The 205,315-nt window shown below is 44.0% G+C and overlaps 9 protein-coding genes across 17 annotated transcripts; 3 read left to right on the forward strand and 6 right to left on the reverse strand.

Annotated features, from left to right (window-relative positions):
- Positions 1-4,543: 4,543 nt before the first annotated feature.
- Positions 4,544-23,135, reverse strand: LOC116492543 (cytochrome P450 2J6-like). Its single transcript, XM_032193314.1, has 11 exons — positions 23,079-23,135; positions 22,323-22,497; positions 17,024-17,137; positions 15,667-15,829; positions 15,031-15,180; positions 13,031-13,191; positions 11,339-11,515; positions 8,743-8,884; positions 6,252-6,439; positions 5,403-5,544; positions 4,544-4,722 (listed from the first exon to the last, which is right to left on the reverse strand). The coding sequence occupies exons 2-11, from the start codon at positions 22,485-22,487 to the stop codon at positions 4,544-4,546; spliced, it is 1,581 nt and encodes a 526-aa protein (XP_032049205.1). The 5' UTR covers positions 22,488-22,497; positions 23,079-23,135.
- Positions 23,041-32,582, reverse strand: LOC116492513 (cytochrome P450 2J6-like). Its single transcript, XM_032193283.1, has 9 exons — positions 32,528-32,582; positions 31,562-31,695; positions 29,813-29,975; positions 29,305-29,454; positions 28,230-28,390; positions 26,017-26,193; positions 25,297-25,438; positions 24,065-24,252; positions 23,041-23,220 (listed from the first exon to the last, which is right to left on the reverse strand). Exons 1-9 carry the CDS (start codon positions 32,580-32,582, stop codon positions 23,041-23,043), a joined length of 1,350 nt encoding a protein of 449 aa, XP_032049174.1.
- Positions 32,583-35,621: 3,039 nt separating this feature from the next.
- On the reverse strand, positions 35,622-44,744 carry LOC116492755 (cytochrome P450 2J2-like). Its single transcript, XM_032193717.1, has 9 exons — positions 44,580-44,744; positions 43,352-43,514; positions 42,203-42,352; positions 41,589-41,749; positions 40,696-40,872; positions 39,751-39,892; positions 38,396-38,583; positions 37,070-37,211; positions 35,622-36,028 (listed from the first exon to the last, which is right to left on the reverse strand). The coding sequence occupies exons 1-9, from the start codon at positions 44,742-44,744 to the stop codon at positions 35,850-35,852; spliced, it is 1,467 nt and encodes a 488-aa protein (XP_032049608.1). The 3' UTR covers positions 35,622-35,849.
- An 11,207-nt stretch (positions 44,745-55,951) lies between these two features.
- On the forward strand, positions 55,952-63,755 carry LOC116492657 (cytochrome P450 2J2-like). The gene is made up of 9 exons (XM_032193515.1): positions 55,952-56,122; positions 57,162-57,324; positions 57,835-57,984; positions 59,478-59,638; positions 59,893-60,066; positions 60,296-60,437; positions 61,074-61,261; positions 62,112-62,253; positions 63,577-63,755. The coding sequence occupies exons 1-9, from the start codon at positions 55,952-55,954 to the stop codon at positions 63,753-63,755; spliced, it is 1,470 nt and encodes a 489-aa protein (XP_032049406.1).
- A 320-nt stretch (positions 63,756-64,075) lies between these two features.
- CAPN10 (calpain 10) lies at positions 64,076-77,544 on the reverse strand. Of its 2 annotated transcripts, XM_032193518.1 has the most exons (14): positions 77,444-77,544; positions 77,161-77,365; positions 75,696-75,827; positions 75,267-75,463; positions 73,859-74,076; positions 73,173-73,314; positions 71,284-71,450; positions 70,429-70,712; positions 69,741-69,943; positions 67,648-67,703; positions 67,445-67,530; positions 66,900-67,099; positions 66,557-66,602; positions 64,076-65,736 (listed from the first exon to the last, which is right to left on the reverse strand). In XM_032193518.1, the coding sequence occupies exons 2-14, from the start codon at positions 77,302-77,304 to the stop codon at positions 65,707-65,709; spliced, it is 1,905 nt and encodes a 634-aa protein (XP_032049409.1). In that variant the 5' UTR covers positions 77,305-77,365; positions 77,444-77,544; the 3' UTR covers positions 64,076-65,706. The 2 variants fall into 2 exon arrangements, with proteins under 2 accessions (XP_032049409.1, XP_032049408.1); XM_032193517.1 differs by having other exon boundaries at positions 67,445-67,703.
- Positions 77,545-80,976: 3,432 nt separating this feature from the next.
- On the reverse strand, positions 80,977-99,767 carry RNPEPL1 (arginyl aminopeptidase like 1). The gene is made up of 11 exons (XM_032193534.1): positions 98,913-99,767; positions 93,459-93,599; positions 92,628-92,779; positions 92,069-92,185; positions 90,993-91,228; positions 88,752-88,865; positions 87,558-87,670; positions 86,449-86,557; positions 84,785-85,012; positions 84,480-84,622; positions 80,977-83,801 (listed from the first exon to the last, which is right to left on the reverse strand). The coding sequence occupies exons 1-11, from the start codon at positions 99,630-99,632 to the stop codon at positions 83,529-83,531; spliced, it is 2,346 nt and encodes a 781-aa protein (XP_032049425.1). The 5' UTR covers positions 99,633-99,767; the 3' UTR covers positions 80,977-83,528.
- A 3,661-nt stretch (positions 99,768-103,428) lies between these two features.
- Positions 103,429-144,066, reverse strand: ABCC5 (ATP binding cassette subfamily C member 5). 4 transcript variants are annotated; one of them, XM_032193210.1, is made up of 30 exons: positions 144,008-144,066; positions 143,175-143,349; positions 132,101-132,258; positions 131,706-131,861; positions 130,844-130,991; positions 125,958-126,191; positions 125,672-125,845; positions 124,381-124,528; positions 123,744-123,892; positions 122,997-123,104; positions 120,880-121,230; positions 119,182-119,253; positions 118,960-119,084; positions 118,310-118,382; positions 117,604-117,807; positions 116,785-116,928; positions 115,101-115,203; positions 114,221-114,405; positions 113,009-113,155; positions 112,521-112,650; positions 111,809-111,962; positions 111,535-111,663; positions 110,192-110,378; positions 109,500-109,589; positions 109,073-109,262; positions 108,270-108,429; positions 107,766-107,844; positions 106,750-106,863; positions 105,718-105,882; positions 103,429-104,996 (listed from the first exon to the last, which is right to left on the reverse strand). In XM_032193210.1, exons 2-30 carry the CDS (start codon positions 143,301-143,303, stop codon positions 104,895-104,897), a joined length of 4,308 nt encoding a protein of 1,435 aa, XP_032049101.1. In that variant the 5' UTR covers positions 143,304-143,349; positions 144,008-144,066; the 3' UTR covers positions 103,429-104,894. The 4 variants fall into 4 exon arrangements, with proteins under 4 accessions (XP_032049101.1, XP_032049100.1, XP_032049103.1 ...); XM_032193209.1 differs by having other exon boundaries at positions 132,101-132,261; XM_032193212.1 differs by lacking the exons at positions 103,429-104,996; positions 105,718-105,882; positions 106,750-106,863; ... (20 more) ...; positions 125,672-125,845; positions 125,958-126,191 and adding an exon at positions 127,004-128,589 and having other exon boundaries at positions 144,008-144,065.
- A 9,413-nt stretch (positions 144,067-153,479) lies between these two features.
- On the forward strand, positions 153,480-172,120 carry EIF2B5 (eukaryotic translation initiation factor 2B subunit epsilon). The gene is made up of 16 exons (XM_032193246.1): positions 153,480-153,667; positions 155,290-155,414; positions 155,511-155,696; positions 155,790-155,967; positions 157,021-157,101; positions 157,826-157,903; positions 157,992-158,304; positions 158,978-159,123; positions 159,433-159,571; positions 160,226-160,327; positions 160,993-161,100; positions 161,954-162,044; positions 162,799-162,922; positions 167,701-167,826; positions 169,353-169,463; positions 170,345-172,120. Exons 1-16 carry the CDS (start codon positions 153,515-153,517, stop codon positions 170,408-170,410), a joined length of 2,127 nt encoding a protein of 708 aa, XP_032049137.1. The 5' UTR covers positions 153,480-153,514; the 3' UTR covers positions 170,411-172,120.
- A 3,015-nt stretch (positions 172,121-175,135) lies between these two features.
- DVL3 (dishevelled segment polarity protein 3) lies at positions 175,136-204,523 on the forward strand. 5 transcript variants are annotated; one of them, XM_032193722.1, is made up of 17 exons: positions 175,136-175,308; positions 193,073-193,142; positions 196,396-196,517; positions 196,918-197,024; positions 197,582-197,717; positions 197,992-198,085; positions 198,459-198,528; positions 198,844-198,983; positions 199,182-199,258; positions 199,689-199,756; positions 200,119-200,169; positions 200,292-200,441; positions 201,270-201,401; positions 201,625-201,792; positions 202,417-202,629; positions 202,906-203,304; positions 203,773-204,523. In XM_032193722.1, exons 1-17 carry the CDS (start codon positions 175,142-175,144, stop codon positions 203,802-203,804), a joined length of 2,196 nt encoding a protein of 731 aa, XP_032049613.1. In that variant the 5' UTR covers positions 175,136-175,141; the 3' UTR covers positions 203,805-204,523. The 5 variants fall into 5 exon arrangements, with proteins under 5 accessions (XP_032049613.1, XP_032049615.1, XP_032049614.1 ...); XM_032193724.1 differs by lacking the exon at positions 200,119-200,169; XM_032193723.1 differs by lacking the exon at positions 203,773-204,523 and having other exon boundaries at positions 202,906-203,424.
- Positions 204,524-205,315: the final 792 nt, after the last annotated feature.

Consider the following 205,315-nt stretch of genomic DNA (forward strand, 5'->3'; position numbering starts at 1 on the left):
GGAACAGGGTCATCTCACCTTTCCAAATATCTGACATTAGAACCAATAAGGAGAAATATCAGTGTTATCACAGCCTTCATACATTCATAATCATAAAAATAAAAGGCCAAATAAAATGGTGTTTTAAAGTTAAGGCCTTAAAATTTCTGTGAGCCATGACAAGTTTGGGAAAACATTTCTCACTGTGCTCCAGCCAGCAGTTTGGGATCCGATAACTTCAAGAAATTAGGCCTAACCAGGCTCGGTGTTTAGGCTGACTAGCAAGGTCCTTGATTAAACACTGAATAGAGCTAAATGTAGAACAGAATCCCTTTCAGTGCCTCTTTCCAGTTTGACAGGGTACCATCCATAAACATTCCCATAGTTTTCCACTAAGTTCTGCAAAGCTTCCCATACCCCATGTTTTCCTAGTTTCTTTCTGAGATTGTGCCAAAGCCACAATGAAGAGCAGTAAATTACATGAATGGCATCTCTCCTAAAAAGAAAACTAAGTTTGACATTATTTGGTGACTACAGACTATTTCTGTTTGCCTCCCAGTGCCTACAACTCGATTATTTTTGCCAGGATGTTCTCAGAAGTGCAATCAGGCTGACTGATTTATAACTCGGCAACTTCTCCTACCTCTTGAAGATAAATAAACATTTGACCTTTTCCTATCCTCCACAGGTTCTCATAGATAATTGCTAATTGCTCTGAGGTTAATACTGGTCCCGAAGTGCCCTGGGACGAATCAGCCTAGCCAATTTGAAAACATCCCATTTATCCAGTTATTTTCTAACCTCTTCTACCTAATCTAGACACAAATCTCCCATGAATGTCATGGGTGTTAAATGTATTTTCCTCTGGATCACCATTACCATTTTCACCAAAGCCAAGAAGGGCATTAAATTGTCCATCTGCCAGAGAGCCTTCTTGATGTACCGCAGTTTTAAGAAACCAGCACTTTCCGTGGTCCTCATTTTACTACTGAAATACAGAATTATTATTCTTTATAACTTGTATTTACTTTGCATGCAAACTTTAAAGAGGCATGGAGCAAATCTACCAGGGGACACACCCAGAAGTTGAAATTTTCATTTTATTTTGATATTGACTGGTGAACTCTTAAAGAAATGAGAGAGTGCAGAAGCATTCACTTCAGTCCGTGCTTCTGACACCCTGTAGATGCTGGAATATGCTTGTTAAGGCTCAGGAAAACAAGGGCAAGAATTGTGCCCTTACTAACGTGGCAGTCTGTGGTAAATAACTCCACCCCACTTTACCTTTTGCTCTTGCCCTACTCATTCTTTCACAGGAGCCATGTTCTTCACATTGATGAAGGGGAATACTTCAAAAAGGTGTAAAAGGCACGTTTTTTTCCTGCAGATACGTCACAGCACAGAGTGGAAACATCAAGCTGGCTTTGCAAGAGTTAGCTTCAATGTCAGGAAGCAGCTCACTGCAGAAAGGAAAATTCCTGCCTGGACTAATTGCTCCACTGCAAACCAGGGCAGGCAGTGGGCGAGCTCTGCAGGGCTGAGCTGGCTTCTGCTCCCCAAGCAAGGTCATTCACAGCCAGCTCAAGCGCCTTGGCACTGAATGTATATCCTCGTTTTCTAACACAGCTACACAGCCAGCCGCTCTGCTTTCTCCCCAGAAGGATATATGATATAAGTGTTTGAATATTTGTTTTGCAGCGACTCGTCTCCTCCCAAAGCATTTTACATGCTCCTGTTCTGTGATCTTTTCCCAGAGTTCATGGTGTTTGTTGTCACGTTTTGTAGTTGATATAGAAGAAAGCAAACACTGATCTGTTTTCAGTTTGGAAAGCAGACAACTAGAAGATAAATAATTGGAGCTACTAAAGATTTAGCCAGTCCTCTCAACTCCTTGTTACTTAATGTCTTCCAGCTGATACGGGAAAAACAATAACTTGCTAACTCTAAGGCTCTCTTCCTAGACAGGCTTTGTTTTTCTTACTTTCTCCTTTCCTTAGGATTCTTGGTTTTTATTCTTACCAGGTAAAAAAAGAAAAGACTGATAAACAGGGTGTGTTTAAAAAAGGTCTCTGTACTGTGATCCACTTTTCCTAACCTCTTACCTCTAAGAAAATGTTTTCTCCTCTATTGAATACAGATCTGTGAATGTGAAAACGTTTTACATGTTAATTTTGAGATAATTATATTTTAACAAAGTTAAAACTCTCACAGAAACCTTTCATTTCCACCTGATTTCGGGGGGGAAAAAAAAAAAAAGTTGACCTAGATGCAGTGAGGCCACCCCCACCAAATGACTTCTCTGGCTTTGCAGAATTCAGTGCAGAGAGAGAAGCACTGCAGTACTGTAAGGCTCTGAGCCTCTCCAAGAGCAAGCTGAATCCAGCAGCTTCAGCTTTGCCTCTCTGCATTTTCTACATTTTCCTCTATGCACATCTTCTGTGTCTGGACTCACTTTGCTCTCAGCTTTGTTGGCCTTCTGTGACAACACCAGCCGGGCTTTCAATGTCCTTTGTGCTCAGAAAGAGGTATTTCAGGGTATTTCAGAACATGAGTTTCAGTGAATCCCTTCTTAAATAGGTCAGGCAAGAACAGAGGAGACAAGGCTCCGAAAAGCATCCCTCCTCTTCCCCACCTGCTGTGCCCTGGCAGATCCCAGCTTAGACCCCCATGTACCCTCTGTGAGCCTCCTGCTGGTCCTGCTGCCACATCTCGTGGGCTGGGGTCTCCTCTCCAGGCAGCTGTGCACAAAGGAATTAAAAATCTGCAGTGAGCGCAGCCTGTCTCAGATAAATATGTGTAAATAACCTACCCGTGTATGATCTATAATTTTCATATAAAGTGCCCTGAGCATCTCCTCTTGAGCATGCAGACAAGTAGGAGTTACATCCATTGTTTTGGGCTGTGTCATTCCCAGGGGCGCAGGCAGCTCGACTTGCTTTGGCTTCATGCATGCTTTCCCAGACAACTTTCCACCTCAGGCCTATTTATGAGCTTCCCTTTTGAAAGTGTATCTGGAGAAGCATCTGGCCTTCAACAGTGACAGCATCACATAGCAATGGTGTTAATGCTTGTAATGCTACCACTGTTTCCTGCTTCATTTTTAAGAAGCAATTACAGCCCCAACACCCCCAAATCACAGCGTTTTCTGCTTTGCCTTATCTATCCACGTACACGCAGATCCACGGAGACTTTGACATCAGTTTTTAACAGAGCGCTCAGTTTTCAGTCAAATAAAATGTCAGAATGTGATCTTCCATATTTTACTAATGCTATTCTGCCATTTAATTTAATAACAGCTAAATATCAAGTGCCTTACTATTTTGATGCCATGTTCCATCAGCTATTGAATTAGAAATAATGAGACAGATCTTAATTTGTAATGCATTGTAGACTGCCTAAACTCATCTCAATGACACAGTGGCTGACATCTAGTGATGACTGATTTAACAGATCATCATCTGTATAGCTGTCCTATCCTCTCACAATGAAATAGGGATATTAATGAAGGACAAGTTCACTTACATTTTACAAGTCTGTTTCAGACAACATAAATAAATTTATATTCACCACAGGAACCTTTTTTTCCCCTCCTTTTCTACTATTATAGGCTCTTTAATTGGATTTGACTAGTATTTTGTGTATGCAGGAAGCCTTTGTAGCTTCAGGCATATCACTGAACTTCTGAGGCGATTACAAAGCATCTCTGGTGTCTTCCATGTATATTTTTCAATTTACCATCAGCTCTAATTCCAGCAGGCTCTGTAATTCAAGTAGGTCCTTAGAGGAGCTCCCTGCACTTGCTCTAGCAACTACCCAGTGCTGATCCTGACAGGAATCAACCACAGAACAGGAGTAAATAATTGCTCTACTACAAAGGACTTTCCAAAAATTAACATGGCAGCATTTAAAAACATTAAAACTATCTGCCTCTGTGACAGAGTTCAGCCTGTACCTCTTCTCTGCTGTACTCCCACCAAATAATCTCTGGCAGATTTAAAGACACAATTTATATATATATATATATATATAATATATATATATATGTTGGCTCAAATCTCAAAATTCACAGTGAACTGTAAATAATTCATAAATAAAAATGGCTGCTAATTTTTTCCTTCTTATATTTTATTAGCGACCATCAACAAAAAGTTGACCAACATGTTATGAGTGATGACAGTAATGTAAAGAGGCAGCATTTTCCAGATATGGTTTTCCAAACTACATAGGTTTTGACAACAGGATAACTCAGTGTTAACATTTTAATTTTTGAAGTCTACAATCAGTTTTATCATTTGCTCAGCAGTGCACAGTCTCTAAATCTGCCCATATGGACAGCAACTTCATGATGTCTTCAAGGCTGAGAACAATGGTGTGCTCCAGAGCAAAAGAATAATTTCAATTAAAAAAGAGATCATCTTCAAGAGCACGTAACAGGTCTGAAAAAAAATCATCTGATGTAGACAAAGGGAGCACTTCTGGAGCCAAAAAAAGTTACATGTTCATCCACATGAACATATTCACAAAAGTAGGATTGCTTAGCAGGTTGTCTGCGATATGCTGCATCCTAGCGTGGAATGGCACAAACCTTGTATGGGTGGGGCTGCAGCGTGCCCCCCAAAATAGGCTCTGTGTTGATCTTTGTCACTCCCTCGGGAAGTCGGAAGGTGAATGCCCGGAGCAGGTTGGCAAAGAAAATGAAGAGCTCAGTCCTTGCTAGGTGCTCCCCCAAACACACTCGGTGCCCTGCAGAAGGAAGAGGGAAAGGACAGTGAGTAAATCACCCTGAACTCAAAAACAATCAAATTCATTCTCACACAAAGCAAACGTATTTTTGCTGAGTCTGGAATTTCTTTAGAACTTAATGCAATCAATGACACAAAATTTCCTTTTAAAGAATCCTATCTACAGCTGTAGATATCTGAGCACCCCTTCTGCTATGAGTTTTGCTTCAATTACCTCAAAAACCTTACCTTTACCTGACTGACAACTGAAAAGAAATTCATTCAGTCATGTAAATGAAGTATAAAGAAATGTTCTTCCTGGGAGATATGCTCCAGTTTTTTATGCATAAAGCAGCAGCACAGCTGCTTACAAGTGCTTTTCAAATATATGCCTGGAGTTGAAATGTATGCCCCAGATGAATAACCATAATTACTAGCAGAGAGTTTCCCTCCAAAAATAGGACAGGTTAGATGTATGCATTTCTCAGCATGTCTCTGATTTTCCATATAATTATTTGCTCAGTAGAATTTTTAGTAGATGTCTACAGGTGGATTGGGAAATGTTACTGAAAATAATCATTTTGATTTTATCACAGTTTTCACAAAGATGCTTATAAGAGATGACCGAAAGGTTTTCAATTGACATCTTAATTATACAGTCTCAACTCAAACTATTCAAATTTGTGCTGTTGGTAAATTTACCTATTGAGAATGGCAAAAAGGCTTCTTGGCTCACAAAGTTTCCATCCTTATCCAAGAAATGGCCAGGGTTGAACTGTCGAGGTGTTTCCCAGTGCTCGGGGTCGTACAAAGAAGAAGCAATATTTGGAAGAACTATGCTGCCCTGAAAGTGGAAAAACACTAATTCATTTCTGGCTGTCAATCTTCCTCCAGCAGCCAGAAACTGATAGGTGAGACGAGCATTAGTCATTGTTTATTTTCAGTGTTCAGTGTTGTAGGCTGGTAAGTTCATTTCCCCAGCAGGAAGCGAAGAACTGTGAGGAATGGAAAGTAGTTTTGATTCAAAATGTCAGTCCAAACCTAAGAGTGGAAGTGGCCATGTCAATAGAATAATTTTTTTACCATTTTCACTTCTAATATTTCTAATATTTCTGTGATTCAGTCTCTTTGATGAAAGCTAGTTGCAAACCATAATGCTTTTTCCTTGATATTTTATGGGCTTCCTGGGAGAAAAATTCAGTCAAATCTTTCAAATCAGTGTAAGTCAAATGCCTTATCAGCAAAAAATCAATCACAGTATCCTTCAGGATAAACCTCTATGGTTTTGTCTGTCACCCGTTTGTAGAAACATTTGCTAAAGACCCCTCTTTCACCCATTGGCATCTTTCACACAGATAACCTTCCCTCAAGAGCAGCATCACTCATCACAGCCTGGTAAATGGCTTCTTGTCCTCCTTCCCATTCAGATTCTCACCCAGAGGAATGTAACCCCATTCCTGTTGAGGGAAAAGCCTTGGTACAAATAGATGTGAATCTGTACCTCGCTCTACTTACACAGGAAAGGTCTGTAGCAACTGTGAGAAACTGTACCTTTTTGAGGGGAAAACCCAGCAATGTTGTGTTCCTCACACAGACTCTGGGCATGCCAACTGAAATGATGTTGCTGAAGCGCTGGATCTCATGAACCACAGCATTCGTGTAGGGCAGCTTTCTCCGATCCTCATAGCAGATTAACTGGGAAGGACCCAGAACCGCATCCAGCTCCTTCTGCACTTTCTCTGTGGAGAAATAGTCGCCATTTCAGGTGGAAAAATGTAAGAAGCATTTTCACTAATACCATTTTCAAATACATTTTCTATTTGGAACTACTGAGAGAGCAGCGAAATTAATGCAAAAATATAAATAAAGAAAATAAGGTTAGTGAGGTGCTCCAACAGCTGAAACATGAGAAGCTCTGCTTCTGTGTCTGATGCTATTTGATGGTATATTAAGGAAAGACATTTGTTGCTCAGAATTTTAAAACTAAGCATTGCCTCACTAATGCTTAAATGCAGTAGATAACTGATTTATCTTTGTGTTTTCCTTTGGCTAGGTGCCTCAGGCACTTACAGCCAGTAAGATCAGAGCTGTCTGGAATTCAAGTGAGGTGAATCTGGGCCTTAAGAAACTAATTCCTGTTAAAACAAAATGGGTCTTATGCAGGACGTGTTAAGTGAAGCAATGCCAACTAGAACGATGTCCAAATCCCTTTAAAAAAAATGAGATCTGCTTCTTGGCACATGTCAGTTTGTCAAGAATAATACAATTTAAATTACTTCTGGCACAGAAGCGTTGGGAGAATTAACAGAAGTATAAATTTTGTTCTGTAAACTTCAAGAGAAGCAGCACACACATAATAAAAAAATGCCTTAGATTTATAAATCATCTAGTCTTTTTCCAGGGCCTTTAAAGCAGCACTAAAATGCACAGTAGACCATTCTGCATTGCTCCTTTTGTGCTCATTCACATGAAGCCTGCTCAGTAACTGCCAGCAGCCTGTCACAAAACTAGGTTAGGCAGACCCTGACAACAGATAGGCACCTTGTGGAATTTAAAATACATAACCAGAAAGATTTTTAAAGTAAAGTTAATTTTTTTTCTACAAACAGCTATCTTACAAAACCAAGCACATGGCTACTTCAGGATTCAGAACACTTTGAAGAGATCAGTAACTGCAAAACTATAAGCATGCACCTCTGTTCTGGTAGTTCAGAGAACACTTCAATAATTAGGCAAAAGGACAAACTTTTCTGTATGGTACATCATGGAACTGTATAACATTGTCACCGGGTGTCAATGCAGGCAAAAGTATGAAGGGCTTCAAAGCAAAGACAGCAATTAATGGAAGACAGATGTACTGGTGTCTGCTCATTACGAGAGTCTAGATGACATGTATGACTCAAGAAACCAGGGATGGATCATTCTGCACACACCCTGCTTTCCCAAGGATGTGCAGGGTATTATATTTAGATAAGTGAAATTATTTAGGTGAGTCAGCACTTTCATAACCTTAATTACAGCAGGTGATAATAAACATGCAATAACATGAGATTAAGTAAACCTTCTTGTCTGACAGCTAGATGTTAAGCAATTTTTCTTATCTTCATCTCTTTTCTCCATTTAAAATCCTATTCTTTTCTGGGCATTTGTACATATTCTGCTATCTAACAATGGGTTTTCTGTTATCCAGCATAAGAAATGATTCTCTCTTTGGTTTTCATTTAGTGCTCTATGAAAGTGAGTGGTACTTAAAAGACAAGCTTAAAAATGAACTAAAATGTACATAGACGTAACAGATAACCATCAAATTCTCCGCCCACCTGGAATCATTTCTGTTGCAAGAAACTCAAATACATTACAGAGTTAATTTAATCACTGATTAAATTGACACCCTGATATCTTGGGCTCAGAAATTGACTGATAAACAAAAGTAAAAAGCTGCCAGTTTAGCTTTAGCTAATTATCTTTACCCAGTTTTTAGCCCCCAGTTTTGCTACTTGGCCAACACAAAGCAGAACCGAAGTTCCCCAAGACACATCAGTTTCTGGTTTGCTGTTTTCAGCCATCAGTCATGTTTACTGCTGTATGAGTACATTCAGCTTCCTGAAATACCATCAGCAGCTCACCAGTGGCTGCAGCAGAGGCCACCGTTCCATCCAGCAATGTGTGCAAGCACTTTGGCTTCCCAAAGAGCAACTCCAGCCCTCCTACTGCATGGACAATCATACCACAATCTTCATTCCTCCAAAGACCTCAACCCCTACATCTCAATTAGCCACAACCTCCTATACATATCTCTACTTCCCAACATGCTAACTCTTTCAGGGAACTGCCTTATGGCTGCAGCTGCTGTAAGAGTTTACATACAGAAACTCTGGATCTACCAATGCTGCCCAGCACAGATCTACGAGCATAAAAAGGTCTGTGTTCCACTAACCATATATCAGTGCCTAGGAATAATCTCTGATCCATTAAAACATTATAAATGTGCTGTTCTATTGCATCAAAAGCATCTGTGTTATGCTTATCCACTTCCTCTTACCTTGGATGTCTGGATTTGCCACCATATAGATCAGACCCCAGTTCAAAGTAGTGCTTGTTGTCTCCGATCCACCCAAGAAAAGGTCATTTATAGAATAAACCATGTTTTCTTCATTGTAGGTAGACCTGGGTTCATCTTTGGACTGCAAACAATAAGAAAAAGTAGAGGTTTATTCATAAAAGTTAGGAAAATCTGAATAGGATTCAATGTGATGTTATCATTGGTTCCAAGCCGCACTAGTACAAACCAGAGAGACAGATAAAGAACATGAGACACCAAAGATGATTGTTAATACAAAAAGCTAACATTTCACAACTGGACTAGGTATGTTTACTCCGTCCATGATCATGAAGCTAAATTATGTTTATCTACAGAAAAAAAAAAATATTGTTGGATTACTTGTGCAAACAGTAGTGCATTTGGAATGTTTCATAAATGGCTGTTGCTCTGAAGATGTGTACCAGGATGTCATCAGGCCTCCAGTCATATTCCATCCCTTAGCTTTTTTTTTTTTTTTTTTTTTTTTTACAGTGACCAGATAAAGAACTCCAGGCTGACAAAAGTAATGGTTCTTAACCTGTGGTCTTCAGGCTTCTGCCCCACTGGAGGGCCGCAATGACTCGTGTACAGCTGCTCTGGGGTTTTACAGTTTGCAGTTAGAAGTGCAAGGACATGCATGTGTATGATGAAATCAGGAAAGAACGTTGTTATATTTTTTAAGAATTCATTGTCTACATTTAGAGAGGTTATGCTCAGGGATCTTGAACCTTTCTTTTGCCAATGGAGCAAAATAGAAAGTGGGAAGGACATTTTTTTCTGTTTTACTATCATCTAGTCTTTTTGTATTGCTCCTACATATCTACTACAGACAGCTCTTTATTTTTTATTTTTTGTAAATAAATAAACCTGGATGATTTTCACCCAGCAGAGTCCCAAAAGAGCTCACTAAAACAATTTCTGGTCCACTGAGGTTCAGGTTTCATAAATCTTGCAACAGCATTGAAAGACTTTAGAAGCAGTTAAACGCTTCAGAAGACCAGATGTGTTAAAATTGTGCCAGTATCGAAAAAAATGAAAGCAAGAGGATCCAAGGAACTAAAAGCCAGTTAGGCTGACATCCACCCTAGACAAATATATATATATATATATACCAGCTGATGTAGGAATCAATTAATAAAGAAATACCAGACAGAAATACAAATTAATACTATTTATCACTGTACAGAAAACCAATCTTGGCAAGGGGGTCTGATTTGTTTCTTTGATGGAATTACCAGCCTGGACAACAGTGACAATTTCACAGTTGCAATATACTTGGAGTTCCACACAATAGCTGCTTTTGTTCCCTACAATACAAAATCAAGCACCATGAAGTATTCATAAGACACATGCTAGAAGACCAAAGAGCTGGCCAACAGAACTGGCTAACAGAGATTCTTCCCTGGGTGCACTTCTCTGCAGTGTGATGAGCACAGCAGCAGAGCCATCTAAAGGGACTACACGAGGCAGGCAACAGCCCAGGGCAGCAGACCAGTTTTTGGTGTGCCAGGAGGAGGTAATGGATGGGTGGGTGTTTACAGCCTGATATGGCTGCATCGCTTTTATTGCTGCAACCAGCACACGATCATGGTGCAAGGGGCACCAGCCATCCCTGCGGGGAAGCACTGCCACCCAGGAGCAGCAGCCACTACTCCCATGTGCAGGGGCTGCAAGAATAGATACCCTCACCCTGGATATCTCATTTGGATCTCTGAGCCACGCTTGCCTTGTCAGCTCCACAGTCACACCTATCTCATCTTGCCAACTCCTCTTTCTCCTTTTTCTTCCTATCGCCAAGCAGAACAGGAGAAGGAATATGGCCTGCTATAGGGAACAAAAGGAAAAAGAAAAAGTGAAGGCAAGAAGGAGTTGCAGATGGGAAGGGTAGCTGCTAGTCCAGGGATTAGGAAGGGGATCTGGTTCCCAAGAGAATCAAAGAAAAGTCATCATGGGAAAGTCAATAAAGAGAGATATCACTCAGCTTATACAAGCCTTCTACAGCCTTTCAAAACCCTACTGATGCCCACATCCCTCCACTACACCTACATACCCAAAATGCAATAAGTTATCCCGGTTCCCTTTGTATGCTTCAAATTTCACCGATCGCTGGCACTCTCCCCTTCTCCAGGCTGATCTGAAACACTGCTGACCCCTAGAATCCCTACACAATGATCTCGAAATCCAATTGAACTCTTGCAGCAACCTGTCTTGTCAATCTCTTACCAGCCAAATATCCTACCCAGAACATCCCAACTCTTCCCAGCTCTCTTGTGGTCTGCTTCCAAATTCAGCATTCTTTCATGTAGGCCACAAATAATTTTGTAACTTGTGCTACTGAGGAAAAATATGGTATGTTAAACCACCCTTTAGTGAAAGAATTGTAAGATGATGCAGTTTATCAATAATCAGAAAGGATTTAGCAAATGTCAGGTTACTGGATTCACAATAGGATGTCTATGACAGGTAATAGTGAGAAAAGGGCTCAGATGGGATGATTTAATGATCTACCTCAATTTATACCCTATGAATTGTACAATGAAGCAGAACAAACACTTACTTTTTCAATGTGAGCTAGGTAAAAATCAATGAAATCCTGCGGCTCATCTGGTATCTCACTCTCCTTGTGGTTTCTGATCTCTCTCCTTGTAAAAGAGCTCAGGACATCATAGCAAGACAATGCCTTCTTATGAGGGCCAGGGAGACGGCACATCAGCCAGGGGAAGATTTCATACAGCTGCAGGAGTGATATACAAGAGGTACCACAAAGACTCTGTCACTAGAAAATGCATTTTAGACCTACTAAAAAGAGAAGTTAATATTCATGTTAGCATGTGTTTTTGGCATCGTTAGTAAAATATTCTGAGAAAGAGTATACTTATGTTTTCAAGTTATGAAACGGCATACCATATAATTTCTGGCTGTGTTAATAGTAAGATTCAGAGTTACAAAGGCTTTCAAGCTCAGCCAACAGCCAAATTAGAATGATTATAATTAGAACGAACTGTATTCATTTATTCAATTATTCAACTCATGTATTAAATTGGAATAAACTACATTCAGGCATTTTAAAAGTGAGGTCCTGCCCTCCAGTGGAGAATACCAGGAAATGAAGAAGCAAAGCCATTGCAAACTGCCCTCTCATCTCACCAGGACATGCAAAGGTATCCCCAAAAGGGTTGGCTATACAAATTCAGTATTTCCCCAAAGCAGTCTCTACCAAAAGAGATCTCAAAGAGTCCTCAATAAAACTTGAAACATCTACTACCCATCTGAAACCCAGAAAAGCTGAGAAACAGCTACATGACATTTTGAGTGCTCTCCTCTAGAAAAGAAGGGGTTAGATGACACAACCAGATGAATTTTATCCTTCTCTTACTGTTTGGGAAAATCTGGCCTAACAATAGCTGTTTTCCAGCTACTCTTAAAGCTAGAAAGATCATTCTGAATTTCAGCATATATTTATGCCTGGGTAATTTGTATACATAGTTCTTGCATCTTCAGTGTATTTTCTCTTAGTAATTATTTTCCTGCTCAAAATATCATCCCTTAATTTGTTTACCAGCAGAAGTTTTTTCTCTGTCTTCATTTTGCTGAGCTTATCTTGTTTGTACTCTCCTAGTTAGCACTTTTCACCCAGAAAGCACTTTATTAGGTATTCACTGGAGGCTACACTGGAGAATGCAGTTAAGAAGCTGGAACATGGACACAGCAATGTCCACTTTTTGCCTAATGCTGAGTACCCTTTGCATTCAGAGAGTGGGTCCCCCTCTGTCTGGAATGATTTAAACCACGCTAGAAGTCACAGGCAAAACATATATTTGAATCAGCCTTCTCTCTCTTGACTGTATATAAAACAATGTCTAAATTTGGTACTGTGAATCACACTTTCAGACCTGACATTCAGTATTTAAGAATCATGATGCCCAAGGCAGGCCTCTGTTTTGCATGAGGGTTGAGCAACTGAGTAACAAATATTACCCAGGAGCAGTCCATCAGCTTCAGCCTTGCTGCAAAGATGTAGGAGTAAACTACCTTTACCACAGTACTCAGACATAGGACAATGAACACAAATGACCAAGGCTGGTCTGTAGTGCATTACCATCACACCTGGGGACAGTGCAGTGCCCAGTAAAGCTGCATGGGACATCACTCACCCATTCTAAAACTGTTATGTCTAACAGCCACCTCTTGAATCTGCATTTCTTGCTTTCTACCATGTTCAGACAAAGACAACAGGTTATTTGCTTACATGATGAATAAAGCTGCCTCCAAATTTGAATAGACGCTCTGTGGCTCTAATCAGCTCTCGGAAGGTTTCATCCTCTCTTGAGAAGCGATGTCCAAAAACAACAGCACAAATCACATTTGAGACGGAATGAACGAGAGGGAAAGAAGGATCCAGGGGATTTTCTGCAACCATAACAATAAATGTCACTTGAATGTCTTATTTTCTGCTTTAGTGAAATGAGAGAACATTAGAGGTTACCGAAAGAACTTTCAAGCAAGCATTGCATTTCACAGAGAAACAGCAACCTTCTTACAAAACTGCAGTATCCTACTGATTTTTCACAGCTATGGTGCAATCCCATAATCCCAGGAATGTGTTTTGCACCCTAAAGAAATGCCAGACTGCTAAAATATTTTGCAATACAACTGAGCAAAATTAGAGGTGGGAAAAATGATCTATGCAGATTTGCTCTCTGCAAATTCAAGCATGTGAGTGACTGAAAACACCTTGAGATCAAAGGGAATCTGAGAAGAGAACTGTGAGAAAACAGGAAAACTTAGTCAGCAAAAACACAAATACATGCAAGGCTACTATATTTTGTCTGACCTTGCTAGAGATGCACAATCTCCAGTAAGATAAAATGATGGAAATTCTTTTCAACCGTGTCAATAATATAGTAGCTAATTTTAAAGAAATTACTTGAAAAACTAATCCTAAGAAAATTTTGTGACTTGAGAATAAATGACTATAAACAACTGTAGCTATATCTGTACTGATGCAACTGTCCAACACCTAAGGCACAATTCTGATCAGCAATTTATTGTTCTGTACTTCAGAAGATTATTTTTTTCCTGCACATGTGGTCACATCTCCATCTCTCCTAGTTCTTAAGCTGAGGGATTTGATTGGATTTAATTTCTTTTAATTGACGCAATGCTAGCTACAGCATGTCCTGATTTACTTTGCATTTTGCATAATGACCAGCATTGGGAAATCTTACTCAAATACTCCTAACTGGGTTGATCGGGATAAAATGTAATGAAGACAAGATTGTACTCACCACTTTACAGAATGTATGCAAATGGTGTTACAAGACTTAACTCATCATCATTGATAATATTTCCATATCTTTATGAACCAGCACCATATTAGAGCCAGCAGCATGCCCTTGAGGCAAAGAAGGCCAACGTCAAATCGGGCTGCATTAGGAAAGGCCTTGCCAGCAGGCCCAGGGAGGTGAGCCATCCCCTCTGATCAGCACTGGTGAGACCCATCTGGATGCTGGGTCCAGTTTTCAGCTCCCCAGTACAAGACATCAACATAGAGAAACAAGCCTAGTGAAGGGCCACAACACTGGAGCTTCTGATGGAAGAGAGACTGAGAGAGATGGGTCTATTTAGAATGCTCAGGGAAGTATCTTAAATGTGTATAAATACCTGATGGATGGACATCAAGAACATAGATCCAAACTTCTCTTGGTGGTATAAGGTAAAGGACAAGAGGCAACGAGCAGAAATTGAAATACATGAAATTCTGCTTAAACATAAGATTTTTTTTTTTTTACTGTAAGGCTGATTGATCACTGAAACCATTGCCCAGAGAGGTTGTGAAGTCTCCATCCTTGAAGATTTTTAATACCCAACTGGACTTGGCCCTCCACAACCTGTTGTGATTGACTCCTCTTTGAGAAGCGGTTGTACTAAACAGTCTTCAGGAATACCTTTCCATCTTAACCATTCTATGATTCTATTAAATAAATAATAAATAAGATCTAGTTTTGCTTCCCTATTTCTGTAGTTTTATAAATAAGTTTGAGCAACAATAGCCTCCCACTGAGTTTGAAAAAACCACAGGCCTAGGCTTTTTGCATTTTTAGTTCATTCCCCATAGACACTCTAAGAGCTGACACACACTCTTATGGAAAAGAAACTGCCCTTGATTTCAGAGCAGGACAGAGTAGTTCATACACTAAAGACATCAGACAAATGACAGGAAAGAATCAGTATTTGTCACAGTGATACCTTTCATACTTGCAAAGAATTCTACCAGGTAGCGGGCCTCTTCTTGAACTCGATGTTCCAGACCTCTTTTCCCCAGACCCAGGTTGCGTAGAGTCTTCAGTGCAAACCTCCTCTGCTGCTTCCAGGTGTGACCAGTTGCCAACATAATCCCTAAATCCATTCAAGGAAGAGCTCTTTATCATGCTAATATTTATTACAGACAAATACTACTTTAAAAGATTCACTACACAACAGAATATAATGAAACTATTGTATTGCCTATGAACACAAAGGAACAGCTGTGGCAAATGCTGAAAGCATATGGGCAGGGCCAAAATGGACAAACTCAACTGGATAGTAAGAAGAAGATTAAGCTTGATTGCAAGATTAAGCTTGATCTAAAACAAACACATTTCAAAGTTCAAGAGCTGCTTCTCTAGATGCTCTCTGAAGGTACTAAAAGTGAAGCTATGGAGTGACTGTAAGGGACCAAGGGCAGTTCTGAATGATGAGGATCAAATAGACACAGACAAACCCTGCCACTATGGTACTGTTGGAAAGGGTTACAAGCTACAGAAGAGCTGCTATTTGTCATGACAATGCTTCTGTACAATATTTATGGTGGGGGAAAGAAAAAAAAAAAAAAAAAAGTCACACCTTTTCCTTTGGCCATTGCTCTGAAGAAAGGAGATACGAGCCTCCCAGAAACGTCTTCAGGGTGGGTGGTCATACCATCCTTAACTGCTTGATATCCATTCAGTACGATCACTGGAGCCCATCCAAACCATAAGGTGAATACATTGCCATGAATTTTTGCCATCTGTAGATGGGAGAGAAGCCAGCAAAGCACCAGTGAAATCCCACACACTACAAATAAACAGAGGATGAACCTGTTTTTATGTTAATTACAGGACCAGCCCTAGCCTGGAATTATGTTCTCCATCTTTCCCATAAGACTACAACTGTCTATGAGAAAGTATGAATGTCTTTTCCAGCATTCATTTTTGGAAACAGACAAATATGCCAGCTTTTCAGAGCCACAAATGTATGCTGACAAACCTCAGGTAGCTTTCATTACCACTCACAAGCCAAGGCTCAGTCACAACAGTCATCATTTTCTGCTTCCAGCACCCTGTCCAAGAGGATATTTTCTATGCATAACTTCTGTTCCAGAATTTATTTCAAGAATGTTTCTATCATTTGTACCAGTAAAGTAACAAAAAGGGAAGACAGAATCAGAGGAGTAACTAGCTTGTAAAGACTACCAGCCCTCACTTTGCATATCTAGGTCCTGGAACTTGATTAAGATCATTCTGTCTCACAATGTTCTTACTTTCTGTCTGAACCTGCAGCTTGGTCACAACAACTGGCAGGCTTCATCCAAATGGCAGTGACAGAAGCAAATGAAGTCGTCTATTGAGAATTATGAAAGCACTGAGAGAGCCAACAATGAAATAGAGATGAGGAGTACTCCTTAAAAAACAATTAATGGAAGGTTTGTTTGTTTGTTTTTTAGATCCATCAGTACAACAAGCATATACACACACAGCATATCTTAGTATCTATTTCCTGATTAAGCTAGAGACTGCCAATGCACAAAAAGCTAAAAATCTATGCTGTGAAAGTCATTCCTTAAATCTGTATTTTCTTCCCTACCTTAATTTCTGATATACCTAAAGATATTAAACCCTAAAGGGTATTAAGTTTCACATGAATTTGTCAAACTCAGGGTTAAAAGGCATCATAATGATTTTCACCTATTCAGTACCTCCAATACCAGTGCTGGTATACTCTTAGCCTGGCAAACTACTTTATGCTGCAATAACTTTTTCTTATTTTGTCAACCAAGTCAGTAGTTGCCAAACAAACCAAGCACAGTATCACAGTGACCAGTAAACAATTAAAGTATGTTAACAGTGCTGTTTTGAAAGAGGATGTTTTCACATAGCAAACAACTTAAGAAATTAAAAATTACAAAAATTTTTAAACAATTAGAGTATCCAAAAATAAATACCTTCATGAGGAGATCACAATTAAACTGAAAGTTCAGCTGTATCAAGGTCCCAAGAATTGGGAGAGGGATTGGTCCAGGAGGAAGTTGTCTCCGTACTCGTTGCAACTTAACAAACTGCATAATTAGAAGAAATAGAACAAAGGCTATAAGAATTTGACTTATTGTCAACATTTTAACTGCTGCTTTTACCAGCTTGTCTTTATTGAAAATAGTCTATTGAAGCTATTAAGGCTGGTTGCTCAACCAGTTTTTTTCGTAAGAGTCTAAATTTCATATAACTATTTATTCCACGCCCTCTAACCCTCCCTCTTTATTATCAACCACTCTTTTTCTGTCCCACCCATTACATTTTGAAGCTGAAGCACACTTAGTAGGTGTATATCCCTCTCCTTCTTATTATTCAGATTACAATTATCAAATATGTATCACAGGATTTGTAGGAATGGTATCTTAAACTATGGCCGAGATTTCCCATGCAATGTAGATACACATCTCCACATGCAAATTCTCCATCTAATTTTCTGAAACAATTGTGGATGTGTGTGCTCCTACGAATTCTTCATGAATGCTTTTAGAAAAGCAATAACCATACATACAAATAGAGCATGCAAATGTAAGTGGATATTAAATCTTGGACTTTTTGAAATGTTTTGTATCTGTTCTATTTATACCTATATCCAGGAGAGCCACTGATAAAGGGTAATGGTAAGGCTGATAAAAGTTTAAAGCCCAAATTTATTGTAAAATAGATATACTAGTATCTAATGGTCAATACGCAAAGCAAGGTTTGTTAGGCTTTCAAATTTAGTTTAAAACCTAACTATTTTAATGTATAACCTCACATTTTTTCTAACCTATTTGCAATAGGTAACATCATTAAGGATTTTGCTTGCCTCTGAATTTCCTTTTTCAATCTTGAAATAAGGGTGGATACTTCTACAGAATATTTTGAGCAATTGTCAGAAAGCTTGCTCGAGAAATAAAGCATATACATATAGACAGTACCTCTACTGTGAAACAAAAAGAAAAAAAAAATGGGGGTAAAATCTATTAGGAATCTGGAGCTACAACCAGAACTGAAGATCTCTCTTTAAGAGTGAGAACCAGTCAGAACATGCATGTGCCACACTTGGCAAGTTGAGAATAAATGCTGAATGAAGCAAAGCTCTTTGCCAGGTTTCAGCACACGCAGGAAGTATAAATCTGTTATCAGGGGAGTTTTACATGCCTACAATCAGACCATGAAAAACCACATGAGAGGGGCTGTGGACACCACAGCAGTGATGGTTAGAGTCCTGTCTTACAGATCTTGATTGAAATGCTGTGGGTAAATGCTTCTCTGTGAAAAATGCACATTCCCTGAAAGCAAAACATTAATAAAAGAAATACATTTTCACTAATCTTCTGAAAACCTGCCAAGAAGGCTTGTGCTTCATCTTGTTTCTTTCAGCTGCTCTTTCTTTGGGGCAAAAATTGCTTCACAGGATTTGTGGCTCTGGGACACACAACGCACTTATCCAGAAAGAATAGCCTGGAGTCTGCCAGCCCACAATTTCCAGACCTCCAAGTCAATTAGCTTCCAACCACCACACTTCATTACCATTAAAGCATAATTGAGGAATGTGTATTAACCAAGAAACGGCTGTTTCTATGCTTCTACAAAAGCTTTATTTGTTTACAATAAGAAGCTTATTCTTCAAAGCACTTGTTTCTAATTTAAATCTCTCTTTCAACAGCAGGGTTTTTTTCCACTTTAAAAATTAATTCTGATGGGTTCATTTACCTGCTCCTTACCCAGTGTGCTTTTGCAAAATCTACTTAAAATTCACTACTTCTTCAATTTTTTTTCAAGTTGATACCAATGTAGATCCCTAGATTTTTAGATAGTCAAAGATTTTGCATCTAGATGTTTGTTTTGTTTGTTTTTTTTTACATTCTCAAGCCTGGGGTCCTGCTCTCAATCAAGTCTTTAGAGATCAAGTGTCTCCATCTCCCAACACAGCCGAGGTAACAGGAGGACAGACCAATGGCCAGGACACTGCCCAAGTCAGGCGGCCGTAGCTCTGCACAGGACCTCTACAACGTCCAGGGCAGCAGCCTCACAGTAAAAACCTCTTCATTTCTTTCTGTAGCCTCGTGGCTTGGAGTTTTCACATTACCACTAATCCAGGTATCCAGCAAATACCACTGCTCCCTTCAACACCTTGACAGATTTACTAAGGCCCTGCCAGTGATCAGTCACATCCTTCATCCACATCTAACATCAGGGCATGATGCAGGAGCAGCCAGGAGAAATAAAAGGGCAGGAAGCGGAGCTGAACAAAACCATGGATCAGCACTTGCAGTTACGGCCATGCTGGAGAAGAGAGGGTGTAACAGGGCACCCCAGACCCCAGCCCTTCTCCACCTCACACAGGGTGGCCATTGTGGGTGAGCAGTCCCACCGATGAGTGACTCTCCCCTGTCAAGCCAGCAGCCCACCTTCTCCCATGTTGTCACACAGGCACCAAATTCAGGTGATTTTTCCCCAGATCTTTCTGCCACATTTGCCCATGACAGCTCAGCCACGCTCCGCAGAGCTCACTCAAGACGATGGCCAGATCCTTGCCTCAGGACCAGCTCCTAAAATGGCTTCCCCCTGTCCCTCCAGCCTCCACCATGCCGGTCCCAGCCAGGCCCTGAGGATTTCTCTCTGGACTCATCTGGACAGGATCCTCACTGTCTTATCTTCTGTTTAAATTCCAATATCCATCTCCAGTTTCTCCAGGGCTACCTTTGTTTCCACATTTTCAGATTTTCTATAATGGAACTCTGAAACTTTAGAAAACATTTGTCTCTAGGATGATCCAACTCCTTAAACCACACATACCAAACACAATAAAAAATATCAGCGGGCATGAGTAAAGTAGTGCCCAATCAAACTTTTCCAAGCCTTTCACAGGAATCCAGACATTGCAGCCAAAACCCTCCCAAACTAACTGATCTCCTAAATCATGAAGCAATGGCTGTACAAATTCATCCTAACACAATGGACAGGGAAGATCCTGAGAGTATGAATTCAGATTCAGAAAACAAGAAACAAGGGTTGAGTAATTTGTGCTTTATGTGTAGGAACGGTGATACTCTGGTGCTGATTACATTCCCAAAACTAAATGTATTTTCACAATAAAGAATATAGCTATGTTTGAAAGTAAACCATATGGATCTCAACAGGAGCCCTGCAGCTATTGCCTCTTTCCTGCCGGGCTTCTAGGAGGGGAGAACAAGCATAGGGAGAGAAGGCATAGAGAGAAAGGAAAAGCTGGCATTTACTCATGCTGATATCTGTATTATCAATCCATTATTTGTTTGTTTTCCTTAGGCTTTCTGACAACCACTCCTTTTTCAAAATTATATCTTTTTGCTGCTCTAAGTGACAATAAAGCCTCAAGTTGCTTTCTCTGATGATGAAGTGAAGAGGCTGCAATCCGTACTGTCATCTGCTTTTTATTTTAATGCATGCAAAGCAACGCTGTTAGGGAAAGTAACTACAGCTACTCTGCAATTTAAGAAACAGTAAAGGATAAGGTAAGACAAACAACTGCATAACATAAGAAGGGCAGTAAAAACAGAAAGCCAAATGAGGCCAAACAGGGAGCAAAAATTGGAAGCAGGAAGGCAGACCAAGCAAGAGAACACCTGAAGTGGATTTTGAAGATGAGATAGAGGCAGGAAAATGAGAGTAGAGTGATCTGTGGGAAATAGGATGGTCAGTACATTCTTATTATGTCTGCTCCACAACCGTCATGCACCATTCAAATTTTGCTTGGTAGAGACCCCAGACCTTCCCAGTCCAGGTAAAACAGGGGAGCAGAAAACCTTTCACAGGACTCACTGGCAAGCTGAGTGTGTGGAGTAACCTTGAGATGTTAACCATAATTTATTCTGGCACATACAGTTTTCCCTACAGAGTATGAGTAGGTACTTAGCATGGATTACTACAGCATAAGAGTATCCAGATGTGTTTTTATGTCCAATTAGATGGCACTGGCATCACCGGTTACTGATTTCATAGATCTCTGCCTGTTAAACTGTGGTGCTTTAAACTACAAGATAGGCTGAGGTAACTAAAACAAACACAGCTGACAATGACTTTAGTCCTACAGAAGTTACTACCAGCTAATTGGTGTATAAAAATAACCCCTCATATGCTAGCATACAGTATTCATTTCGTACGTCACAGGAAAAAAACACACTCTCAATCTTGTCAGAAAAACCCTTTGTTAAATGTCAGTAACTGAGCTAGCAAAATGTTCAATGTCCATATTTGCTAAGTACTTAAGCACAATGCTCATAAAGGGCTTCAAGAAGTCATCAGTAGTGCCAAATACTCTGTTGGTGGTGATATGCTAATTTATGCTGATGGATGTCATCAGATATCTCTAATAAAGAATCCATTAAAGAACTGAAAAGAACAAATGAAGCTGAATAAATTATTGAAGGATCTGCAGTAAACAATGCCAGATGACTACCTATCATGAAAAATATGTGTTCTTATGTTGCTGTCAACCACTGGGTTCATAAAAGGAAGAAGGAACTATTTATCAACACTTTGTGTTAGCTTGCTGTTGTCATTTGTCTTCCAGTCCTTGCTCCTTGCCTGGATTATGAAAAGCTCTCCACACCCGCTTAATGAAGCCATTCCTCTACTTTCATCTCAAGGGCAGAAATACTACTTGTTTTAGTGGGTGAAAACCTCAACTTCTTGCCACATGTCAATGACAGAGTTGCACAACAACAAACCTGTTCAGTCTCAGGAAATGTAATTATCCCAGATTGTATTAGCTGACTCTTTAGAAGGTTTTTCCCAAGAACTTAACTCCTCCATCCACTAATATCCAGGGACAGACCAAATGACCTCTCCACCTATCTCCACAAATTGCAGTTTATGAGAAAGAATGTACAGATATTTTATCATGACACTTTTAATTTATAGACCTTTCTTCAAGTTCTTTCTCTCTTGATGCTGGTTCCTGTTACCAATAAATAAGACCCAGTTCTAATTCTTCCCATTTTATCTTTATTTAATAATATGCACCAGGACAAATATACCAAGTGTTTGCAAACTGAAAACAAGAACAAAAGATTAACTCTTTGAAGGTAAAATCCTCAGGATGCAACTGTCTGAAAAGCACCTTCCAGTATAGTGATTGACCAAATCAAGAGGAAAGCAAAAAACCTTAAGAAATGATGAGATGCATTCATTTTCAGAAACAATCATGCAAAGTCTTCCCTGAATCCATACAGCAACATTTCCTACCGAGGAATAGCACAGAGCTGGAATGGAGGTGGCTTCATTATACTCCCAAAAACAAACTTTGTGTTGACTTCTTTCACTCCATCGGGCAGAGTGAACTTGAATGCCCGCAATAGGGTGGAAAAGACAATAAAGAGTTCCAGCCTTGCCAAAAGCTCCCCCATGCATACACGGCTCCCTGTGAAAAGACAGAAAAGGCAATCAGCCAAAGGATTTCTATCAAAACTACCTTTCTAATTTGCTTGCAGTTTTCAGGAAAACAAACAAACAAACAAACAACAACAACACAGCATCTATTATCAAATAGGTAAGGGTTTTTCGTTTGCTTGCTTGTTTTCTGCAGATAGTCCTTTTCTTCTACAGTTAACTGACTCTGTCATGTAATGATTCAAATCTGAAAGGCTGCTTTGTATTTTCACTCTGAAAGTTTCCATCTGTATTCACAGCAGGCAGACAGAGCATTATAGAAATGATCACCAGGGCTGCGTAGTTTATAGTTACAGTCTTAATAGCATTATGAATTTTGCTGCTACTACTTTGATAGCTGGATCTCTCATCCAAGAGAAAATGGATCTCTTCCAATAAAAAGGTTTCTGTTTTTCATTCCTTCTCTTCCAATCTTTTCCACATACAATTGGACTTTTCTTTTTCTGGAGATATTTACAACAGTAGAATTGCCTTCCCAATTTATGTAGAGGAATGAATGGATCTTAAGTTGTTATCACATGGAATAAATAAATTGCTGTTCAGTGTAAATACCTATTGAGAATGGTAAGAATGCTTCTCTGTGTACAAAGTTTCCATCTTTATCCAGAAAGTGGCCTGGGTTGAACTGATCAGGTGTTTCCCATTTTTCAGGGTCAGATAGAACAGAATCAATATTTACTAGAACTATGGTGTTCTGAAAAAAAGGAGCACATTTGTTAAAATGTGTTGGTTTTCTTTTTCCTATTGCCATTGCATTTTTAATACTTAGCTTCTCAGTAACAGTATGAGTACCAATTTAATTTTTACCTTTGATACTCTATGATTTCTGCTATGCTAGAGTTGCTTTAAGCAGATCCATAAAAAAAATAAATAAATAAATAAAATAAGGAAAAGCAGTGATAGAAGAATATATAGAAACAACCCTAACGTACCTTTCAGTTATAAAACTTTAAAATATTTTAATTATAACATTTGCAAGATACTTAATTTAAAAGTTTGTGACACAAAAATAATTTCAAATTTCCAAGGTTTTCAGTAGAACTATTTTTTCTGGTTTTGGATGGCCTTTTTTCATCAGCTGATAGGACTGACTTGAGACTGCTGGAAATTAATAAGCTTATTTCCAGTCTCCATTCACAAGTTTTCTATCATCAGAAGTCATGTTCTGGAAAGCTACTAGTAGGACAAAGTAGTTAGGACAATACACACAACTCCTTGCAAAAGGCTTGCTTAAATACAGTCATATCCAAGGGACAGCGCCAGAACTGGCAAGACCCAAGCATGTATTTCCCCAATCAGGAAAACCCTCAAAAGCATTTCTAAATTAAACTCATGTACCCCATGCTGCTGATAGTGGCCGTTCTCAATCACAGACGCTTTTCAACTAAATGAGCAATTAAAACAGAAGGACCTAAAACAGGACAGTGTTTTGTACAGCTGAAGTGGATGCAGTAACTTAAAAATTACACTAAAACAGTTTTAAGAACAACTACAATTGCACTGGACCTCAAACATTAAAACATGCAGCATGCTTGTACCTTTGGAATAGGATATCCCAGCAGTTCTGTGTCCTTCACGGTCTTTCTGGGAAGTGCAATTAAGATGATATTACTGAATCGCTGGATCTCATGAATTACAGCATTTGTATAAGGCAACCGTTTCCTGTCCATGTAGCAAACTACATTGGAACTACCCAGAACAGCATCCAGCTCCTTCTGGACTTTCTCTGTAGAGGAATATTCAGCTTTAAATATACAACAATCTATAAGCTCTATCATCATCTTTTTCCTATTGCTTTTTACAGTTATAATACTACCCAGCAAGATGAAAAAGATATTTTAAAAAATACCTTTAAATTACCATTTGGGTGACCTAAATTAAATATTAATCATGTATTAAGAGATTGGTTTAGTAATTGAACAAGGACAGGTCTTCACTCAGGACTGCATGGATTTTGATTACCATCTGTAAATGGCATAATTACTATTCTGTAATTACCTGCCTTGGGAAGCACTTACACAAAAGAGGGCTTTTTCCCCCTCAAGGACACTTCTTTATTATTATTATTATTTACAACCCAAATTGAAATTGTCATTTTTTATTAATTTCTGGGCTGAAATGGCAAGTAGATTGATCCTATGCATCAGGAAACTTAAGATAACTTTAATATATCCTGAGAGGTTGAAAGATCATGTTGTGAAAATTCAGTATATGCAGTACAGTCTCAAATTTTAGGTCTTTTGAAGAGCCATTAGGTAAGAACAATGGGAAATCCCTTCTCCTTACCACTTCAGCCGTTCTCCTCTTGCCAGTCTCCTTCTGCACCTGATACCCAGCTTAGACTGTCAAATATGAAGCTTTCAGAGTGATTACTAATACATTTTAATCCTTATTATTCTGTGCACTCTGATTATTTCTTTCCATTGACAACTTGCATCTTTCTTCTGTGAACATCATTATTAAGAGCATACAATTTAAAGCTATTCAGCCCAACCTTTATTTAATATCTGTTTATATGCAGATATCTATGTTCAAAATTCTAAATTCCATGTAATAACCACACATTAACAACCTCCCACTGCACTGAGTTGATTTCTGCTGCAAAGTACTTGGGAGCACATCAAGGAGAAGTCACAGGTCAAAGAGGGTGATCCAAAGACTCTATCTTGGACACAGGACAAAACAGACACATGCAGTCACCTGATTCATATGCTACTATTTGAACTCCTATAATTCCTAAAAAGTTGCAGAACTGTTTGTGTGTGCTTACCTTGAACATCAGGATAAACCACCATATAGAGCAATGCCCAACATAAAGTGGTAGCTGTAGTTTCTGTACCAGCCAGAAAGAGGTCAAAAACAGACTGGATCAAGTTTTCCTTGTTGTATGTAGCATCAGCATCTCCTTCAGTCTGCAAATATGAATTGCAAAGATCAAGTTAAGGCACACAAAAGAGAAGCAAAGCACTCTGCATCACAGGAATATTTATTGATACTATTAAAAATGAGAAATAAATAAATAAATAAATAAATAAATAAGGGGCTAGAAAAGAAAACTTCTTCAATAATACAAATACATTTTCTAATATTCTCCAGTTCATTTGTAAATTTATTCTATCCACATGCACATTTGGTTCTTCAGCCATGACAAATTTATGTAATTACATATGCTTTCTAATCTTGATACAAATCCTATCATGATTGTTATTCCTAGTTGTATCTTAATCATACGATGATCTGCTATTATTGTGGCTATAGATAATCTACCCACAAAACTACTCACGTTATTACTTCATCCTCCTCCTGCCATCTCACAGTTTCAGTTGTTGGTTGTTTTTATGTTTGTTTGTTTTTTAATTCATCCACCTATAAGCTTTTCTAGAGGGAAATTGTATATTTCCCTAATTGATACTAGACACCATTATAATCAAAGGAGCGCTTAAAATCACTAGTTGTTAGTGGAGCCTAAAAGGAGAACAGAGATACTCACTTTAGCTATCTGATCCAAATAATAACCAATAAAATTTTGACTTTCATCTGCTTTTCCTTTTTCTTTGTAGCTTTCAATTTCCTCTCTGAAAACAGTTCTTATAAAATTTATACCAGAAAAAGTCTTCTTACATGATGTTAGAAAACGGTCTGCAAACCAGGGAATCCGATCATGTACCTGTGAAAGAGAGATTTTAGATATGTGGTATTCAGCAAACGAAATTTGAATACTAATGTAGACTTGTGAGTAGTGGAAGAAGTGGATGAAAGACTAATGACTGTGTCTTCACCATTACACTGAAAAGCTAATTCCTGTCCAGTGATCCATTAAAGACTTTCTTATTTTTCCCTGGAGCAGAATTTCCCTTAGTTTTATGCTATAGATTTTCCATTGTGGTATACAAAGAATAGATGAGGTTCCTCTGAACTACAACAGCAAAAAACTCTTTAAAAATATCCTTGTTCTCAGCCTAACATACGTATCATTTCTCTCTGATTAAAAAAATAAGTAAATAAAAATCTAATTTCCTTGACACATCTGCTAAACTGAAAACAGAAATATTCAAACCCAGTTGTTTAGTGGTTTTAATATCTTACTGTAGGATACTGAATGCGTGGGGATTTTACTCAGACACATTTTTTCCCAGAAAAAAAGTGCGGTTAGTCAAACACATCACATATGTGATATGCAAAACAACTTTACAGAGCAAAACATACAGAGCCACATGGATTCCCTGCTGTTTATTCACTTCTTTCACTTAAACCATTATAAAACAACATATCAGCAGAAGAGAGGAAAATGACTTTTGTATTAATTTCACTCCTCTACTTTATTTCCCTTTCTTTTTTTTTTCTCCTTTTACAGATTGCATCATGCCATTCCGGTTTACATGGCAGAATTACCCTGCTTAAGCTACATGTTAGGTCATAAATCGGGCTCACCTTTTTAAATGGCAGCTGTATTACAAACCTATGCCTTCCCACAAGCCTGCTCATATTCCTGGCTTTCATTTCTTCCTCATCCTACTGCACAATTTTGCTTAAAAAAAAAACCTCTCTGCTTACTAGGAAAATAGATTAGTACAGGTGATTATTAAAGGATTGTACAACACTATGAAAGCACTGTGGAGGGCAGGACAGAATGCAATACTGGGCTAGAATGTTTTGGTTAGCTGTGGACACTATTAACAGCTTTAAGAACAGCTTATACAAATATCTCCTGAAAGCAGTTTGGAAGTAGCTGATCCTGTGTTTACCCTTCTTAGAAGATATCTTAGGAATCATTACACCCACATCTTCTGGGAGAAAAAGTATTTTGATTATTTTTTTTAACCTAAAGTATCAAATTAATCCTCAAGTTCTCTTAGACCTCAGTTACAGCAATTTTCAGTTAGCAAGAGATGGTGAAAAATCATGTAAGATGTAAAGCCTGTTGAGTTCCAGCAAGTTCTGCAGGAGTAGGTGCCTTGCACATTGGTAACATGACTACTTAACTATATACAGCGCCATGGGTCCCGTTTGTTAATGGTTAATGATAAAACTGCCCTGGTTTGAAACAATCTGTTCCACTGTTTTTGCAGCTGCAGTCACAACTTCACACAGAAGCATGATCGCAAATTTTCTCTCCAAAGAATCAGATGTTAGGTTAGGAGCTGCTGTCTTGCCAAAAGTTATAGAAGAAGCTACCATTAAGCAATTACATGGTACCTTTGCTACCCTTGTGCAAAACAGTTGCTTTGCTTAAGCTTCTACATGGTTAGCTTGGAGCAAAGGAAGTAGCCAAGACCTATGTTACTCTTGATATTAGTTGACAGTCATGTGATTTCAGATGATGAAGAAAGCCACTTTGTCAGAATTTAAGATAAGCTTATTTCAGAGCTTTTCAGGTATTTTTGCTTATATTTTGCTGCTGTGTTTCAAACACTAGAGCTGTACAGGTAGTGCTTTTACAAGAAAGACCTTCGCACTTCTCTCAGTCATGTAATGAGCCTATGAATTTCCATCCCAGTCCACCAGAACTGAGAAATTTTGATGCTATGATAAGGTATAAGAAACTGAAATCAGTTTTAAACTAGTCATCTAGAAGCACTGTTCTGATGCATACTCCAGTGACTCCAGGTGCATCAGTATTCATTTTTGTTATAAAAGTAACCAGCAAGTTGCCTTTCATTGTCTAGCTGTATAAAATTACCAAAGAAAAAAAAAATTCCTCACATAAAACCAGATGCTGTTCATAAATGCTGATATATCATCAATAATTTCAATCATGCGGCGAAAGTTTTCATCTTCTAGAGAGAAGCGATGTCCCAAAATCAGAGAACAAATCACATTTGAGACAGCATTAATAATGGGCATACTGGGGTCCAGAGGTTTTCCTGTCAACACAGTGAAAAGTATTCACCTATAACACTTATTGTTCCAGCTTTTTGCACTGAATAGAGAGATGATGAAATAACATTTTATCAAACTCTTCTGATGTTAGTTAGATTAGTGGATGGAAAATTGCAATTTATCAGCAAAAGATGTGAGTAAAAAGTAACTTCAGACACCCAAAGTTTTTTGTTGATTACCAAAAAAAGGCAAGACTGCTGGTGAGAATGGGATTTGTAGTGGTAATAATAAAAACACCCAGGTTGCAGAGAACCGTGGCATCAGCAGATCTCACATTTGGCAATAATTGGTACAAAAAAGGTCAGCCAAGACAGCATATGAATAAGCAACTGAATCAAAAGGAGAAACATCCTTTATTCTCTGCTCACAACCTTTGTACGTGAATAATGGAATACTTGAGCAAACCTACAGATGCTCCCTGTTTTTCAGCAGCACAATTTAAACAAACTTCCTCTCTTACTGAGGAAGTTACCCCAAGCCATGTGAGGTGAGCGTGCTTGTTCCACTGCAGTTGCCAGAGCAGAGCCATGGGATTCTGCAGCCTTGGCCAAAGCTTTGAATACTTCATGCCTTGTTTTCTTTTCTGTAGAGGGATATAGGGTGCTGTGAGATCTGTTTTGTTACTGTTTGCTGTTACCCTGAGAAATACCAACACTTACAGACAGGAACCATGGAGTCTCAGTTCTAAATTCATCCTGTGGAGTGGTTTCACAGGTAACACTTCAAGGAAATGCTTCCCACAGATCATAAGATTCAGAACTTTGAGACACAGCTCTGCATGTACAAATCTAATACACTTTTGTAACCAAATAAATAATTTCAAAAGCTACCAATTATCCATTCTTCAGCAAAATCACTACCGCCCATACTGACCCAAATGCTGAGCACAGGCACATACCATTTGTTCCCCGCAAATATTCCACCAGGTGACAGGCTTCCTCTTGTATTTGACACTCCTGGTCTTTTTTCCCTACTCCCATTTTCCTCATTGTTACAAGTCCAAAACGCCTCTGTTGCTTCCAAAGATGACCGTTAGAGAACATAACACCTGGAATCATAATGAATTAATGTTGCTAATGCTGTATGATTTAATACATACATACAGTTAATGTTTCAAAGAAGCTTCTCTGTCAAGTTAATTTTTATCAGCAGTCCTGAAGCATGCCTCTTTCTTTTCTCTTTTCCTCTTTTCTTCTAGTCTACAATCTACTACCTATATAGAAAATATTACTATAGCTGTATTCTGCCACTGTTGTTCCAACAGAACCCAAAAAACAATGTTTCATAAAACTTTGAGAAAATATTGACCTTTTTTCCACCATAAATTAAGCACTCTGAGACTCTAAATCAGTTTCCAAAACCAGGGTTAGAATACCTTAGAAGAAGCTGTGAAAATAATAGTTTACCCCTTCCATGAGTCATTATTTCAAAGGCTAAGTTTTGTGGCCTTCCAGCAACCTCTTCAGCATGGGCAGTCATACCCTCCTTCACTGCCTGGTACCCTTGCAGGACAATCACAGGTACATTTGCAAGCCATAAAGTGAAGATATTACCATGAAGTTTGCTCATCTGTAGAACAAAGCAGTATCAGAACAACATGGATAAGAACCATCACATTTAAATCAAAGAAGGTGAAACAGTTCTTCACCCTTGACAGATTCCCCAAGGGCACTGGACCTTGAGAAGACAACATCAAATTAATTCTTACATCTAATACAGCTTGCAGCCAGGTTTCTGTGTAAACTTTCATTTACTAAAGATCAGAATGTTCCTAAAATGTCAAACAGACAATATTGCAATAAATAACATCAAACACTGGCATGTCTTACAACTCAAACTCATTGCAGATGAATTCCTTCATGATTGTAAGATGACAACAGTAGATAATGAGTTTTAGGAGAACCATCTACTGTTCCCCCTTGTGTATTAAGTGCAGCAAGAGCAGCTGAGGAGGTAGGGAAAGCAGGAATCACCTTCTCCTTTCTAGCTCAGATGGGACAGCCCTGTGTCTCCAGCACAGTGCACACAGCCATCACTATCAGAGGTAGGCAGGAGAGCCCTTTCCCTGGCTGAAGAACTGGGAGCTGGAATAGTAAGAGAATACAAGGCTGAGGGAAAGGCAACAGTGTTTAGGTCAAAGTAGGATGTCTGGGAGGTGGAATAGGCTGGAAGGAGTGAGGAGCTGTCAAAATATTCCAAGAAGTCTACTGCAGGACTAGAGGAGGGCAACATTTTGCTGCCTGTGTGCAAACAAGAGGGAACAGTTATGCATGTTGTGCAAGGATTTATATGCATGTGCTTGCAGATTTGGTATTTATCTAAGGTTGAATTTTTCTAAGGTCTATAATTTTCTATTATATTTATCTAAGGACTATAATTTTACATTGAGGAGTCACACTACTTTGCCTTGAAATATGCAACTTAGGAGAACTAGCAGGATGGAGAAGAAACAGAGAAAAGGAAGCTTAAAAACAAACAATGAAATTGAGGTGCTATTACTCATACATAAGTGTTAAATATAAGCATTAAATATTTAATATATATACTAGGAATATAAAACAGTAGGATAAAAATTCTCGAAGTGCTCTGCATTACAACTAGACTTAGAAAAGAGCTCATTTTGAGTGTAGGCACATAATGAATTAGTTCAGCTATTTAAAAGCTCAATCAGGTTCAGCAGACTGAAGTTTCTTCGGAAAATCTAAATTGTATATAAGCAAAAATTTTAATCTCAGATCTTATGAAAAAAAATGTTGAATAAGCGTTTAAAAAATCCTTTCTACACTGAAAACACATAAGCACTCAATAGCTATTTCATGGAGTATTTAGAAATTGTCAGTGCAACAAGAGCCAAAACAGACATATGAAAACCTCCCGAAAATGCAAGTCTGTTCCTTACAATGCTTTTCCAGTTTGTAAGGCAGGAATATTAGTATTGTTTCACTCACGTACACTTAAGGTTTTAATGACATGGTTCATAGTAAGCCAAAAATTTCCGAACAACCATATTTAACTCATCTCCGTAGATTTTCATGTCTACACAATACAGAATAAATCCCTCCCTAAAACTCAAAAGACAACTACGTTAACAAAGACATGCATTCATTCTTCAGTCAGCCTATGAGTCTATTACTTAATTGCCCCAAAATACGTACTTTTTTAAGGATGTCATGATGAATTCGGAACTTCATTTGCAGCAGATTTCCAAAGAGAGGGTATGGAGTTGGTCCAGGAGGAAGTTGTCTTCGCTTCCATTGCAGTCTCAGAAACTCTACAAACAGCAGAGATGCTGCAAAAAATACAAGCCCCACACTTACTGTTAACATTTCACTTCCGATTTCCAAGGCTACCTTGTCTCTGGAAACCTGCTATATAGCGAGAGATCCATTTTTATCTTGTTTTGCTGGTACCTCCCTATGAAGAAAAAGATGTTTAGGCTTATGTCTCTCCTAGTCCTTCCCTCTTTATCACTTTACTTTCTGATCCCAGAGAATGAAGTGTTCTTATTTTTAAGTATATAAGACATTGCTCCATTACATTACAGCTACAAATCTGGCAAGTGTTAGTCCTTCAAGGAAAACCAAATGCAGTTTAATTATATGCTTCCTTATGCCAAGACAGTTGCTGTGACAAAAATCCCTCCCCACAGTACTGGTTTCATAAGGGGATTCTTGCAAAAAGAGTTTGGAAAGCCAACAGAATTTTCTAAGGACTAGCTACACACCCAGGGAGAGGTTGATGAGATGCCTCTAAGCCTTCTCTTCTCTAGGCTATAGAGTCCCAGCTTCTAGTCTTCCAGAGAGGTGAAATTCTCCAGCCTGTCAAGGTCCCTCTAGACAGCAGTGCAACTCTCTTATGTACCCACCACTCCCCTCAATTTTGTGTGGTTGGCAAGCTTGCTGAGGGTACACTGGCCTATCATCCAGATCATCAATGAAGACATCAAACAGGCCCAGAACCAGTGCTGACCCCCAGGGCACTCTGCTAGTTACGACCTCTAACTAGACATTGCACCACTGACCGCTACCCTCTTTCAATCCACCCCACTGCCTGCCCACCCAACCCATATTTCAACAGCTTGTCTATGAAAACCTTATGTGGGACAGTGTCAAAGGCCTTACTGAGGTCCACGAAGATGATATCCACTGCTCTCTCCTCATCCGTCAGGCTGATCATTTTGCTGCAGAGGTTCCTCACATTAGTCAAACGTGACTTCCCCTTGGAAGAATTTGGCTTCATAAACAAACAAGATCAAGACATTCAAAATGGTAAATTAATATCATAGTAATATAGTAAAAATATAAGCAAAGTTTAAATCCCAAGCTAATCTTTATTAAAGATCATGGTATTATTGAAAATACAAGGGTGGGTCAGTAGACTGTACATGAAAAATTAAATCCCTTTGTTGACCAGCTTAAAGGTAACTATAAGCCTTTTTGAAATACTCAGATTAGATGTTTATGAAAGCTATTCACTACTTATCACATTGCACTTTAATAAAGATAAGATTGCTTATATGTAGCAACTCCTAGCACAATGAAGTGTTTGGCCACTGATTTGCACAGGTCAAACACATGCTTAAATTTTGCTGACTTAGCTCTATTGTCTTGAAGTGTGAAAAATATTTGTCTCCATGCTGATATTTCTGCACTGCTGAAATCCCTTCTGTGGACAGGATCACGCTGACAGAAATTTGCTAGTTTATGCTTTTTGGAGATGCAGTACCATCATGCTGGCAGAAAGACTCTAACAGAACAGGTAAAGGAGTTCCTCAGGCTGGACAGGACAGAAGTAGCAGAGGTTTGACTGCAGCATTGATCTGCTTCTGAAATAAGAACAGATGTTATAGTCATGGGTGTGTATGCACACATACACTAAGACTTCTCAATCCCATAATTAATAAGGAATTTTAAACCTTACCAGACAGAGCCAGACTGGGCTTGGAAAAAAACTCATGTGATGTCCACTGCATTGCTAACTCTTGGGACATGAAAGGCAGAACCAGGACCCTTGCAACATCCTTCATTGCCAGGTGACTCCAATTAAACATTATCCTCTCCCCTTTCTACTGATTTATTATTTTTCTTGCATTGATTTCTTTTCACATTCTTGCATGTTGTTAAATTTCAGATGTATTTTCTCTTCTTCTTAACCATTTTTTTCAGCATTACAATCAGTTGAAAGACCAGGCTGCTTTGCAATTAGGAGTAGTATTAACTACACGGACACCAGTATGCAAATCACAAGTCTGAATATTTATGTAGAAAAATACTGGGTATGGTAACGATGAACAATGAGGGCCAGTAGCACTTGGGATAGAAATTAGGAACGAAATTGCCTGATACAATATGCTGTGGCTGTCAAAGACACAAGCACAACGTATTTCTTACTGAATTTTGTCCCACTACAACTATGGAGCAGAAGTTTCCAATAGTTCAAGATTTGTAGGTCTATTTAAAACAACAAAGTCAAATGGACCATATTACTTTTGAGTGAAAACTGCTCCAGTGCTAGCTAGTTTCTTCCTTTATTTAGCACATTCCCTTTTGCCTACCTCTTACTTTCTCATTTTGGAAATTAAATTCCAATATCTAGCTACCAGCAGCAGGAAGAACATGATCCAGACCAGCAGCTGTGTTCTCCTGACCCCACTAGGTCCACGACAACTTCTAAGGTGTGGTGAAAGATGACTAAGAAATGCAGATTCATAAACACTATTCAAAAACATATATAGAGATATACTTGATATAGATATAACCTTTGTAAAAAGGACTTCTATCTCCACGTTTGGAATGTTTGTAGGTTCTTTTAAGAATCTGCAAGTGAAAATGTTTAAAGCAATATGGATCCTGTGTGCCTGTTCCTGAACTTCACCTCTTATTCAGTCTCCAGTACGTGCACATGCTGTATTCACAGATACATTCACAGAGATGACTGAGACTCTGGTAGCAACCAGATGCCTCGTTATACCCACTACTGCAACACCATCTTTATATGGTAGGAAAACTGAATCTGAGCTCCACGTTAGTGCACAACCCACCCTCCACACCCCCAAAAATCTATGCCCACACAGCACATGCAGCATCACACAGATGTATCAGAGCTAGAGATGAATTAGAGAGCAGAAGAACCACATGAGCTCACGCATCTCTTCTCCCAAGTCCTGACTAGTGGCAGCAAGAGCAAACTTCAGATCCACAGCAGTCCCAAGAGCCCCTAGCCAGAAGCCTGAGAAAAGAGCAGTAAGCCTCCTGATACTGAGCTCCTTCACAGATGTGAATAGAACTGTTTAACCAACATTACATTAAAGAAAGAAAATTGTCATGCTGGATAAATGAAGCATCCATGGAGTATAATTGCAATAATAATTCTAAAACCTCCTCAGGGAAGGAAACTGGTAAGAGCTTTGCCCAGCAGCTCTGCTAACAGTCTCCGTTAGCTCAGCTGCTGAAGTCTGTGTGCCACGAGGCACACTACACAAAGCCTCCATACCCACAGAAAGCCCTCACACAGCTCTCAAGAAAATCAATGTAATTTTTGCCCTGCCCCTCCCTTTGTAGGTGCCAAGCTTTGCTTCTCAGGACTCCAGGCATTCCCTGTAACTGTCTTTTCAGGCATCAATAAAGAGATGTGGCCAACCTAGACTTCTTTTCACCATCACCACTACAAGCTGCCTCCACTGGGTGAGAGGACTCCCTCTTTAAGACTGCCTCTCAAATGCACCACAATAATAAATGCAAAACAAGCATCTTCAGGCCAGCCCACTTGTCATTTACCATTTTTGCCACCTTTGTTTCACCAGGATTGGGGCTCCCCTCTGCAATTCTTCAGGAGGGAATATGAGGGGGGTGCCTTCACTGGCAGCTTATGTCCCAAGCCTCACAGTGAAATGAAGGGTTGCACTGATGTAGCTCTACTACTTTGCAAGCTATCACCTCCATGCAGCTGTGCTAAATAGACAAACCAGCTGGCGCACGGGTAGTTCAGAGGTCCCAGCACAACAATTCTTTCCCCCATGCACCCACCATAGGGGTTCATTCAATGCCCAGAGCCACCACCTCTGGGAAGTGCATCTCCATACCCCACTCTAGAATTGAGAATATATGGGGTCAATGGGAAGCACCCCTAAATCCTGGCTTTAATGTTCCTTCTCCCTCTAGTAGGATTCCAACTGAGCCCCTAAAGTAGACTCTAAAGTAAGATCAGACACTGTAATCATTTTCTGTGTGTTTATTTAATTTCTAATACACAAGAAAAGCATACAAAGGTTTTCCAGACACAGAGAAAAAAGAAAAACATAATATGTTTCACAACCAGCTTCTTAGACATGTGACACAACAGGAGCAGACTGACAATGAATCTGGGCTAGAAATGAAGAACATAAAAGGTGAACTAGCAAGCCTGTGTCAGTGCCTCTTCCTCAAACCTGTCATACTCTGCAACCTAGCGAAGATTGGCACAGAGCTTATATGGATGGGGTTTCATTGTGCTCCCGAAGATAATGTCCATGTTGACTTCCTTAACTCCTTCTGGTAGAGTGAACTTGAATATCTGCAGCAAGCTGCAGAAGATGATGAAGAGCTCCATCTTCGCCAGCACCTCTCCCAGGCATACACGGTGTCCTGCAGAGGGAGAAGGGAAAGAGCAGTCAAGTACCTAGACAAATCTGTAGCTTGCATTTGCTTCCCAGCTTTTCAAAAAAGCATCACTCATTCTCATCAGGAAACAAGGATTTGCTGAATTTGACATTTTTCTCTCAAACTGACTGAACAATTGAGGTGTCTGCAGTTGACCATAAGCAGGATCTACCCAGACTACAGAAAAAGGTACCAGAGATGCTTCTCCCTAGTTTCACACTTCACTAAATAATCACTAACTCCCTGCTGCTACAAACTCTGTTTCAGTCTCTTGATTCCAAATTAATCATATGAATCAAAAGCTTTTCCCTATTTATCAATTAACTTTGTGTTAAGTTTGAGTAAGAGAGGTGGTGACAGGATCTAAGGTGCAGCGGTTAGGCCTGGGATGTTCAAATTCCTCTTCCGCCCAGTGTAGGCCAGGAACCATGAGGCTGACACTTTCACATCCCAGGTGAGAGCTCTGACAACCAGATTATTCATAATCCTGGCATAATCCTTAATAGCTTTTGTTTTATTTGTTGTTTAATCAACTGATTGTTTACTCTTCTATAAACACACACGCTTAGTAAAAGAGCATCTCCAGAAGCTCTCTGGGAAAGGCATACCCATCTGGGATGCATTTGATACAGGTTCAAATTCCTGTATCAACAAATACTGAATTATTTATACACAGTAAATCAACTCCAGCAGAGCATGCTGCCATGGAACCACCACTATAATAGCATAATCTGGCAGATGCAGAGGGTGGCAAAGAACAGTGTAAGGACTTTAATCCCAAAATTATTGGCAATTCTAGGTCTTTACTCCTTTTACTTTCTCTGCAATTTCACAAAAATCCAAGGTCAAGAGTTTATAAAATTACCAAATGAGTTATTTTCCAATCAAACAATTTTTGGGCCTGAGAAAACCATGTACTCCTATTATGGGATTCCACTCCCTTTAGTCTTTGCCACAAGAAAAATAATACAGCTTCATGTTCACAGTCTAACCCACACAAACAGGTTCAGTTATCAGCACACCTACCTGCTGAGAAGGCTAAGAAGGCCTCTCGGGTCACAAAATTTCCATCCTTGTCCAAGAAATGACCAGGGTTGAACTGGTGAGGGGTCTCCCAGTATTCAGGGTCAAAAAGAGTTGAATCTATATTTGCCATAACCACAGTACCCTGCAAAGAAGATGCTGTTGGCTCAGTTCTGCCACTCAATTGCTCAAACATCATGAAGAAAAGGACACAAACCAATTCCAGCTATAACTCAGGGCACTGCTCTGCTAGTCACATGAAGAGGTAGAAGAATTGAAAGATTATTTTATTGGAAACAAAAATGTTTAATCTCAAACTGATTTCATTGTCTGTGTTTGTGTGAGTGGTTTTGTTGTTTTGTTTTGTTTTTTTTCTGGTTTGTTTATTCATTTTTCTCTTCAAAAAATAGATAATAAACCTCAGTAGCTCAGTTTTAGGTATTTCTCTACTTTACTCCCTTCATGTCCTTTTTTCCATTCTGTTAGCAACTGCAACACAACGAGGGGTGTAAAGTTCTTTAGCTTATCCTAAATTTAGTAAAATGATTTTCCCACTTTTGACAAGCTTTAGCAGGTTTACAAATGGAAAACTAAGCACCCTGCAAATGAAACAGTATATTTCAAATTATCTTTCTCAAGGTGGCGGGAAGGAAGGTGTGCATGGCAAACACCATGGAGCAGTGCTGTGCAGGAAGGTGTCTCCATGTGTGGCTTTGGGGAGGTTTGGCATTGAGATTAAGTTTGGAAAAGCTGCATAAATCAAGGAAACTACCAGTGGATTTTTGTTTGATGTCAGACGGCAGTTCAGGAGCTGCAGGGAAACATCTTCATTATATTTTAAATATGATGCCAGAGATGTAATAATATGGAAGAGAAGTCCTAAGTGAATTAAATTGAGTTCATGCTTGGTATTGTCTCAGGCATCACAAGTGGAAAAAAAAATTCAACCTCCCATCTGTCCACATCGCAGACAATAACCTGTCATTATCAATATGCTGACAACACTGTGCATTTCTGATAAGTCCTCTCTAAGATCTTCTGAGAGTATAAGAACTCAAATGCTTATAAAGTACTTTAAAAGCACAAACTCTTGGAAAGTAAGACTGCAGCACCCTCACAGGTTTAATTGCTGTGAAATTATGCTTTTGGTAAGGGTTTTCACTCACTGTTCATGAGAAAAAGGCACAGGTCAGAGGGCACGGGAGGGGAAAAGCACTGTCAGTACTGTCACCAACAACCACTAAACCATAAGGAAAAGTGGATGAGGGAAAACACAACTATGAGGAATTCAACTTATGGACAAAGGTCATATTGGAATAGATAGGGTACCTTTGGAAGGTGATACCCCAACACAGTTGTATCTTTCACTACTTCTCTAGGAATTGTGATTAAAATAATGCTACTAAAGCGAATGATCTCATGAACCACAGCATTTGTATAAGGCAGTTTCTTCCGATCCTCATAGCAGATTTGATGAGAAGAACCGAAAACGACATCCAGCTCTTTCTGGACTTTTTCTACAGAGAAAAAGAAAAAGTCCTTTTTACATAGAACACCACGATGAGCAGTGATAGAAAAAAATAATATGTAAATAAATTATACTCACCATATCCTAAAATGTAAATACATTTATACAACTGTACATACATTCATACAATTTTACTGTTTGATTAAAATTTGGTATTTCTTAGTTTATAGGCTCTGTGTTCAGATCATCTTTCCACAAGCCCAAAAGATTTATTGAGCTTCATAATTAAAAGAAAGAGAGCAAAGTGTAAATAAAACAAAAGTTTCTTACTAATAGATTAATACAATTAATCAAGCTACTGTTTTTACTCTAGCTGAATACAGACTCACAGCACACTTAGCAACACGTTGTAAGGAAGCCATTGTATCAAACTGATACACAGAAGTAATGCTGAGAATTGGGACAGGGTAATATTACCTAACCATGACCAATAGTTAATCCTTTTCGGCTCTTACCTATGCTTCAGTAAGTACCATATCTTACACAGTCTGAGAAAGTTCAGGATCAAATTTCAAGCTTAAAAACAAGGCTAGTAATCCAAGAGGGATTTTTTCTTTTTTTTCTTTTTTTTTTTTCTTTTTTTTTTTTATAGAATTTGAAAGCTACATGTGTGTACAAATCATTTAAACATTTTTGAAACTAATGAGCAACTTTGCCCTTGTGTAGAATTTGTCAGGCATCTTTCTGTCTTCTCTGTTCTTCTCTATTTAACGTTCCATAAGTTATGATGAATATACTTATGCAGAAATCAACTGATGTCTCAGTTAATAACACAAACAATGTATGTTTGACATTTCATATACAAGGAAAGAATCACTTTTTTCCTAACTCACTTTGAGTCTTCTCAATCAGACTATTTCCTATTACATTCTTACAGTACTAAAACAGTCTGTCAAAAATCATGACAAAATACACAGAAGACAAAATACATCAGAAGCTGAACAACCCTGAAATTACTTTAAATTTTAATTAATTTTAAATTTAAATTTAATTAATAAATTTTACATTATTTCTCTGTCTGGAAATGTTCTACTTTATTGGCTTCTTAAAAACAGAGCTGGAAATATGATATCAAAAAATAAAAAGAAAAAAGAAAAGGGATGTGGAACAGAATTGTTCTACTTGAAATATCTCCGTGTTTATGTCTATAACTCACCTTGGATGTCAGGATAAGCCACCATATAGAGCAGAGCCCAGCGCAGAGTGGTAGCAGTGGTCTCAGAGCCGCCCAGGAAGAGGTCAAAAACAGACTGCACCATGTTTTCTTCATTGTAAGTAGAATCTGGGACATTTTTAGCCTACAGGTGTCAATGAGAAATTAAGTAAGAGTGCAGAAGGTACATCTGTCTAACAATGTATCTGCCCACTGTGACATGCAGTGATCAGTGTAAGTAAATAGAGTATTTCCAGAAGATGGAGAAAATACAGGTACCCAAATAATAAAAAGATTTACGCAGATATTTTCTCAAGTAAATTCATACATACTTTTCATTGCAGGTGCTATAGAAAGTGTCAGGATTCCAAGGCCCTATTACATTTAGAGCTCCTTGTTGCCTTACTGCTAACATCCACATCAGAAAAACAACATTTCAGAAGTAGTTTTATCCCACCCTTGCCACTCCCTGCACATTTGCTGATTTCAGTTATCTCTCATGTGTTATGATTTAATGATTTACGCTATTTTTCAAGGCAGAGACTGCCATCATTTTTCTTTTAGATTGTTTCAATAATCATACAGTCCTACTAAGCACACAAAAGTTTAGTACAAGGCATAAAGAGAATAAAGCTAAACACTGAAAAGACACAAAGAATCAGAATTAAAGAGCCATCTAAATATTTACATCTTTAAAATCAACCATTGTCTACTCTTGTCTAAGGACTCCAGAGTATAATAATAATTTAAAAAAAAGTAATTATTTTATCCTTCTAAAACAAGCAATTAAACTGACTATTTAAAAATCATATTTGAATTTGACAGCATGTTTTTTAAACTGAATTTGTAGTGCTCTGTAACAATGTTGCTATGTATAGACAGCTATGTGAAATGTGCATGAAATCTGCTATGATATCATTTTTGTCAATTACAGCACAAATTACTCACTTTCTCTATCTGATCCAGATAAAAGTCAATGAAATCTTCTGGTTCATCTATGGTGCCTTTTTCCCTGTGTTTTTTGATTTCCTGCCTTACGAAAGAACGAACAAAATTACAGCGAGATTCTACTTTTTGTAGAGGTCCCGGAAGGCACGCTAAAGACCACTGGAAAATTTCATATATCTGTGGAGCAAGCATTCAACACAAATACTGTAAGTCACATGGCATGACTAAAGCCATTATAGAGATACAATGCAGACATTGTAAATACTGAATTACTGAATTAGTTTTTCTAGGAAAAGTACTGCAGCAAAGAGAAATGTCATGATGAGAACACAAACAGGCATTAAAAACACAAATTAAAGATGATGCAATTTCTACTCTGTGTTCTTTCTTATCCTTACTGCATAACCTCACTAGTATTTGCCCTGTTAATTCACCAACAGAGGAATCCAGTTTCACAGGTAAGTCTATTCTGTATGTGTTAACAGTAAAAAATTTAATGCTAATTAATATTATATATAATTACATAAACTGACACATGGGGATACAGACAATGCAAAACCATAATCTTTTACTCCAGTAAAAAAGTATCACTTTTCACCTCAATAATACTGGTCTTTCCATTGCAAAAGAGTTTAGCATCCCAAGCACACCGCCTCTCCTGGGAAATTCTAACAGTAATTATTTGTACTAGTTTAGTAATGTCAAACCCAAAGAACTCCAGGCCCAGTTCACATTCATGATCAGTATTTTTAAATCAGCATTTTTTGTGATTAAATAGTATACTATGATAATATATAATACTATAATTAACGTTGCATGGTAATGCAATAAATATAATGTTCAATAATTGAATAATTTGAATAATTTGCTTATTAAATGTGTCATTTTCTCACATAGTAAGTGTAGCTGTTCCCAAAAGCCACTACACAATTGTATGCTTCAATCAGCTGGCGGAAAGTTTCATCCTGCATGGAGAAACGATGTCCAAAGACCACAGCACAGATCACATTAGAGACAGCATGAACAATGGGGAATGAAGGGTCAACAGCTTCTCCTGCAAACAGAGATAAACATTTGTCACCAAAACACTCTCCTTTGCTACTTCAAAAGCAAGATTTTATAATAAATAGCACTTATGCTATTTAGACTGTTATACTGAAAGCCTCAAAATTCACTGGCAAATTTAACAACAGATAAACCTCATTCAAAAATGAGGACAGGAAGGCATCAAGTCTTTAACTACCACCCTTATCTGTTTTGTTTGTTTTGCTTTTTCTTTTTTTTTTAAATCGTGGTGCTAATACCAAAATACACACCGCTGAGCTCTGATGGTACAAAAAGTTTTGATTGCACTTAAATTATATTACGCTCTAAATAGTCTTGGCTGTACTCTAACCCCAGTCTTTTCTGAAACAAAAATAGTTTGTCTTTAACCTCAGTAGGTAGCCTGCATGACTCTACATCAAAATCAGGAAGCAGTTCCCAGGGCACCTTGTCAGTGGCATACCATTTTTGTCCTTGAAGAACTTGACCAAGTGATAGGCCTCGGTTTGTATCCCACGTTCCATTCCTTTATTCCCCATTCCAAGTTTCCGGAGCGTTGCAATTCCAAAACGTCTCTGATGTTTCCAGATGAGACCATTTGAGACCAGGATACCTTCAGTCATTAAGAATTAATTTTATGTTAATAGTCATATAACAGTAAATAACATACATGCTAAGAATTGTTCACTGTGTTCAGGTTTCTACCACCTGAAAATACGATAGGGTCTCTCACCAAGCTACTCAGAGCCAACAGACCTTTCTAAGGAGCTCATTGGAGAGGTCCAGGGGGTTCCTATGCTTGTGCTTCTTAATCTTATGCAAACCCTCTTGAGACCATCAAATCTCCTTACTATATTTAAAAAACACCACACTTCCTTAATGTCTAGAGTTGGTAACTGGTTTTGAGCACGTTGTCTGTGCTTCACTTAGTCTCTGGCTTTTGGGGGATGGATCCTGATTTTACCAGGCTGCTTGAGCACACATTCAGCTCTCATCATGACCCATGTCCTTCCTGGGAAATGAAGCCAGGGCAAGAACCATTGAGCATTTCTGTTTCGAATGCAGAACTCTATATATTCTCCATCCACCAAAATTCAGCAGTGGCTGGTGTAAATGATAGCACAGTAAGAAGCTTTGAACAAGGATTGTTGCACCTACAGTCTCGCTAATATGTTTAAAGCTCCAGTGTCCTTCCTGTACTTTGGGACATCCCAAAAGGTTACACATTGTTCAACAGCTCTGTACGTGTTTTCCCTACAGTGGCCTTTGCCATAAACAAACAACCAGGAGCATAAAGGATTACTTCAGCCTCAGCTTACAGAGGAGGCTTCAAGCTCCAAGTGAGCCTCACATGGACTATTTCAAATCAGGGCACAAGCTTGGACAACACTACTAATGGATAAATAAAAGACCTAGCTATTACAAATGCTGCTGCTCTGGTGAGATTCTCGAATATGTGTGACAGCAGCACTTTGCAGACTATTTTGGAGACCATTTTGAGGGATACCACAGGCTTGCTTTATATCAACCACCTGGAGCAGACCAAATGGGTGAACTGGGAACTAAGGACTTGTCAGTAGACAAAGTTCTTTCACAGACACAAACATCTTACCTCTTCCACGTGAAAATTTGTTGAACATATAGGTCTGTAGTCGCCCAGAAACATCCTCTGAGTTGACGGTGAGACCATCCTTCACAGCTTTGAATCCATAAAGCACCACCATAGGTTTGTGACCCAGCCACAGGGTGCAGATGTTGCCATACATTTTTGCTAGCTGTAGGTTTGACCAATGACAAAAAATACTCATTGGAGAAACATCAACCAAAGGACACACATGATGGGCTCCTCTCTTCCAACATGACATTACTGTGATAAACACTCCCATTGCAAAACAAAACTATTTTGCCTTTTTATTTTCTGAACTTGGGAGTAAAGTTCTGTGCACTCTCTGTGACCCCACTATTCATAGTAATGTGAATGATAAAAAGAACAGATGCTCTATGCCCTTTTTAAAGCTTAACTTGGGTTGTCTTTGCAAATAATAACATTTAGGAAAATGCCACAACTGAGTGCTTACAGATCATATTCAGTTTCACAAGAGAAGTTCACCTGCCCATTCACAGTTACATTTTTCAACTCCACGTTTCATTTCCTCAACCAAAAACTACAACCTGTTAAAATTACACATTCCCGTTGTCACTTCTCCTAGTACTACAAATTTCAAGATTCAATAGACCATCTCCCATCTCATATAAAAGTACAGTGAAGCTGAGGAGCATGAACAGGGATCCCACCTCTGCTTGGCCAGCAATAGGGACTGGTCTCAGGCAACCCTGTGGATATTCAGTGAGGACAAAGTCCCCACCTCCACACAAAGAAACAGTATAGCTCTGTCCTCCCATTAGAAATGTTTGGCATCAATGTCTTTTAAGTTCCTTTTCCCTAAAGCCTATATTCTCCCCTTGCAGCCAAATACCCCCTCATGTGCCAGTCTCATTTAGCAAGGTTGGGTCTTGAAAAAAAATTTATCAGCACATTGGATTATTTTGTAAAGTTTTGTCTCAGTGGAGGAGGCTGAACACTGAAAGACCCTCAATTAATATGCTCAGCATGGACCTAATTCTTTCCATGATTTCATTCGTTTCACCATCATTTACACCATCAGTTTATTTGCAAGGAATCTGCAGATTTTACTTAACTTATTTAGGCATTTAATTTAACTTCCATGACCCACCTTCCCTCACAATGAAGTTTTCTCTAGTACCATATTAGCCTACCAACAACCATCCCTATTTTTTACACTTTTTGCTCCTTTGTTCACATCCTCAAAAATACATACCTTTTTCAGGCTCCTATGATCAGCTCTAAAATTTATCCGCCAGACACCTCCAACAATGGGAAGTGGGATTGGTCCAGGAGGAAATCCACGACTTTTCCATTGCAATTTCAGGAACTGCACACCCAAAAGAAACAAAATCAGGGATAGTAGTATTACACTTATCATTTCACACTTTAAATGAGACTATCACTGAGAAAGCTGTTACGAATCTGTTGAACTGATTCTATATTGTTCTACTTAACTCTTCCCAAAGACAACCTCCTCGCTTTTAAGCTTTCTGAATTTTTCTCCTCCCTTCTTCCCTACCACACTTCCCTATTCTAGAAAATGAGGACTGTTCCCATCCTTGCATGTATTTAATACATCACTATGCTGCAATATGTTAATACCTGTCATCACTTCAAGATCCAATAAAAGCTAGAAGGCAGACGCTTAATTTAGACTTGCATCTTACATTCAGAAACATCCCTTTGAGCAATCAGTTTGATGGAATATGTCACCTGAAGGTCAGCTATGTCCTGCCAAAGACAGGAGAACTGACCAGGTAGCATTCTCCAGGGCATTTACCCAAAGTCTAGGCACACACATCTCTTCAACACCAACAAAAGCAGCAAAATGTGGATGGAGGCAGGAGAGAGGGACAATCCATTGCTCAAAAGGACATTATACTCATGCATACAGAATGACAGTGGATGATAAAGGAGTTATCAAGATTAGTGGACCAAGCTTTAGGAAAAATGGGGTGAAATAGTCCAGAGTACCTAAGTGGAATGCTTGTTTTCAGCTGTTTCCACAACTGCTCAACTCCGTCCCACTCCTGCTGTTATATAAAAGGTGCTTCTCCAACAGATCCCTAACAGGTCATCCCAGCTGTGGCACTCAGGTGCCAGCAGCTTATTCCCACATCCAAGGAGGCTTTCCTGTTAGGAAAAAAAAATATTTGTAGGCAAAACACAAACCACACATGTACTAAGTCTACAAGAACTCCAAAACTATGCAAAGCCACAGTCATCAGGTTTGGCATTCTGAAATGATGATAATAATACTGGCTATCTCCATAACAGCAACTGTAGGCAAAGTACGTTTTTCTCTGTAACAGCCTCCGTAAAATAAACTGAAATGCATCAGCAGCATTCTGTAACATTGCCAGTGCACACACGATTAACTTACAAGAAGCATGTTATCTCTAACTTCATTACATCTCCCTCAAGCTATAAGAGAAAGAAAAACAGAAAATATCTCAGTAAATAGTGCAATTCGTACAAGTGTTTTAAAGCTAATCCAAACAGGACAAAGTACTCTCACAGGCTTTCCACAGTTTCCACACTCTCCAGGATCTTATCTTGCTGTTTTCATCTACAGTTCACTTTCTCCATTAGTTTTGTAGTGACAATCATTGGATTGTAAGTGTTGCATTCTTGACCAAAAACATCACTACAAGTAGACTTGACCTTGGATAAGTTTTATACCTATTTGCAACTAAAGAATGGAATTCAGAAAATTAACAGGAAATCTTAACACAAGAATGCACAATACAAGATGTAAAAAAAAACGGAACTAACGAGATAAAGATCAGAAAATACATCTTCAACACCAGTTCATTTTAACAAAAGCATGCTGTAGCCAACACACATTTCTGAAATGTGTAACTTATGAAATTGCTACTTTTATAAATTAAGTCCTCTGTTCTTCCCCAGACAAGTCTAGAGGAGAATTTCCAGCATGCTTGCTGGTTGAGGACCTTGCTTAGGTCCTTCTACACACAGCAAGCTCTGTCATAGTCTTCAAACTATTCTCCGAATAGTCTTCAAACAAATCTCACCAATTGGAGCTTCCTACCTCTTCACAGGCATTGTACATCTGCTCCATTCAAATGATGGAGCAAAGGAAATTGGCAGGCATCTCACTTCTTTAGATTTACAAACACACACACCAAGAAGGATGAACCCTACGCTTGTATAGTAGGGCATCTTGAAACGTCTTGCTTCTTGGAATAATTCATATCATGATAAAGTACATTTTTAAAAAGAATTACCATCATCTGTGTCATTTCATCCTGATCCACACCAGATTTCTCATACATCCTAAAATCCTAATGTTTACACTGGTGTTACTCATTCACAAATGAATTGTCTGGGAACATGAACACATACCTTGTTCAGACTGTCTTGATCAGCTCTGAAGTTTATATGCCAGATGCTTCTGATTATGCAAGATGGGTCTGGTCCCAGATGCAGAATTAGAAAAGAAACATGAACAGAGCCCCACTTGTCATCAGAATTCCACTAGTACTTTACAAGGCCACTCTGAAAAAAAATGAGGAACTCGATTTCCATTGATTTATTACATCTGTCTTAAACATTTTTGTGATATATTTCTGTCTCACTCCCTTTCTGAGTGAATGCATGGTTGAGGGCATGTAGTATATCACTAACTTGCAAGTACAAATCACTATTGCCTGACACAAACCTTATTTAAATAAGGGCGTTCACATTTCATTATGATGGACTGAAAGGCCATAAAACCATTTTACTTACAGGACGAAGGCTATATTCTGGTATACCATCTCCTCTTTGATTACTAAATAAGGCTGATAATCCCTTCCTGGTTTGCAAGCAGCACTGCAACTAAGACACACGCTGCCTTTTTGCTTTCATCTTGAACTGCTGCTCATCAGGCATCACAGGCAACCTTAATACAAGATTTACAATGCAAAGGGGTATACAATCAACAGCTTTGTTAAAAATATTCAGATGTGTATTACATACAGTCATCATGCATGTCTGGTGGGTATTTGACAATGGCTCATCGCTACATCTGGAAGAATTTTAAAATACACATCTTGTCTGAAATCACTCACAGCTTCTTATCTAATAACTTCTCAGTTCTGATCAGGTTTCCATTTCTGTAAACACAGCTATGACTTTGCATACTTTGGCCCTGTAGTTCAGTCCATGATAGTTTTATTGAATAACAGCTGGGCATTTCATACATCCACACTTGCAGATGGAGGGTATTATTTTCCTCTTCCTGTGTTTCTGTCTAGGTGTGACAGCTGATTATTTATTTATTTTTTGTTTTTAAACTGAAGGATTCATGGACAAATTCAGCACTGCCAGCTTCTTCCTAAAATCCCAAACAGAGAGAAACTGGAAAACTGAATTACTTCTTCATGATACATTTCCATTGTCAGTCTTCAGTTCAATCAAGAACTGAGACAAGCAACCAGTATCATGACAGTTCTTCTTCTCAGGTTTTCCAAAAACATTTTAAAAGTACAACATCATTCTTTAAAAAAAATTGTGACAATACTGATCTCCGTATTAAGGATATTACTAACCTCAGATGTTACTTAAATTCCAGTAAACTGCCCTCATCCAGAGTATGGGAAAGAATACTCCTTTTGCATTTGCCACTTGCCACATTTTGTTATTGTAGATTCAGCAACTATACATTAAGTATTATCTTTTTGCTGAGTAATTAGGTAAACTAAATTAAAATGTTTGACAGCTGTGCATGTTTTCCTGCTTCAGTCTCCCAAAGCAAGAAGGTGACCAATACACTTGAAGTACTACTACTTGCAGTAGCAAGTTAAGAGTAGATTCAGATGAAACATCACACAGGAAAATTGATTCTCAGGTCTACAGTACTCAGCATAAAGCTTCTCTTAGCCAGTTATGACAGTTTATCATAAAGGTAATAATTTCACAAAAACTTCATTATGTGGGTAATGTCATGAGCTGCAGTAACCCTCACCTTCTTGAGTTTTTCAAGGATAGGACTTAAAGTCAGCTCCAGGAGAAAGCATCTATGTACCCACAGCAGTTTCATGAGAAACACGACCAAGAACATGACAGCCTGACTGACTGACAGTATTTCCTGTCTATTTTACAAGAGAGGTCTGTCTAAGAAATTAACAGCTTTGAGTGTACCATCTAAAGCTACCCTATACTGCTCCAGAGTTCTTCCAAAACTTCTGAAAAAGTTCTTGTGACATCCAAAAATCAATAGATAACTCATCACCTTCTCTTTCAATTTTTATCCCTTCCAGATCACTAGGAATTTGCTCTCTGCGTATTCAAGTAGTTTTTGCCTTCCAACATGCTATGAAAATAAGAATCATAGCTTCAATTAAAGAACAACTATTTTTCCTTCAGATAATTCAAGAGAGAAATTTGTTTTTTAAGTGTCGTGTTTTCCTTTACCCCCAGAGCTCTTTTCACTACATGTTCTCTGCATTTTTTATTTTTTTTTTTAAGTTATAATGTCTGTAGTAAAACCTGGTTTTATCAAATGCCCAGAGTCCTAAACCTGCAGATGCCTGACCCATATGAGAAGCCAGAAGATACTCTTGTTAAAGGAACAGCTGAAGGTGGCTGTTTACACACAAAGCTGAGCTGGTCAATTGTCCCCACAAACACCAAATTTACATATGTAAAACAGTAGTTCCCTCAGCAGCCAAGTACACAGCTCAGATTCTCTGAGCTTGAACACTGCAAATTTCCTCATGCTCTCTATATCCCTGCTACTCAAGCCTGTGGTAATAAATTCTATCCCCTATGAAAGATAGGGGATGAATCTCCGACTAACTGAAGTGAGGAACAAAAGCAGCTACTTTGAATGGCAAACATGTTACTCATACAAGGTAAATAAATAAATAAATAAAAACCCACAAGGCACTTTTATCAGCACACTTTCTCCCAGTTCAACTTGGAAATACTTTAGTTTGTTATAACAGAAATTTCATCATCCCTTTATTAATTTTACATTCAGAGAAACCAAGGAGAAATACCATTTCTGTTTTTTAAATTTCTACTTTTTCTAGCTGGGCTTGAATTAGTCACTAAATGAAAGCATTGCACCTGTAAGAAAAACAAAGAATCTAAAATAACTTAGCATTCCAGGAAACATTAACCCTACCTGCATAGCCAGATACTCCTACTTGGTCACCATACTTACTGTCTTTAAAACTTTGAACCATGGTCTTCTAGAAGTCCAACTGCAAGGCTGTTACCAAGACAGCAGACATGATCACCATAGCAGTCTGCAATGATAGATGGATATACTACCTAGACGACCTACCAGTGATTGGTCTGCATTAGTTGTGCTAAAGGAACGAGGCGCAGCTTTGTCCTGCCTGAGGTCTGTATCTGCAAGGAAGCCACAGATTCATACTGCAGTGCAGCATCTCTGATGAAGTTCTTACCAGTATAGGAACTACTGGCACAACCAAGCTGCCATCCTGTAAACTTCATCAGTAAATACCATCACCCACCTGATCGAGGTTTGTCAAATTGCAATAGCAAAACACTGGTGGGTCACAAACACTTCTCAACTTGGCATGGAACACTGTAAGGTCTCAGCTGCACGCATACACAGTCCAGTGACCAAAAGCTGGAAAACTGCAGAAAATAGGCTGGATGCTGCCACCACTGTCTCACAGAGTCATGACCAGTAGCTCAGGAAGTCCCTGAAGGGTAGGAAATTATCAGAGAAATAATTAAAGGCACATGCCTGCCATGTTTTCTTCTTACTTCAGGCCTCAGTGATTGACTATGATTACAGCCAAGATAGTGGGCTGGATGGACCTTCAGGCTCACCTTTTATGATTGCTTCTGCTTTTCTTTATTAGTTTTTATTAACAGTAAAATGATGGCCAGAACTTTAATGAATTCCAACAAATACATTGAGACAATTAATTTTGATCTTTCACGCTGGGCACAGATTTTCTCCTGAGACCTTATTGATAGCAACTGGACTAGAGAACATAGCAATTCTTAACCCATCCAGGAACATCTGCTTGCATTTTTCAACGAGTTTGACATATTCACTCATGTTTAAGTTTGTGATCTGCTATAAAACCTAGATCCTTATGTGTACTTTTGCTTACTCCCTCTACCATATCTAATGAGAAATAATCCACAGCGTACAGTTACGTTATCTCGAACCTTAAGGTGAATTTTTTTACGTTATCTGTCCAGTTCACAGTGCTTGTTTTTGTGTCATATAAGCACACACTTCCATCTATCAAAAAGTTATTTATGAAAGTATTCAGTATTACAAGATCCTTGATTGGAAAACCTAACCTGATAGCCACATTACCAGGGGGTTTTAAGCTTCAATTTTGCTGAGAAAATTAGGTCCAAGAAAGTACATAAACTAAAGCTCTGCAAAGTAAATAACAACAGATATAGATTGTAATTGTTGAGACTGTAATAGCTAGTAGCTGGAGGGTTGATGAGAAAAAGAGTAAAACCTAAAAAACAGAGAATTGGAAGATAGCAAATAAGCAACACTGAAAATCAGCTAGATCCAAGGAGCGTCAGGGGCTGACATTTCCCCATCTGGTGGCTGACTGGTGAGCAGAGGCTCATGCAGTGTCTCAAGAGCAGCAGTAAGCATTAGTGCTTAGCCAAGTAGCATGGTAACCAAAGCTAGCTACTATATTGGGCAATAGATAATTGCTTTATACTTTCTAAACTGTGTATATTCTTCTGGCAGCCTCTGTGTATGGTAAAAGATATCTGCACAAAGGTTATCCAGTAAGAACAGGCTGCAACACGAGTGGTCATAAAAGGAAAAAATGATCACTAAGATTTTGAATTTGCTTGATTTTCATGATGTTTGAAATAGGATATTTGCAAGATAGTTGTTCCAAACAATTGCAAATTTTCATTATTTTTTGTCCCACATTGGGGCTTTTCATTTAGTAGGTTTCTACTCTCCAGCTTTTTCAGAACTTCTGCAGCTTACCATATATTACGCCCAGTAACAGACAAGAGAAAGGTGGCAGAAAAACCACATGAAACACAAAGTAAACAAAAACAAAAACCACAGCATTCATCTTTTCCTTTCAGTCGCTCCTTGATGAGCTCCCCTATATCAAAAAGAATCCATACAATTAATAGCTTCTCTGAATTTTGTCCTGCCACGATAGACCTGTGTCAGCTGCTGTTCAGCTATGGGGCACTGCCATGCTGTTAAAAATGGATTATACCTTTCTCAATCCTGAGCAATCAGAAACTTCAATATTTCAGCCTGCATTACTTCCTGCATGAGAATGGCATAAGCATTATTACTTTCTATTCTCAGAAGTTAAACAGCTGAACATTTCTAAGCTATCATTGTAGAACTCAAAGTTACTATTTCCTTTTCAGGAAGAAACAGAATTTTAATACCCATTTCAGCTTGTCTTATCTGAAATTTTCTGTTCTGTCCATGACTTTTGGCATTCCAAGTGCAACATTAGGGTACTAGATACTGCTCTGAAAAACTGTCAAACAATGTTGAGGCTACAAATATTCAAACATTAGGAAATTCCAAAAATAAGACTATCTGCAGAACAGTAATTACCCTGTTCTCACTAAAGCATCAGGAAGAAGTAACTGACCTGATGCACACTCAGTTTTCCTTATTCCAGTATCTCTATTATACGCGAGCAGCACCTCTCCATGCAAGAAGCCATGCTCATGCTTATCTGGCAAATACTATTGCAAAGCTCAACATCTCTGTCATCTTTACAGGTAAGTCTGATCAAAAATTTTCCTTTGCAATGAAGGTTTCAGGCCACAGGAGCATGCAGCAATTGCAACAACTGCATGGGGCAGGGAAGGCATAGTAACAAGAGAAACAGCCGTAACTCCCAACTGCATCTTACCTTTCATTAGTTTAATCTTAAAGCTCTTTTAAAAAAGGAGCAAGTCTGACTAGGCCTAGAGAGATTAAGCAAGTTCCTCAGTCATAGACAAGCTACGAACAGATCTAGGAGCAGCATTTGAATCTCCCAAGTCCCATTCCAGTATGTTGCCTACACAACCTTAAAGCTCATTGGTTTTCAGGCCCCACTAAGACAGAATTTTGCCTCCTGCTGTAGACTGTTTAGGATGTTGTAAGCAAAGTTCTCTCTTCCTGAGTAGAACAGAAAAACAGAACAGCAATTTTCTTGGCTTGCTTTTTCCAGTCCTATTTTCACACTAGGTCTGTGCTCTAAACAACTCTCCATTGGTGCTTGCTTGAACATACCATGTCTGTAATTCTTTTCCCACAGAGAAATTCTGAATCCACCAACCAATTAACAGCTCTTGTTATGAAGCTCTTGAAAGACAGAGCTGCAGGAGAGAAGGAACAGCTGAGTTGAGAAATCCAAATTATTTCCACTGAAAAAAAAAAACCTGCAAGGGAGCTTAGCGATTGTCTGTTCTGTTTAGCTTGACACCAAGCCAGGCAGCAAGTATATGCTACCATGCTAAGCAACACATGCACAGCATAGAACGACTCAGTGTTTTCTAATACACGTACTGAATCTGTCTTTGCAACCTGCAATGAAAAAACCCAAACCCTGGTATTTACAGCACAGCAGGCAACAAACACCCTGGGCACAGCCCTTTCCACCTCCAGCACACCACACTCAACGTTTATTCAGCTCTCACCTTTCTGATGATTATGCTGTTTCTTTCCCTGTCCCCTGCAGGCATTGCATTTGCTTCCCACTCCTATGGTTTGAAGCCTTCATTACAAAAGCAGATTTCCTCACCTATTCAAAATAAACAGACTGAACATCTGTCATCTTTACTGGTGAGCTCTTGCAATAGTACTTGTCAGACAAGAGGGAGTAAGATTTATGTGAAGAGGAGCTGGTCACAAATACTGAAAAAAAATATTAAAATAAGGAACATTGAATCCCTCTAAAACAGTTTGATTTTTTTCCTTCCTTGTGAAGTGTTGCCTAAGCTTTTCTGGAAAAACTTCGCCTCACCACGCTTCATTTGACACCCACCGCTCTCACCGAGCACTAGGAAAACACACTGCCCACATTGTCCAAATTGCCAGACCCAGCCTAAGTCTCTTGTTAGGCCCAGCCTTACTCAGGGGAACCCAGATTTACCCTGCAGAAAGGTCTCAGGGAGAAAACAGACAGAAGGATGGGGTCACAGCAAAAGTAGCAAGACTGCTCACATGGGATACACCACAACACTGCAATGCAATGTACGCAAAGAGACTGGACCATAAAATCATGGTGTCATCTATGTTGGAAAATCCCTCTAAGGTCATCAAGTTGAGCATGCTGGTAATGGAGGAGCCCTGTACATCAGAGAAGGCTTTATGTCAAGTTAACTCATCATGGTAATGAGAGCACGGGTTTACAAGTCAATAACTTAATCCAAACAGGGTACAATGCCAGAGCTACAGAGGAAAGGTCTACTATCAGAGCCAGCACTGACCTCCCACAGGCCTGAAGCAAGCTGGCAACACGTACTACAACCCTGATCAGAAGGGCTGCAAGGGCAAAAAAAACATCATAGTAAGTGGAGGCTTCAACATCATGACAGACACCACACCATGATACAACATGGAGATTCAGCCTTTAGAAATTGTCGGTGACTGCTTCAAAAGGCGAACAGATGGGGGCTTCCAAGCCACACTCATTCAACATGGTGGGTGTCAAGCAGTTGCAATATAGACGTATCTTAAAGCATTTTTGTAACCACACATTATGTTTCCGATTGCTCTACAGTACTGCCACCTATGGGTTCCACAAAACATGAAGCTAGAAAGCAACAGGGTTACTGAGCATAAATTGGTAATAAATGACGTGCTGACCAAACCCGACCATTCAACAGATTTAAAAGAAAGAAGAAAAAAGAAAAAGGAGAAAAGCATGGACTGGAGGGACAAGTAGAATATTTTGTGTTTTTAAATCTATCAATGTAGAAGCACACTGGCATTTAATTGCCATTATTAATAGGTAATTTTAAGGCTCAACTTGGCTTAGTTCTGGTAATTTTGATGTGAGTTAAGTCATACCTTTGTTGATGGCATGCATCCGTCAACAGCTCTCAGTGGCCTTTCACTGTCACAGATTTTGCAAATGGTAAGTGCACAAACAATGAGAAATAAAATAGTACTTCTTTCCTTTTAACTATACAGGTCCAGCTGGATGAAAATGGGATAAAAGCATACAATGAAGTAAAGTTTTGACACACACAAACAGTAAGTCATTTAGCCAATTTTATCATGTTTACGTTATACTTCATGTCTAATTTGTAACTTGGATTTTGATGGAAAGTTTTGGGCTGGAAACTGTAGATAACAAAATTTATCAAGACATAGAAATACAGTAAATTTTTAAAGCAAGCAATTCGTATGGATTAATTTAATCTCCTATACTTACTTGAAGGTATATAATAATACTAGTTGTGTTCTTATTCAAGTCTTGAACAATCCAATGTAGTGTATCAGCTAATTAAAATAATAATAATAAAAAAAAAGAACTATATGAAGTAAAATTTCATACATAGGCCCATGAGACAAGATGGGGGATGAGGTCTGAAATACTGTTCTAAATGAGTCAAAGAAAAAAATCACCAGAAAGGAGACCTCACTCCACCATCTTGTCCAAAAATACCAAAATTAGGCCATTTGTTAACTTTGCAGTCGTGGAGATTCCAAAAACTCTCAAAGCAACCTTCTGTCCATGGATTACATCAAAGAAAGTCAGTGTATAACAAATATAAGACTCTTTTCAAGTTAAAATTTGCTACACACAAACCCCTCCTGGAAAGCTTACTGGATCAACAAATTAATAACAGTTAAGCCTCTTTCTTCAGTTTATTTTTATTTTTCACAAATATAGCAGGACCTCTGCATTTTTCCCATCCAAAATTTCCATCAGGAAATTTGCATCCTTGGCGTAAAAAAACTGTTCAGAAAGCACCATAATATCCACTTGACAGCACAATATTGTCTCCATTATGTTCAGCATAATGTCATAACTTAATCTTGAATATGATAAAAGGGGAAAGTAGATGTCTGAAGTGTAATATGTGTATTAGGACACTTTGTTTAGGCTTATGCTGCCTGAATTCAATTCTTGTTCTCCTCAGAGACTGTATCCTAACAGACAAGTATTAAGTACACATTTCTGCTTCTGTAAAAGAAAACACATAGTTGCAGTGTTTCAGAAAGGTAAGAAGTAATGCATCCCTGTTATTTCAGCGTTTAGCTACAGGAGGTGTTACCATGATGCAAGACACCTGATATCCTTGAATAACTGACAATTACCATTTAGAACCAATATCAACAATAGGAAGGAAACAAAATGCTAAGAAAGAGACAGATCACAACTACAGATCATAAAACAGAGTAGGTGTGGCTTGGCTAACTGCAAGGGATCACATATTTCAAAGTTTTCTAAGGACTTCAGCTTGGGAAAACCGCAGGTCGAGAGAGAAGGAGGGAGAATAAGAGAGAGAGAGATGGTGTATTTTCTCTAGAAAGAGGCAGACTTCAGTAGAGGCAAACTCATTCATCTCCACAATTTCATATTTTCAAAGTCATACACAAAAACAGCAAGAAGCAAAAATTTTCGTAAGATGTTGGGAATTGTTGAGATTTTTATAGCTCTGGTAGCATCTCTCCTGATTTTGCAGTTCCTAAAGCTGCAATGGATGCGTAGCCAGCTTCCTCCAGGACCAGTTCCTCTCCCTGTCATTGGAAACTTGTGGCTGCTGGACTTCAAACTTCGCAGAGAAACTCTCACCAAGGTATTTATTTGTATCTGTGGTTGAAAATCCATCTGAGTCTATTCTAACTTAGATCGTACATTGCATAGGAAGAGTCTAAACTTCAGGCTTTTTTTTTTTAATCTTCAATCTAAAGTATCAACTAATATCAAAGAATCAAAAAAACCTGCATTAATAAAAAATGTTCCTTAGTAAAATATATCACAATGCTTTATCACTTATTTTCTCTCTCTCTTTTGGATACAGTAAAAAACACGTATAACATTATCACAAAGACTAAATGCAATACCATGATATTCCATTGTCAGTTTTGTTTTCTATTTTCATATTGATATCCCTCATCTTGTAAACCATCTCGAGTAGAATTTCCTTTGCCTGACACCAATATCACTGGAACACATCCAGGCCGTGAGTGGCCATTAGAAGACCAAACATATACTGTGAATTGACCCCTTGTTTGTCCACCAAAAGTCAGCAATGCACAGATTATTACTAAAATGGAACAGGAAAAAAATGATTGCTGTTCTGCTTGTGACATGAGTCTTTTATAAGCCAAATAAAACTACTACTAAGGAATTTGTTTCAAACTGTTTTAAGGAAAAATATGAGTATAATCTGAGGAGGGACAATAGAGGCGAATATGAATAATCATGGGAAAGCTACAGGAAAGAATACAAAAATATTGCCTTGCTTTCTCCAGAAGCTAGAAGCAAAAAAAAAATCTGACAATTTAGGTCATTAAAGAAAATTAACAGAAAATTTGGGTGATTTTTCAGGTATTCCCTTGTTCTTTTGATTCTGAGCTGACAGAGACCTGTTTTCTTTGTGACATTTTCAGAGGTGCTCTTTTGAGAGATGCCCTTAGTGTCTATTCTGTAAAGTCTGATTATTGTCTGTTCCCAAAGCACATTACAACAGAAGGCTAAATTTTTCTGATACCCTTGACCTAATTTGATGGCAAATGAGTTTAGCTATGGCAACAGGAAACTCTTAAAATGAATAATTAAGTGTATGTATTCCCTATTTCACGTGTACTAATGTACTGTTATTAACTCTTCAGTTAACCAGCATCTATGGGAATATCTACACAGTGTGGATGGGACAGACACCTGTTGTTATCCTGAATGGGTACAAAGCAGTGAAAGAGGGCATAATCACCCATTCAGAGGAGACTTCTGGAAGACCTCTCACCCCATTCTACAGGGACATGATGGGCGAGAAAGGTAGGAGATGTTACCGTGCTGAAATATGAACAAGACAAAGAAGAAAGATGCTTTCCTATGAAACACAACCTACTGTTATACAAACACATAACTGGGCTTATGTAGCATAAAGGCTCCACACAGAGCTAGTATATTAAGGAGAAAAAAATATATCCTCTTATAGACCATGCTACTGGCTTTTTCCAGTACATTAAAAGAAATACTTCCTGAGAGGAGTTGCCCTTCAATTGTATCAGTTCTAAAACAGAACAATGTTCACAGAGAAGACACTGGTAGAGGAAGCTGTTCTGCCTTTACCAAAACCCATTACCACTCAGTTTCCAGGACCACAGTTACAAGCAGCTATATAGCTGGGGGTCATAAGCACCTAAGGAAGAAAACAAGTCAGAATCTGAAATCATGATATCTTTTTTGTTAGTGAAATATAACCTAATCTAAATCCAATTTTGCCTCCTGCAGTGAAAGGATTTCCCTCCCCAACAATGAAATAAAGATTTCTGTGTTCTTCAGGTATTTTTCTGACAAGTGGGCACACCTGGAAGCAACAGAGACGCTTTGGCATGACAGTTATAAGAAGCCTTGGACTTGGTAAGAACAATTTGGAGCGTCAAATTCAAACAGAGGCCCATCACCTTCTGGACATCTTTGCAAACACAAAAGGTAAATTCACTAGAAAAAATAAGACCTAGAGCATTTTCTGAAATATATTAAGATAGGGGAATAAAAGTTTCACACTTTTTTTTTTTTTTTTAAAGTAACATAAGTATTATTTTTCCTATTAGTGGGACTTTACCAGCTTCTTAATTGCATTCTTAGCAAAAAAAAAAAAAAAAATGTTTTGTCTGCACAGCTGGCAATATGAAATTGTTTTTTAAAGTAGGGCTAGTAAAATGTTTATTATCAACACAGTCTCAAGGACAGCTGGTAACAATTTTTACATTCAAAAAAACCCTATCAAAACCCCATAGAAAAACCCTGTTTTCTTCCATAAAGAACACAAATTGTGACCTGCTACAAGTCATTCTAGGGCAGCAAGCCTTCAGGATTTGGCAAAGAAAGAAGCCCAACACAAGGAATGTATCGTTCAGTTGTCCAACAAAACTCCTTTTTAGGGTTTGGATGAAATAGAAACCAGTAGAATTTTAGCAAGATGCCAAAATAAAGCAACTAAATATAAATATCTTGATAAGCCAAATCCTTCACCCACACCATATTCTATACTGATATGAAACCAGAGAAGTTTCCTAAGGTCCCTTACCAGCTCACTTTGCCCTAGATATAGCAAAATGGCCCATCCATCTTCTGAGAGCAACATTTTAAAGATCCTTGGATATGTAAGAAACGAGTAAACCATCTAGTCTGAGTCCCCGGTACAGCCCAAATCTTTACCTTCCATGCAATTCTTCCCCATACCAAACCCAATAATTGCATTTACTTTTTCCAAGTACTACAAATGTTGGACTGAAGTTAGAAATGCATAATCCACCGTTTTCCTTAGTATAATTCAAAGGTTGTCCTCACCATTTAAATGTGTATTTCATTTGATTTTTTTTCCAGGTTTAGCCTCTTTTTCTTTTGCCTCTGTTTACTTTAACCCTTTTTAATGGGGGCTGTGTTCCATCCTGTAAAGTAAGCATTATGCAACTTTTGCCTTTCCAATCTGTGGGAATAAAAAAATAATAGTCATATATATATATATATATAGCTGAGTGTTATGATGCACTTGAACACAAAACACACAAGTCATTTTAACATGACTACGAAATTCAGACTTTACCTTTTTTTTCCTGTTTTTTGTTGCTTTCTTTTTTTCCAGACTTACTTATCTGTCTCCAGATTTGCTCATGCTTTCAGGCAACCTGGATCACAAGTCAGAGGCAGGAGAAAGGAAACCTAATGTTTGCCTTCTCAAAGCCAATAATTAGTGTTTTTATAAAAATTAAAAGCAGATTGAAAATTAAGACTCCCTGCAAATACAATCCATCCAGTTAATTTGTATTAGAGTTCAATTGTATGAAATTTGTCGATCTTATGATCTACAACTTGAACTGTTATTACCTTTACTATTAAAAAAAAAAAAGCTGCCTTCTTCCTGTATTATTTCTCACTACAGTCTGTTCAGAAATATTCAGAAGTACCTCCTATATTCACAGGCAAGCCTTTTGACCCCCGCACTTTCATTGTCCATGCTATTGCAAATATAATCTGTGCTGTTGTTTTCGGACATCGTTTCTCCAGTGAGGATGAATCTTTCAGCAAGCTTATCAAAGCTATTTATTTTGTGATCTACTTTCAAGCTACTATCTGGGGCAGGGTAAGAATCTAATTTTCTTGCTCTTGTGCCTTAAAGTGCATTTGTACTTCACTATTAAAAGAAAAAAAGGAAGTCAAGTCAGTGATTATTACTTTCAAACATTTCCATTCCATTATTTCCCACTTTCCGACTTGTGTATTGCCTCCCCTAACTGAAATGAGTGTTGCAGTGACTTTGCACAGTAATCAGTAAATTGGAATTGGGTTCTCAGTTTAAAAGAGCTCACATTTCTTCCTTTTGCTTTAAATTCACAGATGTACGATGCTTTTCCATGGCTTATGCACCATTTCCCAGGACCGCATCAGGAAGTGTTTGCATTCAATGACTTCATGCACAATTTAGTTATGAATGAGGTCCATGCTCACGAGAGGGAGAAAGCAGGCGATCCACAGGATCTCATTGACTTCTACCTAGCTCAAATAGAAAAAGTAAGTATCTGTTTACCACACAAGCCTTTACTTGGCCTTGGTGCCTACTGCAAATACTGGCTCTTAAGTAATTACTATAGAATTCTTACATGCACACTCCGTTTGGCACGGAATTTTTTTGCTTTGATGGGCTGCTCAACATTTTCATCCATTAAAACCAATTGCTACATGACCAGAGGTAAGTCTGAAAATCTCCACTTCACAGTCTTCTTGTGAATATATTCTACAGACCAAAGATGACCCCACCTCTACGTTTAATAAAGACAACATGGTTCAGACCGTGGTTGATCTTTTGCTGGGAGGGACAGAAACAACAAGTACCACTCTTCTCTGGGCACTGCTCTATATGGTGAAATACCCAGAAATACAAGGTGAGTAAAAGCCTTATCAGAGAACTGCACTCAACATTACATCATAGTGAACGTCATTGCAATCTAAGTATGAGCTCAATCCCTTGCAACACAGCAAATAAATGTTACCAATGAATTCAAATGGTAATATGTCAACAATTGAGGTCTAGAAAGTTTAACAAATGAAACAGAAGTGTGTTCTCCTCACCAGCTCACTAAGCAAGACTAGAATAAATTAATAGAAACCCCTCCCAACCTCTTCTAATGAGATAAATACAGAATAGCTAGCTAATGACATGATTTTGTATGCAATCAAGATTTTTCCTAACCTTCAATGAGGTTAAAACTTTTCAAAGCTACCTGGTAAGTATTCATAAGCATTATAGAAATAAAACCCATCACTTCATTTTTTTTTTCTTTTTTAAATACAGAATGATATTACCCTCATAAGCAAGTGGGGTGTGTCTTAAATCTGAGACCATCCTGCATTTTGGGAACATGCATTTCTTTGATCAACTGAAACCAACAAAGCAGTTGAGCTATGTGCCAAGGCATTTCAGAACAACACAATTTCTTTTTCCCCAGTCCTAGACCACACTTATACAAAACTGAAAACAAAGGGGAAAAATAAATTTAAATATTTCCATTTCTTTGCAGAAAGGGTTCATAGAGAGATAGAGGCTGCTCTGGATCCCTCCCATCTCATCAGTTATGAAGACCGTAAAAAATTGCCCTATACAAATGCTGTGATTCATGAGACTTTGCGGTACAGCAACATTACCTCTGTTGGGGTCCCTCGACAATGCATGAGGAATACAACTTTGATGGGTTTTCACATTAAAAAGGTATAGAATACTTTTTTTTTTAAAAGCTTTGGATTATGCATGTTTAGTACTTCTATCACCTTAGCTCCAACAATTCCTGATTTGCCATAGAGAGCATATTGTAGCACGTCACAGGTATGAAACAAAGCTAAGTGCTCAGGGCTAAGTTTTCATTAGCAGTTACAAAAGAAACAGCTTGGGAAAAAAGCTAACAGGACAGGTAGTAAACATACATCAGGAAAATTCAAATCCTTCTTCCTGATAGCCAAATACAGATGATGTCTGGGCCTCAAAGCAGAGCAAGTGTTTTAAGGAATGATTTTTAAATGGTGTTTAATGAATCACATGCCAGCTAACTTTCACAATTATGGGGCAGCTTGGAGCCATAATTATCCCTGCCAATAAAAAAACAAATAAACAACACATCCCAAAAACCACACACTTAAGATGATGATGGCTCATTATAGTGACAGATCTAACAGTCACACTGACATGTTAGGAATGTCCCAAACACATTCAGCATGAATTTGATGTGATGGAATTGAAAGATAAGTAGAGTACAAAAGCGGAAAGCTACTATGATTACTCTGGCAGACATTTAAAAAGATTCAAGCTGCAATCTAGCTCAGACAGGAAGACACTTCAGTAGCCCTAGGATGAGATAACATGTAGACAGAGCCAGACACGTAATACTTCACAACAAAGAGAAGATACAAGGGTTTTTTATGCCTGGATGTACACAGGAGAAGACCAAGCTGAATCCAGACACGGTGCCGCAGACACAGGATGGCGCTATTATCTACTAGACAAAAGGAAAGAGACATAAAAGAGTCAGTCACATAGAAAACATAATCTCTGCTTCTTCTTGCAGGGCACACTTTTGTTGCCAAATCTGCACTCTGTTGTGTATGACGCTGAGCACTGGGAAACCCCTTGGAAGTTCAACCCAAATCATTTCCTTGACTTGGATGGCAACTTTGTGAACAAAGAGGCATTCTTACCTTTCTCAGCAGGTAATGCCCTGACATTTCAGCATTCCTGTTCATCATCTTGCAGCACAACTAAAAAAACACTGTTTCTAAATTCTAACATTTTAAAAGCATTTTGATAAAAACATATTTGGTATGAATATTTGAAGTCAGGTGTTTTACTGTAAAAGCCAGAAATACTGTATTGAATTGTATTGTATTGATTTTTGTATGCATTAAAACAGAGGATAAGTATGGCTAGGAGTAATAACGCTATCTTCTTGGTATATGTATGGTCCCTACTATCAGGTTATCTCAGTTTCTTAGCCCCTAACATATTTTATCTTCTTAACATCCTCAAGGCTGTTATAAAACCTCATTCTGAGGTTTTATTCTCACCTTACAAATGGGAACTCAAAGACAAAAGTAATATGATTTCACAAAGCACACAGAGAAAAATCTGTGATAAATCAGGAAATCAAATCTCAGTCTCCCAAATCCTGCAGTAATAATCTAGTTACAGGTTCTCTTGTACCTCCAGAAAATCAGCAAAACCAAGCATCTAACAGAACATTATATAGTCAATCAAAAAACTTGCCACCAGTTTACATGAATGAAGATAACTAGTTTATGTTACCATTTCAACCTAGGCATAGGAAATTCTTTAACTTGCTTTGGTGGTTATCGATTTATATAATCTGAGTATTTAAATATAACATATTCTAAAAAGTGTGAATATATAGATATTACATATATGAAATGTACTTTGGATAAAATTCTGAAATATACTATAAAAACAGTACGTCAAAATGAATCACTGATCCTATACATCATTCTGCATATGCCTATATTTCACTCCCATCCCTTTAATATCTGCTCCTGGACAAGATTAGAAAAAAGGTACTAGGCTCTAAGGACCCAATATAGCCTTTTTAATTTATTTTGGAGAAAGACCATTTACATCCTTCTTATCTCCAGAATTGCATGCTACAATGTTCCAGTGCTCCCTACTTAACATCTAAAGACTCTGAAGTAATGAAGCTTTACAAAACCTGGCTCCTTAGCCAAGTTCTTTGTGGTTGTCACAGAACACAACACACAGAACATGAAGCAAATGTAAAAAGGCAGAATCTCATTCATGTTCCAGGAAAAAAGATACTTTACATAATTAGAAAAACAGTTTCTCAGGTAAATAAATGTCCCGACACCTTAAAAGCATGTTCTGTCCTTACAGGACAAAAGGAAACAGGAAATGTCTTCAGAAAATAATTAGCTTACATGATTTATGGAACTCAGTTGAATACTGTTTTAAGTTCTTTTTCACAACTTAGCTTTACACAGCTAACTTCTTTTCCCCTTTTCCTGCAGGACACCGTGTATGTTTGGGGGAACAGATGGCACGAGTTGAACTGTTCATCTTCTTTACCAACCTGCTTCGGGCATTCACATTCCAGCTCCCTGAGGGAGTAAAGGAAATCAACATGGAGTATATTTTGGGTGCAATACTGCAGCCACATCCATATAAACTGCGGGCTATTCCACGTTAGTCTGCAACATCTTACAAAGCTGAGGGACTTTGACCAGTCAGTAACTGCAGTTATTAAAGAACAAGTATCTCATTTGTATTCAAATTTAGGTAATGCAGTATAGCAAGTTAACATAGAAGTATTTTTATTTAGGGGGTCTGATTTCATACAGTTGAGCTTTTTGAAATTAAAATAAGTTTACCTAACAAAGCTCATATAATGAAGTCTTAGGTATATATAAATACTCAAAAACATTACCAAAAAGATATTTACACACTCACTTTAGCAGTGGAATCAGATGTAGCATTTTAGAGAAGCAACCTGTACCAAGCTTTCCCTGCACGTGCACTCAGTCACTAATCACACTTAAAATGGCACACCTCTTCTGATGCAGCAAGGATGCCTGAAAATACAGTTTTGCTTCAGTATGCTGTTACTCCTCTGCATTCACAGAAGGCCTTCTCTTACATCCTTCTGCAGAAGATACCAGGTTATACAAACTAAGTTTTGGCTCTTTTCCTTTCACACTCCCTGGAAGCACTGTATGTTATAGTATATAAGCTTCACAAATGCATAAATTTATGCAGAATAGGATCTGTTATAATCATATTCAATTTAGAAATACTTACACTTTTTTTTACATTACTACTTCAGCACCTGTTCACTATTTCATCACGTCACAGATCTAGGTGTCCTCATGAATTTCCCTTCTTCTACTTAGAAACACCATTATGTCATACAATATTTTGCTATTTGAAGGGAAAGTAACAGTCTTTCAAGAAATGAAGAAAATAATGAAGATGGCAATATTTGTTAAAGCAAGCACAGTAGATATCCATTATCCACAGGGGCTTTTCTTTCATTGTCCCATACTTTCACAACAGGCGTGGAAAAGTTTTGACGACTTAAAATGCAGCCTCAAGCATCCTAGATACTATCAGTTTTCAAGGTTCAGTAGGGATGAGTATAAATTATTCTAGAACGTAGTTAAAAGCACAAGCAGAAAGTTACTTATTTCTCAGCCATAAAACTAAAGGAAAGCCTTATTCTCCTAGTATTTCCAATTATCACCTTCCATTTAGTGAAAATTGTAGAACAAAAAGACATGACATCGACAGTTTTCACCTTTTTAATAAAAGACATTTTAAAACTTTTTAACATTACTCCATTTTTATTGAGGAAAATATAACATCTAAAAAATCTTTCTTGAATAAGAAATACTTTCTAACAGAAATTAAGAAAAGTCTCTTAAACTTCATATTTCTTACAGTGAGGGCAGATCTTGCGTAAAATACATTCTGACAGATTTACAAAAACAGTCTGACACGGTAGTCCATAAACAAAAGTTTTCAAGTCTTATCTCTTTTGTTCGTGGTGTTCATTAAAGAAAAACTCACCCAAAAAATTCTTTTCACCCTATGATTTGCACGGTGCAGCAAAGGGCCCGCAATAAAGTGCTCGGCAGCATGACTGGCAGTGTAGGAACTTTCTCTACTCCAGTGTATTCTGATGGTTCTTGAGGTATGTCCTACCTGAATAAAGACTCCAGTTTCTTTCCTTCATGTTTACCCTTTGGTCTCCTTAAGTTTGGTCTCCTTCTGTAAGCTTGATTTTTTTTCCCACCAAATATTATTCCATTATGCACCTACAATTCCTGGTTTTCTTCTAAAACTGCAGCTTGGATTAAAACATGCACATATTCTCCACCTGTATCTGTGAAGAACTGAGGTACATTATGAAGATTCACTGTACAATGCTGGTTCTAAAACACATGGGAAGAACATGTTTAGAGTGTACATGATTAAGGAGGTATTTTTACAAGGACATCGTTGTTGGCCTGACGGTACCATTGGAAAAAACAGTGGGGCAACGAGTATCTTCTTTTTATCCCATTCAAATCCAAAACCAGCAATAAGTGAAGCATTCCTCAGCTTTTCAAGGTTTCTCAAAACGACAGCATGAGAATTCCAGATTACTTTTTCATCACAGTTGTAAATGAAACCTGTAAGAAAGTGAACAAGGCAAAAAATAGCTACTTTATCAGTTAATTTTGTCAAGAAAAAGAAGAAATTTGTAAGGAATTTAAGTAAAATAGATAAAAGAAAGATTTAGAAACCAAGAGTAAAAGCTAGTTTAGCCTGTGAAATGTCTTAAAGAAACTAAAAAGCTTGTTAATTCCATAACTTCAGTAATCACAAATTGCAAACTTCTAGACAAATACACTGACACCCAGCTCTACTCTGATGCACCTTAGAAATCGACAGCCCAACTTCTTGGTAAGGCAGACTGCCTAGATCCTTCAGAGGTTAAAACTCTGAAAGCACTGAGCACTATGCCCTTGAACATTAGATTCAGACGTTAATCTCTGTCACTGATATGCAAACTACAACTACCATTTCCAAATTCACCAAATTTTGAAGTCCTGAAGAATCTGACCTGTTTGTTCCCTTGATGTCACACAGTACCCTTTGCTCAAGTCCAAACAGTTTCACAGAATATATAAGAAATGCATTTTTAAATATATCCCTTCAGTCTTACAACGTTGTTTTTCCAAAAAAACAGTAATAAAGAGCTTCACTACATACTTCATTTCCTAGATATTAAAATAACAAGCACCATGAGGAAAGTACATACAGCGCTTCGGCAGATGAACAAGAAAAAGATTAACTGCTTCACTGATCATCAATTTGCATTGAGTAAATAAGAGCATTCAAAGTCCAGTCCACTAATGCATAACTCTCAAATATTAGCTAATACATAAGCATTGATGATGCCTCTGTGTCATCTTTAGGACAACTGAAATTAAGAAGTGTATCACTTACCTCTTGTAATACTTGTCCAAGTGTCTCTCGGCTGTGAATGCGTTTCCTGTTGAAAATGAAAACCACACTTACTTCTGTGCAAAGCGCTGGGGGATCTTGTAAATCACTTTATCACACTTTGAAAAGAGAAGATTGTTATGCTAGGTGTTGTTCCACATTCTCACCCGTATGGAATATGAACACAATCTTACAGAATTTATAGACTCTGATTCAGATCTGCTATTACTCACATCAGGAGCAACTACATGGAATAAGGCTTCCAACTCAATGCAGCTTGTCAAAAAACATCCCCGTTTCTTAAAAAGCTTTAAAAATTAAAATACACAAAGCAACATATTTTTACCTGTCTATTTTGGTTGCTATGACCACTGTAAAATTGCCTTCTGTATTGGGCAAGTATGTGGATGGTATAATTACATAATTTCCTGCAGGAAGCCTGCAAAGCTGGCTTACTTCCTGTGAATAGCAATGAGGTACACAGCTAACCAGTGGCTCCAAGTGTAGAAAAGAGGAAGTATTTGGTTTCCAACTGCTGTTAGGCACCTGCAAAAAGAAAGAAAACATTCTTATCTTCTCAAACATTTCAGTCTTTACAGTTGTAAATGCCACATACAGCATAGTAAGGCATATTCTATGTATCTACTACACTTCAGATGCTCATTCTTATGTACAGAGCTGTAGAAGAGAAGGATGGGAAGGCCTTCAGAAAATCCAGATGGCAGTATTAAGTACAGATAAATCAATCCCAGGAAATTTGATCCTTTACACAGGATCAGCTTGAACTTCTCCTAAAAGTAACGTCCCTTGCCAAGGCAAGGAGCACTGAAATAACTGACAGGCTTACCTTCACACCTGGCAAATGAGCAAGCTGATCAAAAGAAGTCTTACCTGGAATATATGGAAACCTATTGGACGACACTTGCTATCTTGGCAGTGCTGACGGAGAGTAACTTTCACACTGCTTTTTCCTGGTCCTGCAGGAATGGAGAGGGGAAAGCAGGGATTGATATGGAAGGAGGGGAAGTTCCTGCTACCTCCAGCACTTTGCCCATTTTTCCAGCATCCCTGCAGCTGCACTGTTTCCCATTCACCTGCTGGGAGTTCTTCAGAGAGGGCAGCATCTGGTGGTGGTGGTGGTTTTACCTCACTATCAAACATAAGAGAGAACAAAACTAAATGCACAAAGATCTGTATGATTTCACAGATTTAGAAAACCATCTCACAAAAACAGACTAGCGTTATATAAACTTACATGAACACAGTGACATCCAGAAGAATATAGCATATACAAACTATGCATCAAAACCAGATAGATTTTTATACATTTGTGATGTATCACAGTTTACCCACTTTTATCAATGCTGTTTTGTAAGGTATAATTGAAAGCAATACAGCTGATAGTGTTGCCTTGAATACACACAAGCACCTCTCAGTACGTTCAAAACATACACTGTGGGTTGCTTTTTTCCTAGATCCACCGTGCCTTTATTCAGAGAATTCCATTCTACCTGCTGACTTTATCGCTGTAACATTAACACATTTCAATCATAGCTCAGCACCACTTCTCACAGCCATATGAACAAACTAGTATCAACATCAGTTCCACAGCATTTGAAATCATATCACAATCTAACTTCAAACATACCATCTGTCCTCACTTCCACTTTTCCATCCACTTAATGTAACAGCTGTTCTGATATTCTGTGACTGTCCATTCTAGACACGTATCCAGGATGACACCTCTGTTTCAGAGGCAGAAGTGTTATACTTAACAGCAACAGATGATGGGATAAAATATCCAGTCAAGTGTTCCACAGATGCTATGTCCAGAAACCAAATATACTTCCAATAAACATCCACATCTTGCACCCATACAGCAAAATTAGCCTCATCATTTTGCAGACCTTTATTCAGTCTAAAACTCGATGCCACCTTGCCTACAAATCCTGCAGAGTAAATGATTAATCCATGTTCTGACTTTATACTGCAATTTGCCAGCTTCTGTCCAAGGACATATGAGCTGTTAGCGTACTATCAGAATACCAAAAAATCTGAACAGCTTTTAAACACATTGCCAACAGTATAATTTGCCTCCATATACACCAGGCACAAGCTGTTAGGCAATCCCTTTTTTTTTTTCAGGTTTATTGGAAGAAGGTACAACTTTGTTGACTCCACACAACTACTCATCATCATATCTTCTTCAGCATATATTTCAGCCGTATGGTCACTAACCCAGAATTGCTCATAAATAACTGACTTAAAAGTGTTGAGATATCTCTGTAGTCTGCTATAGTTAAAATACTAAAAGTGATCAGAAGCTATTGGACTGATACTGCTGATATCCTGTGTGTGATCAGCAAGCATTGTTGTATTGGGGGAAAAAGACTGCTTCAAGTACATTATAAAAGTCTATTTTTCCATCACAAGTTATGAAGATCAAATATGACACGATACACGGTGATCCTTCGAAGCACTTGATCAAAACGTTGGTAATGTTTTAAGGCATTCACCATTAAAATACTCTGCCATATTGTCAGCATTGAATGCTTTAATTCAAAATCCAATCCTTCATTCAACGAAAGAAGACAGCGTTTATGTCAGTGCTGTTTTTCACACCTGTTCTGCAAAGATGAGCTACAGGTACTATGTCATCTGAGTCTACTGCTGACACTCTGTTTGCATTTGAAACTGTACTGCTCACAACACTGCATGTCAGGCAATCTGTTAGAACATGTGCCAACACTTTCTTCAGTATATGATAATATACGGCTCTTCCTTCCCATCACTGACTATAGTAACAGCTGCTTTTAACTTCTCTGGTACACCTTCATTTTTCCCAATGCTAAGAAATAATTTCCACATAGGAGAGATCTGTTCTGCAGAAACCTGCTCAGCTCTTTTATGAAATATGCACTCTCTCAGAACACTGGGATACAATTTAGAGTCAGGATGCTACTCAGCTGACTCTGTGATATTTTAAAGAAGAGGTAACAGCTGCTTCATCCAAAAAAACAAGGAGACAGGATACTACTTACATAAATTCAAAGAGAAAACAACACTATTATTTGATGCTCTGCAAAGCTCTTCAGAAACATTTTGAACACTGGCACATAACCCTATACTTCGTGTGTTTGTGCATGCCCACAACTTTAAGAACGTTTCTGTTTCCTTTTAAACCTACCTGAGAGAGATTCGTCCTGTTGAAAATACACGAAGCAAGAAATGCCCTACTGCATCTTTTAGAAAAGTACTGGGAACCACAAGATAATACCCAGGTGAAAGGTCACAGCATACATGCACTTCTCTATCATACGAATGGCAGATGGTACCTACAACTGGAGGAGCAGAGAGGGTCTTTGGAAGGTTAAATCGTTTCTTCTCCACCTAGAACAGATGCATAATAATGCATGGCATTTTAGGAAAATGAACAGTTTTTAATAGAAGTGATCAAATATTCTTTAAACCATTTTTAAACATGCATACGTTTACAAAATTAAACAAGGAAGAGAATATCAGCAGACAAGCTGAACATCAAAGAGGAACAGAAAGTGTTAATATTTAGGAGGAATACATTTAGGTATTGTCATCAAATAATCAGCTTGAAATATCATGCACTAGTTTGGAATAGGCTCAAAAGTTCTGGATCTTGGCACTCAAAGATGAGAACCAAGTACTAGTCCACTCCTAGGCTGTACACAGAGCATCTGCTTTGTGACATAAATTGGGATCATTCTAACATAAATACGAGGTGTAAAATATGTGAACTGTCAAATCCTATCACTGCTGCAAAAAATGAATGGTTTTAGTCAGATGTTTCAATAATGTTTTGAAACTTTTTTGCAAAAAGAAAAACATCACTTCCAAATTACCTTCCAGACATGCAATCCCACAGCCTGGTAATTCTTCACCTGCATGCCTTCAGTCAAAGACAGATTTTTCTCTACTAAGTGAGTTAGATTTTGAATTCTTCCAGCCCAGTCAGCACTGTATTTCCTGTGTTTCTGCAGCAGAGCAATGCACACCTCACTCTTCTCACAGACTCTCAGCCAGAACTTAGGGTTGGTAGGGAAGCTGCTGTTGTTACGGCAGCCACCTGCAGACTGGCCTCTCACCCAGGATCCAAAAAGATTCTGAGAGTGATACAGCACTTTCTCTAACAAAATAAGAAAAACATGGTGCAGACACCAGAGGTTATTTAATTTTATACAACAAACACATGGCAAAGCAGAGATTCCCTAGCCCAAGAGAACATGCTGTGGTAGCCCTGATACTTCTTCCCAGGAGACATGTATGAACAAGATTTTGAGAGGCACATGTATGACATAAAAAATGTATGTCATGTCTGGTAACAGCAGACTGAGATGACATGAGCTTTAAAAGTAACAAGGAATTGGTTTTAGAAATCTGAAGTTTCTATCTCACTAAAAAATCTAAAGACTCTCCAGAATAGGAGCTGTCTAAACTTCAAACAAGAACGCTAATCTCTGAACAGGCCAGCAAGTAACTAAATTTCTGAGGAATATCAAAGACCCTTCTAAGGATCTTCAGTTTCCTTTTATCCCTCTATTTTTCCCAGCAGTAGAGACAGAAAAGGTCTACAGGTGTAGAAGTAGGAAAGACTGAGAAAAAGAAATGACGGTCTAGTTGCAGCCACTTGCAGTTCAAATGACTTTCCCATTGACGTAACATTATTTGTACAAGAAAGTTGTTTTTTCATATCACACCTGTATAAAGGCTCTGAAGTTGTCCTTCCTCGTTGATTGGAAAGCCCATGGTAATCTCATCAAATTCTCTGAAAAATTCCTCTTCATCTACCCAGAATTCTCCCTCTTGGATCTGTGAGAGCAGTTCTGAGGCAACTACCGGATCTAGTTGGCTCCATCCTTGACCACTGTAAGACAAAAGCAAAGATTCAGTTCTTCACCCAACTGAGTTCCGTAACAATCTTTTGCCCCATGCAGCAAACTTGAGTAGGACAAAAAAGGTTTCATTTTGTTTTCATATTCCTGCATAGAATGTTTCCTGTGGTACACTTTGCTAGGCAGTGAGATGGATAGTATGAATCAAAACATTCAGAGAAAACTTAGAAACAAACTAACACCAGATAAGGTACAGTAGAATACTTACAGCTGAAATAACTACTTTGCTTTCAATAGCCACAGCACAGTGTCCAAACTGCGAGAGCCAAAATAATGATTTTAATGGTTGTTAAAACAGTGAGGAAAGTAAGCCAAACTGCACAGTGATGGCTCCAAGAGAACTTCAGTGCTGCACAGCAAATATCAAAAACCACTGTTTGTATAAAGCACCAAGTTGTCCCTATGAGAATCTGCTGGCTAAGCCCTAAACTTTATTTAGGGCCCATTAAAAGCCAATATTTGCAACATTTCTGTTCTGTTAGAATCCATATGGATTCAGCACGTAGGAAAAAAAAAAAAAAAAAAAAAATAGGGCTCTAAGGCCATTCAAAGAAATGCTATCTTCCCAGCCATATGGCAAGTCACTGTTTGACAAAGAAACTACCACAAGAGACTAAGAATATATCCAAAACTCTACCCAAAGTAAAAACCATTAAAGGATAATCACCTTAGAATCACAGAATGGTTTGTGTTGGAAGGAACCTTAAATATCACCCAGTTCCAGCCCCCTGCCATGGGCAGGGACACCTCCCACCAGCCCAGTTGCCCAAAGCCCCTTCCAGCCTGGCCTTGAGTACTTCCAGGGATGGGGCAATAAAAACTTTTCTGAGCAGCCTGTGCCAGGACCTCACCACGCTCTGAGTAAAGAATTTTGGCCTTATAAGAGTGGCAGCAGGGATGGAGGCATCACTGAGATATCTTTTTAACTCGGGACACACACACAAACAACCTCCACTCTCTTTCTGAACTGCTTATTAGCACAATCATATTTTACTATAATTTATTGCTGAAAGCTCCTTGGGTCCAGAATTGTGTGTTCTTTTTTACAGTCTAAATATCCTAACACTTTTCAAAATAAGCTAAGAGGGTCTCTGCCCTTTCATTCTTGTTATGTGCAGGCTATCTATTTGAACTGCTAAACAAAATTCTGTATCTCCTTTAAAAATAGATCTTTTCTTTATATATAAACTCTGCATCAATTCCAGTTTCTTCTCCTCATATTAACCTGCAGAAACAGAAAGAGAGCACACAAGCAAAAAGCATACACATCCTTCTGCTGTATTGTGTTTTAAACAAAAGTTTTTTGTTTCCTGCAGCTGAGACAATACAAACAAGAACAGCTGAGTAAAGCTGAGTGACAACTTACAAAAAGCCACAAACCTCTTTTAAGCAAAGGTCCTTTGACCAACTGCCCAGAAAACAAAGGCACCACAAAAATTGGAGACAGAAGACAAACAGCTTAAGCGTATTTGTACGTAAAGATACAATGCTTTGTTAAACAAAAAAAATGACATTAAAACTTTAGATTACCAGAATTATTAGATCAATGTGAATAGCCTTAGAACCAGTGAACTCTCAAAACAATCGCATACCAAATAAAGCCCTTCTCCTTCACTTTAATCTATTAGCAACAGTCAGCCTTGAGCTTCAGAACTTTCACAAATCATTTTCCAAATGAAAATAAACCTACTTACCCCTCACACCAGGGACCTTTCCAGCACCGCCTCCCCCAAGGATTTCGTATTCGTAGCAGGACAATTTCCTTGCCTGACACTTCAGAAAGATTCAACATGTCTATCACAATAAAGGCATGAAATTCTCCTAGTTCACTTGCACCTGAAGAGAAAAAAATATAATAATGTAGGATTAGAAAATATACAAAAGAACTCACTCCATATTTTACAAAGACAGACTTTAAACCATCCTGTGAAAGAACGCAATTTTGAGCTAAAAGGAAATTGTTTATTGGATCAGTATAAAAACAGCATTAAAAACAGTGTTATTTGTAACCATATAGAAATAAAATAAATGTAAATTTTAAAGCATTTTAACTCAGTAGTTGATCTCAAACATCTACAAATTCTTGGTGCTGAAATTCATTAAGGTTTTTTGGGTTGGGATTTGGGTGATTTTGTTTGTTTGTTTTGAGAGTGAATCATAATACTTTCCCATGCACCTAATATAAAAAGCACCTCCCCAAAAACTCTCCATTCTGAACTTAACAATATCCTTAAATCTTTACTCATCCAAGGTTACATAAAATTGCACAACAGAACATGCATGGTACTAGAATCAGCAGTATGCAATTGCTGTCTGCCTTGTGCACTGAACAGTGTTAAATTGAAAAATTTCCTTTAAACATCTAGAACTTTACTGTTACCTTGTCTGGAATTGAGGACTGAGCAGCTTATTACACACTGTTCCTTTAGATTCATTAATCTCCTAAACAATTCTTTCTTCAAAACCATACCAGTCTTCTCTTTCTCTACATTTCTTCCAGGGTCTTTCAGGGTCCATCTTTCAGCAATGCCTCCAGTCAGATCAACCAAAGCATCTGCCACCTGTCCTGCCCATAACTGTTCATAAGATCCATGCACTCTACAGAAAAATAGAAGAAAAAGTTTCTACAAGCACAACTAAAGAAAAAAAGGTTCTTTTGTCCTTTCAATCTTCCCCTACATCACAATCATGACTGCACCCTGCCTAATCCCCAAGTAAGCAAGAGAATGCACAAACTGCATTATTTTCAGAATACTTCACCTAAAGAATACATAAGCCATCAGATATTTCATTGTTTGACAGGAATTTTATTAACTCGTTCTTTCCTATATAGGAACTGTTCTAGCCTAATAATTTTTACCTTATTTGCACATCATCTTTCACAATGCTTTCTGCATAAGTACTCTCTTCTTCCTTCTATTAGTTTTGTTCACTCTGCACAGTGTTTCCTTCAACAATTTAAATAAATCAAGAGACTACCCTACCTGATACAAAACAGCAAACCAAATTAGAAAAAAACTACCTAGACAGATCAACAAGATCCTACACAAAACAGAGCATAACCTTTCAGACCTACAGTACTGAGAAACTTTAGCATGTCCTAGCTAGTTCACACCTTCTACTTAACATATCTACAGAAGAAACTACTTTATACTTAAAGTCTTTTTCTGCCCTCTGCTGGCAGCCACACAATCTTTCTTCTAGGTAGTGCACTTTGTCTCCAAATTCTGGTTTGGATAGATTTGATATCATTTTGAAAGATGTTTTATAAACCAGCCACATTTTCAACCACATTAACAATCTTTTTTGTTTCTACTCAGTAATAAACTGTCAAATAAAGCAAAAGCAGCAGTGGAACACACAGTCATGACCTCAGCTAGCTTAAACTGATGTAATGTTGCTTTCCACGAAGATATTTACAGGCTGTCTGCTTTTCAGTGAGCCCTCAAACTGCCATACTATCAAAAGAGTTCCCTTTAATAAATTAGGTGAGCAGTGGATAGTGGCTTAACCAACATCATTTGAATCCAAAAGTTGATATTCATTTCAGCTCTTTCTTTTCACCCTAATTCTCTCCCTAAGACTATTGTATCCCACATGTAATCAAGAACACACCTTACAGGTTTAGGAAGAGACTTCTGTACAACCCAGTATGGAAAAGCTGGCTACTTTATACTGAATAATATGCAGATCTATGCCCAAAACAGTCAGATGTCTGAGTAAACAGAAGGTAAGATATACAAGTATTCTACCTTCTTTTACTTCCCTCAATAACAGTGTTCACCTACTTTGCATAAGCTTTTTCCAGCAGCGGAAGCCAAAACAAATCTTCTGTCTGACACTGGGAAAAGCAGAGTTTACCACCAAGGCAAGGCAAACGATCATCAATCGTTACTTCTACCCAGTGTCCAAATTGCCAAACTCGACAAGTGAAACAGCCTCGATATGACTCATCTGTCCAGCTGGGCTGACCTGGAGGGATTACCTAGAGGCAAAAAAGCCAAAATCGAGACAAATAATTAGTATTTTTTTAATGAAACAAATTAAATCTATGCTGAATACCAGCCATTTAATTTTTAAAAAAAAAAGTCACAACAAAAACAGTACAACTAGGCATAACAAAATAGATATTCATATGGATTGGGATTCGAAAACAATATATAAATATAAATCAGGTAAAAAAAAAATCTGAAACATAAAACAATAAACCTCTATACCTTATTCAGTAGGTATTTACTCTTCTGCAAAGCTACACAGGCACACAGGAACCAACAATCTCCCAGGATTCCTTGTTTCACTTGCACATCCTGCAGATTGTTTGAAAATAACCGAGGAGAAGAACAGATGTCCTGAAAGTAAAAGAAGGGGAGTTAAAGTTGAAGGTTGCCTAACAGTCTAAGGAAGTCTGTAATGCAGGGACCAGGAGGGCTTCAAGACATCTCACAAAATAAGGGGGCTTTTACCTCTTAAAACATTTTGTCTTCAGACTCAGCTAAAGCAAGCAACAACAAAATTGCTGCCTTGTGGCTTTTCACAGGAACTTCATATGAGGTAAATCTAGTTTCCGCATAGATTTTAGTGCACAAATGCCACCATCAAGTGCAACCTCAGCAGAGAGGTCAATAAGTGAAAGACAACTTAATTCATCAGCTCCTTGCAAGATATATGATCAACTGTGATAGAAGCGATGCCATTCACATCGCAGAGGACATCCCAAATTACAAGAATCTCCAAACCCATATAAAAGAAAAAGCTTTTCTAGGGCAGATAAAAATAGATTAGTTGGTAGTGAAAGCAATTACTTCAAATGCAAGGTCTTGAACAATTTAACCTGATCTGAAAGTGAGCATCTGCAAGCGCTGCAAGAAACGGAAGTTAACTCATCAGTCCTCAGTAGCAATCAAAGCGTAAGGTACAAAATCCAGCTGCACACTGGACTCTGGCAAAGCTTTTGCGTGTTAATTCCATCTGATAACCATCTGATACTCCACTACTGTTCCACAGTCACTCCCCAGATGCAGGGCAGAAAAGCAATACAACTAAAGATAACGTACTTCTTCACTCCGTCACATTTTTATAGCCTTATTCCCCCCCCCCATATAGAAAGCAATATCATAAATATTTCACTTTCATTGAACATACTGTAGAAACGCATTCTAATTTTTTAGTTCTCATATGTCTGGCCCTAAAAGCTAGATGGAAGTTTTAAAGCAATAATACAAACTAGAGCTGCTAAAAAAGAAACTCTTTCTTGTTATCAAAGCACAATTTTTCCTCAACAATAGCAAAGGAATCAACATCATTTAGAAACACTCTAAAATTCTGTTATTTTTCAAAAATTATACAATTTATTAGAAAAAAAGGGAACGATGCAGTGTTGCTTTTAATTTGATATGCCCATTATTTGTATGATGAAACGTAATTGCAATGAGATATCTGAATTTCTACGGGCATTGTGGAATTCCGAAGTTCTACGCCATGATTTAAATCAAAACTACAAACATGAACCCTGACTTAAAAACAATAAGACGTGTATTGTTAATACTCACACACTTTGTTTTTACCCATTCTATGCTTCTAATCAATAAAGACACACAGAAGCTGTTGTTCATTGCTAGCTGACATTTAGTACCTTGAAGTCCAGTTGCACAAAACTGCAGGTTTTTAAACCCTCAAACTCACCTGAGGTCTCAACCAAGATATCTCGCCTCTGAACTGGGCAAGCGGGGTGCAATAATTAAAAAATATAGAGGCGTCGCTGGCTGGAAACGTGGGGTCTGCGTACAGATCTCTTTTCACCGTTAACTGCTTTTTCTCTCCCAGCATTTTCAACACGATCCAAAGCAGCTGGGCCGGCTATTTCCAACACTTTATATCCCCAAACGCCCTGAAAAGCAAAGGAACGTTGCTTAGATTTAACGGAGAAAGGAGGAGGAAAGCCGTGTGGCGACAGAAAGCCTCTCACAATTTCACCCCGCGCCACGCCATCGCCGGCTCCTGTCAGACGCCACCCTCGAAGCTCCCCGCTCTGCCGATGAAGATGAGGATGACGAGGAGGGTGTCGGAAGGCGGCCTCCCCAAAAAACGGCCCCTCCGCACGCACCCCCTCAGGCTCCCCTCAGCGCGGGGCCCGCCCCGCCGCCATGGCCGCCGCGGGCCGTTCCCGGGGCAACGCCTGTCACCCTGCGCCTCGGCCGGCCCCGAGGTAACGGCTCGGGCGGGCGGCCACTGAGAGAGCGGCCGCGTGGTGCCGCCGCCGCCAATCCGCCGCCGCCGCCGCCTGAGGAGAGGGGAAAACTACAAGGCCCAGCGGGCCCCGGGCCCGGCGGGCGCTGAGGGGAGGCTCGGTGCCCGCAACGCCTGGCGCAGATTTGGGGGCACAGGTGGGGCGGGAGGGGAGCTGAAGGATCCCTCGGGTATCTCGTAGGTGCTGAGGAGAATAAAAGGAGATGGTGCTCGCGTGAGAATGGCGGCTGGAGATGGCGTTTATCTTCAGAAAGTGGCTTCCAGATCATGTTACAGATAGTTTATCACAAAGTGATGGCCCGCAAGCCAAAGCTGACAAGGAAAGACAGCAATTCTCACACTTTGATAGAGTGAAGATCACTCACTACTGCCTAATAAAAGAGAGTTGGGAAAAATACATTACAACAAAACAAAAAGCTATACCTTCTATAGAAAGGATATCTCTATTATACCTATATTTACATCTAAATATATAAATCCATATATTCTATAGAAAGTCCCATGGCAAGGAAACAGAAATAGGATGTTCCTTACAGGCCATCCATTACTAAACCACTACTGTCACAGACATACTGAAGCAGGCCACTTGGAGACTTCACTTACATTCTTAAACCTTTGTGTTACCCAAGAAGATAAAGTGTGAAGTAAGCAGGCTGCTGAGTCAGCACGAGGACAAGATGTTTACCGAAGAAATCGTTTATCACATATACGCTGGTTTATCACATACACCCTGGTATGAGTGTCAGGCTAGTGGCTACAGCAGCTGATCCATGGGCACAAAAGTTGTTTGAGAGAGAACCACAGAGGACAGATTTGTTTCTATCCAAAATGAACACTGAAATCTTCCTCACAAACCTCAGCCTTCAGGGAACAAAAAAAGGCCCAGGGCACTATCAGATGATCCAACTGCTGTCTGGTGACTGGCTAACCCAGAAATTCTCTGCTGCTTGTGTGTACCCACTGTACAGACGCAAGGCTTCCCCACTGCAAATTTAATCAACAAGCAAGACTTTCCACATTTGAGTTTTGACCCTTGTGGGAGCAAAGGGAACGCTGTCATCAGTAAGAATAAGGGCCCCTGTTGTCTGGCTCATGCAAGAGAGCTGCAGCTGCATGGTCTGCAACTGAGCTGACACGGGAGAGGTCTCTGCTGGTAGAAGGAAAGGGAAGAAAAGGCCTCTCTGTCTGAGAACAGTGAGGCTCTCATCTGTGTGATTTCATCCTCGCTGCTTTCTTTTTAGGCAACAGTGATCACAGATCAGAACTGCATACATGTCATTAAAGGACAGATTAGAGCTCAAAGTTCATACTGCTTCCTATAACAGTGTAAATACAGTAGGCCTTACCTGGAACAGTGAGGTAGTTAAACATGCATCTGTATATACGGTGCTATTAGAAGAAAGGAAGAGATGAAAGTTATCTCTATCTCCCTAAACACATCTGACATGCTTTCTTTGCCTTGACTGCAAAGTTGGCAACAGGCAAATTCATCCATTATGCAGCTGGCAATGTTTTCTTTTATTGACCCTAAGCCCTTTGGAAGAAAAGCAGTAATTTTCTCCGTTGCCTCTTGGCAATCCCGATGGATTATATTATTCCTTAAAACAGAAAACACGGGTCTATTTAGATAGTAAGAGCTAGAATATTTTAAGATAAAATGACACTTGCCTTTTTGTCAACCTGTTTCTCAGGGCACTTTACGCAGGTGCTTTATATTTCCTGGAGGAAAGCAGACACCAATAGGCCAAGTCCCGTTGCCATGGAAATTTAGAGTTAAAAGGGATTTGCATCCAGTTACATAGCCAGCTCATTTCCATGTGAATAAAGACTGTCCTTTGACAGAGTACTATTTGATGGTATTTTCATAATCTCTTCCCACAGTTTTGAGTTTTAATCAACCCCTTGTTCACCTCTGTCACTTGTCTTCAAATGGTGGTGGTTCAGAGCCAGGGAGACCACTAAATGGGATCTGCGGGCCCAGCATGTGTGCTTTTGCAAATGGTGACACACAGAAGTCCTTTAAATTACACAGGAGAACTCTTCCAATTCTTTGGATCCTGATAGCAGCACAAACATTTGGGAAGGCACAGGTTTAATCCCTGCAGTACTACTAGCTGTACTGCAGCTGACAGTTGTTGCTGCTGTGTCAAGAGTAGCAGCACACAATGTCCTACTGCTGCTTAATGGAGATTTTGGAGCAGCATTTTATACTTCTTCCATACCACAGAAGACTGGTATCACAGTGCTCTCTTTAGCTACTCGGAAAACAGACTTAGCCTTTAAATTGTCATTTAAATTGCATCTTCCCAACAGAAAAACAATTCTTAGAGGTTAGTGGTTTGATAAATCTCACGCTGTGATTTCTACTGTGGTTTTATACACGAAGACTGATATTTTGGTCATAACAACTTTAAGCTGTTATCAAACTATAACGAAGTGTGAAAAAAAAAGTTGTGATTTATAACTGTTGAATACATTGCATTATCTTTGGACAAACACAAGCAGGAAAAACAGACTGAAGAAGTGCACTTGACCTAAGGTGAATTGTGCAGTACGTGTGCTTAGTATGTGTGTACTGAAGGTCCTGCGTTATCCAAAAAGTACAATGGCCAAGGTCACTGTAGTATGAGACCATGAGAAATTTTTTTTAAATAGAATTTTTGGGATGGAGTGCACAGTTAGGATGCTGTAATGTATCATGGCAGCAAAATTACAGATACAAGCTTAACAGAGTAATATATGTAGCTGTCAGGAATTACACTTAATGTATTAACCCATGTGGCTATGAGATGCTAAAAAAAATAAATTAGCAATATTCCATTTTATTAAAGTGTACGGCTCTTCAGAACTTCTTCACAACTGATATTACTAGACCCTACACACCACCCTGCTCATGACTGCAAGGAAATAAAGTAACAGCGTTCATTTTAAAAATAAGGAGAATAACCCAATCTCTTGGCATTTGCTTAAACAAAACTCTTTTGCTGTACTAAACAGATCAGAAATTAACCTAGCAAAGATAAGGACAATAATAGTATCTATTTAATCTCAGCCTAATTTGCCATTCAATGTCAAGTCTACTACAAATCAAGATAGAAAGCTGCCTGAAGCATTCATTTATTTTAGGTCAACAAAAGGAAGGCTTATCTCCAAAAACCTGCTTCCAATTCCTTCTCTCTTCAAAATAAAAGTACACTCCCCGCTCACAAGAGGAGCGAAAGTACCTGAAGTAAGATGCATAGAATACTTACACATTTAATACCCAAAAAATCTTGCACCATTTCTGTGTTTCAGAGAACAAGTTGGATCAAAATAGCCATCTGACAGGATCTCACAGGGATGAAAGCAGAAACACCTACTTAAATCTTGTATCCTTTAATCAGGAAACAGTCTGTTAGGACCAGACAGCATTTCCCTGCTCTGTTTGATGCTTATGCAAACACATAGCTGATCTGATGTACTTCATTCAGTTGCAGTAACCATAGATATTTACTTTTTATTATTTTCTTTTTTTAATTCTCCAACTTCTTGCTGTGCAGCTTTTAAATAGCTTCCAAACCCCACACCGCTGTCCTCCAGAGAAGGACAAAATAAAGACAACATACTAAGTCACCTCTTCCAGGTATCTCTCGCAGGGACACTGAAAAACGGCTCAAAAGGCTCAACTTGTCACAAAGCTTAGTTTAATTTGACAATCATCATAAGGCATCCATGTAAATTAAAAATTCCAACCAGGGTCACATACATTCTCCCACAAAATAAAACGTGTTAAAACAGAGGCCTGGGATTCCAAGATGCTAGTGGTTACTGGGCTTGGCCAGGCTGCCGCTGCTGGCAGAGGGGTCCAGGAGACGCAGCACCAACAGTGGCAATGCAGGAAGCGGAAGGTCAGCTTGTACAAATCTCTTTCAATGGAACAACACACGAAAAGGAAAGAGATTTGTACAGAAAACATCATTCTCCATCCCTTCTGGGAAAACAAAACAGAACAAAAAAGGTAATCCCGTTCACGGAGCAAAGAGCAGAACCTGGAGTTCTGAAGCCCAGCAATGCTGAGGGCCCATTTTTGAAAACTAATGAAGCACTAAAGAGGCCTGAGTTCATTATTGCTTTATCCCAGTTCAGCCCAGGCTAAGGCTATGGTGAAGTCCAAATGAATTTAAAGCCAGAAAATGCAAAACCAGTAACAGCACCTAGGTCCCCATCCACGCATGGGTGTAAACAGATTCTTTTGGTGATATCTCCCAAATTTCCCCTCTCCCTGTGCTATGCAGATCCCCATAGCAGTGCTAAAATTTGCACTAAAGTTTATAACAGATTATCTCTCACGTCTCCATTAGCTGAGCCTCTTCCAAGTGTTTCACCTTTTAGTCAAACTAGTCCTCTATCCTGCTGATATGTCAGCTCAGAGGTGCTTGCTGGGAGCTCACCAAGAGGCACACAGTTATCCGTGCTTAAAAGAAAGGGGCACGGAGTTCAAGAACCATCACCTGTACTGTGTAACATAGCCAGCACTGCTTCACCCTCAGCGCTTTGGAGACCAAACAGCATAGATGAGAAAGTCTCTCCATCCTGCAGGCCTGGCCAGGGATCAAGAGAAACAGCACGCTGTGTGAATGAAATGGCATCTTGCCACCACCACGAGTCAGAAAACAGACTCGAGTAAAGTGAGGCTTTAAATTTTCACATCAAAAAAGAGTGCTTCCCTCAGACTATCATATGACAGGGCAACTGTTATTCAGGCAAATGTTATGCAAGGCAGCAAAATTTGAGCATGGATATCTCCAGGGTTGACTTCCAGCCCCAACATATGCTAGGGATCTTTTAAAAAATTAAATTAAAGGTCCTGTTAATTTTTTCCAAAAGGACAGAATAGAAAACACACGGTCTATCTGATGAATGCATGTGCTACACATGCTAAGACACTAACAAAGGTTGCAGCTAGACTTGTCGAAACAGTCAAAAAAAGATTTAGGCATCCAGCTAGTACCAGAATTGATGGCATTTGGGCACCTCATCTGACTTTTTTTTGAAAATTCAAGCCTACACATTTCTTTATTGCTTGTCCCATTGAGTGCAAAGGGAAAACTGTGGGGTTAACTATGGAAGGATTTCAAATCCATCATAAGGTTCCCCTGGTCTTTTATATATATAAAGCATTATTATTATTTAGCCACTTGGAGTAGGGAAATGGGGGAAAAAAGGAGCTATTTAAAATTAGTTTCTTAATCATTTGAGCATTAGTCCCCTACCTCCAAAATCACAATACCTCTGTCACAGTAAGGAGCATAACATGAAAACACATCTGCTGCCACTGAGAATTCCTGAGTGTCTTCTTTGCAGAACTTCAGTCCAAATGTCAGGATATTGGCAGCTTGACACACATACACTCCCCGGCAACATATACACAGCAAGTAGGACATGCCTCAGTGGCTTCAGACAAAACAGAAAAGAAAGAAGGAAAAAAAACACAAACAAACAAAAACCACAACCTCGGAGAAAACATCCAGAAGAGCCTCAGGAAAGAGAACTATCCACCTTCCCTGAAGAAGTAACTGCCCAGGAGTCCCTGCCTGGTATAAACCTAATCAAAACATCCAACCCACAGCTGAAGGAGATCTCTGAAGCCTGGCAGTGTCACATGCTGGATACTTGAAGGCACATTTCCTTTGTGTTTTGTGAGAGAAATCCAGTTACAGCAACACACTGCAGCTGCAGGGCTGAGGAAAAGGAGGCGACACTTGGTATCTTCCCTCTGTTCCTGTCCCCGTTTTCAAGCTTCATGGCTGACACGAGCTGGTGATCTAAGCAGACACGTTAACATCCCTGAGTGAAATGGCACCGTTTGTGGCCTCTGAGACTTTGTCCTCAAGCACCATTGCTGGTGTGTCTGTAGCGCCTGCTGTAGTGTCTATGGCAGGAAGTGGATTTAAGCCCTGTGATAAGATCTGTTGGATGGTTTTCCGTAAATTGGGGTGCAGCTGGTTTTGGGTCTGGTAAAAAACTTCTAAGGCAAAAGACTTGAGTGTGCCAGTGCAAAGGTCCTCATAAAGTGGAATTGTGTACATCCGAGACATCTGCAAAAAAGGAAAACTGGATAATACCACTCTAACAGAAGTCAAGAGGTTCAGCTCTTCTACAGCTATACTCCAACAGCCCTAAATGAATTCAGGTTGAAGACAAGCAACACATTTCTTCAAAAGATAGCTGAGTCTATTCTAGATAAGTTTAATGCAAAGTTTTATGTGAATGATAATCAAAAACCACTTGCTCTCTACAACTGAGCTATTTCAACACAAATAACAGAGCTATTTAAAAGGCCAAGGAGAAGAGGCCACAGCGAACACATGCATTAACCTTTTGCTCCTGCACGATAAAAACCACTGAAAGGAATTTGATGAGCCCTAGCCTTGCTTGAAGTGTAAATATTCAAACAATCACATGATTTAGTATTGTGAAAATTTCTGCTCTGGAAAAGCCAGGGCTGCTGTAAAGCAATGCAAAAATGCACTGGGCAGAGCTGGGACAAGGGTATGAGTTAGGCTAGAAAAGCACAGACTATCTGTAGGCATTTCAGATTACATCTGCCCGTTCCTCCCCACCCGCTAGCAGGTGAGCCATGCTCGGCCCCTTCGCTACACACCTGGTCTACACTTGGCCAGGAAGCAGAAGTTCCAAGGTCTTTCACGTCGCATGTCTCATGCACATGTCTCATGCACTGAGAGGTGCAGTGATTTTAATCCAGCACTTAGTACCTGGTTTTCCAAGAAGCGACGAACTTTGTAAAGGTCTGGGTAGTAGTCATTGCGGACTACAATCTGCAACCAGCGGATGCGGATTTCTGCGTTCATGGAGTCCAGCTGAGAGGAGTAACACTCCGAAAGCTTTTTTATCACCTCTGAAGAGAGCACATACACAGAGGAAAAAACTATGACCTGTTTTGTCAAGTTCGAGGGTCATCGGACAATAATGAATGGTAAGATCAAGGTGGGGTGGGGCTCTTTAGAATTCAATTTGTCATTCCAGGAATGCTCTTCTGCTTCCCTTACAGAGTACTCACCATGTGGCAGCGGTGACCCATCCAGCAACCTGTCCAAGAAAAGCACGGTTTGGAACGTTCTCCATTTAGTGAGGTCAACGCTGCTGGCGGCAGCAGCAGAGTCCAGAGGCTCAGTGGTCCAGAGTTTGAAGAGCGTCTCCACCGGTCTGGTCAGACTGGATCCCTGAGATAAGTCCGGCTCAGCTAACGGAGGTCCTGTAGCGTTGAGCCAACGTTCAAACTCCAGTCCTGGAATGAGGAGCACCAAAAATGTCGAGCAGGAGTCTCTGCAGATGGCTTGGCTGTCTCAAGGTTCAGGACTGCTTCTAGCACAGTTAAGAGAGGTTCTAACAATAGCAAATCAGACCAACCCGTAGTTACAGTGACATAACAGTCCTAGCAGTCTCATCAGGCTAGCCTACGCTACATCTGGAAGAGGGCCAGCAACACCTCTGCCAAATTTAACCACGAGTCTTCTAGAGCTCAGCGTTGCAGTAAGTAAATAAAAGAGACACACATGCTCTTAAGACAGACAGGCCAACAAGTATCTATGATCAAATTGTGTTCTAACGTAAGATTTTCTGTGCATTTCTCATTCCCAGAATTTTGAGGAATACTGAAGAACATGGGGAAAACCTGCTTCATTAAAAAAGGAGGTGAGGGTTGACTGAACCCCCCTCCTGCCCATCAGCAAGAAAAAGTAATTTTAAATTTGTTTATACAACCAATAACTAAACCCAAACCAAGTTTCTCCACAAACGGCAGAGCTAACAGAGCTTGGTTTCCCAAAGAGCTCTTCCCCATTACCCTCTACCACCTCAGCACTTTCCTAACCCTTGGCAATACTTCTAGTTCCACACCATCTACCCTAAAACTCCCCTCTCCCGCAGCCCCTGAGTACTAGTCAGGCAATAGTTGCCACATGTTGTGGTTACCTCATTAGCCAACCAGTTGGCCAAATTAAACAAAATCTGCTGAGCTCATGCTGCGGCTTTTCCCACAGTAAGATCACTCGTGTTCACCTCTCTGCTGCCAGTTTTCACAAAGACCATTGGACCTCAGCGTTATAAAGAGCTGTACTCTACTGCCAGTTTGGTTTAAACTTACCACTGGGTTCAATAATTACTTACAAGGAAGGATACACAGCAGAATAATGTAAGTCTCAGTTCTTTAAGCAAGCAGTCTAGCAAGCACCTAGTAGACTACAGACCTTTATAAATCCACCAACAGATATAAGGAGAAGATTTTAAAGGAGGATGAAATCTTATCAAAGAGATTATATATTCGTGAATGACTTTGCAAAACGTTACAGTTCACAAAGCACGTTTTCTGTATTTAAATTAAATTTCAAAGTATGGTCGCCTTTTCCTTGCATTTAAGTATTTGTTATTCTCGTATGCACTGATCACTCAGCAATGTGAAAAGATGAGCTGAGAAACCACTGAGGACCACTCAGACAATTAATGCCAAAATTGTAAGCCATATAAGACATTCTCATTCCCAGCACAGAGGGGGTTGACAGTAAGTCATCACAGCCATTTGTACCCCAAACCTCTGGCTGTTGCCAAAGTGTTTTGTTTGCCTCAACCTTAGCATTTGCTTACATGTCCTCCAAGCCAAGCACAAAATTTATTATCCAGACTTTTTACAGTTTTTTACAGTTAACTAACTAAACTCCATCCTACCTGCTTTGCTCTCAACACATTGCTCTTTCAGCTCTGGAAAAAAATTCAGGAAGGAATCCAGAAGATCTTGAGCCACAACACTGGTAAATTTGTACTTCTCAATGTAGGCCTGAAACAGTAAAAAGGATGAATTATGGTGAGGAGAAAGATAGCTTCTTTTTGTTAAATAACCACTATATACAATTAAAAAAAAAAAAAAAAAAAAAAAAAAAGATAAGTGAGGACAAGTACTTGGAAGGGTGAATGACAGTTTAAAAAGTACATATAATAATAAGCACAAAAAATACTTTCCACCTCCCTCCCAAATAAGGAAAGCACCATAACAAGAAAAAAAAAAAAAAAAAAAAAAAAAGGTAGCTGCAAAGACATTGACAGCTGAGTTTGGGGTTTGTGTTTTTTTTTTTTTGTTTTTTTTTTTCCTGATACAATCATAAATACATTAACATATCAAAGGCAGGAAGGTTTCCTCATGTTCACACAAGTGAAAAGTTAGAACAGCTGGCTACTGTCTGATTCACTAAGATTATGGACTAAATCATACTTATGTAACTATACGTGAAAAAAAGATCGAATGGGGCATGGTTGGGAAGGAGTTGAAAAAAATGTATGCATCGAAAAGAGAAAAGCAGTGAGCTGTGTCACTTTTCAAAAACAGATCAATAGCTCACATAAGTATTACAAATGTGTTCCGAGACAACAAACTTGCCCCAATATAGGAAACAATGCCCTTTGCAATTCTGACTGGAAAAAAAAAAGAAGCTGATATCTTTTAGTAGCGAATGATGTCACATCTTTCCAGTCATTGATAATCTGTGCTGAACAGCTTTCTAATTATTTGGAGCACAGGAAGGAGGTAACAAAAATAAATAGCTACTTTGTATTTGGCACCTCCTAAACTCACAATCTGAGATGAAAGAAGAGCATGAACACATTCACTTATGAGAATCAAGAAAAACCTGTTAATCATCTAGGATGGCAGAAGGGGCCACCCACTCCTCCATCTCAGACACCCTTGCATTCATTACCCCTATCAATTAGCCACAGTAACAAAACATGGAAAAAAAAGCAGCTATAAATCTTAAGAGAAACATATGTATATGCACACTAACTCTTAGGAAGGAGTCAAAGTGTCTTGGGTCACCACAGAGCTGGGACAGGTAGTAAACAAAGCAGTAGCCTTTCTCATAGGTGAAGAGGTTCATTAAATTACTAGGATTTACACCTGAAAGGAGAAACAACAACGTTATAAGACACTATGCAACAAGAACACAAATTCCAACTGGTCTAAATGTCTCTACTCCTCAGCGATCTCAGAGTAAATACGCAGTGACTTAAAAACAGAACAAGCCTGATCTCAGTACATTTAATTTACGGCAGTAAATTAACAGAAGCAGTCCAAGTGTACAGGCTGGAAAAAAAAAAAGCAATTATTGTAAGCTAGGTATTAATTCCACATGAAACAAGTCACTTCAAATTAGAGGACTAAAAAACTTTTTTTTTTCCCAGTGTCAAGCTCGGGTTTTTATCACCGTGCTACACATTTTCAAATATATCAATGTAAAGTAAGCACTACTTGTTCCTTTTCTGACACTTCCAATGCAGTTTTCCATTCCATTCGGTTCCGATAATACCTCTACTTGCATTTTAGGTTAGCCTGTGTATCATCTAGACTAAAGACTGCTTCACATCTCCAGCGATCAGGACAAAACTCAAGAACTATCAGTACTGCACTCCATCACCATTTATCTAGCTCAGGTGATAATCAAACAGCCTCTAACAGTCAATGCATAACTCACTCAGGAGACCAAGTATATGTTTATCTGTATGCTTATGCATGCACATGCAGTTCTTACACAAACACACAAAAAGCAGAAGATTTAATAGCACAGAATTAGATGTTTCCAAGTATTTTCCATTACAAACTATTTAATTTTACAGCTTCAGAAGCTCAAAGCCCTGAAGCTTTCAAGGCAGAAGTTTTTCATACTTGGTTTCTGCCCAGTGAATCTGTTCTGTTTAAGAACAGAACAGTCTTTATAAAGATGAGTTAACCAATTTTGAAGAAAACCTCAATTTAAGTTTCTTTATTTACATTTAGATTGGTTTACAAGCCAGTCTTTTTTTTTTTTTCTTTTAAATACCTTTTAGTATTCCCTTTCTTTCCCTTTTATATGCTAAAAGGAATACTAAAGGTATTCCCTTTAGAAAGGGAAGACTAAAAACTAGTGTTTTTTGGGCCTGTATTCCAGCATCCAGCAAAATATCCAGACATTTTGCATAGCAGCTTCAGCCACAAGCAATACCTGGCTCCAGTTTAACCTGAAGCTTGCTGACCGGGTTGTCTTCTCCGAGGAGCTTCATCTGTCTGTGGAGAGCATCAAGGCGGAACGCAGTCTCCAGGCATGTGAAGGCAGCTCCTGCCCCAGACAGAAACCCATTAGTTGTGGGACAGTGACTGCAGAACTAGCACACACACAAAGTAAAGGTGACTGGAGGTGTAAGAGACAACAGCAGTACAGAATCACAGTAATCTAACGTCATAGGAACTTGCGTGAAAAATTCCTTGCAATTTGTAACAAAAGTCAGAGCCTAAACCAGTACATTTACTCATTTTGATTACGCAGAAAGCTGAACTGAAAAATAAAGCAGCATGCTTTAAAACGATGCTGAAGTTTAAAGCCCTGACACCACCTTATCAGCCGTTGCAAGATGAGCAGAAGAGCATTGGAATATCTACTGTATTGGTAACTATCAAGGAGTGACCAAGTGCTACAAAAAAGTAACGTCACGGGTAGAACAGTAGATATATAATTCCATATCCAGTGCCAAGAATATTACTGAATGAATGATATTACTGAGTGAATGTCACCTCCTGGGTGAAAACAGAAAAGGATTAGATTTAGCTAGCATATTAAAGATCCCGTGGATCTTTCTGAAGCTTTATTTAGCACCCTAGCCATATTGTATCATACAGTTTTCACCTTCCACTCAGCAGGACTTCTTTTATAGCTGCAGCAGGGTAGGCTACTCTTCTATCTAGCCGCAACGTAGAGCATTCCATGCTTTCATGCCAAACTAGCTGCATTACACTGGCAAGTCAAGAAATCTTTCCTATGCCTTTGCAGATGTGTAACGCTGTGGAAAATAGATTCTCACATTCAGCAGATACTTAACATCTAGGGCCATTAACACTTTAGCTTTCTTTCCTAAATCTTAATTTCCACAACAGTGCTTGTTATGTAGATTCAATCTCAAAGTCTCAGCGTATACATAGGAATCTGATATAAACACAATGAGAATTAAGAACCAGGACAATTCTGGAAGACAGATGAATCTACACTAGCAGAGAAAGGGGGTGGATGTGCTTCACAGGAGAAAACAAGAATCCTGCAGGACAGCTAGTGTTTAAGGCAATTACTTCAAGCTGCAAACAGGGAGGAGGATTAAGCAAGATCCAAGAGGTGTGGTGGTCATTGGACTCCAATTTCTGTAAACAATGTCATTACGAAAACGCCTTTTTATTAACAGCAGAAGATATGCCAGAAATGATGTCAGAAATGGCAAGATTTAGATCAGAGGTTTGTCCTTGAAACAAAACAGAATGCAAAAAGAGCTTTTTAAGGAGCGGCGCAAGGAAAGGCATTTCTTACTTTCCTGAACAACTGCTTCTTGAAACAACCAATCCTAAATTTCAAGAGACTACAAACAAGGACCTTGTCTTAGTTCAGAAAGATGGACTAAGATGGGACAGAGAAAGAGGTCAGCATCTTATGACCAATTCGTATCATTGCCATGTGTTATATAACATGACATGTTAGAACAGTCCTAGCCACTGAGTTACTGAGCATAAAACAGCTTTCAAAGACAGACACTGCACATAGCAACATCTCCATAGATGCTAAGATGTAAATCTTGCTGCCAAGATTTACAGAGGAAAAAATAAAAGCAATAGGAATGTTTTATTACTTATGTATTCTAAGGACAGTACCATACAATTGACCCATGAAATTTGCTGATAAAAGCGGCCAAAGGTGAGGCTCTATGGATCTACACAAAGCCTCAAACAGACAGCTCTGTAGGTATATATTTTCTTTGATAAGGGCTATTACCTCACTCTTTCCAGCAGTAGCTAACTACTAACTGACCAGAATTAAACATACTTGTTTAGAGGACAGTTACCATAATAAATTTTTTTACTTCTCTGATGTAACCGCTGCTCACCTTGGTCTGACAGGCGAACCCCTGCCTGGTACACAACGGCAGTGCCAAAGTTCCTACAGATCTCCTTCAAGCCTTGTGCTAACACACACCTCATCCAAAGTTCCTGTTACTGTATCAAGTATTTATTCATCCCAAAGCCAAGAAAACCTCAGACTGTAAGCATCCAAGATGTTCAAAGCAAAGTTTGGGCCACTTATGTTCCAGAACAACAACAAAATACAGTTCCCAACAGCCTTTTGAGCTCCCAAGGCAAATATTTCATTCAGCCAGCTCTCAATTATTAGTTAGACGCATCACAAAGAAAAACATCTCTGCAGCTATACCATAGGTCTCGGTGGTGATCCGTCGCTGCGCGTATGTGGCCAGCCCCTCGCTCAGCCACATCTCCTCCCACGTAGCATTGGTGACTGCATTTCCAAACCAGCTGTGGGCAACTTCGTGAATGACATCAATGATTAAGAACTCATCGCTCTCCAGAATGGAAGAAATGATGAAAGTCAGGCATGGGTTTTCCATGGCAACAATGGGGAAGGATGGAGGAAGAAAAACAATGTCATATCTAAAATTACAGAGAGAGAGGAGAGAAAAGAGAAAGGAAGAAGAGAGGTAAATTGCAGCTATTTCAAAAGACGTACACACAAACATATTTTCCCCCTTACAGAAAGCTCTAAGAGTTTTTGTGATTCCAGGAACCAGCTTTCTAAACCAGAGATGCCGAATTCTTCTGATCAGGGAATCACAGACTTTGATTTTGTTGACCAAAAAGCTGCTCAGGTTTGGACATAAGGCTAGACAGTCTTTCCACGTGCAGCAGATCCTGCACTTCCCAGAAGCATTATGCTCCCTTCACACATGCAAACTCATCACAAGTTGTGTATCTGATAGCCAGAACCACTATGTTTACATACACTACCCACATATACAAATAAATCTTTACCCCAGAGGCTTCCAGGAAAGAGAGAGCTTGGGAAGCTGCTGAGTGAATGAGCTGATTTCATGTGCCTGCGGTGTCAGAAAAGTGACACTAGTCCCTCTGCTTCAGAACATAACAATACTATTTGTTTTGTTTCCTGATTTTCTTCACCAATGAACAGCACTGGCACACGACACTGGGTCTTGTTCTCAGACCATTTCAAACAACATTTGGTGGGTTAACAACAACACTTTCTTCCTGATTACCTTTAGTGAATAAATATAGGAAGCCTTTGTAAACATCTTCAGTTCAAAGAATGAAAATATTCTCTTGAAAACACTTTCTTTTAATGCACAGCACAGCTTAACTTCATAAACTATTAATGTTATTTTTTGGGGCTAAGACTCTCAATAAGTCTGTAATGAGTGAGGTTTTCAGCATCCTCAGGATTACATTACACTTTCCTGGGAGACTTAATAAACTCACCTCCCCCAAATATATGGCCCGTACAGACTCTCTGCAGCAGTCAACCAGCGCTCCACCATGCCAGAAAGCTTGCTGATGGCTGTTGGCAGCAGGCAAGGCTCTGCCCACACTCTGCTCCTGTCAGAAAACAGAAAACATCAGGTGATACTTTAACAAACTGAATTATCTCTTAGAAAGAATAGCCTGCCTTCTCACCAGGTTTCCATTTAAGGTCATAGTGCTAAAAGGTCTCACATCAAACTGAGGCCTTCCTAGGTCAACTGTCTCTGGATACATGGTAAAAGATGATCAAAGATCCCTTAAAACACCTTAAGGCAATGAAGCAAGTAGCTGCAATGGTTACTGGGGACAATAGGAAACATTTATGGAAGAGGAAAATACCTTTCTGAGCACAATGCCATGAAGTTCTTTACACCCAGCTAAAAGCTCAAGCTCTGAATGCTCACAGCTTATGGCCCCCACCATTCCCTTACTGATGACTTAAAGAATTTACTGAATGTAATGTGAAGCACATTACACAGAGCCACAAAAGGAAAAATCAGCTTGCTGTAAATCTTACCTTGGACCTATGTCTGCATGTATAAGGTCTCCTGCCACCAGGGCCACCAGATAGGCAGGAACAGGGTATTCCATGTAAAACTGATAGACACCTTCATCTTCTAAGTAGGTGCTTTGAGTGGCACTCATCAACACCTGCATGCCTGCTGGAGCCTGAAAGATCAACATCACACACACCAACTGACTAAATGGCCAAGGCTGAAGAACTACACCACAGATCTCATTGTTTTTAATGTACGTCTTTTTTTGTTATAGACCAGAAAATCAATCATTTAGAAACCATGGAAAATAGAAGATTTCTGATTTTTCTTTTTTTGTACCACAATCTACACATGCCATGAAAACATACCAACCAAAAATATTACTGATCTTATATTTCATGGGTACTTAGGCCAACTGTATGCCTGCCCCAAAAGTGCCCACGTATCAAATGATGCCGTCTACAAAAAATGCAACGTTATTTGATGCTGCTTTCATAAAACTGTGTTTTTTCCTTTTGAGAATCAATGAAATACAGTTGGGTATTATCATCAGTAACCACTCTTGGAAGTAACAAACCAAATTCTCTCATTGCCCATGTCATGGGTACTCTTTCAGTGTGGAGTACTGGGAATGAAAGACTTTAGCGTGACAGGCAGAGTTGCTTTGTGGCAGTACTCTGACTCTACTTCAAGAACCAGAACGTGGGATCTAAAAAATCCCCTATTTTTTTATAATATGTAATGTCATAATGTATATTTTATATCATATATACAAGCACAACGTCACAATGCTTTCACAAGTTAAGAGCAGCTAATTGCTCCACTAACTATTTTACCAAATTGTCCCTTACCTTGACAGTAGCTGAATAAGTGCATTTCACTGCTGGTGTGTCAAAGCAGGGGAAGAAAGAGCGGTTACACACCGAGTGGCCCTGTGTGAAGACAAATGGCTTGGCATTGCCATACGTCAGTTCTGGATCCAGCCACCAGATCTGTTGGAACATGATGTGAAGAAGAGATGAGGGAAGAGAAACAAAATCTGAAATCAAGAGGATTGTGGTGGAGGAGAAGCTCCCCAGCTGTTTGGCTCCCCAGATGCATGCCTAGCACAGGGCACGTTTCCATTTCTAACAGAACAGCTTTCTACCACTGTTTATTTGCCGTGGCTGCTCAGAGTAGTTTCTCACTGTGTCAGTTGCACACTGAGTAGTATCAGGGAACACTGAGTCTTCCAGCCATTCACTGTTCCTGTTATATTGATTTGCTTGGTTAATAACAAGTCCCTAGCAAACAGCCACACCGCCCGCTTCTCAGAGGGAGTGCCCTGAGTACCTTCGTGTTGTCGTTCAACATCAACAGGAATAGTAGGGGCCAGGTAGTGCAAGCAAAAAAATAAAATCAAATAAATAAAAAAACCTGAGGCTGAACAGTGTACACAACATTATCTCTGACCCTGACACTGCCCTGCTGGCTGAAGCATCAAACATTTTGACACTATGGGAAAGAGTCAGTATATGTAAGAAACATCTGGTCAATGACACTGGAGGCCTCTTTCTACAGAGTGGATAAGGAGATTCTGGGTGGTCACACACACAAAAAAAAAAAACTCCACTGAGCATGTCAATTTTCAGTATCAAACAGCAAATAAATCATGAGTCAGACCCCAGCAAATCATTAGAACATGTTAAGAACGATATGAAAAAGCGCAGTTATTTGCCTTTTGGGTTTTTCCATTTCAAATGTAATGTTTATGCTTTCGCATGCTCCCTGCCTCCAACTTTGAAGTGTAAGAACAATTTTAAATAAGGATTTTCTTGTAATCCTAGAACTCTGGAGCTGAACTTTTACGGAAAATATCAAATATTGTGAAACTTGCAATAAAGTTGGAACCACTTGAAGTCTTGGGAACAGTCAAGCGCAAGGAATAAAGCTTCTGAGTCTGCTGAATGCTCAGATCAAAGCAACCAATAAATCTGAATTCAGGGAACAGCAGTTAGTGCAGACACTGGTTCATTTCTGGTCATCAAGAGAATGAAATGAAGTACTTACAGAAGAGAAGTCCATGTATTATGTGCCCTGATTTTAATGGCATATTACAATTATGTCTCCTAGTTAACCTCTCTGTTTTCTGGAAGGCAAAGTTTTCTCTCTCCCCCTCTGTCCTGTAAGATTATTCTTTGTTATCTTGTACCTTGCCTTTTGAATCTTCTATACTGATGCAAACATGCTGCTCTCCCAAATTATCCACTTCAGCAGAACCCCAGGGGACCAGGGAAAGGCAAGGCAAGGCAAGATGCTGTCAGCAGCATTCATTTATTCATATAGAGCTTCACACTTCCACTGCTAAATGTGGAAGCGTGTATTTTTGGGCAGGAGGCATTACAAAATGTAAAACTATCTAAAAGTAAAATTAATCTCAGAGCAGCAGTCTCATCTTGGGATTTATGATCATCCCTTCTGTTTCAAGCCTGTTGGGCTAGAGAGGTGGCTGCGTGCAGCCTGGCTGCTCCTGTTATCAAGGGCTGTGCGACTCTTCACATCCGTGTGCTGTGTTTTGGTGGATCACCGGCCAAATCCTGAGGCTGTGGCTGAGGTGTGCTTCACAGCTCCTGCTTCCCACTCCATGGGTACCTACATGCCATGGCAATGAGGATCTTCTCTGCGATACAACACTGTGGAACTGGGAACAGCTATTCCAGAAGGCATTTCAGGACAAACGCCTCATTAAAACCCATAGTTTGAAACTAAAAGCTTCCCCCACCAGGGAGGAATCCAGGAAGGAGCCTCAGAAAGTAAATTTTTAAAGAGCTGTCCTGATGTCAACTTCTACAAACGCTCCTCCTATCGGCTATTTGTGGGCTCGTATCACAAAAAGCCTGACTTACAATGTTGGCCTCGCTGAAGAGCCTCACCTTCAAAAGGTTTTGCTTCCTCTGCTTTTTGAGAGACTGTAAAGGCTAACAGAGAAAAGAGGGAGATAAGACACCACTAGAACTAAGCTATAACACTAGAGTAGGGTGGAAAAAAGGTTGACAGGCAATGTCTTTAGGGCAGAGAGAGATAAGGGGAAGTTCCCCTGACCAGCGCAGGAAGAAAACATAAGCAGGAAGCAAAGGGGAACTGAGAAGTTAATTCTTGTTTACAAGAAACTCCATAAATTAATGACAAGTTCTTTTCAACTAGTCTCCCTTTATTTGACATTTGGTTGAAGTTAAATGAAGCACCAGCCCCACAGGCCAAAAGGAAAAAACGTTTGCAGAGGATGAAGTATTTTTTTCCCCTGTTTCCTAATGTCTGCAGCCACACGGCAATCCTCCGTCTCTCTTTCCAGATGCACTTGGAACAATGATGAAAGTTATCCTGAAACAATATAAATAGATCTGTAATATAAATAGACCAGGCTGTGCTGCAGGACAGAGGCAGGACAGGGGGAAAATGAGCAGAAGCAGCTCCCAGAAAGGAGCGCAGGCAGCAGGGCGCTGCTGGGGGCAGGGAGCTGGAGCAGGGTATGGGGCAGAGCGTTATACACAACCCCATTTACTCTACATCCAAATTTTCCCTGTGCTCCCCTTAGGAAAATTAAGTGACAGCATCACAGCGCTCACCACCTTTACCTAGCTTCTCATCTGTACAGCAGAGAGGCTGCTTCACTCGTTAAAGCTGTTCTTATGGAGCATTTCATGTAACAGCTGCAGCCTGGATCCTCTGCCCAACAGAGGCTGAGGGCAGAGGGTTTCCCCCTGCCCACACACTGCAGAGTAGCTCATGGTTCTTAATGCCAGAATGGAGCAGGGCTTGCTTGTAAGGCTCTTGTGGAAAGGACAGCACTGGTGTTAACGTGTGCACTGCAAAATAGGAGGTATAGCAGAGTGGGTACGAGACAGGCACAGATTTTTGTCTAGGGAACGAAAATCTTACAAAAGACTATCTGTAGGACCGAGAAGTAAGGTTGAGTGAAAAGAAGGGAAGGAAGAGCTGAACTGCTTTCCCTGATACACCTGAGCATCATGCCTTCAGCCTACACCATGAGACACATGGTGTTCATGACGGTCTTGCTTCTGAAATGAAAAGGTGACGTCCAGAGCATATGGCCTCCAACAGCACAGGGAGCTGGAACGCCCTGCGAAAGGCAGCTTTAATCTCTCAGCTGTCTCCCAGTGTCCATCAAACACCCAGAGCTCTTGGCTCCTTCCTCCACACAAGGAATAATGGGACAGTCAACTAACATATCCAGATGGCTCAAAGCGAGCATATCAAGGCAACAGGTTTCCAATTTTAAACAGGCTACTGTCTGTCCTGGCAACCTCACTGCCAACACGCCCGGGCTGCACTGAAACATGAATTTACTGCTTTATAGGTCCCAGGAGCACACTAAAGTCCTGCAGAAATAAACGCTGACACAAAAAGATTATACTCAGAGAAAGGCCACGGAAAATAGAACTTTGGAAAGAGGGAGGTCTAATGTTGTGAAGCTGCAAAGAGAAAAGGGACCACAAGGAAACACCCTAGGGATGAGAATAAGTGAGCTCACCCTCACCCATAGGGGTTACTCACACCCATCTCTTAAAGGCTAGGCTGAAAAACAGCAGTGACAGACAGCACCACCACCATACCAAGTGACTGTGGTGCTAAAAAGATAGCTCAAAAGAAACATGAGGGGCTGGAACAGGTGCTGCTTGAGGACAAATATTTCGCCAGCCAAAATCTACAATAGAGAGGAAGCTAGGAAATGTGGTACAATTTGTGTCAGAAGCGCAGGCTAGCCTAAAATAAAAGCATCTGTTCAAGAGGAGGAAAGTGTGTTATCACGCACTACGGGAGGTATGGCTCAGCCAGACTGAGGATGATCACAGAGCACACAGCAACATCAAATTAGTTTTAGAGCCTTCCTACCCTAAGTAAGGCATAGAGCAGACAAAACAAATCTTGAAAAATAAAATTAAAGAGCAGGATTTTCTGAGTGTACTGTGGGCCCTGAAAGACATCTCCTATGTATCTCTTCGGAGCACAGGCACTACAGCACAGTGCTGTGGAAGGAAGTACCAAGACACGGCGCTCCAGAGGTGAAAGGGAATGCTATCCTCAGGTACAAGTGGGTTAGAATTTGAAGTGCACTCGATTTTCATCTCATTTTTCCACGTTAGGGAAGGGCCAGCATGCTAAAAGGTCAACATATTACAGAAGGAAGCTTCTGTCAATAAAATCCTTCACATACAACTCACTGTCCAGAGCGAGGCAACACACTAAGCCTACCCAGACAATTAAGGATTAAGTTACTCTCTCAAGTTTCAGTCTAGGAGTAAAATCAGATCCGAAGAAGATCCATCAAACTTGTTCTCTCCAGCAACATGTTCCTTTTTGTAAAGTTGTGGCCTAGTACATACTTGCTCCTGGATTATGTTGCATGCTGGCAACACACTCAGGTCTTGATAAACAAATTGCGATAGTCAGATGTATCTCTGCATGTACTCGTTTTGACCAATGCAACAGCAACACCAAACCAGCAGGCTGACAGCCTGTCCTGCCAGGTAAGACGGAGGCATCCAAGCTGCAAGACCCTCATAAAGCCGTTCCTTTTGGAAATAGGTTTTGATCATATGGACCACGAATATTTCTCACTAGATTTCAAACCAGTACAGACTACATAGCAACAAAAAAGGCTGCCGTTTCAGTGATAACTTGTCTATTTTCATTGTCATAACTTCCCAAAAACACAAGATGTGCCAGACAGCAGCTAAAAGGCCAGGAGCGAGGCGCTTCTGAACACTGGGGGACTCAAACAAGGGAGAGAATTCACAAAACCTCCTGATTCTGAAGGAGAGAGAAACCCAGGGACAGGCAAGCACCTTGCATGGCCCCGTTGGGCCACTCCTCATCCCTTGTCCAGGGGTGACCTGGAGAAACAAGCAGCATCTCCCTCCACACCTCCAGCCTCACCGTGGCCGGTGAGAACACAAACCTGTGGGTGCAAGGTCTGACTCTGTAGGCATCTAGCAAAAACTAATACAAAAACCACCACAGGAAGACTTAGCTGCAGGTTACACGGGACGTGGTTTAGCAGGTGACATTGGCAGCAGGGTGATGGTTGGACCTGATGGTGTTGGAGCTCTTTCCTAGCCTGGCCCAGATGATGTTGGAGTTCTTTCCTAGCCTTAATGACATGAGGTGTCCTGATGAACTCGGACAAGAGTTCAAGGAGGGGGAGAAGAGAGTTATAAGAACAGCAAAGCCCCCACTATGGGAAGCAGGGCTTCTCCCCAGCCTCCCCACCACCCTTTTCCCTCAGGGGGGACCCCGTTACTCACAGCAGGGCCGTCGGCCGTGGTGTATCGGACGATGACCTGGAAGGGCTGGTGGGGCTGGAGGGCAGCGGGCAGCGAGAGCGTGAGGGCCGAGCCGTAGTCGGTGAAGGGATCCACTCTGAAACCCAACGGGCAGGCGGCGGCCGGAGGCTGAGCGAAGACGGGCAACGGCGGAGGGGGCTCGACGGTGGGCGGGGGGCTACCGGGAGGGTCCCCGAGGGGATCCCCAGGGGGAGCGGCGATGCAGGGAGCCGAGAGGAAGGTGGCGGTGGCCGGAGGGTTGGCGGAGCAGGGAGGCGGCGGCGGAGGGCAGGGAGGCGGCGGAGGCGGCGGTGGAGGCGGCGGAGGAGGAGGCGGCGGAGCCGGGGAGGCCTCGGAGGGGGAGAAGGAGAAGGAGCAGGGCGCTTCTCCGAGCGGAGCCCGGCGGTAGGAGGCCGAGAGGACCCTCAGGGCCGGGTGGACGTCCAGCACCAGGGAGCTGGGCTGGGGGCGCAGGGCGCAGAGCTCCAGCACCAGGCAGCCCGCCAGCGCCCGCGCCTCGGGCCGCAGCTCCAGCCCCAGGTGCAGGTGGCGGAGGCCGAAGAGCTGCGAGCTGGAAGCCGAAGCCACGTCCGGGGGAGGCTCGGGAGGAGGCTCGGGAGGTGCCGGTGGAGCCTCCGGACCGGCGGCGGAACCTTTGCGGCAGCAGCAAAGGCCGGGAGGCCGCGGAGCCGGAGCCGCCATGGAGCGGTGGAGGAGGAGGAAGAGGAGGAAGAAGAAGAAGGAGAAGAAGGAGGAGGAGGAGGAGGAGGAGGAGGCCGGTGCTATGTGAAATCCATGGGCAGGGCGGGCAGGGGGGGGAGGCACAGCGGCCGGAGAGACCGGGGCGGGGAAGGGAAGGGAAAGGAAGGGAAGGGAGGGGAAGGGAAGGGGCCGAGGGGAGCGCGCAGGGCCCGGGCCCGGAGCTGGCGGAGCTGGGGCTCGGCCGCCGGGCGGCGAGGAGCCGGCGGGGGGCGCCCGAGGCCGGCCCCGCCCCGGACACCGGCTGCGTGCGCACCGGGGGGGCCCCACAGCACCCACAGCACCCCCGGGATGCCCCCCACCAAGCCCCGGCCCCGGCGGTTCGGCCCCCCCCCGCCCTGCTCTCCCGTGGGTGCTGCCTCTTGGACACCCCCCGGTGCCGGCCCCAGCCCCCCGTGGGTCTCCCCCCGCAGCTCCCCGTGCACCTCCTCCCTTTTTTGTGCCCCCTTTTTGCAGCCAGGTCCCAGCTCGGCCAAGCCCCGCTGCCCTCTTCCCCAGCCCTGCTGCTCCAGGCAGGCAGGCACACGCCACCCGCTGCTGCTTTCCTAAATTGGAGAGGCCATGCTGCGCTTTTTTTTTTATACAACCGCCTGGTTTTGTGTGTATGGAGGGACTGAGCTGGAAGGAAGGGTGCTGCTGGCACCGTGCAGCCCGAGAGTGGCATACAGGAGCTCAGCCTGGCCCCGCATATTGCTCCGTACATTATTTCCACTCTGCCTACCTCAGCCCCCCCCCCCCCGCTGAATCTCCAAGGCATGTCTTTGGATGACACAGGAACATTTATTACATGGTTGTGGGTTTAACGAACCCGTAGTGGTGCATTCTAAAAGCCTCCCAAGCCTTACAGTAGTGACAGCAGCATTACATCATGTTCCAGTTGAGTGTCCATTCACGTCATACTCGGGGGGTAACTGTGGCACCAGCACAACGCGGCTGCCACCTCCAGCTGAAGCAAGGGCAAAACAAATCACAGAATTATCCCAGACCTATGCGAAGCTGGGACTATAAAGAAAACCTTTGTGACTGGTCATAGTAAAACACACTATGGTTGCAGTAAAAAAACAAGGCAACATTCAGAAAAGTTCTTTGGCTGATAAGGGCACTGCAACTACCCTGCATCTTTTTATTATATTCTTCTGAAGCATCTTCAAGAAGCAATTTTGTCCTCACCCAGTCCCTTTTTAAAAGGAACTTTTTGTCCTGACATTTTTACTCCACATCCTCCTCTTGTAAAGCAAATTTTCTGCACTTACCCTTTCTTCTTGCTACCTTTCTCCTCATCTCATTCATACAATTCGCCTTTTAAAATAATAGCGCTTTCTCCTTTTTTTTTGTTCCCAGCAATGTTCTAAGACTGCTTGATCTCCTCTGGGTTCCATCTAGGGGCAGTATACAGACCACAGCCCCAGCCCCTCTGGATCTGACCGTATATGACCTTCACCATAGGGAATGGTGAAGCTCCCTAGGCATTCAAACTGGCACAACTTCGGGGCCTGACTTGGGACTCAATTATACCAATGTAATTGCATATTAATGCCACTGGGCAATTTTAGAAAACTCCTACCTCCATTTTGATTGACATCGCAAACAAGCACAGTGCTCCCACTCAGGCGAGATCAGACAAGCAGAAACACATCCTAAGAGTTTCTAAACTTAGGATAATGAATCAGGATCTGTTGCACTCGCTTGTGTCTGAACAAAATGGATGCAACTAAATTCCCAAGGCCCATACAGCAAACACGAAAATTATTTGAAGTAAATCTCTCTGAAGTCACCTATCTGTTGGTCTTGGGCCATGTCCTTTGCTATGTAAGAAGGATGTGTTATCTTCGTGCTATTTTGGGTAAGATCCCTTTAAGGAAATTCCCAGTCCCGGTCCTACAGTCTCATTCTGCTCCTTGCAGGGTGAAATCTCTGGGGTATCACACTACACATTCTAATGCAGGACCCGATTTCTGAAAGTTCCCATCATCAACAACCCCTCGTAGAACACTTCAAAAGAGGTATTTCGGTCTCGTTGTAAATACCGGTGTTTCTTCTTTCCATGTCAGTGACAGGGCTCTGGGCCAGGTTTCAGCTTGCTCCTATGGTTCAGGACGAAAGCCAGTAAAATTTACTGCTACCCAAACGAGAAGCAATACTTCCGTACTATCTGTGAGACAAGTGCCAAACGAAGCAGTTAAGAGATTACAGCAGAAAGAATGTTTCTTCTGGCAGTTTATCTCCTTATATCTAACGTAACAATGCTGGGACTAAGGTTTAATGACACAGTTGAGCTAATCCCTGCTGTCCACATGTCACCATTTGCCTGCTCCATTGCAGACACTTGTTTAATATCTCGAGCTATTTCAGCTCACTGAAGCAGCAAAAAAGTATTCACCATTTTAGGAGAGCATGACTGGTAAGCAGCAGTTCGATGCAATGAATCCTGAGCATGGTTTCCTCTCATAGCTAAGCTAGTGTGATAGTTAGCACCTACTAAAACGAGCAGCCCCGCTTCGCCTCCCTTCCAGGTGTGCCTTGCTGTCTCCTCCTTTGTACAGCATTCCTGCTTTTGGAAGGTGAACTTTCTGCAAGTTAGCTTTCTGAACTGGCTCACTGCTGGACCAGGCAAGAGCCAGTGCTGGCATCGACAAAGTTGGAGGAACTCCCAGCCTGGAAGAAGAAGGAGGACAAGATCAGGATGGCTCTTTGTGCCCAGACTGCCAATAGCTCAGCCTTAGCTGCAAAACGAAGTCACACTTTGACCCCAGTGGCACTTGAACAGTTGGTACGTTAACCCTTTTTTCTTTTTTTTTTTTTTTTTCTTTTTTTTTTTTTACTCAAGGCAAATACCAAAGTTCATGGGGGTAGAGTCAGTTCTGCAGGGCCCAAGACAACACAGCTGCAAATGACCACTGACCGAAGTTCTAACCAGTCTTAGGCAGAAACATTCCATGCTCTCTCCCCCTTAATGTATTCAGCTTTCATTTTCATGTTGTACCCAAATCTACTTTTAGGAAAGAAGCAGGGCATTACCTCTGTGGCCCTGCACCCCTGCTCCCTCCAGCTTGTTTTTGTCCTTAACTTCCTAGTCAGAAAAGAACACCCCCCTCCACTTAGCTAGGTGCTCTTTGGAGAGAGATCCATTACCTGTCCCTTTGAATTGAGGCACACCAAGCAAAACAGTGGCCAGCACCTGCCACAGAGTAAGCTTGGTCTCAGGCCAGTAAGCAGGATAAGATCTGTGCTACTTAATTCTTGCTCAGGACAAGACTTAAGAAGTATAACAAATAATGCTTTATGTGCTGCTACCTTCAAGCTACAGTCTAAGCTCTGTTCACGGTATGGTTTTGCCTGTGATAGCGGTAGACAGAAATGCCCTTTGCTGTGACTTTGCAGTCATGTCACATTATTTACAGTAACACCCGTAGGTGAAAAATGTGGAAAAATCTTGGCCTAAGAAGGATCTTCTGTATTCCATCTGACCTCCCTCTTGCTACTTGGCCTGAATACTTGTACTATAAACTATTACTCCCTGTCCTACTCAACACAAACATACATAGCAAGCCACCCCCGTGCTGGAAGGCACAAAATTTACCCACCACGTTTTTAAAGAAACTTACACTCTGAAGGAAAAAAAAAAAAAAAATCAGGCCAAAGTGCATAGCCAAAAAAAAAAAAGCCTGCAAAATTTCCCCTAGGGCTTAGAACGGTGAGAAGTGATTTATGTGCTCAAAACAAACCACTTAAGCCAATAAAATTTACAAAACCCAAAATAGTTTTATTTACTTTTCAGATTTTTGCCTCGATGAGACATTCTGCAAACATGCTAAGGCTACAAAATGTCCAAGTTGACAAAGACATGCAACGCTGACCATTCAATAAGTCACGGCTATTATAGGAGCGACCATGCCCACCTGGGCCACAGGTCCCATAAAACAGGGATGGTGTACAGTGATCATGGCAACGTACTACACAGGACCTAGTAACCTGAGGTAGGTCTCTTCACAGTAAGAAAACAACATCCTACACCAGTGTTACATCCTGATCAGCAGGAACCTGTTTAAAGCTCCAGAAGATGTGGGGTGGGGGACTGTTTCCTTAACAAGTGTGCAATAAAGAAACAGGAAATACTGATGTTGTTTAACCTTAGTGTAAGTTAGCAGAACAAAGAGTTAGTGTTACCCATGCCAACGAAAGCCAACCTAAACCTCTGAGGAGTGTTAGCAGCTTCAAGATAAAGGAGTCAGTCAGCTGGAGCAACTTTGGAAAGGCTTTCCTGCTAGCATACAGGGTATGATTTGAACCTTGCAATTAATTTGTTATACATCATTCCATGAACAGTTTGATTTTGGTTGTGTTAGATCAGCGAAGCAGGAAGAGCTTGGCTTTGCTTGCATTAAAATAAACTCTGCTGATACAGTAAGAAATACTATATCAGGACACTGAGAAAATATGAGGCCTTAACGTGACCCAAAAGTGGTTGTCCACTCAAGAGATCACTAAAAACCGTGCTTTGGGAAAGCATTATGGGAAGCAGCAGCCGCTGCCGTGGTGAACATTAGCGATGCTCCAAATAGCTTTGATAAATTACAATGCAATAGAGTTACACCACAGTGCTCTTCTCCCCTGTGCTAGACAACAATAATGTGACAATAAAGGACACTATTGCAAAGCTTCACTTTCACTCAGACACGCAGAAAATCTGGCACTAGGAAAAGACCAACTGTAGGAGACAAAATGGTGTCTGATACAGTCTGATAACAAAGCCAGATCTCTGGTACCATAAACTGTACAAAAATGATAGAAAAGAATATGCACTGTTATTAATACAGTGCTTATTTTAATATAAAATAAACAGCTTACATTTCCACTGTAAATATAGGCTATATACAGAATTATGTATAGATATAGCTACATGTATAAAGCTTCATTATAGGCCTCTGATACATTTATAACTATGGCTCCCTGAGCCATTTGTAGAGTGCATTTAATAACAAAAAATTAGTAATATGATTATGGAATAAATACAATAATAAAAACATGAAGAATTCTTCTGACATGGTTTTAAAAACTCTCTGGCTTGACACATTGTGCTAAAAATTAAAAGATGAAAAGGCAATAATCTGCTTGGAGGAGGACGAGGAGGAGGAGGAAGAAGAGCTGGTCTGCCACAGGCAGGGAGTGCAGCTCTCCAAAATTAAAGTGACTTTGCCCTGAATTTTAGCCCTTGACAGCGACCTTGTTCTCCGCAGCAGCAAACATAGCATAGAAGCGTGAGTTCTCATTAGCCAGAAGGGCAGACGGCGTATCAAATTCCACTACCTAAAAAAACAAACAAGGCAGGTAATATGTTAGCAAAATACAGCAGAAAATGGATTCCCATCCCCTTGCACTTGTAACTTGGTAGCAAAGAAGCCAAAATATGACAGTCTTTAGATGAGACGACAGATGGTGAAAGCATGTGCATTTATGCACACATACTGTAACCTTGGATGCTTCAAGCTAAATTAGACAAATGGTGGGACTACCCAGCAGGAAGCAACCTCTGGTGGCTCTGGCAAACAGACTGAGGCAGATGCTGTGTTTTTTTTCCTTTCTCTACCTCCAAGAGCCTTGTCAAATGTTCCTACATTTGATTCAAGTGTTTACGGCTCCCACATGGAAGCCGGAGAAGTGGGTAAAGTATCTCTCAATGCCTGTTTGATACCACTATGCTTTACAAACACAATGGCAAAGTGACACTAAGCTCCTTTAGAGATACTTACGTTATTACACATACCAGAATTAAACCTACAAAGGATATTTAAAAACCATTTAAGAGAGACTGTTGCCCTGCGGTACTTTCTTGGAGTGGAAAAGGAATTTTCTCCTCTTTGATCTTGTCATGGTGAGGCAATAATTGATGCTGTTGGAAAGTTATTACTAGGGATATGAATGAATACACAGGATTTTCTACCCTGTAATACCAGCTGTTCCTTGAGTCTAGCCTACACATATACAAAACAGACTGCAACAGGAACTGAAGCCACGGAAGTCTGCTTACCTGTCCTTGTGTTAGCACCATGATCCGATCAGAACCCAGTACAGTATGCAGGCGATGAGCAATCGTTAACATAGTGCAATCTGCAAATGCCTCTCTGATAGTCTCCTGAATCAGTAAGTCTGTCTCTGTGTCCATAGCAGCTGTTGCTTCATCCAGTATCAAAATCTGAAAGTAGAGCACAATTGTGGCTTTTAATTCACAGTAACTCCTTCCCTCCCTGAACATCAGTACATGCAGAGTGGATGAGAATTACCATGACCAGAAATGGCCACAACTGGCAATCCTTACAGAGCCGCAGTCACAAAGGTAGTTTTGACAAGCACCCTTTTCAGTTTGCCTTATGTAATCACCTTCATTGAAGTTATCATACAGATTACACTTACATTTTATGGTCACATCCTACAGCCACAAGACTGTTGCATTTTGACCTGGCCACAGGTTTCTATTATTTTCATTTTTATATTCAGCAGCTATATCTCAAATGCAATTTTTTAAGAGGTAAACTAATTGACCTGTCTTTGGCAGTGATAGTTCCTTCTGGAGTCAGTCAGGACCAACTTGGTTTGCTAGCTTTCTTAGGCTAGGAAGAACTACCCTCTCCTCTGACTCAATCAAAAAGTTCTTTCTCTCACATGTTATTATTTGATTTCCATTCTCAAAAAAAAAAAAAAAAAAAAAAAACTTTGCATGGTCCCAGATTTCACTTGTAGACTACATTTTAGTAGAACACCGTGCTTGGCTGAAATTTACCAAAAATGAAAGAAGGAAGGAATCTGATGCTCACCAGTACCAGTACAGACTGTCTGGACAAATGACTAGGCCAGTCTGGCACACTATAACAACACCAACAACCAATACTTTCTGACAACAAGACTTCACAGCAGCTACAGATGCCTTTTCTAGTTGTTCTGTCTCTGAGTTGCAGTAACTGTTGGTATGACTACTCTGACAGACGAATTCAACAAAAGAAGCCCCTCTCCTCGAAGCTGGTGATATCAAACTGGTAGCAATTTTTCTCATCGATACGCTCACCTTGCAACGACGCAGTAGAGCTCTAGCTATGCACAGTAACTGTCTCTCTCCAACTGAAAAGTTTTCTCCATTTTCCATTACTTCTGAGTCAAGTTTCATAGGCAGCTGGGCAACCTGTGTGGGAAAGAATAGGCAGAGAACTTTAATAGCTGCACAGATTTTTTGTTTCTCCATGGCATGAGACAAACAGTTGCTCCTCCTGCTAATCTGATTTTGCCTATGTTCCAAAATATCCATCACACTTTGCTAAGCTCACACTCTGTTGAAAGTAGTAACAAACAACTAATGCTAGAACAACAATACAACATTAGACCTGCTTGGTTCAGTTAAAATACTTTTGACTTGGTGATGGCAGCTGAAAACACCACAACTAACCCGGATGCAATATACCCTCTCAATAGGCAACCTTAGAATGGCTTAAGTACAAAACATATGATTTCTAGAAAAAGCATGCCAGGTACAAAATCCTACTAGCATTAATACAGATCTGGCCACTCTTGTTGAGAAAGACTAAGAGTGGACCTCCAGGAATCAGGATGTCTCTGCAGAAACTACAGCCCAGGTACTGCAGTCACAGCTACACAGGTAGCCTTGTACCACCTGACTAATAACAAGGGTTTGAAATGTCATAACAGTAAGATTTGCTGCAGAAGGCCACACAAAGGGCAGTTTTTACATTCAGTATGCATGTGCACATGACATTTACGCTCACAAATGTAAATGCAGAACGCACAACTACATAAGGCACACAGAAAAAAATATCACTTCTGAAATACTGTAAAACCAGAAGAGTCCATGTGATGAGGCAACACTCTACTATGCTACATGCCAGGAAGTACACATCTGAAATATGGCATGTTCTCCAAAAATTGTCTCATTATTAGAAACAAAACAGCAAGTTATGGAAAAAAAAGTGGAGACAGAACTTTACTGAAGATCTCCTAATTAGCCAGTAGAATACGCAGCTTTGAAAGACAAAATACAAACAAATATCTCATAGACATGATAATACTTACACACTCCTTCATGTGAGTCCTTTCCAAAGCATCCCAGATTTGCTCCTCACTGTACTGATTGAAAGGATCCAAGTTGGATCTGGAGTAGGAAGCAGAAAACATAACCTTTTTTTTTTCCAGCAATAAATAGCAAAACAGCAGTGTGCTAATTCATCCAGATGGACAATTCCCATCTAGTACTCCACTGACAGAATTTCCTTGCCAAGGAAATCAGATGCTCCCAGCACACTAAAGAAGCCAAACAATAGAAGAGTGAAGACGGAAGACAAAGATGCAAAATTCCCAGTAATTTTAAAGGAAAGGAGGTCTATGGAGGATCACATCCAGTTCGGTATTGAACCAGCTAAAACCATTTACCCGTGCTTTTTCTTTTTGTTTCAACAACAAAGTACAGAAACCAGAATGCCTTTGTTCCACTCAAAAACTACCATTTCATATGAGTTTGTTATGAGCTGGTAGCCTTCTTTGTCCTTCTTGCTTTTTTTTTTTTATGGTCTCACTAACCTTACAGTGCCACTGAATAGCACAGGTTCCTGAGGAATTATTGACAGTTTGCTGCGAAGATCTGCCAAACCAATGTCATTTATTTTCACTCCATCAATTTTAATGCAGCCTCCAGACAGTTCAACCAAACGAAAGAGTGCCATTCCAAGGGAAGACTTCCCTAAAAATGAGACAGAAGATTATACTAGTGCTTCTAAAGAATCCTAACAGCCATTTGAGATGAGACAGCATTTTAAAAGCTGTCCTTGTGTAAGATTAGTGTCTTAAATTACCATAAAGTGCCAGCAAACAATTTTGTAACTAACTGCCAGGATTCAGCATTTAAACTTCTAAGCAATATTAATTGCATATTTAGAAGCTCCATTTTGGAGGTGGTGTAAACCCTTCTACAATCAGACGTTTTGATTTTTGGCATTACAAACTTCTGAGACAGCTTAGCACCAAACCCGGCTGCAGCATCAGTACAAATAAAAATTCTTTCAAGACAGTCAAATAAGCTGCAATGAGCACGCTGTAGGTAGCATTCTGTGCTGGTAAGTAGCTCAGGGTATTAAACGTTATGAGCATACTGACTCAGGCAGAGTAGGAGGTGCCTCTATTTTAAAAGGAAAATTGTTTTCATTGTATATGGGGATCCTTCCTACATATGTACACAAACAGAATCCACCACTGACATGCTGCTGGACCTCTCTTGCGCAACTAATTTATTCAAACACAGAGAGGGCAGAGAAGAACCAAACTGTCTTGTTCTGTTCCCATTCTGTAAATGCAGTATTTTAACTCTGCTTAGTGCTTTTCCTTACCTGAGCCTGTCCTTCCCACAATGCCAATCTTTTCCTTTGGTTTGATGGTGAAGGACACTTTTTTAAGTACTAGAGGGAGATTTTCTCGGTACCGCATCTCTGCATTTTCAAAAACAACTTCGCCTTCCTGTGGCCAGTCCAGAGGGGGAGTTTTATTCTTAATTCGAGCAGGAGCTTCCAACGAGAGAGTCTTTAAAAGAAAAACAAAAAGTTCTCTTTCCAGTAAACAAAACACCAAAGAGGAAAATTATCAGATGAAACTTTCAGCAGCTCTCTGCAGACTCAGCCCATATCAGTTTAAGGCAGTTAATATGAACAAAGTGACTGGATACCGGCCCAGTGATTCAGAAGCAATTTCTCAGATCTTACACCAGCAGCAAACAACAAGAAATCTTATAACATGCAGCTGAATGTGTTGTTGTCCTACCTTGATATAGTGATCAATCCTCTCCACTGAGGTGAAGCGAGCTTCTGTTTCTGAAGCAAGTCTGACTGTAAACTGGAATAACCCTGTTAACTGTAGTGATGAGAAGAAGTTAAGAAAAAATTAGAGAGTTGACTGATTTTTTTAAATTGAATTAAAAGACTAGCCTGCTGAATACTTGATACTCTTGTCTTGTGCACCCTATGGTTAATTTTAAAATAACCTTAATTTATGAATCACTTGGAAAGACAGAGACTTCAAAGGGTTTCTCACAAGCAACAGCTCGAAATCTTAGCCACCTAAGTTTTGTAATTTTACTGTATTACCACCAGGAGGCAGAAAAGGCCAAGCAACAGATCTAATAATGAGCCACAAAGCAAATCTAACCCACACAGTTAGGAACTGGATGCTGTGCACTGTGAAAACATACAGCAAGCAATACACCAGAATGCATTAAGGTATCAGCTTGACATTTAAAGAGAAGCAGCTTTCCGGAACAGTATCCTGAAGCACTTAGCTCCTCATTATTTTTCATGCTAGCAAAAGGTCCTGACCCTGAATTGTCTTCCCCCACCGCTACCAAAGGGTCATCTTTTCCCATTTTGGTGCATTAAGGAAAGTTTCCAATCTATTTCATTGAAGGTACTTAACACTAACAAGTAAAAGTGAAACTAAACCATGCAGACAATGCTCACCTGCACAGCATATGAGATAGCCAGCCCAGCATACGCAGGAGGAATCTGGCCATGCATTAGAACAATCATAAGGCCAGTGGTTGTGATGAGAGCGATGCTGATAATGTCTAGCCGTACAGCTAGCCAGCGCATTGCACAGCTGAACAGGTAAAACGGTGCCTGATTATCATCTAGAAGCTCCTGATACCTGAAACACATATAGAAAATGTTAGCAGACCTCAGTGAGTCTGAAGTTGTACAAATAGCAGAGTTGCTTTCATCCTTGCAACAATATGACTTATGTAGGGGTGAATCAGAATTCCAAGAGATAGCACACTTTCACCCCACCTTCACCAATGCAAGACCTGCCAGAGGATGCTCGATGGCTACAAATTATTCCACATGTAATAGCAGCAGTGCTTCAGAATATGAACAGAATGTGCTATTTTATAGTCAGTGTAAATGTAGTTACAGTAAGCTTTAATAGGATTGATGACGTTAATTAAACACACCAATAACTATTTAATTTACAATCCTGAGCCTGTGAACCTGAGGAATTTAATGGAAGACACTTGAGAGATTCACAAAACTTAGTTACTAGGTTTTCTGATCTTGCAACTCAGTTTCATGCCAATCACTGTTGCACTGTGGGGGGGTGCCTTCCTGACCTATTTCACTTAAGCCATTGTGGCAGTGCGTTCCTAGAATCTCTGTAACACTTTTCACTGTGCTCCCACACAGCTGGTCTCATGACCTTGCAACTGCAAAACCCCAATATTGTTATTGCAGGTTCTCATGGGAAGCAGACACTACTCATGGGCGAGATGTCTCATTTTCCCTCACTATCATTTGTTTTGCAGGCCGTATAGTAGAGAAAACCAAACAGACCACAACAAGGCAGGATAATAGTTGATAAAACGCTATCCAATAGTCTCTGTGCACAGAGACTAACAGCTCATCAGTATGCAGAGGCTTGGTTACCACACTAATGCTAACAGCATCACCAGCAGAACCAACAAGTAGGAAGCAGGAAGAGGACCTGATGAAGAGTATACAGTACTAAAGAAAAAGTACGTCCAGAAAATTGTCCTCATCATTAGCATTGATACCTGCCACACTGGGGAGAAGGCCGTAGGAGGGCACTCATCTGGGACTCCATCACTGTTATTCCCAGTTGGCTACTAGGCAGGTTTTCCCTTTCAATTCTCCTTGTTCTCCCTCATTTTTTCCCCCAAAAAATAACTTTCACTGCTAGACCCAATGTATGTTGTCAGCTGAAGACCCCACTAACAAATCTTACAGACTGCAAAGCTGTCGCACCCTACTTTGTGCTCCACCACTCTCAGCTGGATATCTAGACTGACCTGTGCAGGAATTCTTGTCCTTTGTTGTAGGCATGGATTGTCGACAGACCCTGTATGCTAGATGTAATGTGAGACAGGAACGGAGACTGTGTGATGTTGTCCAGACGCTTGAGCTCTCGAATAAAGACTCTGGAGGGAAAGAAGCACTTTTAAGTGACAAGAACACCCATCACATATAGCCACAGTACTGATGCATATATACTTGAGGAACCCCACATCCCTACTAACAGGTCAAAGCATCTCCACTTTTAGTCAAAGCAGCTGATGCACTTACCTAGACACAACATGCAGAACTGTGAACAGGACAATGAGGGGCCCTACTGCCACCAGGAACCAGGGGAAAACTCCAGAAATCACCCCCACACAGAAGAACACAAGGATGACATTCTGGATGAACATTTCTGCTTGAAATGGCAAACGAACGTCAACTGGAAAAGAAAGATGGAGGGAAAAAGAGAAAGATCTTGAGTACAGAAACCTAAAACAGCCTATATAAAGCCATTCAGTCCTGCAGTACATTGTCGTTGACAAAGACAGTGATTTCTCATGACTTTTCACATGTAAAAGGGTACATCATCATTAAGGGTGCTTTTATGTTCTGAAATGCTAGTAATTTTTCCAATTATTCCCATTTACAGGAATAGCACTGCTGCAGCTCTGACCTAATTACCACCTTCGCTGCACATCAATTTCACCCTGATACTCCAGATTCCCCCGCATTAACTGCTAAGAGTCCATGTGCAGTCTGCAGGTTCAAAAGCAGCTGCACCTTTTCCTCTTTGCAAGCGACCAGACAGACTTGAGGTATCAGCTGTCTCCTGCAAGTATAACCCTGGTATATCCCAATTCTTGCTGTGGCTATTACAAAGTACACACCTGGCAACAGATACAGGATACTCTAATCCCAACAGAAAAAGACTGGAGAGCATTAGGTAGTTAACTGGAAGACTGACTGCGGGATCTAAAGCGTATGCAGTGAGAGGTACCTTCATCCATGTCTTTGGAAAACCTGTTGAGAATCCGCCCAGTGGGTGTAGTGTCAAAGAACTTCATGGGACTACGCAGAATCCGTCGGAACAGCTCATCATGGAGCCTTGAGGATGCTCTCAGAGTTCCCTGACAAAGCAACAAACATTAAAGTGTTATGATAGGATTTGTGCCTGTCACTGGCCCCTCCCTGCACATGAAAAAATGCTGCCAGTTTTCCCTCTCCAACTGTAAACATAGCTTCTTTCTTCTACTCCATGCTTCCAACCAGTGGAAGGAAGCTATTAATTGAGGCAAAAGTTCAATGGAAAGCATGGTGCAACCCCAAGAGATGGTTTGGTGGAAACCTCACAACCCATGATCTGACTTCCTCTGGTTCTTAAGTGTCAATAGAGAGGTGACCAAAAGAACCACAGAGACAACAATATGCAGAAGTAGGAGGGGAGAGAGGGGGGTGAGATAAACGTTAGGTAGCACTGGAACGTACCTTTACAAAGACAACACCACGAACAGCTTTCAGGATCAACATGACTGCCATAGACAGTGCATAGATGCCAGCGTAGTAATGCATGTGAGGGTTATCTTTCATACTGTTACTTATGACGGTGTCATTTCCCAAAGTCACAGTGGTGTTCTGCAGGAAATACGAGGTCTCAGTCAATCGTTAAGGATTAAAAACATACTTATTACATGTGGTAGAACTGAGCTGACCCCCACCACCCACTATTTTTGGTACTTTTTTAAAGGAAGGACTTCAATAACCTTTGAATACTTAAGAAAGCTTCCAACAGCAGTGACATGTGCTATTTCTGTGGCATCAAAAACTCCCTAAAAGGTCAATTCATTTGACTCCTAATCTCTCATTTCACACCTATTGTTTCCTGTGCTTTTCTGAACAGTGACACATACTTACATACCACCAGTTCTATTACACAGGAATATTCAACTTGGGTGTTATACATTGTCTTCTTATCAAATATCATTGTTTTTCTGCCAACACTCAGTCATTTCTTTATTGGCACGCTGTCATATGTTCTCATCGTCTGTGATTTTGATTGTTTTGTGGTCTTTTTTTTTTTTTTTAAAGTCTTTACATTTAAGGACTTCATTGTTTATTTTAATGTTGTTGGCCATCTGCACTTTATTACCTCTTCTGAGGAGAGGGTGTTTTTTGGTGTTTGATTTTTGTTGTTTGTTCTCAAAAAAATCAGTTATATTTGAATATTTAAATGCAGCAAGACTCACAATCAAAGCCTCTAGAGTAGGAAAAATCCCAAACAACCCTCAGTCATTACATTCTTCAAAGCAACTCCCCAAAGTCATTTGACTTAAAGCCATAAAGTATAACAAGATTATCCTGCTGGACATAAGGTCACATTCAAACAAAAGCCAGCACTAAAATCAGTAATTCCTCCTGCAGCTTGTTGGCCTCTTTCACATTTTCACTTCCTTTTCTTAGGCAAACCAAGACAAGGAACAAGAGGGCAGTATAAAACCACATGAGCTATTATATCTTTCTCATTAGTGGAGTTCTCTTTCTTGGAGACGAACTCTCTAGTGTGATCACCTCTTGGGGAGCCTTACAATTTGCTTAAATTAGGAAGCACCATTTGGTCTCATAGGACTGCTCGGGATTAGTCTATGAGAACAATTCCCCTGCCCTTTAAATACAAGAGAGTAGAAATGCTATTCATCTTACTCCACTGCCTTGTTTGATCCAGAAACTCAGCCACCAGTTGCTAAAAGCTGTACTGCCCACATTCAGCACAAACAGAGCCATTATCACGAGGAATGCAAAGGGGCCTCCAGCTGCCTGAATGTAGATGCCATACACAGACCAGGGGACAGAGCCTTTGCCTTTCTCTTCCAACTGAACCAGCTGGCCTGTGAAACAAAAGAGGAGGGAGAGAGAGTGAAGAAAGCAAAGTTGCTCCACAAAAACTTCTACAAGTTTGCAAATATGCACAAAACTGAAGTAATTCTTACACTGAACAGAATACTATCAGAAACAGCCATTACTTAACACATGGAACTCAATGGTTCAAACTGTTTTTCAAGAAATCACAATTCCTCTGCAGAATCATTCATGTCATGCTATGTCTGAAAAAGCTGGATCAGCATAGACACTATGACCCTTATCGATGCTTTTTAAACTTTGCCAAATTTCAAAGTTAACTTTAAATGGAGAGAACCCAAAAAGAGGTTTCTCTTCTTCAGATTCTTCACATATAAATGCCATGTCCTGCCTAGGACTTTGCAAGTGCCAAGCTACACACGCTGCCCTCCAGATAGGAGGGAGAGGTGGTGTCGGAGACAGGGTACTACAAGCTCCTTTGCAACACTGGCACCTGACCTATGACAGACTGATTAAACTCATAAACATTATGCTGGCACCCACATTACACGAATCATCAAACACTCTTTGTCTACTGCCTGTGTCCTATCAACCATACAGAGTGACCAGGACTTGAGACAAGTTTCAAAACCTGCGAGGCACATTCATTACAGCTGGGAAGCAAATATTTTGAGTTTATCAGTATATGAAACAATTACAGCCAGAAATCTGATTACATAGTTACCCTCTTCCTTCTTCACAACTTTCTCCTTCTTCACAGACCCTGCTTTGGTACTTTTATCCTGGGGTCTTTTCAGTGAACTGTTTGTGTTCTTCTTTATATTAATCTGTAGGAAAATGGTGACATTAAACACACTGGAATAATTTTCTCTTACGTTTTCATAGCTGAACCCAAACATTTTTTAATAAGACTCCTACGCACAAAGGCTTTCAGTAGCTTAGCGTTGATTTCAAGGAAGATATTAATTTTGCTGTAATTACAGATGACAACCAACTCTGGTGGAATTACATTTTCCTGCTCTATTGAGCTCTACAAATCTGCACTTGTGGTGTGCAAGGTTAATTTCCAGAATCATTTGAAACTATGTGCATACATGGTGAAAGAATTATACCCCAACTAGAGAGAGAGAGAGAGAGAAAGAGAGAGATACAATCCACAGTCTCTTGTAAAAATAACTCACTATTTTATTAAGAGGCTTTTTTCCTCCCTCAAACACCCTAATCTCTCTCTCAGGAAAGCTCTCAAAAAACGTGTCTAAGGACAAAGTCAGGTAACTCAGACTTCCAGAAATCAGATGGCGAAACACTGAACTGCACACACAATTACTGTTCTAAACTTGTCTCTCTTTCCACAAAATGGAAATGACCATCTGTTCCGGGAGCATAGATTAACTGAAACCCTCTACATAACTTCATGGACACCTTACATGAAATGACACATCTCACGTGCAACTTTACTATCCCTTTCTTCTTATCCTATAGAGAATGCAAATCAACACTCCTTCCATGAGCTAGTGTTTATAGAGTGAAGGTCAGCCAAGTATGCAGGCTGGAGAATCTCATGCTAACTGTCATCACATTAACCTTAACATGGCAGAACTATAATCTTCATGTCTCAGAAAGGATATGCAGAGTAACGTATGACATTCCTTTGCTTCTTTCACTAACATCTCCCAGGAGAAAATTCCACCAAGCACCTTCTATCTGTATATTTATCACAATGCTACCTTTGCAGATTATTTTTTTCCAGTCCTGGCAACTTATGAGTAAGGAGTCTTTCACCACTGGTATATTTTTGTTTCTTACTACACAGAATAACTTCATGAAACAAACAGGACAAAGCTGGGAAAATTAAATAACTGAAAATTTAAAAATGGTTCTCGCTAGTTTCTAGGTTTACATTCTTCACCAACAGATGTACTAGCAGACAGACCCAAGTTTGCATTTACAGCCATTGTTTCATAACAGAAACAGTATTGATCAATAAGGTTTTTTTCTTCCCCCTCCAAAAAAAAAAAAAAGCATTTTTAGTTACACTCCCATTATACAGTTGCATCAATAACAGTTTTTTCAAAGGTTGGTCCAGGTCTGTGTTAATTTGGAAGTAAATTAAGAAGCGAGGTGTACAACAAAAGAGATGAGAAGCTTCCTGCTCTGCGCATCACCAAAGTAAACAATACATTTCTTGCATGTTCAACTCATGAGATCACTGGCAGAGTCACCTCTACTATGCGTTCCCCAAATAAGAACTGTGACTGCAAATACAATATGCTAATGAAGCACAAATTATTCTACCGGAAGCATTCTGGTCAGATCAACATGTGAAGCCATTTTCCAGTCTTCCAATTATGCCATTTGGTTTATCTCATTAGAAAAGTCAGAGTGCTTTAAAATGGAAAAACAAGTACCTCAATATGTGGTGTCTCTCCCAGCTGTAGGTTATTAAAAATAGTTGCATAGTCCCCATTTAAATTCATTAATTCCTCATGACTTCCTCGCTCAGTAATGCAGCCTTCTTTCATGAAGACCACTTCATCACAGTCAACAAGATACTGGTAAGAACAGCACAAAGAACAAACCTTCATCATTACATGTGATCCACCACATGCCCGTATGATCCTTTTCAGTATTTTATAAACATTTGCACACAGCAGGAGGGAAACACACTGATTCCCTGCTAATAGGAATGTGATTTTTAAAGCTCCTGTATTTACCAGATCACCATGATTACTCTCACTCTACATATAAAGTTCTCATGTTCTGTCAAAACCAATCCATTACAGAATACACCATCCAGAATACTTAAAACTCTCCAGATACTAACACACTAATTAATGTTTCTATGCACAGAGGATGGCAAAAAAAAAATCAGAATATATCGATTCTGATTTACTGATAGCAAAATTAAATGTTTTCTGACATGATAAACTAGCTTTAAGGTAAATTAGCAAAAGTGTTTTTGAACGAGATACTCATTTATCTAACAAATTTTCTTTAGCCAAGCATTACCAGTCCCTATCATACACCAAACAGTACTAGTATCAAGTAAAGAATTAGACTTAGTTCTTTGCATGTTTGCAGCAAGTTTGTAAATCTAAACCACACATCCTATAGCGGGACAAGGTTGTGCTCTAACAAGCCAGGACACAGGAATCTCCAGCATGAAGGCAAGTGACTAAACAGCATTTCAAGAAAGTCCAAGAAAGCAAACACAAGAGGTGTAGTACCTGAAGCTGATGAGTGATGAACAGGACAGTCTTTGACTTCAGGTGCTTCCTTATTGCACTGTTAAAAATGTGATTTCCAACATGAGCATCTAAGGCACTAAGGGGATCATCGAGGATGTAAATGCTCCTGTCACTGTACAGGGCTCTAGCCAGACTGATTCTCTGACGCTGTCCTCCACTCAGGTTAGCCCCTCGTTCACCAATCTATACAAACACAAACAGGTTGTTTTATTTCTACAGCACTGTGCAACACATGAACAAGAGATGACTGGAATTAAATAGATCATAATATTTCATATGCCTCTGTGTATATACATATAGATGCACGCACACCATATTATATGTACGTTCTATAGTTTAGGTGTATACTTTTTTGTGAAATGTGTTACACAGTCAAACTCAAGGTTAACATGCTTGAAGCATTACAGTATTTTTTTGCCTACCTAATTTAAATTATGTTCAAATAGGTGCTATTAAAGCAGTTAAATTTACAGAACAATGAAAAACTCAGGAACTGGCAACATTTGTGCCAAAAATGTGGCACTAATCTCAACAGCCTACGGCACTGATAAGCTTGAGGCATATTCAGCAGCTTGACTTATATGCATACCAGTTTGATATTTCTCCTTACTCCAGTTTAATATGGCAAATTAAAACTTTACTTTTCTCCATCTACTAAATAGTTTACTATAAGCAAAGTTTATACCTCTGTCAGGTCCCCATTTGGAAGGATGGCTAGGTCAGGCCTTAGACAGCAACCATTCAACACAGTGTTGTATCTAAAGAAGATGGATTAAATAAGTAGTAAGAACACATTCTTTTCCACCCGAAGTGTCTAGCTAGTACAGCATTATTTCACTTTCTACACCAATAGCACATATTCCAGGAGCCTTAAAAAATGATCCACCTTGGATTACCAAGGTGAAACCAAGAACAAGCTACTTACTTCTGATGTTCTGGAAAGGTAAAGAGGCAATATCTTTTCAAGGATTGCTAGCATAGGGCCTAGGGATGCCCCCCACTCGGGAAGGGACACACAAGGTGCCAGCTCATTGAAAAGGAGTTGTTGTTCTTACACAGGGCAAGACGAGGACAGCAAGTATAAATATAACTTTAGTGCTGTGAACAGAGGTCAGACAGCCCTCACCGCAAATGAGCAATGACACTAGCACTGACAGCCATCAGCCACAGCGACCACAAACACAAGAGAGGCAGGCTTTTAAATGAGCCTTATAGAAGTCTTAAAGACAGACTCCAAAAGTAGAGGTAGGCTTTGACTGCAACATACTCTGCATCCCTCACTTGGGCCAAGAATTACTAAGCTCTCATGAAAATCAGCAAATATTTCTGACAAACCTTTCTTCATCATATTCCTTGCCAAAAAGAATGTTGTCCCGAAGTGTAGCATTGAGAATCCAGGCCTGCTGGGCCACATATGCAAATGTTCCACTTACAGCAATGCTACCCTCCAACAAGGTCATCTGGAATTCAAAATCATGCAATTATGCCAGGTCATGTCTAATACAAATAACTGGAAATCAAGAAGAGAAAAGCAGAAATCAAAACAGAATTTCTCACCTGTCCTAAAATTGCCGAAATAAGTGAAGTTTTTCCACTCCCCACACTGCCACAAATTCCAACAAGTTTTCCCTAGACAGAAAAAAAATATATGGTACTCATTACTTACTTCTCTAACCTTCTCAGAATTTGGACTACCTGTACTATCTCAGAGTTTACAGTCAGACATTAATGACAGCTGAAAAAGGACAAACAAATACAAGTCAGGCAATATTTTAACTCTCAAAAAACAAACAGTAAATACCATCCCACTATGGACTAAAACTGAATTAACTCTGCAGGTGAAAATGAATGTATTTTAAGAAGTTTCCCTCTGACTGGGCCTGATACAAGCTCAGAGAATGCTGCACTCATCTAAAAGCACCAACACCTGCCCAAACAGAACGCACCATGGTGCTGGTTTCCAAAGGCCTTCCACTGACTTCAGTGGGTGACAGCTCAGACTAAGGAAAAAAATCTTTGTAACTTGATCAGAAGATAAAGAAATGACTGCAGCAAACAAAAAGAACAAATTCACAGATAAATAAAAAGTTTCATACAATCAAATTGACCATTATTGGTCGGTGTGATAAGGGAGGGAAAAAAAAAAAAAAAAAAAAACAGAATAAAGGATACGTGTCCATTAAGCCTCCCTGCCTATAAGATGCAATTTGCTAAGGACCACCTACCAAGAAAAAGCTGGAATCCAATCACTTTGAAGCACTTATCTGCAATAAAATGGATGGGCTGATACCTACATTAACCAAATAATGAATTCAGCAAAACTGTTTTTCTTCCTTCTGTAAAAAAAGTTCAAGTGGACAACAAGGGTATGTATATAGGCATTTGGGGAACAAGTTGTTACACTCTCATTTACAAGTTTTCCTCATCTGACAGTAAATTAACATGTACATTTTGAAGCAAGTATATAATCCTTTTCCAAGTTTATTTATTATTTAAAAATAAAAGCAACTCTCTTGAGTTTTAAACTATCCCTCTGCTCATACTACAAGACAGTTTAACTAATAATATTCTGATAAATGCATGGATCCCATTACTACAGCATCCACGTAACAGATTGCAATTTTTTTTTTTTCATTTGTAAAAGATATCATGTATTAAGGAAGTTCATTTTCTTTGACATTTCACATGCTTACACCTTACTTGCAATGAGGACTTCAACTGGTTCTAACTTCTTGAAAATCTTTCTTTGTCCTTCCTATTGTGCAAAAATTCTCAGTGAAGAATTAGTTGCATATTCTTCAATGAAAAACCACTGTTATGCTCCATTAGAACACTTAAAAAACACATAAAATGTTCACTGAGAATGTAGCCAAAACCCTACAAAATTGTCAAACGGCTGCAGGAATAAACCATCAACCAACACCTCAACAACACCTCTGTCGCCCTGCTTATTCTTTAAGTTCAATGCCTCAGACTGTTCTGAGAGCTACAAACAGAAAAAACACATTAGATGTGAAGACTAAATATCCTGCAGTGATTCATAGGCTGTGTGCAAAGATCCCGTTTGCTAGAATGGCACAGCTGTTTACATCAAATCAGACACTGCATCCTGGATACCACAGTTGCCATGGATATTACAGGAGTGCACAAAAGCAATATGCTCCATTTCATGCAGAAATACACAGCTCTCTATTCCAAGGGACAGCTAAAAATGAGGTCTTTTAAGAGCTCAGATTTTCTCCTTTCTTCTCTTACCTTTTCTATCTCCAAGTCAATGTTGTAGAGAGTCCTCTGAAGACGAAGGTTAACCAGGTGGATGATTCTGTTCTCCTCTTCGGGGCTAGGATGGTCATCATTGTCCACTAGAAGATGGCCCTTCTGCTCTGCCAGCACAGCTTGCTGTCCCTCATTCTGCAGCTTCATTTTCTCTTTCTTGCCCTTGGTTACTTTCTTGTCTTTTTTCACTTTGGGGGTCAACTTTGGTGAGCTCTGGACGCTGGCGTGGGAGAAGTCCCAAGCCAAGGTAGCATTTTTCACCTCTATCGCGGTGTGAGGATTGGCTGGTTTTTTCTTTATCATATGAACCTCTTCCATTAGAAATAAACTCTGATAGGAGTTGTGAGAGAGGTGTAAAGATGAGACACCTGATCAAGACTGGGAGACAAGCCTATGGCACACTCACGCAGCAAAACACATCAGGCTATATAGTGGGAGAAAGCTGAAGAGCAAAAGGTAGCTCATTAGTGTAAACTAACTCCGGGCCTGCTGAGTGGCCAGGGCATTCCTGGATGTGGTGGAAACACTTAGATACACTAAGACTTTTAAAGAACTGCAGTGCTCTGGGTGCTATGAGAGGAGCTCATTCTGTCAACACTGTTTGCAACTACCACTCTGCAATCTCCAGATACAAAACACGGGAGTAGAATACATGGGTTGCAGAGATGTCACCATGAGCAAAAGTGACTGACTTGTCCTGAGCACCAGCTCATTACAGAAGATGGAATGACTTCAGCCTTTACCCTTCACCTCTTTGGTTGGGAAAATGCCATCTCACACAAATTTAGCAATGTAGAGCTGCTTGAGAGTAAGCAAGCCACTAAGTCCATTGTATCATGTTTTCCACCACATCCATCAGTACTTAAAATCAACACAGATTAAGAGATTTTTCACATAATTTAGTTACAAGATAAAATGGTTTCCACTTACATAACTTGTGTGTTGAACTAAGCAGCCTGTGACTACAGACTCCTTAACTGTCAGCCTTATTTTACTCCTGAGATTGCTATGCCCAAATCACACATTCGTAAGAAAGCTCATACTCATTTGCAGACTCAAAACATTAGCTACATTTTTATTGTAATATTAGAGCAACCCCACCCTGTGTTACACACCTGACAGAAACTACACTGTTTGCGGACTTGAACTGGGAAGTACTACAATTTCCACTCTTCTCTTCCCCTAAAAATTCCCTCTAGTACAACTGGACTTAGGAAAGCTTGCTTGAGGTTGACCCAAGAAGAAGACTAAACAAAAATGCTCAGAAATTAATGGGATCTCTCAACCATTCTGCAGATTCCATTCTTCTCACACCCAAATTTGGTTCCTGAATGCATTATACAGAATCCATATAACTTAATATTATGGAATCCTATTTGGAAATTTCTGCCATGTGCAATAGTGGTACGTGCTATTGTCTACAAGAGAGAAGGCAAAATAAAGGCCTGTCTTCTGAGTTCATACTAAAGTACACAGCGTATTCACAGCAATTGAAGAATGAAATAGGATTGTTTCTGTTATCTGGGTTTTAATTTTCTGCCATAGATTTTCTTTAGTCAGGTCACAATTGTATTTTATTCGTACAATGGAACCAGTATTTCAGTCACATTACGCTCTGGAAACACTAAACCTCAGTTTTTCATGACTACAAACAAAAATTTACTAGTTTGTGCAAAGTCTGCCCACATAGAACATAACATTTTCAAAAATAATTTCACTGGCAAAATGTGGAATTTCATTGTAGACAAGTTGCACTGCATTTTCACGCAGATGGTCTTAAGAGAGTGCAAGAATTACTATACTGCAAACCATATAGTCCTGAATCCCATCTCTGACAGTGGCCAACATCAAAATCCTGAAAACATTGACTGTTTTGCTTCCCACACCAGGACTGACTTAAAGCTCTAATATTCTTTGACTGTGTTTATCCCTTGACTGTTTATCCCTTCTGAAGAATACAATAATATGGAGTGCTAAATGTACAGAAAGAACTCCTCATACAATAAAATAGCATCAAGTTGTTCCACTAGCATCTATTATACACATACGACACTCCACACTAACAGCTAAAACTGCAAAACTAAAGGACTGCTTACCTTAAATCTGTCAACAGAAACAGATGCCTCAGATAGAGACTTCACTGAGAAAGGTGTTACTTTTAGAGCAAAAGTCATTGAATTAAAGACAGTGACCACTGTGAATGCCTAAAAAAAACAAAAAAGAGTGAATGACATTTGGATGCAATATACTTAACTAGCAGTTCCAACCTTCTAAAGGTTGAATTGCCATAGCAGCAAGTCAAAGACATAGAAAAGGTCCACAGTCAAAGAATAACCATTTAAAGATTCAAAGTACTCTGGAATAGCAGAAAACAGCTCATCTACCCAGCACTTTGTAACAGAACAAATCTTCAGTGTTAGTAGATCCAATGAAAATATCAGACAGCAAATCCTGCATTAGCCTATTACTTGTGAAGATCCATCTTCATATCCTATTTTAAGTCACAAAGGAAAACAAATCTGTACTGTCTGCATCCAAGCACACTGAAAAAAAAACATCCAGTAATCCCAATGTCCTAACTGCATAGCAAAAAGAAGTGCTGGTTCACATTCACCTCAAAACCTGTTCTGAGGAAGGTCAGGGCTGGAACAGCACAGAGAGTTTTTTGTGCAAAATACATGACTACATCTGCTGCCGTCACAGCCACCAGATCACCATTTCTGTGAGCCTTAACCTGGCCTGGCCACGCAGGCAAAAAAGAATGAGCTGGAGAGAAATGACTTAACAGAAAAGCTACTGTAGCAATGCAGTAAATAATATTTTCACCACTGCAATAAGCTTACCTGAGCTGCTGTAAGATCGTAGCCAAGGATCATATGGACAGAAAAAGTCACCACACTGGCAATGACTACAACTATGGGAGCCACACCCACAGTGATGCTCTGGAAGTAGCCTGCACGCTCTAAGATTTTACGTTCTTCCTCACGAATCTCTAGAAATACGAATAATGGCACCAAATATGAAGTATGATTCAGAGGAATATGTATACTTATGTATACACTACCACAGCACTATAAACACTGAGTAAGAAAGACCTAACACTTTACGTGTTAGCAGTTATCACATACATGTCCCTATAAAAAGAGCAGAGATAGAGCAGTAAACTATAATGGTCTGTAAATCTTTGTAAGCCAGAAGTCACCGCATTTTAAAAATTGAACAGTTATCATATTATTATCAAAAATTGGAACAAAATTTTTAAAATTAGGATTAGAGCAAGAACAAACATTATCCTAGAAAGCAAAACTTTAGAAAGCAGCAAGACCGTTTGTCTAACCCACCATGCGTGACAAAGAGCGTGATGGATGAAAGAGTTGTTACACCACATGTAAATCAACATCTATGTTTCTAACCTAGAAGCATGCACCAAAGCAGCGAGGCATCAGCACAAAAGGAAACATCTGCAAATTGTGAACTCACTTTGAACATTCTGAGAAAATGGTTTGACCCAGGCATACATTTTAATGAACTTAATATAATTAAGAACTTCATTCATCTTTTGCACACGTTCATCTGTTGTTGATACACATTTTCTTCTGAAATAAGCAGTGAGGCGTGATACAAACATCTGAAACAAAAAGTAACACCATGCAACATTAGTGAAAACTCAGAGCAAGTACATTCAGCCCCTCTGTGTTACTATTCAAAGCAAATTTTCAATCTGAAATAAGGGTTTCAGAAACAGGCAAGAATGCTTTCATTCTGACATAAAAGGAAAGCTAGAAACATTCACATCCGTCCACCCCATCTGCACTGAGCACTAGACTGAGGACAGCAAGTCTAAACAAAAACAAAATTTGTGAGAATAAAGCTGTGGACTCTTACCAGTATTGAATAGCACTAGATGCACTACAGTTTCTGAAGCACAAAGACTACATAAACTTTAAGGTAAACTAAATTTACTCTCACAGCAAATGAACACTAGAACGCATTCTAACCAGTCTCTTAACCTGGTCCAATAAGACGAAAGAAAAAGCTGGGCTTTGTACAGCTTTACTTAATTTCTACTATATACCTGTGTTAGGACAATAAAACATTATTAACATTTTTACTAAAACAATGTAAAGTTTTAGAGAACTGGTGAAGACAATCAAATGCCACTCTTCATTCCCCTTTTTAAAAAGGTAATTCCCATTATTTTAGTCCTTCCTATTGCACACAAATTACATCACAGTGGACCTGATGGTATTCTGCAGCCATGCTTTTTAAAATGTTTATTATGAATATAAAGATAAAAAGAGTTTTGGCTTGGACTAGCCTATTTCACAGCTGAGCAGAAGTAGAGGCAGGAATATATAGACAAGAGCACCCTCCCTCCCAGATGTAGCACTTTTCAACACCTATTATTGAATTCAGGAATGAATCTTGACCGAAACATGCAACACTTGGTCCCTGTAGACAAGATGGAGGCCTTTTGTCTTTCCAACCTCAACCACAAGCATCCGAACATTCTGCACTTTAATTTAGCTATAAATATTTATCTCAAAGTCAGATCTGCTAGCTTTCCTATTTCCATTTCTTTTTTTTTTTTGTACCATTTTGAGTTCCCCATTTCCAAGTTTCTGCTCCTCACATCATCTTTAGCAATAATTTCAATAATATGCAGTACCATAAACAAGCTTAACCTAGCACTTTTCAACACCTTTATTCAGAACTATGCATATATCTAGCCCAAGAAAAATGAAGTAAGTCTTAATTCTTTATAACTTACCATTGCTGGGTAGAAGAGGATGAAGACAGCAGAGCCCAAGAAGCCTGTTGGGCCCAGAATAATTACATTATAAACCATTCCTAAGATGGCCACAATAGGGCCCCCAGCCAACAAACTGCCAACTGCTGCAGCTTCAAACATCCTTTGACCATCATTGGAACATACATTTATGAGCTGAAAAACACACAGAGCGGATTATTTAGATTTAAGGCACAGTTAATTCTCAAAGGAATATATTTACATATCTTTTCTCAGCCAGCAATTTCCAAAATGATACTCAGCTTACCTCGCCAAGAGACTTCTCCTTGATATTCTTCAGCTTGAGAATTTTCTTAAATGCCATTGTCAAGACAGCTCCACGCAGTCTAACCCCCGTGCGGTAATTCAAGGCCCAGGTTAGCGCAAGGGACCAAGATCGCACTATTTCCGTCATAAAGATGCCAAAAACTAAAAACAAGCTGTACTGCAGGTTGGACTCACTCTGTTGGGTATACTCCAAAAGATGTTTCACAACGAACGCCTACAGGAAGAAATGCAAACTTGCATGAACACCCCATCATCCCAGAGGACCATGCAACAACTTTATGTTAAGTTAGAAACAAGTAGGCTACTTTGCTTTTAAGAGAGCCATTTGAAATAGAAAGCGTCTTCCTTCTCGAAGTAAAAGTTGTCAGTACAAGGAATACTGTAAAACAAAGCCCTGCTGAGAGCCAAGCACTGAGCCAAATTTAGTAAGTAAAGAAAGTTTAATTTGGAACCATATTCCTCGCGGCATACTTATAATCCTCTGTGTCTTCTAACTTAACATAAATCTGTCAGTTAGCTGAAAGCAATGCATTGTCATATAGAAGAGTTTTAAAATATAGTCACTACTTATACATCTGAGCACATTAAGAAACATTCCTTTACGTGACATTAAGACCTTTTTATTTTATCTTTGGTTTGCTTCAAACGTGCTTATTTGATAAAAAGGAACAATGTACCTACAGTTGTAGAGGGGAAGAGTGAGAAGGACATTTGCAAAACATTCCTGGAAATAAACATCAGCAGTTTAATAGTAAAGAAAAAAACAAGCAGAAAGCACAAGGTTCGCAATACCACGAATCATTGGGGGCAGGGGAAATGAAAAAGAAAACAAATTAACCATACGATCCCTCCCCATGCCCTCTCCCCCCAGAAATACAACACTTTACCTCTGGAATCACTTTTCAAATATCACCTGCAGAAAGAATGCAGCCCCCAGAACCACTGATTCCCACCTCCAGCTCTTTGTGGTCCAACAGCACATTACAACATCATACAACTCACAATCGCCATCAATATTAAATACTATTGACTGAGAAACAACAGGCTTTTATTTGAAATAAAGTGCCATCTTAAATGGTAACATCTCACAAACACGGTACAACAGGTAAAGCATTGTATAAATGTACAATCTGCACATACAGGGTAATTATAAAGGGTTAATATCTAACAGTCTTAGCCTCTAACAAACTATAACTGAAACTACACACAAAATTATAAAAATACAAAAACACAACAGTATTTTTCATGAAGTCCAAAAGATGTCAAACTTGCAGGTGCCAACATGGGAGGCTTCTGAGGCTGCACAAATTCTGAAAACTGGATTTAAAAGTATGCTATAGTAAGGCTTCACAGATAGCAAAAGCAGATTTCCTAGACAGCTTCTCAGCAAATGATGCTTTAAGATACTGGTGCTTTCGATACGCTAATACAGAGCAGAGAATTACCTTTGCCCACAACAAAAAGCAACCAAAAAAAATTTTGAGACCAAAGAAAATATTTGAGAAGCCTTTCACATCACAGTTCGTTGAAGTCCTCTTGGCTAAACCAGGTTTTGCAAATAAGAGTTCTGTATAGTTTGAAGAGAGAGGGAAAAAACAAAACCCCACTATTTCAGCAAAGGTATTGAAAGCTACAGCCCAGCACCAAGTAACAGGAAAAAAATGGAGATCAAACTCATCTGTTCTGAGGAAAATAATTCTGCGTGTCAGAACCAAGGAAACATGCTGTAAATAATTTTCCTCTTTCATTTTCATAGGTGTGAATTAAAGCCAGATGTCCATCAGGTTCTAGAATGGCCACTGAGAAAATTTACATATCGATCCCTGAACAAATGTGAGCAGCTCACATTCACAGATCTATTGCATTCCAACTTTCTCCTTATTTGGATTTAGTTTTACATCCACTGTTTGGACCACAACTGCATACAGTTGGTTTGCAGTTACTAAGAAGATTACTGACTTCTTTTTCCAGTATTCAATCCCACATATGCAACCGAGTCACTGAGCATCGGGGTGAAAATGCCCCCTTTTTCCTCACGAGCTGTAACTCAGCATGGTCGCAGACAGCAAGCATTTTCTCGCACACCACAGCATTGCTGAAAGTCTCCAAGAGAGGATGTATAAAGAAAGCAGATGTTTCCTGGGGTCTCATTCCTCCCAAAACTTTTTAGTGCATTTTTTCAGCACTATTTTATAGAATCAGCATCTCCCGTGATGAAATAGAGACAAGCTTACATTATACCCCATTATTTTTTTCCAGATGAAAGAAAGAGGAAACAGCAGATTAAAGAATTTTGAAAAGGGAATGGAAAAAAGAGTCACACAATTAACATTTACATCTAAGCACATACTACTGCAATTCAAACTAGTTTAATGAAAAGAATCCAGCGTAAAGTTATTTACAGAACAGGAAAAGTTGTAGTACAAAAAACTAAAACTGCATCTAACGGTAAAAAGGAATTCCTGTGACTATTACCGTAGGAGTTGGTACTAGCTGCTTGGCTGTCTTAAGCATTCTCATTGAATAAACTTTACCTTACCTTTGCTCTTGGCGTTGGCTCTGCCCAGCAGGACTGTCTCATTCTGACGCAGAAAACAGCCATCCTGAAAATTCTAAAGAACAGCTTCTGTCACTGGTCCCACTGCAGCGCGGGCATCCCCACTGCAGCCAGCGTGCAAAAACACGGGGCAGGCTGCAACTGGAGCCAACTGGGAAATCGGGAAACTTACCTCCAACAGCTTACCACTCCCCCCTCCAATAACTGACCAAACTGTCAAGCTGTACTCCACTAAGATAGCAAGTTTCCCCATCTCCCAAACAGGAAGAATAATAGCTCTGAACAGTTGCAAACAGGTACATTGTTCAGACCTGGAGTTAAACTGAGTATGTTCGGTAACCAAAAAAATTTATTTGTTCCTCAAAATGAACGTGAAAGTTTTGGTAGCTGATTAAACAGCAGCATAGATTCACTGAAGATAAATGGTATCTCACCTCTACTAGTACATTCTGATGGTTATTACAAGGCAGTCTGACACATGCAGCTGTCTCACCAGGTAATGGGTTTGGATATCATGACAGATGCAGAATTTATCAAAATAAATAAAATAAAAGGAAGACCCTTGAAGGATCTGATATCACAAAAAAAAAAAAAAAAAGGAAGTCTACAACAACTCCCATCCAGTTATAACCATCACAATGCTCATGAGCAAAGCCACCACTGTTGGCTGGCATTTCAAGGTCATGGACACTCATATTAGACTTCAAAAAATCTAAGTAATTTTAATTAATGTTTAACTCCATTTTGCTAGTTTTCACCAACACAAGAGGTCAAGTCAAGTGCTTTTCCTGATCTCCCTTTTCACCTTCAGGTGACTGAAAGGGTGTAACAATACAAGAAAGCACTAACACTTCAGAGGAGACAGCATAGGCATATACTTGAGGCATGCCATTTAAAAAACAGGGAGGAGGGATGGTAAAGACTCATTTTTTCATGCCAAATATTATAACCATGAGGGAATTGTTCCTTATTCAGAGAAATGAATAAGGTTGCCTGCAAACAGGCAAGGTCTATAGATAATTTTAAATTATCCAAATTGAGCATCAATTGCAACCATAGTTCCCAACCTAACCAAGTTGGTTTGCTGTTTTTTCCTTCCCTTCCCGCTCTCATCCAGCAGCTTGGCTGAGACAGATCAAGATTACACTACAGAAATTAGGGATACCCTGCTGCAAGTTCTTTGCTAAAGATAAAAGCAGCTACTAAAGCCCTGTAGTGAAACAATGACAGAAGCTCTTCTTGGGGAAAGCTAGTGCTGTTAAAACCTTAAACATGATATGTTATTACCGAAATATGTTCAGACATTTTATAATTAATACAAGCCAAATTATTACCATGAAAACAATACCACAGAAACATTCGTTATTCATATTACATAAAACAAGGCAAACTTTAAAGACGTATAAAAAGCAGAAGAACATTTTGATAAGACATTTAAAAACTGGAAAACATTTTTAAAAAGACATTTCACCTAACAGTGCACCCAAGTGTACTTACCCAAGAAATGAACCTTCAGCTTACCAGCACACTGAAACGTGTACTACTAGCAGTAATACTGCTCCTACTCCTCAAGGGAAATGTGTAGAGAATAAATTTAGTCAAAATTTCAACTGTAAATCTGCACAGCACGTGCAACAAACAGGTGACAAAAAAAATGGTGTGAATGTCAAGTCCCATATGTTGTTATCTTCATTACGACCCACAGCAACAAACTGCAGCAGTTCCTAAAGGCAATAACATACTCTAACAAATTCTACATAAAATCTGTCTGACCGTCCTCTGTAGTATCAGGAAAGACTATACTCACAGATTTCTGGAAACTTGCTACTTAAAAATGTAGCGCTCTAATAAAATTGTTTGGTTCCACCTCTTGAAGACTGTGCTATTAATGCCAATAGTCTAAGATTAGTGTTTTATCAGACTGAGTTTTATTACAAGATAAACTTACAGAATTTCAAAACAGAAATAAAATACCTGCACGTAAGAATTTTATGCAAAAAAGACCACGTACCAGTTAAGGAAGAACTTTAAACTATACTCAAAAGCAAAGAGAAAAAACAGGTGTGCATTTCCTCCAAGATATCTAAAGTCCCCCTCCCTTCTCCAAGAACTTGGCCTTGGTATTCAGCAACTGATCCTCCAGCTGTAGGAAACCTATCTTGGAATATCATATGACTCTGGAATTTTGCCCCAACATTTCTAGCTAGTCAAAACATTTAAGTGATCCTGCAATGAAACCTTAATATTTTACAGTTGGCCATGAGATGAAGCCCTCTGGGGTTGTTAAAAAAAGGATGGAAATTACTTACTGGTCCACTAAAACCCGCGAGCTGCGTGATCATCAGACACACTATGGAAATGATGAGTCTGGTGCGGCAGAAAATCCACACAACTCTCCGGAGAGAAGCATCATTGGGCCCACATTCTTTCAGTTCTTCCTGCCACAATCTCTCCAGCCTAAGAAAAACAGAATGCAATTTTCACTGCAATAAAAGGTACAATCTCATAGGCACATCTCTGTAAAAACTGTAAATACATGGTTTATTTTATGAGGTAAAGAGAAATCTCTGCATCTTGAAATATCTATATTGTGGTATTTGTACTGAAGAGAGGGACAAAAAACACAATGCCTTTTTTTTTTCTTTGCTCAGTCTCTTTGGCTATCTTAAGCTTTGTCTGGCAATCTGGCATTCTGTCTGGCTATCTAAGCTCTTATCACCACCTTTTTTTGCTGGTCTGATAGAATAGTTGTAGAGTTAAAAGCTGAGAAGAATTCTCATTAGCCATAAAAGGTTAATTTAATTGCAAGATTTGACCCTTATTCAAATCATCCTGGTTCTGTAAGTGTTTTTTTCTTCCATCATTTCACCACAAGTTTTTTTTTGGTGTAGCCTTGATATAATGTTTTTAAATAAAATTTAAAGACATGAGAAAAATCAGAAGAGTAATTGCAAAACACTCCTGTAGACAGATTGAAGTTCACTGAAATCAGCAAGAGTACAGAAAATGCAGCAGGAGGAATTGGTATAAAGGAAGATAAAACAAAATTGCATTATGTCTGAGAAATACAGAACAAAATATCTGTGCTGCATATCTAGGACAATATTATAATTACCTGTGAACTTATAAAAAATGAAACAAAAAAAATAATATGGAGCAAAATGTTTCTACCTTCTACAATTGACATCTGAAGACTCGTGCCTTGACAAGGACCATACATCATCCATAAACAACTCCCCTTTCTTGTATGCTCTGTGGGCCAAAGGAGTGAGCCAGGAGAAGGTCATGCAGGAGAAAAGCCCAGCATTATCAACAGGGTGCTGGTGTCTAAAAGAAAAAAAAACTGAAATAAGTGAAAAGGAAACAGAATTGCAAATCATTGAGAAAAAACAAAGCCTACTCTCACTGAATATACTCAAGAGTTCCAAATGGCCATGCAAGTTGCATTTGCCAAACAAATTCCAGCATTTCCAGTACCAGTCAGCAGAAATACAGATACAAATCTACTTTTTAGCTGGTTTGAAAAGCAGATACTGTATCAGTTCTCCTGCAGCCTCAAGGCTTACTTGGAAGTAGTCCGTATGGGTTTCAGCACATTCAGGCCATGGTGGTATTTGCCCTTGTGATGCTCTTCATCCAGCATTCTCAGCTGGGAATGCACGGAGGTATCCAGTGGGAGGCCCTCTGCGCGAGCAGCTGCTTCCAAGGCATCCTGGCATTCAATCTGCTTTTATAAGAAAGAACAGAGTCAGAGTTCAAAGCTATGCTTGAAGTCCAGGACACCTGCAACTTTACACCTCTTATTTCTGTAAGTCATTGCAACATCAGCCACTGCCATTTGATGTCTTAGAGGACGGGTTTCAGCCTGGTGGCAAAAACATGGAAGGCACACACATCATGGATCTGCATAATGTACATTAACACCAGTACTGCGTCTATGTAATAAATAGATCGATCTTGTGTATTGTCACAGGACCAAATGCTTCAGGGAAATGAAATATGATGGAAGAAAATAAAAAAAAAAAAAAAAAAACACCATTAGTTCTTTGTAAATTTGGGGAATCAATGACTGGTTTATACAGTACAGTTCAGACTTGATGAACTTGCACCCTCTTAGTATAATCTAGATATTCTTAGCCACAGAAAAGTCAGATTATTATCAGAATACTAGTAAACTTCTTCCCAAATACCTTGGGTTACATCAAAAGAAAAATATGTATTATGCAAACTGGTATGTACTTTATCATGTTTCCTGATTTTTCTCTTTCTCCCTAAAGGCAACAAGAAATATGGCAATTCTTCCTGCTCCCAGCCATACATACTTCTCTGTGGCTCAGCAACTGTATTACCAGACATTTAAACGGCAAGCCTTCTCAGGAGAGTTTTCCCACAGCCCTAGTAAAAGGCAGACTTTAAATTCTAATCTAACAGGAGAAAGTAAATAGCAACGATATGGAGAAACCAAAATTTTGCAGAGTTCAAACGAACCTTTTGATCAGAAGCTCGATGTGGCAAAAGTATCTGAGGAGATAAGCTCACTATCTAACGCTTGCAGAGGGCTCACTGCAGGTCCTGCTAACTTCATGGGCCATCTATTGCAGAGTCGTGTTATCTGTTTGTTTTCTGGTTCTTTGAAATTGAGTTACTTTGTGAACTCTAAGGTAGAAATCTCCCTGGCCGTTTTGTAAACAGAGATACCAGAGAATCTGTAAAGATCATCTCGTCCCACCACCATGCCAAGGTACCATGCTTATCCTTATTAGCGGCCTTCCCAGGACAAAGTTATTTCATTATTTTTTTTTATTATTTTTTTTTAAACAACTGTAACTGCCTTGCAGCCTCCTAAAAACACAATACCCAAAGCCTTAAATGGCCATCAATAGCCAGCAATTGATTCCTAACCTTGCATTGCATAGTTTTTGTCAGAGATTTAGCCTGTCCTATGTTACTATCTAAGCATATAGCACATTAAGACAATTAGCTTCTACTCATGCAAAGGGGCGAGAGCAGGAAATCGATAATGACAGTATAAATCTGCCCTTTGTTTATTTAACCAAGTGCTTAAATACTGCCTAAGCACTATTTAACAACTTTGTCAACAACCCATGGTCCGGGGCTCAAAAAACATTATCTAAATCTAAAGCATGATTATAAAACAAGCCAGGATAATTAGAAAACAAAAGAACACGACAAGATTCTGACACATGTTGTGCCTCAAAATATGTAACAAAATCGGAATTAAAAGATTTCTCAATTTCTGTTAAATTACTGACTCACTAAGGGCCACACCTCCTTACCAAATCTCCCCTAATCAGCATTAATATGGGAGCTGCCAAAGATGTCTCAAAGGACTCAGCAGGAGGGAAGCTGTGCACCACCACTTTCCTGGATACAGCAGGAGGAATTCATAGCTAGTTGGCTTCGTTCTGCCACTTGCAAGACCCTCAGGCACATCTGCCCAAACACCCTGCCCTGTTGACAATATGCTGTGCCACAGGCTATTTGCAGATTCGTTGTTTTTCAGAGCACACAGAAAGGGCCTTGGAGTCCAAAAGGAGTCTCCCAAATTCAAAAACATCAGGATAAATGTAAAGTTGTTCACCACTTACAAGCGGGAACATTTTTAGTAAGAAAGCACAACTGCAAGATCCTGCAGTTTTTAAGCAGTCCAAAGATAATGTTCACTCACTGTGAAAAACAATTAAACTCTCTAGAGGTGCTCAACAGGATTGTCTTAGCAAATGCTGAAAATAAATTGATAAATGACTAGGGCACTGCCTCCTAAAGGCCTTTGCAATCTCTTGACACACGGGGAAGTATAAGCACAAACCCCTAGCTGAGAAGATTCTGCAACTCAGTCTTGGCAAAGCTGCCAAAATCCCACACGTATGATTATCAAGAAACAAACGCACCACCCTACTGTACAAGAAAGATTACAGTTTTGTGTCAAATTATAAAGTCTCCAAAGCCTACAGTTTAGCAGGGAGAAGTGAGACTCCTAAGCACTTCTACTGTGCATTTCTGGAGTAAAAGCTGAAATAGAAAAACAAGTCAGAAGCCCAACACTTAATTATATAAGTTTATGAACCCCTAGCCTTTTTTCAAGTGTTCATCAACTGATGATATCCTGAGCGCCTGCTTGCACACGCAGTTTTCTCAGAAACTAAAATTCTAAAGAAGACTTTAGCAATGTGATGGAACAGGCGCCAGCACTGCTCTTGAAACACGTGCCTCATAAATCTTGTTACTAGCTGCGCTATCAAGGGCTTCTTGTAATTCAGCAGCTTCTCAGCATACCAGTAAAAGCTACTTAACTGGTACTAAAGCCCTGTATTAGTAACACCAAAGTAATGTTAACAAAAAACAAGTCTAAATTAGAGATTAACACTAACCAGGAGAAAACAAACAACACTGTCATTTCTTAAAAAACAGCAGCTCACTACTCAGCATCATCATAAAGGCAAAAAGACAATGAAGAAAGCATGAACAATACCATACCACTTCCAAAACCGAGGGTTTGCCCCCTTTTTGAACACCAGTCGCTACCCCATGCTTCAGTTCAGAAAGGGTGCTATACTTAAAATGACTTTGTATGAACAATGAGAGCAGTTAGGATGGGAACAGCTTCCACTCATGCAGAAATTTAAGACTTTTCAGCTAGTGAAGGAGAGGAACAAAGATAAGGTACTTGAGAGGCCCATAAAGTCGTGAATGACATGAAGAGAAGTAGGGAACGATCACTGGCTGATCTTCCAACAAAAGAACCTGAACACTGGGTGAAATTAATGCTATTCACACAAGGCATGCTTAAATTCTGAATTCCCTATCACAGGATGTTGTAAAGATCAAGCATATAAATGGACTAAAGATGGGAGAATTGAACTCACAGGAGAAATACATCACGGCTCACTTAAACATGTGACAGAGAGCAACAGAGATCGTTTCCCAGCATTTTATTCAGATAGTGGCCCACAAATAGTTTCTGCAACCACAAACAGCTTCTGACAGAGGGCAAGGGTCCTGCACTCCACGTTAGGTAACAGTGTGGCACACAGAGGTGCAGGCTGGTAGGACTGAACAGACAAGGGGCTCTAGAAGGTAGAAGTTGAATTAGTGTTTGAGTCATGATTTCAAAGCTAGCCTGAGTTTATGCATGCCCACGTTAGAGCAGACGTCTCCCAAGTAGCGCTTAGTGTCAATGTTTGGGTACACGGCCTTGAAAAGATCACCACAGGTATGTTTGTGATGAGCCTGAATATTAACCACATCTTGATGCACACAGAGTCCTTGCTGAGGTCAGGTACATTCATTTTCTCCTGGGAACATTGCTTATTTGACTTTGCCCTTGAATTCTGGCAAGTATTAGCCCTGAGGTGAGATGTTCTAAACTCTTCCCTGGCAAACCCACTTATTCCTATAATCCAAGAAATGAGGTTCAGCATGTCACTTTTATTTGGGGATTGTTTTTTTAAACAGCAGCTGTGTCCCTAGTCAGGCTTCTGGTGTACACGAATCCACATCTTGTATTTCACATACAAACCAGTATGGGATTCACTCAGAGCTGAGGCTGTACACTCATCATGCAGCACTGAAGCTGGACAGTTGATGCATGCTGTCATGCAGTAACAGCAGACCCCCTGCAGAATGAGAAATAGTGATCAGCTTTAACTGTAAGTTTCCCCTCAGAACTAACAACCCATACACACCCTGACCACAAAGCCAGGAAACACCTCAATAAGCAGATCATACTGGCACAGCACAGGCTGAGGAGTTGGTTCCTGACTTGCTCAGGTAAGCTCTATTACCCTGAACCACACGCAAACTGCTGCTGTTCTTCCACTAATTCTTTCCTCAGGCCATACCTGAACTAGGTCACAAGAGAAGATATCAATTTAGGACAACACCAGGAAGATCCAGAAACTCAAACTGCTGTGGCATGAAACCACCAAAGAATGGGAGCACAAGCCCTGACATCATAACATTTATCAAGCCTGATACAGCCTTTCACTCAGTTCTCCTTCCCATACCAACACATTCAAGGAACACACCACCCAATTGGCAAATAAACCAGTAATCTAAAAAATACCTCAAGGCTCCAAGCATAAGTTGACTGACAGACTTTTAACCTTACTCCTCAAATAGGATCAAAATGTAGATTGTTTGTGGAACAGCCTGGTCACAGCAGGATCCGGTGGCTACTCCTCAGCACCAGGATATGAGAGTTCAAAGACTAACAACCACCTCAAGTGCCTCAGAGCATCAGAACTCCCTGCATGAACAAGTTTTGTCTCATTTCAAGTTCAGTTCTCCAGATCCATTAAATCCTCCTGGCACTACTTAAGTCTATGCTATTGAGTTCCCATGACAGCCATAGGGCAGCGGCTCAAGCACTAATACGGAACACCACAGTGAAGGAAAGCTTGCAGTATCTCTTCAAAGGAAGAGATATTCCCTGCCCGCTTTCAGTCATGAGCAGACTGGTTTACAAACCAGCTGTTGACAAAGGAACAGCAATAGACAGCAGTAAAAGACAATGGCAGCAAGTAGCCAGATTCAAGGCTTTAATTACATGGTTAAGATTTTAATTACATGGCTAAGATTTAGGGAAAGGATTAAAGACAGCTGACTAAGTAGAAGCCATGAATTAGCCAGAATACTGTTGTTCCACTAGCATGTCTCTGACCAGTGAAGAATTTTGCGTTTTTATTCCTCTTAGTAATAAGTGTAAGACTTTTCAGATATAGGTAGATTCCCCCCTCTAAATTCCAGGTAAACTTTCAATAACTTGTGCTCCTTTCTCAGCTATCTGTACATAAATTGATGCAGTCATGCAACCTCTGTGCTGTCCTCCAAGTGGTTAGAGGTTCAGCTTAAAATATTCACCAGGCACCCAGTCAGGGATCCCTCGTGTCAAATTAGAGAGTACCTGAGCAGCAGCATGAGAGAACATGACTAATCACAATAGTTTGCTTCAACCTTTAGGTATAACACGGAATTAATGAATCTGTAGAAAGTAGCATGAATTTTTGCCTTTGCACAAAGTCTAATTGTGTTTAAGCTTAAGGGTAACAAATATTGGCAAGGTGTAGTTTAAAGTTCTGTTTCCCTTTGACACTTAAGCAGAAATTAGCATTTATAGAAAAGTACACCTTTGGTATATAGGCACTTGGAATTTGCCTTATTGAACTCATTATGTGAGCTTATCACATACTTATTGCATCAATGCCCTTACACTGCAGCAGCTTGTTCACAGCAGGAGAATATACTGAAGCAGGATCCACAGAGGATCATACCTCACCTAGTGTAGCCTTTCATATAAGGCTTCCAAACATCACAGGGCAATTTTCTTTTTACTTAGTAGAAAAGTAGAATGACAATACAGAAATTGGAAGCTTAAAAGCTTAATTGTTATCAAAATAGCTCCAGGAAATAAGTATCTCCTGCAGTCAGACTGCACATTACACTAAAATCTGAATTTCAAGTTCTACATTTAAGTCATTAACTATAAGAACTCAGATCTCATTATACATCTGTACCTGTGTCAGTTTGTTTTTGTTTTTTTTTTTTTTAAACATTATTCAGGTAATGTTTCTATAAAACTACTCCCTCACCTTCTACACAGCTATGACCTGAGAAAATCAGGTATCCAACACTGCATTTGTGTGCAGCCTATCATTAACAGATGGGAGATTCTCAAGCAGCAGGCAGTATGATGGCAGCTGTTACAAGTTTCAGAAACACATCCAGATCTGGTCTTCCCTTGCACATCTCTCCAAGCACAGCCAGTTATACTGTTTAGCCAGGTGACAGTTAAAATGATTCTAACATCTTGTTCAACTGCAGTTTTACCTTGTCATGCAGTGAACACGGGCATCAGCTCAAGCTACCACAGCTTCTAATCATAACCTCTGAGCCAGCCATTTAGCAATATCTTTGTGTAGAGACCACAAGACCCTAGAGCCCACAAGACCCCACTCAGGCTGTGATTCTTAGTTTTGTGCTCATTCGGTCATGATAATATGAAGATTTCAAGAAAATGCAGACATCCAGCAGCTTTGGCCACAACTAAAAGCTTGTAATTAAGCTGTCTAGAAAGGCTGCTCCAAGCATGGAGTGCTGAGGCATTAGTACCCAGGCTACATTCATATCCCTATTTAGGGTGTTCAACCCAGTTGTTCAGACACTCCAGATGTTCCAGAGAGGTTGAGAGGCAGAGCTGATCTGACTAGTGGACAGCCAGTGATAAATCACTTCAAGGCTACCAGTGCTTGAAGGATTTACATCAACTCCAGCAAGTCCTGATCACATTCCCTGTTGCCTGGCAAAAGCTGTCAGACACCTGAAAAACAAGAGATCAAGATGAGGACAGGAATATTAGCAGTGCTTCCCCTGCCTGAAGTTAGCAACATTTTTTCCTGCGTGTTTCAAGCAACCTGAACAGCTCAGCAGTGCCCAGTGTAATGCAACAATATTAACTGGAGGCTTACCACAGGTACTGTAGACAGTCACTATGTACCAGCAGCTAGAATCTAATCCCAAACTTTATATTCCAGTAACAGCTTGGAGTACAGTTTGCACATTCATGCACTAGCATTAACATTATTAACATTGAGACTAGAATCTCAATAGTTGAATTCTCATAAACATCGCATATCATGAGAATAAACTTTTTCCTCTCTTCTTCTGTAGTTGCAAATGGGATGGGGTAGGAGAACAAAGTACTTGCTCACCTGCTGTTCCATCAGAAACATGCACAGAAGTCTACATTTGAGACCAGTCTATTCCAAAACCACTTTCAGAACAAGTTTCCCTTCCTCATCTGTCATTTTATGGTATATTTGATGGACACAGTGAGGTCTGCCCTGCTTCTCAGGGCACACTGTTTCTGTTAGAAAGGAGTACAATTATTTCAGATACAACTTGAAGAACATGAGTGTTTGGGAACAAGAAGTCCTAAAGGTACAAGTATAAATCAGTATTTCAAAAGCGTCCTTTAATTTCCATTCACTGGTAAATTTTCATTCTTACAGGTGAAGTCTACTGATTATAGTGCTCAGCAGCAAGTACCTCTAGCAGTTATCTTCATTCAGAAGATCAGTGCCTCCATATAAAATAACGCCAATTAGCATGGTATTATACATTGGGAACATGTAGTTAAGACTACTTTATAAGCTGTATTTTGAGGTCTCCAACAAAGACTTAAAAAATCAATTGTTAAAAGCATACTGCAGATACTTATTCATGAATAAAAACCGTGTTTTTGAATTTCAGTCCCAGAGTGCCTAACTATTTCAGAGGTCTAAATTTCTATAGCAACTTTCCCATTAAGCACCAGGAAACGTTAGATTAGACCTACTTATATGGCAATGATTTCAATTGTTATTCTAGGAAGCTTGCTTAAAAATGTCCTATCTTTCAACAAAGTGATCTTCAAGGCTGTGACTGAACAGCATGTGAGCTTCTAAAGGAGAAATTGCAAGTTCTTTCCCACTATGGTCATGAACACCCGCTGCTGGTTTCTATCAGCAGGAAACCTGAACAAGTGTGGAGGTTTCAAGACAAAGCATGAAGCTGAATACAACCTTTACGTAAGACAGAGCAAGGTACATAAAAAGGTTTTGGGACCTTGGCTCAGTGGTAGAATAGATTTCACTAAAATCTTGACCAGGCAATCAACTAGTGTTGTCTACTTCAAGACAAGAAAGAGGTTTAAAAATACAGTAATACATGCAACAGGAAACTGAAGTCATGTTACTGATCAGTGACACGTCCATGTGGCCCTGCCAGAAGCTGTCACCCCCACTGGCCTTAACTGGTGCTCCTTGAGTAAGGCAGTTTTCCTTTACCTTCTTCAGAAGGAAAAATGCAGTTCTACCTCCCTCTGATCTATGAGGTACCTCTGTAACATGCTAGTTACAATCCTCAGCCAGGTTTTCTCCAGGAAATTCGAGTTCCACAAGCTCTCTCCATCATGACTCTCAGTTGCCCAAGTGAGAGTTCCACCACAGCTTAACCCCTCTATCTGCACCGCTGTCATCCTGCTCTCCCTCCTCACATCAACTTCCCACCATGTTCTGACACCAGTTGTAACAAGATGTGCCCAATAAACCAGCTGAAGCATCTGACCCGATCCCAGGGCTCATAAAGGCTGAAGTACTGAAGGACATTGTCACTTTCCCCTTGAAGTACTGCCTTTTTTTTTTTTTTTTAAACAGCTGAGCTACAGTTTCTATCCTTTATTGTTACAAGCAGAGAGGAAGCATTTGACTAACAGGCAAAGGTCAACCTCATAAAAGTGAAGACTTCACTTACCCTTGTTAAAGGTAGAAAATATTCTAAGAAGTGATAAGGCCAAGAAACTTGCTGAAACTAGAACTTATTTCAACTAAAGGAAGAAACAAGAATTTATTTCAACTGTACACAGAAGTACGAGCGCAATTTTGACAAGGTCAAGACAGCTCTTCTCCTTAGCCTCAATATTTTGCAAGTAAGCAGGGTTTAATCTCACTGACATTCAGCAATAAGTTCAGTGCAGTTTATGGATTACATACACGCAAGCTATAAAGCTGGCAAAACAAGTAGTCCAAGTGTTTGAGATAAGTTAACTCAACCCAGCAATATCAAACAATGACTAAGAAGTAAGACCACAACACAGGGCCCATCTGTCAGAACTAGCCAGTTTCATTAATAAGATAATTCGGTTAATTCCTCTAAATAAAGTTCTAGTTAAGGACAGAGACAAACCTCTTTTTCCATCAGTAACCACAAATTTTACAGAATCCCTGCCTTGCAGTGTTATCTGGGCCTACCACCCTTAACTGTAGTCACTGGCACCAAAACAGGTTGAGCTACAAAGGCAAAAAAAAAGACCACAGCAACAGAGTTCAGCTGATAGGAACGTGCCTCCAAGTCAGATTTTAGTGTCATGATGTACAAGTACACAGGACTTGCTTACTTCCAGCATTCAGAAAATAAAAAACCCTGGTTTCATTTCATTCATTCAAAAGGTTTAGAGGTAAATCACATTACGAGGACCTTAGCCAGCTTTCAGGATTTTGTCCTCCAAAGTTAAAGCAGGCAGCACAATTAGATGATGCAGACCAATAAATAGAGATCCCGTGCCATGATTACTGCTTAACCCCCCCTCCCACTGGTTGGGAAACATGCTGCCCTCCAATGGCATCGCTGTTGTCACCAGCAATTTGACAGTGCAGATTTGCTACTGGACAATGTACACTGGGTGACAAGCCAATGACATCAACATAATAGATGCTGTCGAAAAGCTGCGCTGTGACTCCGAAGGGCTCCTGGCTCTGCATCACTGCCTGCTCTAATGCAATCACTCCACCTTCCCCTGCACATCAGCGATAGTCTGCTGAGTCATAGAGCCTGTAGGGACACCAGAAGCTGCAGAGCCTGCGAGTACAAACCGCACTCTGCCTGCTGCAGAGCAGATCACTCCTACCTCAAAAAGCAGCAGTGCAGCACTGAGCCCGTATTCAAAAATACCTGTAAAAAACCCTTGAAGCCCCAGTGAAACAAGGGGAGCTTGATCTGAAGTAAATTCTGTCTCAGTGCCCAGTATAATACAATGAAACACACTCCTTTTAAAAACAGTCTTCACAGTTCTTCCATACAAATACAACAACTTCCCCCATTTCCAACCCTCCCAGACTAGGGCTGTCACAGGTAATCCATATAAAATGCCCAGGGAGAAATTTGTAAGCACCTTGGCATTGCAAACAATCCAGACAGGCAGTACTGACCTTGGCTTCAGGCAGTTCTACATTAGTATTTTAGCAGGTTTTGGAAAGGTTAGGAAAAGGACAAGACGGAAGATATTTCAGTACATGTATTCAGACCAGCTAATATTATTAATCTTCTTTATTATTAATCTTCTTTAACCAGCATGGGCTCTTAGTTCCAGACCATATCTTTCACCATTTGTGTGGGTGTTTCCATTTATCTGAACATCTATTTGCCCTACAGCACTTAAGTTCTAGTGCATGCACTCTTTCAGTGGGAACAAGCTCTAAAAATTAGATGTTCAGAACAACACACAAGCTGTAAGCCAGTACTTATTTCAAGATCAAGCTCGTAAATTACAGAAAGTAATTATGACTGTACCATACCACATTAAGGGTACAGATGCATAAAAACAGTATTCAATACAGATTACTTCCATCCAGATGGAAAAAGTAACAGTCTTGCATCTAGAGCAAGCTAAACATCTGTCTCGGAAATAATCCTGAAGAAAAACATGGCATGATTAAGAATTTTTTCAGCTGCCAACACTGAATGGTACATGATTTGTGCTGAGCTCTTCATGGTTCTCACACAGTTGTAATGATTCTCTTAACTATAAAAGCTTGCAGTACTTCTTGGATTCAAATTGAATACTGGGAAAAGTGTATTTTGCCTATAGCCAGGTGACATTTAAATTAAAAATGTTTAATAAGCACTCAGATTTGTTACTAAGGTAGCTAGCTATGCTACCCCTTGAAATGACCTCTCCCACACCACAGAATATTCATTATTGACCTTCAAGGTAGTAAATCTATGCTGAGCTGGCACAGCAAAAAGGCTGCTGCGTGTAACTTAATAAGCACGGACAGCAAAACAATGACAAAATGAACTGACCTTATGTTTAGCATGCTGAAATTTTGACCCTTCCTGTTCTTCATGCTGCACTGAGTCGGCTCTCTCCCTCACGCTCCTATACCCAGGACTGGGTATGATGTACTCTTTTCCTATGTCGATGTCTTTCATCTTCTGTAAACGCCAGGGTTTACACGTGGATTTGCGCCTCAACAATCTGAAAAGAACCAAATTCCACTTCATTACATGGCATGCACTAACACGCTAGTTACTTTTACTCAACTGCTTTTAAAGCTTAAATGAAGCCTGAAAGCAACTGCGAAGGAGCTTTGTTAAAAATAGAAGTAATAATGTGACTTTGAGAGCCCACGCAAGACCAGCTCCTTCTGAACTAGTTTAAACATACCCTGAGGTGGGTAAAGAGCACAGCAACTGGGCACTGGAGTATTAGCGGTGAAATATTCATTTAAGATGTCAGAATGCATAAATTTAAGAGCAGTATTTCCAACATTGAGGGACTACACTTGGAAGACTAAGTTGTCTAAGAAATCCCCCCCCCAAATCGCTGAAATTCCCTGAAAAAGCCCCTAAAACTGCACAGACGTGGGAGTTTAGCAGCACAGAGCCCTGCCCAGCAGCCCCCCCCACCCCACCTCAGGCGCTCTCTGTGGAGCCAAACGGCCCGCGTGAGGCGGCTCCGAGCCCCGCAGCCCCCCGGGGGGAATAAACTGACAGGAAAACCGGCACGGAGACCACCCCCAGCCCCTCAGGGGTGCTGTGGGGACCCTGCCCAGCCGCCCCCTGACGGGACGGGCCCTGCCGGCACCCCCCGACCCCCACAGGGGGGTCCCCGCGCCGGCCCCTTCCCCCCTCACCTCCGCCCGCCGCCTGCCCCCGCCGCAGCTCTGCCCCTCCGCGCCCGCGGAGCCCAACCACATCCCTTATAGCGGTTCCGGCGTCTCCAGGGCGCATGCGCGGCGGGGAGGGGAGGGGAGGGGGGGAGCAGCGAGGAGGCAGCTCCCGCGCGGAGCCTCACGGGATGTGTAGTCCTCGCCGCTCGCCCACCGCCCGGCGGGGTGGGGAGGGGGAGATGGGGGGACTACATTTCCCAGGATGCTCTGCGGCGGGGAGGGAGAAGGGGGGGTTGCCTCCGTCTCGGCAGCCCGGCCTCCCGCCGCTCCTGCCGCAGCGTGGGGGGTCTGGAACGTTCGCAGGCAGGGCGGCGGGTGGGGCGCGCGCACAGGGGCTGCAGCCGTGCAACGCGAGTGTGCAACGCCAGTGTGCAACGCCAGTGTGCAATGCAATGCAATGCAAAGCAATGCACGTGTGCAATGGAAAGCAATGCACGTGTGCAATGCAAATGTGCAATGCAAATGTGCCGTGCAATGCAAATGTGCAATGCACGTGTGTAATTCAATGCAAATGTGCAGTGCAATGCGCTTTGCAACGCAACAGTGCAACGCAATGCAAGCGTGCAGTGTGATATTTGCTTCTGCGTGTGCGATGCAGCGCCTGCGTGTGCAAGGCAATGCCGTTCGCAGAGCAACGCGGTGCAACGCCACGCAATGCTGCGCAGTGCGGTACCGTGCGCTGCATGCAGCGGGGGCACGGAGCTGCCCCGTGGTTTCCCCGCAGAGCTGGGGGACGTGGTGCGGTGCTGCGGGGAGGTGGCGGTGCCTCTGCTTCTCCCCACGCAGGTTTCGCCACAGGGCGCTGCCCCGGTGTTGCTGCACACTGGCTTTGTCACCTGCTGCTGCTGGCGAGGTTATTTACAGCCATGCAGCGGGGGAAGCGGCGGTGTCGCGCTCTCCCCTGCCGAAAGGCTGTAAATAACCTCAGCAGCAGCGGCTCAGGTTGTCTGCTTCAATCCCCTGTCCTCAGCTGACATCCTCCTTCCAGCAGCCGGCTTTGGCCGATGCCTCCCTTAAGTGGTTTATGTAACAAGCGCCTGTTTGCGCCGCAGTCGCTGCTCGCCTGGCAGGGAGCTTTGCCAGGGCCGCTTCGGCGGAGCTCCTGCCCCGATTCTGGCAAAAATGCGAGTCAGCCCTGCTGCGGGTGCCCTGCTGCTTTGGGATGGGAGCAGAGGCACAGCAGCAGGGAGCACACCCGGCCATTGCACCTTCCTGCAGCAGCACCCCAACACCCGTGTTTGTGCCATTTCACCTTGGTTTGGCTGGGATTTTACTGAGGGGAAAGCTGCAAGGTGCACTTCGAGCTTTGTAAATGCTACGTCCCAGTAAAGGGGTTTTAAGGCAGGAGGCGATTTAGGGTAAGGCTCTGAGCAGTCATTAAATAGACCATTATCTGCATCAGCCGCACCAGTGTGTGGAGGCAAATAAGCATGCGGGTACTCAGCGGTGCTGTCAAACAGCACAAGCAGAAAAGACAAAGTGAGAACAGCGGAGAGAATACAAAGCGTATTGAAGCTCCAAGGTGAATCACTTGTGCTGTGTTTCAGGGCTTTGACCTGGAATTGTTCCCAGCAGAAGACCCAGCAGCCTGCGGCCCCTGAGCTGAGGAGGCCAGAGCTGCCTCAAGGAGGTGGCTGGTTTTGAGCTGAACCCGAGGGCTCTGCACCCTGTGCCTGCGTGGAATGAAAAACGGGAACCTCTGTTGTGCCAAAATGGTTGAAAAATGTGTTGGGAGAGGAGAAGAGAGCATTGTTTTGTCCGAGGGAGCCAGCACCCTGCCTACAACTTGGTGTCCCCTTGCTGGAGCAGATTGTCCTCCCTCCCCTGGTGGCTGGGGCTGCTGGAGGAAAATGCTGCTGTGGGCATCCCCCAGGGAGCATGTCATGATTTTCCCCTAGTGTTTCTTTTAGGGGAAATGAAGGTACCGGTGCCACCAGCCCGAGGAGGCACGGCTTGAGCTCCAGCGGCAGCCGCTGATGCTTTTAGCTCTGCGAGTCCCAGGTTGGCCCCCGTGGGATGGCAGCTCTTACACAAACAAGGCTGGCTCAAAACTTCCCCTGGCTCAGGACCTGGGATTTGCTGCGATCAGCCCCGAACAGCAGCAGGAAAAGCACGGCTGGAACCGAGAGGCAGAAGCATTTTCGAAGCAGAGGCCAGCAAACCCCCTGGGCTGGGAGGCAACGCTTGGCGCTCACCTTCCCTGGAGGGGGAAGGAACCCAGTCCCCTCACCCCAAAATGAAAACAAGCAATGAATTTAACGCAGGTCTTAAAACAAACTGACTTGAGCCACCAGATCTGAAGACGGAGCATCATCGCCAGGCTGACCAGGAAAACCAAGGCTCCGCTGGCAGGAGCAATGGCCTTCATTTACCAGCTCTCCTTTCCCACCAGGACGCCCCGGCAGGGCTGCTGAGGCTTGCCTTTTTGGCAGGAATTTCCTGGGCTTGGCTGCTGAGCATGCCAGGGCTTCTTCGCTCTTGCTCCTCGGAGCTCTGAGCCATGAGGCACAGAACTCAGGAACGAACTGGATGGCTCAAGGAGAAGTCCCCTGACCTCGCGTTTAGCCTGCAGCACTGCAGACAACAACAAGCCCAGAAATAGGGCTCTCTGTAGAGTCTGCCTCCCTCAGCTTGCTCCCGATTCCCTGTCCCCGTGCTGTGCCCGATGTGTTTCTGCCCGTCCTCCCCACGTCCCCCTCCCACACATCCCACGCGTTCAGGACTTCAGGCTCTCAGACTGAAAGCTTTCCCACTGCACTGCAGCAGGTCACTTCTCTGGAAAGCAGCAATTTCGCCTCTCTGGGCCACGTTTCTCTCTCCCAGGAGCCGCCAACCTGCGTGGGCAGCTCGGCAGAACAAAACCAGTCTCAGAGCTGCTGGAAGAAATACCTGCGTGCTGCCTACCGCTGGAGAGGGGAGGGGACATCGCTGCCTCCCCCCTCAAAGCCCACCGTCCCCGAGCCATTTGGGGACAGCAGCGGGCTGGCTTTGTCACGTGCAAGGCACAGCCCAGCTTCCTGCAAGCACGCGTCAATAACGGCAGCAGTGGCCTTGCATAATAGATGATTGCTGGTTACACCACAAAACGGGGCTGGGTGCGCTGCAGTTCACAGCTACGAGGTCTGATGGATTTGGTCGTGGTCTGCACCGCAGAAAAAGAGGTCCCAAAGCTCCCGGCAGGCTCAGTGCTGCCGGTGTCCCAGGAGAGAGCGGATGCGATGGGTTTGGAGCAGGGGAAGGATGAATAAGATGAATCCTCCCCTTTGCTTCCGACCTGCTTCAGGCAGTTTGTGAATTTCCCAGCACACCTGTGCGTTCAGCTTTCATGGAAATTACCCATCCTTGCTTCTTGTTAGCCATGTGGGCATTGCTGTGATGATATTTTGGAGGAGATGCCACCCCAACCTCTCCCTCATATCCCCTTCCCTGCAGCCCAGGCGGGAGGTGAGCCTGCCTTCCTTCTGGGAAGTGTCGTACTCATCTCAAAAACTGCAAGCAGCAACAACAACGTTATATTTTTTTTAGGTTTGATCGCCCTGCCCTATCTCTGCAGTGTTTCTGAGCAGAGTGCAGCAGAACGGAGTAAGAGGCGCAGTGCTGCCCAGGCCACACAGGTCGCATTTTCGTTTGGCGGTCAGCATTTGGGTCAGGAGTGGACAGCGTGGAAAAAGCACACCATCTTATTTCACGTTACTTTGAGAGGCTGAGGAACAACCACCACCCAGCAGCAACTGAACCAAACCTGATTCATTTATTTTTTATCTTACAGGGAGAAGCCAGAAGCTCTCAAAGCTGTTGCAACGCTTAAAGCGCAATCCAGTGCAGGAGGCCAGTTCAAGGCTGTTTGTCTCCGGACTGTTCGATCTTCCACAGCCCTGATAATTCAGAAGCCAGGATCAATCCAAGGGCAAAGCATAGCTCAGAGAGCAGAAGCCGGGACAGACGTGTGCATGCTAACAAGTCGTGTGGTTCCTACAGCTTGCACCACCCTGACGGTTAATGAGTAATCGATAGAAATCTGCAGCGTGGGCTGAGCCGGAGCCTGCCTGCTCCTGCAGGCACGGCAGGGAAAAGCCAGGCTTCAGCCTCTGCTGTCTTGTGCGGCCGGTTACTTGACAAAGCCAGTGGAAAACGTGATGATAAATAAGCTGGAGCCATGTCTCTACATCTCCTGCATCTGCTGCAGTGTCTGCATCCATCTGTGGGCTCAGTGGTGCTGCAGAGCACTGATGTCCTGCAACACCCCCGTGTTGCTCTCTGCTCCCTCGGGACAGGTCTGTGGGCACCATCGGTGCTCTCACCACCTGCTGCTGACCTGTCCAGAGACGCTTGTTGATGCTAGCTCAGATGGGCATCGTGCCTGTTATTTCCCAACTGGGAAAAAGGGGAAGCTGCAAGTCCAGCTCTGTCCCAGGTGCCAGGGCTGGCCCTGCTGCCCTCGGCGGTGGTGGGGCAGGGAAACGGTGTGTGGATGGTGTCCCCTGCTTGGGGACACAGGGTGAGGCAGGTCACACTGTGCCTGGCCGTCCCAGCTGGCAAGGGGATGGGAAATGTCAGCTCACAGCTGACAACCAGAGAGCAGCCCAGCCTCGGCCCCAGGACTGGGAGCGTGCTGCAGGGGGGCTGAGGGGCTGGGCTGGCCCCCAGCTTGTTCTGTGACCCCAAAAATTGAGCCTCCAACCCAGGGCTCAGTTCCTCATCCAAAAAAAAAAAACAACGTGTGACTGCTGGAAGCCTCGTGAGAGATGCAAAGGAGAGCTGCTGTGTATAAAAAGCTGAGCAAGGTCTCAAGCCACTGGCGTGCAGAAAGATCCTCCCATCAGCGAGCAGCTTCCTCTTAAAGGCAGGAGAAGATTGAGCCGGTGGGAAGCTGAAGTAATGGAAAATCCCCCGTTCAGAGCCGGCTCCTTGTCTGAGGGAGGTGCACGCAGCATCAGTCACCATCTGCTCCCGCGCTGAGAACACCGCAGCTCTCCCCGTGGGTGGGGAGAACGACCTCGAGCACTGCCTTGCTGAATCCTGGCGCTGCCTCGTCTGCAAAAAAAAAAAAAACAGGGCCCGCTCTGTGCAGTGCCGTTAACGTGGCTGCAGGCTGACATGAGTGAGGTCTGACTGCATGCTTGTTACTTTTCTCTTTCCTTGGTTTACTTGCAGTTGTTTGTGCAAATAAATGCACGGAGATGGTTTGAAGCAGGTTCTGCTGCAGGCGTTGGGCACATCGCCCAGGGCCGTCCCGTGACTGCCCACAGCCGTGTGATCCCAAACCAATTTCCAGCTCAACGCCTGCATCACTCGCAGATAAGAGACGTTCCCTCAGCTGCCAGCTGCAGGGGGCTGAGCTCCGCCTGTGTGTGCAGAGATCCGTGCCCCAGGCTCTCCATGCATCAGCCTTGAGTCACCCCCAGTGCCTTTGGGCTCGCCTTATCCCCCACACAGCACTGGCTGCAGCCAAACCTGCCCCAAGGAGCTCGGTGTCCCACCTCATCTCGGGTGGCTGCACCAAGCTGGAAGGCAGCCTGGTAACTTCAGGGCACTGGGAATCAAACCTCGGGACTGGTGGTGTGATCAGTGCCTCACACCCTGATAAATCCTAAAAGGATAGAAAGAAGTAGGAATAATTCATCTGCTTAGGGCATCAGAGGCAGCACACGGGGCAGTGCTGCTGTGGTGGGGATGGGAGGCTGCTCCCAGTGTCCCTGCCCAGTCCTCCCAGTGGTGACAGGAGCAGTGGGAGCAATGGGATGAGCTCCTCAGCACGCCTCGGGTACAGGCCTCGCACAGCCCAGCACACTGCACCGTATCAGTGTTAATTGCTTTGTCTTGGAAAAAGCAGAAGAGGAACTTTTAATCTGGTTTCTGGTTTCCAGCATTTTCCCTCTTCTTTGGTACAGCTACAACTGGAGCCAGCACTTCTACACTACCAGGAAACGGTCATTAATCAGCTGCTTCCTTCTACTTTTCTGCAGTGTTACAGTTTGAAATATCTCCCTGACAAACTGGGGGAAGTGTTGGAGTGAGGCCATGGGAAACATCAGTTCAGTAACCAGCTCCGTGGCGTGCAACATCTGTCAAGATAAGGTGGCCACTCGCTGGCTTTGAAGTGCTGGAGGGGGCTGCAGAGCTCTCCTTGAGAAAGTTCCCCTTCTCTGCCTTCGTTAGATCTTAAGGCAGCCCCAACACAAAGCTCTTTTGAAACAAATCTTGGGGTGCACGAGCAGCTGAGCGGATCCTTGCAATGGCACAGCTAACGAAATACTGCTCGGTTCCCAGCCCTGCCTGGCGATGTGGAGCCCCTCGGACTGGAGCTCTGACAAATTTGCCTTTCCCACGGAGCAGCGGGTACGCAGGGAAGGAAGGGTTACAGGAAACGTGGGCTCTGCTCCGAGCCCTGCCTTGATCAAAGGATTTTGGCAGAGGGACGCTGGGGAAGCGGGGCTGCCTCCTTCCTGAAGCCACACAGCTGGTGTGGCCGCAGCAGGCAGAGGGACAGGCGGCTCCCCCGGCATCTCCTCCAGAGCTGGGGCTGCTCTCAAAGGGGAGGCTGCAGGAGCCCTTTTCCTCCCCTGGAAAAGATGAGGAATGAGGAATAGCCCTGCCCTCTGCCCTCACACACGAGAGGGGAGCAGGAACAGAGCAAGATCTGCCAGTGGCATAGGGCCCCTCCCTGGGGTAGTAGAGAGCTGGAGCCAGCCAAGGGGCTCTGGAAATGAAGTCATCTTCTCCTGGGTATTCTGGCTGTTGAGAGCCAGGGAATTCCCTCTTTGTCCCCCGCAACCCCGACCTGGCACTGTGGGCTCCCTTCTCGTGATGCAGGTGACACCAGATCCTGTCCCTCTGCAGTGTGATGTTTCCTTGGCTGTGGCTGTGAAACCCCAGTTCTTGCTCAGCCCTTTGGCTTTCCAAAAGAGACTTCTGCTGCGGGAATCCACGTGGGCCAGAGCTGGAGAAGGGTTAGCTGAGAAAACAGGAGGCAGCTCTGCTCCTGTGTGCCACCCAACCACTGAATTTCACGTCTCAGTGCAGAGCGCAGAGCTGGGGGAAAATCCTCGGCTCACACAGGTGTTGAAGGGCAGGAAGCCCAGGGATGGAGGTGGTACCGGTGTACGGCAGTGCGAGACGTTGTGTGCGGGCCAAATAAGAAACAGGGGAAGGGCAGGGGAAGTGGTTTCCCCTGGAAGAGATCTGCTGGTGTTTGTGCTGAGGCAGACCTCCTCGTGACTGGGAGCACTGGTTCCCGTGACAGCTCCAGCACCGTCCCCTGATGGGGAACAGGTCTCGCTCTTCAGATGGAGCAGCCTCTGGGGTCATGAGGCTGGCTGCCTCCAGGAGCGTGTGCCAAGGCTGGATGGCCACTGACTCATTTCCCTCGGGCAGGCTGTCCTCGCTGAGCTGATGTGAGGAGCCTGCGCAGCCCGAAGCCCCATCAGTCTCTGAGCATGGTGGTGAGGTGAATCAGCACAGGATGGAGCAGAGTGCGAGCAGCAGGACCCGCACAGCACCATCACCCGCGTGGGACCGTGTCTGAGAGCTGGGTGTGAGCACTGCCACCCCGGGGCTACTCGGGAAAACAGCCAGTGAGGGATGATGAGCAATATAATCTCATGGTTCCTCCACGCAGACCTCCCGTGATCCTCATCACTGCAAGTCCCATCACCCTCAGGAACCTCTGCCACAAGTCCCTGTGGATGTGGAGCCCCAAAGCTGTCTGAAATAGGCCCAAATTTGGAGCTGCTTGCCAAGGCTTAACGATACCCCAGGGGGCATCTTCTACACAGAGGGAAAAGCTGGGGAGCAACCAAATGATCAGAGAGGACAACAGACAGAAAAGAGAGAAGGGTTACACATGTAGGGGCAGGGACTGGAAGGCAGATGCCCCAGGGAGCTGAGCATCCCCACAGGGCTCACTGTTCCCAGAGCTGCTATATTTTGCTCACTGACACTCTGAAGGATGACGGAGATGGAAAAAACCTTACAGTCCATGGGGCTTCCCATCCCCTTCCCAGCCACTGAGGGATATTGGGCTCGGTGGTCCTTCAGAGTAACCCAGTACAGCCTCATTGTGATGTTTTTTGGTAATTTCAATTCTAAAAGCTCCCCTGGAATTGTATCGCTTTCAGAAAATACTTGATGTGGGTGCTACTGGCCTGCAAGTCCCAACTGAAACCAAATGGAAATGTTTCTGCAAAGCCTGAGGAATATTTATCAGGCCAATTTTGAGTTCAGTTCATTAGCAATTACCTTGATTTGCTTTCCCCTGCTCCTGCCAATTTACCAGGGCAACGTCTTGGAAAGTCGCCTCATTTGGAGAGAACAGGATGCAATTAGCCAGATAATCTGCTGATTCTCCTGCCGAGCTCTGTGTGCCCTGTCCTGACACGGGCAGTGGCTGTGCATGCTGGATCAGACCTGATTTCTGGCGCTGTTTATGCGCTTAATGCTACATAGGCAGGAAGGAAGATGCTGTCCTGCCCTCAGGCAATGACAAATCCACCTCTTGGTTAATTCCCCAAGCTGTAACCCCTGGGCTCAAACCATCTGGGAGCTTTATTTATTTATTTATTTATTTCCCCGGTTAGCTTCTTCACTGCGGCAACAGGATTCCCGAGGGGATGCGGATACCTATTTTTGAACATGATGGGAACAATTTATTTCTCCGGGGCAGCTCATTTTCATTTCCTCACCGTGCCCATCCTTGCCGCTTTATTCCAAGCAACTATCTAAGGTCAAGCAACTCCGCCACGAGGTGCGGAGCAGCAGGGGCTCAGTCACAAGTTACCAGGGGCAGATGGCACAGTGCAAGTGATGCCTGAACATTTTAACGGGTAAGGGAAATTCAGGGAACACCCAATGCTGCAGTGTCCTTCGGGAGATGAAGAGTTTTCTACTAAGTCAGTCGCGAATATGCAATTAAAACAGCGGGAAGGGGTGCTGCATCTTGCACACCATGTAGTTTTCACACTAATAATCGAGCAAAGACCCCTCAGCCTGAGGGTTTGGGCTGAGGGGACAGCACCGGGACAGAACTGGAGGCCTGATGCCTGCGATGTGCCCCCCTTTTGTTTTCCTGGGGAGCCTCCTTGGGGAGCGCCCGGGGGGCTCAGTGAGGCGCCTCAGGGACCGTGGGGCTGCGGTCTCCCTTGGTGCTGGGCGCAGGGCGGCACCCGCCATCGTGATGGTTACACAAACACACACAGAGACGAAATCAGAGAGATAAATTTATTTCCAGCACAGCAGCTCCCGCTGTGGGGGCTTCCTCAGGGGGGCCTCACAGGAGACCCCCTCACAGCCCCCCCTCCATCACCGCCCCCTCCACCCGTACTGCGCATGCGCACCCCCTTCCCCGCGCATCTCGCTCGCCCGCCGCCCTCGCGCTGTTGTGTCCCCGCCGCGCTCCCGTCGCTGCTTCCGGCGCGGGGCCGGAACCGGAAGTGCGACGAGGGGGGGGAAGCGAGGAGGAGGCAGCGTGAGGAGATGGCGGCCCGCGGCGCTGCTAGGCGCGGGGCCGGAGCGGGGCCCGGCCGGGGCCCCGAGCCGCAGGAGGAGCCCCCGCCGCCGCTGCAGGCCGTGCTGGTGGCCGACAGCTTCAACCGGCGCTTCTTCCCCATCTCCAAGGACCGGCCGCGGGTGAGAGCCGGCCCCGGGGGCTGCGGCGGGCGGGAGAAGAAGAGAATGGGGCTGGGGGGGGGGGGGGGGAGGGGCTGGAGCTGGGCTTGTGCAGCCTGGAGAAGAGGAGGCTCAGGGGCGGCCTTATCGCTCTTTTTAGGTACCTCAAGGGAGGCTGTAGCGAGGTGGGGGTTGGTCTGTTCTCCCACGTGCCTGGTGACAGGACGAGGGGGAATGGGCTTAAGTTGAGCCAGGGGAGTTTTAGGTTAGATGTTAGGAAGAACTTCTTTACCAAAAGGGTTGTGAGGCACTGGAACAGGCTGCCCAGGAAGTGGTGGAGTCACCATCCCTGGAAGTCTTCAAAAGACGTTTAGATGTAGAGCTAAGGGATATGGTTTAGTGGGGACTGCTAGCATTAGGTAGAGGTTGGACTCGATAATCTTGAGGTCTCTTCCAACCTAGAAATTCTGTGATTCTGCAATATGCTAGCTCCCTTAAGATTGACAACTCAGCAAATAAAGCACCAATAACAGAAAAAGGTGACGTTAACTCCTTAATTAAGATTTTGTAACTCACTGTAATAAGTAGGGAGGTAAGAACAGGTAATTTTTAGGAACTTGCCAAGTAATTTGTAAGAGCTTTAAAAATGCTATATAAAACATAGTTTTGGCCACATGCAGCTGTCTGAAATTACTAAGAAAGGGAAAGGAGACTTTTAGGTATTATTACAAAGGTCTGACTACAGCAGAATTCTGTGCTATAATTTCCCTCATGCTACTTGAGAGGAAGGAGTGCTGCCAGGTCTGAGCAGCGATCATACCTCATCTGCTAATTCCCTGCTTGTGGGGGTCATGACTGCACGCATGGCATCGGGTCTGAAATAAAACAGGACACAGAGCGCGTGAAATATCGTGCTGAACCATCACTCAGTTGTAAATCAGGAACTGGGCTTAAAGGTACAGCCTGAGTCCCAAATCGCAGTCCTGCATTCACTTCCCATTGCATCTGCCCCCTCCCCTTGTCTCCGGGACACTCGTGCTCCCGTGGCTGCATCGTTCGCGTCTGACAGGTTTTTCTTGTAGCAGCTGAAGCCTGAGTCAGGGAAGCGACGCACTGGGATGCGTGAGTTTTCTAGCCCAGCTTAGCTGAGTCCTCACGGAAGAGCTTTTGTTGTGGTTTGACTCAGCTCAGCACCGCGCAGCTGTTTGCTCCTCCCTCCCTGTGCGGTGGGGGAGAGAATCAGGAAAAAAAACTCGTGGCTTGAGATAAAGGCAGTTTAATAGGACAGAAAGGGAAGGGAGAATATTAATAATGATAAAAATACAGAAGGCAAGCAATGCACAGTGCAAATGCTCACCACTTGCTGACTGACGCCCAGCCAGTTCCTGAGCAGTGGCTGCCCCCCAGCTCCTGACCAAGCCCCAGCTGTGCTGCTCAGCATGGTGCCATGTGCTATGGGACATCCCTCTGGCCTCTTGGGGCAGCTGTCCTGCTTCTGTCCCTTCCCAGCTCCTTGTGCACCCCCAGCCTCCACCGTACCAGCTACTGCAAAGAAAATGAACACTATCCCAGCCAAAACCAGGACAGATTTATATGTGGTAACTAACAGTGTTTGTTCAGTTCTCTGTGTGTCTGTTTTCTAGGCTCTTTTACCTATGGCAAACGTGGCCATGATTGACTACACCTTGGAGTTCCTAACAGCAACTGGAGTGGAAGAAACCTTTGTTTTCTGCTGTTGGAAGTCAGCTGAGATAAAAGAGCATTTACAGTAAGAATCTCTTCATTTTAGCTGCACTGTGTCCTCCTGAGTGTTCTGTAGGAATATTTTTTTTTGTGCCTTTCTGATGTGTTTTTCTCCTCGCAGAAAATCCAAGTGGTGCCGCCACACCTCTCCCAACACGGTGCGCTTCGTGACTTCCGACCTGTACCGCTCCCTGGGGGACGTGCTGAGAGACGTTGATGCCAAGTCCCTCGTTCGTTCTGACTTCATTCTGGTCACTGGGGACGTGGTGTCCAACTTCAATATATCCACAGCCTTGGAAGAGCACAAGTAGGTGGTGAAAGAAACGCGTGCTTGCCTGATGTGCTTGTCTGGGCTCTGGCTGGAGAGTGATTTCAAAATTCTGCCCTCGTTTTTTTTCAGGTTGCGGCGTAAGATGGAAAAGAACGTTTCTGTGATGACGATGATCTTCAAGGAGTCCTCGCCTGGTCACCACGCCAGGTGCAAGGAGGATGACATCGTCATTGCTATGGACAGTGCCACGAACCGTGTCCTTCACTATCAGAGAACCCAGGGGCTGAAACGTTTCCGCTTTCCTATGGTGCGTCTGCAACCTGATGGGTGCAAAAGGGCTGCGGTAGTGAAGTAGCCCACCGAGAAATCCTCCTGGAGGGAGGGCTGGGGAGCTGTGCTTGCTGCTTCCTTTGGAGGAGCAGGTGATAGGAAGTAACCCTTGGTAAACTGGCTTCTTTTTTCTTTAACCTTTATGTAAGGCTTGGTGACGTTGTGCTGGGATTCATTTCACAGTTTGAAGACGGGGCAGGCATTTCTCAAAATTCAGTTTGCATCCCTTTCTCTGTATGAAACAAGGGAGGTGGATGATTCATGCTGTCACAGTGACATGCAAACTGGAGTGCCTATGTCCCTGTCATACACAAACTGTTCTGAAGTGACACTGAGCCTGACACAGGGTGGAATAATGAGGTGCAAGGCGTAGTACCTCTTATCACTTCTACCTGAACTGTTTCTCTAGAAATGTCAGGGGCTCTGCTAATAATGTAGTAAGTGCTCAGTTTGCATCTGTGGAGGCACTTCAGAGAGATAAATGGACCCTTTTCTTTTTCAAATCAGAAGTAAGACTATGAATATACATGGCATTTTCAACTCTAAATCGGTTATTGGTAAACTATTCCCTACCTTCAAATGAAAGCACAAATCATTGTCCAAGACAAAAAAAGGAGGAGGAAAATAAAACCACCCCACAACTGTAAAAATCCACGGGGGGCATGAAAGCCGTGAATATTGCATTTGGATTCATTAATATTCTTTGTACGTTTGTAGCTTTTTAGCAGCTAAAGGTAAGGAACCTCCTAGGGGGAAAAAAAAAAAAAAAAAAAGATCGTTTGTACAAGCTGTTTCTTGGAGAACTGCAGCTTGTATGGATGAGGGCAGTCTTGGCTGACTGACACACAGCTGTGTGTGGCTGGACTGTGCCTGCTACGCTTCTCTCGGTGGAGACAGCAGACTTCTCTGATCTCCAGAGCAGCAGCTAGTTTAAAAATTCAATCAATATGCTACCTCTGGCTTGGGGAAGACTTCAGGGGTTCAATGCTGCGTGCGACACTCAGATTACCTGAATCTTTTCCTTTTCCAGAGTCTATTTCAGAACTCTATTGAGAACGTGGAGGTGCGCCATGACTTGCTGGATTGTCATATCAGCATCTGCTCTCCACAGGTGAGCTCTGCCCTTCCGAGGGTCTACAATTCAATCTGCATTGCTTCCTTGGTGCTCCTGACATGCAGGGGTGCATGTGCCCTTGGTGCACTGCGTTTGAAAACCAGAACTCCCCGCTGTGCTCAGCGACTGAGCTGGGATCGTGTGGCACAGCTCTGTGAGCCTGTTCCTGCCATCCCCTGATCAAGGCCAGGCAGAACTAAATAGTAGATGCATCAGGAGACTGAATGGCTGACTGGGCACAGGATGAAACCATACTGGAAAGTAAGCAGTAGTAAAGTCTGTGGAGCAGAGGTGATGCCTGTACTGTGGAAAAGTGTCAGTATGTGCAAGCTGGTACCAGGTTAGGGTAACATTCAGGATTGCTCCAGCCTAGGCTTAGTAATGGCTTGGTAACATCTCTCCCACTTCTGAAAGAGCTGCTCTACAGCTTTCCTTTGGGAGTGAAACTACAAAGCGAGGCTGGGCGGACTGCTTGGAGGTGCTAAAGTTATATGTTTTGCCCCTTCTGAAAACCAGAATCTGTTCATAGTCTGCGGTAGGAGGAAGAGATGGGAAGGTCAACACTCCTACCGGCAGGAATCAAAGCTTTATTCAAGGCAAGAGCATCACTTTCCTATACTGTATAAGTCGTCTCTGAACTGCTGAACAGCCATTAATTAACTGGCTTCCCTGACAACTTTTTCCATAATTACATTATGTCTCTATATTTTATTCCTGGCAGGTGGCTGAGCTTTTTACTGACAATTTTGACTACCAGACGCGGGATGACTTTGTGCGTGGTCTGTTAGTGAATGAGGAGGTAAGGAGAGGGATGAGAGGGATGTTAGGAGGGAGATCATGTCCCCTTGCATCAGAGAACGCTCTGACACGTCCCGTCCTGTTTCCAGGTCCTGGGGAACCAGATCCACATGCATGTAACGACAGAAGAGTATGGTGCTCATATATGCAACCTGCTGATGTACGAAGCTGTGTGCTCTGACATCATCAGACGCTGGGTTTATCCTTTGACTCCGGAGATGAACTTCACTGATGATGAGAACCAGAGTTACACCCATTCCAAACACAACATTTACCGGGGGGTGGATGTTAGCCTTGGTCACGGCAGCGTGCTGGAAGAGAACGTGCTCGTTGGGCAGGGAACCGTTGTCGGCAGTGACTGCTCCATAACGAACAGTGTTATAGGGCAGAACTGTAAGATAGGTGAGTATGAGAATGGGGGGCATGCAGGGTGTGTTAGATAAGGGCACAATGTGTTGTTGTTTTTTGTTTGGTTGTCTGTTTTTTTTGTTTGTTTTGTTTTCTTTTTTACAAGATACGTACATTTGGCTCTCAAAGATGCTAGGTACTAATGGGGAAAAAAGGAGAAAAGCTTAGTTTCCCAGGGGAGGAAATACATAAAAATTTTCAGAGTACTTTAATGATGCTGAAAGTGGGAGGCACTTCATGACTTCATGCAAATAAGTTGTTTCAGCAGAAGAGAATGCATGGTGTTTAATGACCTAGGATTATCACCACCAACATCCTACAAACGAGGGGCATCATTTTTTGTGAGCTGCCTGGTGCCCCTTCTTTCTAGCTCTGGCTTGATTTTTTTTTTTTTTTTTTGTGTGATTTGGCTGTGTTTGTACAAATCCAAGATGTCCATTGTTACTGTCAACTTCTTAAATCTCTGTGGGAACAAACTCAACTTTTAGCTTTGGTTAAGTGTCTGTAGGTCTATAAGACCCTTTTCCTCCTTTCATCTAACATCTTTTATGCATCGAGGGCATTGTTTAGTCCTAGGTTCAGTAAGGTGCTTTCTAGTGAACTCAGCAGTGTGGGAGAGCAGCAGTCTGCCTTGATGAAAATATTTGTACTTGATGGTGTATAACAGGTGATAAAGTCACTTTGGATGGAGCTTTTCTCTGGGACAACGTACGGATAGCAGATAACGTGGAGATCATCCATTCTGTTGTCTGTGATAATGCTGAAGTGAAGGAGAAAGTAAAGCTAAAGCCGCACTGTGTCCTCTCCTCTCAGGTGAGTTGTGTTTGTGTCTATGTTGCTTTCTGCCTCTCTTGGCACTTCCTATGCTTATACATTAAACCATACCAGAATGCAGGGCTGCTCCAAGCCTTTCCTCAGAGATGGGGACATGCTGCTACTTTTTCTTTTGGGCATTTTGGATAGGGTAGCGTGGTGTGTAGCCTAGCAGTGCTGATATCTGTAGTTACATTTGTTTGACTCTCTTGGAATAGCTTGTCTGGAGCTGTTATCCTCCCTGCTGGTGGCGGGACGAGGGAGCAATCAAGGTATTTCTTCATTAAGATATGTTGCACGTATTTGCAGGTAGTAGTAGGTCCTGGCATCACACTTTCTGAGGGCACAGTGATCTCCCTGCACCCGCCAGATGAGGAAGAAGAGGATGACGACCAGTTCAGTGATGATTCTGGTGTGAATAAGGAGGAGAATAAAGTCAAACTGAAAGGTACGAGAGTTTCTGGCTCCACGCGCTCAGGATGTGCAGAGGACTTTGCCCTCTGTTTTCTGTTTTTTTTTTTTTTTTTTTTTTTTTTTTTTTTTTTTTTTCCCTTCCTCACTCTAGATTTTGCAGTGCCAGCTTAGTACTGTGTTCAGCTTGGAGTGTATGTCCCATAGGGCAAGCAAAGATGTTCAGCTCAAGCTGGGCAGTGGGGTATTGTACCTCAGTATCCCAGCAATGAAATATGTGGAGAATCAGCTATTTTCCATTTTTCCTGGAGTAGGAGCCTCATAAGAGACAAGAAACTGGAGTTGAAAGAAATGTTCAGTTCAAGGCAGGTTACAAGATTTATGTCCTTGTACCTGGAATGTGTCCAAGGACTTGGTCCTTGTGAGATGCTGTTTCTACCAGTGTGGGTTTGCTGAGGGATCTGAACATGCTCAACTGAATGTTGCTGCTGTTGCGGGGGGTAAGTCAGTGGTCATTTGTCGAGGCAAGTGGGAAAATAAAAGTGGAAAAACGTATGCATCTTCAGGAATCCCAGCTCCCTCTCACTGAAGGATATTTAAGGGCAGTAGATGCAAGTTTTACCAGTCTGTTTCAGGTTTACCCATAAGCAGGTCCAGTACATCTACCTCCTAATCGCTGTGTCTTTTTCAGGTTACAACAAAAAGGATGTAGGCTCAGAAGGCAAAGGCTATCTTTGGAAAGCAGATGACAAGAATGAAGAGGATGAAGAAGAGCAGAGACAGAGTCTATGGGGTAAGGAAGAGTTTAGTGTAGTCACCTGGGAATGGGCAGACAGACTTTGTGTCGGGAAAACTTGCTGAGAGGGACGCTGATAATTGTTCCCAGAATAAGGCCTGGACTCTATGAGGCAGTTGGGCCTTTAGATAACTTTTGTGTTTGAAGGTAAGAGGTTACTTAGAAAGGTGACCGACCAGATTCTCTCTTCCTGTGCTCCGTGGAAGATGGTTATTGTGTTTTTGACTTACACAATGAACTTGATGAACACACACAGCTGTCTGTGCCATGAGTGGCATGCCACAGGCCACTCCCTCCTGCAGAAGGGATAGAAGGGATAAGCTTTGGCTCTTCTGGGTTCTTCTGTTTTTCTTCCTGCTAGTGACAGCCTGCTGACACTGCTCCATAATGAGTCAGCACTCTGCACAAATGCGTTTGCTTCTGTCCCTGTCCTTTGCTGTCTGCCTGCAGACTTTAAAAATAATAATAATAGTAACAATCCCAGTGCCAGCTGTAGTGTTCCCTCTGCAGCAATTCTAACCATCTGGACCTGTGAGTAAAGCCTTTCTTGCAAGGACAGATGGCTGCTGATTTGATTGTGAAGTCCCTGGGACACCTGGTTCCACATGCGTATGACAGCTGAAGCTTTTGAGCATTGAATGGTGTCTTCTCTTCTTCACCAGGCCCGGCTGTGCATTCAGAAGAAGAGAGCGAGTCAGACAGTGACATGAGCATGGGCTCTGAGGAGCCAGACAGTCGGGCAGCATCCCCTCAGCTAGATGACATCAAAGGTGAGAAATGAGGCCAATGAGAGCAATGGTAAGTCTGCAGGTAATGCAGACAGTGAGGCTTGTGCTGCTCTCTCTAGGTGTATTGGAATGTCTGTGGATGGATGTAATGTTTGCTTCCTGACCTCACTTTTTACATTTGCTACCCTGGTTTTTAATATTCACTATGTTGCTATTGTACCTTAACCCAAGGTAGTCCAGGGTGAGAAGCTAGGCAAAGATCCTTCATCATTCTCACTCATGATCGCTGGGCTTTCATGAAAGTGACTTTCCTGAGTCATCTGTTCAAATGGCAGTGTCATTGCCTAAACTCCAATTGTGTGAAGATCCAGCAAATTTCCCTGGTCAGGACAGATTACTGCTGTAATTGTGTTGGAGAATTAAATTTCCTTATAGAAACTGCTTCTTTTGGCAGATGTGCTTTGATTTTCTGTTTTAGGTTCAGGTGGATTTAAAAGGGGTTCAGGCTAAACTGGAAAACACACACACATTTTGCACCTGAAAGTATCTATCTTTGCTTTCATATCTTTAGTTAAAGGAAGGTGAGGTTTGTCTGAATAGGAAAGGCTACAATGTGAAAGTGTAATAGAAACTGCTCTAAAAGATCACAGAGATAAATAGCTTTGTACTGGTTGTTGTGGTTAGATCAATGATATCTAGAAAGTCTTTTCCTTTATTTGCATTATACCACTATTTGTAAGTGTAGTTGATGTGGGTTTGTGCCAGCTAATGGAGAGCAAATAGAGGTCTGCATCAGAATGCTTCCTTTGTTAAGGGCACAGTTTCATTTTGTAATGAAAGGGTTGAAGAACATGTGCTCTTCCTTGGCCTAACTACCTGTCCTTTCTTTCACTAGTTTTCCAGAATGAGGTTCTGGGTACGTTACAGAGGGGTGAAGAGGAAAACATTTCATGTGACAACCTGGTCCTGGAAATCAACTCTCTCAAGTGAGTGTTCCCTTAAAAATGCTGTCCCTTATTCTGAACAGTTCTGTTTAACAGCAGATCTAGAAAGAGGAGAAACCATGTGAATACCCATGTTGATTGTTAAACAATAATTTTAGCAGTATTACAGCATGAGAAATGCAGATTAGAGTTTGTGACTGAATGACCACAGGAATTGATGCATCTATGGCTTCCTCAACCGTTAAGCTTTTCCAGCCCCAATTCTGTAACGGGACATTGAATTGCTATTAAGTAATTATGCACTGGAGAGAGAAAGCCAGTTCTTGGCACTGACTTCTTGTGAACTCATGCAGGAACTGCTGCTCCTCGCATTGCAACATTCAGCCAGCTGTCTGCAGCTGAGACTGTGCAGTGGTGTGACTTGTCCACTCTGCTTGTACAGCAGCAAGTCTGGAACATGTAATCAGGGTGCCTTTTACCTAGTATTTCTCAAATACAAACCTGTTTCCCTTCTTTTGCGCAACCACATTGATGCAGCACTCTAGTAAACGTGAGGGTGCTGTCCGTGCAGCAGCTCATTCCACAGTGATAGCAGATTTCCAGGACTGTTGGTCTTACATGGGGCCTGATGCAATGCAAGGTGGCTTTGTTACCTGAATGTTTGAATGTTTTTTGGGGGGAGGAAACAAAAAATTCTGGAAGATGTTAAGTCAAATCTTCTGCTATAACGATGTGAGGAACCACAGTCTGCAGAGATGTAGTGTGAAACTTTTTTTTTTGTCCTTTTTCCTTGCAGGTATGCCTATAACATCGGCCTGAAGGAGATGATGCAGGTGCTCAGTAAAGTGATTCTGGAGTTCCCACTGCAACAGCTGGATGCAAACCTGGACTCCCAGAACTATTTCTCAGCATTACTTCCTGTGAGTGCTGTTCCCTTTGACTCTTGGGGCTTTTCTTTTAGCGTGTAGGAGTGTGAACTCATGAAGTTCTTCCTGGCTGAGAACTCTTTCTGCTTAAGCCTGAAGTGACTTCAGCTCCTTGAGGTCATGAGCCTCTTTTTCTTCCCTAAAAGTGAACTGAAACTATTGTGCCTGCTTGACAGAAATCAGCTCAGACCATAGGTGCGGGGAGCCCTACTTCAGTACCTCTAATCATGTGTTTCCTGGATATGATAATAGAAGAGTATAACTTGCAGAAGAGATCAGAGAGGGACTGTTAGAGATGTCTTTATAGGCTTGCATTCCAGGAATCCAGTTCTAATCCATCATAAGCCCTGTCCTTGGGGCAGCAGGGAGTTCTCCTCTCCCAGTGGGATCTTTTCCAAGGCATTATTTGTCTGCATACTGTAACTGGTGCCAATTTTTTTCCAGCTAAATGCAGAGGCATAATCTTGTCTTTCTGTGAAGATACAGAGCTCTGTTGTGTCTCTAAAGAGTTGGTTCGTCTCTGGGGTTGTATAATTGGGTGAGAGCGATTCCTGTTTCCTGGCTTTAGGATTTATTTAGGATCTGTTTTAGAAAGCAGGCAGCTTTATCTTAATGGTTTCGTTGATCCAAGCTGAAGCCGTTGTAGTGGTTTTCTCTTTGCTATCGTGTATTTGTATATTGAGTTTGAAAACTACATGCTACATAGGTGCACTTTTAGAGTAAATGTATCTGACACCTGCTTGTCTCCTACTGAATTTAAACTAGTCCTTCCCAGAGCTAAAGAGGAACTGATTGGGGTCCTAACAGAGCAAGAGTAGGACAGGAGAGAAATTCAGTGCAACATCCAGTCAGAAGAGGCTCTAGTCTAGATAAAAGGTACTATATAAATGAATAATGTTTTGCATAATTGCCCCCAAACCCTTTGAATCTAAAGATTATGGAAGTATGCGAAGAACTTACTTCTGGGTAACTTTGTTGATATATATGTCATTGTAGGAAAGCTGGTGTTCATGCTTGCCAGCAGAGGCAGTGATCAAAAACCTTTAGCAAGAAGCAATAATCAAAACGTATTCAGGGTGACTGTGCCCAGTGTGGTGGACAGGTGGAATTTCTTCAGGCAGGGAATTGTGTGTGATGTGGATTTACAAAACACAAATTAATCCTTGGAGTTAGAAAAGAGATTCAAGCATCAAAGCAGTTGGCTATCATGGCAGGCAATGGTTCCCAATGTTCCTGGTTAAAGAGCAGCCAGCAAGCTCGTTAGAGTATCCTTCTCTGGGAGAGTTTGGTGCCTCAGTGTTCTGTACTTGGTGCAGAATCGTTGGTGCTGGCTTTCTGTATTGATAGCAGCAGGCAGTGTCCTGGTGAGGCACACAGTTATCATTCCGTTGCACACACAATGTTATTCACTGTTATAATAACTGTTTGAGTTGAGATGTGCCTCTAATGGAAGTAGAGAAGTGTCCTTTGAAGGCTTGTTAAGCAGATACCAGTGGTCTTCCTGCACAGCAGCTTGTGCTTATTTACCAACAGAACTCTGAAAAGGGGAGACCAGGTCTTCAGGCAGAACATGTGTTTGTATGGTATCTGAAAAAGTGGAAAAGTATATTTTTCTGCAGTGAATAACTTGTGGTTGCCTAATTAGTAAAAAGTATAGTGTTTTAAGTTGCTAATACTTCTTACACCCTGAGAATCTCAAGCACTAGCTTGGTATAGGGGAGTGCATAAGGAAGATGTAGCTGTGCAGCTAAAATGGCCTCAGTCGATGGTTGTATTAGGCTGAGATCTGCTTATAATGGTTTACATACGGCAAAGTTATTTTGTATGAGATGGAAATACTTCAATTCTGAGAGTGTTGAATATCAGAAGCCTACTGAACTTTGTAGGACTGATTCTCACTCTCCTTGTAGCTCAGTTCTAGTGAAGAGATGCTAAAGGAAGATGGGTTGTTTGTGTTAGAGCAATGGTGGAGCAGTCCCAGACATCTCAGGAGGGGAAATTGTGGAAATGCCATTGTTATGATGTATGGTTTGACTTGAAACCACAGTATGTGCTCCGAAGTGTTGGCCCCTGAGCATGAAGCTTGCAAGTGTTGCAGCAATTTTAGGAAATAAGCATCCGGTAAAGGGATATGCCCATGGGTATTTTTTTCAGATGAAATGTGGAGGCTTGAGAAATAGTTATTCAGTTTGATGTATGTCAGGTATCTTGTTTGGTTCTTGTACGAGTTGTAAAGCAGAGATGGTACAGAAAACATGACCTTTCCCAGACTATAGGCACGATTTGAGAGAAAGTGGCTGAAGTTGCTGGTAAACTGAAGGCTGTGCTGCTGTTGTTGCTGAAGCATCACCAGACAATAGGTGAGGATGTTTAAAAGGAGCCACGTGAGGCAGTTTGGCAATTCAGCTTGTGAGCTGGCCTGTGTCTGCACTGCTGCCCAGCAGCTAGCAGGTATGGTGCACCTCTGTGGGTTTCTGTTTGGGAGCCGTCGTCTTCTGTAGTATCATGCGAAGGTACACAAAACAGGATTGTGTGTTCAGGGAGCAGATGGATCCTTGCTTTCATTGGAGAAATTTCTGGTGGTCAGCTCAGATGCTGTTAAGGTATAACAAGGTCAGAATTATAGCTGTGTCTCATGTGCTTTGCACACATTTCATGGTGGTGTTCTGTGCTGGAGGTGGGGGTAAAATAGGCTTGGTCTTGAGACTGTTCTGGTAGAAGAAGAGTGGATCACAAGCCTCTTTGAAGATGAAGTTGGTGCAGCATCATGACCAGATCTGGTTTAAAAAAATAAAGTAAAAAATGAATGAACTTGTCAGAGGAACTTGATAGCTTTCTCCAGGATGTAGATCGTTTTTAGGACTTACCCAGATAAAGTCAAAGCCTAGGACGTTAGGATGTTGCCTGTCGGTCTCTACAGCCCTCTCAGCTATCTCTTAATTTTGCAGTATCTTTTCAATCTAAAATAAGCGCAAGCTTCTAATCTTCCAGTTCAGATTTTTCTCAAACTCCCAACACAGCCTCTGTGGCCATACAGTCTCCTATGTGTGTTTTTGCAAAGAGCTCTGTTGGGCTGAGCCCTCCGTTCCCCATTAGCACCAATTACAGTAACAGTGCATGTTCTCAACCTGAGATGGTCTATTTTTTTTTCTCCCTTTCCCAGCAATAGGCACATGGGATTGAGTCCTGAGGTTGTGAGTGTTCATAGCTCTGCTTTCTTTATAAATTACTTTTAAAAATTTCATAACTTCTGGTTAGAATTGTACCAGCTTGTGATTTAAAGATGTTAACAGTAAGGTATTACAAAATATTTCTTAGCCTGGAAGGAACTTGCTAGTAGCTGTGCTGCATTTGAGGTGAAGAATAAAGAATAAAAATGTGGGAAATGGTTGGAGAAGGAATAGTGTTTAGGTTTAAACATTTTGCTAAAGGTTAGAATCATTTTTGGAAATATGTCACGCAGCTCTCAGCTTTTTGTTGTAATACAATGACGATTAGGATCATTCTGTGCTCTTCCTGTTGTCCCTTGAGCCAGTCGATATACCCTACGGATCGATCCATTTGTGTTAATCTTCCTTTTTTTTTTTTTTTGTGTCTGCTTGAGGCGTGCTAATTCATGCCTGGCTGCAGTAATTGAAGAGGTGGCAGAACATAGTGCTATAGAGTTGATGAGCAGTATTTCCTAGCACAGGCTGTATCAACAGCCCACGGTAGCCTGGGTTCTAGCTCCACTGTTTGTCATGAAGCTTTCCCTCTGGCAAGGCTACTGCCTGTTCACAATTGTTCTGGACAGATGAACCCTGGATGTAGGTGACTCAGAACTTCATCACACCCCAAGTCCCTAAGAAATACAAATAGCTGTTTCCCTTCAAAACAGACTGGGTGAGTGTGTTCTGTAAGGAGGCACGGCAAGACCATATACCTGCATGAGCATGCCAGTGGAATAGTTACAGTATTTTCATGGGATGGCTTGGTCATGATGTGGCCAATGAGGAATTTTTGTATCTTATCATCCTCGCTCTGTTATCTTAAAACTTTTTTTTATGGACAAGGCTGCATTTTTATTACCTCCTATCCTAGGTGCTGCTCTGCAGAGCTTTCCCTGCTGCTTGCTTTTCAGATGCATACAAGTGAAAGAGCCGTGGGGAACTTGGCCAGAAATACTGTTTGAAGAGGCAGCACCAAAATCATTAAACGAAAGGCTGCATCAGATATAAACCTTGGAGTAGATAAGTGGGATCCACTAACAGTGAAACAGTTTCTTGCTATTCATCCTTCCTGCCCATTCCAAGCAAGTCTGTAGATACACATAAAACATGTGACTTGCAATTAGGAACTTTTAAAAATCTTAGTTCTTATTTGCTCTTTTGCTTTGCGGGAAAGTGCCAACGAAATGTTAGCTGCACTTTGAGGGAAAGTTTGAGAGCATGTATATACCTCTCCTTATCGGTCTGCTGTGATGTGATTTTCTTTGAGCATCAAACTCCATTAAACACGTTTATTGTGGTTGTCTATTATTCCAGCCAGAGAAGCAAAACCAAGAAAGCTAACTGATGTTCTTAAGGCTACTTGGCAAATCCATGTCCTGTCTGCACACGAGGCGTAATAGTGTCTGTATAATGGCCAGAGACAAACACATTAACTGGCTAGCTGAAGGGTTTCCTAAAATGCTGTCCTGGGTCAGTTTCTCAGTGCAGTACAGCTGAGAAGCTGGGCTGAGTGCACACATCCATCTCATAGCTCAGGAACTCTTCTGTGCTTTGTCCCTGCAGCTGTTGAAGAACTGGACTCCGTTGTTTAAGAACTACATAAAACGTGCGTCAGATCACTTGAATGCCTTATTTGCCATTGAGGAATTCTTCCTGGAACATGACAGTCTTTGCACATCAATAGCTAAAGTGAGTATCTGCTCCCAGCTCTGAGGACCTGTTTTTGCTGGATTCATGGTGAAATGCATCCTGTTCACATTGTCAGCTTGTCTGCTTTAGAGGAGAGACGTGTGGGGTTGCAGTGCAGAGTGTGGATGGGAAATCCATCTATAACAATTGCTTTAGAAAAAAAAAAAAAAGTTCCGTGTCTGCCTGTGCCTCAGAGTGAGCACTGCTGTGGGTAAGTATCCCTTAGCAGCATGAAGCCTGAAGGGAGCTGTTATTTTGCAACTTCTAACCTAGATACCCTTGTGTGGTGCTGGAAGAGATGTGAGGCCAGGGACTTGTTTTAGGAAGAGCTTAACTTCATTTGTCTCTGCCTGGTCCCTGGGATGTAACTGCCAAATGGTTTATGCTAGTTGAGAGCGCAAAACTGGGAATAAGGGCAGAATTTCTTATTCAGGCTGACCTAGTTGTGAAACTGGGAATAAAGGGCAGCGGACATGTGGCTTATTACCTATCCTCCCACTTCAAAAGTTTTCAATATATCCCTGCACAATCCTCCTTCACAAATATTTTGTCCCTGTGTTCTTTCTGTCTTCAGACTAAGAGCATTTGATTTGAATTGCAAGTATTTTCCTTCAGCAGTCTCAAGAAGCCCCTGTCTTTTGGAAGAGCTCTCCTAGGGCCTGCTTAACTGTTGGTTCCTCAAGACAGAGTAATCTTAACTTCTGCCACCAGTGCCTCTGGCTAATGGCAAAGCACTTAGCATGGAGCTGAGCCAAAAGCCTTTGGTTTGGTGAGCCAAAATGTCATTGAATTACAGCAATTGTTTGGCATGTGTCCATTGTTCTAGGAGCTTGGGTTTCCCTGGAGGCTGAGAATTGAAATGACACTTTATATTTGGAGTTGGCAGACAGCTTTGTCAGTGCTCTGCCGCAAGGAGACCAACTGCAAAGTGCCTGCTCTGCCTGAGCACAAAGGCACCCTGAGAAAGCATGACTGCATCTCGCCCTCACTGCGCTGGGCAGGGGTTTGAGCTGGTGAATGACCAATTGCTTTGACACCTGCCATAAGGCACTTTTCAGAGAGAACTGACAGGAAGAGGGAGCCTGGGGCAGGGTGGATGGATTCGCGCTCTTCTCTGCGCATGTCACTGCTGTGTGTATCTGGGCCTGCATAAGGGTGGCTTATCTGATCTGCTTTGGGGATATTCTTGGGGTGATTTAAACAGAAACATGGTATCTTGAACTGATGCCCTCTGTGGCCTCTTGTTGCCCGCAGCTCTCAAGCATACCCTGCAGCCGCAGAGCTGAAGGCGATGGGGCTTGAATTTTGACTCATTGTGTGTCGTAGCATCCAGCTGCCAGGAGCATAGGGCTTGACAGGGGAAGTACAGTTATTTGTAGTAATAAAATCAAAATTAAACAGACTGGTTGCCTTCTGTTGAAGATGGAGCTGGAAGACACAGATTATGTGCAAAGTCTATGCTTGGACATGAGCTAGTCCCAAAAGGCTTTATAAAGAGCCCTGTTGCTCTTTTTTAATCAATGCAGGTGTTGATGACATTTTACCAGCTGGAAATTCTGGAAGAAGACGTAATTCTCAACTGGTTCTCTCTGCGGGACACATCTGACAAGGGAAAGCAGCTTCGTAAAAACCAGAGGGTAAGTCTCAAAGGTGTCTTTTTGTTTGTTTGTTTTTGTTGTTTGGTTTTGTTTGCTTTTTTTTTTATTTAAAAAAAGGAACATCTGGTAAAAGAAACTTGGAGTTCAGTGCCACTGTCACCTTCTGTGGAGCAGCTGCTGGTAGGCCAATAATGCAGCAGTGTATTGAGCGCTAAACAACGCAACTTTGTTCTCCAGAGCGGATGTTTCTGTGCGTTCTGCCATAATCATCCTGTTTCAACAAGGAATGGAGGCAGTAGGAGAGGGATGTTGTTTTAAGTGGGGTCTGCAGCATAAGGCCAGCACTTTCTGGAGGAGCAGCACGGTCTCTCTAAGCCAACACCCATTTGAAATGGGCTTTAGGCCAATGCCCTGTGTGCTGGCCCCATGCAATTCCTTTGAAGCTTTCATTCCTGGCTTACCAGCCCCTTCGCATATATTTTGAAGCGTTTGCTGTACTGAGTGGTTTCATTTGGCTTGTGTTGTAAGGGAGCGTATAAACTTCCCCCTTCCATCAGACAGAACTTTGTGCTGCAGTTTGGCTGAGCCCTGTTCCAGTCCTCCTCCCTGGATTTGGAAGAGTTGGAGGGGAAGAAGGCCACCTCTGAGGAACTGCAGCTTTGTCTAAACCTTTGCTTTGTTTATAAACCTTTGCAAAGTCAACTGGTAGTATAGGTCAGCAGTGCTTTTAATGGCATGCCAGTTGTTTTTCATCTAAGCTTGTGTGTCTTCCTCAAATCTGCCTCTGTTTTCTGCCTCTAGAAACACCCTTTCTCTTTCTTGTGTGTGATAGCAGTCCTCACTGACACAATACAGTTGTTGAGCGTTCCCAGCACCTGTTTGTCACTTGTCACCCACCTACATTTTCATTCTCTCTGCAGCTCCAGAAGTTTATCCAGTGGCTGGAGGAGGCAGAAGAAGAGTCGTCTGACGGCGACCAAGACTGACACGGTGGCTTGGCATGAGAAGAGGCACTCTCACTGCCTTTCCGGGCCAAGTGGGCAGGGCAAGATCAGTGCCAGTGCATGGTGTGTAGATGTGGGGCCTGACATCGAAGTGACTGACAATCCCATCATTAATTCTGTTGTGCATTCCCAACGTTGCCACTTCCTTCCCTCCCTCACTTGTCTAGTGGCACATCATGTTGGGTGGTTGTAGCACAGTGTAAGAACCACAAGGGAAAAGCAGGAGGTGGTGATACCTAGAATCCCTCTGGAGCCTGGTTATGGTACGCTATAAGCTATCTTTTGGAAGCTCCATGTTACTAATGCAAAAGGAGCAAACAGATGCAAATGCATCGCCCGTATAAACCTAACCATTGGGGTTGTGGAAGAGTGGTCATACAGCTAAATTATTTGGAGTCATTATTGCTTCTGGAGCTCAGAACTGCTGAAGAGACACTGGCAAGGTTGGTAGGTAGGAGGATGTGGATGAGGATCTGGAGTGCAGGACTGAGTTTCGAGAGTTCCTGTGCCTGGAGAAGATGCAGTTGTCTTAGGATGCCCAAGGCATTTTGCAGCCCAGAAGGCACTTCTGTGATCTTGATGAAAGGGAGAATCTCTTGCCATCTGCTGTGCTGGGATCTAACACGAGGTTGCACAGTGGAGTTGGTAACACCGCATGTTTCCTCTTTCTTTAGAACAGGATCATAGGTACTCGGCTTCCCCGACAGGGGTTGACTAATAGTGGGTGCACAGTGGTCTACGTGGTTTACCACATCTTAGATGTGATACGTCTCGTGCTCATCCCCAGCAGTATGTCTCCCCAACCTTTATTTTTTTTTAGTAAAAAGGGAGCAAAGAGAGCAGAGATGCCTGGCTTCTCCTGCTGCACAACTACACTCGTGTTTTCCTCTGAGGGCACTGATCGCACCAACTCCTTTAAGGAGAATGCAAGTTCCTAAGTTCTGCTCCAATGTGAAAAAGAGCGAGTGGTATCTCCTCAAACTGCACGTGTGTTGTGTTTCCAAATGATTTTGGTTATATAAGCTTTCTTACTCAAACTCACGCCTTTTTATTTGAGAACTTCCCCTCCCTCAGACAGCAGGGAAAGTGCTGCAAACCCATTGTAAAGGTCAGCAGCTGCAGAGCTGCTCGGCGTGCAGCAGGGAACGAGCATGCCTCTGGCGCTTTGTTGCCAGCACGATGCGTGGCAGGCAGCAGTAAGGCCTTTAAGAACAACTTGCTTGGAAATGTTGCTGTGCTGCGTTCTTCTCTGCTCTTCTAAAGAACAGAGCAAAAAAGGCCCAGTGGGAGTCAGCTTGTGTTCGTAGGTGGGTTCTATGTTGGACGTGCTGACCTTGCCTCTGTCCCTTCAGGAGGAGCATGGAATAAATCCCATGAGATGGGGGTTGGAATATGCACTGGAGCTGCCCACTCAGGATATTTACTTGGCCGTTCCGTGGTGCCACAACTGTCAGTGAGGGGACAGTGTTGGGTGCTGGAGGCCAGGGATGCTGCCTCTTCAAAACTGATGTTCAGCCAGGGCGATCTTGTGCACTCCCACTATCAGTTGCCAGGACTGTGCGTAACTGTGCTTGTTTTCTGACATGGCAAACTCGGTCTTGTAAATGTTGGGGAAATAGTTGGTATCTGAGTTTTCTGTATCTGCCAATATTTAATTCAGGGAGCAAATAAAAACTATCCTGGTGATACTGGCCTGGTTGCTTTGATGGAATCCTATGTGTCCAGTTGTATGTGCTTGAGCAGAGCTTAGAGGTAAGCTAAGTAACACGTTTCTACGTTTTCCTCAAGAGATATCAGGCACGTATTAAGCAGGTAAGAAGTCAGCGCATGATGGAATTGGTATAAATACCCAGTGATAGCTCATGATCTAATTATTTAAAAGTAGAGAATAGTTTGGTAACACTTTTGAACTTTGAATCCTGAAATGGGTGAGATTTGGTTTTATACAGGAATATGTTGCAAAGATGAACTGTAAATCCTATGAAACCTGTTTTCCTAGCCATGATGAGAGCTAGTGGGAATGTTGGCTATTATGTACTGTGACACGTCCTACTAATGTTGGGGAGTAAGAACTGGTGGAGAGGGGGGAGGACAGCTACAGAGCTCTTATTTAAACGTATTTACAAGTCAGCTGTGAGACTTGGGGATGCTGAAGCCTCCTTGGACATCTGAAGGTTTTCTTCCCTTTTACAATGTGAAGGTGGTTTAAAAATAGGTTTAACATGTAGTTCCATAAATGCCTTGTTCTTGCTACAGGTTTTTTATTCTTTTTTTTTGCCAAGTAACAATTCCACTTTTGTTTTTTCCACATTCCTCACTTCTTTGCTCCATAGTAGTCAAGTTTTTCTTGGTGTGAGCCGCTGTCTTACTCGGGCAAAGATCAAAGGGGGAATGTTGCTCTGTGATCCAATATCCCTACCCTTTAGGCCTTGGCAGTGTGTGTGGTGGGCTGTCTTAAGGTGCTGATAACAGAATAGCAAAAAGGAGATGGTCAAAGTAGAACTTGATAGAACCGCCCTTGATATTCTCCATTCTCCAGGGTGGAGTTCTGGCATAGTGCAGCGTTCTTAGGGGCAGACGAGTGTATACATTTTAAAGGAGCATTAATTGAATTGTTTGAGCATAGGGTCAGCTTGATGGTTTCTGGTGTTTTCCATCAAGCCTTGTGTTTGGTTGGACGACTAGAAACACCTTTGAAAGCAACCTTGACTGCGCAGTCATTGTTACTTGCCTTTTTAGCAATGTGAGCAGTAAGTAGATTTTTTTTTTTCTAAGGCCGTAGCACTCATCTTGTCTGACTTCCCATCTAATGTGGATGGATTGATGAGTTTCACGTGGTGTTCCTCATGTCAAGCCTGTAACTGCAGTTAACAATGGTGTGCCTTTTAGAAAAAGTAGGTTTTTGTTGCTTAGAGACATAAGTGATGGGACTCAAGTACACCCTACATCTGCTTGGGGCTGTTCTGAGCAAGTCTCCGTGGATGCACTAAAACGCCTGGAGCCTGTTTACTCTGCAAGGAGCAGCAGTGCTATCACTGCTGTAATATTTAAATCTAGACGCAAACCAACAGGATGTTCAGAAACTCTTCCTTCTGGACCTGGACTTCTCAGCACTATCCCTTACTGATAATTCCTTTGGCTCTGTGGTCTTAACCCCCATTCATTAGCAGTGAGTCACACTTCACAAGACTCCTGGGAGCAGTTAAATCAATCTATCGGTTGAGCCTATTCAATCACTTGGCCTATTTTAAAGGGTTTTGAGCCTGTTTTTAAAGGCTGTAACAATGAGATTTGGTCTGCACCACCCCGTGGGTGTGTGACACCTCTCTTACCTTGTGGTTGCTTGCGGTCCCTTGGGAGCTCACACTTTGCAAACTGGCACTTTTGGTAACAAAGGTGACAAATGAGTATGATGCAGGTTCTGGGGTGAAGCTGCAGCTGTGGTCAGGAGCTGGGAAAGAGGACAAGAGAGTGGCCCTGGCCCTGCTGGAGGAACACTGTAATTCTTGTGGAAATACGGGAGAGCCTTACGCTTCTTACAATTTACCTGAGGTCTTCCTGAGTGTGTATTTTTCAATGTAATGTGGGATTCTTAACCCAGCCTAGCAGTGCTGCCCAGATAACTGCTAGGAACACCTACAGGACTCACGAAGAGGCTATTTACCTCATACCTGCCTGCCAGCCTTTGGAGCTTGGTGCCGTTCCCTGCAAGCTCTCTGGCTCTTCCTCCCATGGGTGAGTCTGGCAGGGGGACTGGCAATCTGGCCTCACACCCCCTGTGATCCCGTGGCATGGTTTTTGTGTGTGTTCCTTCTAATCCAGGCCAGGGCAAGGCTGTTAATGTCTGTCCTGGTGTGGTGAGCGTTCCCCAGGCTCTGCCTGCTCCAGCTTTGCTCTCAGCCACAGCTCCAGGCCCCTGCTGACGGAGACAGTTCCTTGGTGCCCCTTGGGTGCCGGCAGGGTGGCAGTAGTGGAGAAGAGAGCTCCAGCTGGCTGGGGTCACGGCACTGATGGCTGAAATAGGGTCTGCGGGGAGAAAAGGATGGAAATGAGAGACTTTTGGAGCCGATGCGTGCATGGTTGATGAAGGAAAGGATGTGGAAAGGATGCCACAGAGAGCAATGGTGGCGATGAGTGGCGATGCTACCACGTGAAGGAACGGGGCTGGGGGCACTCAAAAGGGCCCTGAGCATCGGGGAAGGCTGTTGTAGGGTGGCGATGAGGGGATTGTAGGGGAGCAGTGCCAGACTCAAGCTGCACAGGGCGATGCGTGAGGTACTCGAGGGGTCTGTGAAGGGGGGGGGGGGCAGCGCAGAACCACCCCTGAGGGCCACGTAGCGCCACGAGGGGCTGCGGAGCTGCGACAAAGGCCGAGGGGAGGGATCGGGGGGGGCGTCCCTGAACCCGGTCCCGTGAAGGGGGTGCCGGGGGGGGGGGGTTCCGCCGGTTCCGGTTCCGGCGGGGCCGGGGCGGGCGGGCAGGGGAGGAGCCGGAGGAGCCCCGAGCCTGCGCCGTGCGGGGCGGGCGGCGCTGGGACCCGCACAGCCCGGGGAGAGAGGGCACCGGGAGAGGGGGCGAGGGGCGAGAGGGGGCTGAGGAGGAGGAGGAGGAGGAAGAGGAGGGAGGAGGAGGAAGCCGGGGGTCGCGGGAGGAAGGCGGAGGAAGAGGAGGAGGAGGAGGAGGAGGAGGAGGAGGAGGAGGGGCAGGGGCGCCATGGCGGCGGCCGAGACGAAGATCATCTACCACCTGGACGAGCAGGAGACGCCGTACCTGGTGAAGCTGCCCATCCCCGCCGAGCGCGTCACGCTGGGCGACTTCAAGGGGCTCCTCAACCGGCCCAACTACAAGTTCTACTTCAAGTCCATGGACGACGACTTCGGGTGAGCCCCCACCCCCCGTTTGGGGCCCCCCCCCCCCTGGTTTGGGGAACACCCCCCTCGGTTTTGGGGACGCCCCCCTAAAGGGTGGTGGCTGGGGGTGGTGCCCCCCATCCCTCCCCAGCACCCCCTTTTGGGGCTGGGCGCCCCCCACGCACCATGGGGAGGGGTCCCCGCTGTGCCCCCCGCTGCCTGCGTGGGGCTTCCCCCGGTTCTGTGTCCCCCCGGTGCCATCACCCCCCCCCCCCATTGTGTTTTAGGGGGCCTTGCATCTCCCCCAGGGCTCAGGGCCACGTTCCCTGCCCGGGAGGGGGGCTGGGGGCAGCTGTGCTCTCCCACCATCCATTTTGGGGAGCGCCATCCATTTTGGCAGCGTCCCCTCTCCCCCATCTCCTTGGGAGGAGCGGGGGAAACGGGGCCGGCTTTCTCCTCCCGGCCCCGAGCGTGGGGCGAGAAGCCCCCAGCTCGGACCCTGGGGCAGCCCCCCAGCAGCCCCCGTCCTCTCCCATCGCTCCCTTTTGTGATCATGCCGGGCTCCTTCCATCGCGTGCGGAGGTGAGGCGGGCCCTGCTGTGCCTCGCGCCAGCTTTACGCGGGGCCTCCGTTGGCTCCCACCTTTGTAAAGTCCCCCGACCGCTCCGGGGAGCGAGCGTCACGTGAAGCCAGCTCCCGAGACCCTTTGTTTTGCCCGAGGTCTTCCCACAGCTGACTCTCCTCTGGGTTTTTTTTTTTTTGCACAGCCCCGTCCCGGGAAGGCAGCCTCCCTTGGCTCCCGCAGTGTGACCCTTTCCCATTCCTAGTGGGATTGCAGCGGGTTGCATGAGCGCCTTCCTTTCCATTTTTTTTTTTTTTTTCCCCCCTCCCCTCTGAAGATTTAGTGTTTACACTAGGTCTTGCGGATGGAGGCTGGGGCTGCAAAAGGCTTTCAGTTTTATAGCCTTCCTAGTGTCTTCTCGTTGCGCCAAATACCTCCCTAGGCTGCGAGCTTGGCTCGTACCGTAACTTAAACAGGGCTGGGCCTGTTCGGGGCTTGGATGGAAACCCGTGTGGCTGCCTCAGCAGGGGGTGCTCTCCCCTCTGCAGCCCAGCGATCCCGGTGCCCAGGTTCCCGTTAGCTCGGGAGGTGCCAGCTTTTCAGATGAGGCTTGAAATTTGGAGTCGCTCCTTCGACCGCAGTCTGGGATGCTCAGCCTCCCGAAATTCCTCCTGACCCAGCGGAGAGCTCAACAGCTTCCCCGTGCTCTCCAGGCCGAGAGGAGCCCTCGTTTTCCATCCGTTTCCCCCGCGGGATCAGTTGTCGGCGGATGGTTTCCTGTCCCTCAGCTGTTGAGCAGCGTTGGGTGCTACGAAACAGCTGCCTCTCCCCGGCGCGGAGGGGACCGAGTTTCATTGGTGGGAGAAGCAAATTCTCCGTGCGTGCTGTTTGTAAACAAATGCCTTGGGATCCTTTGAAATGTTGTTCTTGAAGGGAATTCAAGCTTGTCTTGAATGAAACATTGCCATGTGGGTGGGAGAGCGTCTGCAGAACTATAAACAAAGTTTGGTAATAAATAGCAGCGTCTCGAGCCGCGAAGAGGGGTCTGGTGGCAGCAAAGTTCTGTCTTGTGCCTTTTCATCCTCTGTTTCTTTAAGGCTCCGTGAGAGGAGGCAGATGGTAGATTAATGAAACTTGAAGATCAAGCGGCGTAGGGAGTTCTTGTGGATCCTAGCAGGGAGAGGGAACATTGCTCAGGAAGACCCAGCGAGGTTAGATGGGTCAGAAATGCAGGAGGGGAGAGTTGGCTAGGACAAAGCTAACTCCTAGGGGAAGAAATGCCCTCTGGAAGGGAAGGTGTGTGCAGCCCAGCAGCTGCAGAGGCCTTTTTGGGCTGTGTGGAGGCTGTGTGTGAGCTGCCCATCCCTCAGTGAGGTCCTGTGGGGTGAATTGCATGGTTTGGGCAGCACGTGCCGAGGCCTCACGTGGAAAAGGGCCCTCGTGGTGGGGTGCCCAGGATGCCCCATCAAGAAGGAGGTGTTTGGGTCTCTGCTCCTGCCCAGAGAGCTGAGGAAAGGATTGGTGCTTGGCTGGAGCTCGCAGGGAAACGGCCAGACCAGTCCAGCTGCCGCATTGTCTCCGAGAAGCCCTGCAGCCCCAGGCAGCACTTGAAATATTTCAGGCTCCCTGGTAATTGGTGTCCAGGAGAAAGCAATCAGTCGGGCTGTGGGGATGGGAGGGCAGGAGGCACCTCAGCTGCTTGGTAAAAGCCTGTAAATTTATGAGTGATTAGCGAAAAGCAGCAAGATTAATGCTGGCTGTGTTCAGCCAAGGAAGGGCGTTGTGTGTTTGTGCATTTATCCCTCTGGCCCCCTCTCCTCGAGGTGCCCTCTGTGTCGGGCAGCTGATCGACGAGGGGGCAAGATCCTACAAAAACATTGTAGATCCTTTGGCTTGCGCATTTCTGTAGTGCTCGGAGCTTTTGTGGGGTCCCTGTGGCACGAGGCGAAGTTCTCCCTGCGACCCAGCGTTGCTTCTCACTTCTGCTGCCCAGGTCGATTTGGTTTCTCCCTCTTCCTCCTCTTTCCAGGCTGTGCATCTCCAGCCAGGCGTTCCCTTCAGCTCACCCCATCCCCAGGGCAGTATCACAGCCGCGGTCTCGGTGTGTGGGATTTTTCATTCTTTTGTTTATCTTGTTAATATTTGTTTGCTCTGAGAATCAGGGCGGTGATGGAGCAGCTTCAGTGTTTACATCTCCTTGGAAATGTGAACTGAGGCTCCCCAGGGTGGCTGTGGGGCTGTCAGGCTACGCCAGGAGCTAATCCTGGTCAAAGTGCTCGGTCCCAAATCACGGGGACACCAGAATGGTGCCACATCTAGGCAGGAAGGAGGAGAAATGAGAAAAATTAACCTACCTGGTGGTGGGGAGAGGAGGTGCGAGCAGCAGGAGAGCCGCAGCGTTTCTCTGTCTCAGCAAACAGTTGGAGGATCCAGCCTGTGCCCGGCTGTGTGGAGCGGGGACTTCAGGTCCTCTTGGACCTGAAGCTGCTTTCTGTGGATGTTGCTTCACTGGGAAATGTGGAGATGTCCTTCGGCTGCTAATGTTGGAGAGAGAAGGTTTTTGTCTGCAGCTGGAGTCCTTTTAGCCAACGTTTTCCAGGTAAAATCTGTGTGGTGCTCTGACTACTTGCGAGATCCGTGTTCCCCATCAAGCCACCCACAGGCTTTTCGGGGAGCTTTGAGCAAGCTTTTTAATTCTTGCCTGTTTTCGCTCCTAATCTGTGCAATGGAAGTTTTAACAGAGCTCCTGTGCTCTTGTGAGCTTCTTCAGCAGGTGATGGTGTGAGTCTGAGTGCCGCAGCTCCATAGCAGCGCTCTGATCTCCAAGGTGTTAGATCTCCTGGGGACTTGTGCAGTCAGGAAGGGAACAGCCACGCTGACGGGTCGTGGTAGTGTGTGGTTTGTTGGGACGTGGGCTTCAGAGATCTGTAAGCATCCCTCCAGCCCCTGTCCTCCACGAGAAAGGTCGCCTTCTCTGTGCAGCACGTCTTTCCCCGGGGCAGATCTTTGTGTGCGTGCTTCCCCCAGCTAACTGCTGGCTTCTCATCTGGCCATGTGGCTGGTGCAGCTCTGAGGACGTCCATCACTTGACCTGTGGTTTCTTTTGGCTCTGTTTTTTACTTGCAATTGATGCTACTCGTTGCTGTTGATCAAGGTGTTCCCACAAGGGCTTGCTGATGTTTAAGTAAGACTTTTCAAAGCAGTTTCAGTTAAACGAGTGCAATTTGTGCGTCCAGGTAAGTCCCTAGCACCTGGCGTGAAGTTCTCGCTCCCTTATCTTGCCACAAACCCTGGGGTGCCTGTAAACCTGAATTTCTTCAGCGTGTGGACAAAGCGCTTGGGTGAAGCATCTCTTGTGATCGTTTCGCTCATCTCCACTTCCCTCAGACCTCTTCCAGGCAGGAGGGAGCAGCAAGGGACGTTTCTCCTGCAAGGGGACCTCCCTCACCTCACGTCCTCGTCCTGCGTTTGGGAGGACACCGGAGGCTTGGGCTGCAGTGGTGGGATGCTGCTCCTGACTGCAATTCCAACTTCAGAGCTGTGGTGAGCGCTCCCTAGGTCTCAGCTGTCAAGCGAAAATTGGTATCGAACTAATCATTAGCCCCGTGTCTCATCCAGACCTGCTTAATTATCACCTGCTCTCCACAGGCGGGTACGAGGCGGTGATTAGGGCGATGCTCTGGAGGCAGAACAAAGCGGGCCCTGCTGCAGTTCCCAGGGCAGGGGTCAGATGCCGTTGGTATTTGGCGACCTCATCTCCTGCACATGTGCGCTGGGAAGCGCGGTGACGCTCGCTGAAAGGCCGAGTGATTTATTTTTATTGCAGGATCTTTTTGAAATCGATGCCAGCAGTGACTGTCCTTCTGGCTTAAAGCGTTTTGGAGCTGGGGAGGGGATCCTAAGCTTAATAAGCGGTGTCAGTCCTGCAGCAGTGGTGAGCTGCTGGCCTGGTGCCCCTGCCTTCCCTGCCAGCTTTTTGTAGCGGGAGCTGAGGGAGGGGGGTTTATTTTGCCTTTTTTTTTTTTATTCTTTTAATTTTGAACTGGAAACTTTGCTGTCTGCAGAAGACCTTTGCTTGTCCCATGCTCCCGGCGGAGAGTGCTTCCATGTCATCATGGATGTCACGCAGGGAGAGGTTGGCAAGGAGTCCGTGCTGAGGCTGTGAGTGAGCTGAAGCTCCTCCAAAACCGTGCGACTCCTCTGTACGCCCGCTCCCTTTTGCTGCCTCTGTCTGACAGCACTGGCCCCGCTGCGAGGTGGCCGTCACTTTTTTTCAGCTCTGAGCCAGAAGGCCAGCAGATAGCTCATCCCTGGGGTGCAGGGAGGCCTGCTGGGTCTCGAGGGGTTCCCCAAATTGATGCTGGAGAGGCGAGAAGAGCTGAGGGAGATGGAGATCCGTGCTCCTGAACCCGTGGTGGCCGTGCATGCTGCTCCTTCTCCGTTTCTAGAAAAGAGAAACAGGTCCAGCTTTCAGCTCTGTGTCCAAAGTGGCTTGCCTTACGAAATGAGGTGGGCTCTACCATGTACGTTTCCCTCCTCGGATGGAAATGTCACCTGGCAAACTGACCAGAAGCTTGGTCCCACTCAGCCACGCGAGAGACCGCAGCACCACATCTTTCCTTTGCCCTGCCCCAGAGGATAAATGCCCCAGAGCTGGGACGTGCCCGGGACACTGTCTGTGCCTGGGGTGTCCCACTGGTGCCGGAGCTGCTCCTGGTCGTAGCTGCTGCTGCAGAGTGTCCCCAGGCATGGTGGCGGTGACCTGCGGCGGTGCCAGGGCTGGGGTGCACGTGGGGAAGGTTTGGTGGTGGCGTTTGCTCCTTCCCCGGGCTGTGCCGGGAGCTCTGCTGTTCGGAGCCGGCCGTCACAGCCCCGTAGGTGCCCGGCTTTGTCTGCTGTGGTCGGAGCCGTGCTCGCCAAGGCCACGCTGGCTGATGGCAGTGCTGGGTGATGGCAGTCCGGTGGCAGTCGGAGCCTGGTTTCTTTGCCCAGGGGTGGCGTTCTGAAAGCCAAGTTAGCCAAATTGGGCCGCGGACCAACTGCCCTCGGGCCTCGTCTGTACTATGCAAACAATGAAGCTCTACAACAGCTATTGAACTTGTTTGCAGCTAGAGCTGGTCAGAATTTTCTCCCGAAATATGGTGTCGTGTCGGAGCCAGCATTTTTCTTGGAGAGGTATTGTTTTCAATTATGTTTTTGATGGGAACGTTTCTTAATTTTATCCGCTCCTGTTGTCTCTGGAGAAGCAAAAAGGTCAGGAAACCTTTGCCTATCTGTGAGAGCGAAGCTGTTTTGGTGCAGTTCTGTGTTGAAACCATTTGAAGGGCTCTGTTTTGAATTCCTGCACAGAACAGAAACCTACCTTGATGTTGCAAGTGTTGTCGTGGAGTGCAGCTGTGTGCCCTGGCTGTCTGCCCCGCAGCTGGGCACACACGGTTCGGTCTCTGACATCAGGTCAAGCACCATTAAAAATGGCTCAGAAACTGCCTTGGGGGCTTGGCTTGCACGTTGGTCGCTGTCACAGGAGCTGTTGATGATGGAGGAGGCCACTGCCCAGTCTTCCAGTTCCCACCCAAGTGCAGATTTAAGCATTTCATCTAGAATCTGCCCGTTCCTGAAGCCTGGGTCCTAGCCTGCCCGCACAGCGGGTGCTGGAGCTTCCTGGTGACAGCACCAGAAGTGACCTCGCTTCCCTGGTGGCTGTGGGTGAGAGCAGGACCAGCACCTGGGGACAAAGTGGCTGGTGTTGGACTCTGAAGGAAGGTGGTGGTGTACAGGGATGGAGGCTGAGCGCTCTGAGTCCTTTAATGACTCCCTCTCCTTGCTCCCTGCCTCCTCCACGTGGGATTTCCCCACCTGCCCTCCCAGCAAACTGCTCTGTGGCTGGCCTAGAAAATGTCCAGGGCTTATTCTATGTCCGGGTTTTACCACCACGGTGAGCTTGGGGATGCTTGGGGCAGAAGGACACTGTGAGAATAAGCAGAGAAAATGGGGGTCCCCCATTAGCTGCATGATGTGTTTGGCTTCAGTCCTTTCGGTGGGCATCCAGCCCTCCATCCTGACCTGGAGGCTGTGTGTGGGGAGGTGTAGGGAGCATAGTTAAAATTCCTCGAGTCCTTTTTGAGCCTCCTTGTGCTGGAAGGAGTGGGAAGCCTCTCGCGTGTCTGCGGGGCGGTTGCTGAGCTGCTCTGAGCCGAGGGTCTCTCTGCTGTGCTGAACTGCTGCTCCTCCACCCTTGACTGCATCCAAATAGATAGAACAATGTTGTGGTTTGGGATATTTGATCTGCGTAAAAGCCCGAGAAGGAAAGCTGGGCCTGCAGAACGCAGCACAGGCCGTGCCTGCAGGAAATTATCTTCATGTTGTCACACCAGCTTCGCATCGCGGCGCGCATCCGACGAGGCAGCGGCCGGGGCTGTGTGTTTTTGGTGTTTCCCATTGATTTCCTCCTCTGTCCATCCCCTGTTTGTTATTTGGAGCCTGCCCTTCTGACCTGCGCTGGCTGGCTGGAGGTTTTGCACAAGGGGGATGTGGCACCACGTGGCTGTGTTGCTGCAGGGCCCCTGGGCCAGGTCGGTGGGTGAGGGAAAGCTTCGTCCTGCTGCTGGCCGCCTCGGGGAATTTTTGAACCAAATCCTTTTGTGAAAGCTTTTGGGGAGTCACTGAAGTGAGGTACAAATACGGCAATTAATCTAATCGTTGTAATTTTGTATGTTTTTTTATATAATTCCATAGTGGCCTAGGAGAACATGGAGTTTTTGGCTCGTGAGTATCGCTGTCTGCACAGAGCTGCTTCGGAAAGCTTGCGGAGCTGCAGCGTTCGTGTCTCCCCGAGCCCCTGCTCTGAGGCTCTCGGTTTCACTTGTTTCCATCGCTGCTGTTTTTGTTGTAGCAATAACATCGAGCCCGTGCAGGAACGGGCTGAAATTCTCTGGAGGCTTTGGCAGGCAGAGATGCCTGATGCTGCCCTTCCTGTGCCGTGTAATCCCGCACCGCAGCGGAGGGCTGGGGCTGCCGTCATTGTTGTGCCAGTTATTTATCGAAGGAGACGTGCCAGAGGTGGTGTTTTTCCAGAATAACTATCGAAGGCAGCAGAAGCAGCATTTGGGTACCCTGCTCTGCTCTGTCTATGGAAGAATTGATCCTGGGAGCTGCGACTGCAGGGGGGAATCCGTGTCTGGTCCTGGCAGAGGACAGGAGCTGTTAGGGGCAGGGCTTCCTCACATGCCGTGGAGCAGGGATCTGTTTCTGGAAGAGCTGGCACCGGCCGCAGTGTGGGCAGGCTTTCCTGCTGCTTTTTGAACTGCCCCTAGTGTTTTGAGGGGAATTCACGTGCTGCGTGGCCCCTCTGATGGCTGGCAGCTGCTTCTGGGGTACGGTGAGGCTCTGCCGGAGGGGTCTGTGTTTTGGGAGCTGTGGCTCTGCGTGGATTATCTCAGTGGAGATGCTGGTGCTGGCACATCAACTTGCCCACAGGACTTGGTCCTTGTCCCTGGGCATCGCTCTGACCTGCTGGACACTCACAGTCCTTTCGTGCCTCCCTGCCCATGAGCAAATCGGTCGTCCCCTGTGTGCCAAACCCCCGGGTCGGGCTCAGATCTGCACTGAGCAGTGTCAGAAGCGTGACCAGAAGCGTAGCTTGGCTGCCTGACGGGATCAGCCAGGCACAAGGCTGCTGCTGTGTTTGGCCCCAGGGCTCAGCAGCTTCTCACTCAAATTGAAGCTTTTTTTTTTCTTCACCCCCCTCCAGAAGCTGTGATGGGTATGCAAACTCCGTCCTGCAGTTTGCATACGGCTAACGAGCTGTCCCGGTTCCTTCAGCCCTGCCTAGCTCAACCAGTATTTTAGTAGTTTAGTGCCATTCACCCAGACTTGCCCGTGGGCCCAGCTGGGGCCCTGCTGTGCTGGAAACCTGTGCTGGGGTTTGGTGCAGGAAGTCTTGCCACTGCATTGTGCTCGCTCGTTGGAATGTTTTCTCAATGACTCTGAGAAGGGTGGATTTCCATGGCCCTAGCTGCACATCAGTCCCCTGTGGCAGGCCTTCCTGTTGTCTTCGGGAGCTGGTAAATGCACCTTTAGGTCCTGAAGGGGCTCGTGTGAGATGATTTCCCTTCCAGACAGAGCTGTGGAATGACGTCAAACTCTTTAGGTTACATAAATCCAGCTATTCCCAGCCTGGGCATCCTGGTAGGAGTTTCAGGAGGTGGCTTCACCAGCCTCGAAGGACCTGGGAGCCCTCAGCCTTGACTTCGGGACCCTCTGCAAGCCAACATTTTGAGACGTGTGGTGACTTCTGGAGGTGGCTGGCCGTTACCTGGCCTGCGGTGCAGTTGTCGGAAGGTTTTGGATGGTGTGTGGCAGGTCAGGCCTGGGGATTTGCAGTCAAAGAAAAGCAGCAGCTCTGGGCTGGCCTCCGTCCCGCAGCGGTGGTGCGTTGCTGTGGTGCTGCAGAGCACCATCCTCTTCTGCATTGTGGGGAAGTTATCCTCTTGTTGGAACAGCCACTGATCCCTGGTGTGGAGGCAAGTCGCGGCAGGATCTGGGCTGGTTTCTGTACATGGCACCTCACACGGTCTCCTGACTAATGCCAGTCATCACTTCCAGCCAGGCTGCTGAAACGCACGAGCCTCGCTGCTTGCAGAAACGCCTTCCTTCCAGATCAACACCATGGCCTGCACCCTGCGTCAGCGAGCCTCTGACGCTCCTTTGGAGGAGTCCTTGGCAGACGAAAGTCTCCTGGCTGCCTAGAAATCGCCTTGTCCAGGGGTACATCCATCCGGTGTCAGGAGTCCTGTGGGCCAGGCCTTTCATGAAGAAAAGAAAGAGAAGCGGGAATTTCCATTGCGGAGAATAAACCAGCAGCAGGGTGGAGACAGCTCACATTTTCCTCGCTTCTTGGCTAATCAGATTCCTCTTAATTTGCAGTAATTGATTGGCTCCTGCTTTACAGCTAGCTGTCACCCGATGTCTGGGCCTCTAGTTGAGAGGGTTGTGTGCCAGCACTCGCTGGGTTTCGTTGGGACGGGAGCATCTTGTCCTTTCCCTTGTCCTTTCCTTCCAGCAGTCGAACAGTGTGTGCTTGTTCGCTGGGTGCTGACTGCAGGACAAGCGCTGCTGGCCTGGTAAATGATGCTTGGTGGGAGATCGAGCTGCTCATTGCGTTGTTCAGCCCTGCGTCTCGAAAGGAGTTTGGTAAAGATGGATTGATAGTAGCTGAACTAAATGAAGTGTATAAAGCGCTACTGAAATATTCTCTGTTCCCTGTCTGGCTGTACAGGGAATTTCTTGTAGCATCCCCTGCACTGATGGCATCAAAAGCAGGAGACCAGGTGGAACAGCCAGCCTTCCTCTGCCTCGGATTGTTTTTCTCTAAGGGTAGAGCAGTTATTTAAACCATGGCTCTCGTGCTTTGCTTTTCTCCAAGATGTTCCCTGCAAGCTCTTCCCCATTTTGTGGTGAAGCGAATATTTCAGGTTTTGACCTTTATCCAGAACCTGAAGGTGAGGAAGGAACAGGACACGTGTCGTTGACCTAGCGATGGTCAGAAGTGGTTCTTAAGAGCATTCAGCCTCCCTCATGCTCTCTGCTTCCAGCATTTTGGGGCCAGAGGGATGTAGTGCCACTACTTGCCCTTTCTTCAGGGTGCTGCAATAGCCTGGGATCAGGGACAAAGTTCTGTCTTTGCTGCTAAGCAGCTGCAGCTCTGAAAGGCCCTTCTTCGCGTGAGACCTTCTCATTGTCTTTGGCAAATGTTTTGTGGTAGAACTTAACGTTTTGAGCTTTATTAACTCCCTGGTGTTTTTATAGGGGTTGTCCGTATGGCTGATAGACCCAGTTAGCAGAGGTGTTGCCGCTGGTAGCGCAGCTGGGTGTGAGCAGTAGGTGCAGCCATCATCTGTTATCCTCCGAGGCCCCTTCTTCCCACCAGGTAGGACGCTGGGCAGGTTTCCTTGGGAAGCTCACCCACTTGTTTGTGCCAGGAGAGGGGAGCGTGAGCTGGTGTCTTGAGGGCAGGACACGTGTGGAGGCTGTTTTGTCACCTCCAAGGGGAGATGTGTCATTAAATACAAATCGTTAGCATGACAGGGGAGTGAACCTCACTCCTCCCCGCAGACATCTGCCTCGCTCTGTGCCTTCCCAGCCCTGCTCAGGACCAGCAGGGAGGTGCTGGGGGAGCAGGGGGCTGGTGCTGGGCAGGGCTGCCGTGCTGGGAGCCCGGACAAGGGGGTGCTGGTGAGCAGCTCCCTCCTTCCCCAGGTGTGCGAGCCCAGGCCTTCAGACCTCGTTTCCCACCCTCCCCCTCTCCCCGTTTTTCCCCTCTTCTCCTCTCCTTGCTCTCCCGCTGAGTTGATGCTTTTCCAGGAATGAGCTGTACTGCTAGCCCAGCACATTCCACAGCGGCAGCGCTTTTTTGGCAGGAGCTTTGCCTGCCGTTAAGAAAAAGCAGGACTGACTTGGCGTCCCTCAGCCGAGGGCCAGAAAAGGAAGGCCCGGGCCCACCTTCCTCACGGGGCACGCAGAAGCCTCCCCCATGCATTGTGCCCATCTCCTTCATCCCATGTGTGGCAGCGGCAGGTCCTGGCATCGTGCTGAGCCCCCCACAGCCCCCCAGGACCCTTCATAGCTCCTTGCTATCGGGCAAAATCATCTCCATAGTGCGGAGTCCCTGGGCGTTGTGGGGAGCCTGCTGCTTTTCTAGCTGGAGAGGGGCGGGTGACGGCTGTGGAGAATTGCAGGGAATTCCCTCTGGGGCCTGGGGAAACCTCTCCAGCCTTGACAGAAGAGTTGTGACCAACAGAAGTGTTGTGACCACTGTGCTGGCTGTCCTCAGCGAGCCCTTTGTGTCCGCCCTCTGCACGGGCCCTGTCCTTTCTGTCAGCCATGTTGCAGCTCCGTGCCGCGGGCTCTGCCCGATGTGGCACAGACCAAGCCACCTCCTTGCCATCAGTGTGAAATATCAGTGCCTGCGGCAGGATTTTGCCCTGTTTTATAAACATGTCCTTCCAGCTGAGGCCTTTTTGTGCCTGATTCCTGTCCCACCTTGACCACAAAGCCCAACTTTTGGTCACTGCTCTGCCTGGGGGTGTCTCAGTTCCCCTGAGGTCCTTCCTGCGGACATTTTATCTCAAATCTGCCCTTCTCACGAGGAGCCCTTGCACCTCCTTGCACCCTCGTGCTGTGCTGCGTAGGCAAGCTCTCAGAGCTGCTGAGGAGCTGAAATGGAGCTACCGGAGCGAGGAGTCTGGCCGGGCTTCTGCTGGGAGTTCCCGTTTGTCCTGATTTCCAATTCAAAGAGCCTGAAAGTGTCACTGCACCTTCAGCGGCCTGGAGCAGGCTCCCTTTGATGCCGTCTCTGAATGGCCTTCTGGGGGCTGCGGGGGCTGGAAGCATCGCCCAGGATAGGATTAATTCCCTCCTGCAGCTGGGGTGCTGCCCCCTCCCTGGGTCGAGGCCCGTCGGGCTGGTTTGCAGAGCAGAGCCGCAGCCAGATGGTCACTGCGGAGATCAAGGCGGGACGGGGCTGCCCGCCCTTCAGCTCCCTTTGAAATCCAAGTCTGGAACTTTGCTTTGATAAGTCCTGCTCCCCGGCAGGCCTCGTTCCCAAGTGCCATTCCCTCCCCAGTCCGTGGGCTAGGTGAGCAGTAGGGCTGTCCTGTCGTCCTCCACCCAGTGACACCTGTGTGACTGAGCACAAGTCTGGCTGGAGCCAAGCATCTCCTGGATATGGGGGCTGTGCTGTATATCCAGTGTGTTAATTAGATCTTGGGGAAAACAGTTGCCATCTTAGATGTCTGTTCAGTCCCTGTCCTGTTGACCATCAAGGGAAGAGCACAGCAAGCTCTGGGGTGCACGGGGAGGCTTAGGAGCAGCAGTGGTGAGTGGGGTTGAGGAAGGCTGGGCTGGTTACAGGTTGAAAATGACGGGCTATTCTGTGCTTTTGCTCTTAGGCACCGTGTCTCTGCTCCTGAGGAGTGCAGGTAGTAGCTTGAAATGTGATCTGCTCCCTGAGAAATCCTCGTAAAGCACCCTTGGTTTGTTAGGAGAGCAGAGGTGACCTCCTGCTCCATGCAGAGCTGTGTTATCGCTGTGCTAGCAGGGCGGTTGCTTGGTGTTTCTTGAAAAAGAGCCCTGATACAGAGGGTGCTGCAAGGTTGGTCACGTTCCCACAGGGATCTGGGGTGTTGGGTGTACAGGCAGGCAGGAATGCCTCTGGGGAGCGGGGTCTGACAGAGCGAAAACACCCCCAGATCTGTGTTTCTCTTCTTACGCTGCTCTGAAATAAAGGCACGATGGAAAACACTGTGTCTGAGGATTTCGGAGGGAAGATAAAATGGGAAACAACAATCTCTATTTACCCTGAGAGAGACCTTCTCACCCCAGTGCACTGCACGCTTGGATCCTATGTTCTCCTCCTCTGCACGGAAGATAAAAATACAGTGAGGAAGACCCAAAGACTTGCCTGGCTTACGGAGACAGACACCTCAAATCCTCTAATCCTGTTTGATGCGTGCTGCTTGCCTGCGAAACCCAAGGTCTCGCTGATACACGTGTGATCGCTGGCGTATGTGTTCTTTGGTTGGACCTGCAGCCCTTGAGGGGATTGTATCCCCATGGGAAGCACGTGTCATGTCTGGGCTTAGTCTAACAGGCGAATAGTTCGCGTCTGAAATCTCAGCTCTTTTGGAGAATCGCCCTGTCCAATTTTCTCTTCTGGTGAAATGGCTGCAGAGCTTTTGAATCCTGAAGAAGGGAGAGGAGGGGGGTTTTGCTCCAGAGCTGGGCGATGCTCACGTTTGGATAGTAACACATGAAGGTGTTTCCTTTTACTGTTCGGCATCATTCATCTATACAATCGTTTGGAGACGAGACATCCCTGCCCTAAGGCGTGTGTATTACAGGTCTGGAAAATGAGATCACATTTTTGGTGTGCAAATCTCTGAAGCCTGTGCTATCAGATAGGAACGGCTCCTGATTTATTTATTCTTTCTGTGGTTCTGTGGGGTGCAGGAGATGGGGGCTGTTAAGGTCATAGGAGTGGCCTATGTAAGCTGTGCGCTTTTGGGGGGTTGTAAGAGGAGGATAACTTCAACACTGAATCTCTTTTTTTTGTGATCTTGGAAGAAATGTCACTGTTCTGTGAAGTTTTTTAATGAATTGAATTAAACAAAGAAACAGATCTTTTTTTTTTTTTTCCATCTACTCTGCTATTTTTAGATCTTTTTAATCTGAAGTTGTCACTGCTTAGCTGTGCTCTCAACCTCTGCACCTCCCCTGGTAACAAAGCTCCTTTTCATCCTTGCCATCAAGATGTCTGACGTGCGGGAGGGATTGCTTCCCTTCTCTGGCTTCTCCGTGCTGACCCCCCCCACCCCCTCCACCTCCAAATTCAGCTTTTCGGAGTTGCAGGACTCGCCATATCCTGCGATTCTCCTTTCTGAGCATCCTCCCCCTTAGGTAGACGAGCTGGGGGACGGAGTTGCCAGAGGCCAGCAGTGACCGCTGCCGAGCTGCGGCGTGCATCCAAGCCCGAGGCTCAAACCCTCCCACCTGAGCCTTTGTTAAAGCCTCCAGGCTTTCTTCTCTTCCCCGGGCACGGCAGCTGCCGTTCCTCCATCTTAGCTCTTTGTCAGGACCCCGCTGTGGCTGGCGGGCCCTGCTCAGGAGGGACCTGAGCTGGCTGGAGCTCACAGCTCCCTCGTATCCGCAGCCTCGCCTGGGCTGGAGGCCACCGAAGGGAGGCTGGAGCGCGGCAGCTGCGCGCTGCTAACCTCTGCGTGGCCGGGGTTTCTCTCACAGCATTCTCCAGGGCTGCTTTTTAGTGCCTCCTTTCTCTCCTGTACCCGCTCTCTCCCTTTCCCCACCTTCCCTTCATTTCTAGGACGTGACCGTGTGCTATCGAATACCCTCTCGTTTCCTGAGCTGCTCCGGGACTCCCTAGAGAAGGCAGCTCCTACCCGCCTGGCTCCGCGTCCTCCTTGCCGGAGCAGGAGGGGAGCTGGCAGCGTGGCACCTTCCCAGCCCGCGGGGAGAGGAGCCGCTGGCTTTTCCGGAGCAGCCGGGATGGGGCGAGGGCCGGAGCTGGGTTTCCTCCCCTCCCTCACCGCCCTTCCCCCTCCAGCTGCATGGGAGCAGATGTGCTGCTTGTGTCAGCCCTGGCAGGCCCCGCTCTCCTTTCACCAATGCTCTGCAAAACCCCGAGCCTGGCTCCCGCAGCAACCAGAGCCTCGTCCCCTCCTCCCCCTCGGCCTGGCCCCGCGCGCAGCCGCCCCCGTGTCACTGGGGATGGAGGCTGAATCATCCGCCCACTCGGCCTGCCTCGCAGTAACCCTCCCTCTTTTCTCTCTCTTTCTCTCCCTCCCTCCCTCCCGCAGGTCTCTTTGTTGGAAAATTCAATGCAGATGAGCAGTTGGGGCTGCGGGCCGGGCGCCCAGCAGCTCGGCGCGGAGCTTTGCTGCCGAGGGGAGGTCGGACACAGGCTTGCCCTGGCCGTGCTCGGGCTGCCTCCCTCCAGCAGGGAGCTTTCGCTGGCCCTCTGTTCCCTGCCCCGTTACGCACACCCCCGGCAGGGCTGCGAACCCCTGGGGAAATGGGAAACCATCGTGACGGATGGCAAACTCAAAGCAGTCCCTCAGAAATCAGCTTTGGGCAGATCTTTCCCTGGGTCGCGGGGGCTTGTGCCCAAACAGAGAGGTTTTTAGGGATCCAAAAGAGCCGGAACGCCTCCCGGGGCTCCTCTTTCGGGCTTCCCATGCCCAGACCCTACAGCGGAGGGCTCTTCCCAGCAGAATCGCAGGGAGGTTTCCCCACATGGCTGCCTCCCCGTTGCAGGAGGAGAGACGTGGCACCGCGCACAGCTCCCCCAGAGGCTGCTCGGTCGCCGGCTCCTGCCGTGAACCTGAAGTCCTGCTGGTGCCAGAAGCGTGGCTCGAGCGGGGTGCTGAGAGGCGGGGGCTCGGCCGAGGAATGCCGGCCACGAATAGCTCGGCAGGGCGCGAGGAGTGCTGACGGACGGGAGCAGAGCTGCCCGGAGATTGCAGCTCGGCATGTGCCCGACCCCAGCCCAGCGCTATCAGCTTTTGCCCTGCAGGGTCTAAATATAGCAATCGTTGGGATCCACGGTGATAAACAGCACAGCGGGGGGGGAAAGGGGGTGCTTCGTGGGGCCAGGAGGGGAGAGAACTGACCCTGGGGATGTCTGGGGTAGGAGTGGGGTAACGGGAGCGACGAGCCACCCGTGCTCAGACAGGAGCTGCTTGTTCTCCATCAGGCACCGTGGTCCCAGCCAGGAGGGGGCTGGGGGTGCCTCCTCTGTCCCCACCGCGGGAGGAAGGGCTCCGCTGTGCCTAGGGTTGGTCACCCCGACCCTACGACTGTGTCACCCTGTCCCCGCGCCCACAGACGGGACTGTGCATCCCAGAGCAAGCAGCGCGCAGCGCTGGGAATTGGCCCTGCCTGAAGCTCTCTCTCTAGGAATTGGACGGAGGCCAGGCTACTGGCGACAGCATGAATGGATGCGAGCGCGGCCAGGCCAGGGTGCGTGCCTTGGGAAGCGAGGAGACGACAGCACGCCTGCCTTGGGAAGGCCTGGGAGCCACCGGGGACGGGGCTGAGGGGGAGCCTGGATGTGCTGGGTGCTCAGCCCGGCCTGTGGGGCTTCAGGAAGAGGCTGGCACTGAAGGAACGTTGGGCTGGCAGGGTTTTAATCCAGCCTCGCTGCTCCTTTCCTGCTTTTCCCCGCTTGTTGAAGGAGAAAATGGCACCGTGTTGGGAATGGGGCCGGATGGCTCAAGCTTCTCCCCTGGCCTGCCTTCCTGGGGACGGCTAGTGTTTGCCCATCCCTTTGGCAGCCCCCATTTCGGGCAGGGTTGATGAGCCCCCGCTGCCCGCTCCCTCTTGGCCCGGAGACGCCGCTCTGCCGAGCCTGTGCAACCCGTGGGGCTGGCGGGGTGGGGCGAGGCTGCTCCCCGCGGCCGGCTGCTGGAGCCTGGTTCATTTGCCTTCTGCTGGTGCCCTGGCGAGGTTTCCTGCCCCGTTTTCGGCGACTGCTCGGCTCAGCGGGGAGCCCGGCGCCAGGTCCCGCGGGTGCCGGCGTGCTGAGCCCCCGCGGCAGTGGCCGGGCCGTCGGGGGCGATGGGTCACAGCTCCGGGTGCCACAGCTGCGTCCTCGTCGATCCTCCGTGAGTTGGGGACTGGCTTGGGGGCCTTGAGAGCTGCTGATGGGATCCCACCTCTGTGCGCTGTCCCTTACGCTCTGCTGCTTTTGTAAGATGCGATTCCCCTTTGTTTCACGTTCCTCCTCTAGTTTTTGTTCCTTTTTCTCTTGGATTCTTTTCCCCCCCAACGTAATCCACGCACTGCTTAGTTACTACATGGCTTTCTTTAGCTATAATGCATCAAACTACTTTAAATATAATTTGGAATTCAAAGTTAAGAAATACCCCAATCTATAAGCTGTCTTTGCATTAAATAAAAATGCTTGAAGTGTCGTCAGTTGAGTATAAAGGAATAGGAGCTTGCTCAAAAGGCCTCCTTTGCCATTAAATTTGCCTTATCAGAGATGGTATTAATTGTATCTGCTGCATTTACAAGTTGCTTTTGACTGCGTACGCACTGGGGGAGAATTTATTTAGGTGCCTAGCGATACTTAAACTGGGAGGAATTTCATCCTCCAAGCGAGCGGATGTTTTTAGTGCTGGGGGAAGAGAAATCTCCGAGCTCCCTTCGCTGCAAAGAGGCTGTTTGTGTAACGCAGGAAGATGACACTGTGGCACAGCTATAAAGCTCGATGGGATGTTGCAATGTGATGTATGTAATTAAACAGCGACAGTACCATTTGGGAGGCAGCGTGTTTCATGCGTTTCACTTTCATCTGCTGGAAGGCTCTGGCAGAGGCTGTGATGATTTCAGATCTTTCTAAAGAGGTTCAAATTATGTGTTTCTTTGGAAATAAGCAAACTGGTGGAAATACGGATCTGAGGATTTTTTTTTTTTTTTTTTGGACCGATTAACATATCTGAGGGCAGAACAGCTGGGTGCACCTGGGGGAGGCTGTTCTGCCCTGGGTTTCTCCCTTCCAGCCTGGCAGTTGTGGCTGGGGACGCAGAAGGGGCCGTGCAGCCCCTCTCTGCACCCCCAAATCCAGGCTGCTTGTTGTCGGGCACGAGCACCCCGCGTTCAAAGGGGAAAAACCTCTGAAGCTCCGGCTCTAACTGCCTGCTCTCCCTCCCGCAGGGTGGTGAAAGAAGAAATCTCAGACGACAATGCCAAGCTGCCCTGTTTCAACGGCCGCGTGGTGTCGTGGGTAAGCGAGTCCCTTCCTTGCCTTGCTGCCTGTTTCTCCTCCCTCCGTTTGATCGCGTAGTGCCAAGCAAAGCACGGCGACCTCTCTGCACTGTCGGAGTGCTGACTGCCGTGGAAGCTGATGGAGCAGATTACCCTGCTCCAGCCTCTCTGCTGGAGGCTGAGCCGCGTGCTGCTGGGTCCCCCAGGGCCGGGCAAGACGTGGGATGATGCCTCTGCGGAGAGCTCACCGTAAGGGATGCTTTTGGCAGAGGTGGTGGTCCCAGCCTGTAACCCGTGTGCCCCTACGGCAGGGTCAGCTTCCCAAGGAAAGTCCCGCTGCGGTGACTGGCGCAAAGGGCTTTAAGTGACTCTAGTGCTGGTGAAGCGGACTGGATTTGGCTGCCTTGAAGACTAAAGGTACTGCCTGGGCAGCTGCAGGACAAGCTTCTCCCTCCGTGCCGTGCCATGCACATGCTCTGCCCCCTGCCCGCATGCCTGCCTCGGCCCCAGCGGGGACCCTCTGTTTGGGGGAGGAGAGGGTGTCCATTTTCCATGGCCCGTCATCCCTTTTTCCCTGCTGCTGAGCTGCAGTTTGTGCTGATCAGCGTGTGTGCATCAACCCCAGGAACACAACCAAGCCCTGGGTGCCAACAAACAGCCCATAAACAATGAAAAATCTCCAGCCTCTTGCAAATCGGGCTGGGTGAGACCTAACTACCTCTGTCCCTGCATCAGACAGCAAGGTCTCACCAGTGGTGAGGGTGCTGGGGTCTCGAGGCCCCTGCACAGAGCGGCTGTGCTGCGCTGCCCTCCCTCTAGCGGCTGTAGGACCCCTGGCAGCACGGCCTGGACATGGCCCCAGGCATCTCCCCGCTCCTCCATTTCTGTTTTCACGTGCTCTGCCAGAGCATCCCAAAGGCTCCAAGCCATTTCCGTCACTTTTTCTTTATTTTTTTTTTAAAGCTGGCATGCTTTTCGTTGCGCTTCACATCTCCATGCAGCTGCCTGCCCTCATTGCAGTGGCTTTCTGGGGCCGAGGGCTCGGTGCAAGTGGCACGGGCCCAGCACGGTTTGTTCTGAGCTGCCTGCAGACCATTAGGGTGTGCTTCCATTTGCCAGGGCACCGTGCTGCTGCTGCAGCAGCCTCTGAAACCCTGGCTGCTCGTTGTGCCTGGGGTCTGTGCTTCCATCAGTGCTCCTGCACGAAGGGTGACAGCAGGCTCAGAGCCCCCTGTGCACTGCTGATGAACCCTTTTTCTCTCCCTGCTGGGAGTCTCCCTGTCTGTGAGTGCTTTGGGGCTGGGGGAAGCACTTGCTTGTGCCAGACAGGCTGGAACGAGGTTATTTTAGGAGCTCGGTACTAATTTTAGCTAGAGGGGGAGATAGGGGCTTGGGGCTGAGCAAATATTTCCTGACAGTGAAAGAGGCAGGAGGAGCATGGGGTGGTTGTCAATACCTTCCCTGGAGGAAATCCCAGCCCCAGGAGGACGGCAGGAGCAGTCCCCTGCTCAGGACCACCCCTCTCCTCTCTTCTCTTCTCCTCTCCTCGGTGCTGTTTGGCAGCTGCCTGCAGCTCCTTCCCTCCGACCGGATTTATTTGCCTGATCTCAACTCCAGCACAGAGCATTATCACTTTTCCCTAGGCGGTGCCAACCACTTCCAGCATCTCCTTTCCCCCCGGTGGCTGCCGGAGCAGGGACGTGGCCCTCAGGGAGTGGGATGTGGCCTGGGAAGGTGCCTGGGGCTCGCTGCAGGCAGGGAGGCTGAGCTGGGTGTGAGACCAGAGCTGGTTCTCCAGTTGCAGGGCAGGAGCTGTCGGGCTTGTCCCGGGGCCTGCAGGACGAGCTCCTCAGCTTTTGTCAGCCCCGGGTGCTCTCTGCCCTGTCTGCTCCCTGGGCTGAGGCTTTCTCGGGGCTGCTCTGTCTCCCTGGCACCCCTGTCTCTGTTCCCAGCGCCTCCCCAGCAGCAGAGTGTTCTCCCCTTGCCCCGTGATGATCTGTGGGGTCCCTCCTCAGCACATGCAGGCATTGCACTGAGCGTTAGGGTTTGGGCAGCAGCTGTCGGCTCCTTTCCAGCCGATACAAATGTGTGCAGAGGTCTGTGTTTTGAAGACATTTGTCTGTCTTCTGAAGGCGTTTGTCCCCGTGCTTGTCTGTGCTGGGAACAGACAGGGACAGGAGTGAAAAGACACGTTGGAAAGTCCTTAAAGATGGAAATCGACCTACCCTTGCTGTTGAGCTCTAGCCTTTCCCCAGGGACTTGCTCCCTGGCTTAAGGGAGGGAGGGCTCCTTTCTGGGCTCTGCCAGCTCTGCTGTGGAGGTCCCTGAATGTCTCTTATACAGAAAAGGTTTTTCGTTGCTTTCCTGCCCTGCCCGATGTGAATTAGCCCAGCACGGTGCAGCTCAGAGGTGGGGGCAAACCTGCATAAGGAGTGATTTTGGGGGAATCACTTCCCCACGAGCTCAGCTGAGCAGTTTCATCCCCTTGGTGAGCCCGTTCCTGCAGGAGAAGCTCCGTCTTGTTCCCTGAGCCCTGAAAGTGGTGGTTTATCTGAGAGCCAGAGACACGTGTAGGTGAGCCTGGGCTGCCTCAAAGCACAGCCAGTAGAAATTGTTCCTGTTTTTTGACCATTTTTTGAGTTTCTGCACCAGGGAAAGCGCTGAGCCTCCCGGCAGCTGGCTGGAGGCAGTGCCCAGGTGGCTTAGCTGGGCACAAGCTGAAAGTTTGCACAGGACTTGTGGAAGCCAGAAAAAAAAACACACACATTGGAGTATTCCAAAGCCATCCTCAGCCCGGAGCTGTTACCCCCAGCTCCCACGGGCTGGGAATGTGAAAGCCCTGCTGGGTCCCAGAGCCTTCAGGCCAAGCTGTGCTGGTTGAAGTGGAAGAAGGAATGACCGGTAGCGGTCTCTTCCGATGGAGGCAGAGCTTGGGGATCCTCTCCTCGCCACGAAGACATGTGCTGAGGTTACCTGAGTTTAGGAGCTGTGCCGTGGGGGTGTGCAGGTGCCGTCGGTCTCTGCGCAGGGCTGTCAGCCTCCTGGGCCTCGCTGCTGGGTCAGGGATTGGCGAGACACAGCAATTCTGGAAAGGATTGAGGGAGAACCTTGCTACGTGCTTGGCCTTTCCATACCCATTCCCGGGCATCTGCTGCTGGCACTGTCAGAGACGGGATCCTGGGCCGGACAGGCTCTCGGCCAGCTTCTCTGGCCACTCCTGCAGGTGTTTTCGCCCTCCCTCAGCCATTTCATCCTCTGTTTCGTCCCCCCAGCTGGTGTCTGCAGAGGGATCCCATTCGGACGCGGGGTCAGTCTGTGCCGATAACCAGACAGAGCTGCCGCCGTCCATGGAGCGCACGGGAGGCATCGGAGACTCCAGGCCCCCCTCTTTCCAGTGAGTTACCCAGACCCCTGTCCTGGTTCTTACGGGACCTGTGGTGGCTTTGCTGTAAAGTGGGGTGGGAAGAGCAAGGGCTGGGACGCTGCTCCCCGAATTGGCAGGGATCACAGCCAGCACAGGGAGGGTGGCGGGGCTGGGAGCAGCTTCCAGGTGGAGCTGTGTAATTCAGGGAGCAAGGACATGCTGAAGGTGGTGCAGGGAAGCTGGCAGAGAGGTCAGCTTCTCCTAGCCCTCTTCCTTGCACTCATAGGTGTGCTGTGATTGCTCCCCACCACCTCTATGCCTGTACCTCAGAAGGGGAAAATAACTGATGGCTGGGGGCTCGTGCTAGGTGGTGGAGAGAGCCTGCTGAGGCTGGGTCTGGTTGGACATTTGTTCCTTTTCTTCATTGCAGCCCTAACACTGGGGGGAGTCGGGAAAACCTGGACAACGAGACAGAGACAGACTCAGTGGTGTCATCGCAAAGGGAACGACCTCGTCGGAAAGATGGGCCTGAGCATGGTGAGTGCTGGCAACGTGGCAAGAGCCCTGCTGGGGCATGGTGTGGGGCACCAGCTGCAGACACGGGGCAGCTCTGTCTGCTCTGTAGATCCTTGCCAGCACAAAAGGGCCTCAAGTTGGAGGCAGGATGTGACCCTTGCGTTGCATCAGAGCTTGGTGATGAAACCCTTGGGGGCAAAGGAGACATCTCCTGCAGAAGTCTCAGGGGCAAGACAGAGACTGCATATCCTTACTCCTTAGTTGACAAGTGGAGCGTGCTGTAGCCTTGTCACACTGTGCTGCTCCTCGCTCTGCCTCAGTTCAGCTGCAGCAGTCTTCTGCAATTTTAGCAGCCTTGTTCCTAATGGCCCATCAGCCTTTTTTCCATCCTCTAGTGGGGTAGATTTGGTAACCCACAGAAAATGGATCTGATCCCAGGGTGGACTCAGAGCCTGGCTGTACTAGATGGTGTCTGATGGCCAGATTAATTCTGAGAAGGTTTCCATGAGCCCTGCAGAGGGAGAGGGAGTGTTTCCCCGTGGTCTGTCTCAAGCACGCTGAGTCGTCTTGTTTCACAGCACCCAGGGTGAACGGTACAGTGAAGGGAGAGCGGCGCCGAGACCTGGGCGGGTACGAAAGCTCCTCCACGCTCATGAGCAGTGAGCTGGAGACCACCAGCTTCTTCGATTCCGATGAAGATGACTCCACGAGCAGGTAGGAGAGCTTGGGTTGTGGCAGAACACTGGTTTCCCCCTGCCTCTCAGCACAGAGATGCCGTTGCAGGGCATAGAAATTCCAGGCTCCTGCGTCCATGCTCAGGCTTGCTGTCATCTCAGAGCTCACCCAGCATGTCCCCCACAAACACACCCTTCTCCTCTTCCCCTGCAGCTCTCTGCTCTGTGTCCTTTTCTGTGATTTTCTGTGACTTTCTGTGACTTTCTGCCACCACCCCAGCAGCAGAAGAGCTGACTCTGGCTTTTGCCTCTAGGTTCAGCAGTTCAACAGAGCAAAGCAGCGCTTCCCGTCTGATGAGGAGGCACAAGCGACGCCGGCGGAAACAGAAGGCTCCACGCATTGAGAGGGTACCCAGGGGCTGTGGATCCCGAGGGAGGGCTGCTCAGGGCAGGGTGGGCTGCCTGGTGGATCTCTCCACTTGGTGCTCCAGGGCTGATCAGGGTTACAGCTGTGTTTGCTGTGGGCAGGTTGGATTCAAGCAGTGAGATTTCATAAAATGCTGCGGATCCTTTAGTGGGGCCAGTGTAGCCCAAGAAATGGGACCACAGACCTGGCTGTGGAAGGGTCGTAAGGGCTGTGCTGAAGTCCTTTAGCTCTGCAAAGCTCCCAGCGTGAGGCTGGAGTTGTGGGTTGTGGCTGTGGTGCCACGGGGGGCAGGTGGAAGGGGCTGGGATGGTACCGAGGCACCACAGGACATCTCCTGTTTCACTTCTGTTGCAGTCATCGTCCTTCAGCAGCATCACAGACTCCACCATGTCCCTGAACATCATCACTGTCACGCTAAACATGGGTGAGTGGGAGCTGTGCCTGCAGCCCTTCCAGGGCGAGGTGGGGTGGGGGAGAAGGAACTGGGGAGGGGGTGAAGAGAGCACATATGGGGAGGTGTGAGGGATGGGTTCCTTAGGAAAGTGGCTTGCCTTGAAGCAAAGAGCTTCTTAAAGAAAGAAAGAGTATCTCAAAGAGCTTCTCTGCATCCCAGGAGGTCTTGCTGGGAGGGAGAGGGGTGCAAGTGCCCATTTTTACTACGTGGTTCATCTGAAGTTAGGGCTGCCTGGTGCCTGCTGCTTTCTGGTGTCTTACTTCTTTTCTCTTTCCATCCCTGCAGAGAAATACAATTTCCTGGGCATTTCCATTGTGGGACAGAGCAATGAACGCGGGGACGGAGGCATTTACATTGGCTCTATCATGAAGGGCGGTGCTGTGGCAGCTGATGGCAGGATTGAGCCAGGAGACATGCTCTTGCAGGTACTTCACGCCCACGTGCTTCCATCTTTGAGGCTGGGAGAGCAGCAAGAAAAGACCCAGAAGCCTCCCTGCGCGCTCTGGCAGGCTAAAACCCAGGAAGCTGCTCTTGGCAGAGGGAAGCTGAGTCACTGCTGAGCTGAGCGGGGAGCTCAGGCTCTGGTCGCATCTCTGGGACTCACCCCTTGGTGTTGTTTGCAGGTGAATGACATCAACTTTGAGAACATGAGCAACGATGATGCTGTGCGGGTGCTGAGGGAGATCGTGCACAAGCCGGGGTAGGTACCGAGGCTGTTTCTTACCTCCGTAGGCAGCTGCCTGGGGTGTGTTTGGGACGTGCAAATCATGTCTTCCAGCCACCTCTGCCAGCAGGTGTGCAGGAACCCAGAACTTAGGATTTTGGCCTTGCTTTGATTCCTAGATTTTCATACCCAAAGCAGGAATTGCAGCCAACAGAGTGGTGACAAAGTGGGGTCCCTTTTTCTTGGGATACTGTGTTATCTTTTTGCATAGCCTGGCTAACAGGAGGGTTATTGCTCCAGTTTGTCCATGCCTCTGAGGAAAATTGTAGCTGGGGAGGGACAAGGACACTGTACCGGCAGCTTCTCCCCATCTGGCAGCAGAGAGCCAGCGTACAGCAACTGCAGTGGGTCACGGAGGGCTTTGTGCCACCAGGCTCTTGTTCTAACTTGTGCCTTTTTGCTGCAGGCCCATCACCCTGACGGTGGCCAAGTGCTGGGACCCCAGCCCCCGAGGCTGCTTCTCGTTACCCAGGAGTAAGTGGATAGCTGACCCACCCTTAACGCTGGTGCCTAGCTCATGTGAGAGCCCTGCCTTAAGCACTTACTTGGTTGTTGTCTTGTTCCTTCCGTGTGTGTGTGTGACTCCCTGTGGCACTGAATTGGGGTGTGGTGGGGTTTCAGCTCTCCTCTAGGGAGGCTGCTATGTCCAATTCCCAGGCCCAAATGCCCACGAGCCCAGCCCTCCTTCCCACATCACGCTGGGGACGCGTTTCACTGGGGCAGGGAGGTCACTTGCTCGGGGCGCCAGAGGAAAGAGAAACCCCTCCCTGAGCCATAGGGGGATCTCTCCCTCTGCACCTGTCCTGCTGACCCTCCCTCTCTTCTTTCTCTCCCAGTTGCTCCCCAGCGGATCTGGGCTGGGCCAGACTCTCCATGCTCCGATCCGGGTGAGTCCCGGCAGATGCTGGGGATGCAATGGGCTGCGCTGAGTCCCCGTCCCTCCCCCAGAGGCTGATTTGATGAGGAAAGAATTTCTTAGAGCTGCTAACTGACTCTCTGTTCGTTGCAGGTGAGCCCATCCGGCCCATTGACCCGGCAGCCTGGGTGTCTCACACGGCAGCGATGACTGGCACCTACCCAGCGTACGGTATGAGTCCATCCATGAGCACAATCACTTCCACCAGCTCCTCCATCACCAGCTCCATCCCAGAGACCGAACGTAAGTTCTTCTCGTGCCTCCGTGCTCCTCCCGCTGCACGGCTTCCACGCCTTCACTGTGCTCTGAGGGGAGCAATACATCTGCCTGGGGACAGCTGGGCCGGGCCAGGTCTGCCCTGCCGAGGGACTGGGAGGGAGGCAGCTCTCACCAGGCAGGTGCCTGGATCAAGGCGAGCTCTGGCTGGGTGAATTTAGACCACATTTTCATGCCTTCTGCTTAAGGAGAGTAGGAGATCCTGGATGCGATCCAGGAGCTGTGGCAGCTGCAGAGAAAAGGCTCCGAGAGCAGTCAGGGAGTTACCAGCTGAGAGCATGAGGCCAGAGGGATTAAGCAAGGCCCTCCCAGACAACAGCCAGGGCAGGATGGAGAGGCTCTTGCAGCAGGGTGGGGGCCTGCTGAGCACAGCAGGACTCTTTTGGTTCCTTTCTCAGGGTTTTGGGTGATTGTAGCATGCAGAACCCTGAAGCAAGGGTCTAGAGAGTTCAAGTGAGGCAAAAAGACAGGAGTTGGTTTTAAGTTTTTGAGGAGCGACGAATTCCCGTGCTGGGCTCTGTGGGCTCAGCTGGAAGCTTGTGGATCTCAGCTGCTTGAGACTGGCTGGGAGAACGGAGACTCTGGCTTGGGTTTTGCAGAGGATCTGTGCAAAAAAACCATCTGGCCTGGGAAGGATAGCACTGGAGGGGGGTTACACCAGCATGCCCCTGGGGCTGTCTGCGATGTATTGTTCCCTGGCCCATTCCTCCCGTGTGTGTGATTCTTCCACGTGGCGCTGTTGTCTTTTCTGCCCCCCTCTCATCTCGGCTTCCTTTCCCTTTGTCCCCACCACAGGCCTCGATGACTTTCACCTGTCCATCCACAGCGACATGGCCACCATTGTCAAAGCCATGGCCTCCCCAGAGTCAGGCCTGGAGGTGCGGGACCGCATGTGGCTGAAGATCACCATCCCCAATGCTTTCATCGGTAAGAGAAAGCTGTTTTCCAACTCCAGCAGAGGTGGGGAGTGGGTGGCCTGCTTCCCAAGCAAATGCTGGTGAAAGGAGCATCTCCTCACTGAAAACTGCCTGTTAATCAGGCCAGGGTCACAAATTGAACCTGTGGCTGTCACGGCTAGATGTGGCCCGCTGCTTCGAGGGTGACTGCCTTCCTCTTCCTTCTTGTGTTTAACTCTGATGTTCGGTGGCAGGTTCGGATGTGGTGGATTGGCTGTATCACCACGTGGAGGGCTTTACAGACCGTCGTGAATCCCGCAAATATGCCAGCAACCTGCTGAAGGCTGGCTACATCCGACACACCGTCAACAAGATCACCTTCTCCGAGCAGTGCTATTACATCTTCGGGGACCTCTGTGGAAGTATGGAACTGGGCTCTGCTCTGGAATGGGTGGGAGGGAGAGGATGGGGGTGGGACAGGGTCCTGCAGATCCCCACTGATACCACGGGGACGTAGCTACAGCTATTGCCACCAGGCTGGGCCCCTTGTTCTGCAGACCCTGGCAGAGTGTGATGATGAATATCCCAGCTCCTTTATCATGCTGCTGGAGCTGTGAAGTTGGAAGCAGTGTCGACAATGTCACCTGCTTTGGTACCTTGTCACCTGGGCAAAGCAGAATCTAAGTCTTTTCTGACCATTTTCAGGCTCTGAACTTCCAGCGCTGGCAAGAGGCTGGTGCTCAGAAACATGGGTTCCACTGAAATACGAGGGATGGGGGGAGTAACTGGCAGGGGAAGATGTCGCTCTGGTGTGGTCCTTGCCCACCAAGGTGGTTTCTCAGTTTCAGGGACAGCTCGGCCTTGCCCAGCCTGGCTGTTGTGCAGCCGGGAAGCACAAATGGTTATATGGCCAAGCAGGGAGAGCGCCAGCTTCTTTCATCTCCTTGCCTTACCCCGTCATTATCCCCATTAGGGTGGGCAGGGAGCTTCTTCATCACACGTGGCTCTTTACCCTTGGCTTAACCCTCTCCTCTGCTTTCTTGCAGACATGGCTAACCTGTCCCTTCACGATCATGACGGCTCCAGCGGTGCCTCTGATCAGGACACTTTGGCTCCGCTCCCACACCCAGGAGCCGCCCCCTGGCCTATGGCTTTCCCGTACCAGTATCCACCGCCTCACCCTTACAACCCCCACCCCGGCTTCCCTGACCCAGGCTACAGCTACGGAGGGGGCAGTGCGGGCAGCCAGCACAGTGAAGGTGAGTGAAAAGGACCAAAAATGTGCCTTTTTGGGGCAGATGCCTTGTTCTGTACAGGGAAATAGTGGGAAAAGATGGCTCCCTTAGACAAACCCCTGTGTGGGGTGGGAGCCTTCATTTAGGTGCATCCCAGGAGGGTTACGGGACTCAAAACTCACAAGCTGAGATCAGGGGCTGCGCTGCAGCGTGCCATAATCCTTTCCTGCCCCGAGGAGGCTCCTTTTTCCTCCTGGCCTCCCAGAGCCGCCACCTAACATTACCCTGTGCCCTTCGCAGGGAGCCGGAGCAGCGGTTCCAATCGCAGCGGCAGCGAGAGGAGGAAGGAGAGAGAGAAGACCGGGGAGTCCAAGTCAGGAGGCAGCGGGAGCGAGTCGGACCACACCACGAGGAGCAGCATGAGGCGGGAGCGCGCGGCCAGCGAGCGCTCGGTGCCCGCCAGCCAGCACAGCCAGCGGAGCCAGCACTCCCTGGCTCACAGCATCCGCAGCCACCACAGCCAGCAGTCGTACGGGCCGCCCGGCCTCCCCCCTCTCTTCAGCCCCCCCATGTTGCTGATGCCACCACCGCCTTCAGCCATGGGGCCCCCCGGGGCGCCGCCGGGCCGTGACCTGGCCTCTGTGCCCCCCGAACTGACAGCCAGTAGACAGTCCTTCCGAATGGCCATGGGCAACCCCAGTGAGTTCTTTGTGGATGTAATGTGAAGCGCCCGTCCCCTGTCTGTCTGCTGCCCCTCCTTTCCCCTTCCCCACCCCACCTCCGTCCCCGTCGTTTGTCTCCTAGGACCAGCCCTGGCTTCACCCCTTGTTTTTTTTTGGGATTTTTTTTTTTTTTGGTCTTGATAACTAAAAGAAAAAAGAAAAAAAAAGGGAAAAAAAAATAAATGGAACTAAACCTTGATTCTAATCCCTCCTCCAGCGGGGTGGACGGGCCTGGCAGGCCTGCTGAGCGCTGCCAGCCCATCCCGCCACCAGACTTGTGTATTGCCGATGGTAATTCCCTCCTGCCGTCCTCTCTAACCCCATTAATCCGCATCCGTCCCGGCGCCCTGTGCTGCTTGCCCGTGTGTCGCTGCCGCCTCTCGGTCCTTCCGCCCTAAACATCTCTTCTTTCTTTTCACCCTTTTGTGTTTCTTCTATCAAGCAGCAAAGAATTACGGGGTGTTTGACTTTCTCTGAGCCTGCCGCCCGCAGGGGGGAGAGCTGGAGCGTGGCGTGGCCCGACAGGAGGACACGGAGCTCCAAGGGCGCTGGGCGCGCATGGCGCTGAAGATGGCTGCTTTTCTCCCCCTAGCGGAAGACGCCCTGAGAGGGGAGCGGGGCCCGGCCTTACGTGCATTTTAAATCCCGCTGTAGCTGCCTTTTGGCCAACGCGTGAATGTTTCAGGGCTTCAGTGCCTCCGGGGAGGGGAGAGATGCTGCCCCTGCCTGCCTGCCTCCCCTTTGGGCCAGGTGCCTGCCTGGCGCTGCCCTGTGGGTCTTGTGTGGCTTGGGGTTGTGGGGTTGAAAGCTCACCTGGCTTGAGGGAGCCTCTACAGGGACCTAAGCCTCCACCCTACTCTTTGCCCTGCTGCCCAGGCTGCTGCTGCCCCTCGTTTGTAGGGGTTGCCCCTAGGGCAGCGGTGCCCAGCCTCAGTCCTGCCAGGCAGCGTGCCCTCTTCAAGGGTGCAGCCAGGAGGAGAGGGAGGGCACCGAGGGTTCGCTGTCACACTTCTGGGGAACGTGGAGGTCCCCCATGTTTGTCTGCCAGGAGGGACAGGGCTGGCACTGCCCCGCTCCCCCCTGCCTACGGTACCCGGGGGGAGCCCTTTGGGTTGGGGCCTAGAGCGAAAGGGTGCAGGCAGCGAGGCGAGTCCGCTTGCTCCCCTTCTTCCTTCTTCTCGTGGATCCTGGAGCCTTTCCTCTTCTCTCTGCTGGGCTGTGGGAAGGAGAGGGGCCGGGGGCAGCCCCGCGCCCAGCTCGGTACGTCGCTACCTTCAGCTCCGCTCAGCGCCACAACCCCCATCCGCGCGCGTTGCCTCCTTCGGTCTTTTCGTGTTTGCAGTTTTATACTTCAGAGACGACGCGTATTTTGCTCCTGTGGGGCCCACATCGTGCCCACGACCCCTCTGCCAGCCCCATGTGCCATCCCTTTACCCCCTACAGCCCCTCCTGTCCCCATGGGGTCAGCTCACCCGGCCCGGGGTGGCACCGGCACGCCGCAGCCCGTCCCCCCCCTCACCCCTAATGCCACCCAGCAGCCTCCCCGGCCACCGCTCGCTCCCTTGCCTGCCCGCTGGGTTTTATACGAACGAATCCAAACCTCCTTGTTTTTATTTATAAACATAGTTTTATTGGACTCCTGCTTTGTGGTGGTGTTTTTTTCCCCCCGGACTCCTTCCCGTGTCCTCTCCACAACCAGCTCCCGGCGGGACAGGGCTCCCTGAGTCCCCCATTTTATGGTGGCCCCCCCCATTTCTGTAGGGTCCCCCTGTGGGGTCCCCCCTTTTCTGTAGGGTCCCTCATTTCTGTGGGGTCCCCCATTTTGTGGGGCTTTCCCTGGGGGCTTCAGGCAGGCTTTGGCTGCCCTTTTGGGGACAAGGCGAGCCCCGGGGGGGTCTCAGCGCCACGGGGGGCGACGGGGACCAGCAGCACGGTGCCTTCCAGCCCCTCTGGGTTGGGGGCAGCCCCCCCTTGACACACGGCTCTGG

Source organism: Aythya fuligula, chromosome 9 (genome assembly GCF_009819795.1).
Source record: "Aythya fuligula isolate bAytFul2 chromosome 9, bAytFul2.pri, whole genome shotgun sequence".
NCBI classification, from domain to species: Eukaryota; Metazoa; Chordata; class Aves; order Anseriformes; family Anatidae; genus Aythya; species Aythya fuligula.

Bases quoted from the DNA above. Each gene is read 5' to 3' on its own strand.
- LOC116492755 (XM_032193717.1), bottom strand. From the start codon at position 44,744: ATGATAAGTGTAATACTACTATCCCTGATTTTGTTTCTTTTGGGTGTG. The intron at 39,893-40,695 runs GTGAGTAATTTG...TGACACCTGTAG, and splicing joins ATCTGGATCAGATAGAGAAA to GCTAAAAATGTCCCAGATTC. The intron at 38,584-39,750 runs GTGAGTTATAGA...TTTTCTCTGTAG, and splicing joins GGCTTATCCTGACATCCAAG to AAAAAGTCCAGAAAGAGCTG.
- LOC116492513 (XM_032193283.1), bottom strand. From the start codon at position 32,582: ATGATCAGCCTGACGGATGAGGAGAGAGCAGTGGATATCATCTTCGTG. The intron at 28,391-29,304 runs GTATGTGCCTGT...CTGTGTTGACAG, and splicing joins ATATTTGCGGGGAACAAATG to GAAAACCTCTGGACCCCAGT. The intron at 25,439-26,016 runs GTGAGTATCTCT...TCATATTTGCAG, and splicing joins ATTTGGATCAGATAGCTAAA to ACTGAAGGAGATGCTGATGC.
- EIF2B5 (XM_032193246.1), top strand. From the start codon at position 153,515: ATGGCGGCCCGCGGCGCTGCTAGGCGCGGGGCCGGAGCGGGGCCCGGC. The intron at 155,697-155,789 runs GTAGGTGGTGAA...GTTTTTTTTCAG, and splicing joins ACAGCCTTGGAAGAGCACAA to GTTGCGGCGTAAGATGGAAA. The intron at 169,464-170,344 runs GTAAGTCTCAAA...TTCTCTCTGCAG, and splicing joins AGCTTCGTAAAAACCAGAGG to CTCCAGAAGTTTATCCAGTG.
- CAPN10 (XM_032193517.1), bottom strand. From the start codon at position 77,304: ATGCTGGGAGAGAAAAAGCAGTTAACGGTGAAAAGAGATCTGTACGCA. The intron at 75,828-77,160 runs GTGAGTTTGAGG...TTTTACTTTCAG, and splicing joins TATCTTGGTTGAGACCTCAG to GACATCTGTTCTTCTCCTCG. The intron at 73,315-73,858 runs GTAACAGTAAAG...TTTTCTCTTCAG, and splicing joins AGTCCTCAATTCCAGACAAG to GTGCAAGTGAACTAGGAGAA.
- RNPEPL1 (XM_032193534.1), bottom strand. From the start codon at position 99,632: ATGGCGGCTCCGGCTCCGCGGCCTCCCGGCCTTTGCTGCTGCCGCAAA. The intron at 91,229-92,068 runs GTGAGTTTATTA...CTGTAATTTTAG, and splicing joins GGGCCATATATTTGGGGGAG to ATATGACATTGTTTTTCTTC. The intron at 83,802-84,479 runs GTACTAAGTGCT...CCTTTTTTGCAG, and splicing joins GTCGCTTCTTGGAAAACCAG to ATGTCTCGGATGTACACAAT.
- DVL3 (XM_032193722.1), top strand. From the start codon at position 175,142: ATGGCGGCGGCCGAGACGAAGATCATCTACCACCTGGACGAGCAGGAG. The intron at 197,025-197,581 runs GTGAGTGCTGGC...CTTGTTTCACAG, and splicing joins GAAAGATGGGCCTGAGCATG to CACCCAGGGTGAACGGTACA. The intron at 200,170-200,291 runs GTGAGTCCCGGC...TGTTCGTTGCAG, and splicing joins CTCTCCATGCTCCGATCCGG to GTGAGCCCATCCGGCCCATT.
- LOC116492543 (XM_032193314.1), bottom strand. From the start codon at position 22,487: ATGCATGGGGGAGCTTTTGGCAAGGCTGGAACTCTTTATTGTCTTTTC. The intron at 5,545-6,251 runs GTACAGTTTCTC...TTCCACTTTCAG, and splicing joins TGGGTTTTCCCCTCAAAAAG to GGCAGCATAGTTCTTCCAAA. The intron at 4,723-5,402 runs GTAAATTTACCA...TTCCTTCTGCAG, and splicing joins CTTTTTGCCATTCTCAATAG to GGCACCGAGTGTGTTTGGGG.
- LOC116492657 (XM_032193515.1), top strand. From the start codon at position 55,952: ATGTTGGGAATTGTTGAGATTTTTATAGCTCTGGTAGCATCTCTCCTG. The intron at 57,325-57,834 runs GTAGGAGATGTT...TGTGTTCTTCAG, and splicing joins GGACATGATGGGCGAGAAAG to GTATTTTTCTGACAAGTGGG. The intron at 60,067-60,295 runs GTAAGTATCTGT...TATATTCTACAG, and splicing joins ACCTAGCTCAAATAGAAAAA to ACCAAAGATGACCCCACCTC.
- ABCC5 (XM_032193209.1), bottom strand. From the start codon at position 143,303: ATGAAAGACATCGACATAGGAAAAGAGTACATCATACCCAGTCCTGGG. The intron at 130,992-131,705 runs GTAGAAACATTT...TGTTTTTCTTAG, and splicing joins TCAGATGTCAATTGTAGAAG to GCTGGAGAGATTGTGGCAGG. The intron at 109,263-109,499 runs GTAGGACAACAA...TTTCTTTTAAAG, and splicing joins GGATTGATCACTATATCAAG to ACTCTCTCGTTGGAAGCTCC.